At 39.6% G+C, this 248,796-nt stretch overlaps 13 protein-coding genes across 25 annotated transcripts; 8 read left to right on the top strand and 5 right to left on the bottom strand.

The window, feature by feature from the left end:
- Positions 1-21,879: 21,879 nt before the first annotated feature.
- Positions 21,880-28,283, top strand: star2 (steroidogenic acute regulatory protein 2). Its single transcript, XM_078279450.1, has 7 exons — positions 21,880-21,954; positions 22,085-22,192; positions 22,271-22,407; positions 22,568-22,726; positions 23,024-23,208; positions 23,854-23,947; positions 27,246-28,283. Exons 1-7 carry the CDS (start codon positions 21,891-21,893, stop codon positions 27,348-27,350), a joined length of 852 nt encoding a protein of 283 aa, XP_078135576.1. The 5' UTR covers positions 21,880-21,890; the 3' UTR covers positions 27,351-28,283.
- Positions 28,014-81,788, bottom strand: adamts14 (ADAM metallopeptidase with thrombospondin type 1 motif, 14). The gene is made up of 22 exons (XM_078279449.1): positions 81,233-81,788; positions 80,396-80,814; positions 62,395-62,551; positions 58,276-58,472; positions 52,707-52,790; positions 47,022-47,178; positions 44,433-44,538; positions 40,463-40,606; positions 40,143-40,275; positions 39,857-39,970; positions 39,519-39,667; positions 38,326-38,498; positions 37,969-38,102; positions 37,179-37,302; positions 36,798-36,878; positions 34,359-34,522; positions 34,105-34,270; positions 32,985-33,117; positions 32,612-32,819; positions 31,469-31,598; positions 30,720-30,827; positions 28,014-30,602 (listed from the first exon to the last, which is right to left on the bottom strand). The coding sequence occupies exons 1-22, from the start codon at positions 81,309-81,311 to the stop codon at positions 30,037-30,039; spliced, it is 3,726 nt and encodes a 1,241-aa protein (XP_078135575.1). The 5' UTR covers positions 81,312-81,788; the 3' UTR covers positions 28,014-30,036.
- Positions 81,789-89,833: 8,045 nt separating this feature from the next.
- Positions 89,834-142,048, bottom strand: pald1a (phosphatase domain containing paladin 1a). Of its 6 annotated transcripts, none has more exons than XM_078278875.1 (21): positions 141,863-142,048; positions 138,124-138,169; positions 132,303-132,500; positions 131,999-132,101; positions 130,463-130,642; positions 129,834-129,998; positions 129,578-129,738; positions 127,549-127,624; positions 126,169-126,317; positions 125,906-126,002; positions 125,362-125,466; positions 125,122-125,217; positions 124,884-125,018; positions 124,494-124,610; positions 123,882-124,061; positions 123,526-123,723; positions 122,250-122,390; positions 122,064-122,135; positions 118,262-118,402; positions 101,185-101,340; positions 89,834-91,738 (listed from the first exon to the last, which is right to left on the bottom strand). In XM_078278875.1, the coding sequence occupies exons 3-21, from the start codon at positions 132,485-132,487 to the stop codon at positions 91,589-91,591; spliced, it is 2,607 nt and encodes an 868-aa protein (XP_078135001.1). In that variant the 5' UTR covers positions 132,488-132,500; positions 138,124-138,169; positions 141,863-142,048; the 3' UTR covers positions 89,834-91,588. The 6 variants fall into 6 exon arrangements, with proteins under 6 accessions (XP_078135001.1, XP_078135002.1, XP_078135004.1 ...); XM_078278876.1 differs by lacking the exon at positions 141,863-142,048 and adding an exon at positions 139,318-139,335; XM_078278878.1 differs by lacking the exon at positions 138,124-138,169.
- Positions 142,049-143,578: 1,530 nt separating this feature from the next.
- On the top strand, positions 143,579-147,527 carry ndr2 (nodal-related 2). Its single transcript, XM_078279827.1, has 3 exons — positions 143,579-143,843; positions 145,711-146,498; positions 147,375-147,527. Exons 1-3 carry the CDS (start codon positions 143,579-143,581, stop codon positions 147,525-147,527), a joined length of 1,206 nt encoding a protein of 401 aa, XP_078135953.1.
- A 912-nt stretch (positions 147,528-148,439) lies between these two features.
- lrrc20 (leucine rich repeat containing 20) lies at positions 148,440-152,340 on the top strand. 3 transcript variants are annotated; one of them, XM_078279803.1, is made up of 5 exons: positions 148,440-148,726; positions 150,976-151,064; positions 151,289-151,438; positions 151,600-151,767; positions 151,862-152,340. In XM_078279803.1, exons 2-5 carry the CDS (start codon positions 150,995-150,997, stop codon positions 151,990-151,992), a joined length of 519 nt encoding a protein of 172 aa, XP_078135929.1. In that variant the 5' UTR covers positions 148,440-148,726; positions 150,976-150,994; the 3' UTR covers positions 151,993-152,340. The 3 variants fall into 3 exon arrangements, with proteins under 3 accessions (XP_078135929.1, XP_078135930.1, XP_078135928.1); XM_078279804.1 differs by lacking the exon at positions 148,440-148,726 and adding an exon at positions 149,133-149,408 and having other exon boundaries at positions 150,982-151,064; XM_078279802.1 differs by lacking the exon at positions 148,440-148,726 and adding an exon at positions 149,133-149,408.
- Positions 152,341-154,407: 2,067 nt separating this feature from the next.
- On the top strand, positions 154,408-158,133 carry ppa1a (inorganic pyrophosphatase 1a). Its single transcript, XM_078279250.1, has 11 exons — positions 154,408-154,502; positions 154,663-154,727; positions 155,442-155,495; positions 155,877-155,996; positions 156,080-156,166; positions 156,267-156,393; positions 156,504-156,631; positions 156,925-157,010; positions 157,311-157,380; positions 157,712-157,751; positions 157,841-158,133. Exons 1-11 carry the CDS (start codon positions 154,442-154,444, stop codon positions 157,867-157,869), a joined length of 867 nt encoding a protein of 288 aa, XP_078135376.1. The 5' UTR covers positions 154,408-154,441; the 3' UTR covers positions 157,870-158,133.
- Positions 158,134-159,123: 990 nt separating this feature from the next.
- Positions 159,124-163,672, top strand: sar1aa (secretion associated, Ras related GTPase 1Aa). Its single transcript, XM_078279674.1, has 7 exons — positions 159,124-159,210; positions 160,286-160,358; positions 160,655-160,774; positions 160,976-161,041; positions 161,210-161,313; positions 161,408-161,539; positions 161,669-163,672. The coding sequence occupies exons 2-7, from the start codon at positions 160,301-160,303 to the stop codon at positions 161,783-161,785; spliced, it is 597 nt and encodes a 198-aa protein (XP_078135800.1). The 5' UTR covers positions 159,124-159,210; positions 160,286-160,300; the 3' UTR covers positions 161,786-163,672.
- A 1,445-nt stretch (positions 163,673-165,117) lies between these two features.
- LOC144535868 (testican-2) lies at positions 165,118-217,029 on the bottom strand. Its single transcript, XM_078278614.1, has 12 exons — positions 216,944-217,029; positions 206,130-206,415; positions 189,889-189,897; positions 187,780-187,825; positions 177,532-177,646; positions 173,179-173,287; positions 172,562-172,676; positions 171,753-171,872; positions 171,420-171,638; positions 169,382-169,444; positions 168,331-168,468; positions 165,118-166,969 (listed from the first exon to the last, which is right to left on the bottom strand). The coding sequence occupies exons 1-12, from the start codon at positions 216,973-216,975 to the stop codon at positions 166,824-166,826; spliced, it is 1,398 nt and encodes a 465-aa protein (XP_078134740.1). The 5' UTR covers positions 216,976-217,029; the 3' UTR covers positions 165,118-166,823.
- ascc1 (activating signal cointegrator 1 complex subunit 1) lies at positions 210,409-222,773 on the bottom strand. Its single transcript, XM_078278610.1, has 10 exons — positions 222,128-222,773; positions 221,883-221,985; positions 221,682-221,779; positions 221,416-221,594; positions 221,167-221,300; positions 220,118-220,237; positions 219,903-220,027; positions 219,227-219,300; positions 216,944-217,088; positions 210,409-210,672 (listed from the first exon to the last, which is right to left on the bottom strand). The coding sequence occupies exons 1-9, from the start codon at positions 222,249-222,251 to the stop codon at positions 216,972-216,974; spliced, it is 1,074 nt and encodes a 357-aa protein (XP_078134736.1). The 5' UTR covers positions 222,252-222,773; the 3' UTR covers positions 210,409-210,672; positions 216,944-216,971.
- Positions 222,774-222,856: 83 nt separating this feature from the next.
- On the top strand, positions 222,857-225,470 carry anapc16 (anaphase promoting complex subunit 16). 2 transcript variants are annotated; one of them, XM_078278611.1, is made up of 4 exons: positions 222,857-222,961; positions 223,213-223,366; positions 225,181-225,255; positions 225,355-225,470. In XM_078278611.1, exons 2-4 carry the CDS (start codon positions 223,225-223,227, stop codon positions 225,462-225,464), a joined length of 327 nt encoding a protein of 108 aa, XP_078134737.1. In that variant the 5' UTR covers positions 222,857-222,961; positions 223,213-223,224; the 3' UTR covers positions 225,465-225,470. The 2 variants fall into 2 exon arrangements, with proteins under 2 accessions (XP_078134737.1, XP_078134738.1); XM_078278612.1 differs by having other exon boundaries at positions 222,893-222,984.
- Positions 225,471-228,425: 2,955 nt separating this feature from the next.
- ddit4 (DNA-damage-inducible transcript 4) lies at positions 228,426-230,209 on the top strand. The gene is made up of 3 exons (XM_078279781.1): positions 228,426-228,561; positions 228,800-229,032; positions 229,116-230,209. The coding sequence occupies exons 2-3, from the start codon at positions 228,849-228,851 to the stop codon at positions 229,613-229,615; spliced, it is 684 nt and encodes a 227-aa protein (XP_078135907.1). The 5' UTR covers positions 228,426-228,561; positions 228,800-228,848; the 3' UTR covers positions 229,616-230,209.
- A 571-nt stretch (positions 230,210-230,780) lies between these two features.
- Positions 230,781-235,848, bottom strand: dnajb12b (DnaJ heat shock protein family (Hsp40) member B12b). 2 transcript variants are annotated; one of them, XM_078279744.1, is made up of 9 exons: positions 235,648-235,848; positions 233,926-234,103; positions 233,674-233,819; positions 233,352-233,525; positions 233,167-233,237; positions 232,837-232,946; positions 232,125-232,297; positions 231,811-231,956; positions 230,781-231,689 (listed from the first exon to the last, which is right to left on the bottom strand). In XM_078279744.1, exons 1-8 carry the CDS (start codon positions 235,778-235,780, stop codon positions 231,835-231,837), a joined length of 1,107 nt encoding a protein of 368 aa, XP_078135870.1. In that variant the 5' UTR covers positions 235,781-235,848; the 3' UTR covers positions 230,781-231,689; positions 231,811-231,834. The 2 variants fall into 2 exon arrangements, with proteins under 2 accessions (XP_078135870.1, XP_078135871.1); XM_078279745.1 differs by having other exon boundaries at positions 232,840-232,946.
- Positions 235,849-238,151: 2,303 nt separating this feature from the next.
- On the top strand, positions 238,152-248,343 carry scd (stearoyl-CoA desaturase (delta-9-desaturase)). Of its 4 annotated transcripts, XR_013503756.1 has the most exons (8): positions 238,154-238,265; positions 238,534-238,782; positions 240,679-240,809; positions 240,945-241,150; positions 242,719-242,951; positions 244,402-244,608; positions 244,726-244,876; positions 246,012-246,101. XR_013503756.1 is itself a non-coding variant. In XM_078279747.1 (6 exons), exons 1-6 carry the CDS (start codon positions 238,253-238,255, stop codon positions 244,111-244,113), a joined length of 939 nt encoding a protein of 312 aa, XP_078135873.1. In that variant the 5' UTR covers positions 238,152-238,252; the 3' UTR covers positions 244,114-244,395. The 4 variants fall into 4 exon arrangements, 2 of the variants coding, with proteins under 2 accessions (XP_078135873.1, XP_078135872.1); XR_013503755.1 differs by having other exon boundaries at positions 244,726-246,105; XM_078279747.1 differs by lacking the exons at positions 244,402-244,608; positions 244,726-244,876; positions 246,012-246,101 and adding an exon at positions 244,007-244,395 and having other exon boundaries at positions 238,152-238,265.
- The last annotated feature ends 453 nt before the right edge of the window (positions 248,344-248,796 follow it).

The raw sequence follows: 248,796 nt of genomic DNA, 5'->3' as shown, positions 1-248,796 counted from the left end.
AAATGCACCCCTTCTCGATTTATCACACTCAATGGTTTCCCATTCTTTGTACAAAAACTTGAAAAATAAAGTATAAAAGAAAAAGCTGCAACCGTTTGTTTAAAACAACTTATGTGACAGACAGATACATTATCCATTCATCGGCTATTTTTAACAGGTTCTGCCCTTTTCCAAATAGTTTCTAATGATGGCAAACCATCTAGCATTTCAAGGTTAGTATTTTACAGCCTCTCCTTTAAATTGAGCAATTGTCTGAAAGTTGTGACTCAACTAAATGTATGCAGGAGGGGTGGGTGGAGGAGTTGAAAATGAAAGCGAGACATTTAAAATATGTTCTAAAGAGTTTGGTGTGAGAATAAATTAAAGCACCGGATTAAGAGTGTGACCTTGAGTCAGCCCACTGAAAATATTAAGATAACAAAGAAAGAATGAGAACTAGAAGAAGAAACACAAGAAGAAACAAAAACTCTTGAATAAAAACAGGGTTCAAGTTCGGTGGTCTGATTGAAATATGAAAACCTGCGGTTTTATCATGAATCCTGAGAGTGAACAAATTAACAAGATATATAACTGATCTTAAGGTCTCCAGGCTGATGGGTTGTAACTTTAACTTAAATACAGTCAACATATTTTAAAATATTCACTCTTGCACAGCAAACATACTGCAGCGTTTGATCCTGACTGCACTGACATGCAAATATAAGGCTCCAAAAATTCATCAGATTACCGAGCACAACACTGCATGCGCGACTGAAAAATAAGGGTCATTTTATAGAACCATTTGATGGATTTATATTTTAATGCACACTCGACTGCCTAAAGAGGTGCCCAGCGATTTACTGTAATCCAGGAGGGGCCAAATGCTGCTGCAATCAATGCATCTATGCTTTTTTTTAACCTTTATGTTAAAGAGCCCAGAACTGGAGGGTTTTCTTTTAATATTGGCCCATTATAAAAAAATATTTTATACATATTTATGCCATAATTTCAGGAAAGACTGAAGAAAGAGGGGTCTTTCACACATTCACAGATTGAGCAAAAATATATCCCAATGTCATCACCTTGAATTACAAGGTTTTTTCTTTAAAAGTCAGTTATTCACATTGATTAGTTCTTAACATTTTGGGCAGGTTTCTTTTGACTTTGCAGCATTTATGAAATATGAGAAAAGAAAAGGTTCTGTCTCCAAAATATCTAACTTGGTTCTATTAGGTTCTACCTGCAAAGCATCAATGCGTGCACTAGTGTGGCGAGGGGTGGGGTTACAGTAGTTTAAAAAAATAAAATTGTGTTGCTTGGCAATGCCACCTAGTTTTAGAGAGACTAGGAACTTGTGATTAAAAATACATAAAATAATTGACTTTACAAGTTTACAAGTTTATTCTGTCTCAGACCCATAATAGAGGTGATAAATAATACAAAGATGGATTCTTAAGTTATTATTTAGGTTTTGTGCATTTACATTCAAACCAAGGAACAAGAAAAGGCTGATAATGGAAACACGCACCATCCCCCTTAAGCACCACTGACTGGATTTTTAACAGGCATCCTGATCATTCCTCCAAATAAAATAAATAAGTACTTACTGGAGGCTGTTGCAAAGGTTTTTGGCTCAAGGCAACCACACTGTCTGATTTCCCTGAAATATATTTTGAAAATCCCTTCCACAATCCCATCCATAACCCCAACTATCACACTTATTTTCCCCTACATACTACTATTAGATACTGCCTTCTGCACTGGCGGCACTAAACATTGACAGTGGATGTAAACCATGTCCTGTTTAGACTTCTAATATGAATCACGGCTGGGGCTTACTACGGAGTTTAACACAATCCCCCCCAGTTCTACCCACTACTTAGCAGGCGCAGAGACCAACCAGCACAAGTTACTAGTGCAGCAAAAAGAACGTGATCCCTCCCTGACTTTCCACAAGGAAGCACGGCTGTGTTCATAGAACATAGATTTCATGTGGACCTAATATTTACACTTATGTTGAGTGTGCATGATTTACCACCTCAAAGGAAATGAAGGACATACATTACGTTATTATAAGAGCAAAATGTGAATACAGTTTGTAATAGAGACAGCACAAATATTTCTTGACAAACAATTCCCCACTGGTTGCCAGCCAACCTCGCTGTAACAACAAGACTCCAGAGAGTAACTCCTCCAAGCTGTTTATATCATTTTCATTAGAAATGAACAACAATGTGCCACCAGCAGTCTGGTTGTTTTCCTCATGTATGCGCAACCACAGGGATATATGTGACATTTTTATGTGATATTAAGGAAAGATCCTGCTCACCAGCAGCATCTTGTTCAAGTTCAGAGGCCTCATGTCAGAAATGTGCGGATGATTTCCAGGCGGATGTGGAAAAGTTCTCGCCCTATATCTATGTGTATCTGGTATGATACACAATAACTAGTTCTGATCATAATTATAGATAATAATAATATATAATATTATAATTGTAAATAATTAGATACATTGTGTACATATTAATCGCTATCTTGTTGTTCCCTCAAAAAAGTAAGTCATCCTTCTGAACTTACAAGTATTTAAGATACAAGCCAGAGACAGCAGTATCCTTAGCAGATTTATCATGAGATTCTGAGCACATTTACATTAATATTCAAATGCATATGCCATGTAGATGCTGAAGCAAACCAGTAAATTAATACATATTGTGGTGAGGCATAAAGTGTCTAACTCACAAAATAATGTGGACTTTAATCAATTTCATTTTGAACTTTTCAACAATCAGAAAACTACAGTAGGTTTGACTTGACTATGTTCTTTTATTAGATGTCATATAATAGTTAAATTCTAGCTGCTTGAAAATGAACTGGAATGCCAGTCACTTGTTGTGCACAGATGGCATTGTTCTTTGTTTAGTTCAGGTTTCTTAGCAACAGAGGCAACACAGCGCATTGAGTACCAAAGGTTTTGAGCTGCATGATGTTTTCAGAGGTAAAGTGGTTCTTCAAACTTATTTTCTATCTAAAATGATTTATTCTTGGTATAACACAAAACAAAATTATCTTCTGGAGTAAATCAAATGTGAATGCTCTCTGTCTTGTTCCTTGTTAGGTTTTAGTTTTTAGCATGTGTAATCACAACTTTGCAATCAATAGAGCCTGCCGATATTTCACATCACTTCAGTTTTTCTTATACTCCTTCAGATTTAAACACACTGTCATTCCAAGATATGTCGATGGCGCAGAGTCCAGACTCCCGTGGGACGACAGGAGACAGTAGCCACTGTCAAACTAATCAGGTGCCATTTACCCCTGAATTCACCAAGATGCTGACGAAAAGCAGTCCGCGCTTTGGTGCCTTGAGTCATCACTCATTCTTCTCCCGGCACAACCCTCATCCACACAGGGTGAAACATATTCAAGGTCAGCATGCAACAGAATGTGCTTTATGAAATTGATCTTTACAGCAAGTTGATTTGAAAGTTGATTCATGCCTTGGCATATGCTTCCCTAAATTACAGTAAATGAATGTTTTCACATGCATCTATGCAGTACAGTCATCAATAGGTGTTTTGTACCTTTATTTGTGGATTTGGCTCCAGTATATAAGGTGCACCCTGAAGAAATAAAGTCAGCAGATCACTCTGTTCCAATCTTAAAATTGGATGGATGGCATTTTATTGGAGCTGTGTTTAGCACTCAGTGTGAGCTTTCAGTTTGGTATCATAGCACTAATGAATGGAGGAATTCATATTTTATCAAATTATACCATCTATTACTATACATCATATACTGTATATTACTGCTCTATTACGTGGTTAAATAATGTATTTTATGGCATTTTTTCTTACACCTATAAGTAATCTTTGTTTCCATTTAGTTATTGTTATTAAAGCTGCACTAATCCATAACCTGGTGCGCCAGATGGTTGGTTTCACAGAACCATCTGAGAAGTTGTCATTGAAAACTGTTTGTTGCTCTTCTTTCAATTAAGACATATTCTCCAGTTTTAATATAGCTGATGCTATTGTAGCATCTACGCTAACCTCTTTCGTAGGCTCCATTGTTGTTTTGAAATGAACAGTTGCCTCTCTGTGTCGTCACCACACACAGCTAACCCCTTCAGCTCTACAATCGCTTTAGCATTAGAGAATCAAAGTTATTACATTTCATCTTTTTGGCCCACAAATGTCTGTACAAAGTTTCACAGCAATCCATCCAATAGTTGAGATATTTGAATAACAAAAAATGTCAACCTGCTGGTGACGCTAGTGGAAAAGTCAATGTTAGGATTGTCTCAGAACTATGAATGGCTGTACAAATTTTGCACCAATCTCTTAGGTAGATGTTGTGATAATTCACTGGTGGAACTAGAGAAAAAGTCAGTTGATCAAACTTAGTAGGATTTGACCTCTGGGGAACACAACTGTCAGTACAAGATGTCATGCCAATCCATTGGGACCAAAATGGTCCAGCAGATAGACATTGCCATCCAGCCAGAGTAGCGAAAAATTCTGATACACTACCTGCCTAGCACCAACTAGCCGACAGACAAAGTTAGTAAGTAGCTGGTGAAGAAAGATGAGCATTTAGCAGCTAAGGAGACATATTTCTATCTGGAGATAAGGTAGTAATGCGTTTACCGTTTGTTCCACTTCACACAAGTATTTTTTTTCTTTGTCATAATTTGATGCTTTTGAATGAGAAAACTCTTACCACCTGCAAGTACCGACGGAAGTAATTAAACGGACTATACCACCACCTTTTTTTTAACAAGTTGTCTACTTGACAGAGCTAATTACATCTAATGCAGTAATTTATCTTAAAATGTCTAAATAACACGGTGCATTCCTGCCTAATATTTCACTTTCAAGTTACATACAGTACACTGTATATCAAATATTTCATGAGCAGCTGTATGACCACATGGAATAGTAATATGGTGAGCTACATGAAAGAGACGACTGCAGAAAAGTTGGTTTCATTCCTGAGGTTCTCATGACGTTGTCACCTTTAATCTTAGTAGGATACCAGCTTTATTTCATCAAGGCATTTCCTTTGATTGTCCCACAATTCTGAAGCACTCTACCTCGTGTGTGTGTGTGTGTGTGTGTGTGTGTGTGTGTGTGTGTGTGTGTGTGTATGTGTGTGAATATTATGACAAATTTATTTCCTTTTCCAACAGGACTCAATGGTAGGCCTGTGTGCATGGTGAGGGATGATTGGTTTGTGACCTCATCATTATTTCCTCATCCACTTCTCAAGAGCCACGTCCTCAAGAAAGCAGCTGATCCATCTTTTGCTTTTCCGTTTGCTCAGAATTTTAATGGAGTCAGTAGCAACAAAAACAAATCAGGTATGTTTACAGTCACACACAGCGCCAACATTTTCTCGCATGTTGAAAACTCTGCCTTCAAAGAATTCAATTAAGCTTCAGAATAATGGGAGTAATTTATTCTCTTTATTTCACAGCCCAATTTTCAGAGGCCTGGAGAGATGAACTTAAAGACCTCGCTGCAAAAGTCAGTTTGTCTTCTCAAGCACAAAAAGGCAAAAAAGAGGTACTTTTAATGCTGTAATCTGAAGTCTTTCTTCTTTATGTTTATTTGTATAGGGACATGTATGTAGCATAGACCTATGCCACACACCACAGCATTTATAGCCTAAGCTAATTTGCAATGCACATTCCTAGATGGACCTCTTTTTTTTTAAATACAATAAAGCACCATAAAACAGGAGTACCAGATTATTCATGACTACATGACTGCTCCCTCTTTGAAAACTTTTCAAATGAAGTTTAGAATGATCCCAAACAAGATCATTTTTAAGTTCAGTAGGTAACAAATTCCACATGTTGATCACCCAAACAGAAAAAAGAGTTTGTTCTATTGAGGATTTACATAAGGGCATCCTACTATTCCCGTTGGATGCTTCACGCGATACAGAACCCAAAGATCTAAGAGGTACCACTAGATCACTAAGCACCTGAGGAGCCTGGCTTTGTAGGCATTTATATACAAGTTTAAGATTAGCAAATTTTATAAAAGTATCCAAATTTAACATATTTATTTTCTTAAGAACATGACAATGATGAGATCTTATTGGCTTCCTGTCCAAAATTTTGGAAAAAATTGCTGGATTGTATATCATCATCAGAGGCTTTGTTATTGTAGGTGCTGCTTGTGAGCAAGAGGTTAAACAATAACTTATATGTAGAAAAAAATCAAAGCGCACATGAAACTATTTGCAGCATGAAATGGAAGAAAAGAAAACAGACAGTTTTCTTAACATTGATTGAGAGACATGACTTCTCAAACCATGCTGCTATTGACTGTAAATGATCTGACAGCTAGGTGGAAACAGACAGGGTTGTTCTACCAGGTACATATACTGTATGACTATCGTCTGCATACATCTGAAGACCTGCTTCCGGACATGATTGTGGCGAGTCATTTATACAAGCTAAAAAGAAAGTGGACCAAGAACAGAGCCCTGTGGTACTCCTCTTTTAGTCTTTAAAAAAGGTGAGTTCCCAATATTAATAACACATTGCTCACGGTTGGATAGATAAGATTCAAACCACAGTAAAGTTATACGTAAAGTTAAATTTAGAAGGTTTATGAAGTATGACCAGGGTTACTCAATTGCACTGTATACTTACACCCTTGGCAACTATTTAGGTTGCATTAAAATTCTAATCAATTAAGATTGCACATTATCCAGAGCCTTACGGGTAGTAGTGGTAGACACAACTAGGTCAAAAACAATTATAAACCCAAGTATTTACACACTGCATGCAGTTGTCCTCATATATTTATACTGGTACATATTTCAAGTGACGTTTCTGTACTGAGGAGCATGATTTTGTCAATGTATTCCAGGACCAGCCTGAGGAAGAATTTGTCCGCCGAAAGACCCAATATTCAGCTGAAACGGGGAGAATCGTCCCTCCATCCTCCAACTCTTACCAACGCAGATCTCATTCTCAGCGCCTGATGTATCCTCAGTCCTTCCATGATCAAGAACTAATGGTGAAAAACCTCTTCTACTGATGTTGACCTCTTCCAGTAGGGTAGTTTGGTATTGAAATGAGGCACAGCCATGTCATATTTTACTCCTGAGAAACTGTCGTTTGTTCAAGCAATTACGACTCATATTTACATTTATCATAATGATTTAAACCCAACCCACAATCGTTTTCTAAACTTGAGTAGTTTTGGTGCCTAAACCTAACCTTTGGTGCCTAAACCTAACCAAACGCTTACGACGTGTTTGAAACCACGACTATTCTGTGGTTTGGATATGAGGACAAAAAAGGCTCATGTGGGTTGTATTTCCTGCCACCGCTAGGGGCCATATTAGATTGTAGGAGTAAACAACCTATATCTTTGTATAGTTTAGAGGATTAGCTGTATATGTACATTTAAGTTGATTGCAAGCTAATGGTGTGATAGTCCTACTGCTCTCTTGTCAGGTGTTTGAGCTACTTTGTCAGATCCTGCAGACAGATTCCCTGTCTACAGTCCAGCAGTGGCTTCTGCTTGCAGGCCAAAGAGGTAAAAATGTTTTTTCATTCCACACAGTGAATTTACTTCATTCATCCCCTCCCTGGCTGGAAATAGTATCTTCCAAACTGCACACCTCCAGTTTGTAAAGTTTGCACTTACAATCAGTTAACTGATAAATTAAATTGCTTTAAATCCTGCTACTGAAAATTAAAATGTGTAAAATGTTTATAAAAACGATCATTGTCTTCGTCAATTATTAATCAGTAATCAATATCAGTATCAATTAGTAATTCAATTTCATTTCTATTTATTATTTAACAGTTATTTAAATTAACCACTGAAAGAGTGTATAACTTCTCTGCTGATAAGAAGAATCACTTAACTCTTTTCCTGGTATTATGTGATGTGATGTACCCTCAGAGAAAGACCTGGTGATGGGGATGATCAAGCAAGCTCTGGACGGTGTTGAGTTCTCAGGCCATCATCAGCAGAACCTCCAGCAGCTCCAGGCTTTTCATCCTGGTGCATCTCCAGCTGTGTATGGTCCATCATTCGACCAGTCGTGGAGAAAACCGCAAAGAACGGGGTCAAAATAATTTCTCACATTTTATCTGGGTCTTGTGTTCAAGAATGTTTTGAGCTCAGCATGTTTAACATTGTTTATTTACTTTCACAGCTCATACAAAGGAAACCAAGTTTTCAGCGACGAAAAACCAGGTAACTAAATAGTGCACAACTTCATTCTTAGTGTTTTATAGGCTACATCCACACTACTACATTTTCATTTTTAAACAGAGTTTTGAAAAAAAAATGGATCTCCGTCCACACAATAGTTTTTAGCTCCGTAGCAGAACTTATCTCCATCCATACTAACAAGCTAAAAATGCATATCAAATAACCATTCACATATACTGGGCTTGTGCGTGCCCGTGTAAACAGGAAGCAGAATGTATACTCTGAAAATGTGGTTCTATGGTTTGAAATACGTTAGAATATAATAGTTATATGTTAGTAATCATTGAGACAGCTTGACCCAATGTGTTTACACTAACTAGCTGTTGCAATAGCTAGCTGTTGACCTATGGTGTTGAGTGACATCCAGATCCAGTGGCGGACTTTGGCTGTCCGAATGGCAAAAAAATTAAATGGGCACCAGCTGCATTTGGTGGGGCACCAGCACAAAGAATGTGTTGTAGCATAGGGCAGACTATTTAGCACTGTATCATGTTTTCTGCACAAGGACAGGGGTCTGTAGTTCATAATTACTTTCTAATTTAACAAATCTATAAATCTTAGAAACTGTCTAATATTTGATCACAGTCTGCATGTAGTGCTCCTCGGTTGTGTGTAGAAAGTGTGGTGCTCTTAATGTCTGTTATCTTTCTAATACATGTCTCTTGACCCGTGTTGTGCATTAACAGGTTTTGAATATGTTGTGCATCATAGGATTAATAAAGTTAAACACTGCATAGATCTAAAAGTTCAGATATCTCTTACAAGTTTTCACGGCCTCACCCAGAACTGGCACTCCACATAGGGCTGATATGGCCGGTGGATGCGTGAATTGTTGCAAATCGTTCAGTAGCTTGCTTCTGGCATGTAGGCAGTAGCAGCATAATAAAATGCAGAATATAACTGCACAACTACTGCTAGCATCCACAACAAGGTCAGCAATGCCTGTAGTTATCCATGTTGAAATAACCGCTTGTAGTCAGTGCAGGCTGTTTTACCTTGTTTTCTTCTGGAAAAGGGTCACGTAATAGGGGCGTGACAAATCAGGGAAGGACATGTCATATCTGATAGACCCAATCAAGAAGCAAACGTTGGCATCAGCGTCATCATTACTGAAGATCTTTGTTTATGTCAGTCTAGAATACACCACAACCCTGGAGATTTAAACCAAAACAGGGTCAGCAGCGTTTCCAAATGTCTCCGTTTTAAGGGCTTGGGATGGGATGGATGGCCATATAGTATGTCCGCTATCCATAAACGTAACAGAAGATATTCATTTTTCAATTAAAACAAAGTAGTGTGGATGTGGCCTTAGTTTGTTTATTATTGTAGCAGAACTATTTTTTCCTCCTTTCTCTCCTACCTGCTAGATACTTTTTAATGCAGGTGTCCTCCCATGAGCCTTCACATTTCACCACTATCAGAGTTTATGCGTGTCCTTGGATTAAAGACAGCTCTTTCCGTATGATACATTAGGCTATATATCAACAGCAGTCTGTTTGATGGCACAGCAGGAGGTCCCTGAAGTCATTGAAGTCCTCTTTTAAATTGTGCCTTTTTCCCTTAAGTTTTTCCTTAATTATTTTTAAATGGATTACAATAAGCTCTAGGGTGCTTTTTATAATCTGGTTTTGACACACAAAGTTTTGCAATGATTGTTGTACATTTTGTATTGTATAAATGTCAATAAGTAGGATATTAGAGGAAACCAGAACATTCAGAGTAAACATTGTTTTCTAAATAGAACAGATGGCCCTATTGTATATGATGTTGTAATATTTTACTTCAGTGCTTATGAATTTAGTGTAATATTTATAAGAGTAAATGAAGAGGAATATGTATAGTTATGTTTGCAAGAAAGAATAATGTTAGTTATACTATTCTTATTTTAATATCATGTGGCTGTTTTGTCTGAAAACGTCTTATCTGTTGTAATGTTTTATATTTTGTGTGGACCCCAGGAAGAGTAGCATGTTCTGCATCAGCTAATGGGGATCCTAATAAAATCCAATCAAATCAAATTGAAAACTGAAAATGACTGGCTTTGTGTGACTCTGACTTGGGTATTCTTTTGCAGAGAGAATTGGAGATGCAGAGGTCCTTGAAGTGCACCCAGGAGCTCAGGATAATCTTCAAGATAATCCACTTCAGCACACTAAGAGTGCATAGACCTCCCTGATTTTCATCATAATATTCACTGTATTATGGTTTTCTTATGAGCATTAATTGGTTTCATTGTGCATTGGTCCCTTGATAGATAGATATACCAGGTTCTCTTTAGCATATCTGCTTTTTAGATGTTTGTTAGAAACACAAGCCAATTTAAGGGGACTTCAATAGGTGGGGTAGTGTTACATGATACTGTGGATGATGTTTCATAATTGTATCACTTATGTGGAGGATTATGTTTTGAAACTGAGAAAGCAGAGTGACAAGTTTAACAACCCTCAGGGAAATAAAACTTGAATGCTGATAGTTATGTTCATGTGGCTTAATGTGGGCAAAAGATAATTTAGGATTTTAGGATATTTTGAGGGACCAAACAAAGTTAAAAGTGCTAATATCTGTCCTCCGCTTACAGAGTGGCTCTAGGGATTGCAATGTTGGTCTGTCGCTCCACCATTGGTCCAGACCGAAATATTTGTCGAGACATTTGTGATTCTTAGATGATGCATCCTGGGGATGTTGGTCACATTTTGTCGAGCACCACCATAAAGGTCTACATTTGTGGTTTTGAGTGAAATGTCTTGACAACTATTGGATGCATTGCCATGAAAATAGAGGCATTCATGTTCTGGTCAAACTTTAAATTTGTCTAATACTATAGGCTATAACCAAATGCTTGCAATACACATGAAATTCCTATCAGCCTTAGCTCATGTTATCATGCTAGAACGCTAAACTAAAATGGGGATAAACAAACTTCAACATAACCAACATTGCCATATTCAGTATGTAACGTTAGCTTGCTAGCTCGGAGAGTGTTCTTGTTGTAAAAGGGCAAATCCGTTTGCTAGATGTCCGGCTTATGGTGTGCCGAATGTAAAAGTTCGGTTACAATTTTTTAGCTGATACATTTTCAACATTTAGCTCACTTTCCTCACATTTGAGACAGAAATTATATATATATATATTATATCTAAATGTTAAATGTTAAATCTAAATGTTATATCTAAATCTAAATGTGAAATGTTAAATCTAAATGTTATATCTAAATCTAAATGTTAAATTAAATAACTGAACAGCAGTAGGCCTGTCACACTATAGCCACATGTAAGTAATTTTCAATACTTTAGTTACATTACCGTATTTTATTAACCTGAATTATGTTGCTATATTAGCTTGCGAAGGAGCTATCCGTTGCTAACGCTAATTTATCTCAAAAAGCAGAAACGTTAGCTAACTACTACCAAGATATGATTTCACTAGAGACCAGAGAGGTGTTTGTTGTAAGACTCGTCAAGTGTTGTCATGTGTTTACACTGTCTTACAATGAAACCATATATTGGCAGTAACATTAGTTAGCTACTGCTTTTTGACATAAATTAGCTAGCTAACGTTGGCGTTAGCAACGGATAGCTACTTTGCAAGCCAATAAAATATAGCCTTGGCAAACAGAATTAAGGTTAACAAAACACGATAACTAGCTATGTAACCAGTATTACAAACATCTTACAAGTGGCTGGATTGTGACATTTTAGTTGTGTTCGGATGAATATGTTGGATGCATAGCTGGACTTTATCCATGCTGGGCTAATGTTAGATTGCTTGGGAAGGATGACGCTAGTCACACACGGAGATATGTAATTCAAACAACGGTATTGTGATTAACACAACTATTAAGGCATGTCTGTAATATACCGGTCGGTCAATAAAATAAAATACTGTAGATCAGTGCTTTCCAACCCTTCTGGTCTGAGGTTCCCCCACAGCCCTGTCATATAAACTCACATACCCCGCCCTATCAATTCCCAATGTGTTCACACTATTTATCATATTAAAGTGAATATTCTTACATTTTCATGCAATTGAACTGTAAACATTTAGGTTGGTTTGGTCAGAAATTCTACTAACTAGACCTTTTACTTGAAGTGTGGTTAATGTTTCAAAAGTCATCCATTACTTTTAGCTAATCATTTCAACTGTTGGCTAAGTCAGTAGGCCACTTTTAGCAATTTTTTTCTACCATTGATTACTTCGCTATATGTTTTAACATATGTGTTGAGCTGTTTTAGCTGATATATTGTTTTAAATCAATCATAATTCAATTATTATTTGGATTAGTTAAGCTGCTCCACAATCTTTCCAAGTACCCACTGGCTACAGCAGAGATAACCCCTTGCTGGGGCATCACTGGGTGCAGCCACCGCAGTGGGCGTGGTTTCCTTGGGGATTTGAATATTTTCTAAATATTTAGCTTTACACTTGGCGACACATTTAGATATACCATTTAGATTTAACATTTAGGTATATATTTAAGATTTAGATTTAGATATATTTAGATATATATTTAAGATTTAGATTTAGATATATTTAAATATATATTTAAGATTTAGATTTAGATATAATATTTAGATTTAGATATAACATTTAGATATAAATTTAACATTTAGATTTAGATATAACATTTAGATTTAACATTTATATATATAATTTCTGTCTCAAATGTGAGGAAAATGCGCTAAATGTGAGGAAAGTGAGCTAAATGTTGAAAATGTATCAGCTAAAAAATTGTAACTGAACTTTTACATTCGGCACCCCATACCGGCTTGTCAGGCTTAACCTGCAATGCACTTACTTAGATCCAGACTAGCATTGTCATGTTAGCATTTAGCTAAAGCACAGCTCTTCTCAAGTACAGCCTCACAGTCTTGTCTTAACACCATGCATGGTGACTATAGACATATAGGTTTTTATTTCTCAAATAGGAAACAATGCGTTCAAATAGTTTCACCCTGGTCTGAGAAAATCAATTTAATTCTTAAGTTGCAATATATTTAGTGACAAAGTGACACTTTGTCAAATCTCCCTTAATAACTGCAAATCACCAGCAGCCTAGATTGGCTTCTTTCCTTTGAAAAGAGTTGATAACACTGGCGCTCAAAAGCATACTTATGACTTCAAGGATAGTGTTGGCCTGAGAAATGATTTGAGCTTGGCTTAAATTCATAAATAATTCATGCCCCATTTGAACATAATTCTGTATGATAGAGGTGCTATTTTTTATTCTCTCTTTGGCTCTTCAGTTCAGTAGCAAATCTACAGTACAATCTGAGTAAATCACATAGCAGGTCTGGTTGTATTTAGAAAAAATATTATCAAGATCAGGCTGACCTAATCAGCTGACAGAATAAAATGTCACAGTATCTAAGGTGATGTACAAAACTGACTCATGGTAGTGACTGTCATGGTAGTGCATGGTTCTGGTATTTACATCAAACAATATAAATGCTTCATACAGAGTGCAAGTGGGATAGTGGGAAAAAGCTGTCAATCAAAGCAAGCAACCTCCCAAAACATAAACCACTTTAAGCTTAATGGACCAGTCATTTTTAAAATCACCACAAAAGATACACTTTAGGAGGGCATTAAATGCTCTATTGAGGCCATAACATATTGTTGAACATAATATAAGAATATGTAAGGATTTAAAGTGAGAATATGGGTGTCTAAAAAAACTCAGCTGTGGCAGGAGAAAAAGACAGCTGGACAGCTGCAGCAGAGTGATTAAAGCGACAAAAAGCATGGGAGATTACAGAGCAGTGACATGTCCTTCAATCTGTCATAGAACTACACTATGTTTAATGTTTCAATTGTGTGGTCTGACAGTCACGTTCAGTCCACTAAGTATTCAGATGTTCCATAGTCTATATCCTTCGCGTTCCACTTCCGGGATTGCTCCGGTGCTGCAGGAAATTCCACCGGATGCATGTATTTTCCGTTTCCTTCTGCTTTCTTTGTGTTGGAATTTTAAATTTGGTGGATTTATGAGGACTGTTGTCGACTGCTCCTCATATCTCTGCAGGGTAAATTGAGACAGCTAGCTAGACTACCTGTCTAATCTGAGTTTTCTCTCGCAAGACTATTTTGCAGCGGCTCTGTGCGGAGTTTAGCACCGCCCATGACAATTCTGATTGGTTTAAAGAAATGCCATTAAACCAGAGCACGTTTTTCTCCCATCCCCGAATGCTATGTGGAGTAGCCAGACCCTCCTTCAGCGCGCTTTGGAGGAGGGTCTAGCAAAGCGAGACTAGATGTTCCATGACGCGTCTTTATTGCGCTAAAGTTTTAAGTGCAACACATTCTTTTTTTAAATAGCACTGAAGTTTAGCTTGTGTGGGTGATCTAGTTAAGGATAAGTCACTAATATGAGTCAATTCAATTCAAATTCAAATTCATGAATTGAATGGAGGCCAATTCTGAAATTCTGAATTTTGCACAAGACTGCTCTTTGGCCCATCTACACAACTGCTCTCAATCAGCCTTGTTAGAGTTTTCCGGTCTAATCAGCTCTCAGCCTGCTATCCTGCCTAATCACCTCATTATCCTCACCTGAACTTCTCTGCCCATCTCTCCTATATACATATCATGAAAAAGTTGATTTATTTCAATAATTCCATTCAAAAAGTGAAACTTGTATAATGTATACATTCATTCCACACAGACTGATATATTTCAAGTGTTTATTTATTTTACTTTTGATGATTAGAACTGACAACTAATGAAAACCCCAAATTCGGTATCTCACAAAATTAGAATATTGTGACAAGGTTCAATATTGAAGACACCTGGTGCCACACTCTAACCAGCTAATTAACTCAAAACACCTGCAAAGGCCTTTAAATGGTCTCTCAGTCTAGTTCTGTAGGCTACACAATCATGGGGAAGACTGCTGACTTGACAGCTGTCCAAAAGACGACCATTGACACCTTGCACAAGGAGGGCAAGACACAACAGGTCATTGCTAAAGAGGCTGGCTGTTCACAGAGCTCTGTGTCCAAGCACATTAATAGAGAGGCGAAGGGAAGGAAAAGATGTGGTAGAAAAACGTGTACAAGCAATAGGGATAACCGCACCCTGGAGAGGATTGTGAAACAAAACCCATTCGAAAATGTGGGGGAGATTCACAAAGAGTGGACTGCAGCTGGAGTCAGTGCTTCAAGAACCACCAAGCACAGACGTAAGCGAAACATGGGTTTCAGCTGTCGCATTCCTTGTGTCAAGCCACTCCTGAACAAGACACAGCGTCAGAAGCGTCTCGCCTGGGCTAAAGACAAAAAGGACTGGACTGCTGCTGAGTGGTCCAAAGTTATGTTCTCTGATGAAAGTAAATTTTGCATTTCTTTTGGAAATCAAGGTCCCAGAGTCTGGAGGAAGAGAGGAGAGGCACATAATCCATGTTGCTTGAAGTCCAGTGTAAAGTTTCCACAGTCAGTGATGGTTTGCAGTGCCATGTCATCTGCTGGTGTTGGTCCACTGTGTTTTCTGAGGTCCAGGGTCAACGCAGCCGTCTACCAGGAAGTTTTAGAGCACTTCATGCTTCCTGCTGCTGACCAACTTTATGGAGATGCAGATTTAATTTTCCAACAGGACTTGGCACCTGCACACAGTGCCAAAGCTACCAGTACCTGGTTTAAGGACCATGGTATCCCTGTTCTTAATTGGCCAGCAAACTTGCATGACCTTAACCCTTTAGAAAATCTATGGGGTATTGTGAAGAGGATGATGCGATATGCCAGACCCAAAAATGCAGAAGAGCTGAAGGCCACTATCAGAGCAACCTGGGCTCTCATAACACCTGAGCAGTGCTCATGCTCATACTTTTCATGTTCATACTTTTCAGTTGGCCAACATTTCTAAAAATCCTTTTTTGTATTGGTCTTAAGTAATATTCTAATTTTCTGAGATACTGAATTTGGGGTTTTCATTAGTTAGTCAGTTATAATCATCAAAATGAATGAATGAACTTGAAATATATCAGTCTATGTGGAATGAATGTATACATTATACAAGTTTCACTTTTTGAATGGAATTACTGAAATAAATCAACTTTTTCATGATATTCTAATTATATGACCAGCACCTGTATATTAATTTTTCAGTCTTTGTTGGAGCCTTGGTTTTCTCTGTTATGATCAGTTTTGCCTTGCCTGCACAAACCAAAAATAGTTCCTGCTGCCTGCAGTCTCTTGTGTTTGGGTCCACCTGCTCCACTCTTCATGACACATATAATAATACATTAACGTATTAATAGTTAAACTAAACATTAAAAAAGAGATATGAAACAAGACGGCTGTTTTGACATTAAAGCAAATGGTTACACATGGAACACAAATAAAAACTAGACACCCAGCACATGCCTCCCATAATATCATACTTGCATGTGTAAACAACATATAATATGACTTTTTTCCACAGGCTATACTATGATTTTTTTTTACTTTTTTCGACATACTATACTATGACATTTTATCACTTTTTTCGACATACTATACTATGACTTTTTTTGATACATTATACGATGACTTTATTCGGACAATTTACACCATAACTTTTTCGATACACGATGCTATGACTTTTTTCGACACACTATACTATGACTTTTTCATGACTTTTGTCAACATACTAGACTATGACTTTTTTTAATCACTTTTTATGACATACTATACTATGACTTTTTTGTATCACTTTTGTCGACATATTATACCATGACTTTTTTTCGACATGCTTATAATATGACTTTTTTTGACATACTATACTAGGATTATTTTGGACATGCTAATTTATAATATGACTTTATGAGTTTTTATGATATACTATAATATAATTTTTTCATGACTTTTGTTGACATATTATACTATTAGTTTTTTAGACATACTATACTATGACCTTTTATGACCTTGTCGACATATTATACCATGACTTTTTTTTGACATGCTTATAATATGACTTTTTTCGATATACTATACTATGACTTTTTCAACTACTATACATTTACTTTTTTATCACTTTTTTTCGACATCCTGTACCATGACTTTTCTTCGATATACTATACTGTGACTTTTTATCACTTTTTTCGACATGCTATACTATGACTTTTGTAATTCAAGTTTTTTTATTGCTTTTTCTTTTTTCGATATACAATGACCTTTTTCGATATACATTGACTTTTTTCTTCATGCTATAATATTACTTTTTTCAATATAAACATGGCTACTATGATTTCTTTTCATTAGTTATTTCAACATACTACTATGACTATGACTTTTTCGATACACTAATGGTGTGCGATACTGCCAGTATCGCCGATACCAAATACGATACAGATACTTTTTAATAATTAAGGTGGATTCATCATCAAATTGCTAAATCTGAATGAATTTTTATGACCTTTTAGTGATTTTTCCTTTGGATTATTAATGAGTTAAAACCCAAGACAGAATTTTCATATGCTTGTATGCTTGCATATTGCCTTTTTACATATTATACAGCTTGTCGTTTCATTTTTGGCCTGAAAATATGGCCACACAGCGCTCCTCTTCCTCTCTGCATTCTTCTGCTCCGTCTCTGTCCTGCTTGTGTGTGTGTGCTGCTGGCCGCTGCCAGGCCTGGCTGCTTGCTTGCTTGTTTGCCTGGCGCCGCTGAGTCACGTGACGGTACAACATCAACTCACAAGAGGGGGGAGCGGCAAAGTGTGCCTGCTCTGCACTGTGACAGGAGCGGCACTTGAAAGCAGCAAGACACAGACAGCCAGGTCCAGACGCGTAGCACAAAATTATGGGCCCTGTAGAAAGGCATTTTTTATGGGCCCCTCGCCGCATCCACAGCTATTCATTCGAGCCCTCCTCACATGAGGGCCCTGGGTACTCAGTCACCTTTTTCCTCCCAGTCCGACGCCTCTGGCCAGGTCGCCTCTTTGATTACATTACATGTCATTTAGCTGATGCTTTTATCCAAAGCAACTTACAATTGCTATATACTTATGTCGGAGGTCGCATGCCTCTGGAGCAACTAGGGGTTAAGTGTCTTGCTCAGAGACACATTGGTTGATGTATCACCTAAAGATCACGGCAGCGGCGGGATTCGAACCCACGCCCCCAAAGAGCCTTAATCCAGCGCCTTAGACCGCTCGGCCACTCTACCTTTATGAAGCCACACTGGTGCATACTGAAGTATTGATCGCATTACATTGGTATTGATCAATATCGCTACCAACATTGGTATCGATATTGTCAATATTTGGATCAATCCGCCCCCCCACTACGATACACTATACCATCACTTTTTTCGACATACTGTACTATGACTTTGTATCCGTTTTTTTCAACATACTATAATTTGACTTTTTTAGAAATACTATACCAGAACTTTATGACTTTTTCGACATACTATACAATGACTTTTTTATGACTTTTTTCGACATGCTATACTATGACTTTTTTATCACTTTTCTTTCGATATAGTATACTATGACTTTTTCGATATACTATACTTTGACTTTTTTATGACTTTTTTCGACATACTATGCACTAACTTTTTTTAATATACTTAACTATGACTTTTTTATGACTTTTTTTTGACATACTATACTATGACTTTTTTTAGACATACTCATACTTCCAACTAGAAATGCTGAGGATCCCAGTGGCTATTCCTAAACAAGTCCTTGCTACAGTATGCCTCTTCCCTGGTGGCGTGACCGCAGTTTGAGGTCAGCTGGCCTGGTCAGCAGGTGAAGTTCAGCATTGACGTCAGGAATCCTTCTCACAAGGACCTGTTGGCTCCGGGTGATAAGAGGCAGCTGTCTGCTGGCGCTTTATCAGCAATGTTTCTGCAAAGAAGCATTGAAAAGAAAGGGTGGCGCTGGGCCTTCTACCAAATATTTTACAGATATGACAGTAACCCCTCTTCAATCACTGAAACCTCACTAATATATATCATACAAGGAGACAGAGGAGTTCCTCCAAAGTGAGAAGGTGAAGTTGACATAGATAGTACAGTAGATAGGACTCAGATGGATAGAAGATTCTTAGTTTTGCCTGAAATGGAGTCAGTTCAGAGCTAGGTGAATGAATGATTGAAATTTATATGAAAACATAAACCACAGTATCCAAAATTGTAATACACAAAGACACAACTAGCAACTTCATAAGTAAAAAAATCATAACATTTAATGAATGAAACAAACAAACCATTATTGTGTCTAGAAATAATAACATACTTCACACCATCTTTATTAGCCAGTATCCAAAAAAATATAGTCAGTTCAGAGATGGATAAATGAATGAATCAACGGTGATTGGACGGTGATGGCATGTAGCTATGAGTCACTCATCCGGATCAGGAAATTAAATTTCACCGAGACTGGATGCCAATCTGACGGACATATTTTGCTTTATAATGAATCATGAAAGCAGCTGATTTGACATTTCACTGTAATTGTACCTAGTATGATTTCATGTTACAAATGAAATTGATTGATTGACTTGAAGGAATTGAATTAAAAACCCATTCGGTCTAGGGGTCATAATTCACAGGTGTAGTAAGGAGCCACAACCATGAAGGGGGGGGGCAGTGCAGATGAATGAATAATTATACAATTATTGTTTCCACAAAGGCATGGTAAATAGCAACTACCTATGAAAAGTAGTTAGTACAGATAAATGAATGGATGAAATGGGATCATACTTCACATATTGTATTAGCCTTTACTCTAAAAAGGAGTCTGTTAAAAGAGATCAATGAACAGACAAAATGATGTAAAACATGAATTGAATAAAATGATTAATACAACTGTGTGTCCAGGGTCGGTTTTATTCACACAAACATGGCTACTAAGCGAAATTATTTCTCTGATCTCTCTGAGCCTCTCATGCATATCACGCTGGCCTAATATTCCCGGTTGGCCCCCGGGGGAGAAAGGACAAGGATATTTAAATCATGGGATTTCTCTCCATAACAAGTTACCCATTAACCCTAACCCATATTTTTGGCATTTCATGGGTTTCCTGGTAATGATTTTCTCTGTTAAGGAGGTTATTTTTTGCCTGGGATTTAGCACAACTTTTAACCTTATGCCATTAGTCTTGTCTTGCATGTACAGTATCCTTCACACTCTAACTGACTACGTTTACATGCACATAATATTGAGGTTTTTGCTGTATATATGTAACCGTGCAAAATACTATTTTTTCAAAGTTTACCAGCGGTGGCAGACATGTTGGACCGTGCGAACACAGCCTCCCTCTTTCATTCCTTCAGCCAGCTACTGTCTTGAAAAGGTCGGCGTAGCAATGTGTGCGCATATCAAAAAATCTGTTGATATCCAAGTCTTTGATAATGTTTAAAAGTAGCTGTGTTTCTCCTTCTTATCGGGTCTGTAGCCTTGCAAACTGTTGGATGGTTGGTTTGTATACAGCAACCATAGCAACGCACAGAGCTCACATAAGCCTGTGGTAAAAACCCTGACTGAGAGACATATTCCGAATGTGCTGTATACATGTCCAAAGAATGCCTCTAAAACCCGAATAATACAGGAATAACCAACATGTCTTAATCGGAAAATGCTATATTCGGAATAAGGCCTTATTCGGGAATATCCAACTGGAATATGCTGTTTATATGACCTGTATCAAATTCGGAATATTGTCATATTCGGAATAAAAGTGGAATATTGGTGTGCATGTAAACATACTCACTGTGGATCATTTGGATTTAATACGATTTTCTATACATCTTGGATTCAGGGTTTGACTGCTACACACTGTGTAGTCTCGCATTGCCAGACTTTCCTCCACAGCGCTGCAGAGGAGGGTCTGGCTAGTCCACACAGTATTCCGCGATGGGAGAAAAACGTGCTCTGGTTTATTAGCATTTCTTTAAACCAATTCCCGCCCAAGATGATGCTAAGCGCTGAATGGAGCCATGGTGCAAAATAGCCTCAGGAAGGAACTTGTTTTGTGAAACTTGTATGTTCAAAGGTTGTTTTAGTCGTGCAACAGAAAACTCAGATTGGACAGAAAGTCTAGCTACCTGTCTCAATTTACCCTGCAGAGATCTGAAGAGCAGTTAACCATTAGTCCTCATAAATCAACCAGAGTTTAAAATTACAACTCAAAGAAGTGGAAGGTAACGGACATCCAGCCGAAAAGAGTGACATCGGAGCAATCCCGGAAGTGGAACATCGTGGATATAGACTACACACTGTGTCATATCTACAGAATAATGGACTTTTTTTGTCAAATTCGATGATACTACGGATGCTATCCAGTAGTGCTTCATGGATACAAATGTATGCACAATAAGTGCAAAGAACATGCCGTTCTTAAATAGAGAGCATGAATTACTAAATCAAGCGCACAAATAAAATGATTAAACTCATTCTTTTTTTTTTCCTACATGGCACCTCTTGTTTTAGTTAGTAGCATACCTCAAAAACTAGATTTTGGTGAAAAATATCCCACATAGATTAGGTTCTGCCTCTCTGCCTTGCGTCTAATGCTGTGTTTTAGTTGATAAAACTCTTGTTAAGTGTGGCCTTGGGAAAAGAATTCAGAACAGGTCCTATCTTCGTCTCTGGCCCTTATCTCTGTGGTGTGTCCTTCACAAGCCATATAAAGACCAGAGACACACTCTGTTGCTTTGCTGTCACTGCCAAAGACAGACAACATGCTGCCTGCTGTTGTAAAGCTCTGCTGTGGAATCTCCTACCCACATCTAAGGAGTCTCGCAGGTAAACACTCTCAATAATCTGAGGAAGGACGTTTCTCTTTATTCCTTCTCATGCAAATTTTCATGCATTCTGGGTAAGACTACTGAGCTTCTGTTTCTCTTTTATGTCTCTTAATGGTTTAATCATGCAGGACTTCAACGCACAGCTGTGGTAGTAATAGGCCAGGAGCTCACACACCTGCAGAGATGGGGACAGGTCCAACATCAAAAGAGAACACATACTGGATTAAAGTATAATGGTAATAATAAAAAAAGAAACTTATGTTCTGGTTTCAGAGTGTAGTTGTTGAAAGATTACTAAGAAGAATCTTTTGCAGAGCCCAAACCTGAAGCTATAACGCCTGTGCCTTTAAAAGAAGATCAGCTGTGTTATATACAACAAGGCCAAGAAGCAATGAGAAAGGCTCTCTGTATGTTGGAAGACACACAAGGATGGAAGGTCGAGGTCACAGAGGTACCATCTATTGCTTGCCATCTTGACTTGATTGAGTGCTTTGTATCTTCTCCAAACTGAATTTGTTTCCAATTTCCACCAACCTAAGTGTCCATTGTGTTATGGTTATATATATATATATATATATATATCTATCTGCTTGTTTGTTGCTCCTTTTCAGAGCGAGGGGGATGTGATCTGCAGCAAAGTGGTGCCGGGGGCTGGGAAGGTCTTCAGACTGGAGACGGTCCTGGAGGCCAGCGTGGACGAGCTCTACGACCTACTGTTTGTCAGAGTGGAGGAGATGCACCAGTGGAACCCGAGCGTAGAGCATATCAAAGTAAGCTGCTAACCTTTGATGATTGGATATTCTATCAACTGTAACCTTTTAAAAAAAAAACATACGAGTTCAATTCAAGCAGCCTGAGTTTAGAGGACATCTGTATTGTATAAAAATGTTTCCTCACTAAATAATTAAGGTCCAGTTGTCTGCACATTTCTGCTCATAGCCATAATTCATTGATAGAATGCCATATATTTAAAAAGAAAATATAAATGTATTCTGACATTACATGCATTCAAATTCAGTTCTGCAGGCCATGTAGTGCTTTGCAAACATATGGCTGTGTCTCTGTAGGTTCTGAAGCATGTTGGACCCGAAACGATCGTAACTCATGAGGTTTCAGCCTCGACAGGGGGAAATCTAATTGGCCAAAGGGATTTCCTGAGTGTCAGACACAGCTGCAAACAAAAGTCCAGTGTTTATCTTGGAGGAGCAGCGATTCAGCTGGAGTCCTTCCCACCCCAGGCAGGCTTTGTGAGGTAGGACCACATGCAGACCAGGCACTAATCTGTTTCAACTAGGCAGAAATATCACGTGTTAGAATATATTCAGCTTCATTAAACTTTCTCTCATAATATACAGCATCTGAGTGGAGTATAATCTTGCAGGAAGTAAAATGGCTGAACAAAGCAAATTTTGACCAAAGTGATGATGACTTCAGCTCACAATGATAATGCTACCATGGTGATGTTTTGCAAGTATAATGCTTACAGAGTTCACTCTCTTAATTTAGTGTGTTAGCATGCAACTGTAACATTTGTTAATTACAACACAAAGTACAGTTGAGGTTGATGGGAATGTCATTAGTTAAACAAACCAAAGTAGCAGAGTAGCATAAAGTAGCAGAAAATGGAAATACTAAGTACTTCAACATTGTACTTTAGTAAAGGAATTGAGTAAATGTCCTTAGTTGTATTCCACCACTTCCCTGGACTCATGCTGCTAGCAATGATGTATATCAGGGCCTAGTACATTTTAATTAATTTCTATACATCGAAAAAGGTCATAGATATGAGAGCAGTTTGAGAGAGTCGTTTTGAAATTAAAATATACATAATAAACAAGCACATAATCCATAATAAACCCTGGTAAACAAGTTATTGACTTTGTTTGCATGTTTACAGAGCTGAGGATGGACCAACCTGCATCATCATCCAGGCTCTGGACGAGAATACAGGAAAAAGCCGCTTCACATGGCTTCTTAACGTTGACGTTAAGGTAAATTCATATGAACCGCATTAACATTTTGTGAATGATAATAGGAAAAAGCATCTGCAGACTCTAGTATGCGGAATGTCCATTTATTATTATAAAATATTATTATTGCAATATGTTTGTGTAGTAAATTAAAGTTGCACAGAGTGACGGTCTGATTTTCCTATTACATTGCTTCTAAGCTCCAGCTCCACCAGGCTTTTGTCGGCTAAGCAGTAAGCTTCTTAGATTGGCCTTTTTTTGCTGTATGCAATAAATAAACAACTCAAAACAAAATGAGACCACACACAACCCATCATCAAGGTGGAATTACCACTGTAGAAATGCCTCAAAACATTTGTTTTTCAGTAAAGGCTCTGCTCTTTAAGATGCTCTCTGTAGTTCTATTTCTCTCAGGATTGACAGAACAGACCACAGCAGACACAAACACTGTAATAGGGGATAAACAATTTAACAACAATACCACAATAAAGTGGTAGCTACAGAAAAAATAATATACAATCACAACTAAGTATTGGGTGCTGGAAAGAGTACTCAGAACATTAACTGTAATGTACCCATGTTACTGATATATTATTATTATTATTATTATTATTATTATTATTATTATTATTATGTATAATATTATTGTTTATACTGATGCATCAATGATCAAGGTGGAGTCCACTGGTTTCCAATTTAAGAGTTGGCTCCCTCAGGGTGTCAAGATAAAACTGAGATGATTAGCCTAATGAGTAGCAAAGAAGGAAAAAACAAAGCTTCAAACATTTGTATTCATCTTTTGCTATATTTTTTTTTAACAGGTTTAAAGGTCAGGAACGACTGGTTTCATTTTTTAACAATGTGTTGTATTTAATATTAAGTTGCTTACGGTCAAATCTTCATCTGAGAAGTCACTAGTAACTCAAGCTGTCATAAATGTAGTGGTGTATAAAGTACAATACAGTATTGCTCTTGAGATGTAGCGGAGAAGTAGTATTAAGTAACAACAGGAATGAAAAGAGTATCAGAATATTACACGCAAACAAGTAAAAGTAGGCTACTTGTGTAGATCAGTTAAAATGTAGGCCTACTCCGAGTAAACATTACTGTTACATTAGATGGCACTTGATCTGTGCATAAAGCTAATGATCAATTATCTAATACTAATTTCAGTAATAATTGAGTGTTCTACTGTGTCAGTAAATGAATGAACTAATGAATCACCTTTATTAGTGTAGCCCTACGAGAATTAGAAAAGAAGACAGAATTTATCCCAAATGTCTGACAAATAAAAAGAGGTATGGGCACCACGGTGGGTGCCACAATCATTATAAAGCCACCTACATTAAGCAACATTGATGTTCTTCTCTCAAGAGATAATTCATCAGAATGAGTGTTGTAGCTTTCTTACTTTTGTAAATGACTGGAGCTGTGTCAGAAACCATTCCCTCATTCAGTCACTCACTATTCCCTATATAGTGTTTATTAAATAGTGCACTATATAGGGAACGACCAAAAGAGATTGCAGACACTCACTGAAAACACATCGTTGCGTGACTTGCGTCAGACGATGCGCACGTTATTTGTGTGACTCAGAATTACAGTTTTTCTTGATTGCTTTGACCTGCTTAAAGAAACTGGGATCCACTCGGTTTTCATCATCACTGTCTCAGCAGAGCAGAAGACACCTCTTGCAAATGTGTTAACCCTTTCTCATTGGATTGACACATTTTCCCCACCCTTTTGCAGAACAGTTAACACGGATGTCAGTCAAGCAGTCCAAACTCCATTGTTTTAGCTATGGTAACCAAACAGAAACCATCTGTTCCTAACTATTAGAAACTACCTACATCAGTATGACATCACTGAAGCACCTGTTTGACACTCCTTCACACAAATCTTCAATTGGCAATCAGTCTGCAGGCCTTAAAGGTGCAGCGTCTGTGTTGTTCTTTGCCAACATGGATGGAAGAGGTCAAAGACAGAAGAGACTGAGTATCAAGAGTGGCTATTTCTTATACTCTACAGTAATAGATGTTTATACTTTACTGTAATAGATTTTTTTATTTTCTTAATTTCTTATACTCTAATAGATTTTATTTTGGTTTACATGTATTTTGTGTAATATTTACAGTATTTCAGTTTTCAGCCACTATAAGAATCAGTGGAATCAATAACATTTGCATCAAAGCATTTCTGATTCTGGTTCCTAATCTTTGCAAGATGGCAAATTTGACAACAAATGTCACTGGCATGAAAGCTACGTACAGTAATAGAATACAATGAAAAGCAGCACAGAGTGCTGTATTTTGTATTTTGTTGTCCATTGTGTAATGGTTGATTGGAAGAGCTCATACACTTGTTTGCAAGTTGTGTCATTTGAAGGCAACATGTTGCATATTTTAAATGTTTTGGCACGGTTAGAGCCTTTTGCAAACTAAATGTGTCATTTTGACCATGAGTGCCACTGTTTCAGCCTGTGTGTTAACTGTTTTGAAAAATGTGGAGTTTGAGTTGACTGCTGTGTCAAAGCAATCAAGAAAAACTGTAACACTCAAATTAGCTGTACATGTGGGTATTTTATAGTGGACTATAGTGACTGAAATTAACCGCGGAGAATTCAAACACCACTACAAAATGGCGAACACACTATATAGTGCACTATTTCCGTGATAGGGAACGGTTTTGAACACAGCTTTTGTGTGAGTATTGAGCGCCACATAGTCCTCATCAGTCTGCTCCAGGTTGGACTGCTCTTTCTTTCTCAAAGCATAATATTACCTTAGTCTACTCATCTCTGTCCCAGTATAACAAGGTCCACTCGCCTCTCTGTCCCACTGTGCTCCACAAAGTTTTCATACATGTTGAGCTGAATGTGGCTCTGCAGTCACAGTTCTTACAGGATTTTTATTTTTAGTTTAGAGTGACATTCGGTATTGGTGAAGTCTGTGCATTTTATGAGTACAGCCACCTGAAGAAAAACAAGTAGCCCATCTGTTTCCATCTGCTCATTATCAAGCCAGTTGGGCTTGATAATGAGCAGATCATTGGAATCAGGTGTGTGGGAGTAGGGAGATACGTAAAACATGCAGGGCAGTAGCTATCCAGGAGCAGGGTTGAAAAGTAAAAAGTAAAATTACAGATAAAAAAAACTACTACTACATTACTATTGTTTAAAAAAAATTGGATTATGAAACCAGAAAGGGTATAGTTGATGAAAACAAGGCTGCATACTACTGATACTCAATCCTTTTTCTTTACCAAGACTCAGTCACAAAAATAGTTTAGGGGTCTAACAAAGTTCTGATGTTGTTCTCAGGGCTGGCTGCCAAAATCCATTGTCAATCAGGCTTTGCCCCGAGCACAGCTGGATTTCACCAGACACCTCCGCAGACATCTCACAGCAAATGCCACCCTGGGCTAACTGAATTTGTGTGACACGCAAACTGCAGTAGCACCCTGTCATCACTCACAGAGGAGAACTGGGAGATGGAGGCACGGTGACAGCCTGGCTGCTCAGCGGAAGGCTGCCCTTTCAGGGAGAGCAGAAACGCTGCCTGGAGGAGACGCTCAGCTCCAGAGCTGGCGCGCTATCAGTGTCAACAGCCCAGTGCTGGCCTGGCAAAAGGAAGCCGGCTTATATAATAGGAATTCATGTCACAGTGTGCCACTCAAACCTCAAGATCTCCTGATTAGGAGTCATCACTTGTCTGAAGATGTCCCTGCATATGACTGAACAAAATGAATGAAGTGCTTGAATGTGCCTATTTTGCCTGATTCTATTTCATTCATCACACTGTAAAAAATATGTTAAATACCACATTAATAGCACTATAACAGGTACCTCTTCTGAGCTCAAATACAGTAAATCCACATGACTCAATTTAGTCTAAATTAATCTCTGAATGGAAGGTTTTGTACAAAAAAAGATTGAAAGACACTCATTTAGAGTAGATTTACAAATGTTTCTTAACATAGTTATGATAGTTATGCACATTAACCCCTAATGGAAGTAAAGCAAAAAAGGATAAATATAACAGGAGTAAATGGAGGCCTAATAAAGGAAAGTGAAATAACAAGAATCTCAGTTCTTTCAAACGTGTTTTACTTTGTTCTCCATACCACTTAAAAATTCAATAAATATTAACATTTAAAGCTTTCATTCACGTACGTATATACAATAACTATACAATAAACATAATGATGTTATGAACTGCAATGCAGGAATGTTGAAACAGTATGACCAACCACAGTCTGTAGACTTACAGTATCGCCTGTATTTTTAATTGCAACAAACCTTCGGTTCAATTCCTGGTTGTTAATATCTTTTCATAACTTGAAATTTACACTATATACATTATTATCTGAAAAATATATCAGTTACAAAAAGATAATGAGTTTTTTTTTTCTTAAATCTTTTTTGTTTTTAAAGCGTTAAGTGACTGACTTCCACAAAGGCAGACAGAGGGCATGCTACAGTGGGGTTGGCTTGCAGACAGTCATGATTTTCTTACCAGTGAGGATGATCACCAGTACGTTGGATTTGGGAACAAACAACAAAAAAAGAGCACCAGGGACAGAGAAGCCACGAGGCTCCCTGCCAGGAGTGATGTGGCTGGAGGCTGAAATGTGCCACTGAAATAATTATACACTTGACAGGTGTCTTCAATAATCATTAGTTGCATATTAAAAAGCCATTATCAATTGAATAATAAGATTTGCATTTAAATGATGAATTAAAAGTTCATAGATTAGTTTAGCTCAGCATAAACACTGGATGCAGAGGGAAACACTTCCAGGCTGTGTGAAGAAATACATGTATCAGCACATATAAAACCTGTAGCTGTTTCTTAATAAACGTTTCCCTGTTAGTTAGATTGGTTGGCAACCTCGTGATGATGATAAGACTCCAGGAAGTCCCAGCTGTTAGCCAAGAGTTAGTTAGAGCACATAACTCCCTACGACCAACTTTAACTTTTTATGTAGCTTAAACAAATACGCTAACATTAGTGAGATTCTTTCAACTTTGAACAGAGCCAGGCTAACTGTTTCTTCCTGCCTTCAGTCTAAATGCTAGTTCTATAGTTAAAGCAGAAATATGACAGTGGCATCGATCTTCTCATCTAACTCTCAGCAAGGTCGCGAAGAAGCGCATTTCCCCAAATGTCAAACTATTTCTTTAAAAGAGATTTTAAAGTGTACTACAGAAAACAGGAGCAATGTGATGCTGAGCAAATGAGTTCCTGTTATTGCTTTGTGGGTTGGATGTAATTAAATTTTTTGTGTCTACAAATTAAACGTGTGTAAGTTATTGAAGGTGCCACAATGTTTACACATCTTGAAATGTGAGAGCTGTCCTTGAATTAGAGCTATCATCAAATGGAAACTGTAGCACACAAAGAATTGTGGGACAGTAAAGGGAACAACATAATTCATTATTATAATTTAAAAGCTTTAAAAGTGTATTTTTGCAATTCTATTTGAAAATTCTATTAATTCTTAAAACAGAATAAGAAATGTAATTAATAATCTGCTAATTTACTTTGTGTTATGCAATGCATCATTCAAATTGTAATTTAACTAGTTAATAACTTAGCAATATATATCAATTGATTATAATTTAAACAGTAGCAGGGTCTACAATTATTCTGGTGGCACACTCTAGCCTCCACAGCTGACACGTGCACCTTTAAAAAACCATGGCCTTTGACCTCTCCTCACATGTTCACAATACAAGTTCAATAGTAGTTCTAATGCACTTGAAAATAACAGGATTACACAACTGTACACAGATAAAAACATGAATGTAGCAATGCAGTCATCACATTTTGAGCACGTCTTGTAGTCGTTTTAGTTTACAGCACCTGACAACTTGTTTTTCTTCCATTTCATATTTGAAGCACAGGGCAGAGCGACGCTGTGCACAGATCACTCTGGAGTGTAGATGAGGTAACCATCACTGGTCTGGTCTAAGTTCACTGGCATGAAAAAAAAATTGTTGTAAAAAAGAAAAAGAAAATATCTGCAGCAAGTCTATCAGATGCTGCAATGGGTGAGACGATGTATGAGACCGTCACACAGAGCAGCACGTTCAAAACAATGCTCACGGTTCATTTCTGAGCTGAAAGGGTTCTGTGACTCGAGTCCCTCTCGGATCCTAAACCGTCCCTTCTTGAACTTTCAGCGACAGGGCCTAAAGTGCTGTTTGGACTGTGTTCCTTAGAGGCACCTCCACTGGAGTCTGCTGTGGGCCGTGGGGGCCCTGGAGGTAGAATAGACCCCGGGTCTGAGTCTCCTTTCCCAGCTGTGAGGAAGGAGTCACTGGTGGGACCGTGGGGCAGAGCAGCACCTGTGGATGGTGAGGCTTCAGCAGCAGAAGCGGTGGTTGGCACTGGGGCGGTGGAGCGAAGCCGTCTGCTTGCGGCTTTAGTGGTTTGCGGCGGGCTCTGGGTCGTAGCGGGTGGAGGAGCTTTGGGCGATGCAGGGTGAGAAGGAGCGGAGGCGTCAGGTTCAACTTTGACTACTGGGGTGTTTTGGAGGTCAGGAGAATGTGTGGCAAAGTTTTCCTTCTTGTTGCAAGACTCACAGCAAAGCTTATTATATCCAGGGATGGAACAATATCGGGCAAGAACCTCCATTTGACAGAAAATTGATTTATCCCCCAAACATGGCTCATCTAGTGATAAAAGGGGAGAGGACATCACTATAAAGATTCAAAGAAAAAAACATTTCTACTGTAGATCTTTACATTTTTATCAAAGTGATTTCTGAAACAAATTACATGTTGACTTACTTGAAGAGATTTTGTGGACAGGATTTTCATGAGCCCTTTGGTGTACAGCTTCGTCTTTTATTGTGGAGTTTTCCATTGTTTCAACAGTGAGAGGAGACACTGGCTTTCCTGGAGTGAAGGACAAAATGTGGCAAAAAAATATTCCTAAATAAGACATTAAACAGCAGCCACAAGACCCAAAAAAAGCTCTTGACAACCTCTTGCTACTGTAAGAAAACAGAGATGTCTTTTTAAAACCTATAATAAAGCTTGGTGCCATTTACAAGTACACTATGCAGGGCACGATCTGGACTTCTTCTTAGTGTTTTTGACAAAAAACACAAAGAAAATGTTTAATCTGTGCGGAGAAACAGACGCACGTTAGTGGATCCCAGCTCTTTGAAGAGGACGCAATGTGAGAAAAGCTGCAGGAGGGCACCAGTGCAGAAATGTTTTGACACACAAGCTGGAATATGCCTCAATTTAAACAGATTCCATAAGGTGGTTAGACCAGCTGGTGTAATTCGTCATACAAACTACAAAAATGTAGTCAATCACATAAAGTTTATATAACTGCCATCCAAAAGTGATTTTGACTAAATGTATATAATTACAGCATAATGCAGCAGACGTTAATCACCCACAAGTTCCTTTAAAGTCTTTCTGTATCCATAATGAAAATGAAATGACTTGATCATGCAGAGGACGTTTCTCCAACAGTGTTTGTTTTGGTGAATATTGTTCCCTTACTACATGTTTGTGGATCTCACCTGGACAAGAACTTAGTTTACAAATGAGGACTGTTTCCGGCTTCTCGCCCTCACATTCTCCAATGGTGTTGTCGCTGGCCTTGCAAACCACCTGTCTTTGCTGAATCCCTTCGCCACAGGTCACCGAACACTGCCACACCACCAACACACACACAGAAACACACAGACAGACAGACAGACAGACAGACAGAGACACACACACACACACACACACACACACACACACACACACGTCAAAGCGATAGGAAACTTATTAACACTTGTGATGAAATGATTAACGGCACTGTTACAGCTCTTGAAAACCAGTCAGGGTTGACAACATACAACTATTAAAGCTTGACACATCGCACAACGCATCCAAAACTGTTAATTTGCCCTCAAAGTGACGTTTGAAGTTTAATTCAAGTTTATGTCTTTTTTAAATTATTATTATGCCATAATATGCACACCCACTGAAATAAAGTGCTACCATCCTTCTACATTTTTATACTTGGCATAAGATCATTGTTGCTTTTAAAAAAAAACATCACTTAGTTTGTGTGTAAAGTCCTTCCTAAGTTCTTAGTAGCTACTAGCAAGTTTTTTTAAAGATTATTTTATTTTTGGCTTTTCCGCCTTTAATTGATGGACAGCTAGGTGAGAGAGAGGAGGAAGATGTGCAGAAAATCAGCACAGGTCGGACCCGAACCCCTGACCCCTGCATCGAGACACATTGCCTCTCAGTATATGTGTGCCTGCTCTACCCACCGAGCCAACCCGGCCACACTACTTGCAATTTTTAAACAGCTGACAACTGATATCTACTAAATCTGGTTGCACCATTAAAACTTAAGCAATGTCTTAGCTATAGAGACTTCAGTAATGTGTAAATCGATTGCTTGGTAATATCTGAATCAAATCAACTGAATAAACAGTGTAAACATGAGCGCTTACATAGCCAAAAACAACAGTATTAGGGGGCCAAGGTACATATTAAATATTCAGTAACAACAAATGGCTACCTAAGAAATTGTTTGTGTGGTGCAACCGACTTTACAGTAATTTAGTAATGCCTAAATTTCCTCTTAATAAACATTTACGTTACAACTAGGCTAAGTTTGAACTCAACAAGAGCTGGTGCAACTGGCTGTCCTACTGACTCACCTGAGACCACGCCCCTGTCCTCCACTGGGCGGGGCATGTGGTGTGGTTACAGGCCTTCCTCGTCTCTGGCCGATTCTCGGTGCAGTGTTTGCTGTGGACGGGCCTGTTGGTGCCGTTGTGAAGCGCCTGCATGCACTGCACCGCCCTGGTCTGGTAGCCGAGCTTCCCGCAAGTCTTACTGCAGGGACTCCACTCTTCCACGACCCACCTGTCAGCACAGCAGGCTCTTTAAAAAGGTTTTCACGTCACACAGCTGTTGAACAGCTCCTATATTCCATGTCAGGGTGGACACTTGAAGCTGAAGCCATTATTATCACTTTTAATGCCTCACTAGCTATCCAAATATAACCATCTATAGCCGGAGGGCACTCACGTGGGCTGGTTACACTCTTGGACATTGCAGCGTTTGCGAATGGGTTTGGGCTTTTTGCTGGTTTCACAAAAGTTTCGATGTACTAAACGGCTGTCACTTTTCCTCCTGCATCCATATTTTGTGTACTGTATGCCTGAAAGGTGGAAAGTGTACAAAATTAAACTTCCAGCAAAATCATACACACATATAGCATAGTTAAATACACAAATCTGAAATCCAAATGTTTTTAACTTGCTTAACTTTCATTTAGAGCTACAACTAATTTCAAGTTCCTTCGAGTCCAATTGTCTTTTAATTTTGGCTTTAAAATTGTTTGTTTTGTCTGTCCAACAGTAAAAAAAAAAAATCAAAGGATATTTGATGTATAACGACTAAAAACAGGGAACAGAAGCAAATATTCTAAAATCTATATATATTCTAATAATTGGAAATAGCAAATGTTTATCATTTGGCATGAATGATTGAAATGATTATCAAAATTGTTGTAATTCATTTTTCGATGAATCGACTATTAGATTAGTGATAGAATATTATTAGTCGGTCAGTGACTATTTTTCTCTATAGATTAACAATAACATGGTGAAAAAAACTCTTTCATCTTTTCTGTTTTCTGAACACACACCAAGTAATGATGTGCAGCTTTAATTGCTTCATGTAAACATACTACATACTCATTCAAAATTGTTGTCATGTCACATAGACCACTGAGAGTGGTCAAAGTGCTTTGCAGAGATCTGACACAGAAAGTCCAAACATATTACACACACATACCGCCGTCACGCAAAACAATGTCACTTTCTTTGGCACACAGACACAAACTGTAGGTAGCGCTTTTAAATGAGCTATTGCACGTTTCAGTAATAATGTATGATTTAGCCTATGTGAGTGTTACAACTGAAATTCCCACATACACAACACTAACTAAAACGATTTTTCATTGAAATATGTAGTCTATCTATATGCACGGGAATTATGTGTTTTTTTTTGCATTTAGAGGAAGTGAGATTCGATCACATGTGGTCATTCAAGATGCACGTGTGACACATTCTACTGCCAAGTGTGAGCACACGTACTTAGAGCTGTCACTCAGGACAGATGTTAGAACCAGGTGAAAACTTACCTCCCCCGCAGGGTTTGGAGCACTGAGACCAGCTCTTCAGTGCCCACTCATAGGTGTCCAGTTCAGCCAGAAGAACATTGTTGTTGGTAATAAGCGGTAACAGGTCCTCATGTATGATATACTTATATGTCAGGCTGATCTTTGCATCTTCTTCCTGGGGAATGACCTGAAGCGAAATGAAACAAGGTTTAGTAGAAAAACAATGAAACTCAGGAAAAAGTAAAGAGTGATGATCCTGTTCCAGTCCCACTCACCAGCACTACAATGCCTTCATGCAGCGGACCAGTTGTTTTTAGCGTCTCCTTTCCACCATCCAGTAAATACTCCCACTGTAAACCATTTTCGATGAATGTCTTTGTTTCAGCGTCTTCACTTTTTGAATTCAGTATGAAGTTTCCAGTAACTTGATTCTTCACAGCTGTCAGTAATAAGTGAAAAAAAAAAGTTTTCTTCATGCATGTGTGGTGGAAAAGAATGTGTGCACATCATGTAGCTTTTAGTTTCATTCATTAAAAATCTCAAAGATTGAACACAAATTCAGGATCAACCCCTCCCCCGCCAAACAACTGAGATTTTCCTTTTAGCAGGGAACGTGTCAGTACGTATTTTGAGATGTTTGGCGCTGTGGTTAGCCAACAGTAATTTCTCCAAGTTGTGTGTCATCTCTTCTTCCCATGAGCTAATAAAAGCCAGAGAGGAAAAGAGTGGAGAAAAGAGGAGCGGGAAGGTTTGGGCTGAATGCCTCGGTGATCCTGACTCACCATCGTCAGTCGTACAGAGAACTACTGTAAGTTGAAGGATACAAGTCTGTCACTCCTTAAACCTGTAGACATGCTCCAGTCTCATTAGTTCTGACACAAGGCTTCACATTTCATTTACAGATAAAGCCTACATTAAGCTTAAATGGAAACTCATTAGCACAGCAGTGTCGCTTAAATTAGAAAGCTATTTTGTTATTTTCCTATCACTACAATAGCACCAGTTATGTGCGGTGATTGCACTGACATCTATAATAATCCATCGGGAGAAATAACATAGACGTCAGCTTCGTGGGAAAACAAGGGGTGATCATTTTTCTGTCAACTGTTCCCTGTTAAAAAAGGTTCTCACATTAAGCTGTTTGTGATTAAGTAGATGAAATATAAGACATAGTACACCACGCTAATTTATTATTAGGGATTGTGAAATTCTTCGTTTTACAACTACTTCAATAATTTAAAATTCAGATGAGAAAACACAGGCGGTGACTGACATTTGCAGACTCTTTCTTAACAGAAACTTTACTTTGCACCAATCTGGACAGAAGTTGAATGAGGGGTGGGAAAAATAACAAGCTTCAGCTTCGTCCTGCTCCTTTTTGGACAGATTGAACATATTGTTTCTAACACTTTATAGATATTGTTTTTCCTTTTTGTATGTTGCTACCCACAGTTTGACAAACAGAAAAGTGTTTGTAACATCAAACACCACAGGGGGGCATCGCTCCTGGCTACACATACTGTACTATATGTTAATTATGTATAGCCTTATATCCAAACATTATATTGGAACTCTGAAGGGGATACTCCACTGAAAATATATCTTTTTTGTATCAAATATGCTCTTTAAGCTTGAAATCTGGTTTGCAAATCTACTTGGTGAAGGACAGATGTAGTCAGTCAGGATATCCAAAGTAACCAGCAGGACAATGGGCCTCATGCAAACTCATTTTTAGATCCTAAACTCTGGTCAGTCGGACTCACAAAACCCTGAATAAACACACTTGTTGTAAATTGCTTGTTTTAACCTGATGAATGCCACCTGTTCAGTACATGTTTGTGAGATGTGTTAATTGGCATAACTGACATTTCATTCACAAAAATGATACCCAAGAGTCAAAAGAATTTACAAACACAAAGCTTAAAGTCCTGCTGTCAGGGGCCCCAAAACAATTAGAAAACAGTAAGAGTACAGTTTTCAACGATGTGTCATTACAGTAGCCTTGTACTGTGACAGAAATAAAGAATTGTGTTGAATAGCCTACTAAAAAAACATCTTGCTACAGCAAAGTGGTCAATGAGTCAGATAGGAGGCGATCAAGGGCACGTGGTAGTCATGGAGATAGACGAGGAATATTATACAGTAGGTGATGTTACACTGTTGAGCGCCACAATGCCCATCATATTGATTTTGGTAACATATTTAAACTCCACATTTAATCAGATTATACAGGTTTATGACCATTTAAGTTTTTCTTCTCTTAAATGACTTGTTCCCCTTAAGAACGCATGTGTTCGTATGAGCGGCTCTTGCATGAGAATTTTTGAATCCTGCGAGTGCCACAAATTGAACTCCATTGAATTGGAGTGGTGACAAGAATCTGACAGATATCTCAAACCTGGACAAATGAAGCCAAAGCTGTTTACATGTTTATGTGTGTTTTGAGGGTGAACAGACTCTTTAACGTCCTTCTTTATTGAGTGAAGATGTTGAACTTGGTGACCCTGTGCTGAAGTTATACTGCCAGTCTTACAAGGTAAATGAGCCAACAATTACAATATGATGTGGTCATACACAGATACACACAAACAAGAAACCTGTAACATTTGGAAAACAACTGGTCTTGTGAATTTTAGTCACAAACTGATTCCGTTACTTAACACCAATAGTATCACGTGTTTCCACGGTTGGCAAAAAGGATGTGACACACTCACCAATTATATGAGGGGAAGTCTCGTTCTCTTCGATAACTATGTGGCGGGCTCCTATTGGGATGTCGAACATTTTCAGCATTCCTATCAAGACAAAAAGCCACGGCCCGTTTCAGTTGGGAACCTTAAACAGCCGTCACTGTTCCTGGCTGTAATAGCAGCCAATTATTTCTGAATCAAATTATAAAGACAGAAAGTTTGATCCTTTGTTGGATGAAAGTTTGGTGGGATACGGGTGGTTGGTTAAACACAGATATGGGAAGATGTGTTTAAGGCCTCTGGATTAGTTAATTTAAAGTTAAATAATGAAAGTCTCATATAATGACTCATCTGAAGCAGAGTTGCTTACTTCAGCACTGGCCTGTCCACGTCGCTGATAATTACCATTCTTTTTGGGCGTCTTGGTGAGTGTCAGCTTCACGGTGCGACAGTGGGAGTTGTCCCCCTCGCACACTCCACATTTGTCCTCTTGTTTGTACGAGCCAACCTCCTTGTCACAGCCCACATGCTGTGTGAGAGAAAGGCAAAGACAGTCAATCAAATCAGGGCAATGCTGTGGCTGACTTTTATGCAGACTGAGATTGCTCCACTAGGAAAATGATGCCATGGGAAAAATGCTGCAGGCAACTGGTTCGGATGTTAGATGATGCATTTTGGAAACACACCCAGACATAACAGGAATGTAGCCAAAACACGGAGCGGTTGGCCTGCCACAATAGAAGTTTCAACTTTATGTCCAAGGTGAATGTTGAGACAAAAGAATGGCTGTGTGTGTGCAGAGGTGTGCAGCCATCAAATATCTGCATAACTCTTTCTAAGGGCACATTTTTAATCATCAAAATGAACTTGAGTAAAGGTTAAGGCTCTAAGGAACAATGGCATTTCCAAACTCAGCTCATTGTCAGGTGAGTTATTATTACATACAGTATTCCTCCGGATGCTCAGCTGCCTGAGGATGCTGATCTCTGGCATAAAACATGCACAGAAATTATTGCAATAAGCAACAGCACGTGTGTTTTCATATCATCTTAAAAAAAAAAAAAGCAATTACATGTATTTACATAAAAAAGGTTATTTATATTTTATTTATGCTTATTTTATATGGCCTTTAATTTGTAACTTAAAACACGTCAAGGTTTGTGTTTGTGAGTGCCGTAGTTTAGCAGCGACATACCAGACACTCTCCTCGGGCGCACACGCTGAAGGGCTCTGAGTAGCTGCAGCGGGTCCCATCGTGCATCACCTGGTTCATGAACACAACCTCTCCTGTTTCCTTTGATGTACAGCTCAGCTCACACTTACGGGCCTCTGAAAACACAAAAGCACACACCTTGGTTCACGCAAATATCTTCAGAATCTAAGAAAGACATCAACAGGACACAGAGGAGAGATAACACCCACCTAAATCGAAATATGCGTGAGAGCAGCTGCTCCTGCAAATGTAATCTGTCCCACTTGTTGCTTTACACAAAACTTTAAAGCAAACCTCTGAAAAAGAGAGCCAATTTTGCTTCGCTTTTTACAGACTTACCATCTGGGTGCTCATACGGTAGCCAGGTGTGCTTGATGTTGTTGTGGTATTTGTTGCTCCTTTGGATGCACTGCTGAGCACGGAAGTCTTCGTAAGGGCCAGCACACTCCTCCGTGTTGCACATCTGGTAGTCAAAAGCAGAGCCGGGGCAATCTCGGCCACCATAGGCAGGCCTGATAAATAACAGAAACAAAATGATGCCCTTAAAGACGTTTTCCATCATGATATTCCCAAAGATCCAAAGATTGTCCTTCTTGGTATAATTCCAGGAGGTTTTGAAGGAAAGGCTAGATTTAAAAAGTATGGGAACTTTATGAGATGGAACAAATAACATGTGGACTAAAGCTTTAAACCCCCAATTTATTAAGAAGTGGATTCCTGCAATCCATTCTATACTCTCTTAAACTGCATATATACTATACATTTTTATAATAATTGACATTTCTCATTTCATATCCTTATGAGACACCTCCTTCTTTAGGTGGAGGTAAGGAAGGGCCTTGTTACTTAATGTATTCTGTTTCTTTGAATTTTATAAGCAGTTTGAAACTGAATAAGAAAAACTGACGTTAAAATAAAAAATAAAGTTAAACTGTATTTTAATGGTACTAGAATAATACGATGTAAATAATACTGTAAATAATGAGTGAAGCAATCAAAACTTTAAACAGTGTGAGCATTGCTGCAGTTTGAAGTTTGGTAGTGTAATGTTGATTATGTACCCCTAGAATAATGACTTTATTTCCAAACACTGAACTGCCGTGGTGGTCACACCAAAACCGGAAACACATGCTTGTAAAAAGCTCGAAAGGCCTTTTAAACAAACCTGGTACCTGCAAAAATCTGAATTGTGAAGGCTCACAAATTAAGATAAATGCTTCATTATATCCTGTAAGAGTATAAAACTGAAAAATGTGCTAAATGAAGAGAAAATGGAATCATGTAAAACTTAATATAAACGGTAACAAATTGGCAGAGATTCATACAGTAGCTCACACTCTTTCAAGTCAAGTTTAAGCAAACTTAATCAAAGCCAGTGCTGGATCACAAACTGTCAATGCTCTCCAGCTCTGCATTCACACTTTTACTGTATCACCTGTTGGATGAGCACACAAAGCGTATAAACTATTTGGCCCCCTGAAAAAGTAGCTGATTTTTGTTTCAGCGGTTCTCTTTTTCTTGCTCTCACTCACGGAGGGTTGTTGCACTGTCTGCTGCGAGAGCGAACTCCACCTCCACATGTCCTGGAGCAAGAGCTGAATTTGGACCAGGAGCCCCAACTCCCATCGTGGCCCTGAGGTTGCTGGCTGGATCTCCAGATGCAATGGCCCTTGAAGCACCACTAAAAATATGACAAAGACAGGAGAAAAAAACTCAGTGCTAAAAGACAGACAGAAAGAAGAAAGAAGAAAAAAAAAAAGTCCAGACTAATGACTGCTTTTTGGTTTTCTATTTACTTTAGAGATCCCAGAAAGGTCCACTGTACAAAAACAAAATTATAATTCAAAGCTGATTCAGAGACATTTCCCACCTTTCCTGGTGCACACTCTGTTCCATCCACCGGAGGACCTTTTTTGGTTTTACAAAAGTACTGGTTGTCTGGGTGACTGCACCACAGTTGCTTGCAAGGGTCGTAGGTTCGAAACTAAATGAGAAAACAGCAATTGTGTGCATCAGCTATTCCTTTTGGAAATGTAAACAAACTCATTCATTTAACTTTATTCATGCTGCAGGAGGAAAATCCACCCTTACTGTACATCACTGTCACTTAAATCAATCAATCAATATTTTGGAGATTACAGGCGTGAAGGACTTACAGCAGTGCACATTTTATAACCGACACCAAAATCAAAGCGGCACTGCTCGTCCATTGAATAATTTATTCCAGGGAGCTCAGGAAGCTTAGGCCACTTGTGTTCAAAGGGATCATCCAGCAGGCAGTCATAGGAGCTGAAGAAAAGATGAGAAAAATAGAGTCATAGATTGGAGATTTTTGAAGAACAGACCAGATAAGGAGAAAGTTCACACAAAACAAACAGTAACACATTGAACTGCTTCACATATAAGCTGTGCAGCGCAAAACCAATAGTGGAGAAAATGGAGAGAAAAGTCAGGGAGCTGGATCAACAGAACGTACTGGATGTATCGATTGAGCTCCTGTTTGCTGCAACGTGACCAGTGATAGCGGTGGAAAGCTGCCTGGACAAGTGGTGCCATGATGCTGCCCATACTGGTCTCATCGGCACAACGATTCCCCTGGCCGTCGTGCTCCATGCCCAGCCTGACGGGGGGGAAAAAATGGTTTATTGAACAGGAGGAAAGCAAAGTACAGGAGAAATAATTTTGAAAACTCAAAACATATTGAGTACTGATCAAAATGTGTCCATAGTATGAAGTATTGTCTGTCAAGTACTGAAATTTGGCCATTGATCAGATATTTCCTAATCTAAAACCACAGATTTATTTTGTCTTTTATTTTGATAGAGTTCTTCAGCTGCAACAATAAACGCTGACGCATTGAGAAGTTTGGTATATTTCGCTAAATGAAAAAGAGGTCAAAAGTGCCACAGTTTAAAAAATCCAAACTACACCAGATGTTTTTCTTTTACAAAAATACCTTTAGGCTTAATGTGATAATGATATTCATAGCAAGCAGCAGGGTTTTGGCTCTCCATGGTGCTACTAGCATCTGTAATCTTTGTACTGAAAGAAAGTGAAATGTTGTCACCTTGAGCTCTCTATTAGTTACAAGGTGTCACCCTCTAAAAGTTATATTGGCTGATTTACTCTGAACACAATGACATTTCCATACACATTCAGGTTGAGCTTGAAACATCATATCTCATTTGCCACTGACACAGTGACAAAGCCTCATGGAGAGCGGTGGTTGTTAAATGCCAACAAACTAATTAACTTTTTTCTTTTTTTGGGGATGAAATGATGGTGTCTACGCTCCCTAGCCATGACAGCGGCCAGTGCTCGTGTAGGAACATGCTTCAAGCTCTTCACAGAGACTGATTAAAGAAATCCTCAATGAGAAAAACCATTGAGTTACCGAAGGTAGTGGAACAGCAGAGGGGGCAGGATGCTGCTGGCATCAGTCTTTCATTTGCATAATTGGAAGATTTAAATATCTCTCAAATATACACTGTATATACTTTCATATCCACCTACCCTAGATATATAAGCAACCTGTTATATTAATACTTCTTTATTTATTCCAACACCATTTGCATTGCCCTATTGTTTACTGTTTAAAACCATCATAGAGCTGTTTGCTTACGTGTGTGTATGTATGAATGTGTATATTTATGTATACACTTTTATTATATACAAACTCATATCTGTACATAGTATCAAAATGTTAATGTCTGGCTTTGTTGTCCTTGTTTTAAGCCATATGTCCTTCTATTTCTGTGTATGCACTTCCCTGCAGACCTTGCAAAAGCACTGGATGTGCACTTAATAAGGCATTATTAAGCAATGTGACCCTCATCACATCACTCAAGTATCTGCTATCTAGTATGTTTAATAAAGGATTATCTTGGTTTTAGCAATGCCCTGATTCATATGTCCTAAGTTACTTTGCAAATGTCCATTATCTCTTTATTATTATCAGTCTGTTGATATTCAGGTATGTTAGGTTGTGATTATATGAAAAGGACAGCGAGAACAGCGATAGCAGGATGTAATGGAGGTCAGTTTCTACGTTTTTACCCTGATTTATGTTCAGGTGCATTGTAAAAGTTGTTCTGTTTCTTACTGCAAGAGGACACTGTTTACCACAGAAGATGATACTAGAAAGTGGGGAAGAAAAAGGGGACAAAGATGCAAAGAAAAGCTGATGCGTGTGCTGATGATAAACTATGATTCACATGTTTTTTCCTGGTTGTTCAGTTTTAGTTTTTTAGAATATAATACAAGGTCTTTACCTGAACTTCTGTCAGCCATTAATGTCATCATATAGTGGAGACGTTTGGGGCGATATTAAATCTGTTTTGACTGAGATTTACATGCACATTTCAACTATGTCTCAGTCAGTCAGTCTGAGAGAAATATTGGTTGGGTACTCTAAACCATTGAACCAAAAATGAATACCATTAAAGTGTGGATGCCGTCCAGTTTAAAAGTGGTGCATTCAATCACTGAATTAGTCATGCACTGTCGGGCATAGCACGGAGTCTGGCCCCTTTCCACGGTTAGCAGATGAAGAGGTTAGTGACCTGTTCTTCTGTTCTTTTGTGCGATGTGACAGTCAATCAAGTCTGTCTGGCCACTTGTTCGATGTTCGTGGCGCAGCAGGTGGGTCAGTTCACAGACATTACATCAGAAGCCTTTAGAGCCCCATTATAGGAGAGGAAGCCTGTGTTAAATGGACCATTAGGTAAACATGATAACTCTGGTTTATGACCAAGGGCAGAAGCTGCTAATGATTCCAACTGAAGCTCAACAAGTTCACAGAGTGGATGCAGCCTGTCGCTACACTAAACTTAATTAATAGGGAGCCATAGAGGTGGAAAGTAACTACTACTTAACTTAAAGAAACAGTCATACATTTTGGTTATTCTCTGTTTTGCCGAGAGTAGACGAGAAAATCAATGTCTTTACAGTAAATATGAAGCTACAGCCAGCAGCCAGTTAGCTTAGCATAAAGATCAGAAACAGCTCCAATACTTTACTTGAAGACTATACAAGTTTCTCTACAAATCTTTTTTCATTCGATAAAATAAGCCAAATGTCTCAATGCATCAGTGTTTAAAGTCATCTAAACACAAGCAGCCGTACAAGGACTTTGCCTAAATTAAATACTGTCTAAAGTCAAAGGTTTTCTGGTCTACGTCAGAATAAATCAGTTGAGGAAAGCCAACTTTCAGAACTTGACGATTTATTATACTCAGTGCTGCAGACACATTCCAGTAGATACTGAAAATGTATTGAGGTTTGACTCGTACTACTTTGGTATATAATTTGCTGTTACATGTTACTACTAATATGTTTAAAAGTTCAATTCCAGAGCTTTAAAAGGGCCTTTTAAACATTGTGGTATTTTTGTAATCAAAAGTTTTCCTATTTTAAATGATCCATGTATAAATCAAATTATATAATGCAAAATCAATGTTTAAACATAATCTCCCCTGGTGACACTTCACCCTATAATCTTAGGGAGAAGTTTGTAGAAATCAAAGAAGTATTCAAAACATTTTTCCAGTAATATTCTAAAAATAATGTATACAACATGCACTCAGTGGCCACTTTATAAGGTACACCTAATGATTCTAATCCAATACAAAAGCCTTTCTATAACTAATCTATTTTTCTGAAACTCACAATGTTGCGTTTTTGGTGACATTATGGGAAATGTGTAAATTAAAATGTTGGATGTCATCTTAAAAGTGATGCTGGAGGCGCCTGCGTAGCTCACCTGGTAGGGCATGCACCCCATGTACAAATGCTCAGTTCTTACCGCAGCAGCCACAGGTTCAACTCCAGTCTGCAGCCCTTTGCTGCATGTTATATTGGACTACATTATATTGAGAGGTGTTTCATAATCTGTGTCCTTCCTATTTACAATGAGGAGGGAAAAATACTAGAATCACCTCTTAATTTAATGCAGTTCAGAAAACACAACCTCTAACTATGACCTCAATGCAAAACACACAACTGAATTGACATCTCTATGACAGTGTCAACAAAACTGAACATTATAGGCATCATAAAAACAGACTTAATGGTCGAACAGGTGTGTAGGTTGCATTAAAATATACAGGTGTACCTGATAAAGTGGGCAAAGAGTATATGCATATACACGACATGTGGTTTATGTACACACCTACGTACACATGCTCTTATTAGGTATTGATAAATTTGTCTGGTGTCATTTTTTCAAACCGCAGAGCTGAACAAGCTCATCTTGCCTGGCTGAGTATATGCATGCACATGCTGATGCAACCAGATCTTTGTTTTGTTAAGACAACATTGCCTTGTTAAAGGGCTCTCTCTACCTTTGATTACAGACTACAGTTACCATACAGAACTGTTGGCTTAATTGGATGCAGCAAGATCCTGCAAGACCCTGCTTGTCCTTTCATAGTCTTGCCATTACTCACACATGGCCGGTTTCATGAGCAACCACAAAGGCGGAGGAGAAGCCGTCCTCGTGGTTCAGAGTGCAGCTCCTCAGTGGGTGGCACATCCCTGTAACTGGAGCGTAACCTGGGCAACAGAAAAGACCACACAGCCCTAATAATCAAGTACCAGGATGAAGGTCATGACATTTCCATGCAGTGCTGATGATCTCGGTACAAAAGTAGAGCTATAGTTAAGATGTGATTGCAGTCATTGTGACGGTCTCAATCTTTTCTTGGTGAGCAGCCGGCTGTCTGACTGACCGTGTTTCCACTGCACGGTAAGGCTCTTCTCTGCTCCACTCAACTCACTCGTTTTTGGTTTTTCATTAGCAAAGTTGTGGATAGTACCTACTAGTATACCACCTCGGTCGAGGTTCCAAGCGAGCTGAGCCAATACTAAAAGGTGGAGTTAAAACACTGCTGACCACTGATTGGTGAGTGAGAATTGTAACTAGCGCAACACAGTACATCCTGCACAAACAGCGAGACCAATTTTTTAATCACTCGCCCCATATAAAAAAAAAAATGGCAGCCCCGCACCTTATTATTACCTGATAATGCCGGGGGGTACTATCCCAAGTGGAAAACAAAAACTAGAAAAGGACCTAGTACCAAAAGTGGAGTCGAGCAGAGCCGTACCACGTAGTGGAAGTATGGCATAAGATTAGTACATGTTAAAAAACAACATGCTGTGACGATTGCTTTAAATTATATGTTAAACCCACATTGTCTATGTGTGCACTGCTTTTGATCTGAGACAGAAGGTTGCGTTTAGACAGTAACACAGCACCTTGCTTAGGGCTAATGGACAGCAGATGGAAGGTGAAGGAGCCTGAACATCTCCTCACAAGAAAAGTCTTGAATAAAAACAGCAAGCTTGGAAGCCTGTCATCTGTACCCAGCAGACGTCTGCCCCGGCATCACAGCATTTCACACATTTCACCAAACGTTTAAGCAAAGCACAAACATTAAACATAACTCGATCAAGAGGTGTGCAGCGATTCAGCTTAGCGCGTTTTGGTTTGGTTCAGAAGCTTGCTCGTCCCAGCCTCCTTTTGGCGGCTTTCAGATCATTTTCATGCTCTCTGACCATCAGAAGACCTTTTTTGGCATGCAGGTAAAAAGCAGAAAATGCAGCAGACAGACAGCCGGTGATGAAAAGTCTTGAAAAGCATCAAGTTATTTTGGTGGTGTTGAAAAAGAGAAACATCTGCAGCAAGTCAGTCATAGCAGTCTTTTTTTTTCTTTTTGTTTGCTACAGTGTGATCATGGTGATGTTTATCAAGGACAGTTTTTGAGTCAGATGGTTGATGGTTCTTTTCATAAAGATCCATCACAAAATGGACACATTTAGTGCAGTGAGTGAAATAGCGAAAAATGAAAGCAGTTGTGGAGCATGACCCTTTATCTGAAAGGCAGATAAGAAGAATTCAACAGAATGCAGATTACGTTCCCATGAAGGGAAGCTTTGCACATCGAAGCGAAAATATGCAGCAGCAGCTTTTTGTTTCTCCACTGCAGAGTGAGGAGAGAGGTGGTCTCTGTCATCTGGTTGATAAACTCAAACACTGAACATCCTGCGTGGGAAATTCCGTGGCAAAGAGAGCAGATCAAAAACACTTGAAATCATTCACAGGAATTGATTACAGTGTATCGGTGCATGTATGTTACTACGTGTGTGTAGTGTTTGTAAATGTGGCAAACTCATTATCAGTTTACAAAGATTCATTCAGTTCCTTTTGCTTTGCAGCTATTCTGGAAACTTTTTTTCATCTATTTTACCCACAGCCACAATATACTGTATGTATTTAGAAATAGAATCTACCATCTCACAGCTAAACTTTGACAAGAGAATGCGATGTCTGCTCGTGACCCTGAGACACAGCACTGGATCCAGCCCAACACCATAGAAACTGGGCTTGTTATGAACACAACACAACGGCAGCTATGGCAACATCCGGAGGTGTGACAAGCAAACCAGGTAGCTTTGGGTTCTCCTCTTAACATGACACATGTGCTTTAAAAGTTAAAAGTATACACAGGTCAATGCAAGATATTGAACTTGAGCACAGAGGATGTTTGTTCATCCTGGACCAAGTTTCTCTGGCGGTTAGGCTGCTCGCTTCAAATTTTTTTTTGAAGGGCTGAAAAGAAGAAATACAGCATGAGACAAATGCTAAACTGGCAGAACATGTATGGTATGAAACTCCTCCAAATGACTGTATACATGTATTATTAGGACAAAAAAAACAAACAGTTAGTTTACATATAGGAGAAACAATAAAACATTTCTGTTTTTTCTCTACATGCCAAAAACCTTCGTGAACAATATCAATCTTAATTTTTCATATCCAGGGTGGCATCAATGTCAAGTCACCAAGGTGTTGGAAAGCTTCTCATTAATTATTTTCCTGTGAGGTCGAATTGGGTTTGCGACCTCAGCTGCAGCCTCCACTTTTAAGTTTCCATCGACCTTACCTGGGCAAGACTTGAAGCCAACCCTTTCGTGAATGGAAGCAGATATCAGCACTCAGTCTGCACAGTCCTCGATCGAGAAAAATACAGTACCTTGCATACCTGCGGGACCAAAATCTTGCCTTGTGAGGAAGATGGCGTGATCGTGGTACTCGGCGTGGTCAGGATCACGGCGCTGCTGCGTGTTGGCCCATCGACACACCTGCTCCAGGCTGCGGGATGGGTTGCCACGCTCGATCAGGCATATCGACTGCAAGGAATACAAGGACCAGGAAGAATGTTTTATCACTCAATCTGTGAATAGAGCTAGTAACCATGGGGGAGAAAGCTCCTCTTGATTCACTCTAAAAGGACACTGCTCTTGTTAAGGGGGAAGACAAATACAATGGCATAATAACTGAATTAAAGCTGGAGCCTCAGACTATACTGTTTCATTGTTAGAAAAACTCATAGCTTTGGGATCATAGGTTATTATTAATTAGTTTTACTTTGCTATGAAATCTGTAATGAAGAGAAAGCTTTGATCTGTTTAGAACATAGCTCCTCTGCCTTTAGGGACCGTTTGGTATTTATAGAATAGACCACCGGAGGAAAATAGGGGAGGGTCATGTCTTTTTATTTTTTGTTGAGGGGAGGGTCATCCAACATTTTTTTGTCTGGGCGGGGGGGGGGTCACCCAACTTTTGTATTCATGAAAAGAGCAAAATTTCAAAGTGGCTTGTTTGGTACATATTTATCCATGTAGCTCTCAGTCTCGGCCCCCTACCAGATGGATCTGACCGCATATGCGGAGTTTGCTGGGGGGGCAGGAGGAGCACTGCCCCCCTGGTGGCTCAAACGGGTAATTGCATTGTTTAAAAAATGAGTGGAATAATTACGTCTGGCATGACAAGATATTTTATAAATATCTTAAATAACACAAAACAACTAAATGGTGGTAGGTAATACATCAGATTTCATATACTGCTTTAGTAAAAAAAAATATTACCTGGCTGACGATGGGAGCAGCAGGACGCAAAAAACAAAACTTACTGTTGCACTAGTCTGGACATCTTGCCGTGCCAACCTTGCAATAAAGGTTTCCTAAATGCCATGTATATAAATGTGATGTCAGCTTACTAATTGATTGCGGGTTTTGTGTAGATTTGGATTTTTATACGTTTATTCCACTTTCTTTAAATGGCGAAGTGGAGAGGCCTCGTTCACCTGTTTGGAGCTGGCTGGTGAATGTGACGCTCGTATCTGCCTTGCTGGATACACCGTATCATTTACCTTTTTGTGGATCTACTGATCGCTGTGGATTATTTTTTTCCGTGTCATTGGATTACGGCAAAATACGGATTTTTTTTCTCAACGTGTCTTAACGTTTTATGGTGAGTTTGGAGAGGCATCTCAACAGACTATAGGTCGAACACTGATTGTTCACCGTTACATTTTAGTTGAATTTAAGCGTCTGTCTATTGCATTCCAAAACAGCCGTGCCGCGATTGGATTTCATAAGGGCGAATTGTTACAATGTAATTTAGAATCTGCTTTAAAAATAAACATATGTGTTTTGGAATATAATGTTCAGCTTCGGCACCTTTACCTATGTGCTAAAATATTCAATGACTGACAAAGCCTAGTGACAAGTCCATAGCACCCAGTGTTGAATTGTTATTTCCCATTGTCCTTTGCTGAATGGTCTCAATGTTTCATTGTTTTATTTCGTGTGAATACTAGTTTACTAGAGGAGGAACTTAGTATTTGAAGTAACGCAGTAATGCATGAAGTGTGCATTTAGTTTCCATGCTTATTGTTTTTCCACAACAATGTTAGTGAGTAAATCTACTGAAATGGCCACCACACCATAACAGAGGAGTGGGATGTGTAAGATGAGAATGCAGAGGTTAACTCCTGTACTTCATGGCTGTAAAAATCAAATGGCACCTGCACTTCTTTGCTAAGTGCAAACTTGCATGCAAGGCAGGGGTCATGCCTCTTTTTCAAATCATTTTGGAGCGTCATAGGAAAATTATTACTGACAAGGGGAGGGTCAAGTCTTTTTAGGTTAGAGGCCACAAAACTCCTCTGGTGGCACCTTAATTAAATAACGAACAGTCCCTTATAGGTTTTGAAAAAAATGTATGGTAGGTCAAATAAATAATAACTTAGAATTACTGTTTAAAAATAGTCCATAATTAAAAGTCATTGCACTTTGATCAGTCAGCATCTATTTTACTTGAATATAACTTGAGTATTTTTCACTCATTATATAATAATAATGTTTTCATGGGATTCTTAAACTCCCCTTTGTTGTGATGTTCCTAATAGGCAGCAACATAAGAAGTGATAAAGTCAAAATTAAAAATTAAACTCCTGTGGGACATAGAAAGCAGATATTGCATTGTGAACTAAAATAAACGGCCATGTGTGTGTTTTTTTTCTTTTTTTTCCCTTAAACTGGCATTGAATTACAACTGGAGGCAGATGATTTCCAAGTGGAAACTGTTGTTGGAAACTAAAATAGCATAATAAATATGGAAACATAATAAAGTGGAAATGGAAAAACATCTTTTCTTTTGTGTTCTGTGTTGTAAAGCCAATTCAACATCATAACTCAAGGATAATGTAGTGTGCTGGTTGACAACAACACAGCCCATACCAAAGGGTACATCCAGAGGGACTGGCAAAGCATTTGTCTTTCTTCTCCGAGTGTGCGCTGGTGACAAATTCAACACATTTGAGCTCATCTAATTGGTGCTGTGTAAACAGCCTCTCTCTGCTTTGGCAACCAGACAAGAGAAGCAAAATGCAGCATCAGTCAGTTATGTAGATTAAAAGGCACTGAAGCATAATAACTCACTGGTTACTATCACCATGCACATAAATTATAGTATATCTGTACCTCCTTGCTACACAATCTGCAGCCTGCTAACGACCGAATACGTAAAAGGTTACATAACGTAGCAACAGGTGAATGGAAAAACAAATTCATCCAAACATTGTTTGTATGTTGAATTGTCTGTTTTGACTTTGCAAACTAATACATGGAGGGATTTGTTTTGTTTTTCTATGTACACCTTTAAGCGGGATTTATGGTTCTGCGGGGGCTCTACGCAGAGCTTACGCTGTAGCCTACGCAAGTGGCCTGAAGTTTATACTTGTGTGCTGGTGTGTGCGTCGTTCTAGCATATATCTTTCAGAGAATAGCAGAGCCGGCATGTGTGTGTATGCATGTGGAGTGTGTGGTAGAGCGAGTGAGAGCGTGATGGGGGATTAGCTTTGCAGCGAGTATAGATAAGATAAGATAAGATAGGGGGAAATGTGACGCTACCAAGCTACGGCCAAGCGGACCAATCACAGTTGTTAGCGTCTGCGTTGCTACCAGAACAGATAAGAACTGGGATTTTTGCAATAGTTGTAATTATGCTGCTCTTATCCTGTTTTTAACTCTTGTGTATGCATTTGCATTGTATTTATTTATTTATTATGGGGAACTGTGTATGGAAATGTGTGTTTATGTGTGAGCTGCTGGACACTCAAATTTGTTTGTGCTCTGCATTGTATATGTGTTGTACGATTTGTCTGTTACATAAACATAATATCAGTCCCTCAGTGTTATCCTCATGCATAATGCACTTTTCGCCCCAAGTTCATTTAACAGCTCTTTTGCACTGAGTTTAAATGTGTTATTTTTATTAGCATCACTTCTGGCAACACCTGTCAATCAAACCACATGCTGCTAAGGGACCCTAAAAAGCCAGGGGCCCCAAAATACATGGAACATGTGATCTTTCCCTTTTTATTTTGGTGTCATAATTTCACCATTCACAGATACACTCCATAATTCCGTTATAGCACCCGATAGCACCTGTGTGTGCTGTAACATATTTTGGAGATATACCACATAATTCTTTAGGAGGGAGCTATGACAAATTTTGAAAATCATGGCCGCTGTAATAAAATCAGCCAGTTGAACACAAGAAACCAAGTTACTCAGAGAAATCAGCTTGTGCAGTAGGCTACCTGTAGTTTTACTGTAAATACACTTATACATGCAGCGGCACATGCACATCCCTAACCTTAATTTGCAAACATTGCTTTCTTATTTTAACTGTAGTACTGTTAGAATGCACTTTTTTCCTTCATGCCACTGACAGAACAGACTCTATAGTGACATAAAACGTGTCTGAATCTTACAAATATTCAAATATTCAGTGGAATAGACTTCTAAACCTTCCATATTTTCATTTAATGAAAAGCAACACTTTCCCTGTCTGAAGTCTTTGTCTAGAAAGCCAATTACATGTATGCATGGCCAAGATGTTGTCTTTCTCTAGGAGAAGTCTGGCTCAGGTTTCTCTAATCACCTACCCCAATTACGGAAGCCAGCGATTTTCAGATACACGACACTAAAGAATCAGGTTACTGCAGAAAGTCGACTGTAAGTAAGTTATTAAATGCATGGATACGTCTTAGAGGAAAAGTTCAGCATTTTGGCAAATAAGCTTATCACTTTCCTGCCAAGAGTTAGAGAAGAAGTATGAAAAGATTGATACAACTCTGATGCCTGTACGGTAAATATGTGTTGCTTAGCTTAGCATAAACACTGGAAACAGCTAGCCTGGCTCTGTTTAATGATAACAAAATCTGCCTACCAGTACCTCTAAAGCTCACTAGTTAACATGTCATATCACATTTGTTTAATCCGTACAAGCCTTTGGACAGAGCCAGGCTACTGTAGTTGTTTCATCCCGTTTTCAGTCTTTATGCTAAGCTAAGCTAAGAGCCTACTGGCTCCGGCTACAAATTTACTGTACAGACGTGAGAGTGGTATCACTCTTCTTATCTCACTCTCAGCTTCTCTGACATCTGACAAGTTTGGGGAAATACCTACAAAATATTTGCACATTGCAAAAAAGAGCAATCAGGATAATAAATCACACAGGGTATTATGAGCACACTAATCCTCTATTTTTGAATTCACAATTGCTGAAATTTATGGACACTGTTGAATTCAAAACTGCACAATTTATGTTTAAAGTTAAAGAAAATAATTTACCATGTAACATACGCGCAATGTTTATTGATAGAGACGGGGGATATCTAAGAGGAAAACGTATGTTCAAACAATCTCTTGTGCGAACTGCTGTTAAAAGCATGTGTGTTTCAGTTTGTGGGATGACCTTGTGGAATGGACTGAACAATGACATCAAACAGGGCCATAATATCATTCTGTTCAAAAAGAGATTAAAGAAATTAATACTTGGCCAATCCAGAAAGGAATAGAGCGAAACATAGGAATGGAATTGTAATGTAAAGGTATTGTTGTATACTGTTATATGTAAGACCTGAAAGATGTGATGCTGTATTTGCATATCTATTTGTTTTGTAATAATGTGATATTATGAAGACGGGGCAGGACTTTTTTGGTCTTTGGTAAATTCTGATTTTATTGTGTTTTAATTTTGTGGTCAACATTGTTGATAGTTCGAGATAAATGATAAATCAAATCAAATCCAAATCTTTTTCACTAAAAGTTGATGCTGGCAAAATTAAACTAACATTCTATTTTTTTTCTTTCTTGTTTCCATTCCATCACTTCCTGTAGGCAGTAACAGCAATGTAATATTACACATACGTTTAAATCACTGTTGTGTTATGAATCAACAGGGCCACCAACTGAGATCCATTTATATGTAAATATGTCGGGCACCAAATGTCTTTGCCTTGGAAAGCTGTTTGAAAATATACCTGCACATATAGAAAATAACCACAATGTGCGACATAGCTCACCTGTCGGTACCCAACCATTATCATGCGAACAAGGACAACATTTATGTTGGTTCCCAAAGATTCATCGTGGTAGATTTCATCAACCTGAAAAGAAAGGAACATTATCCGTCACTGATCTGAGGGATGGAATAAACTAAATAAAATGCATTTGATGAAGGTTACTGAGAACTTCCCACAATTCTAAGCCTACATAACATGTACAGGCCATCTCTAGTTTCTGGACTTTCCAGGGGATACCGTTTATTATCACTAAATACATAATGAAAAGAGTAAAGAAGATACTTATGGTCGTTTAAATGATGCAAATCAAGGGCCGCAACAATCAATAGATTTGCAAAAAAATAGTGCAGCTTGGTTGTCAAACTGCAACAGTGAGCTCATGTTTACCCCACCATGCTAGTGTGTGATGCTTAATACCCAGGGTGATCAAAGGCATAGAAAAGAAGACGTAATGCTGTTTGTAGTTGGTTGTGCTGCTGGAAGGTATTATGTCTTCATCAATAACACAATAACCAAGCAACCAACCAACAATTCACCTCTCTCTTGGAACTCAGTCTAATTTATCGCAAATTTGCTGAAGCAAATAGCAAACAATTGTTTTAAACTGCTCTGATAGTGATCAGTACAAACATAATTGATGCTTGTATGTCGCTGCTTCCATACATTTTATTTCTGACGTACAGCCTACCAGGGGCAGGCTGTCTAACTATGGGGGAGGTTGTTTTTTTTCATCGCTTATAACAAGTTTGGCATCATGATAAAAATATGTTTAGACATTGGTAACCATCCAATAAAACCAGCGTTGTTACGCAATGGCAAAGAAGCCTGACCCAGAAATGTTTCGACTGCTATTTGGCTTTATAATAATGATTGCTGTGGTATGTAGATGCTTAACCTAGGGCCAAGCTAGGATCCCATTCAAGTTCCATGTCCAATTTTCACTTGAGTGTGTTTTATTTTCATAAAATGGTCGCTACATGTTGCCACTTCTCCGAGGCCCCATCATTTCAATCAACTGCTTAACTTTGCGGGTGATAAATAAGGTTCAGAGGAGGGGTAAATATTTATGTTCATTATGGATTGTTATTACCGAACATGGAGTAATTTAGCTTCACAATGCACCCTCACATTTCTCCAATGAACTAGTTACTGAGAGGAAACTTATGTTTACACATGGTCTTTTAAGGCATGTGGGTCGACACTGAGTGTGACGGACTCATAAACTTAACATATGTCACTTAACATATGTCAAATATTTTATTTATTTATTTATTATTTAAGTTTTTATTATGAAAGCACACACTTATATCAACTACTCCTGATCACAAAAATGTAACTTATTTTCTCACATGCTTCTATTAGAGTTGCAAAGTGTGAGGAGCCTTTTTGGGTATCCCTGGTTCTGGAGGTACAATTCCAATTCATTCTTTCATAGACGATGTTACATGACTCACAGTTGAGTCCCAAAAATAGAAGTGAATTAGGCTAAATTTACATGTTACATGTCAAATCACTGAAGTTATCTCAGGACACTTTCCAGATAGAGTAGGTCTAGACTACACTCTATAATTTACAGAGACCCAACAAATCCACCAAGAGCTATTTTATTTAGTGCCGAGAAACAATTGAAAAACGTCCTGGTTACTCTGGTTGCGTTTTCCACATATCAATTTTTTATGCTTAGCGCACCACAAACAAAATCCCATTATTTCTCAGTATTGGGATGCCAGCAGAAATGTCAGCCACAGATTTCTTATAACCTGAAGAAAAAGAAAAAAAAAGAGATTAGGTTCTTTTGAATTGTGGGTGAACTGACCCTTTAAAAAAAATCCTCTTCATCTTATCACACCTAAAGGTCATCCTTCGAGTAGCTATTGTCATGCTCACTGCACCATTCTTTGGAAATAGGACTTTATTACAGCAGACATCCACTCTTTTCTGGAACTGCATCCCCCCGACAATAAATCTTTTTCATGCCCCTCAGCTCAGTAGTCATGGAGGTAGATCCACTTTGATCTATCTGTAATATTATTTTAGTGGAGCAAACTTGTTCCTATTCAAACTTGTTCCTATTGATGTTTAAAGTTTCTTTGTGACTCCTCCGCCAAGGACTGTGCAATGTTTTAAAATGGCTTGGTTAAAAAGATAAAAAGCATCAAGCCCCTGTTTCCCTCAATGACTTGTGTCTCATGTATCTGTCCGCCTCAAATATTAGCTTTCTATCGAACCTCTTTATAGAGTTTTCTGAGTTATTGCCCATGTGCCTCCTTCTGGTTTATAAGTCCCTCGCTTGGTTTGGTACACGACAAAACATAACATAACATAGGTGTGTACTTACTTATGATACATTATTCATTCACAAAGATTGACCTTAAAGATTGGATTTTTCTCATTTTTTTAATTAAGGCATTAAGATCAATTTCCTGAAGAGGATTTTTGTATTCCTCTTTTTAGTCAACATGGGTGTCCTAATTTGTTCACATGACTGTAGGGTAGTTCTTGGCAGTGCCCAGGAGGTGAACTAACACAATAGACAGGAAACAGGGAGGAACCTGGCTCTGTCCAAAGCTAAAAATCCACCAACCCACTAATTAACATAGTTAAATCTTGTTTGTTTAACGCATACAAAAACTGAAACGTAGAACAGTTTGTGGTTTTGCAGGAAATTACATGTTGAAACTATTTCTTAGGCCAGTGACTCCCCCAAGATCCAGACTAGCTGTTCACGCTACCTTCTAGTCTTTACGCTAAACCAAGTTACCCATCTACTGGCTGTAGCTTCACATATAGCGTACAGACATGAGAGTGTTTTTCATCTTCTCATCTCTTGGCAAAAAAGCGAACAACTAATAGTCTTGTCCCAATCCTGGTTTCCACAAATCAGGTCAATATAGCCCAACACTGAAGTTGAACAAATGGCCAAGACTAAGAACAGAAAACCTACAACATGAACAACCTTCCCCTCAGTGTAATATCAACAGTAGTAGAGTACAGTAAACACATTTTAAAATAACTTCAGTCTGACATGTATCAACTGTATTATGTAATTTATACATCTTTTAAATTTCATTTCTGTTCATTATAAAGCAAACAATTATTGTTTACTATTTAAGCTGCAAACAGCTACAAAGAATGTATTTTGAATACTCTGCAATGCTGGTGTACAATTAAAACTGATCATGGTTTTGTTAGTATCACTTTTCTGTTGATCACCTCTCAGCCTGTCAATAACACTGATCTACCAAAGGTCATCGAATAACTGGTGTGTGAAATTCACAAGAGGCCTGAGGTCCAATGTTCTCATTAATGCTACAGCAGAGGCGCTAAACAGCTGGGGTGTTCTATCTGTCCATACACTTTAATCTTTCCAGCTGCTACTGATGAAAGCACATGCAAAAAACATCCTACAAGTAGTAATTTGCTTCATTAAAATCACAATCCTGACAGAGACAGCATATGAGCATACATATCTGCAGAATTACAAGGACAACCAGCCATCCGTAAAGCCAATAGAATATGATAAATAACTAGAAAGCACGCAGACCTCCCAAAAGTTGTTTTCACTGTCAAAGCAACACGTTTCTTTTCTTTTTTTACTAAAGTTTCATGTCATGAAATCTCTACTCTTTGTTTTCTTGATTTAAGAGTAGATGTGCGAGCTCATTTAATCATCTAAATAATCTAAATTCAGTCATCAAGTTACTTCATATATGTGAACAGTGATGTTGTCCAATGTTAAAATCAGCGGTGTCCTTTTTCACGCTCTTTCAATATCTGTCCTTGTGCAGGCTCATAAAGGTTCAGATATAGCAAACAGAATAACAGTGTGACTCTTTGCTACAACGCCAACAAGTGTGAGCCAATAAGCTTTCTCTGGGTAAAAATTATGACCGCTCAGAACAAAAGCTCTCACTGAAGAAAGGCTATCTTGGCTAAAGTCCAAATTTGCTTTGGGACGCAGGGTTACACCCAAGGCATTTAAGCAAATATTGTATTCACAGAAGCCCATTCAGGTCAATAAATGCTCCAAAGAACACTCAAATGACCCCAAATTCTCACAGATTTGTTACGAGCTCAAATTCCTAGACTGGTCTATACTGACCATCTATGACCATCTATATACGTGTGTTTATTTTGGACCTTAAACTGAGAAGCAGTTAAAAAATGAGCATAGCATCAAAAAATAGCATCATAAAAGTATCATGACAACTTTTGTAAATATTGAAGTTGCATATTTTTTCTGACTCAGGGCTCTATGCATTCAGCCTTTGAAAAAACTGTTTTGTGAGTCCTCCAACCCCACATATACTGGGATAATTACAAAGCCAGAAGGAGCACACAGAGGGCTGGAATCGGACTGTTGTGCCTGAAAACGAGAGTAGCAGCTGTGGGCTACAGGCGCTAGGTGTCCCTGGCTTGTGTACAGCATCACATCGACGTGGACAAAACCTGGTCTGCGCTCAAACAACACAGTCATTGTGCGGCAGGCACTTCAGCAGTCACCTTGGCTTCGCACAGACAGGATGTTCAGTAATCAATCCCTCAGGGAGAGTTTCTCCAGGTGGTACTACACATTCTGCAGCCACGGAGCAAGGATTCAGAGGGATTTGAGTGGGCAGAGCTCTTTCAGACACAGCAAGCATGTGGCTTACGAGTGGAACTAAAGAGTTTTCACCCTCGTTTGTTTAAACTGCGCCTTTCTTTCTGGAAGTGTCACATTACTCTTGTCAATTTTTACTCAGAATGAAGGTGGGTATATAGATATTACTTTTAAGAACTTAACTTGATTTCACTTTATAGCTCAGTCAATATCATCTATAAGGACTTCCTGGAATTATCTTATCCTGCCAATGATCTGCAGCTAATCAGACCACCATGCAGGGTCCAAATGGTAACTGTTACAGACTGAAACCAGCACCCTGTGAAAATCTGACTTGAGGGATTTGCGACCATTAAGTAGATTATGGTGGTAGGAGCTGGTGGAACCCGTAATGAATGAGCTGAGAAAATTTTTCACCTCTCATCAGTAATCCATAAACAGCTCCAGAAAGTGGGGGTATGGGGAGAAATGTGGCAAGGTCTGATGTCAGAGCGGACAAGGAGGAAAAAACACCTCTACAGGTAGAAGATCTCCAAACTCAGCAGCGTTTTTATGCCAAGAAGGGATATTTATAGAGCTGCAACTGTCTTTTAGTTGAGCAACTATTTTCAGAACAGATTCATTGTTCAAGTTATTTTTCAAGAAAAAAATCACTAATTCAAGGTTGTCATTGTTAATTTTTGATGATTTTCTTTGTTTTATTTATTAGTGATCTTAATTTGGGGTTTGGACTATTCGTCAGGCAAAACAAGCTATTTCAAGACGTCACCTTTGACTTTTTGAAACTCTATGTCATTTTATTGACAAAACAATGAATCAATAAATATGGAAAATAATCAGCCCATTAATCAAAAATGAAAACAATGGTTAGTTGCAGGCCTAGATATTTGATGTTGGGAATTGGCATAAACAAGGAGCGGGTGGTGAGAATTTAATGAGCATTTTATTCAAACGCCAGAATAGACTTACTATGTTCATGAGCGTGAGAACATAATTTTGCACATGCTCCTTGCCGTGGAAGCGCACCACCGAGTCGTCCACAGCCAGCAGCACCTCAATGTTGTAGTCATCTTTCTTCGCGTGCCTCCTCTTGCGCTCGGACTCAGACAGTTTATGTTCGACAAGATCCAGAGCCGCAGGGAGGTCTGCAATCCCAAAGTTTGCCACTGCAAAATATATAAATATAAAACAAAAACAAGTCAGTGAACAGACTGTGGGAATGTGATGCATGTAGGATATTTCTTGTTATTTCAGTTTCTGTGGAGTGATTTTTGTCTCTGTCAAATCTGACAAACCTCTGTCTTTGAGTGTCAGGATGCGCAGGAGGAATCCTTTGGGATCATTGACAGGCCTGTGGACTTCATATTTTCTAAGACACTTGATCTCTAGTAAAAATACTTCCCTTTGGCCAATGCCAATGCACCCCTTGCCCCGACCACTTAGCCCTACCACTCTGTTTTGCGTGTTCACATGTAGGGGTAGTGGTGTCCCAAATTTTTGTTGGGATAGAGTAGTAGGCATCATATCATGTCATTTCAATGTATTCACAGTATAGACTTTTCGTAGATGTGAGAGCTTCTGGCCGGGTCAGACAGGTGGCTGTCAGTTATGTAATACATGGGGATTTGGAGCCAGGCTAAAAGCTGTTAATATGTCACTTTACTAAGTTTTTAATATATTTTCAGGTGAGAAAGTAACCATTTTGATTCCCAATATGTGGTCAGTTTATCCAAATGACTCCTGTTTGGAAATTTGCTGCAATGTTTTTGAAGACGAGAGCTGCCAGTCAGACTGGCCGGCGGCTGTCTCTGGTGATACTACTGCAGAGATTGCGACAAACTTGTTGCGTCTGTTTACAATAACGCCATCAACGACTAGTGATGACATAGCAGGGTCTTGAAGAGTTGTCCCATTTCACAGGGGAAGATTTCAATCACTACCCTCTTTTAACTCTGTTCCAAGGGACATGTCAAACAGCATGGGGCACTTGAAAACAAGTGGTAGGGGTACAAATAGAAATGGGATTGGGCCTTAGACTCATCAATCTTTGGCTTACAGAATGAGATGTGTATTTTCTCTCAGCCCCACATTTAGCCTAACTATAATATGTTGCATTCATAGCAAAAATCCCAGCTGAGTAGCAAACAATCCTAACATTTACCGATGTCATGCACAGTATGCCATCTTTCTATTACAGATTCAGGCCACAGCCGAAACTATGAAATAATCCAGATGTCTGAAGATGAAATGTAATGTCAGAAAGAAGAAAATAAGTAATAGAATAGACTTTATTGTCATTGCACAAGCTTGTGTACAATGAAATTTGCTGTGCCGTACCTGAATATAAAGTAATAAATACACAAAAAAAAAAATACTTTAACATACATCCGTGCACGTGGTGTATTATTGCACATCTAGTTCATGACACCAAGATGTTTGATTTTGTTCAGTTCAGTGATGGCTCTTGGATAAAAACTGTCCTTCAGTCTGGAGGTGCGAGCTTTGAGCTTTGAGTTCTCTGTAGCGCCTTCCAGAGGGTAAAAGACAGAACAGGTGATGACAGTAAGATGAAGTGATCCATACGTTTGGAACATTTATTTGATACGCTGAAAACCAAATTGCTATAATGTGAGAAACACCTGAAATACTTGGCCCATCTCGTCACCAAATTTCTTTAAAAATCAATCAAGTTTCTGATGTCCTGCTACCTAAATAACCAAACAAGCCAGGGTTTTTCCTGCATAGAGTAATTTATGGCGCCCCCCAAAGAAGTTTTAGCCAGCCCCAAAGGCAAATCACCAGCACCAAAATGATAAAAAATTGAGAATAAAAATAGCAATTTAAATCCTCTCTAAATGTTTTTAAGAGTAATTTACCAAACAACATTAAACAAGCGGAACATAAACTTGAATATGAGCGCTAATCTCAGTTTTATCTCCAGAGTCAGGCTCTCCTGGTGATTTATTTAAATATTAATATAATTTTTTTCTTTTCTTTTATTCAAGCATAATATATATTTTTGCTTTTCAAATTGTCTGAAATAACAGGAAAATGCATAGATTTCTGTCAAATAAGGTAACACAGACCGATCATGCTAACTGTTATGTGTCATCGTCCCCCAAAAGCCCATTCTGAGATAGGAAAAACCCTTCAAGTCATTGCAAAATTTCCTTGACAGAGGTAATAACACTTCTAAATGTAATTGCAGCATGTGTTGACATAGTGAACATGTCAGGCAGAAATTGGCTCATGGCAAGTTGCCCGAAGCTATGAATTATAATAATCTTTTGTAAAAGCCGGCAGTGATTCAAGCCTGCTAGATACAAATGGAGACATGAAACATTATCTTATGCATACCAGAAAATCAATTGGATCAGATAATTTAACAAGTACAATGTAGAAAAATGAAGGATGAACGCATGGTTCTGCAAAAATAACTCCGACGACTGGCTCCAGGAAAATCTACCAAAACGTAATTTATTGTAAATAACAAACAATAACAGATAATCGGATAAATGCTTAACAGGTGACAACTTATTTGCACCAGTGGCAGTAGAGCAAATTAAGATAAATGTGTTCAACAACTGCAAACACTGGACTATTTTAATAAGCAGTAAACAACTGTCACAGCTAAATCTCATCAATAACACATATTCTTACATAATTTAACTTTTATGTTATAGCATGGAAACTAAACTAAATAAAAATGAGACTGACAGCCTTAATTGGGACATTGGTTCTCCCATCAGGATGTAACAGCATTGTAATGGACAAAAATCTGAGAGAAAGAACTAGGGCTGTGCGATAATTCTATATAATTTATCATCTTTCAATGGAATCATATCATGACAAAATCATAATGATAACGAATTACGTCGTCTAAATTGATAACAGCACATTCCAACTCATATTTCTCAGACAATCTGATATATAGTAAATATTTTGAGGGAATATAATTTGAAGATTGCAGTTTTGTTTTAACATAACACTAATTGTGGCCATGCATCAGTGTCAGCATCAGTCTATAGCTGGACATGTTATGTTCATGTTGCACTAAAGTGCTTATTAAAATAAGAAATGCTCATTACTTTTCGAATAAGTTTTTCATTCACACGTGAGTATACAAAAATAACCTTGTGGTTATTTCATATACTATAGACTATTTAAGTAATTACTAGAAAACTATATCGTGATATATATCAATATCGAGATATGAAATAATGACCTATATTGGGATAGAAGATTTTGGCCATATTGCCTAGCCCTACCACAAAAACCACAAGGAACACTGCAAAAAACTTTGCAACAGTGAAGATTATGTTAAACAAGGCTACAAATACAGGACATTAATACCTTCCTATGTGACTAACATCTTTCTAGAGCGAGTTGATGACTGAAGGTGTTTTGCGTAGGGTACAGAAACAGTAATGGAAAAGGTAGAAATGGCGGCAATATACAAATGAAAATCTAGCTGCATCACAGTATAGAAAAATGTTGTCTGTAAAGATAAAATGAGTCCAATGCAAAGGGCGGTAAAAAAATGAGGCTTAGAAAATGTGAATGAGTGGCTTGATTAAAATTAAGCTTGAGGGCTGTGGAGTAAAATGAAAAGACGCTGGGAAATGGAGTAAATCATTGAGTATAGGGAGAACTTCCACGTAGCAAGGAAGGAATTGGAAAAGGAATTCATGATGGAGTTGGGTCGTTTGACTGCGCAGGAAGCACGTTGGATTTTTAGTCATTGCAATGCTGCCCTGAGAACATATTCCAATGACTAAAAGTCCAACGTGCGCGAAGGAAAGGTAAAGCCGCATTCATTTTTTGGGTTTCCTTTGCTGACCTGGTTGTTATAGCGAACATGTTACCAAACGGTAGCCGTTCACAAAACTACCACACATGAAGCAATATTAGCATTCATTTTGAGTCATGTTTTTGGCCACATGATGAATGGAAGTCCAATATTTACTCTTCTTTTAGCTCTTAAACATATGCACTTAATCACACAACGTATTCACACACAGTCAAAACACACGAACACACACAGTGCTTTTTGTTTCCACTGACGTCAAGCTTCTTCTCCTCGCCTACCTTCATTGTGGAGGTCCTCCCTCCGCTGGCCCGTCTCCCGCTTGATGGCCGACCTACGGTAGACCACATGGACACGCCCCTTCACTTCCACATCCTGTTGGCCCTTCTCGAGGGGCTCGATGAAAAACTCTCCATTATCAGTCCGGATCAGACCTGCCTGGAAAAAGAGGGCTTACAATTAGTGCACCCCTCCTCCTTCAAAGGACAGTAATTCAACCAGGGCCAGTAATTACTGTGTACCTGATCAATTGGAATTATTTTAAATGGGCTGGATAATGGGAATGACCCGGTTAGATGCAATTTAGGGCCCCTCACCAACAAGCCCTTTACCAAGAGTGTCAAAATGATTTCATACTGAACGAGATGATAAGTAGCAATGTCTATTCAGCCGTATGTTTCTATGTGCTTTATGTTTTTAAATGTCTCGCATTGTCATGCCTTCCTCCACAGAGCTGCAGAGGAGGGTCTGGCTAGTCCACACAGCATTCCGGGATGGGAGAAAAAGGTGCTCTGGTTTATTGGCATTTCTTTAAACCAATCACAATCGTCTTGGGCGGCGCTAGGCACCGGACTAGGCAACGGTGCCTCTGCAAAATATCCTTGGGAAGGAACTTGTTGTGGTGGAACATGTGTACGTTTAAAGGTTGTTTTAGTCGTAACAGAATAACAGAAAACTCAGATTGGACAGATAGTCTAGCTAGCTGTCTGGATTTAGCCTGCAGAGATCTGAAGAGCAGTTAACCATAGTCCTCATGAATCGACCGGAGTTTAAAATGCCAACACAAAGAAAACGGAAGGTGACGGACATCCGGCCGAAATGAGAGACATCCGGCGGAATTTCCAGCGGCACCTGAACAATCCCGGTAATGAAACCTCGTCAATATATATGTTTTTAATGAACTCAAAGCTCTGTTTTAGTCTGACACCAATCTATGATGTTCAAAGAATTCAAAGCCGCTGTAGACGTTTTACAGTCATATTATGCTCATTTTCAGGTTCATAATTGTATTTAGAGGTTGTACAACAATAGGCTACTGCTCTGTACCCCCCGCGACTGACGCTTGCACACACACAAACAGGAGAAAAAGGAGAGGAGACGACACGATGACCTAAATTGAGGACAGCTACGCTCGTTATTGTAAGTGCAATGATAAGTTAAAGTCAGTACTTTATCAAACGTATGAATGTGTCCCAGCCCAGGCCAGAATAGGAAAATAACTAACATTGAAAAGATCAACAAGCCACTGACAGATATGTTCAAATTTGATTGATTCAATAAATTATTATTTTTTGTCTTAAATCCATCAGCCATTTTCTGCAAACATTTACAGCATCCTGAGCCTTTTTGGTAAGGTTACTAGGAAATCTCAGCCCAGAGTAGTTTTATTCTCCCCAAACAAGTTTCCTTTTTATTTTTAAAGAACTATACAAAAAAAAAAACCTTCTCCCGCAACTTCATTGCAACAAACATAAAATTTTTGATTTATCAGGCATTTTGGGCCACAACAATCTCAAAACAAGGCCGCGAATTCCTGGAGGGACTGACAATAGAGCTGTTTGGAGCAGTTTGTGAACAGTGTTTTCTGTTGGGGATGGTAAGTGCCTTTGGGGTGGACTTTGGGCTTTTTCACTTTGTAAACCTATAACATGCACAAAAAGATATATAACACAATAATGGAAAAGGGAAAAGCCAAAAAGCATAATTTGGGCACTTTAAGTAGTCACTTCCTCTCAACCTGCCTGATGTGCTCCACTTCAATAGCAATTTCTAACAATTACCCTTTTAAATACCCACAGTGACCTGCTTTTATTCAAAGGTAAGTACATGGCCAGATATAAACAGTATTTTTAAGTGCACAATGAGTGCACATGGGGAATTGAATTACAGGTTGGGAAATCAGTCATGCCTGTCTCTTCTGAGGTACATTTCTCCATGAATGATTGTTGATTGTCAGTGAAATAATAGCCACTATAGAAAGAAGACCTAGCGCTTGTATTTAGAGGAACAGCGATCATGAGCTGACATCTATTGTTGATTTACATAACTGCAATAATTCTGCTGTAGCTGCACTGTAAATATTGTGAAATTGTGTTTCAACATCAACATGACACACACCTCAATTCACTAGAATGTCACCAGAAATGCAACACAAACAGTGCAGTTAAAATAGTTGTTTTTTTAATGGCATAAAAGCACGTGGTTTGACACTTTGTGGCACAACACATAAGAAACGCAAACATTTGCACGCACTGATTTCCATAAAGTAAACATTCTCTGCTTCAGGCCTCTTTATTGTATACCTAATGTGACTGGAGGTAAATATTTATGGTCCTGCATAAAAGCTATGCCGTAGGTACGTACGTAGGTACTAGAGGATGGATACCCGACCCGAGCCTGACGGGACCCTACAGTACCTGACGGGACCCGACGGTACCCGACGGGCCGGGTTCGGACAGATATTTAGAAATGATGTTCAGGATCGGGTCGGGCTCAGTCACATCAGCGTGATAATATGTGATTGGGCCTCTTGTGTGCGCCTGTGTTAATGTGCGCTGATGCGCTCATCTGTTGACTTTTCCAAATGCCTTCCTACAGTTGCTTAATAAAAGCGGGCTTTCCACACAAACAAACGTACATGTGTCATTAGTATGAGAAAAAAACAAGATTTGAACTGTCGGGCTCGGGTCGGGCTTGGACATAAATACCTTAATGCCTGTCGGGCTCGGGTCGGGTTTGGTTACTGCTCTGTCGGACGCAGGCCGGGCTCAGACAGAAAAATGCGGCCCGAACCGCACTCTAGTAGGTACATGTACAATCTAGATAGGGACCTTACGCTGTAGCCTGATGTGCACCTCTCAAAAAATGTATACACATCGCAGCGACGCAGGCCGCAACACCTGTGGCTGGTCCGCTTGGCCGTGGCTTGGTAGCGTTTAATTTCCACCTACTCATATCCGGGTTCTCCTTCTCTGTAAACAACATGAAAACCAAGGCGAGGGTTAACTTCTCCTGCATCATATTTCTGACTGTGGTAAGAAAGGGGAGACATTTTGTTTCTCTCTCTATGCCTCTAGAGTCAGTACTCTCCGAAGCTAATCACCGTCACTCTCTCATTTGCTCTACCACACACTCCCCATGCATACACACATGCCGGCTGTGCTATTCTCTTAAAGAGATACGCTAGAACAACACAGACACTAGCACACAAGTACAAACTTCAGGCCACGTAACGTAGGCTAAGGCGTAAGCTCTGCTGAGAGCCTCCACAGAACCATAAATCCTGCTTTACACAGCAACAATCATGATATAAGCATGTATGAACATTAAAGTTTTCACTGGGAAAGCTGCTTTTAAACCAATTTTCTTAATTTACCACACAACAACAATCTGCATTGATTCAGTACAGGCATTTCCTTGATATGAGAGCTTTGAGTGCAAACCCAACGTGTTGTTTGCAGCCTTTCTTGAGTGAATAAAATATGACTTGTGCCAATATTACACAGGCAATCAAGTTATCACAAATCAGATTATGTCAGGGCCATTTTGTTTTTAAAGGTATAGTAAGCAATGTTAGTCCAATTCACTGTCAAATTCAGCAAATATCTATATCCGGAACACGCCAAACATGTTCCGGCACCTCCGACGTTGGATCCCGAACCTTTTTTATTGGATCCGGCACCTCCTGTGTCACCATGAAAAATGAATCACCTAAATGATTGTGTAGTGTTCAATAATGTTATCTGTCTTGTTAGTCTTTATTCCCCATTGAAGTTCCACAAAAATCTTGTGTTTGCATTTTCGATGTGTTTTGAGGTGAATTTTCAGGGTAAAACAGAGGGGGGAGAGGGACAGAGGGAGGGGAGGCACTTACAACAGCGGTGCTTAACATTTTCAAATACGCTGGCCAGTCGGATCCCAAACAAGCAAAAAATGTTTCAGCCGATCAAGAACGTGGAGACCACGGTGGGTTTTTTGGTTAATTTAATAGTCCGATGGATAACTGCTGCTTGTGACGAAGTGTTTTTTTTTTTTGTTTTTTTTACATTTTGTACCCATGCAGTGCATGTTCTGAAATAAAAATAAACATTGCCCTGATGTACACACAGCGCTGTTTAGGTTTTTTTAGTCAGAGAAGCTACGCAGGCAGTGTAATTTTTTTTTTTTGATCCGTTACCTCCAACCCCCGTTTTGAGTCGCCGGATCCACCCCCCCCCCCTGCGCTCCGGGGCCTCCCACTTTACAAATTAAGCACTGCAGTCCCTATGGCCACTTGGCCAGTGTGAATGCAATTGGAAAAATCAGAATCAGAATCAGAATTAGAAAGGGTTTTATTATTAAGTACGTTTTTTAACACATACAGTACAAGGAATTTGTTTTGGTGTTGTTGGTGCACGTCACACATTCTTAAGATGGAATATTAAACAATGTAAGGATAGGTACAAACAATATAAGTATAAGTATATTTACACAGTATGTATTAAGTTAAAAATAAAGAATAAATAAAGATATAAATAAAAAATAAAGAGCAAAGAGCATTACAGCAGAGAGAGAACAGTGGCATGAAGGTGGAGAGTCAGGGTGGTTTCCGGGCCTTGTTAATAAGGCTAGTGGCGGAGGGGAAAAAGCTGTTCATGTGACGTGAGGTTTTGGTCCTGATGGACCTCAGCCTCCTGCCAGAGGGGAGTGTCTCAAAGAGTTTGTGTCCGGGGTGGGAGGGGTCGGCCACAATCTTTCCAGCACACTTCAGAGTCCTGGTGACGTGAAGGTCCTGGAGCGGCGGCAGATTGCAGCCAATCACCTTCTCTGCTGACCGAATGACAGGCTGCAGTCTGCCCTTGTCCTTGGCTGTGCTAGCAGCTTACCAGATGGTGATGGAGGATGTGAGGATGGACTCAATGATGGCTGTGTAGAAGTGCACCATCATTGTCTTTGGCAGGTTGAATTTCTTCAGCTGCCGCAGGAAGTACATCCTCTGTTGTGCTTTCTTCACGAGGGAGCTGATGTTCAGCTCCCACTTGAGATCTTGGGAGATGGTAGTTCCCAGGAAGCGGAAAGACTCCACAGTGTCAATTGCGGAGCCACAGAGGGTGATGGGGGCAGGTGGGGCTGGGTTCTTCCTGAAGTCCACAACCATCTCCACTGTCTTTAGAGCGTTGAGCTCTAGATTGTTTTGCTTGCACCAGGTCACCAGGTGGTCAGCCCCCTATCTGTAGGCGGACTCGTCGCCATCAGAAATGAGTCCGATGAGGGAGGTGTCGTCCGCAAACTTCAGAAGCTTGACAGACTGGTGACTAGAGGTGCAGCTGTTGGTGTACAGGGAGAAGAGCAGAGGAGAAAGAACACAGCCCTGGGGCGATCCGGTGCTGATGGACTGTGAGTCGGAGACGTGTTTCCCCAGCTTCACATGCTGCTTCCTGTCAGACAGGAAGTCAGTGATCCACCTGCAGGTGGAGTCAGGCACGCCTAGCTGGGAGAGTTTCTCCTGGAGCAGAGCCAGGATGATGGTGTTAAAGGCAGAGCTGAAGTCCACAAACAGGATCTTGGCATAGGTTCCTGCGGAGGATGTAGTGGGGGGCCAGGTTGACTGCATCGTCTACAGACCTATTGGCTCTGTAGGCAAACTGCAGGGGGTCCAGGAGGGGGTCAGTGATGGCTTTGAGGTGTGAAAGCACAAGGCGCTCAAAGGACTTCATAACCACAGAGGTCAGGCCGACGGGTCTGAAGTCATTAAGTCCTGTGGTCCTTGGCTTCTTGGGGACAGGGATTATGGTTGAGGTCTTGAAGCAGGCTGGCACGTGGCATGTCTCCAGTGAGGTGTTGAAAAATGTCTGTGAACACTGGAGACAGCTGATCAGCGCAGTGCTTCAAGCTGGATGGGGAGACAGCATCCGGTCCAGCAGCTTTCCTGGGGTTCTGTCTCCTAAAGAGTCTGTTGACGTCCCTCTCATGGATGGAGAGAGTCGTCACTGAGGTGGGTGGGGGGGGGGTGGAGGGGGGGGGGACCTTTATGGAGGGCATTGGTGGGGAGGCCCAGGACCCTGCTTTGGGGGGGGAGGTGAAGCACAGTGGCTGTAGCTGTAGAGAGGTGTCGTGGGGGATGGTGTCAGGACTGTCCTTTTGTCTTTCAAATCGACAGTAGAACTCGTTCAGGTCGTTGGCTAGGTGTTGGTCATTGAAGGAGTGGGGGGGGGGTTTTTAGGCTTATAGACAGTCGCAGAGTCGTTCGCTGAGAACTGGCATTGGAGCTTCTCAGAGTACCGTCGTTTAGCCTCCTTCACTGCCTTGCTAAACTTGTACTTTGACTCTTTAAATCTGTCTTTGTCCCCACTCCTGAACGCCTCTTCCTTAGTCAGCCTTAACCTTCTGAGTTTGGCTGTGAACCAGGGTTTGTCATTGTTGTAACTCACCCTGGTGCTTGATGGAACACAGCAGTCCTCACAGAAGCTGATGTATGACGTCACAGCCTCTGTGTACTCATCCAGACTGTTGGTAGCAGTCCTGAACACATCCCAGTTAGTAGAATCCAAACACGACTGGAGATCCTCCACAGCCTCACTGGTCCACTTCCTTGATGTCCTCACTACAGGTTTGCAGAGCTTTAGTTTCTGCCTGTAGGCGGGGATCAGGTGAACCATGACGTGGTCAGAGAAACCCAGTGCAGCACGGGGGACTGCGTGATAAGCATCCCTGACTGTGGTGTAACAGGGATCCAGAATGTTCTCCTCTCTGGTCGGGCATTTAATATGCTGTCTATATTTAGGGAGTTCATGAGTGAGGTTCCCTTCATTAAAGTCTCCAAGGACAATAACTAGGGAGTCCGGGTTGGTCCACTCCAAACACAGTATCTGGTCGGCGAGCATGCGCTGTGCGTCCTGCACGTTGGCCTGCGGTGAGATGTAAACACCGACCAGAATCAATGAGTGGAACTCACGGGGTGAATAAAAAGGCTTACAGTTTATGATGAAATATTCCAGGTCAGGAGAACAATGCTGCTGGATCACTGTCACGTCGTTGCACCAGCCGCTGTTGATGTAGAAACAGATTCCTCCACCTTTAGTTTTGCTGGAGAGATCCGTGTCTCTGTCCGCTCTGAAAAGCTGGAAGCCTGCCAGCTGAAAAACGGTTTTGGAGGAGAGTAGTTAGTAGATCTGTTTAGAAGTGGACTTTTCCTATAACTACGTTCCTGTAACTACTTGGTCGGAAAGCAGCTATAGTCACCTAGCTCTCTATTTTCTGTGTGCGCTGAACCAAAATCTGGTGTTCCTATACTGCCCTGGCTGTGTAAATGCAAAACAAACAGAAAGGTGCGCACAAGCACCAAAACACTACTCCAGCCAATCAGCAACAGGCGGCGCCAGTTGCTCGTGCAAACAGGTGATGGGGGAAGCATCTTGAGAATGTGCCGTGAGATTACTGAGAAACAGAGGAAAAGGTCTGAAGAATAGAAATAAAAAAGAAGTTGTATGACCGAGAAGGAGGAAGATCATTGTTAACATCGGGGAGGCGTTTCAGCTGCAGAAATCTGTTGTTTTCACTGGTCGCTATGGCAATGCGCAACCATGAATCGTGGGGGGCAGAGATTCTGAATGGGGGGTGTATTTGTTTGGCAGTTGAGTATCAATAATCTCTGTGCAGCATCGCTTACTGCACCTTTAAATGACCACACAAACATTATTTCTTTCTGCATATCTGAACAGATTTGCCAATAAAGAATTTGTTTTGGCTATGTATTGGTCCATAACCTCAACATCAGCTCGTTTGCTAGTAAACATAATGTGAATAATGTATTGTGTGGCAAGTGTGTAGAAATAATCGATATTGTTATATCAGTGTATCAAATGACAATCTGAAATGAGTGGTCGTAGTAATGAACCAACAGAGAATTATTACCTGAATCTGCAGCTCCCCTCAACTTTTTTGGAGCTTTTATAGTACTTTCGGCTCATTGTTTAGCTGTCCGGCCTGCAACTTTACTGTTTTGGTTCACTCTAACCGCTCTCATATTGTCGTTTTTGGACTCGTGCAGGCTGCTGTTTTCAGCTCTAAAAACCCACTGTACACTACCTGCTCAGCACTCAACAGCAGACACACATAAGTTAGCAACTAAAGTGACAGATATTTCCCTCAGAAGTTGGTGAAGAGAGTGAATATTGGATTTACATTAATCAGATGGACAGAGACATGACTCCAAATGAATGATAATTTTGCTCTATAACATGCTGGATGTTTAACTAAACAACTGTTTGTGGCCATAAAAAGTTGCAAGTGTTGTATGCTTGAATGTTAATCTTTTTCCTCCAAGTTTCCAAAGTGAAAGTGCTAAAAGGCAGTGTCCAACTCAATCAATTGTTCACTGGATACAACATATAGCTTTGTCTGCTGTGTCGATGTAAAATCTCATGCTACAAAGCTGTGAGTAAAATGATCTGTTTATATAACTGCCTGGTCTTACAGAATTCTGTGAAATGATCATGAACTGTTAACACTGCATTACATGGTGGTGACACGGAATGTGTGAAAATTCTGTGTGGCCAACAATGCCAATGTAAAGTCAATGAGAAGATGACGTAGCATTAGGAGCGACTACGGTAGCGAGTAGTATGAAAGCCCGAAAATCCACGTATGGAGTTTGGTTGGGGTGGTGGATGGGTCAAACACAGGACTTTCACCCAGAAGACCAAGGATCGTGTCCCACGTGTCACGTTTCCTAAACGTAACCGTCTCGTTCTTCTTTTCCTAAACCCAACCGTCCCGTTGCTGTCCTGCGTCCTGTTATTGTTTTCCCAAACCCAACCGTTTATTGTTTTCCTAAACCCAACCATCCCGTTCTTCTTTTCCTAAACCCAACCGTCCCGTTGTTGTCCCGTGTGTCATTGAAATGTAAGCCCACCCTCAACTTTTCCCTTAACTTAAGGGGCTGTGTTCATTTCACGGAATTCTTCCGTGGGCCCATCACGGAATTTTTTGCAATTCCGTGAAACTGCCACAGATTTTGAGTTAAGGGGCTGTGTTCATTTCACGGAATTCTGTGAGATCAGGTTATTATATAAGGGTCTTCATTGTGTAAATATGTTTGTATTATTACTATTATTATTATAACTAATTCTATTTTTTCTATTTCTTATACTTCATTTATAATTTTTTCTCCTATGTCTACTTAATGTGTATTTGTGTTATTCTGATGTGTGTAAATGTTTTCTTTTGAGCTGCTGTTGCACAAGAATCTCCCCAGTGTGGGATTAATAAAGTCTATTTAATCTTATTTTATCTTAACAAAGGGATATCCTTGTTTAACAGTCAACTTGGCTCGCTGTTACGGCCTGTATGTGCATTCAACATTGGCATTTGTACAAAGCTTATACTTCCATTCATTTTGTATCACCATTTATGCTTTGTTGGGAGGATAGAGAGACTATTGCAGCTTACATTGGGCAAGAGGCAGCATACGATGCAACAAAAGTGTCATATAAAGGCAATATGCACCCAAAAAAAGTACATATTTCCAGTCATGAAGGGTGGATCCAGAGGTGGTAATATATCTTTTCAAGTAACAACTTGTAATTGTTAATTAAGCAAGAAACCACCCAATATTACCTAAATGAAGCATAAACAGTGTTGCATCCTCTACTTATGAACCAAACAAATCTGTAGTTGACACATTTCATCTTTGTGTTGCCATGTAGTTAAACTTAACCAGCACAAACTGCTCTTTCTGATTACACCTCACGGTGAAGTTTATTTTATTTCTCAATTTCTTACTCCTTACGAAGAAAAAAAGAAATCTATCCAACCTATCATTATACTTGTGAAGAAGGCAGACCAACAAGACTTTGGCAAGAATTTGTGTATTTACAACTGCAAAAAGAAATCTAAATACAGTGCAGTTAAGGGAACATTGTGCCTAAAAAAAACTCCTTGGCATGCTGTAGCTCAGGACTAACAACACAAATGCTGCGAGCTTAAGCATGGACATGTGACAGTGAGGGCAAAGAGGAGTGAAAGAATCTGTCCAGTCCCTGACCAGGAAATGCCAAGTAAGACATGCTCGAATACTTCCTCTGTGGTCTCTTATTTCAGCAGTGGGTGGAAAAAGAAGCCGGGTCTGTGAGGTGAGAGCACAGCAGCATCTGGAAGGGCCTACAGAGGAACCAAATGTAAACATATGCACACTGCATGGTGAAGTCTGGGCTCGGTAAGGGTGTAGGTTTGCTGTCAGAAGGGGGAAGGGGACACAAAGCTATTGGACTTCCAGTTAATTCATGTATTATTAATGGCTTTGCCCCACTGAAAATTACATTTAGACTAATTAAACATTTCCAGCCTCTCAAATTTGCTGCTTTTCTCTGTTTAATATAATTGTAGATTGAATATCTTTGAGTTTTGGGCTGTTGGTCTGACAAAATTATTTTTTTGAGGCCGTCACCTTGGGCTCCAGGAACATTACATTACATTACATGTCATTTAGCTGACGCTTTTATCCGAAGTAACTTCCAATTAAGTGCTTTCAACCCTGAAGGTGCAAACTCCAGACAAGTAGTAAGTGCAAGTACATTAGCTTTGAATAAGCAAAACTACAAAGAGCCATATGAAAGTGCAGCTTCAAGAAATATATATAATTTTTTCTTTATTTTTTTTTTTATGTTTATCTGAGGTGTAGTCGGAAGAGATGTGTTTTAGCCTTTGGCGGAAGATGCATGGGCTTTTGGCCATCCAATAGGGAGCTCATTCCACCATTTAGGAGCCAGGACAGCAAACAGTCGGGATTTTGTTGAGTGATTAGTTGTCCCTTGCTGTGAGGGGGCAGCAAGGGACAGGATGGCTGATGCAGAGCGGAGTGGGTGGGTTGGGGTATAGGGTTTGACCATGTCCTGGATGTATGCTGGGACTGATCCGTTCGTGGCCCTGTATGCAAGTACTAGTGTCTTGAAGCAGATGTGGGCAGCAAATGGTAACCAGTGAAGAGAGCGGAGGAACTATTTTCTGGCATTTTACAGGCTTAACAATTAAATTATTTTCCCCAAAACTAGCACAGTGTCTGCATATCTTCCTGTCAGGCTGCATACACAATCCACCAATCTAACAGTTTAGGCAGCCTATAAGTAACCTGAGGTAAAACACAGGGCATGCTAAATGTCACCAAGGCAGGTAAAATCAATGAGCATATCTATATTTGTAGCCATGCTAACAGCGTGGCTCAAGGCTCGATCAGTTTGTCCAGGGGCGGTTCTACATTGAATTACACCCAGGGCGAGACACCAATGAACACAATTCTGCACAAAATATGACAGTATAGGTTATCAGAACTTAAAATAAATATACACTATATACATAAATGTATATTTAACAAGATTAATAAATTAATAAAACTGTATACTCCTCATAAATCATAAAACAAGCTCTCTCTCTCTCTCTCTCTCTCTCGCTCTCTCTCTCTCTCTCTCTCTCTCTCTCTCTCTCTATATATATATATATATATATATATATATATTTTTTTTTTTTATCATTTCAAGAGAACCTGTGCTTTAATTTGAAGAGGTCTATCATGAGTTTTTGTCTGCCTAAGCAGATAGAAAAGCTACAGTTCTCGTTAAGAAAGTTTGCATGATGTGCAACGTTTATATAGGCTACTACTAGGAGTCTCCTCCTCACTCTGCATGCCACTGCCACCGACACCGACACCACCACCACTATCATCAGCCACGGGAGCTGATGAAGGTCCTGCTACTGCCGAAAACATGTCCTTTCGTTTTTTTCTTTTATTTGAGCCGCTTGGGTAACTTTGTTTCATTTTCGCGTTTAGACCATTGACATAAAAGAAAGGTTTAGACTTGTCTTGCTCATAGACAGTATATAAGAAGGTCTTGCTCCGTCTCTGTGTACTTCCGAGTTCTCTTGCCACCTGCCTCCTGCCTGTTTATCTTTTGCGCCGGGCCCCGCACCGTTACGGACTAGTCCATTTCATTGTGAAAGTAGGGGGTGCAAGCAGGGCGCCTGCAGCTGCAAGGAGGGCGCCGATTTGCCAATTCCCCACACAGTGAAATGGTACATAACAGAAAACCGCTGCACGGCGCAGAAGTGAACTGTCCCCCGCACGCCCCTCCCTTTTTCCCCTTCTCACACACAGCTTCTGTGCACAGCACTTCCAGCAAGCAGGGGGCGCCAATCTGCCAATTCCCCACACAGTGAAATGATAGATAATAGAAAACTGCTTCGCGGAGCAGAGGATTTATTTTTTTTCAAGTGCTCGTGGCGCCCCCCCATGACTCATGATAAAATGCCGCCCCAGGCGGCTGCCCGGGTCGCCCGTGCCAAACACCGCCCCTGAGTTTGTCCACCACTTTGGTCCAGACTGAAATAACTCAACAACTGTTGGATGGATTTCCATGGACTTGGTTCAGACATTTATGTTTCCCTCAGGATGAATTGTATTAACTTTTGGTGATCCACTGACTGTTTTCTGTAGCATAATCATCAAGTCATTTACACTTTAATTTGACTTTGTCAGATAAAACAGTGAAGGGTGGACATGTTGCTTCGTCCACAGAGAAAATTACACCCTTGAGTCTGGGCCTCACCGGCGCCTCGAGTCATAAATAACAAAAGTCTTCTCATCACACTGAACTGAGTGAAATAGATTTTTGGAATTCAGTGCAAATACCACTCATCATAACTCATAATTGGACAAATCAAATTGTGAGGTTTGTTTTGGTTTGTTTTTTTGTTGTTAAGATTTCACACTGTGATGCTAAAATACAGAGAAATTAGCTCTTCTAGGCAAAGAGAGGTGAAGTTATGCTGAGGTAATCAGGTTGCCCCAATGGATATGAGGGTTCATACACCTGGGATAATTATGAGACCTGCTGTGGTCAATGGAGGACATAATTCAGTAAAAACACTCTGAAGCCCAGACAGTGAGGCATCCAGTGGGTGTCACTGAAACAAATAGAGCTAACCCTTAAGCTCACCAGTGCACTAAATTCCACACATCCGTTAGAGCAACTTTGAAGGTGGATATTTACTGTATGTAATTTCAGAGAGACTTCTTTCTGCTGTGCAAACGTGCAGTTGGAGCCTGTCACCTGTTCAGTGCAGCATGCACACCAGGGCAAGAAACAAATGAGGCGAGAACTGGGGAAATCACTTTGCTGCTGGACATTTGTCTATTTTAAACAAATATGTTGTGCATAAATATGCTTACAGACAATGGCGTAGCTTTGGTTTCAGATGAGAGGACACAGTAAAGTAAACACTTAACATTTAAAATCAATTGAACAAATAACAAATTACCCTATCATAGACAGACACTGCCACAACATACTGCTAGCTTTAAATTATTGGAATCCCATGGATATATCCCTTAAGGTACAATAATGACACACAATATAGAAATGGAACAAGTGCCACAGGCCATGCTTGAGCTGCAACGTGCAAGGAAATCAAAGTCCACGCGTTATTCTAGGCCTAGGGGCTTAACCTGCAATTTGTGGCAGATTGTTAAGAAACATGTAATTTCGGTTCCAGGCACGCTTTGTTGATCCACAAGCGATACACAGAGAGGGAGAGAGTAAAGAGGTAATCCACTGACAACCACTGAGATCAAGGTATGCACACTAATTTTCCAGAGGTCACATGGTTTACTTTCTGAATTCTATGTACAAAATCCATAACCAATCTGACCTATATCGATTATTCTATAGATACCGGCAAGGACAAGCTGGTGATGCTGGATAAAAGCTTTTGTTGTAAAACCAGGAGGATCAATAAGCCGGGAAGTAAATCGTGGCTAAGTGGTGCTGGACTCTAGCAGAGTCACAGGTTTGAAATGATCGTTGAGACAGCTTGTGGGAGAAGGGGATTACTACTTGATTCCTTTTTATCAGCTTTCACATGTCACTGTGCAGAGCCACAAAGGGCAAGCATAGTTGGTGATCACAATGAGGATTATAGAGAGAAAATTAGGCATAAAATTACTGGCACTTATCTGTTTACTTATCAGGCGCGTGCTTGCAGGTATGCTTGTCCTGTATCACAGTGTGTGTATGAATGAGCCCACACACACAGACACATGCTTAGACAGACATACTGTCATAAATAAGGATTCAACAGAAATAACTGAAATTATTGGCTGGGATGTCGGGCTACCACTGATGGAGCTCTTAATTTAGTGCCTTTACTACGGTGCCAGCAGAGTACTGGAACACCGGAGGATACTGGAATACTGGACTGGGACCAGCCCTGTGCACAATTCCTGCAAACACACATGAATAGAACAATTTATGCAAGCATTTTCCATCTCCAACGGATGGAAAACTGCCCCACCACCCCAAAAAAAGTAAACCTGCTGACTGTTGCTAGGTGGCTCTCTCTTTTTTTAACTGATGGACACAGAAATAGCGCTCTTCCGACTGCGGTAATCCGGCACTCGTGTTTCCATCACACATGTAATTCAATCAGCCCATCATCTGCACTAATACCCAACAGATGAGCAGCACCGGTATTATCATAGCCATCACTCATCGCTCCACAGCAATAGTTCATGCTTGTCTAGAGCACACAGCTGTTGCGATCTAGCAGGCATTACAGTCAGAGGGGAAGATATCGCAGACGCTGACATGTTAGTCAATCAAATATACTCTGCATTAAAATGAAACTGAAAGTGCAGGTCTTGTTTTAAAGTCATTTACTTTCTTTGCAACCTCAGCTGACAGTCTGGTAATGCTGTGAGGCCAAATATGTCCAACAGATATCAGATTAATTTGCAGCTTTACTCTATGAATTACTTATCTGTCATGAGCTTGGAATGCCATAAATTTTGCACCCCGGGGCACATGGCAGGAGACCAAGTTAACGTAATCTGTTACTGGTGATGTCATGCCTCGCTATTAGAGTCATCTCTGTGTGAGCGGCTTTACTGCAGAGGAGACACTAATAGCAAACCATCATCACCAAATCATGGGAATTCAGCAGATTGAAGTAATTAAATAATTGAAGAAATGGGCAGGTTAGACGCTGTGATGACTGCTGGCAAGTCTAAGCACTTTGTTTCCAGGAATGCACGTGCTATAGGAATAAAAGTATATATATGCAACTGTGGTATACGTCTGCTTCAAAACAGTAACACATCAAACATACTTTTGAAGATGGATTGCTGGTGGTACGTAAAGATATACAGAGTAATGTATCAAAGAGATATGGCCCGTATGCGGTGACCTCAGCGCATGCTTCACGTTCTTCTTCTTCCAAACTTGTTCCTTTCATCAGACATCTCCTCCATGTCCTTCATCCTCAAGGAGATACTTCAGACTAAATAAATTACCTGCAAACTGTCTGTTCAACTTCAAATGCCTCCCGAACACCCATGCATGCACAGACAGGTCTATGTTTATGTTGGCTTTGATGCAACGAAACGCATGGACGCTGTATTCCTAAGAGTCCGACAACAGCCAAATCACAAAAGAAACATCTTTTCCAATGTGCAATGAGTGATCTCTAGCCAAGCAGATTTTCTTGCCTAGTTCTTCTACTGCCACCGCAGAGCTGAATCCTGACATGATGCTCAAAGCTTTGAAGTTTGACATTTGAAAAATTCCACCGCAGCATCTTTCCAGATATATTGTCCCACAAACTGCATAATACACAGACCTCAATATCAGTAATATTACCTGGATACATTTTTCTACTGAAGGTGCAAAAGTTATGAAAACTGTCCACAAAAAAAAATACACAAAATACACTGTGTGATTTGGAACAGATCTTTCACAGAAATGAATATGACACGACCCTGTCAAACTTAAATGTTCTAAAATAGGAGAGACAACACACTGAGCACCATAAGAGGAAGCCAATATCCAGAAATATCAGATTACATGTGAGGAAGAAAATACGTTATCTCATCTACAAATGCATCGAAAATTATCTCAGACTTGGGTCTTCTACAAGTATCTATCTAAAGTAAAGGTTTGTAGAGAAGCTAACACAAAAGCTAGCAGAACAGAAGCTAACAAAAGACTAGTGCTTGAAATTTGCTTTCTGTAGGACTTCGATCATAACTCCTTGGCTTCTCTACTGAGCTCATAACTTCTTAACCATTATTGCTTGCTGTATTAGGCCTTTGTGTGCTTAGGTTTGCAACAATGTATAAAAACCTTTTATATCATACTGCAGGCGAAGGTGAATACAGCATTGTGCAGCATTGCACTTTTTGTCTTGATTCTCTAAAGGACACACACAGTCGCCACAGACACCACTCACTGTTAAAAAAGAAAAAATATCTGTAAAATCCATTTTACCTAGTTTCTCAGCTTCAGCACGGTTTAGTGTTACTGTAATAAAGACATGCAATGTGAGCGAGAAAATGCAGTGATGACAACAAACAATACAAGAGGCGTCCATTGTTTGTTTGTGGTGTGCTGATGCAACGTCAAAAGCTCAACTGTCCTGACAAACGCATCGCGAAGCAAAAAGATGAAATTGTGGGCTTGTGACAATTCTAGCTGCTAACAATTGATTTCAATCAAAAACCAAGGACTGCATGATTGAAAGTCCACTTTAATTTGCTCGATTGCAAACCACCTCCCCTCCCAAATGACAAATAGATTGGTGGTAATGGAGGGGACACAAGGCTCAGAAAGAAGAAGTCTGCTGGGATTATGGCCTACTTTTTAAAAATAATTTTACCTCAGGCTAAATCCAGAGCTTTTAAGGCATGACATTACTAAAATGGTAAATGGACTGTACACTTCACTGGAAAAAGCACTTTACAATTTGCCTCTCATTCACCTATTCACACCCACACATTCACAGACCAATGGTGGTGGAGCTGCCATGCAAGGTGATGACCTGCCCAATCAGGAGCAACTTGGAGTTCAGTGTCATGCTCAAAGACACTTCAACATGCAAACAGGAGGAGCCAGTTTCCTGCAGTTCCCTTCAGCTTTACAAAGCGCTTTAGCAACTTTCAGCTCATTGTTTTGGTTTTACAGCCCTCAACTTTATGGTTTTAGCTTGCTGCTCTCATCAGCGTCATTGTCAGATGTAGCTGCAGCTGTTTTCAGGCACAAAGCTCCAACCAATCGGTGCCAACTTTAGTGACCAGCTGTTGAACACAGTTGGCACTCAGATGCTAAAGAGCCAGATATTTTTCTAAGGGGTAAGTGGAGAACAAAAACATAGCTGAAAAGAAAGTGAACATACACGTCCACCATATAAAGTAATGTCAATGTTTAGTCGACAGCTTGTTACGCTGCCCCCAAGTGGGCAAAAAATCAATTGATGCAGATTTAAATAACAACATTGAACCTTTCGATTGTCTAGCTACATGCCATGCATAAGCCAAAGATAGATGGTTAGAGACAGAAATATGAAAGGATTCCGATTTGATAAAGGATTCACAGTCAATACAACCCCACTGCTCCTGGTTCTATTCTCATACACAACCTGTCATGCTTGCCAGTTGTTTGAGCGCTTGTCTCCTGCTCCTTAATAAATCAGATTAGCTCGATTCTAGCCTCATCATTGGCAACTCCTGACCAATGGAAGAGCAGGATCTGGACGCTCAAACTACTACATCTACCTGCTGGTGTATTTAGGAAGATATTGGCAAAAAATAAATAGAGTGAGAGAATAATAGAATGTTCAGAAGATACTGAGCATACAGATTGACATCACAGATATGATGCTGCAGAAGTTGTTTAAGAAGTCTCTCAGCAAAGGACCAAACTACAAACTTAGAGCCACCTCTAAGCCTACACAGAGGTGCATGTCTGATACTTTAAATATATAGTAGATTTAAAATGGACTATTGCTTTAATGCACGATGCATATGCAATCTTAGTTCAGAAAATATGTGAAGTGGCCATTGTGAAGGACTTTCAAAAGATGAATAAATACACACCAACACTCCACATTCTGTCTGACACTGTGCCAAAAAAGGGAATGCATCTTTTCTGCCAGCTACATCCCTCTCTATCAGACTAATATTTCAAGTATGCATTGACTTACCAGTCCGTCACAATTGCTGATAGCCACAGAGGCCTCCGGCATGTCGCTCACGTCTCCAGTGAAAACACAGTCCCTGTGGATACGCTCCTTGGCCTTTTCCAAAAAGTCTTCCTGCCATTCCACAAAAGCCCCTGGGGCCACCAGCCTCCTGTTGGCCCTTAGGCGGAGGTGCAGTTCTTTCCCAAACACAGTGACATTGAAAAACAAGTGCTGCGCTGAGGCAGGGGTGACCGGGGGCATCTCGGGGGCACCGCGGGCCACCCTTCTTCTGCTGCTGCCAGAGGCTGAGGCGGCATCAGCATCAGCAGCACCTTTACTTCCACTTCCAGCAGAGACCACGTGAGAAATGTACCGGCCAAGGGAGTCTGTGCTGAATGGCACGATAAGACCATATTCACTTAACTTTCCAGAGAGTTTTTCTGATGGGACAGATAGTGTCTAGTGAGAATCACATTTACAGACCTATGGCAAGTTGTTATGGAAAAAAAGACTATAAATTAAAGTAAACTGAATGATTAAAAAGACATGTAGAATCATAGAAGATAGAACAAAACCTTGTTTCATACATATTTATTTATATAACGCATATATAGGTAGCTCAGAATGAATGTCCTCTTTATTAAACTGGGGTATTATGAGTAAAGATTAGTAGGACATAAAATGAAATTAAGCATTTCAACACACTGTATTGACTTCATCCAGAAAAGTAAGGCTGTATTATATGGAGGTATCAATAAAAATAGGCTAGGTTATTTGATTATTCCTCAACACTTAGACTTTATAGCGCATTTCTAAACACAATACAAAAAAAGAAAGTAGCCTAAGTGGATAACTCACCATGTGTTTCTGCAGCAAAAACATGATCCAAAAATACTTGACTGAGTGAAAAGCACAATAATAAATACATACAATCCATAGCGAGGGCTATAGTGTGAGAGCTGCCACTTCAGCGCTGAGTTTTCCTTTCTGTTGTAGACTTTGAGCGGAGTTCTTCCTCCTGAAAAAAAAGCACAAATGCAGGAGAAGTCCTCAGAGTTGAGCTCCAGCGAAGCAGCCGTGCATTTCTGAGCGTTTCCCTCTAGACGCCAAACTCACGGATATTCACAAGTTGTTTCCAATCATTTGGCCTGCGCTGAACTGCATAGACCAAGACTGCCCCATCCATTTAGGGAGCTAAGGGGGGGGGATATCTGGGGTGCTGATGACGACAACTCTCCGGTAAAAACCGGGACGGTTTGAAGAGGTAGCCCAACTTTTTTTCCCTTCTTCGTCCCTTTCCTTCCACATATAACTTAGGATAGCAAGTTAACGCACGCCTACGCTGAGAAAAAAAGTCGGAAGAGTTCAGATAAAGTGTGCAGAGACAGAGTGTCCCGGTGGTGAAACATCTGCCGTCCAGTCGTGCGCCATTACGCACCAATGGTTCGGCTGCGGGACTCTCAACTGCTCAACTTGAAGCCACTACCAGCCAACAGTGGGAGCGCCTTCTCTCCACTAGACAACCACATATTTAGCCAAGCGATTTTTTTTTTCAACTCAAAAAAAGAAAAGAAACTGGAGACGTTATATCATCATGTCCACTTCCACAGCTAATATCCAGTCCTAAAATGTCCTTGAAATGTCTGCCAGATGTATGGTAATAACTCATGGGCTATATGTTTACATAAGTCCACAAACACATAGTGATAACATGGCAATAAATCAGGGAGAGAAGTCAAAACTTTCCAATGCACGTGCTTGAAGAAAACGGGACTTTGACTTGTTTGGAGAAAAATCAAGTTCAACTTAATTATTATCTCGACAACCACGTATTCTAGATCACATAAATGCACCCATGACAACAAATAACAGTCAGAAGTCAAAAGCATCGAAGAAATATAAAATTCAAAAATATACGAATTTTAACAACATAAAAAACCGTTTCAACTATAGAAGAAAAAAAAGAAAGAAGAGACACTATTAAAGGATAGGTTTACACTTTTCTCAAGTCTATCTCATATGGCCATATGTGCATTGAAACAGTTTTTGGTGGCTGTAATTGTTCCTGTGTTGTCGTGCAAATGTACATTATACAATCAACCAAAGCTAATTAGAGGCTTCAGCATTTGGAGGTAGATAATTCTTCCAAAGTTACAGACTTTTTTAGTACAAACTTCTCTTCGTCTATTGCGGCTCAGCGATGAAACTCTGTGTGGAAACAAGAGAGAATTTCACACTATAAAGACTGGAACTTTGCTTATCTCTTACATTGAAAGTGTGTTTTCTGTCTCTTCAGAGCCAGTGTGGACAGGAGTAACACTTAACAGCAACCCAAAACTGTGTCAATGGACGTATTGTTTTAGAGTAGACTAGAAAATAATGTGCACCAATCTATTTAGAGCCAAATAAAGTGCATTTCGAGGTAAAAGTAAAGTGCCATATTATCATAAAATCAGATTTAATGTGCACTACTCATGTTCCATGTCTATTGAACACAATTCTAGTATCATCAAAGCACGTCTTGCGTGATCTGATTTAATGAATTCATGCAGTTTGTATCTCAGGTTTTCATAATCTGGGCTAATCCTGCAGATGTCACTGTGATCATATGTTCCATTTTGCAGAAAGGGAACACATCCAACACCATCATTAGAGGCTTAGAAGGTGTGAAAACTCTACAGTAGATTTCATCAGTGGAATGACAGCCTGTTAAAACTTTGGATGACTGCTCAAGCAACCAGGACCTTTTTTTTTGGCCCGGCTTACCCTGCTGGAGCCCAGACTTCGTCAGACATGACCATGCAGATACTGAACCAACAACTCTGGAATCCTCAGAGGAAGAGAAGGGGGTTGGGTTGAAATTAGTTTTTGACTTTCAGGTACTTTTTTTTTTTTTTTTCAGGAAAAAAGGTGTCTAGACTAGACATTATTTTCCCTCTGCAGTTCCTTGACAGTGTCTGGGCTCTGTTGGTCTACGCGACCTCCCCCATGCATTTCCTATACTCCCACTCTGTGGTTAATTAAAATCTCCCAGGATGGTCAATGTAGAGCAGGTGTGGGATTTTTACGCAGTCATCCCCTCAGGGCGGCAATGAGAGGATTGTATGGTGATCCAGAGTTGTGCATTAATAAGTGATGGAAACTAACCACAGAATTAAGAGATGGAAACCATTAACTGCCTTGTAAGAAGTTTTATGCTCTTTCCATCCATACTGTTTGGAACGTTTTTTGTTGTTTCTGTTTCGTTTATGTCTAAAGGCCAGTTTAACATTCCACAATATAGCATAGTATTCAATTAGAAGCCTTGTTTTCCCCTTCTAAAATGAATAGCTCCACTCAGTCTGTGGTTCAGTCCACACACCAGAACAATTTTCTACTACAGTGTTCGCATTAGAACACTCTGTCCTTCACAACAGGAGTGTAAGAGCAAAATGTAATACATTCTCTTATCTCAAATAAAAGCCAACTGTTGTGTATTTTAACAATAAGCTGCAATATATTCATTAGAGACAGGCAGTCCTCTTCAGATATTGGATTTATTGAACTATAAACACATTTGAAAATATAAAAGTACGCTTTCTTTTCCCTCTCATACTTCACAGAGACATGCTTCAAACTCTACATTTCTGCATGGATGAATTTTAAATGTACTTAAAGCCGGAATCAAACAGACACATAGTAATCTGCTGAACAGTAGTTAGTCCATTTTTTGAGGGTGGAGCTGCCTCAGTGTGTGCTGTAATGTGGTCTAGCCATGCCAGCGTGCTGAGAAAGTATGTGACTTTTCATCTCTTGAGATGCAGGGAGATGCAAAGCAGCTGCTAGTCTGCCCGGCAGCTTGAGGGAAGAGAGGAGCGTCTGCAATTGCCAAGTTACAAACCCAGGGACTTGAAGAAGTTCTTATTATGGTCCTCTGCCCCTTGTGGATTTGGGACTTGATGAATTTCACTTGACCTTCCTTAAGAAAATTTGATTAGTCTGTAATGAGTGTGGGAGTCTTTCTTTTAGCACAGCTACAACAGTACTCCAATATGTGTCACAATATTTGTGTCAAAGGTTTTACCTTCATTACCTCCATCACAGAGGTTCGGTTAGTTTTTTCATATCTTAAAAACTACTGGACAGTCAGTCAGTTCAAGTAAATTTGACGGAAAGTTAAAGGAATAGTTTGACATTTTTCTTGCCAATAGTTAGTAAGTAAGTAAGTAAGTAATTAAGTAAGTAGGGGGTGAATTGCCCTAAAGTGGGACACTGCCTAATGTAATCTGGGACACTAAAGGTCTAGTGTTTGTAGGTCCCCCATAAACACATGCATGCCAGTGAAACTATTGGTTAACCATATTGGTCATTGGTTTTAGTCATATATAAGGGTGCAGCAATCCTCAAACAGGATCTATTGGACTATCCAAAGGCCAATGACATAGAGTTTTGACAAACTTGATATTAAGGAGTATAAATCATTTTTTAACAAAACAATCCTGCTATTTTTTTGCCCTGTGTGCTTATGCAATGCTTTCCCATCAAAAACTAATATAACTTTGTATGCATAGACTATATATTTTATGTTTTTATCAAATTTCCTGGTGTCCCACTTTAGGAAATGTGGTTTCGAAAAGTGGTACAGTATGATTAGCCTAATGTGGGATAGTGGTACAGTTAGTCAGAAATGTGTGGTGGGGCATGGTTTGGGGGACAAAAATGGTTATTTACAGGTTTTTAGTCTTGTTATGCAATATAAGAATGTTTAAGGTCATTGGAATCTTTTGTGGTTGTGTGTGTGTGTGTGTGTGTGTGTGTGTGCGTGCGTGCGTGCGTGCGTGCGCGTGCGTGTGTTTGTGAAGGAAGTAGGTGTCTTAAAATGAAAAAAAAAGCTCTGAATTTAAAAACTCAGTGGAAAACCTATAAAGCCATTCCACTTTATTTCATGCATCTAATGATAAATTCAATAAAATGTATTTAAGATCACAATGGCAAAGGGGACAAAGACAGGGAGAGATTGCCGACGCAGAGTGAGAGGAAGAATCAGGGAAAGGATAAGAGAAAGAAACTAAATCAGTGGAGGTAGGTCAGGATGAAAGGAGTCATAGAGGAGTATAGGCAGATTGTCCCTCAGCGAAAACTGTTGGCCAGGGCTAAAATGTCCCTAAATCTACTCTCCAGCGCAGGATAAAAAAGCAATGGCCACTTTCTCCAAGATAACTCAAGTGGACACCATGTTTGATGATATTCAATTATCATGCATCATCAATCCATAATCAAGAGAATTACGAACTAACTTATTTTGTTTTACTATTCTACATGACTCAATGTGATTTTGGCCTTTAATCATAGAATTTCAACTGTCCCACATTAGGAAGCTGCAGATTTTTTCAGACAACTTGTGCTAAGACCACTAATATGTCTATAATGTCTTGTGTGAATGTGTTATCTGCATTTTCTCTTTTGATTTGATTAGGACACATCCTGTTTTTTGTTTTTTTTAATGGTATTGGATGTGGATTTAATGTATTGGCTTCACATCAGAATATGTCACAGAAGTCTGAACTGCAAAAAAGTGCCACTTCAGGACAATTCACCTTGTCTAAGAAGTCCTCCAAATTAAATGACAAACTACTGGCTTTGTTCATGTTCTTTAGTATGACACACAAGTATTTTCTGATCTGACGCCATAGAACATTTATTTCCTGCGCCTTCCAAAACTAACAAATCACTGATGAAAAATAAAGGCTTGTAATGTGACAACGCTAATGTTTAAGCCATTAAACTATACTTTAACTCTTGGATTACCAACCAGGTAAAACGGCCTCAAAAAACAAATATTATGGATATTTAATGTGTAAGTTACTGTCCCTTTGAGGAAGAGACTGTTTGTACCTTTTGTCCCTTCTTACTTACAGTATTTTTGCTCTGCACCAAGAGAGCTTACTGTTGTTTTCCTCTTGTTTAGGCTATTTCTCTTTGAGTCCCTAAAGAACATACGTATGTGAATACAAAGTAATATTAGTTATTCACTTACCTTAAATACGTACCTTAAAGCTGTTAACGGTTTTCTGCAACAACAAATATAAAAACGTTATGATGCTAATGGCGTTAGCATGTCAATGAGTTTGTTTAGTTACGTTAGCATCATGTCGCTAGCTCAAGTAAAATGCTTATTATTATTATTCTGTTGACATATTATTTAGTTGTGCACAAACATTTCTTCAAGTTTTGACCATGGTTGTGTTTGTAAAAAGAGTAGAAAATGTGTGAAATATTCTGAAACTTAAATACAATAAAATCTATATTTCTTAATATCTATATTTTTACCTTGTGGCTCTGTCTTGTAGATGTTGGTATAGTTTTCAGACGTGAGATGCTTGACCTTGGAAACAGCACTTACAAGAATCGCACCACAAGGTCCATTTAGTAGTCACTAACCAATTTATACATCAGTACTAACTAGTTCTCTTAATACATCTATGGTTATTTATTGCGGCCATGTTTAGGCTAAGGAACAATGAATTAGGTTTTGGTGTAGATCCATAACAGTATCGCCACCATGTGGTCATTTATAATTAGCTATACAAAAAATAACACTTTACCTAATTTTGATCCACCAGATGTATGTAGTTGATCTTTTCCCTGGATTCCTTGGTTCAATGTGTCAGTAATTTCCTCACTCCTCATCACATTTTAGCCAATTATCACCATTTGGTACACTGAAACACGTGTAAAATCAGGACTTAATACACACATTTACGTGACTGTTTTCCTATAATTGGCTACCAAGTTCTTGCAGCTGGGGCGTCTTTGACCTAATCTGCCATCACTCCATACATCCTGATCACAAATAAATTTAGATTATTTTTGTGATGCATGATTAAACTTGTAAAGCACTTTGGTCAACCCATTTGTTTTTAAACATGCTTTATTGACATTGACATGAATAGACATGACTGTGGTCATCAATCTGACTCAGAGTTGTTTTGGGGAGCAAGTCCAAGTCAAGTCTTGTGTTGGTCAGAGCAAGTTGAAGTCACAAGTCTTTATGAAGTTGCTGTCTTTGAGGTCTAAATGCTGATACTTCATCTGCACATTTCAAATTGTAATTAACTGTGTTGTTCACATAGCTGAGACCAAGAGCCTTGTTAGCCGAATGCAAGAGAGAGGGTTTAGAGACCGGAGTAACCAATTGGAAATATCCAGCTGTGGCGACATTGTTGGAAACTATCCAGAGCTTGACGAGTTAGAGTAAACAGTGATTACTCTACTGATTACTTTATCACTACATTAGGAAGCATCTCAGCTCTGCTACACGTCTCAACTGAGATTTTATATTATTGGAAGTTTTTTTCGTATTGTTACACTTTTTCCTGTCCTCAAAAACGTTGAATTCTTTAACATGTTCTGCCAGAATGAACAGAGCAGCCGTGTTTTTTAGTTTGAATAAAATCTTAATTCATTGCAAGTTTCTTCTATTTAAGAACTAGACGGCGTTGTGAAACAGGTTAATTTGAGTATCACTGAAGTCTGACTGTTGGTTTGATCTAAGACATAATCAAAGTCCCCTTGTGAAACCGGCCACAAGTCAACCAAAGTCTCAAGTCAACTGGTTTGGAAGTCAGTTCTTAAATAAGTTGAGTCTCAGAGCAGTCAAGTCCCCAAATCTAGTTCTGGTCTGACTCACTCTTGCATGATCCATCTTTTTACAAAGCTTAATATTAATTCAGATTTAAGTTGTCTCTAAAAATAAGTCTCCATCAGCCAGCATCAGCGTGATTGTCTGTCCCAATGTATATGTTGACATAAATCCCTATTCACATGCAGATTTAAGTTCTCTAATCATAATGTCCATTTAAATAACACATTAATATTGATGTGCAGTCTTATTGGAAGCATTTCTAATTGTATGACACTATAATCATCAGTGGCTCCACTTTAGTACTTTGTTATGTAGCTTAAATCCAGTTTACACAACAAGATAAACCGCACTTGGAACCAGGGTCTCTACACAGCAAAACTCTATATTCCAAAAGATTGAATGGAGGAGGGGAAAAAAAAGAAAATGTAAGAGTTTCTTTATTAATTCAATCAGTATTTTTTTTATCCTGCCAGCTGAGACTTTTCATTACCTTGCTCAGTGGGGTGTGTAATACCTGGCCTATCAGGGATTGTGCATTATTGCCCACAGTAAATATAGGCCTAGAGGTGTATCTGCCAATGCAGGTTTAAGAACATCCCTTCAAAGATTTTCACCATCTTGCTAATATTGATCAAATCCCAGAAAGCACACTTGAGTCTCTGAGGTGTTTGTAATGCTGCCTTTATCCACACAAGAACAATCAAAGAGGACGGCGGCGCACACATGCACCCCTTGCCCCGGCACCATGCCTGCTCTCCTGAGCAGCTCTCTCAACTGCAGAGGGAAGCTTTTCACATGAAGTTCATTACATCCCCTCTCACTGCTCACCTCTCAATGCCACTCTTTGTCCGCCGTAATCTCGGGATCCTTCAGAACCGCTAGCTTGAGTTTCACATTGGGGAGTATCTCAATGAGTCTGGAAAGGATTTCAAAGGCGAGGGGCCGCTATATCATCCAAGCATGGTCCTCATGTCCAATTTGTCTCTGTTGGTAGAGTTAAGAGAAACAGACACTGTGCTATACAGAAGTGTGTGTTTGTGTTGCTGTGCATTTATATCTCCCAGACCCCTAAAACAGAGGGAAAAAATAGTCCATAAACTGAGATGATGTGGAAAGGAAATAAGAGTAACAAACTATAAAAGGCGTGTTTCAATCTGGTCCATGGTTTCCATTTACAATAATCCAGGATAGTCTGGGAGTACGGAAGTTGTTAGGATTTTATCACACCAAAAAGATAAGCCTGCTATGCACTTACAAGACGGGAAGTGATCTGGGATATCAGCCTTTCAAAGCAGGCCAGCAAAGCCAAGTGAGCTTCACTGATGTGCCGGACGGTGGCTTTTAATCCCCACACAGGCCTCCATTCTTGTGAGGGTGAACATATTTTTTTTTAATTAAGACCTTACCTGTCCACATCAAACGAAATCTCAGATTAGTCTTTTGATCTACCTAAGCTCTTTATTACTGTATATGGGATATGTTAAGATTTCAGCCTAACAATGAATCATCTGTTTTGTGTAAATGTGTGCTGCTCGATGCTCATAACCTGCTCTGCGCTTCGAGGTTGGCACCGACATAAGAAAAAGAGGCCGTCCGGATATACGAGCGGGTTCTTAGCGGTGCGTATCTAGAGCAAAAGATGATGCCGAGATAAGGAGGAAAAAGACAGGAAGCCAAGGAGGGAAGAGACAATTATTTGGCTCTGTCGCTGAGTCGGAAACTTCACATAGCAGAGTTGTGTGCAAAATATCCATGGTAAGAAAATCCTGCCACATTTCCATTTTTCTCCTTAGAAAAGCCAACAATAAAATTACACCAAAAGTAGACACAGGCTATTTAATCTATTTAAATTATTTATTTTATTTCCCCCAAAAAGAAAATGGCACATACAGTGAATAAAAGCTAATGCATTTCCTCTAAGAGGCCTGCCTGTGTGAAAAAAAACATATCAACTTTAGAGCATGGCTAAGAAGTGTTTTTACAACCTGCACATGTACTTTGTGTTATCAACTCATACAAAGATGAGTTTGTAATATTCTCTCAAACAAAACAAGTTATTTCAATGTCCATTCCATTATCTTTTTGCTCAATTAGTCTGAATCAATTATATACAGCACAAATGTTTTGACACATTGACAGAAAAGAAAAACAAAACATGGTAATGAGAGGCATCTGCAGGAAGGGATTTATTTTCTGGCTTATTTTTCTGGTTTTAAGGCAGGATTCATGTTTTTAAAGCACACTCTGAGCTACAAGTTACAACTAACCAAATGTTAGCAAATTAAAGAATAACAAAATAATCAAACAAAAAAAGGTGTTAGAAATGAAATACCCTACAGGAAAAGGTATTTCCGAAATGTACTGTAGGCATGCCAAACAATAATTGGCATTGGATGAACAAAAACAATGGTCTAAGTGTTGCCCTGATTGGCTGACAATGCAATTTAACTAGCTCTTGTCTCATTCCAGGTGATGCCACTAACATGAGCTGCAGTTGTTAAATGGTGTATTTATCAAGTAATGTCAGTTGCAATACTACTAGCATAACACAGACAAATCTCCGGCCAAACTGTTGGTGGTCGAGTTGCATTGTGGATAATGTAGGCGTCACAAGGAAGAAGAATGCGAAATATTAATAAAAAGACATTTCTGGGTTTTCACATCACGTTAAGGAAGTGATGTTAGCATTTCATTCATACATTAGACAAAAAGTATGTTTGCAACTTTTAAGCAACATTGCTCCAATGTTTACACACGCAAATACAAAGACACATTTACAGCTTTAAAGTAAAATCAAACCAACACAAAAATTCCTGACATACTGTTCTGTTAGTACCTGTTTCATGACACGTGTAAATAAATGTTAAAAGAAACAGATTGACACATTACTGGTGTTATACTCTTAAAAATAAAAAAAAACTCAGACCGACAGCATATTGCGCAAATCTCCTCTCACCAACATCCACTCTGATCGGCTTTAGGAAACTCAGACACATTTAAATAACAACCTTCATATGTACACAGGGGGGAAAAATGGAAAACCTCAAGTTGAACAAATGCACAGCCACTGATGGCAGCTGTGCTAAGAAGAAAAGGACAGGGCTCAAGCAAAATATCAGGTCACGCAACAGCAAACAGTTGTGACATAAAACCAAAATTGTTGGCTGACAACACAGTGGAATTTGCTTCTGTCCTCCATAACAGTATTTAACTCAGCTTGTTCCAACAGACATTTTAAAAGGCTGTCTCATCTTCAAAATTGAGAACTCATAAAGAAACCTTAATTTGAAAAACGTAACATAAATATTAGTAAATTGAAATTCTATGTTCTACCATTCATACAAAAAGGCACAAATATCAACTTCTAATATAGGAGCAACATTCTGCTAAGATTCAACACTGAAACACCTAAAACAAATGTTAACATCACTAGTGTGTTGAAAAAAAAAAAAAGCAATAGCACAAACAATAGATGAAGTGAAAATATGCATTATACAGGGGTAAATATAGAAGGCGTAATAATGGTAATGTAAATGTCTTTTAATCTGAAAAACACAGTACTGTTTTGGTGCGTTCACAGTTATCCTCTCTCAGATGAACTCCCCTCGGAAAGGAAGTGACTGCATGTTTTGCTGTTGCCAGCGGCAGCGCAGTCTGGCCAGCGGCGTGTCCCTCGGGTTTTCAAACTCTGAGAAGCCCAGCTGGTTGAGGATGTCATAAACTCCGGCTCTGGCAGCCACCTACCCCAGAAACACACAAAATGTTAATGAACAGTCAACACAGCCAGCCTTTTTTTTTTTTATTCATCCATCATGACCACACAAACGCTTTGACTGCCACTTTTTCAGAGTTAAAGCATGTTATCTGACGGTTTCCTATATGTGCAGCTGCTACATTGGAACAATAGGCATCTAATGCGGGTTTGGAAATGACAGGAAGTGGTTGAAGAAGTATTCAGATCCTTTACTCAAGTAAAAACACCACAATGTAAAAAAAACTCCATTACAAGCAAATTGCACTTAAAGGGGCACGGATTTTACAAATCAAGTTTAGTTTACTTGCCACAAAGAGTAGCCTAGGCTAGCTACTATTTAGTAGGGGTGGAATGGTACATGTATTCGTATTGAACCGAAACGGTACGGGCGTCTTAGTTCGGTAGGCTACATGAATTTACACGGGGAATACACAGTATAAAAATAAATAAAACTTGCGTGCAAATTAATTAATGTAATGCGGAACTACTGTTAGACACGCGGTTCTTTAGGGACACCTAATCTGTAGCCCTGCCCTTAGCTCTAAAGCTCCTGAGCTCCGCCTACATGTCGAGTCAGTCGGTCCAGTGAGTCCACACGAAGCAAACTAGTCCCTTCCATATACAACCAAACACGGACGTAGCTGTATCCCTTCTCGCCTCAACCACAAATGGCCTCCAGGATTCGCTGTTTGCTCCGGTATTAGCTGTTAGCTCCGCCGTTAGCTCTTAGCTCCGCCGTTAGCGTGTGAAGCTAACACCAAAACTCGTCAACTGCTCTGTGTAACCGAAGCTGCTCTTTTAACATCCCTCTAGGTCATGCATTAACTGGGGAAAATTAGGCTACTTCACCATGTGTCGAAGTGTCCTTGAGCATGACACTGAACCCCAATTGTTCCGGATGGGGGGGGGTGTGAATGGGTGAATGAAAGACAACTACATTCATTCAGAACATTTACCATTGAAGAATATTCATAAAAGCCTCCTTGTGTGCAATGACCGTGTTTGATTTTGTAGTACCACTGAAATGTAGTGGACTAGAAGTACAAATTAACATAAAATTGAAAACCAACTACCTGACTATTGTACTTAAGTGCAGTAATAGGACAGTCTGGGAACACCATGATAACAGTATTTTATTCCGTTTTTCTTTGAGTCATCAATCAATCAATCAATCAAATACATTTATTATTTGTCCTAGAGGGCAATTTGTGTCGCAGCAGGCATAAAACATAAAAACATAGATACATGTATAAAACGCACATACACAACAGACTACAGTATAGCTTACAGTAGGTAAATTATCATCAAGGAGACATATCATTCCCTGTTGTCAACTGAGGACAGAGAGGAACATGGTGAGATGTCCCGAGAGAGAGAGAGAGAGAGAGAGAGAGAGAGAGAGAGAGAGAGAGAGAGAGAGAGAGAGAGAGAAACAGCAGGTCATGCTGACTCATGGTCTGCTTTGGCTGTCAAACGCCATAGGACTGATGGGAAGCACCACGGACAACCAGAAACATCTGGCCATAAAGCCGAACAAACAATGCTAACAAACCCGGCAGAAACCGACTTCCCTGCAAAAACTTTAAAGATTGAATACCCCATTAGAAGTGCCACAGCTTGCCTAGTTTACTCTGCAGGAGAGGCTTTGGGAAAAGTCCTGAGTGCATTACATTTATTTATTTATAATCGATCTATGTATTGATTTTCACATCACAATCCCATTTGAAGGACCAGCTGTTAGCACGCCTGTAAGACCCTAGAAGTTGTTCAGGGCATGACTCAGTGGAGGTAACGTGGCCTCAAACACTTTGCCAATTTAACCTCTTCCCCTTTGCCTCAGGCGGTCAAGAAGTCTGCAAATTAGGAGTAGAGAGAAATGTGCAAGAGGAGAGATGTTTAAATAAGGGCATCGTTTGTGGATACTAACTACACAAAATTAAAACATTTCTACTGTGGTTATGTTCTTGAGCCTGTGAAGTAATCCTGTATGAAGTACTTTAAAAATGCACTGTCAGGTTGAATGCTGAGGAGGACATAATGGAACAATGACCAGGAATAATAGTATCAAGATATCCCTTTCACTAACAATGATTATAGCTTAGCTGGCCAGCTTTGTGCAGAAATAAACACAAGGTACCGCAGAATGTGGTCTAGATTACCTACTTGCTGACCATGCAAAATCAAATCTTACAACAGATATTGTGTTACGCTAAAACCTTTGATTTGTAGAGTCGACACTGGTTTAAACCTTCCCTCAGTCCTGTGAGCTGTCTCACTATGAACACGTAATCATGCAGCTTCTATTGTCTATTGTCTCCTGTCTTAATTCAGTTTTTTAGAGCAAATACATGCACTGATGTATCTTTCAACACATTCATGTTTGTGTTTGACGTGTTCCTGGCCAGGTGCCAGACTGCTGTATGAGTGCTTTGGTGGGAACAAATGAGTGGGTGCAGCTGAACTATTAGTCAGTGGATGGGACTCCCAAGAGGACATTGGATTTGTGCTATTAACCAGCGTACTTAAACTGACTCATCTACTCCACAACCCAGCTGTCTAAATAGGGCATGAGAGAAAAACCTGAAACAGTAAAAAGAGAATGCTGGGGAGGTTGAGATGAAGAGAATAAAGAGTGACTGCATGCAATCTCTGTGGGTCAGAGCTGAGAGCGTTCACATTGTCATCTTCATTCTTCTTTAAAAAAAAATAAAAATACTACACCAAAAATCTGTCTTTTGTGAATGAAATACTGAATCCCTCTCTAAAGTGACCTTCGCAGAGGATCCTTCCCCCCTTCGCAGAGGACGCCAGACTTCTCACACCACTCAAATCCTGATGAAATGAATCTTTATGTTCAGTATATTTCAAACATAGATTCTTCACCACAGAAGTAAATACATCACTTCCATTAAATGCTAATGCCATCTCGTAGCACTGAAGCTCTGCAGAAAGTAGTGATGTTCTGGTAAAACAATGACCATCTGGATCAACAGTGAATACTATGATACAATTTTGCAACTGATTTTCAGAGGAGTATTCCTTTAAACCTCACAGCAACGACCACCAAACACACACGCTATGGCCCTGAAGCTGTTGGTGTGCGGTGACAAGCTTTATGTGTGACAGTAAGCAGAGCATGGGGCGATGCCTTTCATGCTGCATCGAAGAGATCACAAACGCCAATACTCATTTGGCGGCTGGAGCGGCTGAGGAGGAGCAGCGCAACAAGGAGGCGCTGAGCTTTCCCACAGTCGGCTATCTCAAAGGCTGCACATACCGGGCCTGTGTAGGGGGACAGGGAGGCCTCTGTGCCATACATCAAAACAGCTGGAGTGACTGATAGGGTACCTCTCCTGCAGACATTCATGGTATGCACTGTACACAAGTCCTGCCATTGTGTAAAGGGCCACGTTTTGGATTAGCAAACATGGATTTCAATTCCAATAACTCCTCTGATGTTTCTGCTCTGATCTCACTGCATGACCATGAGGCAACATGGGCTAATGACGCTAATGTGGCAGTAAACTTCAGATGTGTACTGAATACGTACTGCTGCATCGTTTTGATCCTGCAGTGAAACAACACAAAACACATGCTTCTGTGTTCAAACAATCTGACTGAACAGAAGCATCAAGACCAAATAGATCATAGGCCGCATTACTGGGAACACTGTGCTTCTGCTTTTAGTGGCCACCCACCCATCCACCCACGCACCCACACACAGATGCAGGACAGACTGCACCGCTCAGATCTGGTAGGTTGTGTAACACATGGCTTCAAATGTATGACCGGTGCTGGGGATGACCCCCGACCGCTGCCCCTGGCGTAGCAATTGTCATTAATGATCCTGCCACGGTCACTGGTGATAGGCTAATGATTTATGCCTTCGGGTTGGTTGGGTCAGATTGGTTGAGCCACTGCCAGATTCTGCTGCAACTGGGTCAGTGAACACATCACAATACTGATGGTGATGGGGCTAAAATGACAGTCTTTCCTGCAACATATTTATGTTTGACCATTTCTTTTAGAGATTACTCTTTTTAATTACATGTTCTTTAAACACAAAATTAGTCCTGGAAGGAGTGTTTCAAAGTCTGAATGGTTTTCATTTGTATCTAGGTGACATCATGCCACGCTTTGGAGAATCATTATTTTTGGAGGAACATTGTGTGAGCTGACCTGATTTAAAGTCTGTTGTACTGTACCGTAGTTTTAATTTTGAAAACAGTGTGGGAATGATTTGTGATCGTCACTTCAACAAGTGAAGACAAAGGATGTGAAGGACACAGTGGCGACAACACAGCACATAATCATTAGAGTGAACAGCTAACAAAACAAAACGCAAGATATTTAGATGTTCAATCGTCTTTGTGTCTTTCTGTCATAGCTGACATCTTTTGCTGTCCATTCTGTAAGTCTCTCACAGAAATCAATCAGAACAAAGATTTCTTTAAAATGACACCTAATCCTAACCCTAATGCCAAAGAGAATGGTTGCCACAGCGACTGTCTCCCATCGCAGAATTGGACTGGTTCAAATCGATTTTATTGGGTAGAACTCCTGTCAAGCAAACAATGTGACAGGTTGAGGAAGTTTCTTCAGAAAGAAAACATGCTGATATATATATCACAGCAGGTTTCTGCTTTAGGGTTCATGCCATGACTGAATCAAAGCCAGGGACTTTGGTTAAATGTCATCCCACTTACCCATCTCCAACTAAGCTCTCATTTTCAACCGCATACTGTAAATGGCTGTTTTTTATGACTTAATATAGCCTTTAGATAGTAAAGGCGTTTTCAAATTATTACCCTTTGTGCCTCGGATTTCTTTAACCTTTCACATACTGTAAATGTATGAAGCATAAAAAAGTGTACAGTAACAAATTGTTAATGAAGTCAGTGCTGCAAGTTCAAACCCGCTTCCACTGACATTCAGAATATAAACAGCATCTAACTTTAGGTACAGTTTGTTTGCTACAGGCGGAGACACGCCACAGTCATGCTGATCATGCTGTTAGATGTGCAGTCATCAAGGAAATTGGATTTGATTCATGCAGCAGCTCCATTCAAAGTGACTTTAGACCATAAGTAGAACAGTGCTGCTATTGTGATGAGTTCTTCACAGAAGTTTCAGCACATTAACACTGTACTCTGTGGCTGATGATGGAGATGTGATTGTCTGATCAGCTGTAGTATGTGGCTAGGGCGTGTAGGACTCTGTCAGCAAGCTAGTTAGCTGTTAAACTGTCATTCAGACAGTGGCGAAAGTCACTTTATAATGTGCCACAAGTCGCAGGCACCCCGCTCAAAAAGTGCAACCAAACTGTAAGCTGCGGTTCACTCCTGGCAAAAAAGAAATGAAAATCTCTTTTGAGGTTTACTGTAGGTTTTCTAATAACAGCCTGCATTTACCACAGAAGCAAAGAGAACAGGGTCTTGACTTACTTAGGTTTTCCCCTGTTACCCAGTTAACGCAAATTCAAACTTTTCTCCATGTTTACACGCGGTCTTGATAAATTCAGTTCATCAGTACAACAAGAATCATATCAGGCGTTTCACTCTTCCTTTTTCCCCAAACAATGTTAAGCTACCATTATGGCTACACAATATATCGCTTTTTTATTGTCATCGCAATATCAACTGGCGCAATAAACACATCGCAAAAGGCTGCGACATACAGCGAAAGACGCTCAGAGATTTTTTGGGTTAGTTGAAAGAAAATATCAGTAGAAAACTGCACTTTAAAATGTAGCTTAACTGTTATTATTGTGTGTGATGCCTTTTATATTCCATTGAATGTTCAATTTGTTCAATACAACATTTTTGAAAATAATTCCCTTTACTTCTTTTAAATTTATCAAGCATTTTGTTGATTTTATCAGAATACTGAAAACAGCAGAAAGGCAGAATTGAGCACACTTTAAGATCGGTTTGTCTATTGCAAGTAATATCGTTATCGCAATATTCAACAATGTTATCTCGTATCATGTATCTTCCTCATATCTTGCAGCCCTAGCTACTATGAATGAAACTCAACACCCCCTCCAGAATTTTCCCATTAAAAGTTTTGCATCAGGAAGTGTTGATTTTGGTTGACAGTAACTTTGCATCAATCAGGAATGATGAGCACAAGATGACTGTTTTTGTAATGATGGAATGTGTGCTGTGGAAATGGACAGTAAACTAAATGTGCCATGTGAACTGTTGTAGTATTCCACCAATGTGTTGTTGTTTTTTGCCCCATCTTTATTAGCGATCTGCTTTCCCTTCAATACCAACTCTTATTTGAGTATTTACTGTAGCATCTCACATTAATTGCACAAGTTTGTTTGCCATTTCAGAGAGGAATCACAGTGCATTGAAGCAGGTGTAGCCTTCTAGAGATAACAGTCAGGCCTGAAATAGCCTGAAAATTGTCTCATTTGATATATTGTTGTGCCATCTGAATGATGCTCTCTGTGCTGTTGATGGATGGCTGTGATACCGGCCTGCTCACCTGTTTCCCTCCAGACCTTCCCAGTGGGTACATGTGTGTGTAATGTGGCCAGGCGGGTGAGAGCGGACTACACTGGCACATCTAAAGGATGTGTTTGTCGTCCAGCTCAGACATGGCCCCAGGTGTTCGAATAGATAGCCAGAAGTTGGGAGTCAAAAGTGCACCACAAGACACCTGTGGAGCGCCACAATACCCGTTGTGTCGATAACGCTGCTTTAACCACTGAGGTTTGAAGGGGCAAATTTAACAGACGGATCATTTTGATTATTATTTATACTAAGCAGCCAATTAAACTGAATTGCCTATAATGATATATATGCATTTATAAAGCATGGCTATTATGGTAATTTAGGCTTAGAAATATTTTACAATAAATTGTATAATTTGCTATCAAAATAAGGTCTTCAAAACAGCACCTTAAAGGGACTCAGAATAAAAAAAGTTGGATTGACTATACACTACTTGCTTGCGCAAAAAACACTTTACGGTATGAAAAGACGAGGTATGAAAAGACGAGGTATGAAAAGACGAGGTATGAAAAGACGAGGTATGAAAAGGCAGTCTTTACACAGTAAAAGCTTATTGTATTTTATGGGCTCACTTTTTAGTAAAGTTTCAAACCAAATCAAAGAAATTACTTTTTCAGGTGTGTAACAATGGTGTGTGGTAGTTTAGGGTAGTTTTAAAGTGGCTATAATCAATATTTTAAATAATAATATGTATTAAATAACAATGTGAAAGATGTAGCCCATAGTGATGAACCTACAGAGAATCACTTGAATCTGCAGCTCTCTTCGGTTTACAGAGCTTTATAGTGAGTTTCAGCTGATTGTCTGGTGAATTTAATGTTTTGGTTCATCGTTTTCTCCCGCAGCAGGCAGCTGTTTATCAAAAGAGCTCTAAAACCCCACTGTACACTACCTGCTCAGTACCAAACAGAGCAGACAGACACAGTTTGGAACTAGCTGGTGAACATAGTAAAGCACTTAGCTACTAAAGAGAAAACTATTTCATCAGCTGGTCATAAATTCCTTAAATGATATATGTTTATCCATAATGTTGGATATCAAAATAAACAACTGATTGCTAACAGGTTTGCCATATCAACTTAAAAAGTGATATGTCAATGATGTGTTCACCACTCGTTTCCGCTGCCCTAAAGTGGCCAAAAAAATAATCAGTTATTGCAGGTTAAACAAACTTGACAAACTCTTTTTCAAACACAGTTGCTATCACAACACTATGAGGAAAATTATCCCGATACTAGGACCAGACTACTGTGTAAAATTGCTGGAGTTTTTGCTCAAAAGAAGGCAGTTTCAAGTCAGAAGGAAAAACAAAAGAAAGGCAGAAAGGAATAGCAACAAAAACAAAAGTTTACCTCAATGATAAAACACAGAAATAAAGTGAGAATGACATTACAATGCTATGTTTTATGACACGTTTTCTGTTGCCTGCTTTACAGTAGAGCGTTCCTGTTCCCTGTGTGCACACTTGTATTTTCTCATGGCATAACTGGGCCATTAGAGTCACCCTGATGCACCACATATATTTGCTATTCATAACAGGAAGAATATGCCCTGATTGACTGCGCATATTTCTGTGACAATTGTTTTCACAGCAATTGTTCCAGACTATTTTGGAATTCCGCGTTTTTTCTGTTGAGTTTATTCCACCTCAATAAGGACAAAGAAGGAAGAGATTTTCATTCAATGAGTTTTCAGACATTCAAGGCTTTTGGCTGTGTTTTTTTTTGCTGTGCCTCTGTGCTAAAGCTGGGATAACAACAAAACAGAAAACACATTTTAATCAAAACCAAATGCAAACCATATAATGTATATATTATTTATTTAAATTTAAAATTCACATGTGCGCTGCTGATCAGGCTGAATGTGTTTTGTCAACCTGCCAAACTGCTTATTTTTTTTTACCACCATGTGAGTCCAACACATTGCAACGCACATTTTTAATTGTGTGTGTGAGTGTGTATGTATATGTGTGTGTGTGTACCACTTACAGACTACTCATTTGTTTGGAATGCACATAAATTATCCACTTTACTGTAGGGGCACAGCTGGCTAAACGATTAATGTACCAACAAAAACACAGAGCCGAGACGTTATGAAGTTCAGTGTGTGAAGAACCACGCCACAATAGAACCAGAACCAGCTTGTAAATTCCTGGAGGAACGTCCAAATAAAACTCTGGTAACCGGTTCACTTCACAATGTGCCTAAACTGTGAGTGTGGAGAAAAAAAAAAAAAGAGACTGTCCCTTATCCCCTGTTCGTGTTTTTTGTTCTGCTAAGCTTTTGACACTTAGCATTGTGAGGAATTAAAGATTTGTCCCCTGCCACAATTTGATAAAACTGTGATTACCAGTAAATCTTACATGTGTAAGTAATTTAGTGACCTTCCGGGATTGCCCCGTTAGCGCCGGGAAATTCGCCGGATGTCCTTATTTTCGGCTGGATTTCCATTAAACTAACACTTTCTTTGTGTTGGAATTCTAAACTCCGGTGGATTTATGATGACTATGGTTAACTGCTCCTCAGATCTCTGCAGGGTAAATCCAGACAGCTAGCTAGACTATCAACCTGAGTTTTCTGTTGCACGACTAAAACAACTTTTGAACGTACACACGTTCTACCAAAACAAGTTTCTTCCCGAGGCGATTTTGCAGCCGCACCGGGGCTCCATGCAGAGCTTATGGCGCCCATGACGATTGTGATTGGTTTAAAGAAATGCCAATAAACCAGAGCACGTTTTTCTCCCATCCCGGAATGCTGTGTGGACTAGCCAGATCTTCCTCTGCAGCGCTGTGGAGGAAGGTCTGGCAAAGCGAGACTACTATATATAAAATGCAGATTTATATGAAAATCGACGTGAGATAGAATAGAGAAAAGATAGAATAGAGTAGAAAACAGAAGTCCTGTACCTGTTCCATCCAGAGAGTGAAGGAGCGCTGCCAGGAGTCTTTCTTCTCTAGATGCAGGTATGTGTTGAAGAGGATGAGGTAAATGTAGCGCTCCAGGTACTGCAAGCTCCTCAGCAGCAGCTGCTGACACTCCTTCTCCGTCTTACCAGTTTTGATCTGCGAAAAGAGGTAAACAAAGCTTTATTGGTATATTAAGTCGGCACAACAAAACCAATTTCTTTCAGCACAGATGTTCACCAAGGCTACAATTGATTAGACAAGAGAAGGTCAAATTTGTTCCATTTAATTTAATTGCAGTAATTCACAGGAAAGTCACAATTGTGATGCCTAGGTCCAAACCAAAAACAAATCACTTGTTCAATAGCGCATGGCCCAACTCTCCACCGCACATCACTGACATGTGTTGATCCTGCTAATGAACAAACATACATCCATGCAACAGAACAAAGGAATAATGACTAAAATTCAGAAGGAAGCAAATTCACCAAGAAATATTTAAAACGCACTCACAACATTTACACGTCATATTGTGTAACACAATTAATCACTAATTTTTCTTTTTATTTTATCATACAGTGAGACATGTGTAGTGAACTACACCACCAATCCGACTTATTGTCAGCTTATACAACATCCTCACTCCTGCACTGAGTTTCTCCAATATACCTTCAATGCCCCCGTCTGCATTGACATTATTTCCACTCAGCGCCAACATAACATTGTCTCTTGTTCTCCCTCAGGCCTTGAGCTGCACCAACAGAGTGTCTGTGTCCTCTAAAGTGCAGACAGAAGCAATCACACTAATCTGTTACAATACACACACAAAAACACCAAGACAGCAAGAGAGGAGGCTCTTAGCAACCAATTCACATTGTCACTTTTTTTCCTCCAACCACATGCTGGTAAAAAGCAACAACCACAGTAAGTTAGTAGATCAAACCTTAGTAGTTATACAATATAATGTAAAATGGGTTTCCATCACACCTAAAGCAGTAGAGATGAGGGACTGCAAACACTCCCAAAAAGACAAATAAAAAGTGCCAGAGGCAAACATTTCATACCATCTTTCCAGTGTTACATCATTTCTTCAAGAGTGCCGAGCTGTCATGTAACGATGCTCAGTACCCTTCTTTACCTTGTCCCTCTGCCGTTTTTTTTGCTGGGCAGGTATTATATACTCTTCTTTAAACTTGTTTGCCAGAAATAGCTGCTTGCAGTTTAATATCCGTGTTAAAGAGAGCCAGATGGACTCAAACATACGGTCCATATGCCACAGAACCAAAACAATGAGCTAAAAGAGACTAAAAGCTGTTTAAAGATGCAGAGTTGGGTTAAATGGAGTCATTTGAGCCACTGTTAACATTAAAAGTATTGCTAAATGCAGGTTTACATGTGGTAATGTACTTTGTATGAACCCATCTAAGTGTAGGTATACATATCAACTTGATGAAATCACATGTTATGAATTACAACTATCCTGCTCATAAATGCCTGTACTTACCTTGTACCAGATAACAGAACCACCCTCTAGCTCAGCCTTAAAAGACCTTCCAATACCTAGTCATTTAAACAACGTGGGTGATCACGGTTATCTGACCAGCGAGGCAAAGTGACTTTTGCATAGGCAACTTCAAGCTGTCCGCGATATGGTCAGAATAATCTTAGAAAACAGAAGGAAAGTAAACAAATGACATCCCCTCTCTTCTACTGAAGAAACCCACCGGCAGATAGGAGTTTTGACATTTGGAAGGAGTTCAGTCGGTAAGCCATCTACCAAAACTGTCAATCTAGTATTTACAACAGTTGTTTACTCCCACTTTCCCCAAATACCCTTAAAATCCACTGTTTTTTTTTATCAATAAAACACTATAGTTACATGGTTAATCTCATGATAATTACTAAATAATTAGAATTTTCATGGTAAAACCCTATATTCAGAAACAACAGAACAGTGCAATTATCCTTCATGTATGAGATACTCCTATGATCCCTTTGATTATTATTCAAGAGACAAGGTAATAGTTGTCTCACAGGAATACATCACTGGAGGGAGAGGGAAAAAAGCATTGCAAGCCAATGTTGGACACAAGGTCATTTGAAATTTTCCTGAAATGTCAGCCCACACAAATTTGATGCATAAATGAAAATGTAAAGCAGGGAAGCAGCTCTCTAACATCACCATTAGAGGCCCCTTTTTTTTCTCTTGTCTTTTTTCTGATTGCTTAGAGTCTTGAGCACTTCCAGGCATCAAGTAAAAGGCCTGCCATCCAGCTGTGTGGCAGAGTGTGAGGTGTGTGCAGGATTGGATAACATGTCAATTGGAGTTAAGAGAAAGTAACAAGCAGGGGACGAGGTGTAGTGTGGCTCAATGATCTGTTAGCAGTTCTTCAGACATGTTCTTAGCAGCAGGTTGTTGTCTGCATCGTAATGAGCATTTTGACTGGCTTGCCTGGCTGACCGTGTTTTTGATGGCTAAAACAGGTCAGTTTGCAGCATATCAGGGAAGCATATTAAATACGTTGTGGGGGCTGCACAGAGAATAATGAAAGTTGACCAAGTAGGTGGGCTAGCACTCAGGGTAATTTGAAATGTGCACAGTGCACCATAATACGATCATTCCAGAGCTGAATGACGCAACAGAGAGAGGGGGAATGTGTGGGGTTTCCTGTCCATTCCCAAACAGCCGTGGTTGGATCCCAGTTTTCCAAGCATCTGCAGCAGAGCGGAGGAGAAACTACACCTATGCAAACAATGGATGTGCTGTCTGTTGTCTATCAACTCTCCCAGGACACAGAAGCAGAAAGGAAGCATACACACGTCTCACTTTCTCTAATGTTTCTCAGTTTACATCGACTACAGTGGCAGAGCAGGTGAACGCTGGTGAACCCGATCACCCTGTGCACCCTGCTACCCCAGGAGGCTTTCAGCATTTCATCTCTTAGCCTCAAAATTCACAGTGCCAAAGCCTGGCAGCCATCGGTGCACATACTGAGTTCATCACACACACACACACACACACACACACACACACACACACACACACACACACACAAGTTTGAAAAGATTACAAAATTCACACCTCTACAATCTGCAGAACCCTAATTCTGTGGCTACCATCTGTCTACATTGACTGAGCCACATGTGTGATAGAGCGGACTCTCATGTACTCTCAGAAATGTTGGGGAAGATGTGGTGAGTAAATTTCTCCCTCATGTAAAAGAGACTCGCCTTGAAATCTTTGGATTTGCGTGGCTCTCATTGTTTTTTGTTCAAGGACAATGCTGTACTGTGCTGATAATCATCATCCACTTTTGATAAACTAAAAAAAGTCTAGAAAACAATGTATTACTCGCCATATTGAGATGAAAATCAAAGTGGGAACTACAGCATCTTCTCATCTCACCTGGCCGTTTAGAACAAAAGAGGGGACTGGTCATTTCTGGCTTGCTATCAAAGGTGAAAGCCATAATTCAGCCAGCCGCTGAGATGTGGTGATGAACGTCCTCGGCTCTGCTCGGCCCTGAGTGAGATGGGAAGCTGGCCAAGCACAGACCACATACCATTGTTGAGAGAGTCAAGGAATGCTGGTTGGCTGAGCAGAGCTCCAAGCGAGGACAACGTGAAAATGAGAGAAGTGGTTTAAAAGAAGTTGATGTTGTCACTGCACAAATACTAAGGAGAGTAGTGACAGCTTTCTGTTAAATGCGTAAATGGAAAAATGGAAAATCTCATATCTATCCTTCAATATAAATATGACTAGCTTAGCTTAGCAAAAAGACTAAAACAGAAAAAAACAGCTAGCCTGGCTCTGTCTAAGGGTAAACAGATATGCATACTAACACCTGTAAAGTTCAGTAATTAACATGTTACATCTCATTCGTTGATATGTACAAAAACACGTTGTGGTTTAACTGGCAGTTATGTGCTGAACTATTTCTGATCCAGGAGCAGGACCTCGTTTTTACACAGATGTAATGTGTCATTTTGTTATCTTTAGAGATGCTGGCTGGTCAATTTTGTTACTATTGGGCAGAGCCAATATAGTCGTTTCTCCCTGCTGCCAGTCTTTATACTAAGCTAAGCTCATCGCCTCAAGCTTCATATGTAGCACACAGACATGAGTGGTATCATCTACCTCGTCAAGAAAGCGAAAAAGTGCCTAAAATGTCAACTATTAGTTTAAATGCTTACATTTGTTGACTTAAAATGTATATATAATGATGCATTTTATTTGTTACTGGCTTTGTCTTAACACATGTACAGCAAAACCAGTTTTCCTTGTTTGTAAGTAAGAGAAGGTTGAAGTAAACTACAGTACATTGGATTTAAGCTTTATTCCATCTCCTTTTTGAAGGTAAAAGTACTTCAAAAAGACAATCAAAGCTTTAGTTCTATGTAACAATCTCTATGAAACTAAAATTGATTTTATTTGCATTTTCCATAGAGAAATGTGCTTTGCAGAAACCAAATAAATGGACTGTGAGTGACGTAATATTACCTCAGGCAACTGTTTCAGTCTCTGCCGTTTAATTCAAACGCGTCAGACCAGCGTCAGACCAGCGTCAGACCAAGTTCAGGCAAAAGTTCACAATAATCCCCGGATAAGCGTCACAGCCTGCAAGGTGTAGGTGTATTAAAGATAAACACCAACCACTTATGAGACATACTCTCTGTGCCATGCCCATGTCTTGTGTAAACAGGGTTACAGAGTGTCATAAGGTTTGGTTTAAAAGGGTTCCACATGTTGGAAATCATAAGTCCTACAAACAGTCATATTTAAAGTACAAAATCACCCCCACCTTGACACACACACACACACACACCTGACAGTGATTTGATAAACCAATAACACTAGCTATTTAGCGATTGAATGACCCTGACATTTTGCTCACCAGGGGTTTGAGGGCACTAGAGCTTTCTGTCCATGTCTGGCTGTTTTCCATGTGTGTGACAAGAATTGACATCCCATTGACCCGATTTTCATTTTGCCCCTTACACTACAAAGGCAGCGACAAAAACATCAGACGGTTCGGAGTGTGTTGGGCACCGTTTGCACCAATCCACTCACTTACTGGCAGCCAGTCAGTCAGCTAAGCATGTTGAATCTGCAGCGGAGGCAGTCACTAAAAGATAGCTGATGAATACAGAAAATGAATATGCCAACTAGTGTTAAAACGATAAGATAATTTGTTCTGGGACTTCTTTTTTTGGATTTCAAATACAAACTACTGTACCTCTGTATAAACTTGATTTCTTTTATAATCACTTACAAACTATATATTTGTGTTCTACTCATTTAAATTGTTAAATTAAAAATTAAACTGATATTTAAAAAAAATAAAAATAAATCAAGTATGGGTCATCCATAAAGCAAAGTTAACATGGATTTTGGAGGGAGTACCACAGTTTAATCCCTGAATGGTGGCAGACAAGTGCTGAAGGTCAACTTTTCTGCAGGCTCATGTGGGTGAGGACTGAACTTAGAAGTGCACATTATAGAGAGGTCCGTCTGCTTGACATATGGTGCCAATTACCAGCTGATGGGGTTGCCGAGGTAAAAAGGCCAATCCATATTGGCCCTTCCCACCCAGGTTTGCACAAGAAGCCATTCATCCGATTCTGCAAGAACACCTCCCACCCAAATCCTAAACCAAACCCTGACCTGTCTAGAGCGGACAGGCAGCCTACACATGGCTCCTAGACTCAACGTACAGACAACTCAAAGTCAAGTACACATGCTGATTTTCAGGATAGGTTCATTACAAACCAGGGCCAAACTGCAATTTTTGGAACTACATTCCATCCAGGATGACATTTTGTTGCCAAAGCTAACAGATGCCATATTTTAAGATATTTAAATGAAACACTTACTTTTATCTTAAAGCATTTTTTATTGCCGTTTGTTCCTCTCTGTGGATATTTGTCTTACATGGACACAAAGGCGCACATACACATACAACGGTTTTCATCTTCAATAAGATGTAGTAATTCGGCTTCTCCTCTGACGCTACCACGCCGGTACATGCCTCAAAAAGGTTAATGACCTGTACCATTCCTATTGCAGGACATCTCAGACTCTGCTTGTCAGATTCATCTCTATACTGTCAAATCTCACTAAACCTTCATTAGTCTAAGCCTTACTTAAACTCAGTTCTTCGATAATTTTGTTTACACAAATTAGAGCACAATTTGTACCCTGAAATTACTTAATGAATTTTCTCAAATCGCTACCCTAGAATAATAAGGTTCTATCTGACATTTTTGTCAAAATTGAGTTATTTACATATTCTTACTCTGGTATAACGTGTGAACATTATTTAAGGTGTTTAAAAATAACATTAATATTGGGAGTTTTATTCAGAAAACAAAAAGGTTCTATCTACAAAGTTACACTCAGACTTGGAGTTATAAGGTTATATCTGTGGTCCAATCATCTTTTGGAATATTTACAGAAGGACCAATCAAAAACGGTTTCTTTATGATGCCAGGTTGTCTAGCATGAACAAGTCTAAAAGTTGTCATCAGCAAAATCCAAACGCTATAATGCAACTACAAGTGGAAATTTAGTCATATACCATCATTTCCTTGCCAAACGTCGTATCCAACTTGATTTGCATCATATTCTAAGACTAGTTACTGCTAGCTAACGTTAGCTAACGCTAGCTAACGTTAGCTAACATTAGCTATTTTTAAAAGTTGTCTTCGACTTCAGCAGAAGACAAAAGCATGAGAAAGAAAGAAATGACTTCAACATAATCCCATTGTTGGTTAGGGCTTGTCTCAAAATGATGGCTAAATTACATGTAGGCTACTAAATTAACATTAGCACACTATAAATAGCCTGGTAAGATAGCCTATTTGGTAGTGATTATCTCCTCATTGCAAGTAATAGCATGTATCTCAATCCATTTTAAGTAACCAGTCTTGGGTTTGAAATACCTTGTTCATAAGCAAAACATTTCTGATCAGTTTTATCTGAATTAGTATTGCTATATGAAATGTTGTACGACGCGTTTTACATTTAAATTGTTTAAAAATGATTTGATAAACCTAACCTAACTAAATCAACTCGTTTTGCTTTTCTACTGAAAAGACTGATAAACTGAAGGACCTGACATGCATCAGACCATGCATTTTTAGAATCATTTACATTTAACTTACTGTTATCTTAAATAAGAACGATGAAAGGAAAAATGATGCACTGGAAAAATAGCGTAGCACAGTAAGTGCATGAAGATTTAACATATTAACCAATAAAAAGACACTTTTTATTATATCAATTGAACAGTCCAACAGTATGTATAAGTAAATTGTTAAAATTCTTTCATAATCATTGTTCCTTTTTCTGTTTTTGAAGATAGAACCTTATAATTCCAAGGCGGCTGTTAGTTTTTGGAACTAAAAGGTTCTATCTACAATTAACCTGTTTCAAAAACCCTAATTTACAATTCATGTAGAATGTTGGTATCTCAGATGTAGAATACGTGTAAGTAAGTAACTCTGGTTCTATAAAGAAATGTGCTCCATTTGTCAGTTTTGCTATTTGCAATGCTAAAACTTTAAACCTCAATATCTCAAAAACTGATCTGAACGCAGATAGAACCTTATTATTCTGAGGTAGCAATGTGCAAGAAAAACAGCTCAACCTGAACAATGAGTTATTTTCCATTTCTGATCTGAAAATGAAAAGAATAATTCTTTCATCCACACGTATGGGTCGCTGCCACATAATATCAACCTACGTAACTTACATCTGGGTAACAACATTCATTACCACGGACCACTTTTACCAGCCTTTATGACATCTAGTCTTTGAACACATCAAAGGAGACTTTAGCGCCTATAAACAGATCTGCTAAAGGGATACAATGTATTTTGTGAAAATGTTCTGGTCTTTAATGCAACTCTCAAATTGGCTCATATCAGCATTTATAATGCGGGTAATTGAGTGGAGCGGTTATCTCCTGGTGTTATTGAATCTTCCTAGCTCTCTTGGCTCTCCTAGCTCTCTTGACTAACTCTTCCTTTACAAGTGAAAGCTCATATCACCACACTCTTTATTTTTGTCTTCTATAAAACTATTTTATATCTCAGTTTTGCTTCTGTTAACGTCTGTGTGAAGCTGTCTGATTAGAAAGGTGAAATATATTATAATTACGTGTATATATGTGTACATATAATATGTGTATGTAATTATATAGTATACTGTATGAACCTATTTCTTTTATATTCCTCCAGGTTGCATGAACCTAACCAGCAAATGTATGTTGTTTTTTTTTTTAACATGCACTGCCATTTTTTGAAGACCATCCACCCACCTAGTCTGCCGCCTGCCAGGTTGGCCAGTAGCAAAGCAATCTAAGTTATATATCATCTGGCTTCAAGCTGCAGAACTGATCTTTATGGATCAAGATGGTGCCCAAAACTTTTTTTTAAGGGAGCAGAGAAGCCATGTAGCAGCCAGTGAGAGGAGGGGACGGAGATGCTTTATGTTAATGGTTTCTACAGATTGCAATCCTGTCTTTTTCCAGTCGCTCAGCCACACTACGCTGATTAAATCATCAAGTCGAGGTGGATTTTAGGGGCAAGCTGTGTCAATCTGCATACTGTATATTCAGCACTGCCAACTACCGGTCTGTCCATAGAGCCAAGGGGCTTCAAAATGAATGTGAAAATGTAACTTGGTTAAGACTCAGAGTTCAGATACTTTCTCATGACATCACAAGCAAAGTCTTATGGATTATGATCTCTATTGGAATATAGATTTAACCTTCCTTTCATATCTAAACTGAACATTTAACAGCTCTAGGGAAGAATCAAACAAATAGTGTCTAACAAAAATAAGCCTAAAAAATAACCAAAAACATAGGGAACTAAAGAAGGAATGTACTGTAAAATCAATGGTCGATAGGCGTTTGACTAGAAAAGGCCAATTCCTCAAGCAGAAATACATCACGTGTCTGGTGAGCAGAGATTACAAAAGCCACAGAAGGAGACAGGGCTCATCAACTTAGCCTACACAGAGACTGGAATATCTGCCCACATTAACCACATGCATTATGGTACATTCTGTACGTGCACATGCCTGGCAACAGAGCACATGGAGACTCCCACTGTGAATCAATCATTTACTGAGCTATCAAAATATCTTGTGCATGCAAACCCAACACTAAAATGCCAATGTCTGCGAGCTACAACTAATAAAATATTCTACATTTCAAAACCCAGTGAAGCTCTTCTAATCAAATGTGTACCCTAGGCCACAAATGGCATTTTGTATTGATGCTGGGGGTTAATAGAAAGCAAATGTATTGATGGTTGACTTTTTTTTTCTTGTGAGAGAGTCACAAAGCTGCTGTGAAGACCATGTTATAAGTTGTTGGTTGCCACACTACAGTGTGGTCAGAATTAACTATGGATGCATTGCCATGGAATTTGGCAATAATGGATCCCAGTGGCTAATGACTCCACCTAGCGCCATGAACAGACCAAAATCTCCACTTGTCTAACACATAAAACTCTCAACATGCTAAACACAACTGTCCATATGCTAACATGCTAAATGTTAGCAATGTGTACAGTAATCATTCTCTAAATTAACCACTATGAGTGACCATATTTGTATACCTTTTTCTGTCGCCATTGTGTTGGCTCTGGCAGAAAAGATGACATGGCAATTCTTTACCCACCCCTACAAAGCTCTTATTGGCTAGACTGTTTTTTCCAACCACGGAGAGAGCTGGCAATGACAACAACACACGAGATGTATTAAAATGACTCAAACAATTCAGACATGTGGGTGGCGGATCAAAGGCCTTGAACCAGGCTTTGCCCTATTAGTCATTTGGATCTTAAAGAAGCTAAGTTGTCTCTCTATTTTTCATCATCCAAGATGTGTTTTATGTTGTGTAATGGTCATTATAACCTCACAGGGCTGCTGGCATGACTATAGACTTTTAATACTTTAATTGCTATCTTTCATCTGATCTCTGAATTTGCCAGTCTGACAGTGAGTCATAGAAACAGCAACACATGGATTTTACAACTGGAGCACCTGTCGATCTATGGAATGTGTTAAAGCCATGAACCTATTTTACATGCAATGTATTTTCACTAGCGTTTAAATGCCAGCACGTATCAAATCGGTCTCATTATAATTCATTGATTTCCAAGAATGATAGAAAGCAGATACAACATTGTGTCATATTGTAAGCTCTCTCTGTGAGAGGGAAAACCCCATTTGACACAACATGTCTGAATGTTCCTTGCTGACAGTATGAGTTGTTAGCACTTTGGAAGTAGTTATGGCGTCGTTAACACAGGATTCATATGTTGCTCGACTGTCCTCACGTACAAAAAACGGCTTCCCTGCTGAGGCATTGTGAAAGTGCAACTCAACCCAGTCACGACTCCTGCATATCCCACATGGTTGGCATTTAAGTGACTTCAGCATTGGGATTGTATTCCCGTAGGTATTTGTTCAGTGTTAGTAGCTAGCTAGTGTGGGAGCTTAGACAAAAAAAGTTGGACTTTTGTCTGGTGAAATGATTTTGGGCTTAACAGGATCCGGCACATACTGTGACCACAGCTACTGGGGGCATGTTTAAACACTCATGCATGGTTTTGGAGGTAGTTATTCCTGGTCTGTGGGCCTGGCGCAATGACAGGTTTAGTGTGTGTGGGGGCAGGAAATGGCAACCCTTCTGCGCAGTGCTCAACGTGGTCTGAAGCGCTGTCCTGGGGCCAGTGGTTGAGAGGGGGGTGGGGGACATGAGGGAGGTCAGGGCAAAGGGCAGGCCAGTTCAGTTATTCAGGGCAAAAGGGGAACTGCTAGGAGGTAAAACGCAACGATTTCTAAAGTGGATAGCATGAAGAGAGTGAGGCAGAGCACAAAAGATTGATCCCTCGCAGGGAAAGTGTGAAATAAACACACATTGTGATAACTGCAACTTGATTCTTTGAGTAAATTTTCGATAATACTTATGTACTTATGGCCTCAGTGGTCCCCTAATACTGTATCTGAAGTCTCTTTCCAGAAATTCAGCCTTGGTGCAGAATTACAGCCACTAGAGCCAGTCCCACAATGAGCTTTCCTTAGTATGTGCCATTTCTGTGTCTGTAGCTATAAATGCTATTGAGGAGGAGAGAAGGGGGGGGCAAGGTGGAGGGTAGGGGTGTGGCCTTGACCAACTGCTATGCTTCACTTGTTTGCAAGCCATGATGTCTCTCTTTCTCATGGGCGAGCCAAATTCTCTGGGTGGGCAAAGCAGAGAAAGGGGAGGTAACCTTCCCCTTATGAGGTCATAAGGGGGAGATTCCAGATCGGCCCATCTGAGCTTTCATTTTCTCAAAGGCAGAGCAGGATACCCAGGGCTTGGTTTACACCTATCGCCATTTCTAGCCACTGGGGGACCATAGGCAGGCTGGGGGAATTCACATTAATGATAAAAAAACTTTATAAAGTAAAATTTTCATGCCATGGGACCTTTAATTAAAATTATGAGTGCAATGGTTGACAAACTACACTTTAAAAAAAAAGCCTATTTCTTAAGGCTAGAAAAAACTAATATAGCCCCTTACAAATTAAAAGTTTATCTTCATAAGCAATAAAACTGATACTGCTTTGATATACTCCCCCCGCGGCTCAACAAACACCTCCAGAAAGTCTCCAGAAATGCTTTATTTACCTCTACATGTACAACCACATACATAAAAGTGCATCATAAATCTCTACTCTCTGGTCTAATGCTTCACAGAGAGACGGTGTTACCCATGTCCAAATACTCAGCTGGTTGCACCTGCTCAGTTGAGATTTGGTCAAAATAAGTCATTTTGTAAACAGCCGCAGCAAATACTGCTATTGGCATTGGCATGTGAGACGCTGGAAATTATGAATAAAAACAACAACCTCTGGCTCTCCCACTTTCCTCCATCCCACCCTGTGCTGGAGCTAAATAAGAGCCTCTTTTCAGGAGCTGCAAGTCAACGTGCACTTCAGGCAAGAAGAAGAACCTGTCTCTAGTTCAGGTGGGCTCATTTTCTTGCCAATATTTCCCTTGGCCGTTAACAACCCCACGTTGTAATTGGTCCACTTATGTCAAGTGGTCATCCTAATTGAGAAGATAAGTGTTAACACAAAGATCCTCGAGCCAAAGGAATATTAAAGATAGCTAAGATTAAAGTGCAAAGTTAAAGAATGTGGACAATGTGATTCGTTAACCTTACAGTGTGACTGCCTCTTATTTTTTTCTAATCCATTCTTCTTCATTAGTAAAATTAATCTGGCTGTCAGTGCTGCGGTGGTCCCCTCAACCACCCCAGTTTGTCCCCCTTCTTCTTTCCTAAAGATGTCCACTACCTTTTCTCAAGAAAACCTGCTCACAGCATTCTCCCCTTTCTGAAAATATTTTTACACTGCCCCGTCCAAACCATGAGGGCCTTTCTTTGGACACACACACACACACACACACACACACACACACACACACACACACACACACACACACACACACACACACACACACACACACACACACACACACACACACACACACACACACACACACACACACACACACACACACACTTTGCCGTTCAGTCACTTTTGCTCTGTGCGTTTCAGTTTTCTTACCACCTGGGTGAAAAAGTATTACATTTCTTTGGAGAAAAAAAAGGTGATACAGAAAAATCAAAGAAACTCTTGCCCAAAAAAATGGATTAGGAGTTGGGTTGACAATCTACATTTCTGCAACTCCGCTCTCTTTGCTTTGAATAACCTCTTGATGGACCGGGTGGACGCCAGCGATCTTCTATGATCACATTTTCTGTACATGCATCGAGAAGTCTTGGATATATCAGACAAGGCTGTGAACTCCCCTGCCTGGTGGTCTGAAAGGTAACAGTAGGTATGATATTGCTAATTGATGTACTGGACAAACAGATAAATATAATTGTTTGTGGAAATGGAGTACCCTGAGATTTTATTCTAGGAAATTGGAATGATTTAGAGAAAGCCGCAATAGTGGAGGGGTAAAAGATGGAAAGATGTTTGTGTATGAAAAATATCAGATTCCCTGCTAAACTTTGAATTATTTATAATCATCCAATCAATTCAGCCTGTGTCTTATACACACAAACACACCTGTAAACACACAACGCGCTACAAAGAAAGGGAATAGTACCAATGTAAACGCCAGTGTGCACAGATTGCTTAAGGCGATTTTCAATCTCAAACTGGCTTGACGATGGAAAGAAAGGCCCCTGCAGCTGATTCCTGTGCAGTAGACAGGAGGAGGAGGAGGTGGTAGAGGAGGAGAGGAAGTAGCCTCTCCACTGCGTGGCCTTGATGTTGGAGGACGCATCTGCAATGCGAGGTCACGCCTGGTTGGCAGCAGGGATTTACAGGCCCTTCAAGAAGAACCCACCCCTGCCCCCCCCCCCAAAAAAAAAACAAAAAAAAACACCGTCCCCCCTTCCTAGGCCCCTCTGGGAGCTGGCGGACAGTTCGGGTCCCAGTGTAAATATATTTTTTCTCTATCAAAGACACATTTTCCAACCACTGTCAAAAGGGGAGGAGGGTGCTTTGGAGAGGGGGGTGGGGGGGGCTACGAAAAGAGTTGGGGGTGAAAATTTTCCCCCTCTTCTTCCCCCCTTTTCTCCCTCCTCTCTCGTCTGCTGCTGCCTGCCCGGTTCTAGCAACATCTGGCACTGTTTATCACCTGGCCTGCTGGTTCAAGCAGGAAGGGAAAGGCTGAAAGGGGAGCATAGTGCCAACCTGAGGTCTGCTATTGCAGGGTTAAAATATAATTCTGATTTATTAGAAAAAAATTGGGGACTGTTCCTGTAGTTTTGGCCATCATTTCTATTGATTATGATAACAATGTATGATATGACCAAGTAATTGCCGAAATCTGAAAACAGCAACATTGCTAAAAAGAAGTCTGATGAGGCAAATAAGGAAAACTGTGGACAAGCACAAGCAGTAGGTCAAGTATAGTACTCAAAATTGAACCAGAAGGTAATTCTATAAAACTGGATAGACAGACAGTTTGGGTAATAATGTTACTGTTCACCTTTTCTTTTCTCTTCCAAATTACTTTGGAGTTTGTTTAAAACTTCGAGGGTTGTCTGATCGGATAACATTTTAGCGATGTTGCTGCGTTCAGATCTCAGCAGTTAAAAGGTGCCCTGTGGAGTTTTTTTTTAAAATAAACAACAGTTGTGTTTACATCCAGCATTTCTGACCAAAACACATGCGTGTGTATCATTGATGTCTAACTAACGTGTGCATTCCCCTCCTGGTAAAACACTGGCAAAGCAGATTTTATATTTATGTTTTAAATCATGCATAGTTTACATCCATGTTAGCTAGCTTGCTGCCTTCTTCTTCACTGCCTTTGCTGACACACTGCCACGCTCCGTTGGGTGTAACAGCCGCCAACTGTTGATCAATAAAATGGCACGAAACTGGTGACCTGAATGTGTATCGCATCCTCTGTGTCCTCATGGGAGTGCATGATGAAAATGAAATGGGGACCCACTCAAAAACACATTGCTCCATAGCACTACTAGTGGTCAAACACTCCATGGGGTCCAATGTAATTATCACTATAGGTATAATATGCACAACTACAAACATAAGAACACATTGTTTACCAAAATCACTCTGAAACAGGGTGAGGTCATGTATTTTTACCTCACAATATTTAAAGTACAAACGTGTAAAATATGTATATATATTTATTTTACTGCTGATGCAATTATCATACAAATTACCTAATTCATTTGAAAGTAAGCTGAAAGCGAGCCCTTTCCTGGAGCCTGGCATCAGAAAGTGACAGACAGAGAGAGAGAGAGAGAATATAGGCGAAAGACAAGGTTCATAGGACAATGAGGCCCATTGATACGATGGAGACAGGACCGGGTGCCTCTAGTGCGCTGAGAACGGCTGACGCCGCACAGAGGCACAGTGATTACAGTCTGCATTACAAATGGCTAAAACAGAGCCGTGGTCCTGCAGAGGCCACAGCATCAGGAGAGACCTTGTCCAGATAGGTCTTCAAAGCCCTACTACAAGCTCTTTTGTTCTCTTTATGCCATGTTTAGAGTGTCCAAATGACCAAGAACACCTTTCAGATATGCAGCTGTTTATCATTCTTTTTTCACAAAGCAAAAATTAAAAATACTTCTCTGCTACCTGATTCTCCTTACCTGCATTTACTTATTACTAATACAAAGTCATATAGAAAAAATGTCTTTGCTATAAGCGGCCAGAGAGTTCGATGAAGACACCGATGTATTATATGTGTACCTATTGTTTACTGTAGGAGCTGTCACAGGTGAGAGACTTCCATCATCTCTGTATTTAAGTCATGTCATAAAAACGTAGCATTGGGTGAGGGACACATTTGTCTATGTTTTAAAATATAAATTGTGCATGAAGAGTGGAAATTGTGGGAATTAAAGGTGTTCGAGAAACATGTAAGGGGTTCCACGCAACACACAGCAACTGTAAAATCTGAAACGGTCTTAAACAAGCATGAAAGGTAAACTGCAATTTCGTAACAACTGTGCTAGCTATCAAAAAGCTGATTCAGTCCAATAAAGATCCAAGTCTGAGTGACCCGTTTAAAGTTTGAATCAGCTTTCTATGTGAAAGTATGATGATGTGATATGGGTCCAAAGAAGGGTGGGATGAGCATGGTTTGCGACAGTGTGCCCTTTGTACAGCAGGGACACTTAATAAAACTTCAAAAGGCCAAGCCTGAAAAATCCACAAGTAATCTTTTCTTTTCCTGCCTTTTGTCCTCTCACTCTTTTCCATTTAGACCCAAAGGAATCCCATTTGAGTTTTAGAGTTAAGTTATGTTGCACCACAATAATTTTCCACGCTCTGCAGCTCCTGCGTACAGAGCAGTGGATCTCTCTCATTCATGTCTCTGGGATCCTACAAAACATTTAAACAAGTTCTTGACGCCATCTACGGAGCTCATGCATAACTGCACCTAAATCCTTATGAACCTGCTGATTGTGACTCAGTGTGAAGAGGACAGATTCATAAGTAAGCAGTGTTTGTCATTTTTCCGATTTGATTTAACAATACAGACATCGTCCAGGAAATTCAAAGGGAATGTGGGATGATTATTTGCTTTTGAAGACACAATTATGTGCACAAACACAAGTTTAGAATGCTCATCTGGACTGTGAGTTTCCATTTAATGTATTTCAATTCTTGCGAGGACTCTCAATGGCATAATGTATTCCCTAGACCTATTCCCAACCCTGACATTAACCTAAACCTAATTCTGACCATACTCAAAACACTAGTCCTAATACTGAAAAAAGCCCTTAGACGACGTGAGGACTGGCCAAAATGTGCTAAAACATCCCACCAGTGGTGGAAGAAGTATTCAGATCCTTCACTTAAGTAAAAGTACAAATACTACACCGTAAAAATACTCTGTTACAAGTAAACGTCCTGCATTGAAAATGTTACTTTAAGTAAAAGTATGCATCAGTAAGTATAAGTATCATCAGGAAAATGTAAAAAAAAGTAGTTAAAGTATTAAAAGTAAAAGTAATCAATGCAGAACAATCCTCACATTTTAGAAACTGGAAACGATCCAAACATTTCTGTGTTTAATCGTCTAATCATTTCAGCTCTAAGTGTAGGCCTTTTGTTGGGTAGTTTAATTTATACTAAATCATATTATTTTATAAACTACATGTGTTTTGGGTGCACAAATCTTAATTTGTAAAGTAACTAGTAACTAAAGCTGTCAGAATAATGTTGTGGAGTAAAAACTACAATACCTTACCTCTGAAATGTAGTGGAGTAGAAAGTAGTATAAAAAGAAAAGACTCAAGACAAGTACCTCAAATTTGTACTTAAGTACAGTACTTGAGTAAATGTACTTAGTTACATTCCATCACTGCATCCCACTCACAAGGTCTAAAATCAAACTGGTCCTCACAAAGACAGAACACACACACACACACACACACACACACACACACACACACAGTTTTGTTTTTTAACTATTTATGCCCTGCAACACTCCAGGGAGATGTGCTGTACCTGTCTGTACGTGCAGATGATGATCTCTCGCAGATGGTAGTGCATGGGGGTCATGGTCTCGCTGACAGAGTCCAGGGCCATATCCACCTCCCTCTTCATCCTATGGCCGTCGGGGAGCAGACGCACCAGCTGCATTACAACCTGCACACCAGAAACAGCAGACACTTGTTATACAGTGTGTTTCCAGCCTAAAGTTTCAAGAATTTTTCAAAAGTTGTGAAAAGACTGCAAAATTTAACACAACTAACTCTGGTACATCTGCCTCCCAACTAATATAACACCTAATGTTTTAATGAATGCAACCAATGCTGCACCTATAGTAGAAGTAGGCACAGCAACATCATTGTTGACTCGAAAAATGTGTCTTCCGAGTGTAAAAATGTTGTCTTTTTTCATGTTTGGCATTTTACAATCACCATTTTTATGAACAAATTCAAAAGGCATATTAAAACACATGGACTGAAATGTACTGAAGCTACCATTTCTCAAATGGCTCATTAACAATCTCAACACAGTGTCTATTTAGCAGCTATTTTGGAGCTTTCACACCATCTTGTCAAATTTCCATTTTTCTACACTCTTTGAAATGTTCTCAATTATGTTGGTTTAACAGATTGACAGTTCATTATTGGCCTTAGAAACAGCAGTTCACAAAACAATCTAAATACAAGGTCTATTTAGCAGCTGTTCTGGCATTTGTGAGTGCCATAATCTTGTGGCGAGATCTTCCTTAAAACGTTCTTTTTTATCCTTGTAATCCTGTCTATACATGTAATTAAAGACAGAGTTTAAGCGTAATGAAATATGCAATACAAATATAATAGCATGGCCTGCATACTGTAGAATTAGTGTTTTTATATGTCTTATACTGTATGTTTTAGTCACATTTTTTGATGCATTATGTAATGTACAACACTCCACATGTTCATTTACAGCGTTTTCCTAGCTGAGATGGGCAATGCTTCCATCAGCATGTAAAACCACACCACTGTGTGGCAGTCAGCTGCAGACTCAGCATGCAGCCTGACGACTGTCCTTCAGAAAAACACAATCTGTGTCAGCTGCATAAAAGCTTTACATTTTTCTCCTTAAGACTTCTCTCAAGGTACTATTTTTTTCTGCTTAAAGTCACAATACACAACATACCATTTAATACACAGACTGACTTTACACAACAACTTAATCTATGTTATCAAAGTGATTTCTGTTATCTGGTCCTTTAAATGGTTTACTCCACTAATAGTTTTAAAAAGTGAGGTAAGTAAGGCCTGTACCTTTATTAGCTAAGTCAATTACAAAAAGCCAGTTAACCGTCCCAACTATTCAGTTCATGCGTTTGTGTGCACCTTAAATTGATATGGTAAAAAAAAAAATTACTGATAGTGATATACTATAAGAATTAAAAAAAAACTATTTAAATGACGTGTGTAGGATATAGGGGGTTCTATTGGCAGAAATACAATATATTATAAATAATTATGTTTTCATTATGTATAATCACCTGAAACTACAAATTATGGTATTTTCTTCAGCTTAGAATCAGTGGGTCCTCTTCCACAGTCCCGCCATGTTGCACTGCCATGTTTCTACAGTAGCTAAGAACGGACAAACCAAACACCGGCTCTACAGAGGGCCTTGGCGATTTTACGTTACCTGAAGGCCACAGTAGGTTCTACTAGCATTTGGTCAGGGAGGCGTTATTATGGATCCCACGTAACTTCTAGGCAAGTCCCGCCCTATGAAGCAGCCCGATTGGTTGGGGTTAGGCATTGACCTTGAGTGGTTAAGGTTAGGATAGCAGATTGGTCAGGGGATAGGACCTGAACAAATCGGGTTACGTTAACTAGCATAAGCATGGACGCCTGGCCAATGGTAGTGTGTGAATGCTATAGAAGGGTGGGCCTTGCCACGAAGTTGCGTGGTTTCCATAATAACGCGTCAGGGAGGGGTATGGGGAGGGGTACTCAGTTGTTTGCAATGCATCTGAAACCTCATCACTAGATGCCACTAAATCCTACACAAAGCTAGATATGACTTAAACTCAAGTTGATCAACTCGTTCAAACACCAAAATGATTTATTCTCACGTTTTAAGTTGATATGGCGACTCTGTTGGCAAACCGTTCCTTATTTACACATCCAGCCGTTACAGAGCAACATTATCATTCATTTGGAGTCGTGTCTCTGACCACCTGATGAATGTTATTCCAGTATTCACTTTTTTTTTAAACCCTGGTTTTTCGTCTAGACCAACTCCTGAGGGAAATATCTGGCTCTTTAGCTTCTAAATGCTCCACTAAGTTCATTAGCTAAGAAAATCTTAACAAAACTAGAGCTACCTGGGCGCTTATAATAAGAGGATTAACACTCATTAACTAATGGCGTTTTTCTATTACATGGTACCTGCTCTACTCGCCTTTTTTGGTTTTCCATTATGAAAAAAAGTCCCTGGTACCAACAGGTATTTTTTTTTAGTATCACCTCCGTCAAGTTTCCAAGCGAGCTGAGGTGATACCATAAGGTGACATATAAACCTGCGGGGCACCGCGGCCGAGCCAAGCCGGGTAGAGCTGGTACTAGCAGTGGGTAAGCGCCATTATTACACTCTATACACCTGGAGAGGATTACATCACACCACTCCAGTTCCTCCATCACATGATGACCCTTTTAATATACAGTTGTATGGCATGGTGATGGGATTCATTAAAGAGGTCACGTAAATCTGGGTGAACAACAAACTTGAAAAAGCTGCCCTGCTAATAATCGCCTCTGACCACAAGCAAACACAAACATGTTGAGAAAACTCTCACTTTCTACTGCCTTTATTGAATTAACTACACTAATAAATCTTAAGTGCCACTTAAAGAAATTCAAGCTTCATCAACAGAGAAGTGAAGGGTTTAAAAATGGTACAGTACTGGCAACGCAACAACACAATACCTCAACACTAAAAGGCCATTCAAATAAAAATACAGGGCTGGCGTAGAGAGAATACAAACATTTATATTAGTTTCAAGACATATATGCAGCTTATATGCATCTGTTTGAGCCCTCAACAGCATCAATTTACTTTCCCTATATTCACACTAAAACCTCCTGCTGTTTAGGGAATGTTATTCAATGTACTTACTAAGCTGGTGAATTCATTAGCATCTTCTTTTCTAGTTTGATGAAAGTGACATAATGCAGACTTGTTATGTGTATTTTGAGTCATAGATATTTTTTTTGCCGATTAAAATGAGAACACTCAGCACCATGATTAGAATCCACTTCAATTACCACACCCAGCAGATATTTTATTTTAGAACAACCACAGATCATGTCTCAGCATCAGCACTGATATGAAACTGGTTGCTAAACACGGTTCTGCCCATTATTTTCTCGATTAATCACTTGTCTATAAAATGTCAGAAAATAGTCACACAGTCCAAGTTGACGTCCTCAAATGTCTGACCAACTGCTTTAGTCCCAAAACCAAAGATATTCAGTTTACTATAATGTACAGTATGACAGGCAAAAGCATCAAATCCTTACATTTAAGACGCTGGTAGTAGCAAATATTTGGCATTTTTGACTAAAAAGATGTTTGGTTCATTTTCTATTGATTGACTAATCGCTTTATAGACTAATCATCAATTTGAATAAACTGTTGTTGACCGTACTTGTCTCAAGTTCCCTGGATTTGTTTTTTTAAGATCAGTAGTTTGCACTACATTCTGAGTTTATATAAATGGGCAGTTAAAGTAAATTGTTATCGTGTGTTTACAAGCTGGAGAAAGCGTTGATTTTTAAAGTGTGCATACCTCAAATTCTCCTTTTGTGTACTTGGCGTCAGGAACACTCACAAACTCATCATCGCCAAACTCTGGAAAACCCTGCGGGTGGAAAACACCAGATTTTATGCTACTTTGAATCATGAGAACACTCATTTCATAACTTTTAGCTAAATGGTATTAAAGTCCTAAGGAAAACTCAAAGAAGCATCTTACATTAAAGTGCCACAGAGTCAGAACAGAGACAACCATGGCGGTCGTGGTCCTGCCTTTGCCGTTGGAGCAGTTAAAAACGAAAGCTGAGTGAGAGTCCTCAGCCAAGGCACTCTTCATGGCCTCCAACAGCTTATCAAAATCCTGAGAACAAGAACACACACAGAGTTTATGTACAAAAATACACACAAACTCTACCACGTCTTTCAATCTGCAACATTAATGAATCATTATTAGGGCTGTCAAAATAACGCGTTAATTTCGATTAATTAATCTGAGAAAAAATAACTCAATAAAAATAACGCAGATTAATCCATTCCATATTGACGTTTGACCCGGAGCCATTCTAGCCACCATTGGACTGTAAAATGAAGGAGGGAGACGAGAATGTTCTGCCTGGATCATTAATTGGAACATTTACTTATAAAAATCTTCTTCCTGCCAACCCTGGCTACCGAAATCTGGTGCCACTGATATGTCTGCGCTTCTCTCTGATGCTCTGAAACACAAACACCGCTGCACTTGACGCTAGTTAACACTATACTCGACAGCAGCTAACGTTAGCCTACCGCTAGCTAGTAGCTGGATTAAACACGGTTAAAATGCTGACAGCTAACGCTAAACGGTGTAAAGTTTGACTGTGTTTTACTGTAGAGGATTCAACACCGGGATGTAACAATCTGCAGCTGCCGTTCAATGAAACTGGTAAACTACAGCCTTGTGGTGCATTTGAAGTTATTGTAAATGTCCTTTTCCCATCTGGTGGTTGTTTTTGTCGTTCAACATCAATTTACTAGTGAAATAAGTTATTGTTATTGTTCTACATTATTATTAAATCATTTAATTTTGACCATATGGCCTTAGCAACAAACAAGCCGTTCTTTAATGTCACCGACTGTTGTTTAGTACCTTTTTAAGAAAGTAAAAAAAGAAAAGAAAAAAAGTATCGGTTCAGGCACCGTTAATTATGTATGTGATTAATTTTGATTAATTAATCACAAAGTATGTAATTAATTAGATTACATTTTTTAATCGATTGACAGCCCTAATAATTATAAAGAAAATGATACAATTCAATACGAGTGGTTGTGAAAAAGTCCAAAATAATTAGATCTGCTTATCATTGTATGGTGAAAAGCTCACAGTAACATTCTCAACCACCAGAGGGAGCACAATGCTTATTCATTGTCACCTCTCATCATTACAAGCAGCAACAAAGGAACCTGTGTGCCTGCATGTTTGTGAGCACATGTGTGTTTGCACCCCTTCATATCATTACCTCCTCGGTGGGCGCACTGCAATCCGGCAGGGGGATGCGTTTGCTGATGAGGCCTTGGTGGGAGCTTTTGTGCTGGTTGAAGATCTCCTGGACTGTCAGGCAGCTTTTAAACATCTTCATCTGTTTCTCTTGCTCCAGGGTCACCTCAAGCCACTTCTGAGCTCGCAGGATCTCCTCTTTCAGAGACGTCTCCAGTTTCTACAGGCCAGGAGGGGACATGAGAGCATTTTCACTTCAACTAGGCCAAATGCTAAAGCTTCTGATGGTAAAACTAGTGACTGTCTCAGGCACTCTTAATCACTTATCCGATTGTAACTGCCCTGAAAAGCATCCAAAAGGCATCATTCTCACTCTACCTCTATTAGCTGGTGGTCAGACAATGGGATAGGAATGTGCTGGTCCAGGCACGAAGGCTCCCTTGGTGTAAAAATCTGACCGTTCCCTTCCAGCACCAACTCCTCCTGCAAGTTGACCCACAACACGTGGTTGTGCTTCCTCTTCTCATCCGTCAGATGGGCCAAAACTGCTCCGGTAGCCTGCACACAGCAAGTTTACAATTAGACTGCAAGGAGCTAGAAGACCGACTCGAGCATCCGGAAATGAGCATGTGAGTCAGTCCTCCAAGTCTATTTGTACACTCATGAATATTCCTGACTGCAAGGATGCATATTGGTGATGATTACAAAATTGTCAGTTTGATGTGGACATTTTCACTGACAATGGGAATGTGCAAAGTCAGTCTTTTACAAATGATACTATACCGTAGATTCCATAAATTCTAAAGTATTATGTGTCCTGACTACTTAAGAGGGACACATATTACAGATAATCCTCTCTCCAAAGAAGTGGTAGTCCCTAAAATAAATTCTCTCATTTTCAATGCTTCAAGATGATGGCTAGGATTTGTGTGATTAAGTATTGTCAGAGCTTTTCTATTCATGATGAGAGTATGAGGGAATCTGCTGCACCTCTGATGTTGGCTGAGCCATTCCATAAACAGGCATCTTGGGCACTCGTCTGAAGTTGACCGCCTTCATCTCCTTCACTGTGCTGAGCACGTCAGGAGCCAAACACTCATCAGCAACCTGCACAGACACACTCAGTTATATATAAAATAAAAGATATAGTGCATTGGAAGATACAGATGATTACATGATTGTGTGAGAAGACTGTGAGAAATATCTTGAAGTAAAGATTGGCGTCATGTGGAGAGCTTTATCAGTATTTTAAAAAAACAGCAGTAGCATTTGTATGCATGATACATCGGTGTCCTGCGGTTTCGGAGGACAGACACAGATGTAATCACAAGTCTAACACCCACGGCATCAATCTTCTGTGTGTGCGCCTGATTTCCTCACCAGGACGCGAGCTCCTCTGGTGACCAGCTCGGCCGGAGCTGACAGCTCTGATAGGTCCATGCAGGCCAGTAACCTGTACAGCCATGTATGGCAGCACATCCACTGGCTGAAGTTGGACACAAAGGCAAGAGGATACTGCAAAATGCAACATATAGTTACAAATCAGGATATTTTAATGGCTTGTAAACGTTTTTACTTTTATATCAATAAAGACATTTACACTGGAAATTCTTTTTACCTGTTCATGAAGGTATGCATTAAATACAATCAAGTAGAAGTAGCGCTCCAAGCTCTGCATGGTTCGGTTTAGAAAGTAGTCTTTGGTACTGCTTCCCTGAGAAACAAACAAAGGCTTCAATATCTGTTCAAAGCAGCGGCTCTTATTTCTTTCTTATTTCTTACTGAGGTTTTTTATTTCTCAAGTAACATCTAAACTAAACTTGCATTTACGATCCCACAGATAAGCATCATCACTAACCTGAATTTGATAATCTTCTCCGATCCCTTCCAGCTTACTCTTGTTTTCATATATTGCTGCTTTTATGTTGTGCATTTCTGAACACAGGGTGATAGCCTGGTCAACCTGTCGGATAAAAACAAGACATTCAACATTTTTGAGTTAGGGTTTTTTTTTTATTTTTTTTTTTTTTTTTATGACAAATAAAAAAACTATTTGATCTTTTAAATCCTTGATTTAAACAACATAAATCAAACATCCACTCCTGAAATGTTTGAGGACGTATAAAAAGGTTTTCCCCAAAAAAGTTCAATTACCGTAGTAGAAGATTCTTAAAACTATTTACAATTACAACTCCTTCTCAGTCCTCAAAGACATTCAATCTATGAATATAAACATTTTCTTTGTTTCAAATGCTTAACTGCTGGACACAAGACGTCTCCTAATTCCCTGAAAAGACACACATTTTTGAGTGGAGGGGGACTTAAATGACCCACAGATGCTCTCTATGTATCGTTTTTATTTTTTAACCAAATGCCGTGATGGTGTACATTATCTGCTTTACCTCTTCCATGACCTGCTGTCCATTAGGCAGCTTGTTGATCAGAGACTGGATGACCTGAAACAATGGTTTGGGCTCTGAAGCTGCGGCTTCTTCAACTCTGCAAAACGAGCCAAACAAGGTCAAGTCCTATTCTACATCTGGCATCAAAAAAGGCTCAATGAATGCAATTTCAAAGCTGCATCTTTACACTGTATTATCAGACGTGTGATAATGTTTTATGTCATTCTCTGGTTTTCCAGATACATTTGATTCAGAGTTCTTACTGTAGTTGTGAATCACCCCTCACACGATTCATGACCAGAGTGCCCAGGATCATGGCTAGATTGGTTCGGCCGACGCCCACCTGGCAGCTGAAGAGCAGAGCAGGCAGCGGACGGGACGCATCATGGCCCAGAGACAAGCTGGGCCTCTCCTGGAAAACAGAGCACATACAGAAGACTGTAAACCACCTTAAGAGATGAACAGTGTTATATCATTAAGGTGGTTAGAGGGGTTAAAACTGGCCTAAATTTGGTTGGAAAATTAAAGTTTTTAGGAAAACATGGCTACATATAACCTACCACACAGTCATTGAAAAGCACTACAGCCAAAGTCAGCACAGTTTCATTCTTGAGGCCTAAACGTTTTTTCACATGCAAATAACCAAATCAATACTTGCTGGTTCTTAATGTCATTTTGGAAATATCTGAGTTGAGATGAGGAAACTGTGTTTTTATAGCCACCAAAATGGGAAGTGAGTGAACAACCTGGAAGTTATAATTGCACTGGAAAATATGAAGGATTGCCATGCCTGAAATCTTTCAACAACAAAAAACTCTAGAAGTGAGACAATTGAGAACTACAAAGAGAACGAGTGAAAGGAAGAGTAAGACAGGACTTTGTAAAGCTCTGATCCAAACACTAAAAAAAGCAGAGCCACTTTCCAACCACAGGGAACTGGACCGGCTGCTGCAAGTCATTCCAAAGAAGGGCAAAACAAGACGAAAAGAACATCCTGTGTGAAGCAGGACGGAAATCAGACCGAGCAGATAAAGAGCAGACATGAAGTGAGTACAAGCTGCAAGTTTTCTGCCATATTTTACACTTATTAGTGAATAATAGCACAGACAGGACAGATTCAAAAGGCTATATGTGGATTAAAAAAAAAAAAGCTACTGTGACCTTTTCGCTACCTCAGTGAGAAAGTCCAGATGCTCTCCAATATTCCAGCCATTAATAACTTTAATGGCACATCAAAACAAGATCGCATCAAGAGAAGCACAACCAAAAAAGGTCTATTTAATTGGTGTATCATGTAGGGGTGATTAAATTAATCATTGCATTGATGTATCGTGACGCGGACCTGGATGATTCTAAATCAATGCAGTGACAGACCATTATAGCCTGCTGATGTTACTTGTTGATTTTCCAGGTTGCTGCTTTTTTAGTTTTTGCCTTTTGTCTGTTGTCTGCTGTGTTCAGACTCAGCTACATTCAGTAAGTGTCTATTTTAAGAGCAAATACAATAAAAGGGGTGTTCACATATATATATATATATATATATATATAAAAAATGATGAGGTGACGCTTCTTGATATTGAATCGATTCGAATCATGAGACCAGTGAAGAGTCACACCTCTAGTATCATGATTGCCGATCTTACCCTGAGTATGTTAACAAATGCGTCAAAGTCTTCTTCCAATGGTGCTCCCTCCATTGGTAGTGGTAATCTGAAGTACCTGCAATACAACAGATTGTTATCTGGAGTTGAACCCGCACCTGTGGTGTGTCAATATTGCACTTATGCAAGTCATAATAAGACACTGCAGATACTGTACACATCTGACCTAAAGTAAGACTCGCCAGCTGAGCTCCCTCATGTTGTTGTTTACTAATCCCACGAGTCGTCGGATAGAAACTTTGCCTGCTTCGACAATCCACGAGGCATGATGGTTGAGATCAAAATCATGGGATCATTTATGTTACCCTAAAAATACACCACCTGCAATTTTAAACTTCATATAATAAAACGTCCTGCTGCTTTTCTTGGACAACAAAACATCAAGATAGTCGGAGACCTGGGGTCCGTTTCAGGAAGGAGGTTTAACAAACTCTGAGTCTAACCCTGATGTCTGAGTTGATTTACCCTGAGATGGGAAACTGAGTTTTCCGTTTCAGAACGCTGATATGAGTTGGTTCAATCAACTCAGAGTAGGTTCACGCTCGTGCACCACCACAATAAAAAGGCAACATGAATGGAGCCATGATACTACGATTCACCACGGTAACAACCACAAACAAACAGGTCGGCGGAAATACTCATGCGCACATACAGCGAGTTAAAAAAGCAACACAGCAGCTGCTGCAAAAGAGAGAATTTGCGTGGGAGAAAATTGCTGCTAGAGTAAATGTGTATATTCCAATATAGGCTAGTGTATCATATTTAATCATAAGTACACCCTAATATTACTGGTTAAATTGTATTGAACCTATAGTCTATTTCATTAATGCAAGTGCAATACTGCGGGCGAAAAAGTACTCCGCCTACTAATCCCACTGAGGCTGCAGCACCGTCATTAACAGAATTATAATTCATAATCTTTTATTTCAAAAGGATTTGCATCATTCACCTGCAATCCTGTGGAACTCATTTTTCATGTCTCTTACTGGTTTGTGTCCAGGGAACACACAAAAAACGTTTCAGAGCGAGTCACACTCTTCTGACAGCGCTTTGCTACAGTGGCTTTACTAATATGCTCCGCATCGCCAATGTTGTAAAGAAAACTGCCGTTTTAAAAAAAAAAAAATGTGACACAAATAATCTGCTGGGATGTAGAGCATGCCCAAGATGGGTGACGTTAGTGATATGAGGACGGATAAGGTTATAGCCTAGGCTGCATAACAGACTGGGAAGAAAAACGATACCGCTCAAATAGGAAGTTATCTGAAAATTAAAATGTCGAGGCTTCAATATCATCTCCCGACATATAACACCCTGCGAAAGGAAATGTCATGTTTTGAGAAAAAAAACAAAGTTTCATAGTCTGCCTAACATGGTTTATAAACCAACATTTTTTTTTTTTATTATTCATGCCAATAACAAACTGTGCTAAAATGTGCCCGATACAGACTGAATGAATGGATGAGGAAATGAAAGAGCGCTGTGTCAGAGGGAGGAGGCTGAGAGAAACTCCAGGTTTCTTGAAGAAAACCTGCTCCCGACCAGGTTAGGTTCACAGGCTCAGTTACCATAGTAACTGACTATGAGGTTAAGTTACCGCTCTTTCTTAAACGGGCTGGAGTTACCCCTCTCTCTCAAGTTTGATTAACCTCTCCTTCTGAAACAGAAAACCCAGAGTTTCCCTCATCTCAGGGTTAACAAACTCAGAGTTTTCACTAAACCTGCTTTGTGAAACGGCCCCCAGAGGGAATAATATATCCTCTTGTCCTGGAAATGTTGTGTGCAGCTCATGACATCTCAAAGCTAATGCTGCTGATCTGATTGCAAACAGGATGCAGCAATCTGTTTGGTTTTTTATGCCCCCCCCCCCCCTTTCTTCTGAAAAAACAGGGCAACCAGCCTTTGCACAAACAAGTGCCGCTATTTATAACCTGCCCTGCATATTCTACGGCATCTAAACTGACATGCGAGGTGAGGAGCTAAGGGCTAATAAAGGAACAATGTAAACAACCTGTAAGCCGGCATGGTGAACATGGGCCTCTTATAGACCTCCTCAGTCACATGGATGTCCTCCTCACACGTGATGGAGATCTTTTGTGGCTCGTCTTTAAAGTACTCAATATCATTGTAGACGTAGAAGATGTTTTCGTTGAGCTTGGCAAAGTCGTGGAGCTGTGGAGGTAGAAAGAGGCAGGTGTTTTAATACTGCTATAAAACTACATTGTGCCAAAAAACTCATGCAGATGTGGTGTAAGTGTGTTCATCACCTCCTTCCTAATAGTGATCTCCAGGCTCTCCACCAGCTCCTCCTTTTCCAGGCCATGAAGGTTCTCGTGGAGGTTTTCCTTCCTCCTCGGGGTGTATGGCACAAAGTTGTCGTCCTTGTGCAGGAAAACCACTGGCTCCTCTCTTACACAGAAGAATATAACCTCCTGCTTGCAAAAGCACAGCACGACAGGCATCAAATAATAGCTTTTCAAAGTAAGTGGCTGTTGCCTTCTACCAACTACACCACTTCCAAGAGCAACTGGAAACTCTGTTGTCATATGACATGCAGCACATGAGTAAGGCCTTTAGAGAAGCCTGACATATAATTTTGTCAATTTCATTTCAATTACGGTCAGTTTTCTAGCTGCTGTAAGCAGAGAGATTCATTTTCCACTGGTACACATGACCGCAACTTTCTGTTTGCTCAGTTCTACAATTCAGCCACAGCCTCCACTGAGCACTTGACTCCACAAATATTTACTGACAACATGGCTAGAAAAGAGGCAGAGCTACACACACACACCAACACAGGACAATTAAGGGCATAAAATCTACTGGTCAACAATTTATCTGAGCTTGTGTGTGTTCTGCCTGTATAAATGTGCATATAAGAGAAAATAACAGTGACCTCGTGTCCTTGCGCCTGGAGCCTCTGAAGAACCTGTTTGAAGCCATTCAGGCTCGGCTGACCCATCCCATACAGCGGGTAGGATCCCTTGACTTGGCGGAAGTTGGGCGCTCCATAGCTGCCCGTGGTATTGAGGACATCTGCCTTGCTGTACACATCCTGGACCATGAAGTACTCCCCCTGGAAGGCAATGCAATTTACATCTCAGAGAATGACTCAACCACAGCATCTCTTCAGCTTCCACTCGAGCACACATAAGAATTTGTAAATTCTGCAGAGCAAATATGTCAACACTTAAGTGGTTAGATAAATCAGAAAATGGTGTTTATGCGTGAAACAACTTGCATCCTCACTGGAATTTTAAGCTTTTTAGTCTTTAGTTCGTCACCCACACTGAAACACCATAACAATCAGAAAATCAGTCTCCTTCCTCCTCTTTCTGTTGGCAAATAACAAAACTGACAGAGTCTGGTTATTCTGTTGTCTCAACAGGTTAAATCTCTGCTCTGTCGCCTCCAACTCTCAAAGATTAGTATGTCAAAATCTCTCAAAATATTGACATTTTTACAGTTTCCATTGTCAGTGTAAAGTACAAAATAACGGTGTGATTGTGGTTCACATTAATTCCTACACTGCTGCACTTTAACTATCAATCAAATCACCATTTTTCTCTTCGAAGTTGTCTATAAACATAAATATACATCACTGACTAGGGATAGGTTCTGATAAAAGGTTCCAGGTTGATAAAATATCCAGATTTGTGAAGCTCCACGGGCAACAAATCCCTTCAAATCTTTTATTCACAATCGCTTTTGCCTCTTTCTAAAAAAGAAATTGAACTACAAAATGCAATGTTTGCAGGAGAGTACTCACGACAAAGGAGGGGGAACTACAAACCACTTGCTTAACTATATAAATCTACCGTCCATCATTTTAAAGTTAGAGCATTTTGAATTGGTACGATTAGCAGATTCTGGATCCAGATTTGGTAACATGCTATCAAACCCCATCTCTACTCAAAACATCCGTACTGTGATCTTAACATTTCTGATACACAACAAGAGTGCGAGCAGACATATTTGTATGTTCTGGAAAACATCTCGAGGTTGGCGTTTTCAGATATTTTTCCACTCTGTAGAGTGTTTTTGAAAAGCACTGTTTTTTTGGTTGTGAAAAAAATGATTTGCTTAGTGTGGCCAAAACAGAGAGTAAAATATGTGTTTTCAAATTCATGTGGACATGATCTTACTGTAGGTGAACTCACTGGCCTATGTATACACATGTAAACAGATGCTGTGTGTGACAAAACACTGCATGTCTGAACAGACACAGCAGAGGTGACAGAACAGATCAAAGCCCTGATAGCAGGGTGACAACATTCCTGTTTCAATGGCTGTCCCAGATCATAAAACAGCGCATGACAATGTTCCTATGCCACTCTGCAATTTGGACACGTGAATGTGAAAAGAGCAGACATGAAGACAGGTGAGATGAGCCCACGTCTTTCCACGACAGCGCTGTGAGGTATGTCATTACCTGCACCAAGTAGTGCTCGGGCATAGTGTCTGATATCCGGCCCACTTTGTAGTTGGTCTTGAGGATTTCATCGTGAATCTGAAATTCCTGTCTGCAATTATACCTGTAAAACAGAACACAGAACAGCAGGTCTGGAAGGTAAGGAGAGGTCAATTCAATTATCAGCTACTATTTGCCAGGCCTGGTTTGACAAATGTTAAGATTATGGGGGCAAACACTTCGGCTGAGGGTGGGGGATGTCACCACAGTGATCAAAGAGGATTAACACCCAATTGTGAGAACGCAGATTCGAGGAGGGACTTACGTGATGACGACAGGTGCGACTTTGTTGGTGATAATGGACTTGGCCTTGTTGTTGTGGATGTTGACTGTCTGAAAGGGGCTCATGCTGAGAGACTGCCTGCTGTCGGCCATCCCGTTGGCAATGACACTCTCAAGTGGCGACGCTACAGAAACAGGCTGTGGCGCGGCACTGGCAGTTGTACCCATGCTCCACAAGCAGCTGTGGATGACATCGCAGCGGACTCAGAAACAGGAAGCAAACACACTCGCACACATACATAAAACCGCGTATACTGTGGCAACACATACAGTATATTTGGAGAAGTACAGCAACATCGAGCAGCTAGCATGGCTGTAGACTCTTAGTCTACAGCGATCGACACCCCCACTCATATCTGTACACCAAATATGAAGCTACAGCCAGCAGCCAGTTAGCTTAGCTTAGCATGTTGTTTTAAGACTTACATTTTTGTACCAATTAAGAAAACAAGATGAAAAGTGTTAATTAGTGAGCTTTTGAGGTGCTGGTAGGCAGTTTTTGTGTTACTTTGAGACAGAGCCAGGCTAGTTCTTTCCCCCTGTTTGCAGTCTCTGTGCTAAGTTAAGCTAACTGCAGACATACGCGTACAGACATGATAAGTGTCCTCTCATCTAAGTCTTGGCAAGAAAGTAAATGAGCCTTCCCCAAACATCAAACTATTATTTAAACTGAGCTTTTGTTTTTAAATTTAGCATTTATGATGCACATTCATGCAGAGGTTTAAAAAAAATTTAAGCACACATGCATTTCATCAAGCAGCTGATTCGAAAAACTGTAAATAGAAGTTATTCTCTACAGATACTGTGAAACTGCTTCCGCTATTATTTCTGATTAATTACATGAAAAGAACATGGAACAGATTGAACCTGTCTGATGCCTTTGTATCTGACAAAGAGCCAGTTTAGGCTACAGTATGTGATAAATTACGTCATAAATGTTAATCATGCAATATAAATAAAAATATTAACAGAAGCAGTTATGGGAGTCTTTTGAGAGAGATGGGACATGCAGAGGTTTAGCCAATGACTCATGAAATGCTCTTTTTAGGTTTAGTCAGCACTCAAATTACAATCCATTCATTTAATTTCTCTATGACTCAATCATGGTGGCATGGGATTGGAGTCAAGTCTGACAGTATTCATATTTTAATCATACAGCTTGAGACGTAGCACTCAGACCCCCACGCAACCCAGCCACAGGTTTCAAGCAAAACCTCCTCCCCTCTGAATAAACAGTGAGCTTTGCAGGGAGCTCTGCTGATAAACAAACAAGCCTTCCGACAAGTTAGCAGTCAGGAGTTAACACTGCTCCTCAACATCACTTATAACATGTAGCTGGTCAGGAACCTAGCAGGTCACCAGAGCACACAAACAGAGGAAGACACACACAAATACACATAAACCCTTAAGGAATACACAGAAAAACACAGTATGTCACCCAACACACACTCACAGATACACATATTGCGCTGCAAAGTATAGACCATAAGCACAGAATCAATCCAACAACAAAATCAGCTTGATGCCACAGGGTCAAAGCACCTCTGTGTGATCATCAGCTTTCTATAGAGTGGACTCTCATTGTGGAGAGAGAAGTGCCGGGTGAGTCATCACTACTCTCCTCTTTGTTGCGTCTGGGGCTGAGTGGGCAGGTCAAGCTTGTACTCCCAGACCTTTTGATTTGGTAAAAAGATTCTCTCTCTCAAGCACAACGGGGGAAGACAACAAACTTATTGATTTGCTTGTTACTTTGTTTGCCATGGTTAAAGAAAATACAGATACAAAAACTAAAATGTTTTTTACAGCTTGACCTCAATAATAACTTTAGAGTAAAACGTCTGAAGATTAAAATGAGGCTGAATCTCTACCCAAGTTCCATAAAAGGAAGCAAAGTTTTCAAGACTACTGTGCTCCAGCTGCCCAAATCTATTTGAGACCTCACCACATGCCGAAAGCATCCCCGATGCCATAATTTTGCGACTACCACAAGGAAAACAACAAAAAAACGCTCTCCACACTGCAACAATCCACTAAAGTGTGACATCTTACGTGTGAGATGAGGAGCGATTTGTACTTCCAGATCCTTTTTTTTGCTGCTTGTTTTCCGCCATGGTGGGTGAGAAAAGGAGTGTGAGAACTTGGCATCACATTCAAAAAGAAATCTTCCTCTTTTGAAAGCCCTTCGGCCAGCCCGTCGGGGGGGAAAAACCCTCGTGGGAGCTCAAAGTGCCCAGTCGCTTGGCATTGGGCAAAAACGTTCCAGCTTTCAGACAGCGTCCTACTCACGCTCGTCCTCCCTCCAATATGATGCTGGAGAGTAGATTCATGCAAGAGACTCAAATCTCTACGGAGGGGACCAAAGGAAGTAGAAGCACATCTGGCAGACAGATGGCTAAAGTTCAGCTCCCTTTCACAGGGACGTTGTGCACAAAGACGACACAGTTGACTCTTGTGATGTACTGCAAGCAGTACAAAAGGAACACGCCGGAATCATAACTCAATTAATCAATCGGCAGAAAATGTATTATTTATCTAGCAAAAATGCCAAACGTTCACTGCTTACAGCTTCTCAAATGAGAGGATGTAGTCTACTGCTTTTCTGTGTTTAACAAAACTGTAAATTTCATATTTTAAGTTTCAAAGACATTTTTTTGAGTTCTTGGAGCTTGTGATGGTCATTTTTTACTATTTTTGGCACTTAAGTAATTAAAACAAAAGATTATGGTCATTCTGTGTTTTTCATATTTTGTAATTTAATTATTATTACTAGTCAAGTTTCAAGATCCATCCCAGAGTCCAATGATAGAGGGTGTTGCATGCAGATCGTAAAGCCGTTTAAAGAATATTTGGGATATGTGATTTTGAGCGAAAATTTACTTGAATTAATAGTAACAAAAATAAACAGTTGCAGCCCTGGTGTCATGTTTAGGTATAATATTAAACATAATAGATATAAGATACCTTCTGTGTCTCCTTGACTTCCTATTTGGATTGAAAACAGAGCTTACAGTGCATTCCTCACAGTAAAGGGCATTTACATAGCAAACCCTTTTCAATCTCTGTCACTTTAAGGACATTTAATCAGTAGGTTTCTTTACCCACGACCACAGTCATGCACGATAATATGCATGTTCTAATGTGGCTTGGTCGAAGGCTATAAAACACTCCCTACAACTGATTCTCCCCTTTTCCTCATCCGTACTAGAACTTCCTATATCATATCCCATGTGGTGTTTTTTTTGTAAAACGTCTGAATGTTAAATGAGGCTAACTGACACTTTCTGACAGAAGCTTCGGTTTAACAGGCCTCCAAAGGAAATGTGACATTCTTAATGCTGCAGCAAACACAGCACGCTCACTGAAACTGGTACATTGAAAACCCTCCTCTGTCTTACCTTAACAGCCTGTCACCTCTGTCGCGAGATCATGGTGCACACACACACTTTGATACGGAAGTTCCTGCTTCACACAAGCTCAGCTTGTCAGCCACACTGATTTCAGCATGGGCAGGCTTGGTCTAGCAGGCAGGCAGGCAGCCGGGGCGGAGGCCCGAGTAGAAATAGCCCTCAGTCATAAACATCCTCCTGGAGATCCAATCAAGGCAACTCATCAGAGAGGCTGTTTATCCCACATGTCAACCAGAGTAGTGTCGCACTGCTTGTGACGCCAATAAAATGATGAGGATTACAGCGCAAAAAAGTAAATGGCCAAACAAAAACAAGATGATGATGAGTTCACCTTTTTGCATTTCAGCCAGCCAGGCCGTGAACAGCTGGTCAAAGTTAGCAAAAGGCACTAATATTTAAATTAACTGGTTGCACAGTAACAATAAGGACCATGGAAACTGCAACCTCCTGCCAGCATTGCTCCATTTAGGGCTGCCCCATTTAAATTCAGCCGGTGTCCCAACTTTGCTGTAGCAACGTCTTCAGACAAAAGGGCCTGAGTGCAGACAGGAAAGAGCGTGCAGCTGCAGGATGCATCTGTTGGTGGCCCCGAGGAAGGATGCAGAGCACTCTTCATTCACAAGAGATGCAGGGGTTCAAGGGAGATCACTTTGTAACGCTTAGGAGATCTTTCAACACAACCTCCCACATCAAGATGAAGAAGAGAGCTGCAAGCGTGGCAGCAAGAACCACAAATAAAAGTCCAAATTCAATGCAACATTGCTCATCTTATTTAAGGATCCTGGGCATTGCTGGTCTCCTTGGAGGCCACTCGTTCAGTCTGCCAATGTTAAAGTCTGAAAGCCTGCCAGCTGCACAAAACCACATAAAGACGAGAGAATCATAGTAATGCTGTGATGCTGATGTTGCATATGTTGCTTCAGAAATCTGCCTAAAACATTTGCAGGAATGTGCAAAAAGACTTTTAATCATTGCTCAAGAACCTAATCTAATGTATGCAATTTAAAAGGTTTGGTGTAATGCAATCCTCATCTTATTTAAAACAATAACACAATGCCCCACGGTCTCTCACTCATCACAGGATACTAGACCACCAAACCCTTCAATACAACCCAGTCACACATGCCCCGGCCGAGGAAGTGCAAGCACACCTTGACAGGAAATGCTTAGTTGTACTTTCTGAAACTACCTCCCCGCAGCTGTACACATATTTCATCAATGAGGTTAAGGGTTACATACAGGCGTGATTCCACAGGACATTGCTAGTTCCTAAGCTAAATATCAGTGCTGCGCGGAAATGAGCTCAGTGCTTCCTCTGCAGAAAATCCTTTTTGTTCTCCTTCGACTGTTCCGAAGACCTCATTGTGAATTTGTGTCAACCTAAAGCTCTGATGTTTGTTTTTGTTCAAAATAAATCACTTAACTGCCTGTTCAAAAGGAGACTGAGGTGAAAAGGAAGCCATGTGATGCATTGTTTAGGGATGTATTTTCCAAATCAGATCAAACTACCCCCAAAATAGCTTTCGCACTGCAAGACAGATTTAACAGACTGACTGGAAAACAACTGACTGAAAGGCACTTTTTTCCAGTTAAAGCAGCAAATCCACTGGGACGCAAAAACAAACTATGCTACTGCAGTGAATATGACATAAATCACATGAATGAATACATTCTTGCTTTCACAGCTCAACACGGCGCTGCTAAAAAGGGGTTTGCAAATCTATTTTTAAAACCCTGCCTGTAATTTATTTAATCTCAAGACGGCAATTTTATTCCCCTATGATTTCAAGCCTGCCGTAACGTGGTTTTCATTTTTTCGTAACCCCAGCGTCTGACCGCAATATCCAGTCAGTCAGCCCCACCAGGCCAACTGACAGCATTTCTTTTAGTCACTGCTGCCTTAGAGAACCTCTCTCTGTTTAATAAGTTTCGCTCGGCGCTCAAACTGAAGTGGTAAACTTGTGTATGCACAAACACATCCTGACTAAGCTGCTGCATTTTAAGTCGACATAGAAACCTGTCAAACAGGCGCAGGTCCTCTTCTAAAGGAATGAGAGCGAACACTTCAGAGGAGAGACTAGGCATCACATGCCATGAAGAATGTAATCCATGTAGCTATGTGAACATCAAACATGAATGTGTTCAACCAAAGGATACCTCTCTGTAAAAGGGAAAGTAGCTTTTATATTCTATCATAGATAAAGATAACTTTTAGCTTGACACAGTTGCATAGTTTAAATTTCAGTCCCAATTATGCAATACAAATCACACAGGGCTTCTGAATCGATATTTAGACAATGTAAGTTTCCTTTTGTATTCATCAGAAACATATTAATGATAGTGACCACAAATCTGCAGCAGGACTCAAGTATAATAACAGAAGTATCACAACTATACCTGACATTCAGCTGATCAGTCCATCATCCAAGAGAAGCTTGAATCTCTGAGGAACACAGTGAAAAAAAACAGAAAATAGTGGGTTAAAAATAACCAAAATGACTTCTCTCCGGCAGGCGGCACACCAGTCTCAATCAGACATCCTCGCTGGCATCTCTCTCTCTCTCTGATCTGTGAGGCAATCTGTCTCTTCCCGCTGATCACACTATGGCAGGCAGCGGTCTCGCATCATTAACAAGTCCTTATAAAGCAAGTCAGTGAACGTGTCCTTCAGTCAGAACAGATCCCAGACAAGCAATCTGCAGTAGAAGGCAGAGGGGGGGACACAGCTCTCCGTCTGAGGAGGTTTAGATGGGTGATGGCATGCTCCCTTGTTTTTAATGTGACTTTTTTGGTATGCAACCCGCATGAGGTGCAAGGCTGCTCACGCATACTGGGGATTTGTGTGTGCAATTGTGTGTGTGTGTGTGTGTGTGTGTGTGTGTGTGTGTGTGTGGGGGGAATGTGTAAAAAGGATGTGGAGGCGGAACCAGAGAGGCTTACTCTTCATCAAGTCCGCTATCCAATCACTACCGGAGTGTCCTGGCAGCATAATGCCTCCCACGCATGGCAGACCTTTTAACAACTATCTCAAACCCATAAATTAAACCTTCAATTATAAAACTTATTATAATCAGCTGCAGCAGTTAACCCTCACTGACGTGATGTAATGTAGACCTGCCAGGAGGCTGACAATCAGTAACAACTGCACACAGATGACATCACGTAAGCCTTATTCACTATGATGCTCTAATTACTCCATTCATTAGTGGTTAACACATGCCATGTTGAAGGCAAACAAGGCTTACAGCTGGGCAAACACTTAGATTTAAGCTTGAGGTTCAGCTGCAAAGGGCTGTGTGCTCTACTTTCTGTAGTCGTTACCCTGAGGTCAGACCATCACATCATGCACTCATTTTCCTATTTCATCCTGTGGGCTGTATACAGCAAGAACAAAGTAAACGGTATCCAGTGAAAATATGCCTGCACAACCTTCTACACATACAGTACATGACAACTATGACTCGAAATAAGTAAACAAAACAACAACATCAAGTATATTCTCTGACTGGCTGCCTGTGAGAATATTTTCTGACATAAGTATGTGTAATCAACAGTCTGTCACACGATAATGTCAAAATTAAGCGCATTTACAAACGTGGCGAGTTGTTTTCGAGATATGGACGTAAAATCTACTGCTGCCACACCTGTTCCTTCCTTCCTGCAGCAGCGAAGACTCTGATGTTCTGGCAACAAGATGAATGTGAAACAAAACCCTCCTATAGCCCGCAAACGTCAAAACATGAATAAATCGATGAATGAGCGATCATAAACATGATTCACTTTTCTAGGGGGGGTTGTGACATCCAAACCAAATATCAAAAAACAAGAAGCTGTCTAGTAGATGTTACTAAAAGATACAGAATTTAAATTAAATAAAGCAACAAAAACAAAAAAAAGGTACCAAATGACACATCTAGTTACTCTGATAGTTTCACACCCTTCATTTCCTTCCGATTTGTTCATTAGATGGCGATAAAGCAGAGTATATGGAGTAATAGGATGTACTGTGAGAGATTAAGAAACACTTCCTCTCTGCTAAAAGTCCCCAGTGGAAGTAAGAGCATACGGCTAATATCACCTGTCTTGTCCAAATCCTTTATTGGGTCTGGTGTCTGTCTTACCCCCAAAAAAAACTATTTGCTAAAAGCCTTGTAACAGCAACAGGAAAGGAGAAGATAGTAAAGGAGAATATTTCACCTCAGCCAAAGTTCAGCTGCTTGGAGCAGTATATGGGCATGATAGTAAAATGACTATTATTTTGATGCAATATTAACTTTCTAACTGTTCTTTATATTTTCTTGCAGTTTAGGGACATTACTTTTCCTTTATAAAAAAAAAAATACAGTCAAGTTTTAAATAAAATCGCCAACATTAATGCTTTTGGGAAGAGAAAATTACCCCCAAAGAGACAAACTCTGGACCATATTAAATATACTCTTGAGTACAGTGACCAAACAAGATTTCTCCAGTCACTGCGACACAGATGTTCATTATCTTATGACAACTATTTCAACTCTAAACAGGTGCTTATACGGTAACTTAACAGATACTTTAAAGGCTGTGAATTTGGATCAAAACAATCAGACTCTAAAATATGTTATGGGACTCAAAATAAAAGAGAAATATCTCATTTGCTGAAGCAACCCTGGTGTTTAGGGCGTTACTTGCCTGAAGAAACCGCAGACCTTACTGGACCCCCGTTTTGAGTTTATCAGTTCCAGACCAATAGCCCTACTATATAGTTCATAATAAAGCAACATTTCACGCCAGAAAATCAGCAACTTGTCAAGTTAAGCCTGAGAGGAATAACGTTTATTTACTATTCCTCTTATCAAGAGGATCCAAGAATAAATAGCTCAATCATTTCTGATCCAGGTGTCCATTCATCGAGGAGTTTCATGCTCTCACTCTTGATTAATTGTGATGTTCACGGTTTGATCTGCTCTCTCGGTTGTCAAAAGCCAGTTTCTGTCTTCCCCCAGGACGTAAGGTAAAGTGATATGAACAGAAGAGAATAATCCCAGCTGCACAGGCTTAATCAAATAACAGCCGGGACTACAATACATCAAAGGGCATACTGTGCTTTGACTTACTGCGCTTTGGACTTTTTTTCTCTTCACATTACCCCTAATGGGAAAAATGAACATGTCTTGGTACAGTTAAGGAACGTTGACCATGTCTATGGGCATTATTTTGCACTGAAGAAATATATTCAGCGATATATTATGTATATTATATAATGTGCTGGCATTCACAAATTATTCCTGACTAAAAGTGGGTTTTTTTTCTACCTGAGCTGATAACAACATATCACATGTTGGCCATAATATAGTATATTTGAGCATGTAAGTTCATGTTTGACCTTTGGGAACAACATGTGTAACAAAATAAACTAACTTACTAGCTTTTCAGAGCTTTCAACCATGTCTTCTTAAGTGAAGAAGCTAGTAAATGGCTCATTGAGCTTAGATGATTTCACGTTCAATATGGCTTTATTTGGATATTTATTTATTTTACAAAAATACATTCAAGCCAGTAAAGTTCTGTATTTGCTATTAATGTTATCCATGTGTGGAAGTTGTTGTTTTGGGCAGTGTTTCCTGTTTTGTGAAAAGCTACCAAAATATCCTCTAATTATGAGTAGGTGCAAATGTTATAATAGAGCCAAAGTAGTAGTTATGTAGTGCATAATCCAAACGTTTTACATATATAAGTCAATGAGAACATGTGTTTTCAAGGAAAATAAAAGCATAAATTGACATTTATCTGAAAATGTGCTTGTCTTTATGTGTTTGCCTGATGATAATGAGCTACCAACGGGATGTCATAGCATACCCAACTTTGTATCATTCATCACTGCCAAATCATTGGCTAGATGCAGTGCACAATACAGCAGGCATGGAGATTGGGGGGTGCCAAGCACATGTATGCCCCATCAACCACACAAACACTTCGCATTATGAACATAGCCTACTCTTCACTCTTTCGCAGTGCACAGCTGCAAATACGTGCAATGCATACTTGATAAAGGTGTTCATAAACTGTGAGAGTCTTAGCATCCAAAACGGCATGAATGTTAACTTCTCGGCTGCGGTGGCTCGTGCAACAAGAGCCGTAAACTTTTAAAGCTACTCACCATTTCAGCACACGGTGGGTGGAAAAAAAGCGTCTGGCGTCTGAAAACAGGTTTTCAGTAGTCGGTTTGTCCGGTGTGGAGGATGTAGCCGAGTGCACCGGTCTCTGTTTATGCTACTGGAAGAAAACAACATCCATTGATTTTTTTGGGTCCTTTCTCGGGAAATTTACGAGGAAAAGGATTTCGCTATGTGACTAAAAGACGGACAGCGCATGCGCAGTCTGCGGTCATCATCAGATGCTCTCTGCTAGTCTCACCAACCATAATTATTCACATCCCAACATCACTAAAATATGAATTACTGAGCTTTGTGACATTGTGGTTGATTCAGTTCTATATCTTGAGAAGAAAGTTTGAAAAATACAAAAATCTGATATATTTCATGTTATTGTGCTAACAGTATTAATGGTCCCCACATAAAACTATAGCCTATTACAGAAATATTAGTATTAAAGGAATCATAATATCAACTTCAAAACCCCATAAATATGGTCACTCAAAATTAAATATTGACCATACGCTTTAAAGCCCTAAAGTGAATTAGTATTATAAGTGAAGCTCTGGAAGTTAAAATAGGATAAAAATAGATAAGGTATTATATACACGTTGTATGTTGTTGTTCATTGTTACTTTTTATACTATAGACTAATTAGTTCACCTACTTGTATGTAGCTACATAATAGTATCATTTTTGTATCTTTGTTCAGCTTTCCTTGTCCTTTAGCTATGTCTGTGTTTATGTTCCTGTAAATTGTTCTTGGAGCTGTGTGTAAGTAGAGCAACTTAAACTCCTTGCATGTTATATACTTAGCCAATGGAGCTGATTCTGATTAATTGACCTTAAGCTTTTTTCATATAGGCTCATAAAGGCTACAGATGTTTAAAGGCAAGGCAAGGCAGCTTTATTTGTATAGCACATTTCAGCAACAGGGCAATTCAAAGTGCTTTACATAAAACATTGAAGAGCAGTTAAAAACAATTAAAAATATAAAAACAGATCAAATACGGAATAAAAGTTACAGTGCAGTAAAAGAAATGAACAATTATTTAAAGAAAGGCAGCATCAAAAAGGAAGGTCTTCAGCCTTGTTTTAAAAGAACTGAGAGTTGCAGCAGACCTGCAGTGTTCTGGGAGTTTGTTCTAGATATGTGGTGCATAAAAACTGAACACCGCTTCCCCCAATAATTTATAATAGAAGATAGCCTACATTGCGCACAATATCATACTGTGCTATGGGCTACGTGTTATTTATAATCCTGATAAAAGCCTATACTGAATATTGAGTGATGGGTTATGTTAATGTTTGTAATGTTTCATTAGTAGGCCCTATGTGTCTTTTACTGTATAAGCACATCAGCCCAATCGTTCTCCACATAGTCCATTTCAGACGGTATTCAGTAGACTAGGCCTACATTACACTTTTTGGAAAGCCTAACAATTAGTGTAAACCAAATAGCTGAAACAATTAATCCAGGGATGGGGAATCAGGCTGCAGAAGCCGCGCAAACAAAGAGCTGCGATCCTTGTAAACACGTACCCAGGCGCCTCATTACCAACAGAATGGATGATGAGCTGTCAGGTAACAAGTCTTGAGGACGCATGTCAATTTCCTTTAATGTTCTCAGCTACTTGTTAAACATGAAAGGGGGTGGGTGAGGGTATATAAGACTCCCCTAATCTCCGAGTAGAGGAATTTGTCATTAACCGGCCCAAAACATGCGTTCATTGGGAGCTTTGACTGTTGCGCTGCACGCATCTCTGCTGGTGCTGCTGGCTCAGGGGATTCAAATGACCAGTGATGGAGTTTATATGAGGCCGTTGCAGCGTTACCCCGTGGTAGACCGATCAACCGGATACCACCTGCCAACCTACATGATGCATCTCTACAGGAATTTCAAATCCAACTTTTCCAGGCCTTTGGATACTATGGAGCAAGATGCCGCAAAGCAAGCAGACACCGTGAAGAGCGTGATGGCTAAAAGTAAGATTTCTGTGACTATACGGAAATGCTAGGCTGTGTAGACTATAGATCACGAATGAGCAGGGACAACAAGATGATGGGAAATGTGTACACGTCTTTATTCGGTTTTTCAGCTGTGGTCAAAGTCAGATAACTCCTCTATCACTTAAAAGCCCTCTGAAATGTTAGTTGTTGTTTTTTTTTGGGCTCAAGTGCTGTCCTGTCAAAGCTGCGAGCCAGACGACCTTTAGAGGGTTTCAATCCACATCCCGCTCAGGGGTGAATAACCATGCAGGGATCAGCGTGTGAAAAGGCCAGTTTTCTGTCTAATTCTCAAAGCAAACCTCTTTTTTCTTAAATAGGCGATGTTGATTAGATATCTCGCCAGACATCCCCTTATACAAATCTCTTGCTAAGTCAAATCAACAACTTCCCTTAGTTCTTTTTTCACACTTGGCTTGATTAGATTAGAGCTCTGGATTTAATGGCACAGGCAGCCAATAGAGGACAGCCCTCCCTGCTGCTGAATCTAACTTCACATCGCTGCTAGGTGTTAGAGTTATTACCTATTTGTTTGACTGAGGATATGCAGAAGCCAGGAGAGGTACATGTGCTAAATGATTGGTTTCGGCTCGGTGTTTGCTTTGAGTGGATGAATAGCGAGGATGGTTTGCACTTTTGATCAACAGTCTAGTTAAATAGGCCAATGCACTGGACAATACACAAAGTTAAATGTTTAAAATGCTTTAATCCTTGAGATTAATTTGAACCACACCTGTTCATTGAATCACAATGAGCCCCATTACAGATGTGGGCGCAGCACATGTTGTCCTACACCGGAACAATGACTGGATTATTTTTGAGAAGCAGTTTTGATTTGTTGAAATCTTAATCAATACAGACATTAATCATGAGGTCATGGTAGAAAGTTATCAAAGGGAATTATACTATGCATTTACTGTTCTCCCTACAACTCACTTTGCTAAAGAAAAGAGGTGGTTGGACCTACAAACACAAGTCCTAACCGTAATTAACCACCAAATTGCAGGTAATATAGATATATGGTAAATAATTTTGGTTGGTAATGGAGGTTTTATATGAGAATAAATCAAATTGTTTCTGGGATACACAATAATTGATAATTTTTGATCTGTTGATTGAAATGTATGCAGATATATATATGCAAGAGAAATATGTCAGTATTTACAATACAAACATATGCCTACAATTATTTCGCTTTTTTCTTTACCACGATGTACTAGTATCTAGATTTAAAAGACATTCTATCAAAGTAACCTATAGACAGTATCATTTCATATCACAATATTGATATGTATTGTAATAAAGTTAATCTTTAATGCAATTGAGAAAATAAATGCCATTTGCAATGAATTACTGAAAACTGAAAAAGCAAGGTTCATCACATTAATGGAAAAATTCCTTTAAATCAAAATTGCCATTATAGCAGTCCTGCCCACAATGACATAATATAACCAGGGACATTAAGATAGCTAAAATACTGTAGTATAACTTTAATCTGTTTATTGTTTAACAATTTATGCTGCAAGTGTAATGCATTGATACATTTAAAAAGATAAAGCTGTTGTATATGTCCTGATTCATTACTAAATACTGTTTCCAACAGCAAGTCTGAAGGAGATCATAATTACCTCAATTTAAATATAGCATTCAAACGGTAATATTCATTTTAAGTATAACTTTTCCATAACATAACATGTTGGTTGTTGTATTTTATTTCTACAACAGGTGGATTTTGCTTCTCTGGCACATTCATTTGTGTGTTGTCATATCAGTGTGTTCTAGCATGTCCACTAATGATAAGCTGTCTGATACAATTATCCTAATCTTTCTCTTTTCACTACATTAGGTTTGACGTACAGAGAGAGGCGCTGGATTGCGACCTTTGACCTCCATGCCCTGCTGGCTGACAAACAGATCCAGGCGGCAGAGCTAAGAATCAGGCCTCCTCGGACACTGAGTGCTTCCAACATCTCTTTGGAGGTCTATCACCAGCATGGCGAGGCGTGCCAAACGCACAAGAGCTGCCAGGAACGGCAGCTGGTGGGGCTGCTCACTGAATCATCACTGGTCACTTCATCACAGAGCTGGAAAGTGTTCAACATGACAAAACCTCTCTTGGGCTGGCTCAGTCAAAAATCACCGACAGCGAGAATTCCCCACAAAAGAGTGTTGAGAAGAAGGAGAGTGGTAAAGACAAAGAGAGGCCTGTCACTTCCTGATCAGCCGGTCTTTGTGGCGGGCCCAAGAAGAGAGCAGGACGTGAGTGACCGGGCCTTGTTGGTCGTCTTCTCACAAACTGGCTCTGATGAAAACTCGAAGGTCAAAGCGAGCTTACTCCACACAGCTGAACAATCCAAGTTCTTGTCCCCTGCTGAAATCAAAAGGGCCCACTGGCCAAAGAGGCGCAGGAGCAAACGGGGCCAGGCGGAACAAACTGTGAAAAGCCTGGAGGCGTCCAAAAGAGGGAGTGAAAAATCTCTCTGTCGCAGAGTTGACCTGCATGTAGACTTTAATCAAATTGGCTGGGGGTCCTGGATCATCTTTCCTAAAAGATATAATGCCTACCGCTGTGAGGGTCCCTGCCCTGGTCCCCTGGGAGAAGACCTCAATCCAACCAATCATGCTTACATGCAGGTGAGTGGTGCACATGATCTATGACGGTGTTATTGTGAATATAATAACTTTACTTGTATAGAACTTTTCAAAACCAAGTTACAAAGTGCTGAATATGACAATGGATTCAATATCTTAGACATCAGTGTGTGCTGCTTGTGTAAATACTTTTTCCAACATTTGGGACACGGAATTGGAGATACTGGAGCACCCAAAAATGATCTCTAAATGACCTACGGTATTTGTAATTATCACTGAACTAGTTTCGCTGTTTGGAAGGTCATTTACAGTAAATCAGACAAAGACAAGCCATGAATGCAGCATAATGCATGAGACTATAGGAGGAAACACGACTAGAAAAACAAAAGATATGCAACTGTAAAACCAACAATATTTTATATAACAATATAGTTTTAGCTGCAATGATTCGTCATGTAACCGATTTGTCAATTAACCTGTAACTATTTTGATAATGATTTAATCATTTGGAATTTTCAACATTCACTGGTTGCAACTTCTCATATGTGAGGATTCTCATATGTGAGGATTTTTTCCCTTGTCATATCTGACAGCAAACTGAATATCTTTGGTTTTGACTGTAAATTAAATAAAACAACTAATTTGAATGCATCACCTTGGGCTGTGGATAATTATACATTTATTAGACAAACCAATTCATTGAGAAATAATCAGCAGTACTAATCAACAATGGAAATCACCATGAGTTACAGTCCTATAAAATACATTCAAATGATAATAGCTGCTCCCACAAAACCCTCACTGGCATAAACCTGAATAATTAAACTGAAAAATATTGAAAGCATTTGTCTGTCTTAGTGTCTAAGTGAGACTGGAATTATCTATCTCAATCCCCTGTTTTGTTTCTTCCTTTTCCAGAGTTTACTGAAACATTACCACCCTGACCGAGTGGCATCGCCCTGCTGTGCCCCAACCAAAATGAGCCCATTAAGCATGCTGTACTACGAGAACGGAGAAATGCTCCTTCGACATCACGAAGACATGATTGTGGATGAATGTGGCTGCCAGTGACAAGTACAACTACCTCTAAACATTACCTCTGTGGCTGAGCGGTAACAGCATAAAAAAAAGATGCTGTGCAGGAGCAGCAAATTTCTGAAAAAACAAAAGAATACACTTAGCGAGAAGGAAAAAGCGCTTTGATATTGTCACTGTGCACTGTAAGATTGTAGTTGATCTATGTGCAGAGCCAGGGTTTTAATTTTTGATGTGTTCTGGTTTGTAAGAATAACATTGTTATTTTAAAATGTGCTGAAATGCAAACTCAACAATAGCATCCAGCCTTCCAGCTGTGTGCAGATGTCACAATGTATTGTACAACTCTATTTCCCTTATCAATTTCATCAATGTAAACATGAAATGACAATGTTGTTGAATATTCCAGCACTGTTTTGTATTGTACACTACCATTTGTGTAATTAATGTATATTTATTGTAGATATTAAAGTAATTGTATTTATGTACATTTTGCACATGGTATTTTTGTTGTATGTATTTTATGTTTTATTACTTATACTGTACTATCCAAGGTTATTGTTAGCATTGGGGCTAGGTATCAAACTTTCTTTTATAACCACTATTTTTAATAATCAAAATCTGCAACAGCAAGCAGCCTATTGAAAAACTGTCATATACCGCAAGCTGGCATTGATCGTCTTTTGTGAGATTAATAATCTTGTTCACTTATAGTTTGATCAAATATTTTCTGATTTAAATTTAAAGTAGGCTATTTCATTTAGGCAGTTGTGGTTTTAGAAAAAAATGATTGTTTTGTGGATACACACAGCACAGCTTTTTCAGAGCTGCCTGGTTTGGTTTATGCTGTCATAACAACATAATTGCATGCAACATATCCACAAAACACAATACCTGTCATTCATCACTAAGATCACTGGCATATTTACCTGCAACTACAATTTGTGATACAAAGAACCAACACACCAAAAGAGGTGGACTTTTCTAGTTTAGGAGTGTTTCAGTCATCCACAGTGAGTCATAGCAAATACAGCATTGTAGGCCTATAAGAGAGGAATATCCAGCAATTACGGTGTAGTGGCAGTTAGTTGTAACAATAGTAAACTATTCATCAAGCCAGAGAGCTCATTGTATTCAAATCCTTTGAAAATACACGGACTAACCAGGAATTTGCCATGTTCACAGAAGGGGTCAAACTGGGAGTAGGCCTAACGTTAGTTGACCAGGACTCAGAGGTAAGAACATTTAACATTTAACTTTATAGTGTCTATTGTCAGTCTAAGGCAAATATGTATATGGAAAAAAGTATACATTCAAAATATATATTTATAGAGATATTTAAAGTAGAGAAGCACAGCCAGAAAAGTATGTCCTTGTGTTTTCTTCATATCCTTTAAGAGACCCAGTCTCAATGCAAAAGATTTGAAAAAGCAGGATTCAGATATGACATTTTTAAGTATGGTGAAAAAAAGTTTAAAAAGAAAAGCCAAATATTGGCCGACAGAAAAACGTAATAATAGGTATTACTACTTAATAAGTGAAATTGTTGCTTTATAACTAATAATAACTAATTATATACTTGAGCTAGATAGCTAAATCGTCTGCAATTTGAACGCGCAGCACTGACACTCATGAATTCAATATATTTCCTGGCCGGCTGTTTGCCTAGCTAGCATATTTCTTAACGTTAATTGTCGCTTAGCAAAATCTGCTCTTACAAAGTTTTTTTTTTTTTATGTTACTATAAGAGGCTTTGCTAATCTTACTATTCTAATGAATAGGGCAACAATCAGGTGAATTGCCCTCTCCCGGTCTAAAAATACACAGTCACCAAATTAGACTGTGGCTGAGCTGCTGTAGCTAACGCTAGCTAACTGTGGCAGCTGCCAGGCTCTGTAACAGTAGCTTCTAGTTTGGGTAAGTGACTTCCTGGCGTGGTTTAAATGAAACAGTAATGAAATAACGGCTAAGTAACTTAGAGCTCAACAGGTCTGCCTTTGTAGTCCGGTAGTGTCGGGCTAAAGCTCATTTTATACTTGTAAGAGGGTGGAAATGTGTTCTTCAATTGCTATAACGTTACTCGGTCCAGTGCAAATAAAGGTGGCATTACCCAGCACCACTTTGGTTTAAGAATGGAACAACATGAATGCTAGTAATTTACGTCACTTAAGTATTTTAATGTTTGGGAGAGCGCATTGACAGATTTAGATTTCCCATTCAATTTCAGGTATTTAACTTGTATTCAGTGGTGGAATGTAACTAACGCGATTTACTCAAGTAACGTTACTGTACTTAAGTAGCCTACAATTTTGAGGTAGGCTACTTGTACTTTGAGTATCTTCCATTTCATGCTACGTTCTACTTCTACTCCACTACATTTATATGACAGCTTTAGTTACTATAGGTACTTTGTGGAGTCAGATTATCGATACACAATATAAAATCAAAAATAAATGATCAAATTATTATTGGGTAACCTAAGCTACCCATTACAATTTGCTCCACCTTTTCCAGCTGCAACAGCTGCAGTGATGCACACATTAATGCAGCAATATATAACCCAGTAAAATAATATGAAATGGGCCATTCTGCACGATAAGTACTTTGACTTTTGGTACTTTTAAGTATATTTTGATGCTCATACTTTTGTACTTTTACTACCCCTCTGGGATCAATAAAGTATGTTTTCTTCTTAAGTAAGGATTTGAAAGCAGGACTTTTACTTGTAACAGAGTGTTTTTACACTGTAGCATTGCTACTTTTACTTGCGTAAAATATTTGAATAGGTCTTCCACCTCTACTTGTCTTTAGAGTATTACAGAGTACTGCTATGTAATCCTTCAACTGATCTGAAAGCATACAAATAATCCCAAATATTTGGGGAATTGTCATCGTTACTCTTTCTTTATAGATTATTTCGTTAAGGACGAGTTATTAATTCAGGACATTTACAAATGATCTCCAATTTTTGATCTCCAAGATTTTCATGATTTCATCATCTCCAGTTGTAGTGTATTTATTGTTGTTTATATTGTTGTTTTACCAGTTTTACGTAACATTTGAAAAACTTAAAAAAAAATGTGAATGAAGGCTTGTACAATAAAAGGTTATTTGTTGTTCATTGTTGTATACTTACAAATGAAATCACTACCCCCTCAGGAAATATTAATGTCAAATTACAGAAAATATTTACTCAGAGTAAGGGAATTTACTTATTTCCTTTTGTTGTTAATAGGATCCTATTACTCCAGTGATAAATAGACACAAAATACATTTTGGATTCTGTCACATATGATGTGTTTAATATAACCAAAACCTAAGAACACATAATTTAATATTGACTCAATATAGCAAGTGTGTTAACTGCATGCAGCTGAATACTTTTTTCAATAATATTATTAGTTACTGTAATTATAATTTGGATGTCATACTTTTAATGGATAAAAGTATGCTTAGTACAATGTTAATATAATGTTTCCCTTAGGAACAGTCACAGCAGAAAAATGGGCGAGGCAGTCGCAAATGTGGCCCGGAGGGTTAATGCAACCGTGGAGGAGGAAAAAGATACATTGGGTAAGAGTCCCTTAACACATCTTTCTCTCTGTCTCTCACTCGCTTTTACTGCAGTTTTAATGAACAGCCCTGATTCAATATTCTGGTTGACGCTATTTCAGATTTTCACCAGCAGGCGGTGGCAGAGGCTTAAATATGTCTACTCAGATAACTTTAAATCTCTGTTACAGTCGCTGCTGTAATAATGCTTCTTAATCTCATAATCGTGTTCTTCTTCTCTGCAGACCTGTCAAACTGCAAGCTCATTTCCTTCCCAGACGGTGTGTTCAGGGTCCTGAAGGGTGTCTCAGAGAACATCTGCATTATCACACTGGCTGACAATGAGATGAAGGCCATTTCCAGCAAGTTCTTTTCGACCTTCACACAGCTGAGAGGTAGTGGATAATAAACTGATATTTGATTAATGGACTCAATCTTCAATCAAAGATTGTGTTGTTGTATGTTGTTAATCTCACATGCTGTTCACCTCACAAATGTTGGCGGAAGAACACACAAGTGACCCCTCGATTTACTCATGTCTTGGACTATATTTCAGAACTGGACCTGCGAGGAAATGTTCTCACCAAACTGCCTGATGCCGTGGGAGAAATGGAACATTTGACCTGCATTAATCTGGCTAATAACAGCTTCTCCATCTTCCCTGAAAAACTTACTGAAATAGCCACATTGGAAAGGATTAACCTGGAGGGAAATAGCATCACCGGTAGTAATAATATATTAATGCAAGGGGTTGTATATTCTCATATGGCTTGAGCTTAAGTTAACTCTGTTTTTTTTTATTTTATTTTGTCACACAGAAATACCAGTGGAGAAGTTGTCCGACATGCCAGCACTGAAGTGGCTGAATGTGAAGTCAAACCCTTTGGACTCAAACACTCAGTCCGCTCTGCAATCTCTCTCCAACATTTTGTCAACAATAGAGTCCTAAAATATGTCACGTATCATATTTGACCCACCTACAGACTGCATGCTGTGTGCCTTTAACTATTTCAGTTGAATGCTTTGGTGTGCCTGAGACACGAGGAAACATAATACTTGAAGATATTGAACTGAAGATATAAGTCCTGCTGGCCCCCACACCAAGCTGCCACTACTTTTTCCTCTGTGTATGAACTACAAAGAGCTGAAGGTGCTGTTTGGAGATGAAATCAATCCTTATACACCATTTGATATGTTTTGGTTTCAATTGAGCCAAAAACAATCATGAATAATGACATATTTATTACTTTTTATAATATAAAAAAGTTTTTTTCAATTAAAAATGATGCACTGGTAAGTATGCAGTCTCACATCATTATTCTTCACTGGGTGACATAGTTATTGCCAAGACTGTTCGATGAATCTTGTTAGACAACATACGATAGCTTACAGAATTGTGCCCTGATGTAACGTTCAGTTATGCTAAGAAAATGTTCAAAAATGCCCAAGATGATGTCTTCTAAATGATCTTGTTTTCGCTGACCAACAGTCCAAAACCAATAATCCGTTTGCAATGATATCAAACAAAAAAAGCAGCATCAATTTGAGAAGCTGGAATCAGTGAATGTTTGTCAAATTAATAATTGGTTATTAAATAGTTGCAAATTAATTCTATGTGGATGAACTAATTAGTGAATTGTTTCGGCCCTAAGTTATTCATAACCATAAAAGACAAACATGGTTATACAAATTTAGATGATAACAAGGTGGGCTGGAATACAGAGCCTACAGTAGTTAGGGCAACAATGTGGCCAATGAACAGGAGGAGAAACGTCATTACTTACATTTCCACTGTAAAACAGTAGGAACATGTTCTACTGCAGTTCATCCTCAGGCTCCTGCACAGGGATCTGTTTGTACACTCATAATAGAACAAAATCCATCGGAGAGACAAGCAAAATATTCTGAAACTATCTAATCACTAGTTGCAAGCTGGAGGCACCACAGAGACTTGATTTAGTAGGGTTACAGAGAGAAAGTACACATAGCAGCGTAAACACTTATCAAGCTCTTAAACCCTCCATCTGCAGTTGACAGAGACTGATCCACAGTATTAAAAGTATTTTGCTTAGGCTTTTCAGAAATTCTTTAAATAGCAACACTGCTGAGTCTGGATCACCTGTAAGCTGATGTTTGGGTTCACTATGTGGCATATCGACCACAGAAAAGCAAGAAGAGGGAGGTAGCATGTTAATATGTGAGGGATTCGCTAATGACCAGATTCTTTTTTTGTGTAAAGACTTTAAAATGTCTATTTTATGTGAGGGTAGGATGCTGGAGACTTGCTGTCTTCTGGAAAGGACAAAGCTTACAGCGTTGTGTGACTCCTCTGCTGCCCAGGCTGTGACCTTATATTGGACTACATGCTGCTCTCTGACTCTGTGCTTTAATCGTCTATAAACCAGAGGAAAACTACAGTCATTAACAGTATTAGTTAGTGTGGTGCTTACAGCAGGAGGCATTTTTCTGTGTTTTAGTGCAAATATGGTACAATTTATCCAAATAATCAGCTCCTTCTTAATCATTTGATGTGATACCCTATTTATAAACTATATTCATTGTAGGTGTTGCGTAAACGAGTACCACATAATAAACATCTATATAACAAAGGTTGGATTTTTCCTATTTTTTTCGATTAAGGCATTAAGATCAATTTCCAAAAGATGATTTTTTTTATTCCTCTTTTTAGTCAACTGTAGCAGGGGTTCCAATACTCATGAGCAGCACTTTAAATGCATTTCAATCAATGCAATTTTACACCTTACTCTGATATATAAAAAAAAAATTAAAAAAAAATTAAAATACCATGCCACCCGTTTTTAAAAGTGTGTATTTTTATATGTAGTGTTTCTAAAAATGGTCCCATAAGTGTGTTATCAAGTAGTTGAAATTCCAGAAGCAAGAAGTCACACTGTGGGCACACGACCTAATCCTGCCTTGGTAATTGGTTTACAGCTAACGCCAGTCAGCTCCATCTGTTTATGTCTGAAAAGAGCTCTCAAGACACATCTTACAAGAGGGAAATCATGGCAAAGAGGGTAAAGAATCTTCAAATCCATGCCTCAGAATGCATGTGGCAGCCATGGAGGAGTGGTAATAAGGAAGGATTAGCTGTTGATTTCTGAGCAATTCTGTTTCTCTCAGATGTTTGTTTACATTTGTTAGCTACTGATGCCAATAATGGATGGGATTAGAATTCCTTAAGGAACATACCGAAGCCAGCTCTGTCAGCTGGCCTTTACACTTCCTGCTGTCACATGCATGCAGTTGTCAGGTATCTTGGCTTAAGCAGTGCGCACGCCTGCTTCCTCTGTCTCAATACCTGTCATTCAGGAGCTTTTTGTCCTCCTGGTTTAGTGCACAAACCACAGTGGGAGAGTTTGAAAGCAACAACAGTCATGAGCGTTACCATCGAGGAGAGGGGCAGGCCGAACACCCAGGACTACAGGGTGTTTTTCAGTAAGTACAGCAGCTTGAATTTTAGTGTAGTAGTTGCTTGTTAATCAACTGTAATATCTGCATTGGCAAGTAGAGCTTTAAGAAGGTATCTCATACTTTTTGGTTCCTCATAATGTTGGATTTTTATTTATGCTAAAAAATGCATTACTCCTTTCCATAGAAAACTCTGAGGGCAAATACATCTCTCCGTTCCATGACATACCCATCTACGCAAATGAAGCAGAGGTGAGCATCATGTGTCAAGTTAATGCTGCAGTTTTTTTGTTTTTTTTGTAAGTAGAGCTTTATTTGTGCCGTTGTTGCTGGGGCTGTACTGTATACATGTTAAATACATTTTCTTGCAAGTCAATTGTTGTACACCTTCCATTAGTTTCAAAAGTACAATTATATACTCAAGCTGACCAGTCACATTAGGCCATGTTGTGAAAATCTGTGCTGCTTCTTTTGTATTGCATTTTTGTGCGTGTACCCTTTTTATTACCAATTACCAATTTGTCTTCAGTAGAGGTTTGTCCCTGTACCACCTGGCAAGCACAGTTAGTTTGCTACCTTAACTGACGTTTTTAACTTTAGTTAGGGAGAAATTAGTACTGTAGGCCCCTAACACACTACTCCATTAGGATTTGGTGAAAAAAGGTTCACTTCACAGATTCGAGAGAAGCCGTCGTTAATCCTGTTGTATGTGAAAAATAGTTTTTGTACAAACATGTACGGTATCTGTCCATCCGTTTTTAGAGTATTATATAAACATTATTTATGCCATTCCTTTCAGCATTCTTTAAGTTTTAGGTTTGTATGTAGTGTTGCAAAGCTTTGGCCTGTCTTTCAGTGTATAATCACTGTGACATAACTAAGATACGTTTCATTGAAATGTCTTTAAAAACAGGAAAGAAAATTCATCCTCAGTGTAACAAAACTGTGTTTCTGATCATCTTGCAGAATATCTTTCATGCCGTTGTGGAGGTTCCAAAATGGACAAATGCAAAGATGGAGGTATATAGGCCTATATGTATATTTTTTACATTCATATTTTGTATTTTTTATCAATGTAATAATTCATTATGTTAATACATGTTCCTCCTAATACTTCATAGATTAAGAATCTAAATGACATGATCTACAGGGATCCATGTTCCTACTTTGGTCATGGATATAAATTGTAATTGTCTTTACTTGTTACAATGCATAAGTGCTAAGAGATATTTTTAATATCAGGATTTGATACACAATGATGACTTTATTTTTGATTTAGTTGATTTTTTTAAAACTTTTTTTGTTAAATATGTTTTTTAATAATACAGTGATCACGATATGGGTCAGTTCTTCCTTCTGTTTTTAGTAAATTGATTGTAGCCGTGTTTGTCTGTTTCTCAGATTGCGACCAAAGATCCTCTCAATCCACTAAAACAAGACATGAAGAAGGGGAGTCTTCGGTATGTAGCGAATGTGTTTCCTCACAAAGGCTATATCTGGAACTATGGAGCTATTCCACAGGTAACTCCTACTCACGATATTCAAACAACAGGAAACCAGATTGTGTCTCATCAACATCAGACATGAGCATTCTCTTTTCACAGACATGGGAAGACCCCAACCACAAGGACAGCGACACAGGATGCTGTGGAGACAATGATCCTATTGATATATGTGACATAGGAAATAAGGTACAACTCTGATTAGGGGCTTTGAAGAGACAGATTTAAATTCAACTGTTTGCACCTTTTTTATTTTTTTTTATTTTTTTTAAACGCCTCTGATACTCAGGTGTGCTCTCGAGGAGAAATAATCAAAGTGAAGGTTTTGGGAACTCTGGCTTTGATCGATGAGGGTGAGACAGACTGGAAGGTCATTGTGATCAATATTGAGGACCCTGAAGCCGCCGACTTTAACGGTATAAATAACCTGCAAAAAGTTGCTGGCACTGCTGGAAAATCTTCCATCAGTTACAAGTTATTCTGAAATTTAGAGCTCATCATCGCCTTTGTTGTTGATCTGTTGCAGATATTGATGATGTAAGACGACTTAAGCCTGGATACCTGGAGGCAACTGTCGATTGGTTCAAAAGATACAAAGTCCCAGATGGGAAACCTGAAAACCAGTTTGCTTTCAACGGAGAGTTCAAGGACAGGGTACAGCTTTTACTACCTACCTAACTTATGATTGATTTAACTTTTTTTTTCCTATCTATATCTGGTCAGATTTGGCAAATTAATATACAGCTAACAAATTAAAACAATTGATATATTAACATAATGAAACATTTCTGAGGGAAAGTTAAATATGAAATGTTTTTCAGATTGCTTAATCATTTTTTGGAGCATATCTACTGTATGTTACCTGGTATATTGATGCTTTCTTGCAGTAAAGAGATGAAGAACATGTGTCTTTTGGTTATTGTGAATAAAAATTCTGTGTTTTCCAGGACTTTGCTATTAAAACAGTCAAGAGCACCAACGAGTTTTGGAAGGCACTGATTTCTAAGAGGACCAATGCTGGTGAATTAAATTGGTGTGTATTTATGCTCCGTTATGCAAACAGTATGCTATATGACGGTATATGTGACAAATGTTTGAATTAGTGATATTTCCTGTCGTAACATCCTTGAGATAACTATCAAGCAACGAGTGAAAGTTGACAGAACACAGATAAGAGTTGGAATTAACTACATTTTAATCCTGTTAGATAATATAACAAATACTGTAGCTGATCATTTAATGGACTGTTAAATACCTTCTTACTGCAGATTAAAAGAAAAACTTACATTGTGAATGCAATTGTTTTCTTTGTTTGATCTCTGTCTTGAATCAGCATGAACACTAGTGTCTCAGATAGTCCATTCTGCTGCTCTGCTGGGGACGCAGAGGCTGTGGTTAAGTCTGTAAGTCTGTTTTCAGTTTTAAATTCATGTAACCAGCTTAATCCATTGCTTAATGAGACTAGAGATGATAAACATAATAGCATTGCTGTACAACCTGCTAACACACAAAGCCCTCAGATAAAAGGAGAGGATCATTAGTGACTCCATGAATCATTTGGCAACATAAGGGTATTGGTTTTTAGTTCACCAACATTTCATGGCTTTCACATGTATACATACACCACGGTTTCTAATTTAATGAGTCCAAAATATCTAAACTGCACACATGTATTTTTTTCATGACCTCCAAGGTGCATCTGTTAAGCAAAAATAACAGCAATAATTCTTACAGGCATGTGCTTTTGGAGCCGAAGATCCCATTCCAAGTTCAGGTGGGCGTTTTGTACATTTATGCGTTTTATTGCAGCTATTCTATGTTGTTACTCGAAGATAATCACAAATACCCGATTTGTTTTTTTAGTCAACAAATGGTTCTACGATGAGAAGTAAGAGCAAAGTCCTGAGCAGAAGCATTTCGTCCTTCATTTCTTTCTTCATCATCTGATTTCAACACATCAAAGCAGTGCACAAACTGGATGGATTGGATTTATGTTTTAAAGTATGTCACCTTTACTTGCTTCTTCTTTGTTCAGACTTGAATGTCTAGTGCTGTCAGAACTGCTTGCTGTGTGATTGTGACACAATTACATTTTAAATATTGAATAGTAGCCTATAATTCCAGGCTTGACAGAACATAACAATAAACTACACTTAATCCCAGGGTGTTGTGTATTGTATTGATTATATTGCCAAAACTACATACTGTCATTATCACATTGACATGATGTTACCTACAGAATATGGATCAGTGCATAATGGTCCCCTGATGGGAATAAACAGAGAGTAAGACATCATGCTCTGCCTGTAATCTTTAAAAAATAAGACATACAATCTGTTGACTCCTCCATCCAATAATTCACGTGGACATCTAGGCCTACAACTAATTGCCCTACTGCCTATATGGGCAATTCCAATAAAGGATGTATTCAGTGTTCCTCAAATGTAATACATAACAGTACAAATTACTGGTTGCAATGGGGTGCTTTAGGCTGCAATTAAAGAATAAACAATAAGCTTCAATAAGCACTAGACACTAGTGTGATTAGCTAAACTGTTCTTATGCATCTAGCAGGATACAAACATTTTCTGTATGCTGAAATCATAGCTGCTCTGATTGTATTATGGTCTGCTTCATTAACTGCCTGATTTCACAAAACGTTCTAAACATGCTTAAAAGTAATATAGTTGAATGGTGCCTGGAATAAAGCTTTTTGATAAAATGAGCTACCATAATTAAAGGAGAAAATAATCGCCATATTCATCTATAATGAAAATAATTATTAGTTGCAGCCCTACACAAAATAGTTTTTTTTTTTTAAATAGCTCCACCTTAACTAAGTACAACAGTAAACAGTAAAATCCTGCTTTTACATTAATGCATGCATAATAATAGTAATAATCATATGATATAATATATAATAGTATAACAGCGAGGGGTCATTTTTCTGCATTTAGTACTTTAACTCTCAATACTTTAAGTACATTTTTCTAATTATACTTTATTTACAGTGTGGTATTAGTATTTTTACTTCAGTAAAGGATCTGAATACTTCCTCCGTCATTGGTACTGGTTGACCTGTTCCGCAAACCATCTGATGACGGCGCTAATGCACCACAATGAATGCCAAACGCCGATTTCCAAAACACGAAGAAGAAGCGGAAGTCTGATTGACTGTTTCCAAGGAGACCACCAATACTACTGAGTGCTGGGCTGCTGGTCAGTGCTGAGGGGTAAGTCAGTTAACGTTAAAGTTAGATAACAGTTTTGATCTAAAGACATATTGTGCGGTTGGCATCAGTTCATAATAGTCTTCGCACAGTCTGTACTCCTTTAAACGTTGTTGCCCTGACGCGCATGGACCTATGGATCGGACTCTAGAAAGTACCAGAGGTTTAACGTTAGCCAACATGCTAATGCTAGCTAACTAGCTAAGAAGCGTCATCCAACGTTAACCGTTATGTCAGTTCACTAGCTAGCACACTAAAACAAGCTAACCAACAGACACATGACTACAAATGCTTCAGTGTTTTTGATAGTTTGAACATTACGCTGGAACTGTAATTGCCATTTAACGACATAGCTAGCGGTGCTGTTAATAAGAAAGTAACGTTAGCTAACGTAGCTAGCTAGCTACCGATGACGGTGAAATAAACACAGGTGTTTGGATGCACTGGATCTAAATGATCTGTGAAGTTTTGTGAACATTAGCTATATTTAACTTAAAGGTAACTAGGTCGCCTCCTGCTACACATGTGGTCGCAGCTGTAGTGTCATGTCACAGCTATCAAGACCAGGGTATTAGAAACACATGTGTGATGTAATGTTATGCAATAACAGACCTTTCTCTTGGCAGACATGTTGACTTGTCATAGCAGGAAAAGTACAGGTCAAACTAATTTAGTTAACGATGGCTCCGTTCTATCAAGTGTTCCAGTAAGCCATGCCAGTGAGCCAACATGCACAATACCAGGCGCTCACCTAAATGGATTGCTGTCATTTTTAATGTAATCAATCACACCTGTGCTTTTCCTGCCAAAATGTCTGCTGTGGAAAAAGTCAAGTGTTCTGCAAATAAATACAACCTCATGTGAAAATGATCAGCTTTTGTATAAACTACTACTACTGGGTGTATGTTGACCCAATTCTATGTTTTTGCATTGTGTTGATATGTGTTTCTAATATTTTGTCTACTTAAATATAAATAGAAGCAAAAATATGCATTGTCAAGGCAGGTATTTCTGTTTTTCTGGCCACTCAGTGCAGTATTATCATGTAATAGTAATCTGACCTTTTTTCTTGTTTCAGTCAAAGACCGCCAAGATGTCATTTTTATTCGACTGGATCTACAGGGGTTTTAGTAATGTTTTACAGTTCTTAGGTAAGTACTGTGATTTTCTGCAACATTGTGAAAATGGTGGCAACGTTCTAGGTAGGGGGGGCTTAATCAAAATAATAATAAAACAACGTAATTTATAACCATGAAGCATTCTTTCTGAAATGTAGCCAGGGTAGTAAAAGTGTAAAGTACCCAGTTCCTCAGAACCAAACTCAAGTACAGTACTCGAGTAAGTGTTATTGTATTGGTTGTGTTCCACCCCCAGGGATTAAGTAGGATTTGGTTTTCACCCATGAAATTTGTAGGTCATTTCTGATGCACACAAATATTTCTTCCAGGTCTGTACAAAAAGTCAGGGAAGCTGGTTTTCCTGGGCCTGGACAATGCTGGTAAAACAACACTCCTACACATGTTGAAAGATGACCGACTTGGCCAACACGTGCCAACGCTGCATCCAAGTAAGGAGTGATTCAGATAATAGTGTGTCATCCTAGGTTCACATGTTAGAACAAAGATGAGTCACCTTGTTTGTATGTTTTCGTTAGGATTATAGCTCATATTATACCACATAGTATTGTAGTACAGGCTGTATATAGGGTACAGAAAATGGCCAAGTAATCGCTCTAATAAAAATGAATTTGATCTTCCTTTTCTCAAAGCTTCTGAAGAGCTGTCAATTGGTGGGATGACCTTTACTACATTTGATCTGGGGGGACATGTACAAGGTGAGGTCGTTCTCCACTTTTGCCAAACGTGACACACCGTAGAAATAAGTAGTTATCTCGGCCATTTGCTACAACAACAGGTTTTGGTGAAATATCACATTGTAAAGCAGGATTGGCTGCAAGGGCAGTTTATTCACAAACATTCACAAGCGTTCTCCTGGCTGACAGCTCGAAGAGTGTGGAAGAACTACCTGCCAGCTGTGAATGGAGTCGTCTTTCTTGTAGACTGTGCAGACCACGACAGACTCTCAGAATCCAAGACTGAACTCGATGTAAGATTAAACGTCACTGTTACAAGTTGTTTCCACCAGGCAGTACTGACTGCCTGTTAGATTGATAATGATTGTGCTGCCCTCGTATTTCCAGGCTCTCCTAGGGGATGAGACCATAGTCAATGTACCAGTGTTGGTGTTGGGTAATAAAATTGACCGCCCTGACGCCATCAGCGAAGGAGGACTGAGAGGAGCTTTTGCTCTTGATGGTCAAGTTACCGGAAAGGTAGGCGTGTCATAGACCCCGTCTATTAAGTCACAGAAATAATATGATCTCTGTATCCGTGTGTGGGCACATGTCCTGGCGCCTGCCTGATGACTGTCGTCCTCATTTATCCGTATTTGTTATCGACAGGGAAATGTCTCTTTGAAGGAGCTGAACGTCCGGCCGCTGGAGATTTTCATGTGCAGCGTGTTGAAAAGACAAGGCTACGGGGAAGGTTTCAGATGGTTATCACAGTACATCGACTGACACGCAGCACTGAAGCTTAACCGGAAGGGAGTTTCTTGACACATGTTTTTTATGAGACTTTGTCTCTTTGCCAGTGTCAATCAGCCCAAATTTCAAACTATACTATTATTAAGAGCTTATTCTTTTTAATGCTTTATTCCGGATTTAAAGGTTTCTATGCAAACTTTTAAAAGTGGTTCATGGTGAACTGTCTTACCTGTGTTATTAATGTGAGATTTAACTGAGTTGTCTAACTCCATGGCAAGTTAATTAGGTTACATCCAAAGGTTACATCATACCTTAATTACAATACACGAGCAGACATACATTATGCACGAATGTAGATACGTACACATTAGTTTTGCATTACTCAATATGGAATAACTAACCGCTCTAGTTGGAATTTATTAGGAAGCAAGTGATGAAAATGAAGGACTCGTGAGATTGTGTTGGGTAGCTTAATGCTTGTCTGACATCAAGTTTAGGTTTTAAAATCTATATAAACTAAATACAGAAGATTTATTTTAGTTTATTTAATCTCATGTCACGCAGCCACTGTCTTCAAAGCATATAGGCAAAGATGTATGCTAATGACTTTGGGTTTAGCAGGGAGAGAGATTGGATTTCAACAAAAGATATTTTCCATGCTGAGCACTGAGCCACAATAACATCATCCCCAATCCCCTTTAGAAACCAAAAAGGAGAAGAGATAGCATGTCCCACAAATAAAGGCAAAGATTCAATGATAATGATTTAAAGATGATGAGTAAACGGGAGTCTCATCACTGTGAATAATGTCTTCTCACTTTCAGTGTCTTGATGGAATTGGCTTGTTTATTTTTTGCATCTTTTCCTACGTGTTGATCCAAAGTGATGTTGCGTTGAAGGCAGCTAATTTAAAGTGCGTTAGAAATAAGTGTCGATTATCTTTGTCTTTTGGGTGTTCAGTACAGAACTCAAAGATAAAATGTTCATACTGAACTTTTATGACGTTCAATGGCTGCCCTTGCTTTATTATGTCATGAAGGCTGTAATAATGCATTGCACTTAAAATGTCGGCAAGCAATAAAGTAGAATGACCAACTGTACTGTAGCAGAGACAATCTTACTCCTCTGTATTTGAGAGTAGGAAATAATGTACGTAGTTCTGAGACTGTTAATTGAAATTCATCAATTTTGTTATTTATCCATTTAATCTAGAGCCTGAGCAATATATCCACATGTAGGCTGCGCAACAGGGTTGAAGTGCTGCATGTACTTTTTGACTATCTAAAAAGATATGAGAGTGCACTTGCAAAACGTTAAATGTGCTAACCTGTAAATTAATATTCTAATCTCATTCTTGATGTTTGAGTCCGTGCATGTTAATGTGCATACATTCTTACAATGGCCTGTGCAAATTTTAGAAGCTGATAATAGATCATGGGAAACATAGACGTTTGATCATTGTACCCCATTTACTGTTTCCTGCATCCTATGTTTACAGGGTAAGATTTTGAATATTCTGCTTATAAATATATGCAGGGATGTTTGTGACTGAGATAAAAAAAAAAAAAGATAAATATGAAACAGATTTTTTTTTTTTTTTACAGGGAATCTTGAGTGTTTACTGAGACACAGTACGCATGTAAAGAAACTACTTTTCCTTTGAACAGTGTTGTGTACCAGTCTCTTAACTCCTTGTAAATTATGTATATTACAGATGTAAATGTTTGTACAGTAACTGCCTATTAGCTGACACTAATAAATCACTGGAGCTATTTATAGCTGATTGACTTAAAATAATATTTACAGCGATTATCTGTGTGAATAGTTTCAACTTGAATGACAACATGCATACATAAAGATAGATCTATTTGATGAGTGGTTAACACCTTTTAATAAAAACAACTTTTCTTTTGGACTCAACTTACACCGTGTTATTTTTGTTTATAACTAACTAATTAAAACCACACACTTGTAGTCCTTGTTAAGATAAAAAAAATATATATATATATATCTGTATATTAGTTTTAGGGAGGCATTTAGTCTCTTATAGAGGTTTTAAAAAAACAGGTTAAGGGGTACTTGTTCGTTATAAATGATACCAGAGATATATCTCAAGATAACCCCATTGACAGAAGATCCAGACATCAGAGGTGGAAGGTGACCAATACTTAAGTCCGCTATAAAGATATAACAAGATATTTGTTTTCACTTTGACATGAAAGTATAAAAATACAAATTACATTCTCTGTGATTTAATGTTGTAAAAACATTGCAAGGCAGTGAATTTTTCTATAGGCGCTGTATCTTATGCGTTGTCTTAGTAGCCTATCTGTCGACCAATGTGAAGCCAGAAGGCTGTACAGCAATCTTGGGAGTTCTTTTAGATTCAGACCAGTCATTGGATGCTCATGTAACTCAAGTTATGCAACCATGTTTTGTTTTGACACATCACGGATATTTTCCTTTCATTCTCAGACATGGAGAAAGTCGTTGATGCTTTTATCTCCAGGCTTAATTATTGTGATTTGCTTTATTGTAATATCAAACCAACTGCAGCTATTGCAGAGTGCTGCTTCCAGGCTTTTAACACTCTCCATGAGAAGTGACCTCACTACACAAATCCCTGCTGCCCTTCACTGGCTGCCTGTCAGCGTTAGAAATGATTTTTAAGATTTTACTGCTGCAAATAGCTCATCATATAGGCTACTTTGGAACTATTGAATCCAGGACTTTAACTTGTGACTGTAGAATTGCTAAATGCACTTAAACAAACCAGCACAGATCCATTCATAGCTAATTTGATCATCCATTTGCCCTCTGACAGTGCTGTCTCTCACAATATGGTCATTTAGTGGTATGCAATTTGGCAACCACTCCACTGTAATGTGTTCTTTTAGCATGAGGTGGCAGCTGAGCACCAGAATATCCCCATGTGTTCGTCAGAGATTGAACTGAGAGGAGACTGCAGCTTTCATCTTCTTGTTTTTATTCCACTGCAGGCCCCATGATTGTAGATGATGATGAAATTGTATTTATTTAGTGCCTTGTAATCACGGGCTGTAACTGGCCTTAGCTGTAATAATCTTCAGTTCTCAGTGTTTACACACCAGGTGGGGGACCTAAAGGTCATGAGAAAGTAGTTCTGTGCTCCAAAATATTCATATTTACACACCTAGCTTAGTTTTTATAGGCAAAGTACTCCATGTAAGGTAGGCTGGGGTGCAGTTCATTTATGCTCAAAATCTCTTTTTAGCTCACAAGCCCAGTGTTCCTTGTGTGACTTGGTGGTACAGTAGCCACACATTGAATTGCATTTCTCTAGATGATAATAGTTGGAAAAGATTGAAGTAGACATCCAATTTGGCTCCATTGCCTTTATTAGTAAAGTGCTCAGCCTAGAAGTACATTCTTATTTACTAACATGCAATACTAAAAACAACCAAATGGCTGGCCTAATAGCATGAATGAAGACATGGCAACAGTATTCTCATAGAAAAAAAAATACAATGTGAATTCAAGTATACACACAGAACTTCAAGTAATGCACACCATTTTTTTTTTTTACAAACATAAAGTACAGTTTTTCAAGTTGCAAACTCAGAATGAAAGATAGTAGTGGCACATTCTTTGACATGATTTCAGAGTTAGTGACTCGTGGTTTCTACTGTAGGTGCAGTTTGGGCCATTAAAGTACATTCTACAGGTTATAATTAAAGTAATCTAACTGGAAATGTAGGTCCTGTATAGTTGTGTGTTTCCACTTAATGTGTAAAGCATGTACATTTAAAAACTGCTATGAGCTGTGGTGTACCTTTATCATAAAGGTAGCTTGAAACCGGAGTAACCTGAAATCCTCGAAGCTAGCTTCACAGATCCTTTACACTGGATTTATATACAGAATCAGTTTGGAAATACATTACCACATTACACTGATCTGCTGTAACAGAATATTAACATTTTGGGAAATATGCTTATTTGCAATCTATTTCGAGATAGATGAGAAGATAAATACTTATCTTTGTCTGTACCATAAATATGAAGCTACAATCAGGAGATGATTAACTTAGCTACGCTCATAGCTGCAATAACTGATTTGGTTGGCCACTGGAGGGCAGCGGAAACAAGTTGTGAACACAACTGTGACATACCATTAACTAAAGACAAAAAAATAAGCTATTCTGGCTCTTTCCAAAGTCAACAAAATCCACCTACCAGCACCTCTAAAGCTAATTGAAACCCCCTGTACTGTACTTTAAACCGTACAAAAACTGTAAAAACAATTAGCGTTTTTACAGGATGTTATGTGCCGGTCTATTTCTTTTTCTGGTGCAGTGACTTCCTGGATAGTCCGGCATATAATAACCCAACATGTTGTTGTTATACTGTGGTTTTTGTAGAGATAAATAAAAAAACAACATGATATAATATGTTATTTAGTGAGCTTTAGAAGTTAAGTTCTGATTTTGTTCTATCTTTAGACAGAGCCAACTGTTTCCCAGTGTCCAGTCGTTACGCTAAGCTAAGCTAAGCTAACCGTCTCATTGCTCTAGCTTCATATACTGTATTTAACAGTGGTATCGAGCTTCTTATAAAACTCTTGGAAAGAAAGCAAAAAAAGCATGTTCCCCAAAATGTCGAACTATTCCTTTAAATTCTGATCTCTAGTCCTTCCAGTGGGACGGCGGCTCTAATACTCAAGCAATTGTTCACACAATACAAAATTACTGGTAATCTCTATATGCATAGATGGCGGTCGGACAACTTAGGAATTCTGATGGACTACCTATGGCGCAGCAGTCAGTGGTTCCTGCTTTTCAGGACGGCAAAACAAAAAGCTCTGTTGCTCAAAAAACAGAGACAAGAGTATGAAGCAATTACACATATCTAAGACAAAAACTGGTCATCGTCTTATCCCTGGACCTGCCCAGCACCACGTATCCCACCAGGATGATACACAACTCCATGCCTTCCAGATCTGGTCCCAAAATCTTTTGCTGTGAGAAGAGAGCCATCCCTGTAGATTTTCAGGCCAGCGGCTGTGACTCGGCTCTCCGCGTGGGGTCAGACAGTTCTACCAGATGTATCCTCCATCGTCCGCCTCGCCCTCCTCCTCTTCCTCCTCTTCCGCCTCCTCTCCGGTGTCCTCTGCCTCTTTCTCCTCTTCGTCCTCCCATCCCACTCCACTCCCAAAATCTCCAGAATATCCCGCCACTTCATCTGGAAAATGATAAATTCATGAGGGATGATTTTGTGTTAATACTGAAACAATTAGTTGTCTGACGGATAATTATCAAGCCAAAATGCCAAACATTAGCTTGTTTTAGCCTCTCACACGTGAAGGATTTCTGCTCGTCAATAGTATATATATGATTGTAAACTGAACAGCGGGTTCGGGTTTAACGTGCCCATATTATGAAAAAATCATTTTTTCTGGGATTTGGGGTGTTATTTTGTGTCTCTGGTGGTCCACACGCATACAAACTTGGAAAAAAACCATCCATGCTGTTTTGAGTGAGATACAGGTTTCTGAAAGTATTCTGCCTTCAGTCTCCGGGTGAGCGGGTCAAAATCATCAGGGTCGTCTACGTCGTCGGCTGAAACATTTGGTGTGTGCTAACCACTTTAGCTAATACCACATAGTAGCTAGCTGTTTCTCCAACTTTAGTCAGTACAAGGCAGGATTAGCCGGGAGACGTCTTCTAAACGAGAGCGCACTTCCAACTTTGCGTGGAATACCTGCAGACAAGGGGCATGTAAGTATTTCTATAGTGTTGTAGCAGTGTTTTGCCATTGAGAACGAGGTGGCTAACCGCTAGCAGTGCTAGCTTCTAGCTAGTAGTCCTTACCTAGCTACTGCGCATGTGCGACTCCCAACAACGATGGAATAGAAGTGAGATGCCTCACTCTGTAGCTAAAACAGAGAGCTCAACACACAGGGTGAAAAGACGAGATGCAGCAATGTGCAGTACAACAAAAATATGGTGTTTTAAAAAAAAATTAAACCATGTAAACCTATTCTGGTACAACCTCAAAATACAATTATGAACCTGAAAATGAGCATAATATGGGCACTTTAAGACTCGGAGGGGAAAAAACAAAACAGGGATTTGAAGAAGTCACCTTGGGCTTTAATAACTTGTGATGAGCATTTTTCACTATTTTCTGACATTTTATAGACTTAACAATTAATTGATTAATCAAAAGAATAACTGACTGAGATCCAACATGAGGATTTGAATGTGTGTAGCTGTTATCCTCCCTCCTTTTTATTGTTCTTTATGTTCTTAAAAGAAGTGAAAAAAAAAAACTGCAAATGTTGTAAGAATATTACAATCTGTTGCCTATAGAAATCCATTTTCTAAAAGTAAGTGTCTGTATTATTAAATATGAAAAACTGAGGCAGTTCAGTGTACTAAAATCAAGAAAAACTCAACCTTGATTAAAAGATAAAATACTGCACTGTTAAATATTTCCATGTTTTGAGAAAATTCGACTTCAAGGACTAGAGACAGAAAATTACTTCATGAGAAGCTTTTCTTGCTGTGTACAGTGTGAGAAATATCTATTTGCCTAATTACCGCAGTCGGGGTTGCCATGGATTCTGGTGCCCATCATCTCTCCACCATGCTGGTCGACGCACCAGCACTCCCCTCGGCTTTGGTCGCACTGCACTTTCCTGTAGTAGCCGTCTTCATCGCAGCTGGGAATGTACATCCCTGCAAGGACACGCACATGCCTAGTTGTTAAATATTTATACCCTTAGCAGCACACAGCTAATGCTGATGCCTGAGATGACTGCAGAATAAACGGGAATGCCAGCACGCCTTTGTGAACCTGTAATAAAACCATTCGTCAGGATAGAGAGGCAGATTCTTTGCCCGAGAATACCACAGAGATAGAGAAATCTTCCCTGTTTGTTTTACACAAGCTGGTGGATGTGATTTCATGCAGTATGTTGGCAGAGTTGTTTCCTTATGCTGTGAGAGTGGCGTATAAAAATGTAGTGACAGCCTCTGTGACAGAGCTCCTCTGTTTCAGCCTCCCTCGGGACACTCTTGTCAAACCCAAAGTGAAGTTCTCTAACAAGCATCACTACCGAAACCCCCCCCCCCCCCCTCCCCCTTCACTACCGTGAAAACTAGAGAAAACACAAGCAATGAGACAAGTGGGCCTCAGGGATGGACGAACATTTCTCTGGGTTTGGAACTGAAGAGTAAAACACAGCTGTGTTGCATGCTGGGTAGATACTGGAGTTTCTCAGGGAGCCAAACGGACGAGTTTTCCTTGATCTTTCCCAAAGCCAGCACTGCCCTCTAATCCCCTCCCCCCCCCCAGGCTGATTAGGACCTAATCCGAGGCATGCACTTGTGATATCTTGAATGGGCCTCCTCAAGCTTCTCGCCTGTTGCTCCAGGCCTTATTACCTAAGTACACCTAGAGACACACAGCAGTTAGCTGGTGCACTTCATGGCTAACTACATTGTTTTCACGGCGTTGTGTGGCTTTGAAAGGATCTGAAGAGAGTCAGTGGTAATTCCCTGTCCAAATGGTGTTGCTATGCAAGTGCAGTGTTTTAAATCAAATATATCTTGAACTTCACAGTACTGCTTCGATAAATGATTAATTTACCGGGCTTCTTCTTGGCCGCCTCCTGCACTTGGATCCTCTCCAGCTCGGCGAGGCACGGTGGCTCTATGAGAATCAAACAAGAAAAGTGATGACGGACGATACCTAAAACTGCTATCCCCAAACTTTATCTCAATCAATGCTCTTCATAATTACACTTTTTTTTTGTTGCCCATATTGATTTGTTTAAGAAGTCTTATATTTCATTCCCTCAGAGCCTGATCGATCATCAAGAGCTTAGGAGAAAGAACATATGGATGTAGTCTGAGAATGACAAGGAAATGGGCTGAACCGTAGAAATAGAAACAAAGAAGAAAAAGACACTTTGTATTTACCCCCAAGGTGATAACTTTTCCCTAGTACAGTTTGTATTTGTAGATTTTCACAACATTTCTATTGTGCTTGCACAAAACTAGATGTCCACAGAGCATTATCAGTGCTTTCAAATCATTATCAAAAATCCATTATCACTTAATGGTTTATAAATAGCTAGTCAGTCAGTAATCAGCTAGCTAAATCAGCTAGTAATGAAATAATGATCAGGGAGTCAGTGTAATCTATTGCATGCAGGTTAAATGCCTGATCGGTAGAGGTTACTACCAGAAATATCCTGTATATGTTTAGTAAAGGTCAAATGGTGCAGATGTTGCAAATGAGCACAGCTGAAAAAGCACTGCGGTTGTAGGTAGCTCAATGGTGTTTTAAGCCCCCCAACGTCGACTTCAAGGCACCTAACCCTAACCATTGCCTAATCCTAGTGCCTTCCAGGCAGCGCTGCCTGGAAGATGACGTTGGGGGCTTAAAACACCAAACACCTTGTAGGTAACATCCATAGAGACACATCATAAGACAACAGTTACTACAAAAATATGTTAAAGCTTGAATAGCCTACTTTAAATGGCTGGGGACTTTTAAATAGTGACTCTGAGTATTTTTTCCTTTTTTTCTACTGCTATACTTACATGCTTTATTGTTTTCTTATTGCATCTTATAATACTTAATACTATATTATAATACTAAGACCAATACTTAGACTGATGGACTAAATGTTTTGGGACCACTTAGGTAGGGTTAGGGTAGTTATGGTTTCTTCTTTTTGTGTAGGTTGTAAATGTATAATTATTGTATATATATTATTGTAATATATAATACATGTTTACTTTTTTATCCAAACAATATGATTGTATTTATAATGTGTATTATTTGCTAGTGTCTGGGCCATAAAGAAAGACTTGACTTTCTATTCAGCATAAAGTGATTCTGGCAAACTGTCAGATGACTCAGATAAAAGAGGTGTTGCCCAGATTGTTCTCAGCAGGGGGGGGGGAGCAACAGGCAACCAAAATGTGCTTTTGAAGATGTTGATTAGGCTGAAAAATCCTGCTTTGAAATAACAGCCTGTAGGCTCTCAGACTTGGTTAAAGGAATAATTCGCCAATTTGGGAAATACGTGGCTCATTCACTTTCTTGTAGGCAGAAAGTGCTCATTAATACCACTTTCATATCTGTGTGATAAATATGGAGTTAGAGCCAGGAGGTGATTAGTTTAGAAGAAACAGCTAGCCTGGCTACCAGCACGTCTAAAGGTCACTAATTAACGAGATGTATCTACTTTGTTAGAGCTGTACACAAAAAGAAATGTAAAAATGGCTGTAAAAAGTGAATAAGCATATTTCCCAAAATATCAAACTATTCCTCTGTTACTTCCCTTGTATCAAAGTACAAATACATACAATAGTACAGTACCAGTCAAATTTCTCATTCACTTGAATGGGAAAGCGGGTCCAAACTTTTGACTGGTAATATGTAATATGTGTCACATTTCAATGTCTTCAGAAATGTTGATGATTAATTTTTAAAGATGTTTATCCCCTTTCATAGCAACCATAGCAGGGGCTTGTTTTGCCGTTCAGTGGTGGAATAAAGTGACATCATTGCATACCCTCGATTTTCCCTGTGATGTAACTTTGCTATTATTTCACCCATTACGAGATTTGACCCAAAATAAACTAAGCTCCGTCGTGGAGATCCCTTCACTCACTTTCTCTCCAGAAGCAGAGGCACCACTCTGCCGTAGAGACCTTTCCATCCTTGTAGCTGTCGCAAGAGTTGAAGAAAGGTCGGATGCAGACCTCGTACTTGTCCAGGTTAATAGCAGCTAGCTCAGCTTGGTCCAAGTACAAGTCGCTATTGGTGTCTAGCCTTGAGAACATCCAGCCAATGGAGTCCTTGCAGCTGGCTACAAGGCTCTTGTCCAGCGCTGTCAGAAATAATTTGCAATAACACTTTAGTTTCTTTCTGTTTATACTACATTTCTTTGCACAGACAATTGAGTTGTAAGTTTGAGAATAAAGCCGCTTTGTAAGTTTCTAACCTGAAGCGGTACCAGCTCCGAGCTTGCCAGAGTTATTCTGCTTCGCATTTCCATGAAGGAGTTGGAACCAGTCTCTCAGGCGGTCGCCCAGGTCTGCCAGGTCCTGGCCGGTGCAGCTGTCTGAGGGAACAAAAAAAGGGAATCCGAGCATTCAGTACTTTGGCTGACACTCAACAGCTATCTGACTCACCTTCCCAAAAGACAGGCTTCCAATTGCTTTTACTGATGTACAGTGAACAGAATCAAAGGCATACATTTCCCTCACTGTCGAGGTGTACTGTTCATGCTGTCATTTACAAGTGTATGATCTGCTACTTAAAGAAAAAAATATTTTGCAATTTACTCTCCGGCAGGAAATTGCTGTAGAAATCAACTTTCCGTTTCAGGCTAAGCACTTATTCCAGTCTAATGATGAAAAACAGGAGTAACATTTCATCCTTTTGATCAATTGGCATTTTTACATGCCCGAGAGCTTGGGCAATCAATACTGTTTGTCTGCAATGATAGATAGTGTATACTCTAAATAATATATCACTACATGATTGAAAGAGCAGTTTAACCACATTGGGGGATATTTGACTAACAGTAATCTCTGAAATTGGTAGTGAGTATTGATCCCAAATGTGGAGCATTGGGTTGATTGGTCCTATCCTACTGACAGCATGCTGTGCGTGGTGCATTATAGCTTTCTTTTCTTTTTTTTGTTGAAACCTTGACTCATGAAAGGGATGACAGTGATGCAGACAGGGAGGTGTGAATCCCGAAATTAAGATGCATAAATAGAAAAAGGTGAAGAAAAGGCCACTTGCCACGTTTCGTGTCAGTATTTGTGAGGGTAAGGGAGGCAGTGGCACAGGGGCAAAAGCCAGCACACATGATGCTCAGCTCTTTGCCTGTGAGGCAGGCCTGCTGCTCCAGCTTACACTGTAAGGAGAAAGCGAGAGACGGTTAAAATATTTATGGAGGTGACCGCAGGAAAAAGAGATTGTTCATTGAGATGAGACACTGCACTTAGAGAAAGGCATCAAGAATGAGCTGTCATTTTCCGGCGTCTTCTCATGCAAGGTTAAAATTAAAAACTATACATAAATCAATATAGAGTCCTGGCAGCGGCCGGTGTACGATGATGCCGCTCTAAACAACGTCAGTCATTAATCATACGGCCACGTTGAGCCGGTGCACTTGTCCTCCCGCGAGCAGTGATGAACTGTGTTGCCCTGCTGCGTCCACGTATATGTCAGCGCAGCAGGAAACAGCTCTTGACTGCCCTCCTCTCATTATTTAAAACGGTGACATGGGCACTTTCCATTTCTTCTCAGGGATTTTATGGTGGCAGAATCCAGTAATAAAGCAAAAGAAAAATGATCCAGGTAAAGCGTAGAGTGCTTTTAGAGAGAGATGCTGGTGCAGAATATTTTTCTTTTACCTCAGAGGCGTAGTTGTGTCCATCAGAGCCACATACAGGTGAGGAGGCAGCAACAGGACAAGGCTTGCAGCTGCTTTCATGGGCCTCCAGCTGCCCTGACTGTTTTACTCTGAACATGACAAGAAAAAAAGGAAACGTTAAAATGTCTGTCCAACCAAATTACAGAAAAAAAGAAGCATTTTCTGACTTACCTCTACCTCTAGTGGTATCTAACAATTCATATAGTTTCATTTCCCCAGGTTTTTTAGGATATCTGTCACTGAGATGCCAGCCCAATACAACAAGAAAGAAGAAGAGTCTACAGACACGCTAGCAACTCTGTGAGGCTGTACTTGGGCATGGTGTTGCTTTGAGCTTAATGCTAACGTCAGCATGCTAATGTGCTCATATTGACAATGCTAAGACCTGCTAAACATCAGCAGATATAACATTTACCAATACCAATGTAACCATCTTCAGCGTGTTAGCATGCTAACATTTGCTAACTGGCAACACAAAGTACAGCTCAGGCTGATAGGAGTGTTATTAGCTTTGAGGGTATTTGGTCAGTAAGCAACATTTTTATCTGATGATAGTGCTAGAGGAAAAGTGAGGGCATCATCAAATTCAGGAAAAGATTCCTCCTTTGGGGACCTAAATGTCTGTACAAAATCTCATGGTAATCCATACAATAGTCGTTAAGATATTTAAGTCAAAATGACCAACATTGCCTTTCCTAGATTGATTATGCTAGTGTGGCTAAAAGCTCAAAAGTAACATCTCTTTCCAGAGTAACAGATAATGCCTGCCTGTCATCCTCTGTGGTCGAATGAAATGCCCACAGACACCAGGAGAGCTGAGTCACTGCTCAGAAACTCACATAGTGACACCACACTAACTTATGTCTTATTTATTTAAAAACAAACTAGCACTTGCACCAGAGCACTGAACATACTTTTAGTTGCTCGTTGTTTGAGAAGAATGCACTTCTAATTTCTGATGACATCTCGCTCCTGTTCCTGTCAAGTTTGAATGCATTTAGAGTTGCTTTGGACAAACAATGGATGTAATGGGACACTGTTGGGGGAATCACGTTTACTTTTCTTGTGAAGGGAATGGCAATAGAAAACTCAGAGGCAGATATGTACGCTCGTGGTTAAATAAAACCCAAATTGTCTCCATTGCCTGTTAATATTTGCTTGCAATGCTTCGTAAAATCCCCCTTGCCTGCCTTCCTCTCACACGGTGATTTGAGTTTATGTTAGTCCTAGTGAGCACAAACATTAGGCTGTGCAGTACGACTTCTGTGGCTGCCACTTAACAATGCTGGAAGGGTTTAGTGTGGTTGCGTTTGTGCTTATTACCCATTATTCGACAGTCTTTCTCATCTCTAGAGTGACTCTGTAAATGAAGCACTTTATTGAAAAAGATAAACGCCTGTCGCAGCACATAGACTTTGCAGGTAGTAATAATTCACTCCATTAATTCTTTTCAGACTGCAACCTTGCTCATTTGTTTTCCAGTCAAAGTGGAATGAATGGCTGAGGGAACAGATAAATGTTTTACAATGAGGTTTACACTGAAAACTAAAGGGTCTTTGTAAAGGAAGGAGCATTTGAAATACTATAAATCCCAGTATGCACATTGACCAAAATGTCAAAGTATATTTTCTATATGCTTTAGCTGTCATGGTTATCCTATCCCAACTCCTATAAAGCTGCCTTATTTTCAACATGGGTAGTTCAGTATTATTTTCAACATGGCACACGGGTCAAGCACACAATGCACTCCATGTTCAAGTGGTTTGATACTTAAGAACACTGTTACTTGGTTACAAACAATAAAATGGATGTCACTAAGCACCTTTCTTTTTTACAACTGGTGACTGATTTTGTGTTTTCTGCATGTCAGTGTCATGCTAGGGCAGTGCCTAAAATGGGCCAATACTCACCAGTACTGAGTACCGGCACTTGTTGTTGTCCACATGAGTACCCTTAATTTTTAATTGTTGTTAACAGTATTATTAATGGGATGATATTTACACCAAAATAGGCTATATATCATGATTTATTGGGGAAAACCAAGCAATTATATTAAAAATCAGACATTCAGCACCCCCATATAGCGCAAATGGAATGATCCTTTTGTTTGATAACCACATTTTCAGACACTGCCATGATTCAGCTGTGAGATTGGCAGTTGAATCAAGCTCCTTAGAAAGAATCGTTGCATAGTTGACTATTTAGGGTCACCCCTACGTGATATACGTGTGAATATAAATATATCCAAGACACATGCAATGATCATATCAAGGAACTGCTGAATTAGGGTACTGGGCACCTTTTTTGGACCAATTCAGGCACTGATGCTAGGGTCAAAACAAAAGGCAGCCTAGACTCAAATGGGAGATATCTAGCTGTCCGTAATTCCCCATAAACTGATATGAATGTGTTTTTTCCTCTCAGCTGTTATTTCCAGTCCATATGATATGACATGGACACAACGTAAGCCTTGGTTTTTAATCAGGTTTGCTCAGATTGTAAATACACTGTATGTCGTGCACAAATATAAGGTGGTGGTGAGGATTATCAAATGCGCTGTGCTGAGAAGACTTTGTCCACTTTCATCGGTTTACAGCTTATTTGATTGCATGTTAGTTTTAGTTTGTCTTAACTGCATAAATGTTTGAGTTCACAAACCAACGATCCGTGTAGTTTTAAGTAATTAAACAAAGTAATAGTGGCTTCATTATTAATTAAAACTAAACCACAGGAGTTCATGATACATTATGCATTAGATTAGATCCATAATGAGTCCTGTATTAGTTTAGCATTAATTAATCATAAGGTATGTACCCTTGACATTAAGGGCCCTATTTTAACGATCTTAAACGCAAGTATCAAACACCAAACGCAAGTAGCTTTGTGGGCGGATCTCGGGCGCTGTTGCGGGATAAATGACTCAGGCGCCCGACGCAAATCTAAAATGGGTTTGTCTGAAGTAGCTACATTACTCATAGGTGTGGTTTGGGCGTAACGTGCAATAAACCGTTCAGAGCGTTATCTCACATTCCCTTTAAAAGCAGGCGCGCTTGTTCCATGGCGGATTGCTATTATAATGGCGGATTTGCTAGGCGCACGCTCTTAATACATCCATGGGCGCACGCCAGGAGCGGTTCACCGCCGAGGAGACCGACGTTTGCTATTGATTTTTCTTTTTGACAAAATGTAAATAAAGAAATGAAAGAAAAAACATACTTTCCGATGTTTTGGGCTCACTCTCACTGAATCACGAGGTTATGAATGCATGGTGATATTTTTGCAATGTAGTCTAACATTAGACCGAGATGACTTCACTATACACGATGCAGCTCTTCTGTCTCTCCTCTCCCGTGCTGCTGCTGGGGTATTTGGTTTAAGTGGCATCGGCCCATGCAGTTCAACATCACATCTCCTTAAGTCCTCTAATATTTCCTCATTTATGTCATCAACACATTCTTGATTCATGGAAATGTTGTGTAAAATAAGTTCATACTTTTCCTTGTATTTATGTATGGTTTGCAAAAATGTATTTATGTATGGAGCGCAAGTTCATTCCCTAATTTACCGACGTGAGTCTGTGGAGGGAAAAGTCCGCTGTGCGTCGGGAGCAAAATAGGAATGATACATGCGTCGGTGTACAAAGTCAATTGCGCTGGGTGCAAGACAGGGCCAGTGTCCTTCCATCTTTCTGCTGTGTCTGATAGGAGCTGTTATTAACGTATTAGCTGTTATGATTTCAAGTGGAGCCATGTATAAGGATAAATAATGGCGATAAGGATTTAAATCAACTAAAGACCTGAGTTTGACGTTTATTGACTACTAAATGATTATTGTTGACAATGGTTTTCAATTTAAAATATCTCAGTTCTTTAAATTCAGTGGTATTTCAATGTCTACATGAATTATTCAGTAGTGATTAATGTGGTATATTAAGATTTAATAGTCAATTTAATGCTGTGCAATAAAAAAAAAAAAAATCTGATCTAAACATTCAAGGCAGGTCAAAAAACAAATCAGGTTTCTCAAATTGGCTTGGTCATATTCAGACACTACAGACTGTTTTCCATCCACACAGTTAATTACTCATTGCTCAGCAAGAGTGTTCAAGCTGAAACGACATAATTCCTGACTCATGACACTCTCTGGCCCTGTTGGGGAGTTTAATCAATAGCTCTCACAGCCAGACACTGAAAGGATTTTAACTGAACCACAGGTAATGGCTGTTGACACCAATGCCACAGAAACGTCTGTCCACGAAGAAATCTTCTAAACAGCAACAATATGTCTTGCAAACACAAAACAAGCCTCCCTCCCACTTTAGGACTCTACCTACCTGTGCTCCAGTTTCTTGCGATTCACACACATGGCCCTCTGGTAGCCCTGAGCGACGCACACCTTATGGTGACTGCACTTCACATTCTGGCACGGGTCCTTGGTGGTGTCCACGGCTGCAAGCACAAAGCAACAACACTCAAAATCACCAGAGGTATCAATCACCGTTGAGGTGTTTTGCTTTAATTCTCTACTTTTGTCACCTCCTTGAGAAAAATAAAGAGCTTCTGGCTGTTTTTTGGGAGCATATGTTCAACAGATTGATAGCAGCAGCAACAACAAAAACAGAGAAACGTAGCTATTTTATGTGCTGCATGATCATTAGCATTTACACCTTTTAAAATGATCTTTCGTCCTCTCCTTTCAACACGGTTGTATGCAATAAAAAATCATCAAATGTGTAATGAAAAATATTCTAGCGGTGTACACAAATGAGTCCATTGATTTTATAGTCAGCAGTGCTGAAAACATGGAAACCTAGCTGTCATTAGCGAGGCAGCCTGTTGTCAATAGCACTGCCTGCAGTCTCCAATGGCTGGGTGTGATTGCCAGAAAGCCTGACAGCACTGATTGAGCATCTCTTTCTCTTGGCTCGTCACATCTCACTTCCCCCATGTCAACTTATCACTGGCTCTCACCGTCTTACCTTTTTTCTCTCTCTCACACACACACACACACACACACACACACACACACACACACACACACACACACACACACACACACACACACACACACACACACACACACACACACACTACATCTTTGTCTGACATGTTCCCTTTCTTTATATCCTCTTCCCTCCCTCCCCAGCATCTCCCTCTCTATCTTTGGAGAGTCGAACTCTTCAATGCCACCCTCTTTTCCACTCATAGACTGAGATGGAAATAGCACCATGTCCTTCACCTTCCTCAGCCTGTGGTCAATGCCAACTGAAACTGGATGTCACACCGTCCCGGCCCATTTGCTACCTTACCGGAGAGGCCTCGGAAAACTCACAGGCTCAGATAAATTTAAGAGTGAGTGGTAAGTGGCGAGCAGTGGTCGGCAAGAGATATTTAAGCTGTGAAATCCTGAGTCAGCTTTAAGCAGCTGCTTTGTAGTCAACACGGTCAACAGACGAGGTGCTGCCAGGCAGATTTACTGCAAATCCAGAGACTAGGTGATAATTTGATGCTACAGCAGGGAGGTACGGGGGAACAGTGGATGACAACGCTTACAGAATCCAAAAATGTGATGCTGTGTGCCTGTGGTGTTTTTGTTCTACAAGACCAAGTATGATACTGAGCTGGTGACTGGAGTTTACAAAGAGCCGAAGTCCTGCACCACTTCCTACATGGCTTGTGATTCATGATACTTTGTTCCACAATGCATTTTTAATATGGAAGTTACGTGTTTGGTCCTGTTGGTTTGTCTGTTAGGACAGCAGGGTATCTCATAGCCTCATTCAAACAAGGTTCTGAGGGACTTAGCCCCCATTTGTGTTCTTCGCAAACCTGTAATCAAAAATGTAATCATTTGATGGATTTTCAATGAATAAATGTTGCAAAACACCATTGCAAAAGTAAACAACTCTGTAAACAGCCTGGGTGCAGTTACTCTTAAACATTGCAAGATGTTTTAATATTTCAACAATTTTCTGTTAAAGTTCTGCACTTGCATGAATACAAATATGGCATGTTCATCACATGTATGTGCATTTTGATGCATATCTGGATACGGATGCAAATTAAACATTTGTAAACATTTTGTAATTATTAATACTACAAATAAAGAGGACTGTTCAGCTTTGGCGAAGGTATATCTTTTCAGTTTTTTGTCACTGCACGTAGATTTTGTTACGTATTAGTTTTTTTTAAAGGCTGAAACATGATACTGGGGCTGTGTGCCAAAAATTACTAGCAAGTACAGTACAAAATTATCAAAAAAAATCCCACAGTTCATCTTCACATAAATATTAAGAAACCTGTGCTGTATGAGCAACCAATGTTCATAAAACAAGGTCTATGGAGCAGAACAGCTGTGTTAGAACAGAAATAAGCTAGAAGCTCCTAAAAAGCTTGACCCATATCAGTGGCAACAACTAGTAAATAGTCAATAAGAAAAGAAATCAGCATGAGCGATAGCAAGGGATTGTTTTTTGCCGTCTATTAGAATTGAATTACAAATACGTTTATCTAGAATCTCATAAAAAATGCAAGACGTAGACTCAGCAGAGAAGCTCAAAGACAAAGACAACTGAATGAAACTTCAAAGTCATTCGATATAAAATGTTTTGGGACCACTGACTTTTATTCACCTCATCTGTTCCAACAGGTATTCTGCTCTGTCATAGTTTAACCCTAGTAACAATATCTAGACTATACCACCGCTATTTCTCTTTTGATTTTAGACATAAACCTCCCCAAAATTCCCATCGAACTGTTACCATACATCTCATTTTGAGTATTCATTTATAATAAAGAGAGCAAAGACATCAGTTCTCTTTAGTAAAACTCATCACTCGTTTTTCCTCAGGCTATCTTCTGGTTTATCTTACAGAGACTGTTACTGTGTATTTTGTTGGTGGTTTCTATCAGAGTGCAAGGTTTAACATTTCATTTTGATAACACCAGTTCCAGTCATGGACCATGAAGCTTTATGGGAGCTTTTTTTTAGAGGTGTAATATAGCTTTAACTATTACCACTTTCTTCGGTGCCATTTTATTATTGTAGACTGTGCAGTGAGTCGTGCGCTACTGCACCAGTATCAAGGCTCTGAGGACTTAGCCCCCATTTGTGTTCTTCGCAAACCTGTAATCAAAAATGTAATCATTTGATGGATTTTCAATGAATAAATGTTGCAAAACACCATTGCAAAAGTAAACAACTCTGTAAACAGCCTGGGTGCAGTTACTCTTAAACATTGCAAGATGTTTTAATATTTCAACAATTTTCTGTTAAAGTTCTGCACTTGCATGAATACAAATATGGCATGTTCATCACATGTATGTGCATTTTGATGCATATCTGGATACGGATGCAAATTAAACATTTGTAAACATTTTGTAATTATTAATACTACAAATAAAGAGGACTGTTCAGCTTTGGCGAAGGTATATCTTTTCAGTTTTTTGTCACTGCACGTAGATTTTGTGTATTAGTAAAGGCTGGAAACATGATACTGGGGCTCGTGTGCCAAAAATTACTAGCAAGTACAGTACAAAATTATCAAAAAGAAAATCCCACAGTTCATCTTCACATAAATATTTAAGAAACCCTGAAGCGTATGAGCAACCAATGTTCATAAAACAAGGTCTATGGAGCAGAACAGCTGTGTTAGAACAGAAATAAGCTAGAAGCTCCTAAAAAGCTTGACCCATATCAGTGGCAAACAACTAGTAAATAGATAATAAGAAAAGAAATCAGCATGAGCGATAGCAAGGGATTGTTTTTTGTCGTCATTAGAATTGAATTACAAATACGTTTATCTAGCATCTCATAAACAACTGTAAGACGTAGACTCAGCAGAGAAGCTCAAAGACAAAGACAACTGAATGAAACTTCAAAGTCATTCGATATAAAATGTTTTGGGACCACTGACTTTTTATTCACCTCATCTGTTCCTAACAGGTATTCTGCTCTGTCATAGTTTAACCCTAGTAACAATATCTAGACTATACCACCGCTATTTCTCTTTTGATTTTAGACATAAACCTCCCCAAAATTCCCATCGAACTGTTACCATACATCTCATTTTGAGTATTCATTTATAATAAAGAGAGCAAAGACATCAGTTCTCTTTAGTAAAACTCATCACTCGTTTTTCCTCAGGCTATCTTCTGGTTTATCTTACAGAGACTGTTACTGTGTATTTTGTTGGTGGTTTCTATCAGAGTGCAAGGTTTAACATTTCATTTTGATAACACCAGTTCCAGTCATGGACCATGAAGCTTTATGGGAGCTTTTTTTTAGAGGTGTAATATAGCTTTAACTATTACCACTTTCTTCGGTGCCATTTTATTATTGTAGACTGTGCAGTGAGTCGTGCGCTACTGCACCAGTATCAAGGCTCTGCAATCTACTTTATGTGTAAGTTTAATAACAGAAAATGTGGATCTGAATCTGGATACAATATACTCATTCAGTGACGAAGCATTATATGCACATCTAATATCTGTCCAGGAATAGCATGGCTCTGCTTGATTTTTGGAGAATATCCTTTCTAGGAATATTATTATTTTTGGATTATTTCATAGCTATTTAAATTGCTGCAAATCCACCTGTAGATTAAATGTCATCAAGTTTTGCAGGATCGTTGATACTGAATGTGCACATGTCATCTACGTGTGGTTTCAATTGCACTAAATCCAAACGTTTTTGTGATTTATGTCCAAATGGCCATGTCTTCAAGAATTTGATGACCAATAACAGAAAAACTGGAATAGAAAAGGCCAAATAACAGTTTTTTTAGGCTAATATTTAGTGAAGAGTAGTGAAAATCCACCCCTGTCTCACCCTCTAGTGTACAGTTGATTTTTAGAGCTTTCCTTTTTAGCGAGAGTGAATCAAAACGGTCAAGTTGTGGGCCAGAGAATAAAATAAAAACGAGTTGAAGAACAATAAAATGCTCATTGGAGCTGAGGGGTAATAGTTCCCTGTTTGTCACTACGAGCGACCCCTTTCACATTTACATTACAGTCAATTGGTCCCTTGTAAATATAAAAATGTTGATTATAGCAGCTTTGAATTAAACAGTGGTGTCTTATACTGATAAATTAATTTTAAGTAATCCAGGAATCAAAAGAAATTTGCTTCTACGCCTCACAGTTCAGGGGGTTTTAGTCAAAATACAGAGAACTTTATAAACAGCCATATGTTAGGGCTCTTGGATGTGCATCCACAACCTAAAAACTCACTTTAAAATATACTTGTTAATTGCTTTACTGTATGTTGCCACAGAAACACAGCTTGGTGTTTTAGATGGTGATGTGCGGCTCTCTCATTGCTCCCATGTTCAGTGTTTTAAGATATCAAGTCTGCCTCCAAGCAACAGCTGAAGACCAAACACGTTCCTCAAACTCCTACATACTGAAAATGAAATCCAAACACAAGATTTAGTTTGCATTAACGATCGTTAAGTATATTTTCCACCTTGCATGCTCTGCTGGTCGTTCTTTACATTGTGCTACATTGACATTTCAGTGCAGGGCCCGGATTTTAAGGGCCATTATGGGTCTTAAATCCGCCTGTAATCATGTCAACAAAGGTGATGGGACTGCACCGAGCAAAAGTGCAATCTCTCTGAGATTATTATTGTTATGGCGGCATCAAAAAACTAATATAACATGGCTGCTTTCTCATCCGCGATCAGCTTTTTCCCTCACCTGTCTGTGAGTTCTCCTCTATGCATGACAGCTTGCAGTTGGACAGGATCCTGCATTTTTTTTTTTTTTAATAAAATAAAAAATAAATTCAATAAAGTACTTTAGTGGTACTGGAATAAAAAAGAAAAGAAAAAGAAAATCCGCAGAAGACCTGCCAAGAAAAAGTAGCACCCGTCTGAAACCGAAAAGATAAAGCTCTGATGAATACTAAAAGCATAAGAAAGTACATTAGTGCATCCCTGTGGAGGCTGGGGGCATTGAACCCGAGTGGACAATGTTCAAAGTTTCCATTGCTGAAGCTGCGGTGAGGAGCTGTGGTCTTAGGGTCTCGGTAACCCACGAACACCGTGGTGGACAACGGTGGTCAGGGAAGCCGTCCGACTGAAGAAGGAGTCTTTCCGGGATATGTTATCCCAGGACTCCGGAGGCAGTTGCAATGTACCGAAGGGCTGCAGCCTCTACCGTGAAAGAGGCAAAGCAGCGGGTGTGGGAGAAGTTCGGAGAAGACATGGAGAAGGACTTTTGGTCGGCACCAAGGTGCTTCTGGAAAACCGTTCGCCACCTCAGGAGGGGGAAGCGGGGAACCATCCAAGCTGTGTACAGTAAGGATGGGACGCTGTTGACCTCAACTGAGGAGGTAATAGGGCGGTGGAAGGAGCACTTTGAGGAACTCCTAAATCCGACTAATACGCCCTCTATGGTAGAGGCAGAGCTGGAGGATGATGGGGGATTGTCGTCAATTTCCCTGGTGGAGGTTGCTGAGGTAGTTAAACAACTCCACAGTGGCAAAGCCCCAGGAATTGATGAGATACGTCCAGAAATGCTTAAGGCTCTGGGTGTGGAGGGGTTGTCTTGGGTGACACGCCTCTTCAACATTGCGTGGAAGTCTGGGACGGTGCCTAAGGAGTGGCAGACCGGGTGGTGGTTCCCCTTTTAAAAAGGGGGGACCAGAGGGTGTGTGCCAATTACAGGGGTATCACACTCTCAGCCTCCCGGTAAAGTCTACTCCAAGGTGCTGGAAAGGAGGGTTCGGTCGATAGTCGAACCTCAGGTTGAAGAGGAACAATGCAGATTCCGTCCTGGTCGTGGAACAACGGACCAGATCTTTACTCTCGCAAGAATCCTGGAGGGAGCCTGGGAGTATGCCCAACCGGTCTACATGTGTTTTGTGGATCTGGAGAAGGCATATGACCGGGTGCCCCGGGAGATACTGTGGGAGGTGCTGCGGGAGTACGGGGTGAGGGGGTCCCTTCTCAGGGCCATCCAATCTCTGTACGACCAAAGCGAGAGATGTGTCCGGGTTCTCGGCAGTAAGTCGGACTCATTTCAGATGAGAGTTGGCCTCCGCCAGGGCTGCGCTTTGTCACCAATCCTGTTTGTAGTATTTATGGACAGGATATCGAGGCGTAGTCGGGGTGGAGAGGGGTTGCAGTTCGGTGGGCTGGGGATCTCATCGCTGCTTTTTGCAGATGATGTGGTCCTGATGGCATCATCGGCCTGTGACCTTCAGCACTCACTGGATCGGTTCGCAGCCGAATGTGAAGCGGCTGGGATGAGGATCAGCACCTCTAAATCGGAGGCTATGGTTCTCAGCAGGAAACCGATGGAGTGCCTTCTCCAGGTAGGGAATGAGTCCTTACCCCAAGTGAAGGAGTTCAAGTACCTTGGGGTCTTGTTCGCAAGTGAGGGGACAATGGAGCGGGAGATTGGTCGGAGAATCGGCACAGCGGGTGCGGTATTACATTCAATTTATCGCACCGCTAGACGTAAAAGAGAGCTGAGCCAGAAGGCAAAGCTCTCAAATCTACCGGTCAGTTTTTGTTCCTACTCTCACCTATGGTCATGAAGGCTGGGTCATGACCGAAAAGAACAAGATCCAGGGTACAAGCGGCCAAAATGGGTTTCTCAGGAGGGTAGCTGGCGTCTCCCTTAGAGATAGGGGTGAGAAGCTCAGCTATCCGTGAGGAGCCTCGGAGTAGAGCCGCTGCTCCTTCGCGTCGAAAGGAGCCAGTTGAGGTGGTTCGGGCATCTGGTAAGGATGCCCCCTGGGCGCCTCCCTAGGGAGGTGTTCCAGGCACGTCCAGCTGGGAGGAGGCCCCGGGGAAGACCCAGGACTAGGTGGAGGGATTATATCTCCAACCTGGCCTGGGAACGCCTCGGGATCCCCCAGTCGGAGCTGGTTAATGTGGCTCGGGAAAGGGAAGTTTGGGGTCCCCTGCTGGAGCTGCTACCCCCGCGACCCGACCCCGGATAAGCGGACGAAGATGGATGGATGGAAAAAAGGAAATTAGTTTCAACTGGATTTGCAATTACTGTCATCTTTGAAGACTTTTTTATGCCCTTTGATTTAATTGGTGGTCGCTGTGTTAAAGCAGCCTGCAGCTTTTATTTAACTCCAATGATGCTATGAAATGATTTCATTATAATTAGAGAGGATGCAACACCTCCAATTCTTCTTTATAACACATAATGTCTAAATCATTTTGTTGTTAAAGTTGTTGAATGGAAGCATAATCAAAGTCACAGTCAACATGCTTCTCGGGGTATAAGGGAAGTTTGATTTATCGGCTAAAATAAAATATGTCAAAGACTAATATTCCAGCTCTTTTGCTAAATCAGAGCAGTAGGCACCTTATAGTTTTGAAATGGCCTGCAGAGTCGAGCTGACGTCTCAATCAGCTCACTGGAGGTGTCTGAGGTCTCCTATTAGGGCTTTTGTTCTATCCAGAACTTGCATGTACAGTACACCTTGTCGGAGTTTCTGCTGTCTTGTTCAATTTTCAATGAAGAAGACCTTGATCAATTAACTCTGCAGAATTAGTCCCAGTGGGAGTTGGGACGGGGATGAAATCAATGGTATTCAAATGAGCATCGCCCACACTACAGCAAGCGAGGCGTTTTCTTGAGACTACATTAGTTATTCTCCCTGTTGTATGAACAGATGACTGGGATAACGTCTTCTGCTAATTCTTCTCACATCTTTCTCCTTTGAGGCAAGTCTTCAATGTCTTTCAAGTGAGGCAGTGAGGCAGTGTGGGTGTGGCGCTACACCCGACCTCCCACACTCACCTCGCAACAGGAACACACTGCTAACCCTAATGGCCTGCTTGATTGGCTACAACATGTATGAATAGTATCTTTTTAACCTGATCTGTGAAATGATTCCTACTTCATTACCACCACAGAACAGTTAGCATTTGACTAGCTTAATCCACAGTTCAGATAAAGTGTGATTGTTATCGCCGAAAAAACCACAGGTTCAGGTGAACTGCAGCCAAATATTTAGGCTACCGGAAATGACAAATTTGTTTCAATTGTTGATTTGCTTTTGTTTCTTGGGAATAAAATACCTCTTGTTTTTATATAGGGATTATGAGTCAAGTTTTTATTTATAGGCTACTTGTGTTTGTGATTATCAAATATCACTGATTATTACTCTTTAAGTCATATTGTGGAATAATACAACAAAATACTCCCTCATGATTTCTTTTCTCTGAAAACGGTGCTAATGAGTGTGGCGAGAGTGAATCGAAACAGTAAAGTTGCGGGCCACAATAGCAAAACAATAAGCTGAAAGACGCTAAAATGCTCCGTAGAGCTTAGGGTAACTGAGAAGCTGTGTGATAATTATCTGTGGGTTTATCACTAGAAGCAACCTCCTTCACATACATGTAGTCATGTGATCCAATGTCATATACAAATATTATTTAATATTATTTCCTAGGACCTCGGGTAAACCAAGCAACGTTGGTTACAGCGTCTTCTTGTGGCAGTTCGATGATCTCTGTAATCTCTGAGTTTGTAGCACGGCTGGGCTTCAAACCTCAGTTTGTGAAGACACAGCAGTCAGGTTTCACACCATCAGCGGTTCTGGCGAGCAATACACTTCCTACAACCAGCATACAGCACATTGTCCCTGGGAAGACACACTGTTGAACGTTTGGCTCAATACTAAGTTTTTTTTTTAAAGATTATTTTTTGGCCATTTTAGGCCTTTATTATACAGGACAGCTGGATATGTGAAAGGAGAGAGAGAGGGGGAATGACATGCAGTAAAAGGCCGCAGATCGGAATCGAACCTACGGCTGTTTCGTCAAGGACTGAACCTTAGTTCTTGGGGCGCACGCTCAACCAGGTGAGCTATCCAGGCACCCCGATACTATGATTTTTTTTGACTCAATTTGGAAGATTATGAAACGTTTGCACTCTCTCAGTGTTTTTTTTAATATCATTTTTAATTTGTTAAATACCAAAAAAACATTTGACTGAAATAACAATATTCACCATTTTCACATGGTCGTCCTCCCTCCTCCACAGCTGACTTTCTAATGGTAAGATATATATTTCCAACTTGAAACAGACCCCATGGAGGTATATGGAGCCTGGTGGGAGTTCGGAGTTGAGCCCTCAGCAACAAAGGCAATTATAGCAGACTTTTCAAACTAATGGATCCGTCTGAAGGCTCAGACTCTCCTTTCCTGAGTCAAAACTGTGTTCTCACCCTTCACAAGCTCTGACACTCCAGACCAGCGCTCACCACACACTGGATGACCTCAGCCAACTGCTGCAATTAAGAAAAGGCAGCACTTCGATAATGTGCGGCACACTATTTCATTATGTAGAGCAGATGTATAAAGGCGGACAGCACTTAGCATTGATTATGCTGGTAGAATATGAAATAAAGCAGTTTTTTTTATTTGCAGCAGAACTGGCTGTAAGTCAAGCCATTTAAATATTAATAGTCTTGCAAACTGTCTCTGCATATAGAACAGTAGCATACACTCAGGCTGTAAGTGGAAAACACACAAAACTTGAAATGAAACCACACAGCGATCCTGATGTGTCCATAAAAATCTTTTCTAATCAGATAAAATCAGACTTACTTTCATCAGAGCCCATGTTCTCCTCCATGTTTTTGATGTAGTCATCCTGGAAAGAAAATATATTTGCATTAATGGGTTAAATAATTCATGTTAAGCAACACAATGGAGGAAATATGCTCTTGAACCCATGCTTAATGAGATTTCAGAAGAGCATAAATAATGGAGGAAGATAACACAAATGTTGCTACACACCATGAATGACAGTTTCAATGTGAGTATGATTTTAGCAATTCAAATATATTCAGCTCTTATGTTGAATAGATGGGTTTTAAAAAGTTAATTATCATATTGCAAAACCTTCAGGATTTATCTTTATTTCGATCTTTAAGTTAAAATAAATACTTAAACTAGAAACAGAAGTGTAACCAAGTGCTTACACAGCCACAAAATAATGACTCAATGTCAAAAAAGAGATTATATTTACCACTCGTGCATGTCATTCATGGCTATCGCTGTAAAACTTTGTGCTTTTGCTGATGACATTCATTTATACTTTCCAAAAAAATCTTAAATTCCATTAAGTGGTGGATAACAGTGTCTGTCAGGATAATAACATACATGTCCAGTCAAATTCTCTTTGAGCAACTAAACATTTCTTTTTTTACTTATTTGCATCTGTTTTTGATATATGTTGCAGTTCTACTTTTTCCCTTAATGCTGCTGTGTCCTTTATCTGCTCAGTTTATTGTGCTGCTGACACCTAATTTCCCCTCTTGGGGATAAAGGCTTCTCTTATCTTTGTTTCAGATTTATGTTTTGAACAACACACTAAAAAGTAGTAGTCTTGTTCTGTCTAGTTTTAACCTTTAAGTGCACTGCTAGATGTGATGCACAGCTACATTTCAGAATGGTTTTCATATGAGCCAGTGAGTAGCCTCCTGACTGTTCCTCACCCTGAGGAGATCAGGCTAGCGGACTTATGTCCTCTTTATTACAAATGACTCTAAAAAAGACATTTGTATCCCAAGGGGATGAATAACGTATTTGTCTGTCTGTCTGTCCACCACAAGGATTTCTTTAAATATCCTTGAAGTGTCCAAAAAACTTTGTTTTTTTCTTAGTTTTTTATTTATCCATTTAAGCATTACATTTATTTGATTGTTGACAGTATATTATTATTGTAATATACTGTTACTGTCAAAAGTTTGGAGTTTGGAGATTTTTAGATCTCAAGAAGGGAATAGTTCAACCTTTTGGGAAATACGCTTTTTTTTGTCTAGAGTTAAATGAGAAGATTGATACCACTCTAATGTCTGAGAGCAGTATCGATCTTCTCATCTAATTCTAAAGAAAGTGAGTAAGCATTTTTCCCAAAATGTCAAACAGTTTCTTTAAGTGTTGTAATAAAATTATTGTGGTTGTTGTTGCTGTTGTTGTAGATGTAGCCTCTAACATTAAGTAAACTGCACATAGCAAGACCCACATATATCTCATAAAAAGACTTTTTAAGGACTATCTTACCTCCTGTACTGTTGCAGAGGGAATATTTGCTAACTGTTTTTTAGCTTGTGTTGCGCTGGAACGATAATACAAATTCAGCGTCCCACTGCTGTATCCATTCTGACCCATTTCTCTCTGTGTCAGGACAGAGAGGATCAACTATAAAGCGGTTACTACTCGGGACAAGGCCCAGAGAGGACCCTGAGGATCAGGTCTGTTCAGTTTAGCTCTGTCTTATTCTGCTCGGGGGACACCAATCCTGAGCTCTCAAGTCAAGCTGAACAAGTATAGCTGAAGGCAATGTGCAAATACTGTTGACAGAGGGTAAAGGGGATAGTTTTTGTGTTTTTATTAGCGTGAATTGATCGCTGTGAGTCTAAAAAGAAAAATGCATTTTCATTGATGAACCATATTCTTTTAGTTTTTATGTATTTCAACTTATTTTCTAGAAAGCAGTTGTTTGCTTTTGATGTTATTTATGTTTTACGTATTATTGTTTCTAATGTCCTTTGTCTTTATATTACAATGCTTTTCACCTTTGAGACAATTACATATTATACGTATTTTGATGCTTTAACCAAAATGAGCTCTTACTTAAAAGGCAGGTAACACCTTACAGTACAGCCAAAAAGAGACATCAAAAGGGAGACAGACAAAAGAGACACTAACCTCAACTTCCTGTGGCAATGACAAGCAGCAGTGGGGGAGAAAGAAAGAGTGAGCCATTGTTAGAGATAAAAACAAAACACTTCACAGTTTTCATTTAGCTTCCATTCAGCGTGCAAACAGTGGGTTGGTTTATTACAGTTATGGCAGCAGTTAAACTGTCAGCCCCTAATGAACGCTGATTGCAAATACATGCCTTAGTCTCGCTTCTCTCGGGGGACAGCATAAGACATTCACAGAGGATTATGAGCGCCTATTAACAAGGATGATCCACTGCGCCTTCTATGATCTGGCAGTGGTACCAAACGCTAAGGGCTCATTCTGTGGCTGTGTTTACAAGCAACTGCCAGCTCAGAAAGTTGTGGATAAGCCTTGACATACAGCATCGGCCTTGGAAAAAATACAGGCAAATTGTTGTCAATCTTCAAAGTCAACAGGTAGATGTGATTTAGATGGGTTTTTTTTATGGTTTCAGCAGACAGAATGCATTTACTAAGCGTACCATTGACAACACAGACAGATATACATGTAGCTCCTGTAAAGTATAACCTTGAGTTAACAGGGGAGTGACTGCTTTCCTTTCATTCCATTTCACCGTCTTGGCTTCGGTCCAAGGGCATTACACATCAATACCCACCGCAGCCTCCCCATGTGTTTCATCATTCAATGCTTCGGTGTGTTTGAGAGAAATATAGCACTGCATGGTTTATTTCAGCAACTCAACCCAGTAAATAAACCTAATTCTTACACACACACACACACATACAGCCATAGCTGTCTACTTAATAAATCACTATGATCAATTTACAGGCCGCACAAGGACAAGCCAAAAAGCCAGCGAATGGCTTTAAAAGGCTAAAGCAAGAATTCATCACCGAGCCGCAGCAGGACTCAAGATTTCACCTCGGAGAATGTTTCTTAGAGGTAAATATTTTCTCTGTAACAGTGAAAATGTCCAGGTGCCACATATACGAGAGGCAATATCACTGTTTATCTTCAAAATCTGCTGGATTTCTGTGACAGGAGAAGAAGAAAAAGAAACTTGTAATATGTCATATGAAATGTAAACACCTCCCCTGCAGAATAAAATTACTTCTTCTTTTTGGGATCTGCATCTTTTTACATGGCATTTTAAAGGTTAAAGCTGTAACAGTGAACTTTCATGGTGACACCGCAGTATAAAGAAAGCCAAAATAATTGCTAAGCCATTAAATCAGCTGCAGAATCGGCTTCTGCAAATACTGGAAAAAATGTAGAGTATCAAAAAAAAATCCCATAAAACGACAGCCCTTATTATCAAAGATACCACTGTAGCATGTCACGTGTCAGTTGCAACGATTACTTTTTTAATTATTTGCAGTACTTCTGCAATTACCCAGCTCTCAGAGCTGCAAGGGGCCGGTGGGAGTCCTACTGAATGTCCTAAAGCCTGGAGTGCTTATCTTCTCCCAGCAGCAGTGTGACAGCAAGGACACCAGGCTGAGGCTGCATTTAGTCCTTCAACAAGGTTGAGAGCTAATGCTGTATCACTGAATCCCAGCTAGGCTGCTGCTATACAGTTCACAGCGAGCCCAGACAAGAGGGAGGGACAAGGGGAAAGATCAGGGAGCAAGGGGGTATGATATTCATGGTGGAGGTCCCCTGAGTTATGTGATTAATATCACACACACCACCTCTTCTGCCATTTGTCAACAAGGCTGTATGGCAGCCGGTGTAAAACAGAGCAGGGAGGCTAATGGAGCTTGACTATCCAGATGCTGCGACTGCTCCTCCTGGACCGCTCGCTGGTATTAGGCTGACAGCGTTTGGCTGCAAGCCTGACTGCGCTCTTCCGAGTTAACGTCTATCTCACCTCGACCGAGCCCCGTCTGCTGGTGACACAAATACCACCGATAACCCTGAACCACTCAACCCCAACGTCACCCACTGCAACACACATGCACACACACCCATCCTTAGCACTGACACCAAAATGTTCACATCCCAGCTCTGCATGACAGCCACAGGGGAAAGCTGACTCCTAAACCATTTAACTTCATGTCTGTGTCGTGTTGTGCAAGGGAATTGCTCTGGTGTTGGAGTATGTGAGCTGGAGAGCGATGCTCCATCTAAATACTCAGTATTGTTGTGATACTAGCAAAAACACTAAGTCGGATAGCAGAAAAACATTTAAAACACTAAAATCTAAAATTAGGGATGTCAAGGTGGCCTAGTCAGTGACAAAACCCTGGATTACACTAGTTTGCAACGTTTAAAAAAAATTGAGCCTTCTACTGTGTAAGGTTAGGAAAAGATTCCGGTTATGGAAAATAAATCATAAATAAGGTATGGTCAGGGTTAGGCAACTAAAACACTTGGTCAAGGTGAAAAACACAAGCATTAATTAAAGGTCTGTGATGGGTGCAAACTCTGGTTTCCTGCATGTCTTGTAACACATTCATCCAACAGCTTAAACTTATCTACCTCACTCCCTGCATAGGCACTGAACGTTGCACTAAACGTAAGTCGGGATGCGAGGAATCAACTAATACAGACACAATTCCTTCAGATACTGAGCTGGGTGTAAGATGTGTTTCATTCAAGTCTTAAGTCGAGTCACAAGTCGTCATTTTTGCGACTTGAGTCTGTCTTGAGTCCAAGTCTAAGCCAAAGGCTGACATTTCCTCTCTGAACAAATGGTCTAATGTCTGTCCATGCAACCAAGAAACAATTCCTTGGAAAATGCTGATGTTTGGAGCTCAAAAATTAGTGTAATATCTTGGCGCTCCAAGCTAACAAGCTCTGAGACATTTAAGTCATGTTATGAACCTCCACTTACGGGATATAAGTATCTTAAAACATGTGCGTCACATTTTTAGATACTTAGTTACAGCAAATAGGTGATTATGGCTGATAAACATCTTAGTAGAAGAAAACAAATGTTGTGTAACTGGTATCTGAAAAAGTGGGGTTGAGCCATCTGTAATGTTTACATGTGTTTATCCACTGGTTAAGTGTTAGAGGTCAACAACGCCCTCCATGCTTGATGCAGAATGCAAACTAAGAGGTAATCTAAAAAATGGCGGGAGTATACATCTCTAGTAAACAAAAATAAAACAAGCAAAGATATCAAAGAGAAGGTTGTGGGCTCTGAGTGTTCGAGCTGAGAGCTGCCGAAGGACAACCTCCCTTCAGCTTACCAAAGAAATGCTCACAGAGAAAAAGAAATGTCACAGCGAGAATCTGCATCTCCTCGCCCTGCTGCAATGATCCATCACGTGCGTGCAAGCCCGCTCGCTCCGTCACTGCAGCTCATCTGTCCATGTAATGTGACAGGACCTGTACAGTTTGGGTTTCTAGAGGACACACACACACACACACACACACACACACACACACACACACACACAAACAGCCAATTCTTAACTTCAACTCACACACCTCTTGTCTGCTGTAGGGAAAGTGCTGAAAATGGAGGAAACATTTAGAATCAAACCAAGGTGGGTGTCAAAGAATTCTTGAAAGGACCGGACACACACAAATATTATATATGAGATAACAATCAGTCTACAGCTGATATGATGATAAGCTCCTCTCTGATCACAGAACATCATATTACCTAATCTAATTCAAGAGATCATAAATTATGTTTTGTGGTTTGATTCTTTATCCATGGATCCTATATCCAAACAGCCTCTTATCCTGCCCTAAAGGAATAGTTCGACATTTCAAGAAATACGTTTTAGATGAGTTTGTACAGTAAATATAAAGCCACAAGCCGCAGCTGGTTAGCTTAGCTTAGCACAAAGACTCTAAACAGCTAGCTTAGCTCTATCCAAATGCAAATTGCAGTTTTTACACTTTGGTTTTTGTATGGAATAAACAAACAAGATATAATATGTTCATTAGTGAACTTTAGAAGTGCTGGTAGGTGGATTTTGTGACCTTTGCCGGCTGCTGGCTTTAGCTTCATGTATTGTCTACATGTCACCAGCCAATCAGCAAAAAAACCCAGATTGCTGAACTCTACCTCACATTCACATTTCAAAAAGTTTTAGTTCGGAAGCTCCTCTTTAAAGATGAAACCAGTCTCTCAGAACAATAACATGCATGCTTCATCCTCCGCAATATTCCTTTTTGATATTCCGAGGACGATATTTGCAGTGAAGACATCACTTAAGCAGCAGGATATGAGTTAGAGGTTAAATGATGATCCGGACATTTTGCATTTCCTCCAGTTGTCATTTATCTAGCTTCATGAAGTCATTTACTCAGGCAGCGACTGGATAAACACAGGCTGATGGATGGACTGGTGATCCAGGTCTTGTCTGTAATGAACGGAGACCTGGAAGAGGCTTTCCTCAGCTGATTGCTCCGCTTTGGGTCCTGGCTGTGTCATCCTATCAGATCACTGAGGTGTGTCTGCCTCTCTGACTAGCAGGACATTGTCAGCTCATCATTCCCCCGGCTGGTCATTTGCACAGTAATGTGCTTTGCCTGATTAATGTTGCTGAATTAGCTACATCTCCCTGCCTACTATAAATCGCTGCTAAAGGGCACACAGGCAGAGGCTGTCTTGAATCTACATTCCACCCTCTGTGTCTCTGTAGTTACCAGGGAGCAGCGGGAGTGCATCTCACCTTTGCCATGTCATTATAGCGCCCCGATTCAGCATGCTGGGGCCTGAGTGGCGGAGGTAATGTCTTGCTCTGTTTGTACCCCGCCGTCTTTGAAAACGGCGGAGAAATGGGAGAGACAGTAATGGTGCAGACCCACCACAGATTGAACCACTTAGAAATACATTAGAGTGTTCCAAAGTGATGCTGTGTGTCTTTCGGCCTGAACCCACTAGCTTGAGATTGGCAAAAAATTGAGTTTTCAGTTGAACGTGACCCATAAATCAAAGACATTCTGACACTGACACTTTCACATTGATTCCACATACCAACACATGTGATTCCTGCGCCTGTAACTTCTCGGTTTACTCTTATTGAACTGTGACAGGTCTGAGATATCTACACCATATTCGCTCTAACAGATGGTTACATGATCAATTTCTGTATTACAGACTGTTTAAGGTGATTACATGCTGTGTATCTGACAGAAGCATGAGATTTTTCATCTCACTTTAATGAAAATAAGAAACCCACGGAGAAAAATGGGGGTGTCTCGACTGCAACAAAATACTGGAGCATTATGGGATTAAGTAGCAGTCCAGCAGCACAGAGCTGGATCAAATTGATCATCCGAGCAGGGGTGCTCGGGGGCCTGCCTGGCGAAGGACACATGTTGTTTCACAAGGTAAGACGCCTGCCTGCAATGCAGTATAGTACGGAGCACATTCTGCAGCCATCTCTGCACACTGAAGGACACGTCTCTCTGCCCGAGCCACAAAGTAGCCAACTGTCAAGCGTGCAACCATCTCAAACATTTGCACTGTGCTTAAATGCAGAAATAAGTAGGCTGACTGGTGAGTTTGGTTCTTTCTTAAGAATGCAGATGATTTAACCAACTGGCAATGGCGCTTTTTATCAAGTCACAGGCTGGTTTAGGTGTGTTTAGCATCAGAGTCTCTTTTCAACCTGAAACAAGAGTCTGAAAACATTAAAACCCTCCAAATGAGAGGCTTCTTTTCTGCGCTACTGCCTTCGGCTATGACCACATTTCAAGAAGTTGCATCACAGAAATGAACCTTTTCCATTCTCAGGAGGCCGTTAGCTGTGGTCTCCAAATCACTGATGAAGTGACACATCAAACAGTGGCCTGCCGGGCTCGCTTTTCTGTAGCAGACTCCACAGTTGTATCAAGGCATTGCATGCTCTGAGAGATGCAGTAATTGGAGAGGAGGATGGCGCAAATGCAGAAAAATGGATTCTGTTGAACCCCACTGCTGAGCCAAGCAGAACCCTGGAACAGCTGAGTCTCTGCAGCATCTTATCGCTCCCTACCCCCCATTTGCAAAACAAAGAAGCAGAAAGAGAGAAGGCGAGCCTTCAGGTTGAGCTCCACACAGATGCCCCAGGGAGCTCGCAGCTTATGCAGGGCCGTCTTTACTGTGCTGAGCCATGCTGCTTCTGCATACAATATTAGCTGAAAAACCCATATTAAGACAAGCTGAAGCATGTGGCTCCGCAGAAACAAAATTACCTGATAACACATAACTGTGTTAGTTTCACTTTGTAGTAGCTAGACTCATCAGTATTGATCTGCAAAAACAAAAAGTAATCAGCATACATTAATAAATGAATGACCTTAAATCTTGTTTGGTGTTGGAATACTTATCTAATGCTGGAAACTTAAATCAATATTGAATGTAGTGGAGGCTTTGAAAACAAATTCCACCCCAATAGACTCTAAAAAGCTGACCTTGTTTCCATGGAGAGAAAAACAAGCCTTGCAGGTTTTACTACTTAAAATACAAGCTAGCTTCATGAATTGGTTATCACAGAGTTGTGATTGATTTGGAAAAGTTAAGTTAATAAACAGACATTTTAAGAACAGATTCTAGTCTTCTTCTAGACTTCTTTTTAAAAATCTTAATTTTAATCAATGGTAAACTATGTAAAACAGCAAGAAAGAACAAGCCAAACATAAAGTATTGTGACAGTGATTTCACACACACACTTTTTAGCAGTATACTGTCAATGTTTATACCTGTTTTTTGTATGTCATCTATTAGCTATTGTAAGATATTTTTGTATCTAATTTTGTATCTTGACTTGCTATTATCCTTTTCATTATTTTTTTTTCAGTAGTCGAGGCACACTATTCTTTGCATCATATTCAACGTTTTCAATCTGTTGTTGTCACTGTTAGCTTGGTTGAAAATATACCACTTTAAAGGTTGTTATTTCTGTAACCAACTTTCACAGCTGTGTCGATCTCATCCACGCTTGAGGACATCTTTTCTGTTGCTATTTTTTGTGGATGTAGCAATGTGGCTAGCTAGTTATGCAGCATGATAGCATCTACATGCTTAATCCCGTCTACGAAGCTCTGATTGGTCAGTTGTTAGTGTCAGTGGGTTTAAAGTATACTTTAAACCCACTGAACAAATCAAAGATGTGGACAGCAATTCAAAGGTCTGGAAGAAAACCCAAAACTCACTGTTCTTCTGCTGTAAAATCCTCACTAGGGCACCAAATGTGGATTAATCCACCATTGAAAATAGTCCCCAAGAAATGCTGTGTTCACTCCTGTCCATTTGCTATAAACTATTACAGAGCCTTCTTTAAAAGATAAGACTATAAATGTGTAACTTGTTTTTAAAGATGCATATCTTCAGTAGAAACTAATAAGTTTGGGGCTGAGTGCCCCGGAAAGTAGGAAGGTTGGCATTAAGACCTGTGTAAAGATTTTTGTTGTACTGAGCAGCTTTGTATCCAATTGAGCTTGCTGGAGTGCACTGTCAGCATGTGTGTTCAGCAAATCTCCCAAAATTCTGATTACAATATCATTTTACCACCATCTATCTGTGCCTGCAATAATTATTGTGTTTGCTGTTTGAATTAGACTCCAATGAGAAGTCCACTAAAGCTGCAGAGCTCTTTTACAACTATCAGATGCATGAGTTTAGAGACCAGCAGCATGGTTTAGAGAAGATAATGATGATAACCATCCCAGTTGAAATGCTGCAGGGATCTGCATGAGACAGCTCACAGGAGTAGCTAAGTTAAATATGCTAGCTGGCTGATTACATTTAATTCCCTCTCTCTGCCATGGCAATGAGAACAAATTGGGTTGTTGTGGCTGCTGATAATGCTTATCTCCCGCAGTGGCAGTGGGATATTACAGTACAACAGGGAGCCTCATTGAGATGTCACGTTATGGCTTTAGGAAGGACTACATCACACATAAATGAGATTCTGTCAAGCTCTTTCAACTGAGAAAAAAGCTATTAGTTTTTTAGCTCTGCGCCCTATGCCTGCTATACGATTTGCTTGATTAAGGTCATTTCAATATGACTTTGTAGTGTGTATCCATTACCCTGCCAACTCAACAAATTAACAGTCTCTGTCTCTCTCCCACACTCACACGCAAACAAATATATCCATACATACATACAACATGCCACACATACTAAATACAGCTTGAACACAGACCGGATCACAGTCCCTTCCAAGCCTGTCCTTGACACCTCCCTCTTGCTGTCAGTTAATACAGTGAGGAGGCTCAGCTCTGGCTGCTCTTTCACACGCAGCTCTGGGACAATCAAGCCAAAGACAAACAAGCGTCCGTCTTGTCCAACATTAAAATCAAACATCAGAAGACAGTAAAAGAGGCTGATTCTCCCCAGGCAAGAGCATGTCCTCAAAGTGTTTGAAGCTGCCTGGCCTAATAGTGCGTCTAATTTGTACTCGAGATTTTCCGAGGTCAAAGTCAGAAACACGCCCCCTGACCTCGGATTTCTGAGCTCGGAACTTGGGCAACCACCGAGTACCCCGAGCTACAATCCAACATGGCTGCTTCGTGCATCAACAGTTGTGAAAGCTGTAGTAACATACAGTTATAAGCACTTCTGTCGTATTTGTGTCTCACTAAATCAGTCGTACACGCAGCGCTGTCCATATTCTCTATATCTGTGGACATGTTGTTACGCTGTTTCTATGCACAAAAACAGCGTAATGCGTTGTTATAAAGTGGCATTGCTAACAATGGCTAACCTGGCAATGAAAACAATGAAAATCCAACTTGTAAATGGAACGCATCGGGTGTGACGTCATTCCCAGCTTGGGCTTCTGAGTTCCGAGGTAAATGGAACGCATTGTACAGTACTTGCCCTGCTGTTTTAACAGTGAGTGATTTGTAGCCTAAAGCAAATAATCTATCAATGCCAGGTTGAACCTGAGTACCTTGCATTATTACACCTATTGTTACTGAACATAAGCGATATGGCTGTGTTTGCTCGGACAATGTCTTTAGTGCAGCTCGGTCCCAGACAACTAATAATGGTGGCCCCAAACACACATCTATCAAAAACATAAAAACACCTCAGGCAGAGCTGAATATATTCAGGGCAGCACTTTTATGCAGCCTAAATATATTTCCACCTGGCTAATACATGCACAGTTATGTTTGCAGGGTTTGTTTTCGTCAGGTTTTATAATTTCCACTCAAATAACAGAGAGTGATTTCAGCTGGTGAAGCTTGTTTACCCAGTGAAGGGTAAACTGAGGTTTCCGCCTCGTGTCTGTGAGCGATAATAAAGGTCATTGAAGATAAACAGATAGGGATGTCATTGTCAAGGGGCAGATGAATTTCCAGGTGACATTAAGTACAGGTGGGTTTCTTATCATTTTATTTTAAAAACCTGTGAAATACATTTCTAAGAAGAGCCTCAGCCAGTTTTAGTGAATCTAAATCTTACAAAGAATGCGAAGAAGGGTCAATTATTTCATCAAAAACCTAAAATGATCTGAATAACATAAGTCTATACAGAGCCTCTTCAGACTGGAGCCTGTTACCAGATCACATATTTTACAAATGTAAAAAATAATGTCTTTCATTATGAACATTCAACTTCGTCATTATCTTTTTGGGCCTTTTCCTTTCATTTTTTCTGCGTTTTATAGTCCTCTTTTTGTTTTTTAGCCAGACTAGCAGCAGTGTGATTCAATGGGTCGGTCAGTTTGGTCCAGACTGAAATATCTCAACATCAAAGTCAAAGTATCTTTATTAGTCTCCCCAAGGAGAAATTTGTTTTGGACACTGAGAGAAATTGCGGCAACAGAGACACACAACAAGCACAGGGTTAAAACAATTAAAAGACAAATGTACAGTAAACATTTGGGCTACTCAAAGAGCTATGCAAATTGCAAATGACCATTTTCTATACTTGTGCAAAAAAAAGCCATCATTCCTACATTCTTCTGTTCTCCCATACATGCCTTACAAACACTCATTCCTACTGCCATAAATATCCATATATTCAGTTATACATATACATTCATTCCTCCATTCATATCCATACATACATTCAGTCACAGATATACATTAAAGAATTCATAGTCATACGTTCATCACTGCTCATTAATGAGCTTGACTGATCTATTTGATGGATTTGGTACAGACATTAATTTTGTCCAGAGGGTGAAGACTGCTAACTTTGATGATTCCCTGACTTTTCCTCTAGCGCCACCATGTTTAGTAGTAATTAGCAATTCTTAATGGTAAGAATTTTTGTTTCTTGTGTAATTGTGTATTCATGGACCCCAAAAAGCCTAGCAACCACGCTAAAAGACACAAAAGGCAATCCAGTAAACTATAAAAACCAAACGCTGTATCAGTTCTTAATTATCAACACTTTATAATCGGTGATATAGTTCTGTGTTTGCTAAAAAGCTGGATCATTGATTGAGTATTGGGTGTGCCCTCATTACAGCCATGAATGAAGACAGACACAGAAGCAGAGTAGCAGCATTTATCACTCTGCCTGTAGCAAGGCATAGAGGAGCTTCACCAGTACAGAGACAACTCTCAGACAGATGCCACTATAAATAATGCATGAACAATAGAGCCAAAAGAAGAACCTTGGAACAGCTAATTATTCAGCCCGACATTTTAGCAACTCACAGAGAAGTTAACGGCTAGAAAAATGATGGAATTCAGGCCGTCAATGCTGGTGGTGTAGTAGGTGCAGCTATGCTCTATTTTAAACACATTCATCTATGTGTACTGTCCTATCACAGCAAGTAGCTTCCTTGTGCTCAGCCATAAAAAAAGAAAAGGGATTTTGTGTATTTGGACAAGCTGTGTGTTGTTGAACATTCCTATGAAAAAGCTTTCCTGAGCTTCTCTCAGTGTTTCTTTCGCGTTTTTGCAAAGCATGAACTGCTTTCCGGCGAGCAGAGCTTTTCCACAGGAGCAACAACACAAAACAGCCTCTCCACTCAATTAGGAATCTCCCACGCTTGTGTTGAGAAACCAACAGGATCTCCTTTCTTCCGTTTCTACTGTGAATCGTATCTGTGCAGTCCAAACACTTGCAGCAACTGCAACCCCCCCACCACCACCACCACCACAACATTCACCTCCAGTAAAAGACATGCATGGTAATGAAATGAGGACAAGAAAGCGTCTCTTTCCACCACTTCTGCCATTTTGATCTCATTAGTGTGCAACGAGCAGATTTCCACAGATAGTTGACTTGATAGGCTGGTCTTCAGAGGAAATACAGATAAAAATTAGCTCATTTAACTGTTATGGTTTTTCTCGTCTTTATTTTCAACCCCTGCATTGCTATTCACTTTTATCTGAAAAAAAGCCTCATTATCATATTTTCTACAATTGCATACTGTCTTCTTGCTCTAATTAGCTAATTTTTTTTCCATTGCCTTAATTACACTGGCTGTTAGTGCAGGAGCATAAATCCTGTGGGAGGCTAATAAATGGCTGAGGTTGACGACAGGAGCAGAAAAACCCACAGCTGGCAGCGTGTCTTTGAGCTAAGTAACGGAGCTCAGTGTCACTTAGGATGCAACCGAATCATGTTCCGCAGAAAAACAGAGTGAACCCATGCATGGTCTTTCATTTTTCTAAGAGCTCTCACAGAGGAGCTGTGTTGATGTAGGATCAGTGACCGAGCCATCGTCATCATCTCAGTCACAGCAGCACGGATAAATAATGACTCTGATCCATAGTTGGGTGAAGCATCAGGTTGCCTATTAGAGCTCAATTAGTTCTTCCAACCTGCTTGCTGTCATGTATGTGTTGCCATATAAAGTGCTTATATGTCACTGGCTAAAGTGTGTTTAAATGATAACTCAATCAACAGAAAATTAATAATTAAGAATTTCAATAGTTAGCTTAGGATTTGCTGCTATTTTTAGACTATTTTTGGACAAAACATGCAATCTAAAGGTGTCATCTTAGTGTCTAGGATCTGTTGATCACTATTATTTGACATTATATAATAGAAACAAGACTAATAGTACTTATCCACAACAGTTGCAGCCCACAAGCTTATAGGCCTACATGTAAAGTGAATACAATATTGCAGTTATTTTCTCTTTCTTCATATTCCTTCATAAATATTGAGGTAGATTTAGGCACACTGAGAGACTTGAGTAAAATGTAAGAAACCTCACTCACTGTAATCAAATTTTGTATTAATCAAATTAATTTGCACGTACCAATATGGCTAAAGATGACTCATATTTTTTACTCGCTCTGTGATAATCTTAACAGATAAAAGAGCTGAGGAGCCATTTACCTGAGAAAAATATAGCATTTTATCTCATTAAAAATGTAGCAGGCAGTAGAGCAGGTGCAAACCTTAAACAGCTCTCTGTGGATGGCTTAAAGGCTGCACAGCTCCTTAATGAGTCCCCCTTTGCATTGCTCAGAGAGATGGCTGTGAATGAACAGCACGGTATTGTTCACGAGTTCCCGTTGAGCAGATCCACCCAACGCACCAGAATGCAAAGGGGAACTTGCGTTGGGAAAGGAAAAAAAAATACATCAAGCAGTCAAAGAAGTGTTTTAACTGATGACCTTATTCAGGAAAATGCAATCAGCTAATTGCAGCCGAGCTGAATTTGTGGACATTTGTAACCTGTTGGACTGCTTTGTGTGGGTGAATTCTGTGCAAACTTTAATGCGGGGAAATCTACATTGAGAGATTCGACATCCTAACAATCACAGTGCGCCATGATTACAGCTTTAACATTGATGCCAATCATAATGGAGCTTGTATAACCCCCTGTAACATGCTGTCGATTATCCCGACACCTCCTGCCTCTGCAGCTTTTGGTCTTATTGTTCTTCCTTTCAACGTTTCTCATTATATTTAAGGTCCACTTAAAACACCAGTCAGATCAATCAAACTGCCATTCCTGCTTTATTAAGCCCCCACAGTGATTTTTTAAGATGCAGTATGAATATTTCACACCACCTGTTTGCCTGGACAGCTAGTAAACAAATAAACTCCCTTCGCATTTCTGATGGTGTATTTCACAGTCCTATCTATGCAGAACAAAGCTAGCTCGGTTGCCTGTCTCCTCATCAGGTTCAACATTAACATTGCTTTGATTTTTTGATGAGATTCACATGGAGAGACAGGAATAAGTAAGGACGTGAAATTTCCCATGCTAGCAAAATCTACACCAACCACTAACAATCATGTTGTGTATCTTGTCCTTTAAACCAAAGCAAAATGCTCAAGTAAAATATCTAACTAAGGGAAATACAAGAAGTCCAGAGTGTGGACTACATATTGGACGCACATAGGACGAAATACACACGGACACACGCACGCACGCACACACACACACACACACACACACACACACACACACACACACACACACACAGTGGACATAAAAGGTATCCATCCCCCCCAACTGTGACTTTTTCATCTTCTAGGGTTTAACAAATGTGAATCACAGCACATTAATTACACTTTAATGAAACAGATTTGTTTTTACTTTGACATTTAAGAGACTTTCTCTAATGGTCAGTTGCAGAGAAGACTAATTAATCCACTGAGATCCAAAGTTGTAAACCAAGAAAAAGTCAGAGGGGTGAATACCTTTTACGGACACAAGTGGAGAAATACTTGATTAATTGATTAGTCAATTTAATAATCACTTTGCCAATCAAGGAATCAAATTTTTACATTTACATTTATCTATCTGGCAGACAAAAAAATCAAGCAATTTGAAGATGTCACCACTCTGGAAAATGTGATCTGACGTTTTGTAGGCAAAACTATTAATCTAGTACTTGATTATAGTTGAAGCCAGTAGACACAGTAGTATACACAGTACATACAGTATGCTTGCAGAGTTTATACTATAATCCTGCCATATATTTTTTGAGCCCAGTTTTGGGCCCTCCAATCACCACCTCCATTCACCCCATCGTTAACAACATGAATGTCACCAAGCTGCAATAAGCAATACCTTTTTTTGGGTGTTGTGAATTACATGAGGTGGAGATTTTCTCCAACATTTTGCATGTATTAAATTCAGAAACTAAATTCGATTTATCTAATACCCAACTTCTAGAAATGTCAAACAAATCTTCTCAGGACAGTGTGGGTACATGACCCAAATATGCCGCCAAAAGCCCCACAGAAAGCCCCCAAAGATCCCTTCCTGTTCACCCCCCCCGTCGGTCCAGCACCGATCCAAGTAGAAGGTGAGGCAAACCATTCCAAAAACCAGCCAAGATCATATTCAAATTTGCATGACAACACAAATTTGCAATTCAACTACAAATTCCCCAACAAGCCAGGGGGGTCCACGGTAGTGGGGCTGATTCCTGCATGCCACAGAGCGTGGTCAAAGGTAATGCAGCTGTCTGGCCAACACTGATAAGACTATCTGTCTGAGGTGATATTCCTCAGCAACGACATCAAACAGTTTGTCTGGTTGTCGAGGTAGAGGCTTGGATCTAAGCCGTTGCTAACCAACTCCTCCTCTGAGAACCCTCACTTCCTGATTCATGCCATGTGTTCTGTCTTTAGGTACCAGGGAGGTGTCCCACACCCGATACCATAACTCCCTGACCCTTTTCTCACCGTCACCCCCCCTCTCCCACATATCCCCTGCTGGTTGTGTTTGTTTTGGATGCTGACAGGAGAGACAGTCGAGGCTATGTCAAATATCATATAAAATGAGTGCCATTAGCTGGTTTCATATCACTTTACATACAAATATTCCAATGAGTTACACACAGTGAGGTTTACAGTCTTTAAAAATTCCAGGGAAAAAGAGAGGACTAGTATTAAATCGTTACTGAATTGTGGTATCGGAATCAGGCAGAACATTTTTTTTACTTTTTTGTCCCAGAAGGGGCATTTGTCTTGCAGCCAGATAAAAACACAGAACCTCAAAATATGTAAAGCATTTGCTAAAGCTCTCCATACAAGCTCACATAAAACAACCTTAGTGACAGCATGACATAACACCGGGCGTACATCCAGCCATCACCATCCCAACCAATCCGCAACGGTTAAAACAATAAGAGCCGCATCATTACCCACCAACATTTAATGAAAGACTGATCATCAGCAGAACCATCCTCAGCATGAACAGTTACTGTTCACACTGCCACGGCTATTCCTGTGGTATCTGTTTGTATGAGGCCATTGTGGGCAATGGTGCAAATGTATTCTTTATCCTTTCTCAGGTAATTAATATAGATTAACAAAAAAAAAAACACTCCCATCTGGTTATTTTGTCTACTAATGGTGTCTCAACTGAGTTTCCTTAAGTTTACTGTGTTACAATATACATTAGGCCTATACTGCTATTGTGAAGAGAGAGAAGATTTAATCAATATGATCACCCATGCGTAGATTGGACTAGTGGGCTGACTGGTTGGTTGAACTTCATAAAATGTTATCATTTGTATTGTTTAACTTTATGAACAATGTATTACTTAAAGATTACGATAAACCTTTGCGATCAGTATTATTTTCATTTGGTTATATTCTCGATTAATCTGTTAATCTATGAAATGTCAAAAAAAATGCTCAAAAGATTTGAGTAAATTTAGGTTAGTAGGAGATTCATTAAATTATTAAGGATACATTCATGAGTTAATTTCCTGTGTCAATTGAATAGTCATGGCTGAACAGAATAAACAAATATGTTTTACAGCCCAGGATATAGTCTGGACAACAAACAATGCACATGAGAATAAGAAATGTGTGTTCCCTTATACTTGATATTTATGATTTAGGGAATATACAAGCAATGTCTTGTGTGGTTTGAAAGCTCTAGGAGCATCCTCACTGTGGGGCCCTACATGATGTATATGTGCAATATGGCAGATCAATGGGTATTGATCAGTGAATACAGACACAGTTCGGAATATAACAGTTACCTAGAAGGAGCTTGGAAAGACTTGGGCCAATGATAGATGTGTGATAGATTTCCTTTAAGTTTGTATTTTATTTACTCTCACATAAAAAGCTCCACGGATGAAAGTGTCAATTCAACCATAAAAATCAGCCAGCCAATTCAAAGGCTGTTAATGAATACCATATAGAGAGAATAGACACCCTGCCAAAAAGAAAGATATCAACCATTCCATGGTGCACGCGTTTATTATCATCTACGATATATGAACATACCATCCCGTGTAATCTTTTTCTGTACCACAAACTGTTAATGTGGCGTTTAAATGCACTTCGGAGCGACAGTCAACTGGGCACAAAATTACCTGAGAAAACAACCCGCGTTACCTTCGCAGACAGCATCTCAAGCAACACCAGATAAGATACGACAAACACGCTGTACACTAAATACACCACTCACGTCTCTGAAGCGATTCCAGTGTTTGATCTTACGCCCGTACTGGGAGATGGTTGACAGCCATTGCTCATCTTCCATGAAATTCCCGGCTTTTCCTGCCTCTTTCCCACTTTTCAGGTCCACCTGAAGCGAGAAGCCCACCAGCAGGCACAGGCAAGCGGCGGTTCTTAAAACGACCATGTTGCTCAGGCAGTTTGGTCTGGGATGTATCTCCTGCTGCTGCTGCTGCTGCTGCTGCTGCTGCTGCTGCCCTCTTGCCAAGGATCCACATACAAGACTGCTACTGCTACTGCTTCAACCGAATGGAAATGCGAGAGGAGAGGAGAGGAGAGGAGAGGAGAGGAACGGAGAGGAGAGAAGAACGGAGAGGAGAGAAGAGAGGAGAGGAGAGGAGAGGGAGAAACAGTTAAAGGAGAGATTAGATCATTCACTTACACATAATTCCTTTCTGCTTACTTGGTTTCAATACTTCACTGTCTTTTTTTCAGTTTGAAAGCACACACACACATACACACACACACATACACACACACACACACACAGCTGCAAATGACTTGCAAGTGAAACAGATGTTTATTGTTGCACTAATAATCAATCAGACTTTTCTTTATTGTATTAAAATGTGTTTTTTTTTGGAAAGTGACAATATTTAATATAAGGCTTACTGTGAGTTGAGCTCAAAAACAGAACCAAACAGTGGAATTACACAATAAAGTTGAAAGAAATGTGGGAAATTGCGGCCGTTGAGCTAATACTATAAGGCAGCAGTGGAGCCCAAACTGGGCTCGTGGAAGGGTAATTTATTCTCATTTATTCTTAATTTGTTTATTAGCAGCACAGACAAAATGTGTTAGAGTGGCTCAGATCAGCAGTGTCTTACTATAAAATCTGATATACCGAACAAGTACCGGGAACACGTCCTTAATCATGGTTCTGTGGTGTAAACTTCATCAAAGCTTGTTTTTTGCATGAATTATTTTGGGAACTGTGTTTAAACAGCTCTTGCTAATTCGATAATTAAAATGCGAACTCAACATTCTCCCTAAATTTCCTTTTAAAGTAGTTGTAGTAGTTTTGTTCCAGTACTTCAGCAGTTATGTAGCATGAAATAACCAAATCCAACACTCCAAACTTTATTTAATCTTTTTATTTAGGGGTTCCAATGCATTCTGAAGACATTCGCCCACAACTATTTATAAATGAATCTACTAATTATTTTCTTAATTAATCGTTTGATCTATTAACTGTCAGAAAATACAGAAAAATGCCCATTACACCATTCATTTCTTCAGCCCAAGGAGATGTCTTCAAATGTCTTGTTTTGTCTGAACAGTCCTGTTCCACCATGGCCAGCCCAGAACAACCTATGTATTAGGGGCCATGGGGCAAAAATGAGCCCCTGGCCCTTGTTAACTCCCTGTTCTTCCCACTATCTGTGCAATGTGTACATGTTTTCTATGTAGGAATATTACCTGACCCTATGAATACTGTGTGGTAATTTAATTAAACACAAATAATGTAGGAATAAGCTAAATATCAGCACAAAACTGAGGAAAACAAGGTCTTAAAACTGGATTTTGACACAAAGTTACTGCAGGACCCACCTTAAATGTTGAGAAGTGTGCTCATCAGAAAACTCTTATGCAGGTCTTGTGCATTTAACATAAGCCTATTTGATATCAAAACCTTGAGTCCTTCACTAAAACTTTAAGCAATCTTTCATGGGTTTTAACAACGATTGTCTGCACAACACTTTGATATAATGGATGGATATGTGACTGAAGAGGTTAGATATATTTTATCCGCTGCTGTAATGCTACTTTTTCCTTCAAGAAAGGTTTTGCTGTACGTGCACATCATTTTAAGTCTAGCCACGTTATTCCTGCTGCTCCCTAAACTTTCCATGCCCTCGCTCCTTCCGCTCTCTATTTCATCCCCATGAAGATAAATGTAATCCAGCGCTCTGCTCAGATTCTTTGGAGTTTAAGGTTACTAATATAGGCTGAGGCAGAGTAGACAAAGGCAGGATCACGTTCCTGTAATGCTGATTAGCTGGTCGAACTGACTAACACTGGCATCAAAATAGTCAATCTGGCAGATGCTTTCCTGAGTGTGCAGAGCTCCAGAATTGGGAAGCAAGGGCAGCAGGAGAAACGTCCCGCAGTGTCAGCCAGCTGTGCACATCAACAGTACAAGGTGCCGGACATGATGTATTGATCAAGAGGTCGCCATCAGTCATGTCATGATCAGGATAAATGTGCTGCAGATTAATGGTCACACAGCTGAGCCGGGAAGCATTAAAAGACTGTGTTCTGTTTTGCACCATTAGCTTTAAAAGATTGTGTGAGAGCTGGGAAAGCCTGTCTCTGGACACTGGTCTCCTGTGTACAACAACACCAACAGCAAATGGAAAACATGTTGACGAAAGCTGTGAGTGTTTCATCTCTTAAGATGCTACGTTTTAGGGATGAGAAGTCTCAAGGGATCTTTTTTTTTAATTGCAGACAGCTCTTATATGCTTGCCTCTTCAGCTCCATCATTATCTGAAGTAGCAGCACAGTGACCATACAGGAGCCCCAAGGGACGAGTGATCACAGCCAACCACTTCTTACAGTACATTAGGGTACAAGCAACAAAGATTTTCTAGCATGTTTGTGCTTCACTGATCAGATTGAATTCTCAATCAGAGATCAATCTGGTCCCTCCCTGTGTTTAATGCAGTAGTAACAACCTTAGATCCCCGTCCATATGCTCAATTTAGATCATATCTGGCTCCAGAGAATCCCCTGACAAACAGATTCACTTTTCATAATTACTAAGTGACCATTTGTGCCTCTCAATCTTGAAGACAGTGGTGAAAAGCCTAAAATGTCATGAATTCAAGTCACATTTGAGCACTTTGCTTGCCCTTCTGCCCTTTATGCAATGTTGTTTTTGAATGTTAAATATGAATTCTGTATTTGTTAAAACGACCTATGGGGGTTCAATTGTACATGCCGAGAACAGTGATAAAGACATATTCATCTTAAAATATGGACAGAAAATACCAATACAAAGCTTTTTTTCAGCTTCTAGAGGAGGATGTGACAGTGATGGGGTAAGAACAACTTGAATAAAAAATTCCTACTGGTATATTTATTTACAACGTTTTACAACGTTAGGCAGTTAATGTTTGCCACACACAATTTATTGAATGCTCACCTGCATTCTGTCATTAGGCTGTTGGACTGTCAGTAAATTACTGGCTATGTTAGCCGTATGCACAATCTGCATTTTATCTTCAATTTGTATTTTATGTTATCCATAGTTAGCATTATTCTGGCACTTTTTTAAACTTCTTTAATTACGCTTTAAATCACCTTACATTTGCAATACCTCCATTAGCGCATACTCTATTATAGTGACAGCTCTCTGTAGTAGTTCTGGTGGCTAAATTATGACTTCACTGTGGCTGGGTTAGCTCAGTTTGTAGAGCAGGCGCAGATACATAGAGGTTAACTCCTCGATGCAGCGGCCGCAGGTTCGACTCCGAGCTGCGACCCTTTGCTGCATGTCATTCCCCTTCTCTCTCCCCTTTCATGTCTTCATCTGTCCTGTGAAAACAAAGGCTAAAAATGCCCCCAAAAAAATAATCTTTAAAATTATGACTTCACTGCTGTGTTTTTATTCTCGTTTCTCTTCTTTATTTTTGTGTGTATCAGCGTTTTCTATAAACTACAGTGGGCTCTACAGCAGGCAGAGACCTTCTGTCACTGACCAAATGAGGGGTTGCCTAGCTTAATCAACTATCTTAATCACTAAAACTAGTGTATGTTCACATGATATAACAGTCCCCTAATCTTATATTTTAAGCAGCTCCACCACACAACTAGTTAAACATATTCTTCTACATATCAGAGTTACGCTGTGGAAGAGCGCCCTTAATTGTAAGGAGATTAACTGATGTCATCAGTTCCCCATCTTCCTCTCTAGGCCGATGATGATAAAACATATCTATGCTGCTCCCCAAGCATGATCAGTTTACACAAAAGGAGTTGAGGGAAGGAAAGCTTCATTTGAATAACATCAGACAGAGAGACAATTTAAAGGGTTGCTTATCTATAAATATGTGCTGTCTACTAATTAAACTAATTCCCTTTTCTGTCTTACAAATAGCTCTGAAGGCCAAACACGAGCTCCGCTGCTCATCGTGGCTTTACATATTCTCACGTGATGTAACAACTCCGCGAGGATCGCTTTAGGAATTTCTGGTACACAACAATTAATTGCAACATGCCAAGGGTGGCTGCTTTACACATTTCTTTCTTTATTCCTGCCAGATTTGAAACAGAATGTTTAAAATGTAGCACCTCCTTCCAGCATTAAGACAAACACAACCCAGACAATCATTTTCAAACAGATTTTAACAAAAGATTCCGCAAAGATACACTTTGTCCATTCGTGTTTATCCTCTGATGTTTCCCACAGTGCTTTACTGTCAACTGAGCTTCTTCATCAGACAGCGACACTGAACATTTCCCATGCTGCTGCCATGTTCATCCATGACCTGCAACACATAGTCAATGATCAATATTTGTACTTTAAAGCACCCCAGGGCCACATTAATGATTTGTTTAATCTACAATGACTGTGTTGATTATTTTGTTTGATTGATCAATATATAATTTAGTCTACAAAATGTCAGAAAATGGGGAAAAATGTCCAAGGTTATGTCTTTATAATTGCTTGTTTTGCCTGACCAACAGTGCAAAACCCCAAAATGTTCAATTTACAATGATATAAAACCAAAATAAAGCAGCAAATCCTCACGTTTGAGAAGCTGGAACAAGTGACATGTTTGCTTGATTAATGCCTAAAACGATTAATCAATTCATCATCTAATCGAATAATCTACTACTTATTATAACAAAAAAGGTTTGATGACAACATATACACACACACACACATATATATATATATATATATATATATATATATATATATATATATATATATATATATATATATATATATATATATATATATAATTTGCATTAATTCAGTCAGGATATGAAGGCAAAGACAAACACTAATCTAAGCAATAGACTAAGTAAAACTGTATTAATGTTAGTGGGTTAAGCATAGTGTGCTGTAATACATCACATCCCTGCCTTTATATTCTGTTAAGTTATTAACTTGTGTAATTTCAGTCCGTATGATGTTATTTTTAAGTGCAAGCCTGTACAATAAGGCATTCAATATTGAGGACACAATAAAACAAACAAATTCTGCCTCTGCATTTCTACAACTACAGCCACCACTGCTTGTTGGCAGAGCAGTTACTTCCTGTGATAGGTGCTGCCACGGTAGAAAAAAATAGCAACCTAAAAGGGAGTTCCTGGATGAGAGAACCATCAAAAGAAGTTATTTTGAAAGTATAAACCACATCGGGAGGCATTTAATAAGTAATCTCAAGTGACTTACAGCTGTAAGTGGAGCTGCTTTAAGCGCGTATAGATCTAATTCAATTGGACTCAAACTGGGTCACACAGCTATTAAAAGTGCAAAGTTAGTTGAGAGCTGTCTGAGAGCAGTTTGGATTTGCCAGGAAAGTACTGCAGCTGATGTGTTTGCACTGCAGGCAGTTGCAGCAGGGGTGGAACAGACTGCAGCACTTTTTTCAATTAAATACACAATAGACAGAAGCTGGCTGATATTCTGAACTCTTGACATGCTCAGTCTGAGTAGATGATTATGTTAGATCTGCATATCCACTATACACTATAAATGACAAATCCCCATCAGTTTCACTACTCTCCATCCTACCAATAAGAAACAGCATTAAGTGCTGTGTGAAGGGATTTAACACGGCAACACTTTGGAGTAGATAAATAAAACACTTGGAAGAGAACGGTTTATAGCTTCCGACACAGAGAGAGTTTACAGCAGTGAAGCTCACCGTCTGCATATTAAACCAGAATCGTTCATGTTGGTAGCAACTAGCTGGTGAACATAGTGAAGCATTTAGCTGCCGATGAGCTGGATATTTCCCATATGAGTTGATGGAGATCAGAAACAGAGCTGTAAACAGAGTGAATATTGGACTTGTATTTCTTCAAGTGGCCAGAAACACGACTCCAAATGAATGCTAATGCTGCTCCTTGAATGCTGCAAGAGGAAATAGGCAACTGTTTGTGAACACATTCGCCATAACAACGTTGTAAGGTGAGAATATGTCAATGTTGGGTTAACAGCTTGTTCTGCTGCCACCAAGCACACACAGAAAATCAATTAACGCTGCTTTAATGTCCCGACTGACTAAATTCATTTGAAATTTAAATAAAGACCGTCATCCTCCCTCTACATTTCATAAGTTTGCATTGCTATATAAATTGTCTGCTTGTATGTCACTGTGCAACAACCACCAGAGATTTTAAGAAACCGTTAATTATTTAAGCTATTTAATAAGCAAAAATGCCATGCATGTTCACTAGTTCCAGCTGCTCAAATTTAAAGATTTGTTCCAGATTCTTCGGTTTTCTATCATTGCAAATTGAATATCCTTGGGTTTTGGACTTTACGTCGAACAAAACAAGCCATTTCAGGACATCATCTTGGATTCTGCCAAATTGTAATGGGCATTTTTCCGTATTTTCTGACATTTTATAATTATCAAAACAAAGTAACAGAGATGATTTGATAATGAAAATTTGTTGCAACCCTATTTTAAACTCTCCCCGTGCAAAGCGTACATAAAGTATACAGCAGCTCTGAATGACTACCTGCTGTTCAAACACTCGGCTCTGTGCCTTTCCTCCCTGCGTGAACGCCTCCAGCAGCAACAGACGTGGACAGCTGCAGGCAGCCTCCAAACTCAGCACTCTGAATGATAAAGAGCTGCTGCAGGGATCACCTGCCTCCTCGCTGGAGACACAGATTAGACATTTCAAATACTCTAGCCTTGGCTCTCCGTCAAGGCCGCTCATGCCCATTAGTGACAGAGTGATTAGTGTGAAATTCAAACGGCGGTGACACTCAGCTGGAGAGTCGCATCATGACAGAATAATCAAAAGGAAGGCGCGCTGTCATATTTCACCGCTAACAATATCTAAATTGAAAGATTCGTTGACTTTGTCTAGCAGGATCATTTATAGGGCAACTTTGTAACTTCACGTGGATAGATGTGTTTGATCGATCAAAACACCCTCTTGAAAAACAATCTTAGGATTCAAGCTTGTTAAGGGGAATACATGACACCAGGATTATGAGGCTTACTACTGAAATGTCATCTCAGTGCTTTCTTGCTGTCAAGTTCACCCTTTCAGTTAATTGGACTTGGATTAAAATATTTTATGAACCTGATCAACATTTGCGCTATAAGTCACGTAAGGGTAAAACTTACCGTGACCTTAAAAAGTAATTAGGCGCTTAATCGATTCCATGTGTGTTATTACTCCGAGAATCCAAATCAAACATATCTACTGTATTAAAAAGGTCAAGTCTGTCAAACATCCTCTTTTTTTTCCTCAGCAGATGTTAACGCCAGCTCCTCTGAATGAAAACTTGATTTCTAATCATACTATGAAAAATTGCAAAGGGCGGTTTTGAATATCAAAACCCAAAATGTGCTAAAAAAAAAAGCTTAAATTGATCAAGTAAGACCTATTTCAAACAGCGTAAAAAGGCTACTTTGAAAACTGGCATGAAATTAAATATGCTAATTGGATAGAAGCCTAAACAATACTTGGTTGAGATAGCACACGACTTCAGTTACCAAACATGAAATAATTCATTATTGAAAGGTTCAATGTAAGTTTTACAGGCTCATCTAAATGGTTTCTTTGATTTCACCTCTTTCAAAATCACAGCTTTTTCTTCCTTCTAATGTACAGTAAATGAAGTATTGTCTGCAAAGCCAACTAAAATGTTTGACATTTAATTCAAACCTAGCTTTTGTGTCTCTTCAGAAATAAGGATGCAGATCCAGCGAGGAAATAGGTCCGCACAGCAGGAAGCACAGAGCTGACTAATTAGGGTGAGAGATGTGGCAGGGACAGAAAAAAGATGCATGTCGAGCTCTGCGTAAGTAAGCTCATCCACAGACAACATAGCAACATGATTTTGTTGAGTCAATCTAAATCATTGCCCACACCGTAGATAAATATATGGAAATCAATCAAATACTGTGTCTAGAATTATTGTCACATTTCTGACTCTACTAATTTATCAACCAAAAATGCCAAACATTTGCTGGTTCCAGCGTCTCAAATGTAAGAATCTTCCACTTTTCTGTGTTTTACATCTTTGTAATTTAACTACCTTTGGGTTTTGGCCTATTGGTCGGACAAAACAAATGATTTAAAGACGTCACCTGGCACATAGCATTGATAAGCAGTATGTAAACATTCAATAAATGGCCCTTTTTACTATTTTCTGACATTTTATAGACTAAACGATTGTGCAGTGCAGCCCTATAGTCCAATATGTTCCTAATCTATGCAACAAAACACACATATTGCCATTTAAACAGACACATAGTCCGAACATCTTATAATGAAATAGAGTGACAAATTAAATATGTCTTCAGTGTCTGAAACTGTCTGCGGATGACGCATGTTCCTTGATGGTTTTTTTTCGTACGATCATTGGTGAAGACATCTGCCCAGTGTATCCTTAATCATGTCCATGCCAAAAGAAACAAGGATGCACATTCTCAAATCATCTTCTCTCTCTGCCTCTCTGTGTGCTTATAAACAATAGTATTGGCAATTACCAGAGTCCTCACTCTGTTACCTGAGAGTGGCGTTATGCTGGATGTGTACTCCTGACCCAGTAACAAGCACACTCTCAGGATGCAGGGAGTGGATAATTAGGCGCCTTTCCTGGGTCTGAAAAAAGACATTTTAAGCCCAGACAGTGCCATGGTCAATGCACGGCTGGCTCTGCTGGCTGGCCGGCTGTTTTCCCGATGGCAGAATTTGCATGTCCCTGTCTAATGGCGTCTGTTGACATGGTTCCAGGAGAACGGGGGGAGTCACGCCACTGCTGAAATGGGAGGGTGGACAGCACAGGATGGCAGAGCTGACAAACAAAAAGCGCCTTCAGTTTCCATCAGTGTAACTTTTGGCTGCTCTGCGATCGCCCTCCTGAATGCCAAGCAGAGCGCATCGCCAGCTGAGGGGAGGGCTGAAAAAGATCTGACAGCGAGAGCAAGTGGCCAGTCTCTGTGTCCGATGTCTGTATTCACTGACACATTTAACAGACGGGAGTGGGAACAAGGTTTCAAGACTTCGTGTGGGGAGGCCACTGATTAAAAAAAACAAAAAAAAACAGGACTGGTGTAATAAATCATGTCAGTGACGCATTAACACATTCACGAGGCAGTGAGATGAAAGGAAATGGGTAATACTTGGTCATGATCAGTGTGAAACCAGAATGTTTTGACAGCTTTGAAAGTTTTCTAGTTTTGCACACAATTTTATTTTGAAACTATTTCCTTTTAAACCTCACATTTGCTAAATCATGAAAGGTTTAAGCCTCACAATCTGCTAGGAAAAGGAAGAACGGTGAGAAAACGTTGATCAGCTATTTCAGCTGCCATGGCTGACAGGTGAGACGGTGCAGCAAGACTCCTTAAATTATTCAGAACATGGCATTTATACTGACTTCCTGTATGTGAGATGTACGGGCCAATAAACTCACAAGCATGGACAGGTCAGGGCATTTTGCCAGCTTGCAGAGTAACACTGTATTTGGATGTTGGTACCTACCAGGTGTCAAAAAGGGAAGTACTCAGATACTCAGAAGACAAAGTAGTCCTGGCTTCAAAATGTAAATGCATTGTCGGCAAAATGTACTTCAAGTATCCAAAGTAAAAGTTACCACTATGTTAGTCTCGCTTTGCCAGACCATCCACACGCTGCGGAGCAGAGGAGGGTCTGGCTACTCCACACAGCATTCTGGGATGGGAGAAAAACGTACTCTGGTTTATTTGCCGCTGCAAAATAATCTTGCGAGAGAAAACTCAGATTGGACAGATAGTCTGGCTCTGTGTTTTTCAACCTTTTTTGAGCCACGGCACATTTTTTACATAAAAAAAAAAAATCCCGCGGCACACCACCAACCAAAAATGTTACAAAATGACACATTGTAGCCTAATAAGACTTACATCGATGATCTCAGCCCTACTGCTTACATCCTGTCACTGCCACCAGGTGGCAGTAATTCTATTGTCTTAAATCAACTAGGTCATTATTGCGCTATACTCACACACAAAGTCAATCTCCTCCTCAGTTATTCTACTGTGACTCCCATCCAAAATAAAATCTTTCCATTGTGAACAACATATCCTCAAACATGCAAAAGTAACCACATTCTATTTTCAAAACCGAGGCATAAGTAAACAGTGAAGTTTTTTTAATGTAAATTCTTGATTTCCTTTTGAATGCATGTTTGTATTTAAGTTACATTTACTTTGATGTTGTTTGACTCAGATTCCCTGAAGAGAACAAATTGTCTGGAGTGTCAAAAGTACAAAACCTGACTACCAAGAGCATTTCAAAGTGATTTTGAATGCACGTTTCACCTTTTGAGTGAGATTTAGTCTGAACTTTCAATCATTCTGTAGTCTGATCATTTTATTGTTTCTGCATGAACTGTTCCCAAGGGCTTTCAGAAAACAAAGCATTAGGTTCAGATATAGGTCGAACAAGTCATTTGCAATAAATAAAAAAACAAAAAACAACCCAAACCTTATGCTGCCACCTACTGGACAACAGTGTCAAGACTGCTTCAATGTTCTGCTAAGCTAGAAACTTGAGTCATTATTCATTTCCCACCTCAGAATATGCTCAGCCCTGTTGAAGCTCATGAGAAGTTGATGCTCCCTGCAGAGGTGTAGAAGCCCGTACAATCTGTCGAATATCTCTGGGACAGCAGAACAGTATTCAGCTCAAACTCTCCAAAACGATAAGCACCAAATTTCTGTAATGAAAACAGCAAATCGTGATAATAGAAACTTCAGCAATACAAAACGTCATCAGCATTATACCTTATTTTTGCCAATTCAACAATATTTCCCGATTACAAAAGTAGTCTAACCACTAAATGATTTCGGAAAGCCGGCACTGTGTTTAAAAAGTCGACCTTACTTGTTAAACTCTGTGGAGGAAAAAAACACAAGCAGTCACCCACAAACATGGCATTACCATGGTGACGGGCAACTGAGCATTTAGTTGGCACCCTTGTGTCATTTTCAGAGAAAAGAAAATGAAGGATTTTGTTATTCAAAGAAAGATCTCTGCATCAGAGAGGAAAGGGAATGTGAATTTCAGAGCTTTTTCTTTATCTGCAGTGTCAACTTGTTGTCACATTTCAGTCATCACACACAAAGAAACTGTACCTGGAGGATTTTAGTCTTGTTCTGACAAGTGCTGCTTTAACAGAAATCTATCAAAACTCTCATCTTTGAGCAACTGTATACAGGCGTAGTCCTGTTACCCTCAAATAACAGGTTTAATCAATATGCTCTTGGGCAGTAATTATTATAATTATAATTATTTTCATTATTATGATTATTGTTTTTATCTTAGATTATTGTTGGTTGTGTTATTCCTTTTCATTTTTGTATTACTTTTAATTCCCTGACTTTATTTGCCTCATTGCAGTCTTGAAATTATGTAATCCTGTTTCAAGCGTAGAAAGCCCTTTGTAACTTTGTTTTGAAAATTGCTGTATAAATGAAGTTTTATAAAGATTACTATTATTATAAGTAGAGATGTTCTGATACCGATACCAGTATCGGCTCCGATACTGCCTAAAACGCTGGTATCGGTATCGGGAAGTACTGGAGTTAATGCACCGATCCGATACCACGTAATAAAGCCCTAAAGAAAAAATACGTTAAAGTAGTTTATTTATGTTCTTTTTCCGTTATAACTGACTGTCAAACTGGATAATAAAAGAACGTTCTGTGGCATTCATGTTTCACAAAGAGTTTAACCTGAGCCAGACTGACAACAAAGATGGAAATCATATCACATCCATACAGGGATAGTATACAGTTCTTAAAACATAATAAAATATATGACACACTAGTATCGGATCGGTACTCAGTATCGGTCGATACGCAAGTTCAGGTATCGGAATCGGGAAGCAAAAAATGGTATCGGACCATCTCTAATTATTAAGTCCTGAATGAGGAGGATCTGCATGTGTAGCAGTTCTTTCTGCATTTAGATGCATTTTCTATGTAATATAATGTTGCCGGTCACACACCAGAGGACAAAAAAAAAGCACACAACAGGCCTTTTTAACAAAAGACACCTTGACATGTCACAGTACGGAAAAGCACAGGTTCAAATAATCAAATTAAAAGATAGCTGAATTCAATTTAGCTGCATCAGTTTCAGTGTACTGGTGTTGTGCATGCTGGCTCACGGTCACGGCTGACTGGGACACCTGAATAGAAATGTGTTAATGTTATTAGTCACACCTGTGCTTTTGTTAGTTAAAATAAATGTTGTGATTTGAAATTGGAGCGACCATAACTGGCTTCTAAGTAGATCAGGTGGGTTAACGTCTAAGTACATATCCCAGCTGGTCTGGAACATGATCATTTAGTACAAGCCGAAAATCAAAACACCCTTACGATCGGTAGGAGTGAGTCAGCCCAAAATGAACCTGATTATCCTCTGTGCATGCTAGAGTGGTAGCAGAGTGCCCCCCCACAAAGATCTAAATCTCTCTATTTTTAAGACCTATTAATTGGCAAGCTCTCATATCCCAATGGGACTCCAAAAGCAATAAAAATGTCAACCACAGCTGGAAAAACCTGTGGATGGTGCAATAGTGCTGCAGGTGGCTAAATAGAGTTATCAAATTCTAGTTAATTTCCAAATATATTTTAGTTAAACATTTCTCATTTCTCTTATAGTATACTTGACCTATGTTTTATACTATTATATAATAAAAAGGGTGTTTCAGTACTTTTGACTGGCCTATGGATAAGAACTTTCAAAAGCCTAATGTGTAATTGTCATCTGGTATCAACATCAGTCAAGCAGTGAACACAAATCTGGAGGTTTGTAATCCAGCAGTACTTAAAAGGGCAGGCCTCTAACCTTTAATACGTTTCTGGCATCAAAAGCCTCTCGTTCACTCATGGTTTGTCTTCCTGGACCGCCCATGTCATCAACTGGAAAAACACCAGAGTGTAAAAAGACAAGCTGAACAATGTTACACAGAACAAAAAACAAACATGTTATCTCCTGTACACATAGGCATGTTTACTTGCTGCTACAGCAGGCAATAGCAATGTGACAATCAAGGTCATGTAGTTGTGAAATGTGTTTGTGAAACAGGGACTGAGGAGAAGAAAAAACATTGAATTTTAATCGTCTACATACTGGCAAACATGGTCTGCAGTGATACGGCCCCTCCCTTGTGCTGTGTTGTTGGTCAGCTCAGTACAAATTTGAGAACTGGAGCTGGACTTCATCCATGGCCAAACTGAATGAAGCCATTGTCAATACTTGGAAAACACGCTGCTTGGTGCACGTAAACAGAGCTATGGCCAAACAGAGAACTGGCTGCCTGATGCCTATCCTCAGGAATTTGTTGTTGTTAATTATTCAAGATTCAGCTTAGTCGTCACTGCAGCTCAGATCCAAAATATAATAAGGGGACATTGGCAAATAGGTTCAGGGCAGAAGCTACCAATGTAGCCCCAACAGGTCAATAACATTGTTTTTTAGCTTCGCTACTGCCACATATGCTGCTTGCATGTAATGTCTCTACCTGTGGAGTTCTTTCTGAACACAGTATTCATCACAGTGCCGTGCAGCTTCACTCTGTCCCATTCTCTGACCATCAGCCCTGCTGAGACAAAGTGCTCTACCAGCCGATCTGCAATCATCTGCAACCTTAAAAGCAGCAATGAACAAAAATCGTGGAGTGTCAACTTTGTAAATGTATTTAATTTTGTTCACAGGATTTGTTACTGATCCACTTACTTGTCAGATCTGTCTTTCACATTGACTTTGGCATACAAGACGTCCACCATGGCTGGGTCATCATTCATGTACTCTATGCCTGTCACCTCCAACGACAGAGGGTTTCCTTCTGTGATGTCCCTGATGGCAGACAGAAAAAAAAGAGATTGCAGCGACTCGCCTGGCATATCAGGTTTATAATTTAGTTTTTTAATGTAAGGCTTTTCATAGACTGGATGTTTAGTAATACAATGGTCTGTTTGTAATACTGTGTTGTGCTGTAAGTATTTTTTCTTTGGTATGTGAAACTGAATTCACTAGTAATCTTATCTAATCCAATCATAATATGTAATCTAATCTGATTTAATCTAATCTAATCCATCCTTTAAAAAGTTACAATGACATAAGATCATTAGTTATTAAAAAAATAAGGCTGGTGTTATTCCATATTTTTCTTAATGTCAACAAATCCAATGAATAAACCAAAACAATGTTAGTCCGTGTCTCAATACTTTCCAATTTACCCAGCCTAGATTCCATGTTTTACTACTGAAGATGTAAATCTTTAAAAATGGGTCACAAATATATACTTTCATATTTATTTATTTTTTTAAAGGCTACATTATTTCTAAGCATTGTATTTGTTGGAGACTATTTTCTGCCGTCGATTTGGTGCACTAGTGAGTATTTACAGCAGCAGGATTGTGTATACAGGATAGACAAAAAAAAACTACAGTCACCACATTCAGAGTCACGCATGTGTCACCCAGTGCAACAGTGTGGCTCACTGATGTGTGTGATGTGTCTTTTGTCTATGGCACAAAAGAATAAGCTATATCAGGCTTTGGCTACTTGTTTGTAGGATCAATTCATTGTTGGTTTTCATGGGCTTTGTTAACAACAAGAAAAATATAAAATACCAATAGAATTATACTTTAATTAAAGCAGTACTTCTGATTTTGTTTCCATTACGTCCTGTTTTTATCTCAAATGAAAACAGTGCTTTTTAGTTACAATGTCAAAATCTTAGTATGATAAAGAAAAAAAAGAAAAACTTGTTTGGCCCCTACCTAATGAAGTTTTGACACTCTTGGAGGTGTTCACATGCTTTTCTCACTTCCGTGTCATTTAACAGAGCCAGGGTGCCGATTGTCAGGTGAAGCTTTGCAGGGTTCTGAAAGATGCTTTCCTCTACTCCATGATCCTGCACATCAGGTAACAACAATATAGGATGTATTAAGGAAATAATGTGGTGATCTTAGACAATACATGGCCACCACTGCCCTTCATCATTACCATTCATATTCCTTCTACGATACCTGTGAGCACTGCTGCAACACCTCGTCTTTAAAGCTCAGGAATCCTTCTTGAATTTTGGGATCATTCAAAGGGAATGACAGGAAATGCGTGAAAGGCTGCTTCTTCCGGAAACTCTCAACAAGGACCTCAACCCGTGTGACTGCAGATGAGACTGCAGCTTTATGGGAACCTGTGATAACTGTCAGACAAAGAAAGAAAGTCAAGAGAAAATCTTTTGTTTCAGAGAGCACTCACTAACCTCTTTTATGATGCTCTTAATCCTCACCAATCTGTCCTTCCACTCCTTGTTTTGGGATGCTGATAGATGTCTTTGTGTCAAACTCCAGACGTCTGCGTGTCTCTCCTTTTTTCCCAATGATGTATCTGTAGAACAAATAAATGATGCTTCATAGAAACAAAACCTCCTGTGCTTTTAAAGTTAGGATGATACAGAACAATCAAAATGTGCATTTTATAGATAACTCACTTGTAAAGAACACTTGGGACATCAACAGCACAGCGGTATCCCTTATCAGTCTGTTCAATGTAGTTGGCATCACAGGTTTCATCATCTGCAAAGTCTTCACTCTCTAAACATGTTAAAACCACAAATATGCAGATATTATTGGGTTTTTGTAATACATTGTGACTACAGTCTGACAGCACTGTATGTGACTTCATTCAAACATTTATACTAACGTTAGCTGTTTACACTGACAGGACTTAACTTACCTGGTGGTCCAATGTAAGATACATCTTCTTCTTCTTCTTCTTCCTCATAATTTTCTTCCTTAATGATATTCCTTCGGTATATTCTTCCATTTATATTGATAAGAGCTGGACGTAAAACGTCCATAATGTAAACTAGCAAACCTAACAACACAAATAAATATTTGAATTGCTCGCTAGCAAGTTAGCTACAGGAAAAAAAATTGTGAATTAGCTTATGTCGCTTTTTAACCCCTTTTTTTCTAGCAACTAACTATTAGTTAGGTTAGTTGACGTTTACATATCGGTTTCCTGCTTTACGACAGACAGGCTGGTTTACGGCACTGGTTTGTTTTAGTGTAGTGCTGCATTCACGTGCTCCTGGGAAGGTCCTATTTCCCGAGTTGGGAAGTCGTTCCTTCAACTTCAATGTGCTTGACTTAACTTAAACTGACGCTACAAAGAAAATGTGTGTATTTTATTGCTCAGAGCTTCTAAACAATAGCTGTTTCCAGTATTTATTTCCAGTTTATATTATGATTTTGTCCCAGACTTGTTATGCACCAGTTGCATTCCCTTAAACCACTAAAAATTGATTTGCCTTACTCGTTATCATGGTTATTGCTAATACATACATTTTCTCACTAATCTAGGACAATCTGTGGACAGCAATATTTAGGCGACTTTTGCCCGCTGCTTAATATGGGGGAGCCTGATCCCACGTCTGTGGCGAGAATACCGCCGCTTCAAACGTAAAATGCTGTCTTTGTCGTAAACTAGGGTCAAGACATCTAAACAAAACAACGGAGCAAACTGCGCGGATTCAAAGTCTAAAATAGATTTACTGGGGCGTCGACCGTAAGTTTAAGGAAAAAAAAAAGGTTATTGCCATGTTGTCTAGTAACATTAATGGCCGTTGCCTATTTTGGTGTCGCAGTTAATAACTTGCTGTCAGATTGTAACGTTATACCATACAAGCTAGGAAATCAACTAACTTTAGCTAGCTTTCTTAAGCTGATATGGCTAATAGTTAACGGCCTTCGTTAAAACTAAAAACGATATACAACGGTAACAGTAAAACAGCTTGTTCTATTGTGTGTGTTTTAAAGTGTTCGAAGGCAATGGCAGCGTCTTCTTCGTCGTCCTCTGCGGGAGGTGTGAGCGGCAGCTCGGTGACTGGCTCTGGATTCAGTGCTTCAGAGCTCATCCCTCCAAGAAAAGTCCTGTACACATATCCTAAAGGCGCAGGTGAAATGATGGAAGGTAAGATCAAACACACAGCTAAAGGCATCTGTCGTTAACTGTCTGTCTCCTCCCAACAAGACGGGGGATATGAGAATCAAATAATGAGACTATTTTACACTGTACGTTAGTTTTATTACAGGTAATTTACATTGAAAAAGCACTGGGCCAAATAAGTTAGTCGCAGGCGGATCTCAGAGCTAAGCATCTGTTTTCAGAATGATACATACAAGAAAAATTCAGACAAGTCTTGCTACTGTCTTGAGGACATTTCCAGATTCCTAGAAGCCGCTTCTATCAAGCCATAACATCAAAATTATAATAAATGAAACAATTAAGTCCCTTTAACCCATTTCCCAAGTTTTTAACTAAGACAACAAAGATCTCCTTACTACTCTTCTCATTCAAGCCTTTGAGGAAACTGGAAATGCCAAAATGACTTTCCAGGTTGTTTTTTTTAAGGTCTTGGCTTTTATTTGTCTTTTAGAAAGGCAGATGCTTTGTTTTTCATCAATGCAAAAGTCTCATGAAAAAAACAATGAGTGGCACAACCTGGGGCTATAATAAAGTCACATCACAAAGCTTGTCTTCTTTCTTTTAACTGAATTCCCATATTGTACTCCGAAATATATCCATTGTCAACATGTGTCTGAATTAAACATTAGTAAAGTCTTTGGTATCTCGCAATTTTCTGCTTAACACAAAGCCACATAGGATTTGTGTATTGGGAGTAAAAGGCCATCTGGCTTCATCAGCCCCTCACACATCACTACATATTATAAATATTCAGGTGACACTGCCATACTGGGTCTAGACTCTATTCAATGACAACAACTCCATTAGAGCCTATCAACACTCCATCTCTCATTTCACACAGTGGTGCACTGACAACTACCTCCATCTGAATATAGAGAAAACAAAAGAGCTGGTCTTTAACGCACCAAACACAGGACTGTTTCCCGTCTCCATCCATAACAAGACAGTAGAACAGGTCAAAAAATTCAAATACCTTGGACTCACTTTGGACAATAACCTCAGTTTTTGATCAAAACGTCACCGATATCCCCAAACGATCTCGGCAGAGATTACATGTCATCCGTAAACTCCGAGCATGTTCTGTTGCCCCACACCTCCTTTTGTTAATTTACAAAAGCATAATCCAACCCATCCTGCTGTACTGTTCCCCGTTTCTATAACAAACTCCCCAGATCACACACACGTCGCCTCCAAAATGATCAGCTCCCCTACACCCAACATGTCAGACCTGAACGATAGAGCCATCACACGCCTTGCCCTCACCATTGTCAATGACACCAATCACCCTCTATATCCACACTTTACACTGCTGCCATCTGGCCGCAGATACAGGACTCTGAGGTGTAGAAGGACCCGCTTTGGCAGAAGTTTTGAAGTTTTATCTCGCTGACTTTGTATAGATCCGGTGTTGCTGTTGTGTCTATATACCTGTCTTTATGTTATCTGTTATGGGACAACACATATCTATCCATCTACTTTGTTGCCTGTCTAGCTCAAAATACATACATACAATTAATGTTAGTTTGGCTTGTGTATAAAAACACAGAGTGTTGCAATGTTCTAAACAGCTAACAAAGTGATGATTAGGATTGAAGGTCTCAAGCTTTATCTCTAGTTTATTTTAAAAGTCTGAAGGCTGAAAATGGCATAATATTTCATCTGAACTTCTCTTTCTGGAGTAGCTTGAAAGCTCCATTTTGACACTAGTGATCTGTTATTAGCCTAGTGAACAGCAAGGCTGCGGTTTTTGTCTTCACCAGCATTTAACTTCTTTACCTTTTTTGTGTGTTTCTCTTTAGATGGCTCTGACAGGTTTTTATGCGAGTCTGTATTCAGCTACCAAGTTGCCTCCACACTAAAACAGGTTAAACATGGTAAGTCCGTAACTCTATATGTGCAAAATGCGCTTGTTTTGGTTGATCCATGAAAACCTGGCGCCCTAATAATAAAGTAACAATTGTGTGTTCTTCCAGATCAACAAGTGTCTCGAATGGAGAAACTTGCGAGCTTGGTGGAGGAGCTGGAAGCAGATGAGTGGCGGTATAAACCAATTGAACAGCTATTGGGATTCACACCATCTTAGATCAAATATTTTTAAAAAGAAGACCCAGATGCCTTTGGATAATAAATCAGCAAAGTAGAAGAAAAAGGTTTATTTCACTTCATAAATTGTATTTCTTCTTCATGGGTTTATTCTATATCATAAGTGTAAAATATTATCTGGAGATACTGAATGCGAGTTGTATTATTTTATCACTTTGACTAATGTATGAGCATGGTTTTCTTTTTTTTAAAACAACCCGTTATATTTTACCCAGTATATTATTATAAACCAGTGTCAACAAATATCTATTTGTTATATACTATCAAGTAAACAATTCAAAATGTTGTAATAGACTGTTAATAGATTTTTTTACCAGTCCAATCTGCTTTTAGCCTCCAGTGTTAAGAGAAATAATATCTTTATTATAATAAATCTTTATAGTATTAAATACCTTAAAATGAGGCGTTCTGTTTCCACATGGCTGCACTGTAACTCATAAATCTGAAAAACTGCTGCCTGTTCATCGCTGCTCGCTCCAACAGCACTTGGAGCAAAACCAAGAGAGCTTGTAAATAAAGTCATACTTGGACATTCCTTGGACTGTTTGTTTGCTTGGTGTTGTATAGTTTGTCCTAACCCTCTTCCCTGAGTACATTTCTAATATGCAGATGGGCAACTAAATGTTTGTGCTGTTTGTTTTATGTTGAAAATGTACAATTGTTCTGTTCCTCAAATGAGTTAAGGTCTGAAACTCACTGATGTGATTGCTTTCGTCAAGGAGTCTAAACCGTATCTGCTTCCGTGCCACTTCTCTGCTGTGTTGGCGGCGAGGAAATGTGTTGTTTTGCCCAGTGAACGACTGTTTTCAAACAAATGAGGGGTGGGAATGTACAGAATGTACTGTTCTCGGTGTCGATGACTAAGGACGGCCCTGGACATTATAAGACCCGCCTCCAGCGGCAGCTTGAAGAGTTCAAAAGGTTGACATCGCTCTTTCTAGGAACTTTAGTTTACAAGTTGTTTGCTCATAGTTCTTAAAAAAATGAAACTGTTTTCTGGTTTTACATGAGCAACTGAAGCCTTTAACTTTGGCCCCCACTTTAATGCATAGGAAAGAGGAACTAACAGGTTTTCCCCATCAAAACTTTCTGACGAATCTTAATTCGTAACATCCCCCCTCAGAACATACTGTACCTACACGTGTTTATGTCTTTCAGTTCCTCCCTGAATTAAAGTACATTCTGTCCCACTCACGTGCAGCAGCACAGTATATATCTAGCTGCTTTCCAATTTTTTTTTTTTTTTTTAAGCAAACATTGAATGTGTCATGTACAGTACAGCCCAACAAGACAGAAACACAGCAAGTTTTCTTGCAACTTGCTTGTGTTTCATCTAGCATGCCATCGCTTACTGTAACAAATGAAATTCATATACAGTGTTTTATGTTTCACTATTTAGGAAACTTGTTTTTTTCTTTTATTTCTATTTTCTCTAGTTGTCTTTCTTCTGTTTACTTGACTTTGTTTTTTTTATGCACACTGCTGAATAGATGCTGAACAGATTGTCACAGTACTCTGAGCACAATGACAATAAATATCTATATCTATCTATCTATGTTAGTTATATTTTATTTCTGTGTCATGCCAAACATCTTGGCCCATCCTACATGGGATTACAATACACCACAAACTTAACAAACGTCTTCCTGTCGCATATACAAATTATTCGGAGAAATACATGAATACAAATATATTCATATACACATATAGTTCATCTAGATAAAGAGCTTTTTTTCCTCTTCTCCCAAGCTTTCTCAAGATAACTGGCTAATTTATATGTTTCATATGTGAACAGCCATCTCAGTCTTTGAGCATCATCCATATTTACCAAATCAATCTCTGCTTTTATCTTACGAAACAAAAAATCACGCTGTTCACAATAAAAATGTGTATCTATCTATCTATTTATCTATCTTAAAGCACTTTTATAGCACCAGAACATATTTTGGGACAGTAAGGCTAGAGAAATAATTAAATAGTAGTGTCAGCTATATCCTTCTGGTGCATTCCTATTGCTCTGCATGTTTTCATTGTCATTCTGTTTGAGGGCAAATATAGGAAGATATACATCTTTCAGAATCAGCATCAGTTTCAATGGCCAGTATGTGTGAACACATACAAGGGAATTTGACTCTGGCATTTTGTTGCTCTCAAAGTACATACACAGAAATAGATATACAGCTAAAATCAAGGACAACAATGCTATGTAAAGATAAACATTTGACTACTATGTACAGATTTGTATATAAAAAAGTGAATATATACATACACACATAGATACATACATACATACATGTTAACAGCTCTATGAGAGTGGTAAGCAGTATTACAATAGGGCAATGCAAAAGTGCAAATGGTGCTGGAATAAATATACATATTAATACAATATAACAGGTTGCTTATATATCTGAGGTGGTTATGACAGTATATACAGTATTTGACAAACATTTGACATTTAGCATATTGTCATGTTCCCAGTGTTGTAATGTGCAGCTGCTTGTCTGTGTGTTGTTTGCACCTCTCTGTAGCAGATGAAAAATTCTGATGTAATGCTTGAGCAAAACAGGTGACGTAATGTGCACTGCAACACTCAACCAGCTGAGGCTAGCCTGCATTGACTTTATTCAATGCCATCTATACACTAGATGCACATACAGCAAAGGCATTTATTTATGCTTATGAAGGATATTAAACAAAGAAAATACTATATGATCTTTGCAAGCCCAGGCAAGTCCCTGTATATTTCCACAATACTGGGGTCTGCTATTCATCACCCCAACCCCCCTTCTCCTCCTCCTGTTTTTCTTTCTGCTCTGCTGGCATGTTACCAGGCAAGATTTAGCTCCGATGCCGTGCCTCTCTTTTTGATTGGCTGGCTGGCTATGAGTGGGCGTGGCCTAATAGCCACTATAAAAACATTGTTGCAGGACAAAACGCAGAGCTCGGCAGCTGGTGTATGAATGAGGAAGTCTAGCAGAAAGAAGTTCCCAAATGGTTGTTTTTGCAGACAATAACCTTTCAAATAACTTTCTTTAACATCGACAACGGACTTGAACGATACCGTTGTCAAAGAAGCTGTAAGTACTATGTTATAATTGCTGATATTGCTAGCCTGATAGCTAATTTGAACAGTTTAACAGCTAACGTTTAACAAAGATGTTCTTCCTGTAAACTTGTCCTGTTCATACATTCCGTAACATGCTATACTAAAGAAGCCTGTTACTTGTGTATTAATTAATTATGTTTAACTTGCAACTACTGTCTTTTATCTCGAGTTTGAGTGCTTATCTGTTGTTTTTGTCTCCTCATAAACAGCTGACCACAAAAGCAGCTGATACTGTTGAGTACTGCAAATAAGACAACCATGCCTGCTCTCTCTGCACCCACTGATGTCGGCAGCTCACCCCCTTCTCCAGTGGACAGCAGTCACAGGAGGCTGTCCTGGGGTAAACTGGTGCAAAGATTGGCTGATTTCAGCACATCTGCCAACAGCAGCAGTATTGAGTCAGTGTCCAACAATGGCAGCAGGAGTGATCTCTCAGACTCAGGTAAACAACGCTGCAAATGTTACTTAGAGGTGGATTAGCCATTCCTCTTTATTCAGTTCTAACCCATTGTGTCTCTTTAACAGGGTCAGATATCTACAGTGACCTATCTCCCTGTAATGAAGACCTGTTTTATGATCCAATGGAGGAGACCATCCTGAAAGAAGTAGTGGACCTTATTGCAGGAAGCCTGAGAGAAGCCAAAGACTCAGACTGCGCCTTAAGATGTGCCAAATTGCTCATCCCTGAAAAACTTCTGGAGCACATCGGACAGGAGCTCCTTCACCTGGCAGCTAGTGAGCCCTGCGGCTTAAGAGGGGCTCTCATTGACCTTTGTGTGGAGCAAGGGGCCGTCTGTGAGAGCATGGCACAGCTATCTGTGGACCCCTACCTTGTCCCCACCTTTCAGTTAACTCTGGTGTTGAGGCTAGAGTCTGGCGGGCTGTGGCCTAAGATCCAAGGACTTTTTAGCACAAAGTCTCCTTCCACTCCAGTAGTGAGACAAGCTATTAAACTTAGCACTGGTTTCCGAGTGATCAGAAAGAAACTGTATTGTTCTGAAGAACTGCTCATTGAGGAATGTTGAGAAATGTTATGGACTGTTGATGTTTTATTGTCTTTTAAAAACGCCCAGTTAAGTTCACTGAAGGGCCTTATTACTTTAACTACATGTATATGATGCCTTTTAAAGTGTAAGGATGGACTTTGTCATGATGTAGCATATTGTTCCCACTGTAAGGGAGTTTATGGCACCTGGAGCAGGTGTTGTGTTTGAAATGACATGATATATGTGGAATGTTTTGCGAGTATTAAAGTGCGTACCTCAGTTTCTATTGAAACGTACAACGGCAGCTATATGATTATAGTCATTAAAGACCATTGTGTTTTTCTTTCTTTTTTTCTACATTAGTTGTTATGTACATCAAGTGATGAATTGTACACCAAGCAAATCATTAGGGGACCTAGTTACTGCTTGAATTCAAGAACAAAGCCTTTCCAATGCCTGCATTGTGAAGTTTATGTGCAAGCTGTGGCTAAGTTTTCAAAATAATGTAACTTGATCTTGTTTCTGTGTCGACCTATCCTGCTTTCAACTTTATTTATTTGACATTCAAATATTCATAACATTGCACTGTTTTTGTACTTTCATGACTACAAATAAATTATTTTTTTAACAATTCTTTTCTGTTGTCTTATTTCATGTAACATATCAGATTTATATCATCCATTTGCATTTTTATACCCAGATTCATTTTTTTCCCTATGGGAATTTGGGAACGTTATGAGCTAAAAGTGTGATTCTGCTAAATGTACAACCACATATATGAAGCTGTATGCCTTGACAAACTATACCAGAATACTAAGATACCTGTAGTGAGGAGCAATGTTCAGCTATACCATAATATAGATCAGCTGTCAGGCACATGAGCCAGCCATTATCGGCCACATCATGTACAACAATGACATAGTTTCAAACTGAAGAAAAAGTTATTTCTGGCAAGCCAAAATTAAAAAGCAGCACATCTGCCAAAAACAGCTGAGTACATTTGCGGTGAAAGAATGTAACGCTGTAGTTCTTGCCCGGCACATGCTGCACATCCCCCAAAATGTGTACGTGCACAAAGCTACGTTTCCTGTTTCCAGTTTCAGCCAGCCAACTGGCAGGCTTCACGAGCTGAATGTGCAGACTGAGCTTTTGTCTCCACATTCTGTGCTTATTCTGCTCTAAGTGATGAGTCATGTCCAACACCTTTTAAGCATCCATATTTATTTTCATCTGGGAGTAAAAACATGGTGGAAAAGGTGAGCAAGAACTGTAGTTTTCTTAGTCTTATCATCCATTTTTAAATAAATAATACAAAACATAAATAGCATACTAAAACTTAAAACATGTGACAAATATTGCTTTTTCTAACAGATCATATTCATCAGAGAAATTATGCTCAAAAACTAGAACATCCCACTTTCTGGGTAGGCACATCTCTCTCTCATTCTCTTGGCTTTCATTGTGAAGTGCATAAAATTCTAACCTTGTAAAGGGACATATCCTAATTGTAAACACACACACACACACACACACACACACACACACACACACACACACACAAGACAAATCTCAGGTGTTGAAGTGTCTGACAAACCCTAGACATGAGTACTGCATAGTTTCTGAATGTGCATTTGAACTCAGCAAAATCAGCAAACCCAAACTTGTCTTCTCTGCTAATTTGACTGTGTTAAATGAAAGAGGAAGCGTTCACTGTGGTATCTAATAAACTGCTACATAAATAACATCCGTACGACTATATCTAATCTCACTACATTCTGATTTCATACTGCATTCTCGCAAAAAAACATGAAATGACCGCTGCCAGCTTCATGGCTCCCATTCAAAACTGGGGCTCGGAGGTTTTCCAAACCCTATCTTGTCAGAAGGACAAACTATGAGTGTTTGTTTTCCATTTCAAAACATTATATTAACATTACATTTTGAATTCACATACTAAATTCCACAGAAAGGGCTTCAGCCAGTTTGTGTGGTCAACGTGATGCTGATTGGTGCATTGGTGCTGGTTTGTTTGCTTGTTGAGTCATCTTCAGTCTCCAGATTGCTAAAGCTCATCTATTTACAGCCAATAATCTTTTGTGTTTATTCTGGAAACCTGGAGACAAGAAGCAAAGAAATAAAAGGAAACATTTTCACTTCGTGAAATGAAAGAAAACATGCAAGTTGTTGAACAAAATGTGTTGCGCAATAGGTTAAAAAAACAAGAAGATAGAGACCTTGCTTTTAATTATGAAAGCGCATCAACCATGTAATGAAGCTGTGATCTCGGACAGCTTGGCGCAGCTTGGTGTGCGAGCCCTCTGTGCTCTTTGGTACAGATCATTGTCTCCAAAATAGCGGGCTCTGTAAAGCATGCCTTCCTCTGCAGGAAACAACAGAAACAATTAATGAAAGATATATGAGTTGGTAACAAAAATCTGAATATGTCTTTAATCATTTTCCCAGAACTGATAATGGCAGAAACAACAGTCAATATCCATACTTAAATAAATAGGTAAATAAATACAATGTGTTTTCTTGGCAAACATACTCTGTTGTTTCTCCTTCCAGCAATTGTTGCGAAGGTTGGAAATATAATCATCCTCCACCGTCCGTTCCAAATTCTTCAAATTCAGTCCAGTAAACTCCCTGGAGAACTGCTCCCCTACATAATATGGCACCTTCAGGTTCTCCGTCAGCCTCCTCTGTGTGTAACCTGCTGACCTGCGTTAAAATAGGACAGTGTGGGAGAGATATCATATGACCGAATGCAGCACAGGGCTGACAGATCTGGCACCGCCTGTCTCTGTTAACATCACTCATGGCTGATAATGGCTCACAGAAGTGTATCTGAAACACAAAGGCAGACAACATGGAGAGAGGCCAGACAAATGGAGCCAGCAATCCTTGCAAAAACACAGAGGAGGTATGTGATTATTTGGAATTAACTGAGGCAGCATCAAGATCTTATTTCCAAATCAAACAAGAAACTGAAACGTCAATACAATGGATCGGTCTAACTGCAAATACTACGAAAGTAAATCTCCCTTTAGGCTGGTTAATCTATAAGACAATTCTTTGCTCTCTGGCTTGTATAAAAAAATAGCAAGACAATACTGAATAACAATTATGAAATGCACTTGTGTTGGGATTGTGAAGATAATATTGTGTAAGTCGATTGGAATTTTGCAGAACAACAGTTAGTTTGTGTCATTTAACAACTTTTCTTAGGCAGGCGTTCAGAATAAGGGAATCACACTCACGACCTGAAGCTGAGGCTGTAAGGGGGGCTGTTGACCATGATCTGACTGAGGGCCGACACAATAACCAGGATGAGGATGGGCATGACCTGCACGAAAAGCGCAAAGCCTCCCTGCAAAGAAAACATTTCCGTGTCCAAATCTCACAGCGAAATCAAACACACTTGCTTTGTTTTAAAAAAATCTTTTAAAAAGACACTTCAATATTGCTGAATGCACCTCAATATGTAAAATTACAGATGACTCAATGTCTCCCGGTGCTGTTTAACCATAACATTACATTATTTGCACATCTGCAGTTGGCAGGAGCTCTAATGATAACATCAAACTCACATCCCGCTGTCGCTCTCTTCTCTCTCGCCTTTGGTAACGCATCCGCCCGTTAGTGTACACATTAGTATTACCTAGGTTAATGTAGCACATGTAGCACTTAATAGACAGATCATACCAAGTATTACAAATAAAAAACACTATATCTCACAAGCTTGGCATTAAAGACACAAAACAGTGACACTAACTTGATGGGTAACCCCCTCCAAAGAACATGTTAAAGAGGTCTTCAGGTGAAATATCTGGCTCGAAGTTTCCATTGTCTGGGCTGTGTGTTGAAGGATGCCTCCTCTCTTCTCCACATTGATCATACTGTTGTCTTTTGTTAGCATTACTCAGAACAGCATACGCATTCCCAATAGCTGTTGAAAATAAATAATTAAGAAGTCAAATTATGTTTGAGCGTCACAAAGAAGGACTAAAAGACAACTTCTGTAGCCATAATTATAGCCTCTAATTAGACTTTCTGCTTCTGCATGACACCAACATCAGTCATGAATGAAAGTTCACCTTTAAAGGCCTCTGTAGCACCTGGAGCGTGATTCTTGTCTGGATGGAATTTCAAAGCAAGTTTTCTATATGATCTTTTGAGTTCATCCTCAGAGGCGTCTGCCTGGACCCCAAGAATTTCATAGAAGTCTTTACATTGTTTTATCCTGTGTAGAGAACACATGATTCTCAGTACTAGGTGCTAAAAGTATGTCAACCATTTCAATAAACCCATAGAAGAAATACCAGATTTACACGATTTATCAGACTTACCTCCTCACAGCATCTAGCTGGTCTGCCGTGTAGGATTTTGAGGTGTCTGAAGGCTTTTCTTCTGGTCTGGTATCCTCGCTGTTGGTCTGCCGCTGTCGAGGCCCCGAGACCCCACTGAAGTCTGAGTGGCCGCCTTGTCTAGATGCAAATCCATTCTTTGCTATTAGCTCCAGTAGTACTAGAAGGGACACAATAACAGTGATGTGAATTATAAAATGATATTCAGAGAAGCATTCAACATGGTAGCGGCTGAAAAGGTGCAGCTGAAAGCTGACACCAGAATTCCCTGCATTAGTAGTTAACATACGACGGACACATCAGCAGAGGCTGTAACACAGGCACCTCAATCACAGAAAGTGTTTGTTTGGATGGATTATTAGATTACTTCAAAAGCTATATAAGAGAGCCTTAATACAATATCGTCAGAGTAGAAACTGTGGTGCCTCTTAGGAATCTCATATTAATATCTAGGTTTTTTTTATTATCTATTAGATTTAAAATGTGGGTTTTATAAGCATTGGGAGCAAATTCTTATTAAAACTGAAAAAGGTCTTCACCTATACATCACCCATCAATCAATCGACATTTCACCCATATTCATGAAAAACTCAAATAACACACTATTTTAGACCAAATGTCTAAATATTAACATATTTATATGACAGTATTTTAGGGTGGTTACTGGTGCATTCAGCAGAAAACACGGCTAGATAAGTCTATGTTCGATTTAAGTTACTTTACTCAATGCCTGCATACTGTACACCCATATATCATAATGTTGATAATATTGCATATCAATGTGACAATATTTTAGGGATGACTGTTGGTGCTTTCAGGAGATATTTAGACACAGGAAAATGTGTGTGACCGAAATATATACATAATGTGGAAAGCTAGTGAGAAGATAGGACAGTCAGATAAACTACATGGGATGTATAAAATTATAACTTGTATCATGATCCAAGTTATTTGTGTATAATGGACATTTACCCAGGATAGCTGCATGATTACAGCTGCTGTATTGACATTATATATTATATATTGACATTATTATGTGAGGTGTGTCATATCATACTCTGTAGGCCTATGGGTACATGTACGTATCTAGGTAAGCTATGTATGGATCGTCATGACACATTTATATACAGTACATCATGTACTGTACATACAGTATATTATTTTGTGTGTGTATTTCTCACTTTTCTGTATATTGATTTTGCCATCTATTGTATTTGTGTAGTATCTCTTGGTCTGGAGCTGGGACTGGTGAGTCTAGAGATAGTATGTGTTGTAAAACTAATAAGCAGAGTGATAATACATAAGAAACAGGCTTTCTAGGATCTAGGGGTCTTTGTGCCCCCTCCCAATCTTGCCCTTTAGTTAACTTACTTCATAGGCTTAGCTATCTAATGGAAAAGCAACTGATAACATACCACCATAGACAGTATATAAGCATACCACGGATACCCATAGCACATGTCTGCTTCATGTTGAGCAGGGGTAGGCCTATAGAATATTTCATAAACAATAGCTACAGTAGGAGTTTACAACATTATGACAAAGTAACTAAACCAGCTAGCTCGTTATCAAAGGCCCCGGCTACATGCGCTGCAGAGCTTATCCGGGATGCAGGTGGTGGTGATGCAGCAGCTGCAGGTGATGATGCTGCGAACCTCCCCAGCTGTAGCGCCCCTTTTCTTCGGCTCGGCCATCTTAACTCACCTTTCGCTTTCTCTGTTGGGAAGAGTCTCTGCGCCTTCTCCAGGAACCTCTGCGCCTTCTCAGGCTGGTTGTTGGTTAACGCCGCAGTTGCAATGTCAATGCAGCGCTCCGCCTCGTCCCTGTTTACTTCCATTGCAGCGGACAGCGGACTAACTGGACCAGAAGTAAATACAGGCGCCTGCTGATGACGCCTTGTGGATGCTGCACATTGAAGAACGAGGCTCTGTCATACATTCCGGAGTGGCTTTGAAAATGACATACTATCTACAACAACACATGCAATCACAGTTGAGGGAAAAATGTTATCACCTATTCGAATGTAAAGATAGGAACTTGTGTAATGTAAATCTTTTTTTATTTTATTAGCCTATAGGTAAGTCCCATACAAAACTATACATTCTCTAAATCAACCCAATGTTTTAAACTTTTCCTAATCGAAATGTATATGTATTTTGAGTCTCTTAAATTGGTAACAAATAAGAAAGGTATTTTAATAACTAATATCTACTCATAAATATTTAATTAAAGCTATAGTGCGTAGTTTCTCCCGCCCCCATGAGGAATTCTAAGTAATGACAACAAAACTGTCCACATGATCCACCCCCCCTCCTCCACGCAGTTGCTAGTAGCCAAGGAGGACACGGAGGATTCCAATCCAACTTTATTTGTTAAGCGCTTTAAAACAACCAAAGTTGACCAAAGTGCTGTACAGAAGAATAAATAAAACATCATAAATAAAAGACACAACATTATGACATGAATACAAATAGCTGCGCAATAAAAAGCAATCAAAATAAATAATTAAATGATGTAAACAAAGTCGACATCTTACTAGGTGTCAAAGGCCACAGAGAAGAGATGGGTTTTAAAACTGGATTTAAAAAACAGATAATGGACTCTTCAAAAGAGGTCATTATCTTCACGAGAAATACAGAGAGAGTTGTGTGGACCTGATAGTCTTAATTAGCTTTGTAGCAACTCATTTGGCAATGGCTTGAATATAACGGACGTTCATTAATAGGCCTATCAACAAGTTAGGCACTAAAGCTTTAAGAACTCCTGTTGTCACCACTTTCAATGAAGTTTGTAAGTCTGTCACCTTTTCGTTTATTTAGTTTTTGTTTAATGTATTACTTTTATATTATGTCATTTGTACAATTTATGTTTACAAACTGAGATGACTGACTGTAAATTGAATTCTAAAAAAAAAAAAAAAACACGAGGCTCTGTCATCCATGGACTGTGTCCGATGTAGGCTAAATATGGAAATAATCCCTCACGTATTTTTTGATTGTGAAATATCCAACAGATTTTGGACAGATTTGGAGTTTTTGAACTCACTCTGTCTATTCTTTTAACCTTAGAGATATCTGTTTCTATCTTAATCCAGATGGCGCTCTGGATATCTGTTTCTATTTTAATTATTCTAGGCTGTGCCAAATTTTATATTTTCTATGACATTTATTTGACATTTTCTAATTCATTAGGCTACCTTTTTTTTTGGACCTTTTCTCGTATAACTTGGAAACTAGAACCTTTCCCCCTCGAATCCTCTGAATGATTTTACTTGTGGATGTATGGCTATACTCTTGTTGTTATATTTTTTTTAATGTAATTTGTCGTTATTATTCTTTAAGTTCATAGGCTATTTTTTGTAGGCTATACATTATTTTTAATCTATTTGCCCTAATGTTGTTTACATGTAGGCCTATTGCATTTTGTCAATAAAAAAGGGAGTAGTAAATAAGATAAGAATAAGATTTTGGACACAGTTGGTGACATAAATGTATAAGTTTATGGCCGTTTTTTGCTGTTGATGTCCGGAGACCATGATCGACGATAACAGTGTCGGCTTTTGTGCTGCGTAATTTCTTCACTAGATGGAGACAAAACATCTGTCTTTCAATGTAGCTAGGTCATAAAGGTGAAACCGGTGAAAACTCATGGATTTTTAATGTGGATCCTGTGAAATCTATTTCACTGCTTTGTTGAACATGATATATTCCTAAAAATAGGCCTATGTCATTTGTGGCGCAGTGACTTAAGCGATCCTGATTTACTGCTGTCGTATTTCCTGGCTCATATTACTTGCATTTTAATAGTATGTTTTATATTGTATGATTTTTTTTTGTTTGTTTATAAGGATTTCTTTTTTGGGATTATGACTTGACAAAACAAGCATTCCTGTATTTTCACAGTGTAACGTCAGGCGGGCGGGGGTCTTCTGCCGCTTGGATTGATGTAAACTGTAAAGTAACTTTTTAACACCTCGTCGGTTTTGTTTGAATCTACGCGTGAATGGAAATATGTGAGCGGTTAATTCAATACATGTCTAGACAGTAGCGGCTGCTCTCCAGAGGAGGTATACATCTGGTGGGAGAATAAATAAATGGTGAACAGCAGATAAACAGGCAGCCAATCAGAGTCCGTGCTTGGGGCGGCATCCGAGCGCTGATTGGTCAGTCGCACTTCGAACTCCAGCTCTTATTGATGCGTTTGCTGCGTAGCGAACGCATCACTCTTTCTTTCTGGGTTGCTGTAGTTCTGGGTAAAACGCACTAGCTTCATCTTCACTTTTAACAGTCGGATTCAATTTTCTACTCGTATGCCTCTCCTTGGTGAGTTATTTATCTTCCGTTTATTTGTTCTGCATGTGTAATATTAGTGTAATGCAACGCAGCAAATGTCGTATGTCAGCTAGAAGTCAGCATCATCGTTACATTAACGTTAACATTCTCTTCCTCACCAGCGCAGACCAGCAGCGCCAGATTGCTTACTGTGCTAGATAGCGCAAAAAATAATTCACGTATTCACCGTTTATGCCTGCATGTCGTATGTCACAAAAACACAGAAAATTGACGATTTCTCTCAATTTGTATCGCTCAGACAATCACCAAACCGCAGCAACGATGACGCAGGCGGAGGCGTTGGAGAACAAGTCGAGCAACGTAAATGGTTTTACAGAGGCCAGCAGCACAGAAGACATGTTTGATCACACATACAAAGAGAAAGAAGGCCACAAACCTCCCATGGTCATCGTATGGAGAAATGTCTTTTTGATGACTCTATTGCATATAGGTGCCGTGTACAGCCTGTTCCTCATTCCTACAGCATCTCATTTGACCTTGCTTTGGTGTAAGTAAAAATACTACCTGTTACAGTATTGCTGCACAAGCTGGCTGTTCGTGGCTTTTTTTTATTTCGGTGGAATATACAGTATTTACCCAAGTCATGGCTGTTATGTCACCGCTGCTGCATGCTAAAATGTGTCGGCCCGGATCTGTACGTCCTCCCTTTTTTCTGCATGTAGTGGGATTATAGATCAGGGCATATATTACCATGTCACAGCAAGTGTTTTAAAGCTGCAAACTGTACAGTGTGTTCTTGTCAGAAAAATTGTCGTGTTTTTTTTTGTTTTCTTTATTAAGTAAAAGTCTCACAGGACAAATGGAAAGTAATTTTACACAAACGGCATGCTGCATTATTACTTACTAAACATTTTCTTAGAATTCATTGAGATGTGTATTTCTCATGAACAAAACCACAGGGGCTGCACTTAAAATAGATTTCCGGTGTACATTGTCAATTGTTTTGTCCACCCAGTCTTCGTCTGATATGACGTAATTACATTACCATGACAGTAACAAAGTGTCAGGTAACATGACTTGCTTCCTTCATGGTTATTCAAGCTATTGGGAAACATGTAGGCAAGTACAAAACAGTTCAGTCTAAGGCAACTTTGAATGATCTTTAGCTATACAAATTGTGCAGAAAAGTAAATGTGATATGTGATAATGTGATGTGACATGATAACTCCTTCACAATATATCACTTGTTGCAGGATCATCCTCCTAGCCCTAACAGTGACAGTACAGAGTGTACAAAAACATTTGATGCATAGACATTGCAATGTGTAGCATTTAATTAGTTATTTATTAAGTAATTATTCATATTTATTAGTACTATTTAGGTACTTAGCGCCGGCGAAGGCCCTCTTGAAACTGTTAGGATTATTCTTTTTCTTATTTTTATTTTTTTATAAATGAATCGCCTTTTTGAGGGCCTAAACATACTAAAAAAATCACCAAAATCTGCAGTGAAAATATACATATTCAATGGCTTTCGTGAATAGGCGTGCAAAAATGGCTTGCTAGCGACCCCTAACAGTTTTCAGCAGTTAAAGCCTCCTCCTTTAACTTTCACATAGAGTAACAAGAGTTTTTTGATCATTCACAACAAAACAAAACATGAAATAATTAAATCCCCCTTCAATACCATTGATATAGTGCCACTCAGCCAGGCATGCCAAAACACTTAAATATTATTCGATGGAAAATAATCTCAAAATGAAATAGCACAACGTGGTGTCAACATAAAACAGTGCTTTCAAGCCCGAGAGCAGAGTTCACTTCGCAGCGAAACCAAAATACTTTCACCCAGGAAATGCATGTTCGTTCCTCAGGAATGTCTTTACCAAACCACGGTCTTTTTTCTAAACTTAACTTAAGTTAGTTGTTTTGGTGCCTAAACTTAACTGTCATCGCCACATGACGCTCACTTTTTCTGGCTAAACTACCGGCTCGCTGTATCATGTCAAGATGTAGAAAAAAGCCTCTTGGAGCCCCACCCTAAACTCAACAGGAAGTCCGCCATTTCAATTGACAATTTTGACCATGTGTCGTACTTAAACGAACTCCACCTAGAGATTTCATCCGATTGACTTCTAGTTTGGTCCGTGCCATCTTAAGACCTATAGCCGTGGCGTGGCGGCCATTTTGTGCGTTTTGCCATCAAAACAGGAAGTGGTTTTAACTCTAGTATACATTGCCTCATCTGCTCCAAATTTGTTATGATTCATAGAAGTCCAACCCCGAGGACATCTACATGCCAATATTGACCCATAATCATAGCGCCACCTGCTGGCAATAGATGAATCCGATAGATTTCAAAATGTGTCATCTCAAGACCTTATGCAAGAGCCCGTCCAATGCTGCTTGCTGCTTTAATTTGTTTATGCATTTCTTTCCACAGCTGCACTTTGTTTTTTGATAAGCGCTTTGGGAATTACTGCAGGAGCTCATCGCCTGTGGAGTCACAGATCCTACAAGGCAACATTACCTCTTCGGATCTTTCTTGGTGCTGCAAACTCAATGGCATTTCAGGTACCCAAAACTCACAGATCTGCATTCACACAAGCACACACACTTAACATTGTGATAATAGCAGTTTTCATTACTGTGTAAGTACCATGTTGTGTCTACAGTGTATGTAATCTCTGTCTTTACTTGAACCCACAGAATGATATCTTTGAGTGGGCTCGAGATCACAGGGTTCACCACAAATATTCCGAGACAGATGCTGACCCTCACAACGCCCGCCGAGGCTTCTTCTTTGCTCACATTGGCTGGCTGTTGGTACGCAAACACCCTGATGTCATTGAAAAAGGACGCAAGCTGGAAATCAGTGACCTAAAGGCCGACAAAGTTGTAATGTTTCAACGGAAGTAAGTGGCTTCAGTCAATGATTGATTTCACAACTTTAAGATAAAAAAAAAGTTAGTGTGGACAGTAAACAGTATTTTCTGATATGTCACATACAGAGCAAATACAGGGCAAAGAAATACAAATTGGATAAAAAAAACTTGAACCCACCACTGCTGCAGAGTTGTATCTGTAGTCATTCCTGGTTTAACAAGGTGACAATTACTTATGTATTTGTGCATGTTGAGGTTACGGTCATATTCACCTGCCTCAGATATATAAGCAAACTGTTATATTAATATTTTATTTATTTATACCAGCACCATTTGCACTTTCGCATTGTCCTATTAGATTACTGTTTACTAGGGGTGTCACAATTTCAAAGTTAAATAGAAAATCGATTGAAATGAGCTTTCGATTTTGCTTAACGAAGTCACTGGCGTAGCAACATTTGCTTCCCCATGAGTTATGTAAACAAACACCCAATGGTAAAGCGCGTGGGCTCCAAAGAGACTTATAATTATGGTGCATTCAGTTGCACTACTTCAACTTTGTTGTCGTTTTTAGCCGTATGTCTATTTCTGTACTTTGAGAGCAACAAAAATTCAGAGTCAAATTCCTTGTTTGTATTCACACTTAATTGGCCATTAAAGCTGATTCTAATTCTGACTGACTCAAGGTTGGGTTCAATCAGGCATGGATTGGAGAGAGATCATATGATTGGCCCACTGGTTTGTCTCATATCTGAACACTGGCCAATCACATCCTACATCAGCCCACCTCCATCCTACCATAGAGACAGAGCCCATTTAAGTCCCGCCCCCACCGGTGGGGAAAACAGCTCCAAAAAGTGTAGCTAGCTAAAAACACGAGATTTAAGCATGTCAAAGGAATACTTTAGCACCCTTTGTCTACCAGAGACAAATTAGCTGTTAGTAAGCTAATGTTAGTTATGTATTAGCAAGCTAAGGCACTTCCAAACATAATACTAAAGCTTTCAGATTTATCCACAATGCACTAACTAACAGAAGTTGCATACTGTGTACAAATGCAGCTTTAGTTTAACATACAGACTTGACTTGTTTACTATACAAGACATCTTGATGCTCCACCCTCAACCTTTAGCCATCTTGCCATCAAGAGCCAGGCAGCCATTTTGATCTTACTTACCACTCGGCTAAGTGGCAGTATTAGGGGCTGGTATGCAGGGTTCAAAATTAACTTTTTGTCCATAAGACAAATGGCTAGTGAATGTTTTACCAGCCACTCAATAGTTTACCATTGTTTTTTTTTGGCTGATGAGTGAAGCAATCACTCAAAGCATTTGGCTGGTACATGGTGCTAATGTTGAACCCTGCTGGTATGTAAATGCATTGAGGGGGAGTCCAAGGATGGGTGGTTTCCTGCTTTACCCCAGTCCAGCCCTGGGTTCAATGCAAACTGTCACATTGAGAAAAGTGATAGAGTGAACAATCCCTGACAAGCAGAGCATTTTTGTGTTTAATATTCATGTTGTACTGAGTAAATGTTTATGCTGTACTGAGTAAACAGCTCCATTCTTTCTACTCTCCCCCCACTCTGTCTCCGACAGGTATTACAAGCCATCTGTGCTGCTCATGTGCTTCTTCATCCCCATGTTCGTGCCTTGGTACCTGTGGGGGGAGTCTCTGTGGGTGGCGTACTTCATCCCCGCTCTGCTGAGGTACACCTTGGTACTGAACGCCGCCTGGTTGGTCAACAGCGCAGCTCACATGTGGGGGAACCGGCCCTATGACAAGAACATCAACCCCAGGGAGAACAAGTTCGTCACGTTCAGCGCTATAGGTATGACAAACACATGAGCCTGTGCTCTCAGCGTAACAAAAGAAAAGATAAAGAAAGAATTAAAACAGGAACTTAGGTTAAGTTCATGTTCAGTTCAAGTTCAGTTCATGACTGTCAGGATAGGGCCATCTCTAGACGAAATGCCATTCAATTTTGCAGGATCACTAGAGCTGATAGGTGCACCTGTTGCCTACTTTTGGCTTCACAGGGGGTTCAAGAGTTTGTTACGTGAAATCATTTAAAATGCAACTCCAGTGGAATGTAACCCTGCCAGTTCCTACAATGTATGCATTAAAAACAGTAATAATATTTAATATATATGTGTGTGTGTATGATGGGGGGAGCAGTCTTAAGCTTTGTTTATACTCGCGCAAGACACTGTGGCGCGGGCCTCGGTAGATAGTGTGCGAGCTATGAGCATGCATGGAGACTCAGCGCATTCTTCGTTGCAGTATTCTCCGAAACGCCAGGGGGCGTACAAACAAAATAATCCGTGAATAAGCAAGAAGTAGAAGAGAAGAAGTAGAGAGCGGAAGGAAAGCAGGTGGCCTGGAAACAGTAGTTAACACATCCATGATAAACACTAATGTACCGCCAAACATTGCATTTGTCTACTGTAATTATTAACGTTACTGTCAAATTTACTGTCTGCCTCTCGAGGTTATGAACACTCTTCTCATGAGACCGTTTTTTTAGCTTTGACAAAGCGATCTCACACCCTTCAGCAAAATGCCTTTTCTTTTACCAGTGTGTTGGCTCCCTCTCTTACAACGAATTTAAGGCCATTTAAGGCGACCATAAACCTAGCTTAAGGCAGTGTCTCCATTTAGGATACTAGTGGCTGAATGTAGAAGCTTCTCCTGAGCCTCTCAGTGCTGGCCTGGTGTATCTAGCATATTTTACCTAACTCAACAGGGAGAAAAAGCTGTTACCCAGGTGGTTTGGATCTTTAACGATTCTCCTAGCCTTTGTCTTGCAGCGCCTGGTGTAAATATCCTCTAGGCAGGGTAGGGCATTGCCTATTGTATGTTCAGCCAACAAACCACTCTTTGCAGGGCCGTGCAGTCCTGTTCGGTGCTGTTTCCATACCAGTCATGTTCCACATCAGGGTGCTCTCAATGATGCAGGAGTAGAAATTGCTCAGTATTTGAGGGGTACCTGAAATTTCCTCAGGCATCTGAGGCGAAACAGTCTCTGCCTTGCCTTTCTCACTACTGAGTCAGTGTGCAACACCCAGGTCAGACCCTCAGTGATGTGGCCACCAAGGTTCTTAAAGCTGTCCACCCTCTCCACAAGGACCCGTTGATATTAAAGTCCAAATATCCAGACCAAAGTCCACTATCATCTCTTTAGTCTTGCTGACATTCATGAGGAGGTTGTTGTCCTGACACCAGCGGGTCAGGTCCTCTACTTTCTTCAGGTAGGCCTTTTCATTGTTGTCTGTGATCAGGCCCACCACAGGTGTGTCGTCAGCAAACTTGATGATGGTGTTGGAGTTGAAAGTGTCCACACAGTCGTGTGTACAGGGAATACAGCAGGGGACTCAAAACACAGCCCTGGGGTGCTCCGGTGTTAAGGATGAGGGTGGAAGAGGTGTGTCCACCCACCCTCACCACCTGGGGGCTGCCTGTCAGGAAGCCAAGGATCCACATGCACAGTGAGTTGTTTAATCCCAGGTCCTTAAGCTTTGTGACGAGCCTGGGGGGGACTATGGTGTTAACGCTGAACTGTAGTCAATGAACAGCAATCTCACATAGGTTCCCTTCTTTTCCAGGTGAGATAGGGTGGTGTGGAGGATGTGTGCTATGGCGTCTTCCGTTGATCGGTTGGGACGGTAGGCAAACTGTAATGCGTCCACTATGCTGGGTAGTGAGGAGCAGATGTAATCCTTGCCCAGTCGCTCAAAGCATTTCATCACTACAGAGGTGAGTGCCACTGGGCCGTAGACATTCAGGCAGGCTGCTCTTGTTTTCTTGGGCACAGGAATGATGGTGGACTTCGTGAAGCACATGGGTATGACAGACTGAGTGACTGACCTGAGTGACAGGTTGAAGTCATTGTGAATACCAGCGCTAGTTGGTCAGCACACAGTTTGAGGACCCACCCACTGATGGCTGATGGCCTCAAAGAGAGCATAAAATTTGTTTAGCTCACTTGCTCTAGACGCGGCAGCAGGTTAATAAGTTATGCCTAAACTAGGTCGGCAACCAACGATAGGGAAACGGTATGGAATATCATAAAACAAATGAACAACTTCTTCAGGCTCATTGAAACATTGTACGTACTGTATGCTGAAGATTCACTAAAATGATCAAAATCAAATATGTAAGTTATTGAATGTATTTTTTATTTATTTGCGCCTGTTTTCTTCATCTATATGCCTGGTTCCCACTCTATCCACCTCCACCCCCCACTAAGCAGGCGCCTGGACCAAGCAAAAGGAGTCACTAGTGCAGCAATGGATATTTTTAAAGACGGAACTGGATGTTCTAAGATGGCACACAGCTCATTCCAATGAAAGTTGCTCACCAAAAACGTTTTTTAAGCTTACGTGACAATAATTTACTTATATGGCTGTTCAAGACTTTGTATTCTTAATTTGACCAGTGGATCCTGGGATTCTAAATGTGGCCAGTACTGCCCAGCGCTGTTTGTGAAAAAAACGAAACCCTACTATTGGTTTCTGCAGTGGTTTACGAGAACTTAACTCTTGCACCAACTTTGCACGATTCAGTGTTACAAACCAGAACAAATAGTGACCTTTACAAACCGAAAACTAGTTTTTCTTGACCCATGGCTTAACTTTCCATTAAATTGTACTTAGAGATCTGTCAAGTAGTTTTTAAGATATCCTGCGTATTAACAAAACAACACAACCTCTTTGGTGGATTTAATCAGCATGAGCTAAAAGGATCGTTGCTTACAATCACAGAAGTTGTTTCTTTTGTCATTTATTATTCACTCTAAACGAGCCCTTAATCCTATTTTTTTTAGTGAACATCATTCAGTATTAGTAGTATTTGGTATGATTTGTTCACCACTGTTTCTTATACCTTACAGGTGAGGGATTTCACAACTATCACCACACGTTCCCCTTTGACTATGCAACCAGCGAGTTTGGCTGCAAGTTGAACATTACCACTTGTTTCATCGACACCATGTGCTTCTTGGGCCTGGCCACGGACTGCAAGAGAGGGTCCCGTGAGCTGGTCCAGGCCCGAGTACAGCGTACCGGAGACGGAAGCCACCGATGCGGCTAAGATTGATGAATCAAAGGCAAAACAACCGAGGAGAAAAAGCTTCACAGTCCTCTGACAGCTATACATCCCTCATCCTCTGAGGATAAAAGTCATCGTCATGAGAGCCTTGACCACATTTTGCTTGTTTTTGTGTTTTTTTCGTAGCTGTAGCTAATCAAGATGGATAAAAAACAAAAAAAACACACATTTTGCTAAGCTCTTGGCCTTGGTTTCTATTGTTCAGGCAGGCCAAGGTCTTGCAAAGATGTTTTAGATTTGAAGTAGATCAATTTTAAAAGTCCACTTCATTCTCCACTGTTTTTGCCACTTCGGTGTGCATTCTTCATGAAAGGTCAGTCATGTAGCCGATTATTTTTATGTATTACTCAATTATTAATCAATATAGACAAGAAGTGGAGCACTGAAATATGGAGTAACAATGTTTCAATGGATGAGATAGGATACTGATTGGAGACTGACTTGTGTTTACTGCACTTCACAGTAAGTTCTTACCGTTTTAATGTACAGTAAATTAACTTTTTGAGCGCTTTAAGATCTGAAAAAAAAGGGATGAGAGTTGAATCATGATTTGTTAAAAAGCTGCTGGCTTTAATGAAATATGGCACATGGTGGAAGAGTGAGGGAACCCAGACCTTCTTCTAATGTATAACCTGACTTTACTGACAACAGTAATGCAGTGTGTAACTTGGTTTTCTTCTTCAGAACCGAAATATGTAGAAAAGGCAATGATTAACACATACTGTATGTCTGTGTAGTGAATGGATCAAGTGTTCTCAAGACAATATAAGTGATGCATTTATCATTAAATTAAAACTGCCGTTAAATATTAACAGGAAAAGATAAATGTAGTTTTAACTTAGAACCATGCAATGTTTAATCAACTTTTTTGTGTTTTTAATGAACATTTTATAGTGCCAAGAGCGTGCCAATTGTCGACATATTTGTAACCATCTTAATGGTCCACTAGAGCACACAGTCGATATTGCTTCTTCACTCAACATCATTATGGACGTTTTTTAACATCAGTGGCTTTCCTTCCTCTTTTATCCAACTTGTCCCTCAATATTCCAGAAACGTCTGCTGCAGCGATCTCATCGGTCATGTAGCAGCCAGTCGTGTGACAGTTCTGGTGTTACAAAACAACATGCCACCCATGCATGATGATATACTGTAGTCAGTGTTGTAGTGAGGTGTTTTATCGGTGATTCCAATGACAGAACTGTGTCTATTTTTGTAACGTACTGTGGAGCTGCATCGCTTTTTGGATCATCAGAACTGTTGTCGTGGTGATTTCTGAGACGGGGTCTGGTTTCCCTTTGATGTCCTACAAAGCTTATTGTCATTGCTAAATTTCAGGTGCATTGTTTATGCTCATCTTCAATTCTGGTGTGCGGAATGCTTATATTATATTATTTATGTATTTATTTGGTTTTTTTTTCTAATTGACAAAAAAAAAGGTTGCTCTGACCTACACCAGATTTCTGCACTCCAAGATTTGGCAGTAAAATATATCAAATTGGAGCACTTGTTTATTTTTTCCCAAGAGTCAGGATATAACCTAATGCCTTATGACTTGCATCCATTCCTGATCTTCTTCACGTGCCGCTAGTGAAGATAAAATGCTCAAAACAAATCTGACCAAGGTCCATGTTTACAGGCTGAAGCACCAGGTGGAACATTGTTTTTTCTTCTTCTAAAAACACATTTAATTTAGGCAAATCGTAGCATGACAACATCAAGGTGCTATAAATGCAGAAAGAGGATAGAGGTTGATATTCAAATAATCTGATACCAATTAAAACGCCTGGTGCAAATGTTCAAACATCAGATTTGACTTGCAAAATATGGGCCCAAATGTGCCAACATAGTTTCAATCCATCACAGCATCTCAGTAAGAAAACCTCCAAACAAAGGTGCTGTGATGTATGAGGGATGTTAGAGCATCATTAGAGCACTTACCAAAACCTGACAATATCACAAGCAAACATGCAAACAACTCCTGCTCCCCAGAGCGCCAAAATCAACATTTTTCTAATAACGAGGAGGATCAAAAGGTTGTCAGTCTGAATGATAATGTCAAATCTCAACTGTATTCTAATATGACATTAAAACAATTTTGTCAATACACGTAATTCCATTAACAGTTGTTGCTCTTCTTTTTTTCTTTGTGTCTCTGATATAAATCTGCACGGCATAGTCTTTGGATTTTCTGAAAATTGCTGACTGGTAGCTAAACCCGTCAACATTTATGCCAGATTGTGTTTTTTTTAGTTTTTTTTTAGTAATTCCACTAATAAGCTTTGTTTACACACAGCCACAGCTTTTAAATTAGTTTTTTTTTATTGGATTTTAGTACAAATTTAAAGACATTTCTAAAATCTGGATCTTGCTTGAAATACTTTTTATGTTAGCTTTCATGGCAGGTCTGCCGTAAGTGAAACAGATGATCCAGCTGCATTATTATTGATGCATTAAAGTCGTTAAAAACAGCTCCATTTTGACAATTTATAACAGAAATGCTACTTACACAACCATTCATCACGTTTAATATTCAACTAACATTATATATATGTAAGAATACAACC

Source organism: Sander vitreus, chromosome 21 (genome assembly GCF_031162955.1).
Source record: "Sander vitreus isolate 19-12246 chromosome 21, sanVit1, whole genome shotgun sequence".
Lineage (NCBI taxonomy): Eukaryota > Metazoa > Chordata > Actinopteri > Perciformes > Percidae > Sander > Sander vitreus.
This window is presented reverse-complemented; position numbering and strand designations above follow the sequence as displayed.

Coding starts and splice junctions, on each gene's coding strand:
- ppa1a (XM_078279250.1), top strand. CDS start 154,442: ATGAGCGTTACCATCGAGGAGAGGGGCAGGCCGAACACCCAGGACTAC. Junction 154,728..155,441: donor TCTACGCAAATGAAGCAGAG/GTGAGCATCATG, acceptor ATCATCTTGCAG/AATATCTTTCATGCCGTTGT. Junction 155,496..155,876: donor GGACAAATGCAAAGATGGAG/GTATATAGGCCT, acceptor TCTGTTTCTCAG/ATTGCGACCAAAGATCCTCT.
- star2 (XM_078279450.1), top strand. CDS start 21,891: ATGCTGCCTGCTGTTGTAAAGCTCTGCTGTGGAATCTCCTACCCACAT. Junction 22,193..22,270: donor TACTGGATTAAAGTATAATG/GTAATAATAAAA, acceptor AATCTTTTGCAG/AGCCCAAACCTGAAGCTATA. Junction 23,948..27,245: donor TTCTTAACGTTGACGTTAAG/GTAAATTCATAT, acceptor TGTTGTTCTCAG/GGCTGGCTGCCAAAATCCAT.
- pald1a (XM_078278873.1), bottom strand. CDS start 134,430: ATGGCGGAAAACAAGCAGCAAAAAAAAGGATCTGGAAGTACAAATCGC. Junction 123,724..123,881: donor CTGACCACCAGCTAATAGAG/GTAGAGTGAGAA, acceptor CCTGGCCTGTAG/AAACTGGAGACGTCTCTGAA. Junction 122,391..123,525: donor GCAGTGCGCCCACCGAGGAG/GTAATGATATGA, acceptor TCTTGTTCTCAG/GATTTTGATAAGCTGTTGGA.
- ndr2 (XM_078279827.1), top strand. CDS start 143,579: ATGCGTTCATTGGGAGCTTTGACTGTTGCGCTGCACGCATCTCTGCTG. Junction 143,844..145,710: donor GAAGAGCGTGATGGCTAAAA/GTAAGATTTCTG, acceptor TCACTACATTAG/GTTTGACGTACAGAGAGAGG. Junction 146,499..147,374: donor CCAATCATGCTTACATGCAG/GTGAGTGGTGCA, acceptor TTCCTTTTCCAG/AGTTTACTGAAACATTACCA.
- ddit4 (XM_078279781.1), top strand. CDS start 228,849: ATGCCTGCTCTCTCTGCACCCACTGATGTCGGCAGCTCACCCCCTTCT. Junction 229,033..229,115: donor GAGTGATCTCTCAGACTCAG/GTAAACAACGCT, acceptor TCTCTTTAACAG/GGTCAGATATCTACAGTGAC.
- LOC144535868 (XM_078278614.1), bottom strand. CDS start 216,975: ATGAGCTTCAACAGGGCTGAGCATATTCTGAG. Junction 171,639..171,752: donor CGGAGCTGGTACCGCTTCAG/GTTAGAAACTTA, acceptor TATTTCTGACAG/CGCTGGACAAGAGCCTTGTA. Junction 168,469..169,381: donor GGCGGCCAAGAAGAAGCCCG/GTAAATTAATCA, acceptor GTGTCCTTGCAG/GGATGTACATTCCCAGCTGC.
- scd (XM_078279746.1), top strand. Junction 240,810..240,944: donor CAAACTCAATGGCATTTCAG/GTACCCAAAACT, acceptor TTGAACCCACAG/AATGATATCTTTGAGTGGGC. Junction 242,952..246,011: donor CGTCACGTTCAGCGCTATAG/GTATGACAAACA, acceptor TATACCTTACAG/GTGAGGGATTTCACAACTAT.
- adamts14 (XM_078279449.1), bottom strand. CDS start 81,311: ATGGATTGTATGTATTTATTATTGTGCTTTTCACTCAGTCAAGTATTT. Junction 40,607..44,432: donor GCTCATGAAACCGGCCATGT/GTGAGTAATGGC, acceptor CCCCCCCGTCAG/GCTGGGCATGGAGCACGACG. Junction 40,276..40,462: donor GAGCTCAATCGATACATCCA/GTACGTTCTGTT, acceptor TCTTTTCTTCAG/CTCCTATGACTGCCTGCTGG.
- anapc16 (XM_078278611.1), top strand. CDS start 223,225: ATGGCAGCGTCTTCTTCGTCGTCCTCTGCGGGAGGTGTGAGCGGCAGC. Junction 223,367..225,180: donor CGCAGGTGAAATGATGGAAG/GTAAGATCAAAC, acceptor GTTTCTCTTTAG/ATGGCTCTGACAGGTTTTTA. Junction 225,256..225,354: donor ACTAAAACAGGTTAAACATG/GTAAGTCCGTAA, acceptor GTGTTCTTCCAG/ATCAACAAGTGTCTCGAATG.
- ascc1 (XM_078278610.1), bottom strand. CDS start 222,251: ATGGACGTTTTACGTCCAGCTCTTATCAATATAAATGGAAGAATATAC. Junction 221,301..221,415: donor TGTTGCAGCAGTGCTCACAG/GTATCGTAGAAG, acceptor CCTGATGTGCAG/GATCATGGAGTAGAGGAAAG. Junction 220,028..220,117: donor GTGAAAGACAGATCTGACAA/GTAAGTGGATCA, acceptor GCTGCTTTTAAG/GTTGCAGATGATTGCAGATC.
- sar1aa (XM_078279674.1), top strand. CDS start 160,301: ATGTCATTTTTATTCGACTGGATCTACAGGGGTTTTAGTAATGTTTTA. Junction 160,775..160,975: donor CGTGCCAACGCTGCATCCAA/GTAAGGAGTGAT, acceptor CTTTTCTCAAAG/CTTCTGAAGAGCTGTCAATT. Junction 161,540..161,668: donor ATGGTCAAGTTACCGGAAAG/GTAGGCGTGTCA, acceptor TGTTATCGACAG/GGAAATGTCTCTTTGAAGGA.
- dnajb12b (XM_078279744.1), bottom strand. CDS start 235,780: ATGGAAGTAAACAGGGACGAGGCGGAGCGCTGCATTGACATTGCAACT. Junction 233,820..233,925: donor CAGCTAGATGCTGTGAGGAG/GTAAGTCTGATA, acceptor TTCTCTACACAG/GATAAAACAATGTAAAGACT. Junction 233,526..233,673: donor TGCTACAGAGGCCTTTAAAG/GTGAACTTTCAT, acceptor TATTTTCAACAG/CTATTGGGAATGCGTATGCT.
- lrrc20 (XM_078279803.1), top strand. CDS start 150,995: ATGGGCGAGGCAGTCGCAAATGTGGCCCGGAGGGTTAATGCAACCGTG. Junction 151,065..151,288: donor GGAGGAAAAAGATACATTGG/GTAAGAGTCCCT, acceptor TCTTCTCTGCAG/ACCTGTCAAACTGCAAGCTC. Junction 151,768..151,861: donor GGAGGGAAATAGCATCACCG/GTAGTAATAATA, acceptor TTTGTCACACAG/AAATACCAGTGGAGAAGTTG.